Source organism: Ursus arctos, unplaced genomic scaffold, assembly GCF_023065955.2.
Source record: "Ursus arctos isolate Adak ecotype North America unplaced genomic scaffold, UrsArc2.0 scaffold_8, whole genome shotgun sequence".
Taxonomy (NCBI): Eukaryota; Metazoa; Chordata; class Mammalia; order Carnivora; family Ursidae; genus Ursus; species Ursus arctos.
The window spans coordinates 24,904,665-25,193,022 of record NW_026623100.1 but is presented as its reverse complement, the minus strand read 5'-3'; the positions used below and the strand labels follow the sequence as shown (position 1 = coordinate 25,193,022).

Sequence of the window (288,358 nt, the reverse complement as noted above, 5' to 3'; positions counted from 1 at the left end):
ATTTTTATGATATAGGCACCAGAGAATCTCAGAAAATTTCTACTAAACTTCAAAGAAAATATAATTCCTTTACTATTTGGCTTGTTTGCAAACAAAACCATAATGGAAAAATCCTCAGTTTGTTTTAAGGTATTTTTCCTATCTATATTTGTTATTTCATTTTATTTCCTTATTTGGAAGTTATTTATTCATATTATTTGTGCATCTATTGGAACATAGAAAATTGATGAGACAGAAACCAATGCTGGTTTATATATCCCAGCCTGAGCTGATGATCAGCGTACAGCGTTGTGTGTGGCCTTGGAACTGGCTTGGGGTGGCTGAGCAAGCTTAGCCTCTTGTGTGACAGTTGTTCGACTCTCCCCCTGGACTAAGTTGAGAAATCACACAGCTTTGTTTACTGCCAGCAGCCACGCTGCTACCCCACGGGAGCTAGCCTTCACATGAAGCTGACGCTGAGGACACAGGGCAGAAAGACAGAGAGAAACTGGGTGTTTGGTGATTTCATCGAGCTGATGGATAGACCAACCCTAAAACCTTCCCTACTCTGTATTTCCAGTCATAGGATACGATAAATTATCTTTATTATTTAAGCCATCCTGAGTTTGCTTTTCTGTTAGTTGCTATTGAAGGTGTTCTGTTAATATATATATATATATATATATATATATATATATATATATATTCTTTTCTTTAAAGATTTTATTTTTAGGTAATCTCTACACCTAATGTGGGGCTCAAACTCACAACCCCGAGATCAAGAGTCACATGCTCTTCTGACTGAACCAGCCAGGTGCCCTTCCGTTAATATATTTTTTAAGTAAATAATCAATGTAGACAAAAACTTGTGCACAGTAATTTTCATCAGAAATGTTTTATGACAGGGACACCTGGGTGGCTCACTCGGTTAAGCATCTGCCTTCTGCTCAGGTCATAATCTCAGGGTCCTGGGATCAAGAACCAAGTCGGACTCCTAGTTCAGTGGGTAGTCTGCTTCTCCCTCTCCCTCTGCCTCTCCCCCCGCTTGTGCTTTCTCTCTCTCTCTCTCTCTCTCTTTCTCTATCAAATGAATAAATAAAATCTTTAAAAAAAATGTTTTATGATACTGAAAAAATATAAATGATCAAGATACTGAATATTAGGGAAGCAAGTACATAGATTATGGCTCACTGACATGATATAATATTATGTAGCTATTCAAATTTATGTTCTCAAGTATTTTTTAATTGACAATCCAGCTCCTGTTCCATCTCTCTGAATTTGGTTAACACTCGAATGTTTCCTGTGTTCATTCCACTGTCTCATCTATTTGCTTTGCCTCCTGTGGTTTTTCTCTGACTAGAATGCCTCTAAATTCTTCCATCTTGTAGCTGCATTCCACTTCCCCTTTAAAATCCCACAGGCACACTTCCTCCAGGAAACCTTCCCTAAAGCCTTCTTCCTTAAACTCCAAGTTGGTACCAGCCTCTCTTATTCGCCCACAATATCCGTGGTTATCATTTCTCTAACTGATCATGTTTTAACTATTTGATTTTATTTATGTGTTTCTTCACATAAAAGAGACTGTGAGCTGTTTGAAGACGAAGATCAACTGATTCTGATTTGGTTGTGTATCCCTAATGCCTAGCCAGAGGCCAGCATTGCATAGATGCTCTATAAATATTTGTAGACTGTGGGGGGGGGGTGGTTAGATGAATAAAGAATGAATCTTAATCATTGATATACCAAGAATGTTGGATGGGTAACGTCTAAATTTTGTAATGTTTTTTTGTATTTTTCACAGAAATGGGGAAAATTGTGTTAAAAAAACAATAGGCTATTTATGCAAACATTAAGACTAGATTTTTAAAAATATCACTTGCCTCTTAAGCTCCTTTATAAAAATTTATTAACCAAAATTCATTAATAAATATTTATAATTGAGATAGCCAAAGACAAACTTCATACTGTTATTCTCTCATGAAAAATTAAATTGACTTACTCTTTTTGATTAATTTTGAAAGCTTTGGTTTAAGGTTATAGAAGTCTGACAGAAAAATTGAAGCCATGATTGATTTACATGACACACTTTTAATGGAAAATGCTGTAAAACATTGCAAAAGCTCTGTGACATCTTTAAAGATGAACTCAGATGAGAAATGCTAGGTTTGCAGGGCAGGGAAAGGGCTCTATAAGTAACCTTCACCCTCCAACGCACTCTTCCTGAGGCCCCTGGTTGGGCAGTGTGTTTTCACATTCCCGACTGATACCTCCAGGAATAGCAGCGGGACCAGGCAGCATCACTCCCTTATCTTATAAACAATGTTAATACTAAGCTTTATAAAAAGACTTGAAACAGTAGAGAAAAGAAAATAAATTCTGAATCCTCACATTACATGTTAAAGGCACAGGGCTGGCAAAATTCCTTTCCGCTACCCCTGTCTTGAGGATAGGTTGTATCAGTCATTTTTGTATGCCTACCATCAGAGAATAGATGACATACAGTAGGCATTCCTAGGAATTGCTGAATAAATGAAATGTTAATGGTGGTTGTATCTATTTGGTGGAAGTATCTATGAGTGTTATTTCCTTCTTTGCTTTCTTTAGTCTTTCCCACAGTTTCTCTAATCTTTTTCAAATTTTCAAATGGTTGTGTACTTGTGTTGTTATTTCCATAAATTCACAATCACAAGAAAGGGGAAAGAAAACAGATATTTTGATATTGGGAACCTTTTGGTTCTCTTTTGTGATTCAATATGCCCTTACTTACTGTTGCTTTTGTACACCAAGATAGAAAGAGGTCTTCTAGGAGCACTAGCCTCTCAGATATACAGCTTACCTGATGTTTTTCCTCCAGGTATCAGATTTTTTACTCTACTATCTACCTCTGTAAAATCTGAACTCACAAGAGAGTAACAATGAAGAACATTAATATTTGCTTAGTAACTAAGTGAGTTTGATACTTAGGTTAACCCCCCCCCCCCCCGCAAATTTTCCCACTAACCCCACATCCCTTGGTGGTGCTAATGAGTGACTTGAGCATGGGAGCAATCTTTGACTTCCCTATAATTTCCATCACTTCTAGTAAATTTAAGTAAAAGCAGTGTGCTTACTCTACAAATTCAGCTTTAAGATAAATCCCTTCACCCCCTTACCATCCCTAGGCCTCTCCTAGAAAGATAATCTGTAGTGATTGCCATAGATACTATTATCCTCATTTTACAAATGAGAAAATTAAGTACACCACTCAAGGGCATGGTTAATGAGACATAGAGCTCAGAAGAGAACAGTTGTTTCTCAAACCACAAGTTCTCTCCTTTTCCTACCTTACCATGCTGTCAGAACTTTATAAAACCACAACAAGATAGATTTAGAATGATAGGTTTAGAATTATAGAATGAAGACTATATATAGCTTATTATCTAGACAAGTGAAGCCAAAGGATAAACAGTTCTGGCATTAGTGGCTAAATTCTCACTAGGAAATATAAACGTCTCCTCAGCCAACAGTGGCAGAAGAAAAAATGCCTATTCTTTCCTAGTTTGACATTTCTTTCAGATTGGTCATTCTGTTCTGTTTGTTTTATACATTAGCTGATCTTCTGTAGCCCATGCTGTTCATATCCAAAGGTTTTCAACTGTCATGTTTTCATTTTCATTTTCTTCCATGTATTTTTTATTTCTTCTTTAATTTCCTGGTTGACCCATTCATTCTTTAGTAGGATGTTCTTAACCTCTATATTTGAGGTCTTTCCAAATTTTTCCTTGTGACTGACTTCAAGTTTCATAGCACTGTGGTCTGAAAATATGCATGGTATGATCTTGATCTTTTTGTATTTGTTGAGGCCTGATTTGTGACCCAATGTGTCACAAATACTCTGGATCTATTCTGGAGAATGTTCCATGTGTACTCAAAAAGAATCTGTATTCTGCTGCTTTAGGATGAAATATTCTGAATATATCTGTTGAGTTCATCCAGTACAGTGTGTCATTCAAAGCCATTGTTTCCTTGTTGATTTTCTGCTTAGACGATCTGTCCATTGTTGTAATTGGTGTGTTAAAGTCCCCTACTATTATTGTATTATTATCAAGGAGTATCTTTACATTTATTATTAATTGATTTATATATTTGGGTCCTCCCAAGTTGGGAGGTCTTGATGGATAGACCCCTTAATTATGATATAGTGCCCTTCTTCATCTCTTGTTATAGTCTTTGTTTTAAAATCTTTTTTGTGTGATGTAAGTATGCTACTCTGGCTCTCCTTTGATATCCATTAGCATGATGGATGGTTCTCTATCCCCTCATTTTCAATCTGCAGGTGTCTTTAGGCCTAAAATATGTCTCTTATAGGCAGCATATAGATAGATCTTGGTTTTTTATCCATTTTGATACCCTATGTACTTTGATTGGAGCATTTAGTCCATTTACATTCAGAGTGATTATTGAAAGATATGAATTTAGTGCCATTGTGTTACCTATAAAGTTGGTGTTTTGGGTGATAGTCTCTGGTCCTTCCTAGTCTTTGTTGCTTTTGGTCTTTTTTCTCCACCCCCTTAAAATTTCTTGCAGGGCTGGCTTAGTGGTCACAAACTCTTTTAGTTTTTGTTCTCTGGGAAACTTGTTATTTCTCTTTCTATTCTGAATGACAACCTTGCTGGATAAAGAATTCTTGGTTGCATATTTTTCCTATTCAGCACATTGAATATATCCTGCCACTGTCTTCTGGCCTGTGAAGTTTCTGTGGACAGATGTGCTGAGAACCTGATCTGTCTCCCCTTGTAGATTAAGGACTTTTTTTTCCCCTTGCTGCTTTCAGGATTCTTTCCTTGCCTGTGTGTTTTGTGAATTTGACTATGATATGCCTTGGCACTTGCTAGCTTTTGTTGAATTTAATGGGAGTTTTCTGTGCTTCGTGGATTTTGATGTCTGTGTCCTTCCCCAGATTAGGGAAGTTTTCAGCTATAATTTGTTTGAATAAATCTTCTGCCCCTTTTTCTTTCTCTTTATCTTCTGGAACTCCTATGATATGAATGGTATTATGTTTTAATAAGTCACTGAGTTCCCTAAGTCTACCTTTGTGATCCATTACCTTTCTTTCCCCTTTCTTTTCAGCTTCATTATTTTCCATAATTTTATTTTCTATATCACTGAGTCACTCCTCTGCTTCTTCCATACTCATTTTTATGACACCCATTTGGGTTTGCATCTCAGTTATATCATTTTTAATTTTGGCCTGACTGGATTTTGGTTCTTTTTTCTCTGCAGTAAAGGATTCTCTAGTGTCTTCTATATTTTTTTCAAGCCCAGTTAGTATTCTTATTATCATTGTTTTAAGTTCTAGTTCAGACATCTTACTTAAATCTGTCTTGATTAAATCCTGGGCCGTGAGAAAAAAGTAATAATAAAAAAATAAAGAACAAAAGTAAAAAGGAAGCTAGATCCTATTTCCCCTAGGGCTGAAGCTTTACATACTCTACGATCATAGAATTGGTGCACACCAGTTGTTTGTGCTGGTCTTCCGGGGGAGGGGCCTATTGTGATGATTCTCAGGTGGACTTGCCCTAGTGGAAATGTGCCTCCAGGGTGCAGGAGGGCAGGGCTTAGTGTAATCAGTCACAGCCTCTACTAGGTGGCACTGTTTTGCTCCCTGCAGGCTTTCAGTGCTGATGATCAGGGTGAATATGGCAATGCCCTGCTCTCTAACCCCAGAGCTGAAAGTTCGTGCCCCCTACTCTTCCTTGAGCCCTCACAGAACAGCAATCAACTGCCCCTCTTATATACCCAGTTTCTGTCAAAACCCTGCATTCACTCTGCCTGTGTCTGAGGTTTTTTTTTTTAATCTCAGGCCCACGACTGGGTTTCAAAACTGCAAATTTTAGGGATTCCCGCAGCTGGGACCTGAGCTGTTCCAGATTGGGGGGTCAGGGGGGAGTCTTGCTGTTCTTTTGCCATTTGCTGGCCAGTCCCAGGAAAGCAGTGGCACACCAGGCAGTGGTGGCACAACCGGGCAGCAGTTCACAGTTTGTGGCAGAAAGCCGGTACCAAGACTCACTGCTCTCAGCCAGCGTCCCCACTCCTATGCCTGGGAACCATGCCACACTGAGGCACCACCCCTTCTTCTTATGAACCAGGGGATCCTCAGACCAGGGTGTCCCTCCTGGGACTCCTCCCTGCTTCATCACCTGAGCACCTTTAAGCCAGGCACATCTGCCATGGTAGTGGACTTCTAAAAGTTCAGGTATTGTGCTTTGCTGCTTATAATACTTTGTAGTGACTTCCATAAGCAGTGCTCCCTCCTCACCAGGGCACCCACAGCTGTATCTCCCCCAAGTCAACTCTCCACACCTCCTACCTTCCAAAAGGTGGTCACTGTTCTACTTGCAGACTTGCAGTTTTTGTCCTCTCAGACCTCAGATTGATTTCTTGGGGGCTCAGAATGATTTGATATCTAGCTGTGTTTGAGGGACACAGCTACTCCACTGCCATCTTAACTTCTCCCCCTATTTATTTATGTTTTATAACTCCAGAATAAAGAAGAAAATGAAAAATTGGCCCCTGAATCTAATTTAAATTGTTAGAAAATAAGTTTTTTGTTTTTACTTATTTATTTTTGTTTAAATTCTGGATTTTACACCTTTTCCTTGTGGATAAAAGAAGAGGATTTTCCTACACATGGAGAATTCAAAATTTAAGTTAAAAAAAAAGTGAGGTTACATTTTACTTTGATGAAAGTTTATTTTGAAGATCATGTTTTTGCTTTTCCTTGGCTCTTGCTGTAATCTTGTAAAAAAGACTCAAGAAGAAAAAGAAGCCTGTCAATGAATCTGAAACAGTGACCATTTAATAGTCAATATAATTAAAGTAGGTTTTGTTTTTCTATATAACCTTAATCTGATCTTACTAAAGCAAGCTAATATACCTAGTATGTAACCAAGTATGCTATAAATCTAGCTTGTTAACAGATGTTTACATCATATCATCTCTCTGGAAGCAAGGTTTGTGTGCTTGCTTTGTGGGGGGTCATTTATTATTTTATGTATGTGTATGTGTGTTTATAGCTTCAATGAACTATAATTTACATACCACAAACATACTTTTAGGTGTACAATTCAATGCTTTTTAGTAAGTTGACAGAATTGCATAACTATCAGCAGAATCCAGTTTTAAAACATTTTCATTGCCCAAAAAAGATCTTTCATTTGCACTCATACCCTGTTCCCACTCTCAGCAGCAGCAGGAAACTATAAGGTGAAAAAAGTTTTCTTAAAAATGGTCCAACTTCTCCGTTATCTACTCTTTAGACAGGCCAACAAGCCAAAGGACTAAAATGAACAAATCAAAACTAAATATACCTCAAATTAAACTAGCTTATGAAGTTCAATGTCTCCCCCAGATTTATGGTTTATTTTGTTTTTTGCTTTTACATAAAGCTGGCACTGTTTAAGTCTGAAGTGTGTCAGAAAGAAGATCTAAGAGGTGGAGCCAACAAGTTATCTAGGTTGATTTTGTTTATCTCTAATTTAAACTCAATAAAAATGCATTTAAAGTATTTCTTTGAACGAATTGAAATCTATAGAGTTTTTAAGAAACATTCACTTTTAAATATTCTTTCAAAGTCATTGATTTTTTAAAAATTTTAATTTTGAGTAAGCACTTTTCCCCATGTCTTTCCAGCTTTCACAAATGATATACAATTATTTCAGCTAAAATTTTAAATTTTGGAGCAAAAGTATCTCAGTTTAAGTCATTGAGGACAAAGGTCAATGTCCCTGCAGTGATTGATTGTACACAACTTGGACACCATAGGTAGTTAGAAGGTGGCCTTTTGAAAGGTAAGATACAGATCCATTCAGTAAAAACATCTACCTTATCAACCTTGTTGACCTTGCAGAAGGGGTTACTGCTTAGCAGACACATGGATTTCTAAGCCATTCATTAACTACCTAGAAAAAAGGAATGAAAGCCTAAAGAGTGGGTTATGAGCCTAATATTAGGCACTACCTCATATCTCTCCTACGTGCTCATAGATATTTTACATGATTTCATTGGATAGTAAAATCTTTCTTTCACGGAGATAAGGCTTATTGTATCACTCTGCATACATGTACAAACAAATTCATAACACATAATAAAGATAGAATTAAAAGCATTTTGTAGTTGGGAGGAAGAAATCTGAACTTTGCTGTAGACTAGAGAGGATGTGCAAAAGTACTTAATCCTTCTATAATTACTCAGGAAGTTTTCAGGAAGAAGACAAAGTTCAGACAAAGTTTGTTGTTGGTAGTGATAGATTCAGATACTATAAAAGTGGGTATGAAATGACAAAGGACAGAGTTCTGGCGATATTGAAAGAATGGGATTTTGCTATCAATTCAATGGCAGAAGGTCTATAAAATTATGACCATTTTCAATTCAATTTCTTTCTATTTAAGTTCACAAATACTTACTGAAAACTTATTTTGTGAAAGCCACTGTGCTAGAGCCACAGGCAATGTACTAGGCTTTATAAGTAAATGCAACGGGAGAATTTCTGCTCAATTAGAGCTCAACAAAATACAATTGTGGCCTAGAGCATACCAATCGTAGTACTGTCTGCGTATCTTTTGGGGCCAATCTTAAAACTGTAAGGATTATTCATTTTCTCACTAGGCTGAATAATCAAGGTTTTAGATAGCGAGGCTCCTCTAGGCAATGCTAAAAATACCTAAGTAGCTCTAAATTTTTCTCCACAACCTTCAAACTCTGCAAGATAACATTTCCACAGTTTTCAAACTATGCCAAATTTGATCAGGCAAGTCACCAGATCCGAATTTGAAATAATAGATAGTTAAAAATTCCTAAGATCTCCAAAGAGTTCTTTACCATATGAATGAAATTTGCAAGACAACGTTGGCATTGTGTGGAAGTTCCAAGGTCCAAACTGGAGAAAGGGAAGAACCAGGGGTAAGGAGCCGCAGGGTAGGAGAGCTGACTCTCAAGGTGGGTTTTGGAGGCAACCAGAAAGTGTTTCTTCATGAAGCCTCCTGATAATTTCTTCCACACTGCCAACATCTTTCAAGTCTCTTTTACCCAGGAAAATCTATTCACTAGTGAATCAATTGGCTGACTAAGCATCATCTTTTAAAAATACAACAAATTTTCAAGAAGATAAGAATGCCAATAGTTATTTATAAGCTAATGAGAATTAGTTTAAAAATGTTTATTGTAACTATTTTCCTCTTAATAACTTAAAGAAACTATATACATATGTATATGTTGTTCAGAGCTTTAAAATTTAAAAAGAATCGTTACATGCATTAGCTAGTTTGATGCTCATAAATGTCACGTGATAAAAGACACTGTTAGTTGACTATTAGCAGTTGCTTGCAAGTAAAATCCTGATTTGGGATATGCCTCACACTTCATTGTAACTCAGGGATTTAGCAAGAAAAGTTTAAACCAATCATAGTTTATCACCTGCCTTACTGGTGATAAGTTTGGAGGGAGTATGTAAGTCCTTTTTGGCCAACCAGCTACGGGAGAGGTCTGTTGAAGGGCTTCCAGAAAAGGTTACTTTGATCTAAGTGGGAAAAAATAAAGAAAGAAATAAGACACACACAGAAGGAAATAAGTCCACTTTCTTTCATCGCATATGGAATCCTATATCAATACTATATGTTGTTAGATTTGCATGTGAGACAGCATTTTAGGAGATAAGAAAACCGGAACTGAGGAAAACATCTTACAAGCAGGAGGTTGCTAAGTCACCCTGTTGAAAATAGCTGACAGAAAGATGGAAAGTTCTTGAGTCCTTAGTCATGTTATTTAGCTGCCAATTTAAATATATCAGTAGCCTCACACCCTTAGGATTTTGGGTTATATGAATGACTTCATCTAACCTAATGTTTAAAGTGATTGAATCAGAGTTTTTGGTTCCTGCTGACTGAAATCACAATGGTACGTGTGAATTGGTTAGACTCCTGATTTAGAGATAGGGTAAATGAGATTCAAAAAGTTAACGAACTTGACCAAGAACCATAGGGTAAGGTATAGATATGTGACATAGTTGCAATTTCACATTCTAAGGATCATATGCTTTCCATTTAATACTATGCCAATTTTGTTGACTAGAAATAGTAAATAGTTTGAGGTATTGAATACTTTGGGAAACTAAATAGATTTATTTTTCTATCCTCTCCAAAATAGAAATGATGTGGTAGAGGACTTAGGGCATTAAAAAGAATACTGAGAAATTGGAGCTCAGAAAAGGGGGAGCAAAGTATCATCCTCTTGTTTTGCCTATTTTGAAATTTTGTCTAAAGCTGGCCTGAAACTCATGAGAAAGTTGAAACTCTCTTCCTCCTCTTTCTTCCTATTTCACACGTACTTCTATTCCCAGGACCCCAAATATTGGTGAGCAGTACTGGTAATTCTGCTATATTCTGTTTAATAGAACCATATTCAGCCAGGTGACTTGGGTGGAATCTCATGATGACAAGGAAAAGAATCCACTTAAACTAAAATAAAAATACAAATTTATTAAAGAACAAATTGGGTAATCTCATGGAACAGAAAAGTAGAGAGTACTGCTTGACTGAATAAGTTAGAGGAGTTAGATAGATAGATAGATAGATAGATAGATAGATAGATAGGAAAAGAAAGAAAGAAAGAAAGAAAGAAAGAAAGAAAGAAAGAAAGAAAGAAAGAAAGAAAGAAAGAAAGAAAGAAAGAAAAAGAAAGAAAGAAAGAAAGAAAGAAAGAAAGAAAGAAAGAAAGAAAGAAAGAAAAAGAAAGAAAGAAAGAAAGAAAGAAATCTATCAGGAACTTATATGTGCCATGCCATATGAGTGTCTGCCACACCACTGACTTCTCTAATTTATCTCTCTTTCTGTGTAGACCAACTTTTCTCTACTCCTCATGCACAAGGCCAAAAGATGCATTGTCCCATCCCCATCAACCCACCAGCACTGGTTTAACATGACTTTCCAGGCAAATGCTCTGTTATAGGGACCCATTCTGCTCATCTCTCAAACCTTAATCCTAAATTTCTCAGAAAGAGGATAGGTCTGGCCAAGCTGAGCCTCTGGATTGGTTTCACTCTAGCCAGACATCCCTATCTTTGTTCAACCAACTATTGCCATAGGGTAGTGGCCATATTGAAACATCTTCATCTGTATGGTAAAAGACAGTTCTCAGAGAACAGGCTATGGCTGGCAATTATCCTCAATCTGACCAGTATTTAAAACTTCATTTTATTGGGTTTCTTAATGATTTCAAAGTTTATAATAGATAATTTGTAAATAAAAACTTAAACATAATGTGGTCCTGAGTAGGAAACTCCCTTCTACTGATAAAGGGGAAAAAAAACAACCAGACAACCCTGATGAGGATGATTACTTAATGTGAATAATGACAAGTAAGTGACAAAAACCCCAGAAGTGTATCTCAGCATCTTTCAAAGGGCTGTGTAATTTATAATTACCCATTACACTTAGTTTATACATTACAAATAAAAAATATTTTAATGTGTACGTATTCAAGGAAAATTAAATTGAATGTATTTTATATGGTAAGTCTATTAAAAACTAAATTCTTACATGGATTATTTGATTGTATTAGAGTAACTCAGCAATGTGCCTTTAGAACTATAGATGTAATGTTAAAATTTCAGATAAACGTGATATACAATCCTGTAACGACATCAGAAAATATAACATATATTTTAAAGTGGTGAAAATGAGTAATGTGAAAGCTAGATCACACTACAAATAACACCAAGCGTACAAAATATATAATTTAAGTCAAATAAAAAATGCCCATATGTGAAATAAATTGAAATTAAATGTTAATGAAAGTTAGGGAAGTACAGGTATAAAAACTGTTAAGAATTGTATAGGTTGTAAATTTTAACCATTAGTTTTTTTAAACTGAAATTCATGTTCTATATGTGTCAACACCAGTATGAATTTTGTTTATCAAAAGTGTTTTTCAAGCATCACAAATTTTAGGGGCACAATGACTCAAATCATAAATTCTGACATGATATGTGAATCTATGAAAGTATATATTATATATGTAGTTATATATGTGAAAATATATTAGGGAAAACCTAGCTAACATGAAATTCATTTTATAAATTGAAGTAGGCAATAATATAGTTCTTTATGAGATTTACAGGGAATTTGAAAAGAAGTGCTATGTCGAGTAGATCTTTTTAAAAAGTAATGACTTAAGATTTCAGAGTGAGATGACAGGAAATGTCAGAATTAAATCATACTGATTCATGTGCTGTACGTAGAGGGGTGATCTAGGATGGGAGCTGTTCCGGCATAAAAATGAAAGTAAAAATCATACCATCCATTTAGAGAAATCAGAACCACACAAACATTAACCCAGTACTGCAATAACAAATTTCCCACTTTTTTTTTCCCATGAGAGGGCGTTTCATTCCTTGTTAATTTCCATTTTTCACTAATCTCTGCCTTCCTGAGTTGAGTGGATATGACCAAATACTAAGAAAAAACTGTTCTTGTTTCAGTTTAATTGGGATCTTGAAATAGAGAAGATCCCAAGGGATTCCTGACTGACTATTGCAGATATAAAGTGTGTGGAGTGTTCCGATCAGATTTTGGATAAGAATGTGAATTATGTTTATTCAATGCCTTTAAATCTCCAGAATCTCCAGGCCAGATTTGTCATGACTTTGACTCAAGAGTGACATGTTATACTATAACCAAGGCTGAGCCTGCCGTAGTCACACCAGACGCTTCTCTGGAAGCTTGAGCCCACCAGACACCTCCACCCAGGAGCCAGAGCACAGCAGTTCCTGGGACACCACATTCCAGACAGAATGTACTATAACTCCAAACAGCCACCGGCATTTTCCACGTGGCCACTAGGACACTAACAGCAAATCAGCAGGGACCCCAGATGGACCCTGCCAGGAACCCTCAGCCACTTCTGGCTCCCTAAAGGCCAGTTATTCTCTATTATGCTTAGAATTTTAGGACAATAAACCATATGCAAATTCTTCTAGTCACCTAATTCTGCAGTATTTGATCTGTGCTTCCTTTTCTTTGTCTTGTTTTCCTACTCTGCCCACCTTTTCTCTTGTCAATTCCTTTGTTTTGTTCTTTGAAACTTGGAATTCAGTTGCAAATCAACCTTCCCAGGTCCTCAGCTTTCTTACATTCGCTCCATTGTGGTGTCTCCTCCCCTTATTATATTTCTTTGTAATAATCGTCTTATCGAGGGAAAATTTACATTTTACAGAAGCCCCAGATGTTAAATTTATAGTTCCATGAGCTATAGATACCTTGATCACCTCTCCAGTCAAAACATAGAACATTTTCATCAGTCCAGAGTGTTCTCGCAAGCACCTTTCCAGGCAGTTGTTTACACTTCGCTCTAAGCAAGCATTTTTACATTTCTATCACCCTAGATTAGTTTTTCCTGATCCAGTAGTGCATGCAAAAGCAAACATATAGTGTGAATTCTTTTGTCTGGCTTCTTTAGCTTAGCATGTTTTTGAGATTGTCCATGTTGTTCGTATCAGTAGTTCATTTTTTTATTGGTAAATAGTATTCTGTTGTATGCCTTTACCACCAAACATGTGGGTTTTTTGAGGGGTTTTTTTTTTGCTGTTAGGATTAAATCTGTTAGGACCGTGATGTGCAAACTTTTTTGTGGGATATATGTTTTCCTTTCTCTTGAGTCTCAGGATTGGATTCCTAAGGTATCTGGTTCTTATAATAAATTAATCATGACCCTCAGGTGTTATAAATCAGTCTAGTGAGTTTACTTAAGGTTAAGTTCACCTGTGAGAACTGGATCCCCTCTAAACATGGGGACTACTGAAACTGAAGAACAATCCTGAGTTGTGAAGAATGAATCATGAAAAGCTCTGATGAGGAACCATTTCTGGAAAGCAGCTAACCTTCATGCCATGTTTCTCTTCTGCCCCACTGCAGATCATGCATATTTTCATTTGAAGCTCTATACATTTTAAATGTTCGGCCTGCCCTGAGTTATACTTTCACCCCCATGCCACCAGCCATTTCACCACCCACTCCCACCATCACTGTTGGGAGGAAAACTTCTTCTTCCAACCTGAGTTTAGTGATAGGGGGCCTGCAAATTAACTGACAGTAGACAGATTAACAGGAGAGAAAATGGTTTCTTTATGTGTGCCCTGCAAATGTGCAGGGGTGCTTAGCAATGAGTATTTCACTCAACAGTCAGAAATAAAAGGTTTATATTCCAAACTTGACAGAGCAGGAGTGGGTATGAGGGAGATGTTTAAAGTTTCAATGAGAAGGATGGAAGGTTCCGTTGGGCTTTTTGAGGCTAATGGAAAGGGACAGTTTGTCTCCTTGCCAGCTGAATTCACAAGAAGCTCCCTCAGAGTGGGGGTTATTGGCAGTTTTATTTTCTGGAAGCTCTGCGTTAGTCACATAAGAGAAATTCAGATAAGACTCTTTTCTGCATCTTTTTAGTACAAACATTTTCATTTTAAAGTAATCTTTATGCCAACTCTGGGGGCCCAAGTGGGTCTCCATATTTTCCCTCTCTAAAATTTTACTATAAGTTTGACAGAAAAAGAAGTTAGGTTGATTGCTGTGGAGAGACTTGCGGGTTACAAGTTATGAAGTAAGAAGTCTGCAAAGGGAGAGGAAAACAACATTAACGCTTGGAGCAGACTATAAACTCAGTTTTTATGTCCAGAGGGCAGCTACTCAAGATTTCTAGACATTAGGACTTTAGTGAGGGTAGCTGTGGTAATGTCACAATAATGGTCATTTTCTGGAGCAGAGATTAGAAGATGCAAGTGTTTGGTGAACTTTCCGAGCAGCCCACACTGTTGTGGTGATAAAATCTTTGAAATTATGTCAAGTCATCCAACTTCAGTTTACCAGGATTCAGGAAAAAGGCAACGGTGGTTCTCAGCAATGCCAAGTCACAAGAGTGGGGAAAAAATCAGAAGCATTAATTACTGACAAAATGTGCAAGATGGCAGGATCTCGTTTCCAAAGAGGTGAAAAATAGCTCAATGAACAAGACTAAAATCTGACAACTCACAAGAATGGGTGATAGTTTTCAATGGAAGCACAGAATGTCTCTCTACAGTCACCCCCATTTTGATCAAAGATAATCAAAGTAAAATAATTCTTGTTTACAAAATAAGTCTAGTCTCATTAAATTTGGCCTAAATATTTACGTAAGTGCAGCAAGAATGATAATTGACCACATGGGCCTTTTAAAGTTTCCTTTGTTGGAACTTTTATAAGGAATTTCAGGTTGGGCTTTTTAAAAGTCCCTCAAGACTAGTGTGTCAAACCAAGAACTTGCCATCAGATCTCACCTGCGGTACCTACAGATCTGGGTGAATTCCTCTCTTCTCAGGGTCCCCCAAATAGCTTAAGTTTCCTGACCTGCCCGGAAGTGACCTTCCTTACTCATTTATAATACACGGAAACTTGTAAGTAAGGTAACAGGTCGATTTTTTCAAGAGGGCTTTGTAAGCATTGATTCCCTAAAGCCAACCTTTATTCCTTAGAGCTGTCTGCTCATATCTGATTGTATGCACATCATTCCCAAATAGGACATTCTAGTCAAAACCTTAGTAATACAACCAATTTTCCCAACTATGACCTATTACAGGGAGTATAGATTCTTATTGAACATATGCAAATAACTATATAGCCATGAAAATAAGAATGTTCAATAAGAGTTTCTGAATTCCGGAAGAATAAGGTGGGGAGAAAAATTTAAACTTTTTTTTTTTTTTTTTACTAAAAAAAAAATCTAATCTAAATTGTTGGGGGTTATAGATAACTTAAGAGAAAAGAGAAAGGGATTCCTTAAATCCAGAAAATAGAACAGTAAAGGACTAGCACTGTTCCAAGCAAAAGGCCATAAAAATTATAATCATTCTTTGTCAGTTCGTTCAGTCCCATGTAATTAATTCTTGTTCTGCTTATTCTTGGTTTAGCAGTTTCATGAATCCATGAGCTTTTCTCCACTAGTGTTCTGGAAATTCTTACTCAGTGCCATGGTATGATCTTAGAGTTACTCGAGCAATGTCATCAGAAGCCTATACCACAGAGTACCTAACATAATCTTTTCCATGGATCTCTGAGGCCGTAAGAGACAGAGAAAGTAATGTGGAGAAAGTATTCTGGTTTGTTGCTGATTGCAAGAGCTTTCAGGAAAGCACTAGAGTAAAACAATAACTATTTGTGAACAGCCAAAGATTTAAAATGGCTGCCATTAACAATTGGATGAGAGTTATTGTTATAAAAATTACTGCAATTGACAAAGAAATGTTTCTATAGCATACAACATTTTAAGGTAATAACTGTAGTTATGATTGATAACATCCTATCAAGATATTATGGACAGCTGACAAATTTCTATGAATTTTATATAGCTTTGAAATATAGTAACAACATATATCTATACTAATACAGTCCAGGGAAGGTTGAGTATCCTTCTTATTTGATGATGTTTTTTATGCAATTAAGCTTATAAAATAAACCTATTTTTTTTCCTCAAAGATTTCATCTATTTATTTGAGAGAAAGAGAGTGAGTGAGAGAGCACAAGCAGTGGGAGTGGCAGAGGGAGAGGGAGAAGCAGGCTCCCTGCTGAGCAGGGAGCCAGACAGGGGGCTCAGTCCCAGGACTCTGAGGTCATGATCTGAGCCCACAGCATGCTTCACAGACTGAGCCACTCAGGTGCCCCTTAAAATAAACCTGTTTTTAAAAATATCTCTTTTTACAGGGGCGCCTGCGTGGCTCAATGGGTTAAGCAGCTGCCTTCAGCGCAGGTCATGATTCCAGGGTCCTGGGATAGAGCCCCTAAGAGCCCTTAAGAGCCCTTAAGAGCCCTAAGCACCCCTAAGCCCCTAGTTGGGCTCCCTGCTCAGCGGGGAACCTCCTTCTCCTTCTCCCTCTCCCCGCCGCTCCCCCTGCTTGTGCTCTCTATCTCTCAAGTAAATAAGTAAAATCCTTTAAAAAAATCTCTTTTTACAAAGTGAAAGAACAAATCCTTTGAAATATTCCAGGGACTCTATGGAAAATCTCAAAGACAGTTAAAGATCAGGATTTTATTTAGGATTTGATTGGGGGAAGATAAAATAGCAAAAGTTGTCAAAAATGACAGAAAGTTTGAATTAAATAGGATCAGAGACTATGAAACAATACTTAGTATTCAACCAAACTGACAATAAAAGACTTTACAAGTAAATTTAGGAGGTAACATGACTGCAAAAATCAAAACACAACAAAACCTAGCTTGTTTAACACTGAGATTTGGTTCTCTCAAATAATTGAAGGGGTTCAGAACAGCCCTCCCGGAATGTGCCACTTTGTCATATGGATGGATTATTCTGAGCCGAAGGCACTTGAGACTGATGTAGGAAAGACGTTAGCGTTTGAAGCCGAGGGCCAAGAAAGAATTCTTGAGACATCTTTGGTGCAAAAAGGTGCTTTTATTAAGGCACAGGGACAGGACCCGTGGGCAGAAAGAGCAGCACTGGGGTCATGAGGAGTGACCCATTATATACTTTCAAGTTGGGAGGCGGTTAGAGATAGCATAAGTCTCTAAGGAATTTTGGAAGCAAGGTTTTCAGGACCTTGAGAGGGCTAGCTATTGTTGGGAAAATGTCATCTGTTACTGTCTAGTAAATCCTTAGTCATGAGACCCTTCAGATGTATATCGGTGGGCCATATGCTTGGGGGATGATTGCCAACATGTATCTTGGGGGGTTTAGAGATAAAGGAAATTTCTAAAGGAATTTTTATACACTAAAGTAGACTTACAGGATCCTGGGGCGGGGGGCGGTTCGGTCTAGGATTGCCATTTGCCCTTAACAAAGTATTAACATTGAGGCAGTTGAGTCCCTAGAGGAATGTCACTCTGCCTCTTTCAAAGACTTGTTAATGGGCTGTAGGTAGTCAGGAAATTTAATAATTTTTCTTCTGCCTTTGTTTCCCACATCAAGACCATGCGGGCTCAGGAGAAACTTTTGTCTCTCCCTTAACCACACAGAAGAATCTAAATTTGGGATCTTTCCCAGAATAAGTGTTATTACCAGAGATAAATTTTATCTGAGTGACCCATCTGTATGGTAGGGCAAACATCTAATTACCAAACATCTGCTCTTCTTATCACCATACGAAATACATTTCTTCCATCTGAAATCGCAGCCCCTTACTCCATTCTCCTTAGTTCAGGATGACATTTATACCTCATTTTGCCTGTCTTTGGAATTCCAGTGTCTGTATGGATTCCCTGTACGTAAACTATTAAGTTTGATTTTCTCTTGTGAATCTGTCTCTTGTCAATTTGATTCTTAGTCCAGGTAGAAGGATCTTTGAGGGGACAGGAATTCTTGCTCCCTGACATAATCAAGGACATTATAATGACAACATAAAACACAATATAAAGATACAGATTCTTTGTTTTCTACTGTTGGGGAGGAAGACCTTCCTCTGCCCTACAAGGTCCTTCCAGCTGAACTTAGAATCAAATTGACAGGAGACAGATTCACAGGAGAAAATCAAATTTAATAGGCATACATAAGGGGAATCCACACAGACATGAACTTCCAAAGACAATGAGGCAACATGAGGCTTAAATGAGGTAAGGAGAGGGACAGGGTTGTGAGGGTACAAAGGGGAGGAAGGCCATTAGCAGGAAGGTGCAAGGAGACGTTTTGAAAAACAAAGGTTGCCCTATTATGCAGAGAAGTCTTTTAGGTAAAGGGGAGTCTCTGTTAATAGCTCTCTTCTACAGGCTTTCCTTTCCAACATAAATTTAGGCAGTGGAGGACCAGGAGGAGAGCTTTTCCTGCATTTGCTGGGTTTTGATTACTTTTAACTCAAAATAATGTTTATGCCAAAGTGGTCCATCTTGGGTCATCCTGCCCTTGGCCCCCACACTACAAAGATTACTTAAAAGGTAAGGGAAAAAATGTTACAATCTCTTATTAGGAGCAGACCAATTAGCTAAGAAACCGTGTCCTTTTAAGAGGGGTGGAGGGAAACTCTGGTATTGCATTAGTGCATTATTGATATTAAAGCTCATTTTAAAACTTATAATAAATCCATTCAAACTTAGCCAGCTTGACCCCATGAGATAACATTCTCTCCCTTTCTTTTTCTTTCTTTCTTTTTCATAAACCCTTTACAATCATCTAGATCCATTCAGTTTTTTTGTCCTTAACTGTCCTCATTCTCATTCTGAAACAACCTTTAAACACCATCTAAGCAACTACCTTAGGATGATATTGCTCTCTTTTTTACCTTAACAAAAACATATTCCTATATTCCTTGAATACCTTTATGTAGAGATATTATCATTCACCCTTATTATTTCCAGCAGTTACATCCTTGAAGTTAGCTTTCCAAAATGCAAATACAATCGCATAACTACCTAACATTCAACAATTGCAATATATCACCTAGTGGATAAAGTTCAAATTCCTAGCCAGGAAAGGGACACTTGGACAAAGATTTTGGCTGACTTTCTAGTGTTGCCAATAGCAATCCACTTCATGCCCTCTGCTTTATTAGCCATAGTACATACGGGCTATTCCTTGAATGGACTGTGCCTTTTCACACCTCCAAGTCTTAGCACATGGCCATCCCGCTCCCTTGAATTTCCCTTCCACCTCTCACCACAGCCACACTTCTATGCCTCCTTTAGGGGCTGGCTCAGTTGTTTCCTCCTCTGTGAAGATCTCCCAAATTTCCTTATTCACACTGGGCACTTGGTTCCCATGGCTCCCACTGCAGCTGGTGCCACCTTCCTTCCGGTAACTTTCACATGCTATCATTAGTCAAGCTTCACATTTTGCCTCATTTTGATATACATTCCTGAGGGCAAGAATCTGACTTTTTCTTCTCTGCATCCCCATCACCTGTCACAGTGCCTTGCAAAAAAGTTGTTGCTCAATAAGCAGTTGTTGAATGAATGAGTGCATAAATGAAGGAATGAAGTTCTCCAGCACTATTTTAGCCCATGCCGTTGGGAAAAGAAGTTCCGGTAACAGATGCCATGCTACGGGAAAGTGGTATGTGCAGTAAGAGGAGGACTTGCTTGAATGCAGATCCAGGAGGTTTATATAAGATAGTGCTCTCAAGTACTCTTTATTTTTATTTTGAGCCTTATAGTAACCAGTGACAAGAGCAGAACAGATATTATTTTCATTTGATATTTGGTAGGCGAGGAAAAAGGCATAGAAAGGTTAAGGGTCATAAAGCTGGGTAGGGACAAAGATGGAACTAGAACAGTAGTACATAGAAATAACATCTATTCCACCTTTATCTGATTTTCATTATGGTCTTTTTAAGCCTTGTATATTTGAAGCACGCACACACACACACACACACACACACACACACACACACACATTGAACTAAGTCATAAAACTGTAAGACACAGAGCTAGAAAGAACCTTAGATATCATGTAATCTGCCTCCTTATAATGAGAGTGACGATTTATTTTCCTACCATAAAACAAACACCATCTACATCATCTCATTTAATCTGAGCAATTGGTCTCTTTTCCACCAGTGTCACTTCTTCACAGTTGCAAACAGGTACCCCTTTGTCTCACTGAAGCTGGAGGGGGCAAGTAAAATGTACTTCTCAAGGCTCTCAGTTCCTTCCAATGTGGCATCTCCTCCCTTGCACTGGGATGTTTACAAGGACTTTCTCTCTCTCTCTGAACACCCATCCTCCTCCCTGCCCTCAAACGTTCTGCAGGCCTGCTAGGAGAAGAGTCATACATGGCAAATTTTTGTAGCCCCAACTTTTCACACTTTGAATGAACTATTAAGTTTATTCTGATTTGAGTGCAGACCAAAGGACAGGCTAACCTGTCATTTGTGAGCCTGGAAGGCGAGTGAGAACCAACACATCAGCCAGGTTCTGATAATCATCTCCAGTTGACCTGTATCAAAGGATGGGCAATGGGAACCACCTTCACCTTTAGTCCTGTCACTTCCTCCACTTAAATAGAGTCAAGCAGCCAGGGTGCTTGGCTGGCTCGGTTGGAGGAGCATGCGACTCTTGTGAGTTTGAGCTCCATGTTGGATGTAGAGATTACTTAAAAATAAAATCTTTGAAAACGTGTATATATATATATAGTCAAGCACCCCTCTCAGAATAAGACGTGTTGCCATCATGACTGGTTTTTATTGTTATTGCTGTTTTGTTTTAGATTTTGCTTCTTGTTTTATGTTTCCTGACCCACTGTCCCTACAACTATAGTCCCATCAGACAGGGTGTGGCAGCCAGAGTAAAAAGTTTCAACCTAGTGTAAATCAGTGGAAGTAATTGTGAGTGGATGGAAGTAATTGTGAATGGATAGAAGTAATGTCAGAAAGAAAACACCTAAAATTAAAGTTCCAAAGGGTAAATGTATATTACTAAAAGGACAAAATAAAGTTACAAAGTTCATTACCACCCATGACTAGTTTAGATGATTGTAAAGGATTGTTAATTGTTAAATAATCAGCAAAAACATGGATTTACTTTGTGTGTTTTATTTCTGCTCTTCAAATTTCTGTACCTGTTTTGTGCTCTTAACATACAATGTCTGTTAATATCAAAGACACAGATATTCTCTGGTTTTTATGGGCATGTGGTGTTTCTCAATACAAGGGCATGGAGAATTTATAGCAGAATTTGAAAATGAAAGCAGGCTATAAAATTTTCAAAGTCTAGTATACACGTTTCTTGTACTTTTCTGCAGGTGGCAAAAGAGATTAAAACACAGAAAGTCCTTTCTGATAAAGTCTACTCTTCTATCCTGCAAACTTCACAGTAAAATAATTTCCTAAATGTGTGAAATTTAAATCATCTTTTTTTCATTTGAATATCTAGGTGTGCTCTTCTGTGATTTTCATGACAAAACAAAAGCTTTCCGTACTTTTTATAAAAGTAAATTACTATTCTAAATTACCTAAAACAGAAGCATCTCAGCTGATAGGAGTTTTGCAAGATAGAATAGAGCTGGAAACTACTGTTTCTTTGGATGTAGACATGTCTCCTCTCTCCTCTCCTAAAAAAAAAAAAAAAGAAGTCAAGTGGTAGACAACTTTATTATCTGAAAGCAGCCTAAATGTTTATTATAGACTAGAATCATATTCATTCTTAATTCAAGTCTCTTTATATAATTTTTAATGTAAGTTTAATGTAAGGAGCAGAAGCTTTTATGTGTAACTTATCAAAAATAATAAAAGCAATAAAAGCTGAATTTGTCTTTTAGACTTGAAAAAAAACCGCACCAAATTTACACAGAGAAAGTGATATACAGTGATGACACAAGCTCTACTCCTGTTATCAGAAAATAACACAATTGAATTGCACTGGGCCAGCTCAAGTTGTCATATCATGTTGCTATTGTTTCTTATAAAATAAATAGCTTTGTTTATCATGAGCCAATGTGACATGGCAGTGCAAAAATCATATTCCATGCTGTGGCAGCAGGGAGGAGAGCAGATGTCACCACTCAACTAAACCTGCAAAATCCTTTGGAATTCCTATTTATTAAAGCCCACATTCTCTGCACCTTGCTCACTACCCAGTCTACACCTTCTGCAGCCAAATTCACAAATATCCTCACTGATAAACAAATAGAAGTGCCCATCCAGAAAAACAAAGGTCTTTCTTAAGAAATGTTGGAATAAATTGATTTCACTAGGAGCAACCTAACTGCACTGTGTAATGTACACTTACTTATAACTAATTAACCTGCCTTTTCATCACATTTAAAATGCAGTTTTAAAAAATTGCTCTGTGCCTTTATATATAAAAGTACAGTGCAGAAATCTTGCAATGCCACCATTCATAATCATAATTTTGTTTACCTTTCTTTCTACCTCCTCTTGATTTTTCTCATTTTATCCCCAGCATCTTGTGGCTTTTCTTTTGTAAGTTGCATTATAGAATCTTACTGTGAGGGTAAGATAATGAAGAAAAACAAAACTAATGGGAAAAAATTATAATTAAGCAGTCCATGGAACATTTCTGCATGAAGCAATAAACGCAATTTACAGTATTGGTCATATCTATAGGAAAAGCTTTTGTTGTACTGAGGCACATTTTTATGCTGATAAACTATTGAACTAGAGTGCGCTCATAATGGCTTCCCCATAACATGGCTCTATCCTGTGTCCTGAGGTGAGGATAAGAGAGAAAAATAAAAATCAAAGTAAATTGACAATGGGTCTTTCTTTTTCCAATGAGAAGTGGAAAAATTCATGTACTCCTTTGTAGTTGCACAATAAATTGTCATTTTTTATTGTGTGTATATATATGTCTTACATATACATATACATGTAAATATATACACATATATTTTATATGTATATGTAATATACTCTTTAATATATATACTTTATTTGACATATATATATATATATATATATATATATATACACACACACACACACACACACATACATACCTTGGGAGAGACTATAAGACAAGATGCCATAATTATAGGGTTCATATTCATGGAATACATCCCCCACATAAATTTCAAGGAATCCTTTAAAAGATTAATTTCCAAAACATGCCTACTGATTACTTTTTACTTTCCCTACCTTAGAGATTTGTGACCTATGTTAGAGACAGGAAAAGTGGTTTGTGCACATTAGCATAATAAATAGAAGAGCTAGGCTGGTACGATGTTCATTACCTCATCTTGATAATAACACCCTAATTCTTTGCTGCCCTCCACAGAACTTAGTCTTTATGGGACTTGGAAGCCAATGAATGTGCCCATGGACCAAGATAAGTCAATCAGATTAGACTCTTGGAATTAGAATCTTGAGCGGAGTGTCACCAGAATAGAAAATTGCTACATCTGACTTCTCTTGATCACAGAGTCCTGGAAAAATTGTTCACTAGTTCATGTAAACCAGATCCAAATGCCTATCCAGAGACCAGACTTCCCAAGGCTTGATAGTCATCCTTTTCATCTAGTTTTGTGAGCTACCCTAAACACTTCCAATAAATTCCCTTCTTTTCTTTACTGCTTAGATTAGCCAGAAAAGCTTTCTGTTCAATGCATCCAAAGAACCCTGACTGAAATAGTTAGTGGTATTTTCTACCCTGTTTAGCAATATTTTCTACCCTGTATACAAGCCATTGGGCTGCTCCAGAAAATTCTCCATTTCCAATATGTAGAAAAGGCTTTCAGAAATTTACCTGTGATACAATAAATAAAGCCTGTCAGAAGTCAGAATTGAACTTCAATTCTGATAATTCTAGAACTTTTTCAAATCATTTAATTTCTCTGAGCCTCAGTTTTGTCATTTGTAAAATGGGAATGATTCCTGTTTAATCATGTTGAGGATTAATTGAAATCTGAGTTATCTGAACATCCTTTGTAAGCTGTGCAGTATCATGCAACTGTTGGTGATCATGAACTTAATTCCAGCTTTGCCGCTAAGGCATGTTTCAGCACGGCACCTCTCTTTCCCTCTCTATTGTAGACTGTTTTTAAAGCCACAATAGAGGTATCCAAATCAGGAAGAAGAAAATAAAACTATTTCTATTTGCGGATGACATGATTTTGTACGTAGGAAATCTTAAGGAACTTACTAAAAAATTGTTAGAACTAATAAATGAGCTCAGAAAGGTTGCAGGCTACAAGATCAATTACAAAAATCAATTGTATTTCTACACACCTGCAATAAACTATATGAAAGGAAATGAAGAAAACAATTCCATTTCAGAGGGTGTTAAAAAGAATAAGATACTTGCAAATAAATTTAATAAAATATATGCAGAACTTATACTCTGAAAACTCAAAGCATTGTTGAAGGAAACTAAAGGCCTAAATAAAACATTTCATATTCATGGATTGGAAGACTTAATATTGTTAAGATGACAATACTCCCAATATTAATCTATGGATTCAATAGAATTCCTATCAGAGTCTCACTGGGTTTCTTTGTAGAAATTAACAAGCTGATTCTAAAATTCTTAGGGAATTGTATGGAACTCAGAGTAGCTCTAAAGTATTAAAAAAGAACAAAGGTGAAGGACATACATTTGCAAATTTCAAAACTCATTAGCAAAGCAACAGTAATCAAGAGAGAGTGATACTGGCACAACAATAAACACATAGATCAATAGAATAGAATTGAGAGTCCAAAAATAAATCCATGTGACTTTAGTCAACTTATTTTGAGAGTGGTCCCAAGATCATTTAATGGGGAAAGAATGGCCTTTTCAAAAAATGGTGCTGGGACAACTGGATAGCCACATCCAAAAGAATGAACTAGGACCTTTACCTTACACTATATATAAACATTAATGCAAAATAGATCAAAGACCTAAAGATAAGAGCTAAAACTATAAAATTCTTAGAAGAAAGCATAGGATATACCTTAATGACACTAGATCTCGCAATAGATTCTTAGATATGACACAAAAGTACAAGCAACAAAAGACAAAATAGATAGGTGGGACTTCAACAAAGTTAAAAATGTGTGTACTTCAAAGCACCCTGGAAAGAAAGTGAAAAACAAGCCATAGAATTTGAGAAAATACTTACAAATCATGTATCTGATAAGAGACTTTTATCTAGAATATATAAAGAACTCTTACAACTAATAATATAAAAACAAATACTACATTTTTTAAATGGGCAAAATGTCTAGGTAGACATATCTACAAAGATAAACAAATGGCCAATAATTACATGAAAATATACTTGACATCTTTTGCCATCAGGGAAGTGCAAATCAAAATTGCTACAAGATACATTACACTCACTAAGATAGCTAGAAGTAAAAAGTCAGATAGTAACAACTATTGATGAAGATGTGGAGAAAGTGGTATCCTCATACACTGCTAGTGAATGTCTATCACTGTAGAGAATAAAAATAAGAATAAATAAATACCATACATTGTCTCTGATCTCAAGGTGCTGCAGTCTACTAGAGACAGCAAGGATTTAAAAACAGCGCAGTCATTTTGAAAAACCAACTGGCAGTTTCTCAAACAGTTAAAGGTTTGATTATCATACGATTCAGTAATTCCACTTCCAGTTATACATCTGAGATAAATGAAAAAAAAAAACACCAAAATTGTACACAAATGTTTATAGTAGCATTATTCATAATAGCCAAAGACAGAAAGAGTCCAAGTGCCCATCAACTGATGAATAGATAAAAAATGTGGTATATCCATACAACAGAATATTATTTGGCCGTAAAAAGGAATGAAGTAATAACACATGTGATGATATGGATGAACCTTGAAAACTTTATGCTAAGTGAAAAAAGTCAATCATAAAATACAGCGTATTATATGATTCAATTTACATGAAATATCCAGAATAAACAAATATATAAACTAAATTAGAGGTCACTTAGGGCTGTGGGAGGTGGGAGGATGGGGGATTGTACCTAAAGGGAATGAATGGAGTTTGAGGTGGTGAAAATGTTCTAAAATTAACTATGGTAGTAGGTGTACATACCGTGAATATACAAGAAACAGTTGAATTACGCGCTTGAAATGTGTGAATTGTATGGTATGTTAATTAAATTTTAATAAAGTGTTTTTTTAATTAAAGCCATGATAGAGAAAGGAAATCGTACATCTCCAGGCATAAATATTTAATGAAAGCAAATAAAATACTTTGGGTCAAAAGCTATATAAGTGTTAGGATCTATGCAATTTTGTTTATATATTTATAAAGCATATTATGCCCAACATGGGTATATAAGTCCTATAGCTCTTATATGAAATTTTATAGCAGAGCCTATGCCCCACCTCTTTATCCTCTATATAGGATATAGGACTCAATATTGGGTGCAGAACCACATGTTATTAATCTTATATGAATATTTCTCATAGTAAACTGAAATATCTCAGTGGAAGGTAATAAAATGTGGTCTCTGCTTTGGGTTATTGACACTTTTTAATCTTTATCCATATCCTCAAAAGAAAGCAAAAACAGGGAGAATTCTCTGCTGGCTTCTCTGTTAAGCTTTTCTACTTCGCCCTTACTACCACCTCCAACAGGATTAAATACTAACATGTTCTGTCAGAGAACTTCGTATGTAACTGCATGACAGTGTTGATTCCATCGGAGTCATTTCTGTTTCAAATACTTGCTGTCTCTAGTGGACTGCAGCACCTTGAGCAAAGACAATAGTATTTATTCTTATTCTCTACAGTGGTAGACCTTCACTATATTTCTGCAAAAAGAATAAAAATTTTACATTTGGGCATTCTAGAAGATAGGCTTTTCTAGCAATAATAAGAAATCATAGAAATTCAGACTTGAGAGACCTGAAAATTTTGGTCTGATGTCTCAATAAATGTAAGAAATCTTTCTATAGCATTCCTGAAAAAATGCTTTATTCAAGTCACTATTTAAACATTTCTAATGCTACAGAATCCATACCTCAGAAAGGTGCTTGTTACATTTTCAAGTAGGTTTTATCGTTGAGTTTCATCATTAATGTTAAACCAGATAACCTCGTAATTTCCACCCTTTGGTTTGTCCAAGGTCTGTCACATATGAATGTACAACATTACCTAATTCATCTTCCGTGACAGCATATTAATTATTTAAAGACACTATTACAATCTCCCCTGTCTTCTCTTTGCAGAGCCTCCCACTTTATTTAAATGTTTCTTGTAGACATGATTTCTGGACTTTTCACCATATGGATTCAACTCCTTGAGACACCACCAGATTTTCAATATCCATCTTAACTTGTACTTCCCAGAGAAGAAGCCTAAAATATGGGAGTAGTTTCAAATATACAGATGTCTTTTCCCTCCATAATCTATAACCTGGTCTTCTGTTAATCATTTTAAAACTCTTGAGTTATTTTAAAAGTCACATCATATCATAGTGTCTTAGTAAACTTGCCATAAACTGACTCTTCTTATATATTTTTTTTCTGTATGAATCCTGTTAAGTCAGATCTTCTTAGTTTTTAAACTTGCAATTAATCTTTTCACTTAGCAAAGTGGCTGACATACAGTAGTTGCTCAAGAACGTGATTTCTTCCCATAATTGCATTGCCATAATGCTGAAAACAAGTCAATTCAGAGAAATAGTGAAGTTGTGTCATTAGTCAACTCAGTCAAAACAGTTAACCAAGTGACCCCATGGTAACGATGTTTGAAACAGTCTTCCTAACAAAGGGTCTGAGGTTAGTGCCTTTAAAAACCCACAGTCAGTGCTGGATTTCCACATCATGCCCCATCTTGCCCAAGGTGCCTAACCTTTCTATCAGACAATAATAATCCCATAGCCTGAGAAGCATTATTTTTACTAAGTGGCTGTTCACATGCTTCATCTCTATAATATTGCCTTGTAATTCATAGGTTCACAAGGCCAATGGCCCCTGCTACCACATGTGAGGTTCAAAGGAGAAAGGGTGGTGTTTTATTTTCCTAGTTTTATTAACTCATGAAAATATTGATTTGAGCAAATGTAATTTGTGAAGTATGTAATCCATTCTTGTTTCCTTGATCAAGGAAAGGTAAACTCAAAGACATCGCCCAAGAAAATACCTTTTTTAGTAGAAATGTAACTTGAAAATAAATCATAGGTACTATTGAAAGAGACAAGCTTCTCTGCAACTTAAATTTCTAATTAAAATTGGGCTGTCACAGTTTTATGGTTTGTAGTGGCTAAAGATTATCTTTTATATCACACACCAACTTGAACACATTATTTCATAAATGAAGCTTGAAATTCCAAGGGGTTTTAGAATTGGGGAAGCTTTTTGTCATTTTTTGATATCCTCGTATTTATGGAAGAATAGTCAGACAAACCCCCTGTTCTTTAATAACATAACATCAGGTACTTCTTGGAAACAGGACACAATAGAGAGAGAGAGAGAGAGAGAGAGACTGTTTATGAGTCAGAGAAACATGTGCCACTGCCAACTTGAATAAGAACCATCAGATATTTCTGGTGATGAAAACCTTTCAGTGAGGTGAAACAGGCCACATTCCATTTCTTTTATTTTCAGAGATGAGATGGATTTGAAAACCATAACCTGGCTTCTTGATGCAAGGACTCGCCACATGAGATAATCTCCAGCACATTACTATTGGCAAGCAGATCTTTCACCCTTTTGTCTCCATGCATGACAGAAAATGTTAAATCAGTTTGGTGTCCATATAAACTTTTGATCCTAGGAATAGCCTAGGGTACCATCATTATCTTCCCGAGGACCATGTAGAGGCCTTCAGTAGGTAGTACTAATTTAATTTCTTTGCTAGAGGAAAAAGTAGCTGATTTTCTAGATCAATATTTGATTGAATATGTTTGAAATGTTGGCAGATAAAGGCCCCTTTTCTGGTCCAAAGACTTTTTGAACCACAGAGGTATAGCGTTCTAGCTCCCCTGGGATTTGAGTGGAAGGAGGTCTCAAAGATCTGTAAGAAGCCTTCCTGCCTTTCCTTGTGTTCTTCCAGCAAGACTCTCTAAAGGTTGAGATGAGAAAAAGATAAGATCAAGAACTGGAATGTCTTTATATCCATTTTTTTAATCTTTCCCGGGGCTTCTCTTAACTAAAAATAATCGTTTATAACACTAGTTTACAAAAACCTCCTATAATAGGATGGTAGAAGAAAGCCCATCTGATCAGCTTTAAGAAGATAACCCAGTGACTTTGGCAAATAATTTGAGACCTCAGATTCTACCACTCATTCCACTAATTAAACAAGAATGCCCAGGTATCAAAAAGGAAATGAATAGAAATTAAAATGCTGAGGTGTTAGACGCAGATTAGAACTTGAGTTGTCTAGTGAAATTGATAAATGAAAGAGTTTTTCACAAACTGTCCTGGTTTTGTAAAGATATTTACAAAGGAAAAAAATGAAAATTGGGGGAAACTCTATGTAATATTTGACCATATGAGCTACAACAAAAATATTCAGAAGTACACGTGTCAGTTTTCTTTTTTTCTTTTTAAATTTTTACCTAAATTACCAAAATTTATTTATTGGGTAAATAAATGTATTCCCCAAGTAAAATAGCTTGCATGTGACTGAAAAGTATTATTCAGAGTAAACAATGCTAGTGGTACTGTTTTCTAAGTCTACATAGGAAATTCAAAGAGAGATTCTTGAGGAGAATGTTTTCCTTTAATTTTTTCCTTACTACAGCAATGCGCATGCCTTCCCTAAGTACAAAGAGGAAAGGACTTACAGATTCCGTCAACTTTCTTTCCTATCTGTGAACTTTGTTTGACTGAAGGAGAAATTTGCTTTTCCCTTGTCACTGATTTGAACACACAAGCTCATTTTGTAAAGGAGAATAAACACTACATGCAAAGCCAACTGCAGGTCCTCAGAAATACAGACTCCAAAGGATTTAATTTTCTTCACATTAATTAAGTCAATTCTCTCATTTTGAGATGAGAGGGTTGTGGTCAGTGTGCCTTTCTTCCTCCCTTCCTTCCTTCCTTTTCCTGACAATTCCTCACTGCTTCCACCTGTATTGATAAAATCATCCAGCCAAAGTAATGATATTTGCCATGTAAGTTGAACAACTATTCAGGGCATCGTATCAAATTTCTTACTTGAAATGGGAACTACTTAGCCTGTGAAGAGGGACTTAGTTTTCCATGTTTTATTTTATAACACATTGCTCACTGCTCGGTATTCAGCAAAGACTTAGTTGATCAATTATGTAGATAAATTTAATTTTCAAGTTCTGCTTTTGGGGAAGAGTCATAATTTGAATTAAGTAGACCAAATTTCCACCCACCAGTATATGACGAGGTATACAATGCTAATGTCATCAGGGGTTGTAATAGAGTATTTCCGCCGGGTGTTTATACATCAGTTCAACCTAACACATGAGCTACTTCTGTAGGTGAGGCTCTTAAATGCAAACTCAAATTGCCCCCGAATCTTTGATTTAGAATCCTTGTTTCAGGTCTTCTTGCAACCAAAGCCTCCCTTGTCAATCAGGCAGTTCTGATTGTTCGTCCTTGAGAAACTTTCCGTATTTTTCATGGCCTAAAAAGAAGGAAAGAAAAAAGCAGTAGAGGTTATTGGATGTGAAAATTTAAAGTGACCCCAGCAAAAAATAGATGAATAAATAAAATTTTAAAAATTTCATATACTTTTCCTTAAAATAATTAATAAAAATATGACTCTGCGTTTCCCTAAAACCTCATGTTTTGTAAGGCTCAATTTACATATTTTTATAATAGAGGCCCTTGCATATGCTTAGATTTAAGGTTTTAAGTTTTCTGATAAGTTCCCTAAATAAAATGATGGGCACTGGACTAATACATTTCATTGGCACGTGTCAAGTCTAATTTGAAAATTCTAACTTTATAATACACAAATATTGATTACCCACATCCCCCATCCTTTCAGAAACCAGAATTGGGGTAAGTGGGGGTATGTATTTGCTCCTTCCGTACATAATCCATATTTTTAGGGACATTTAACCCTACTCCGAGCCTCCCAGCTCTAGGAGAATCTCATTGACTTGCTTGGCAACTTTCTGTCCAATGGAGAGGAAGCATGGAACTCTGCTGAGGCTGCACACCATCATCTCAGCACACGGGAGCAGCCTTGGGAGGAGACCCTTACTGTCACCCACAGAGACGGACTAGTCTCTGGATCAAGCACCTCTCTAGTCTGCCTTACCTCTTTATTTCCCTTGCTTGAGCAATCAATCCTCTCTATCATTTAGGCTGTCTTGAGTTAGGTTTTCTGTTATTTGCAGCATTATAGGTACTGATACTCCAACTGCCCGTTTTTTAGTGTATTTCTTTGCCGTTTTGTCCAAAGGGACATAGATCATTTGTGGCAAATTATATGGTTTCCTTGTGACAATGTAGCCATACTCCAAATTCTACTATTTCGATATTTAAATTCCTAATTCATTTTCTCAATGGAGTTTTCGGTGTTTCTTACATCATAATCCATCTGGAAACCAAATTATAAAAACACCTGTTTTAGGTCTGACTACCACCCAAGTGACTCTGAACCTGGGGATGTATGTAAAGGTTTTGTGAAAGATACTGTCTTGCTAGAGAAACCTACTAATGAGAGCAGAAGGTTTCATTCATACCATGTACACTCTGTTGAAACTCAACAGATCCTTTTCCTCAAGAAAGGCATATGAGCAAAGTAAAATTACTTGAACGTTATCCTGAAACAGTGATGTTAATATGATCTCATTAAGGTGAATTTAAAAATATACATATATCGGGGTGCCGGGGTGGCTCAGTTGTTAAGCGTCTGCCTTCGGCTCAGGGCATGATCCCGGCGTTATGGGATCGAGCCCCACATTAGGCTCCTCTGCTATGAGCCTGCTTCTTCCTGTCCCACTCCCCCTGCTTGTGTTCCCTCTCTCGCTGGCTGCCTCTATCTCTATCAAATAAATAAATAAAATCTTTCAAAAAAATAAAATAATAAAATAAAATATACAGATATGACATTAAACAAAGTGGCATAATAACAAACACCTGTGATTAGATCATTCCATTTAATCATATCATAAAAATAGTATTTGTATTGATATGAATCAGGGAAACAATTTTCCAAAGAACCCGAGTAACTATTACATATATTTTTAAGTTTCTCAGCTTACTAATCATTTTTGTTTGTTTACTTTTGCTGGTAAATCTGCAAAAGACAGCTGAATTTTACAAATGAAATTAATGTATGTCTGGAGGCACTGTGATGCACTCAGTATACTTACCATTTGTTTAGATTATGTGATTAGCATGTTCTTACTTACTCATACTATATGAAATAGGATATGGTTAATTACATGGCTTTTAGTTATAACAAAATAATGCAACTAAAGTCTGCCATCTATTTTTATTTTATCTGCTGCTGTTACCTATGTAGCACTCTCTTCGGTGATGAGGATTGGATGCTCTTACACTAGAGCAAAGATGAACCACAGTAGGTAGCATCAATTCACTCCTAACATTTGTGGCAAAGAGATAAATACAACACATGGTGGAAAACTTGAGCAAAGTCTGTGACATGTGTAAAGTATTCTGTGTTTATGTATATATTCTCAAACAATTTAAACAGTTTGAATACAGTCATTCTTTTCCTTGATATTCATATTCTGGAATGATTACATTGTCTTTAAACTAGTTAGATGAATAATCTTAAGGGGAAAAAAGTGCTGTGATTCAATATTCTGGGTATATGTCAAAACCTATGGCTGAGGGATAGTGATTCCCCACTTACTGAAGCAAGAAATTCCCAGGAGCACAGGGAATAAAGATATGGTTCAATGAAAGCAGAAAAGAAAAACATGGGACCCATCTAGTCAGAGTTGGCTCTGAGACTGCACCTGGTGGGGTAAACCCTGAGCACTGGGTCTCCTTCATTAATCCAAAACACACTTCAACCAGAGCCTTATCCCATAGACAGAGCACAGTGGCCAGGAATACAGGAAGCAGGTATTTTTCTGGAGTCTGACAAAGGGGGTTGGCCATGTGAGAAGTGTTCACCCTCATCTTGGGAATAAGTCTTCTGGATACAGTCAAGGCAGAGTGGCATCCTCTCCATCACTGGGTGGGTTTCAGGGCAGGATTTCAAGCCAATAATTCCATGGGTACTGAAGTTAGGTGACACAAGGAAAAAGAGATGATGACTATTGTCTCAGGAAATCACCAGAAATGTGTAACACTTTACCCTTTACACCAGGAAATGAACACTGCTACTGATACCATAATGCTGAATGATTTCTCCTAAAACTACAAATTGGGGAATATTTTAGATGATGTGTTGATATAACTTTATAAATAGAAGCTACGATGGAGGCTTATGGAAGCAGGAGGTATGAATTATGTAGTTCTTGGTAGTTACCCACACCCACATATTATAGGCTGAACATGGAATATTGAATAGAACACAAGTTAGAGCACCTACATTCCGGTCTTAGCTGTTGCCAATAATTGAATTGCTTTGGGAAAGCCAGAACCAGTGTAAGCTTCAATTCCCTCACTTATGAAAAGAAAATGAAGAAAACAGTCAGGATGATCTCTAAGATCTCTAAAAAAAGTCCATGGTTTACACGTTTCCAGTAGCTTTCCTGAGACAATAAGCACCATCTCTGTTTTTTTCTTGTCCTACCGAACTTCAGTAGCCATATTACTATTCATTATTATATATAAGCTGATTTTCCTAACTCCCTTGTCTCTTAATGATCAGCAGCTCTTCCACTACTTCCACAACATCTTTAAGGAAATTGATCATATCAAACAGTGACTCGAAAAAGTAGAAACTAAGCACCCCACAGTGATGTTGGATACACAGTAGTTTCCAAAAGGATAAAAGTAAGCCTGGCAAAATCTGTTTTGTACCTGCCTCCAATACATTTGCGAGGGAGTGTTAATGAAAAATGAGAGTGATGTTCCCATCACACATTTTTGGATTACTGTGCAGCAACATCAATTGGAAACCTAATGAAACAGAGACCACCTACAGAGAAGGGATATTGTGTTCCTCTGTCTGCCTGCATCCAATTTACCAACTGACTGTATGGAACAAGTTGCCGGTTTGTTTGAGACACTAGTACTGACTGACCATACATTTAACATTGATAATTGGCAGTGCCAATTTCCACTTGTCTTTCACTGGTAGAGGTATGCCGCGGCACTTGACAATTATGTGGTGAATGGGAACAGATTAACAGGCACATTTTCACTCGGGATGATCTCAAAATTCCAGCACTGCATCCTCTCACAGTGAACTGTTGGAACTAGACCAGGTCTCAGATAAATTAGCTGGTCATTCCTCTATTTAACTCTTTCCATTGGCTGAGGAAACATGCCATGCATTCGACAAATAGAACTTCTCCCAAGCAGGGGAATAACAATAAGAAACGTAGTAGGTGAGCTCCTGTAAAGTATATCAGGGACTACATATAAAGAGGAAGGCTGATGATGTTCCAAATGGAAATGTTCTATCCTTTGTTTTTGCACCTGTTCAAACTGGCATCTGGTATTAGGTGTGTAACTAGTCAAACATTACTACTTTCTGTCAAGCTGGCTGGGAGGAACAAAAGAAAGAGACCATAGTGTAAAATATTAGTTGTGTGTTATTTCAGAATGTAGTTACTGTGTTTTCTTTGTCAGGCTTCCTACCTGTGCTTACCATTGATTGCAGTTTATTCTTTTCTTTTCTTTTTTTTTAATTTGACTTCTAGAAGCCATCTGGCATTCAGTCTAATTCCCACATTACAGTTCTCCATAAGTCAGTCTGCTGACGGCCTGTCAGGTTATAGGATTAAGTTTAAGGTTTTCTTAATTCATTGTGAGGTTCTTCATGGATTTGATCTATTATATCTTCCTGAGCTTGTCCAGTTGGAGATTTCTGCATGTGATTTATGTTTAGCAGGTGTTAGTTTGCTAGAGCTTTCTAAATATCAGCTTCATAATGCAAGGGAGCCTCAGGAAGACACTAGGACTCAAAACTGTATTGCTCTGCAACTGGAGAATGGCCTCCCTGCTGAAATCCAATGTTGCAGGGCTATTTATTAAGCTAAAAAGATGGATATTTCAATATATGGAAAAGTAAAGAGGCTCAAATTCCATCATCAACTCACCAGTTGCACTTACATATTCTGTGGCTCCCAGGATACCCTGTATCATTTAAAAGGTAGGACAACTAGATAAGTTTAAAAATACAGACTTACTCTTTGCTGTGAATTACCATGAATTGGAGTGTGATTTTGTAATGTCCTACTTTGAAGTTGAATTCCTTTGAATTTTTGTTTTCCTGGTGTAAAGTTTAAGTGCTTAATGGAAACTTGTCATTGTTAGGAAAAGAGGGAAAAAGTCTTCCTTTAAAGACTATACCTAAGAAAACATTTTTAAATGCATTGTTATACATTTAGAAGATGTATATAGCATTGAAGAAAACACAGCATAAAGAATAAAGCTCATTTAATAATCAATGTCCACATAAGTGTCTGATGGCTATTACAAAATGTTTATTTCTTATGTTACATGAACTTTAATAAAACTTGTAAATTGAGATATGGTGATTTCTGTACTTCTCGCGACAATGGGCCTTTTGTCTTACCTTTATGTAACTGACACAATGCAATGTTTATTAAGCCTCTATAATCTTTAGCCTAGTATTGGTCTTTTATGTGGTACGTATATACAGTGCTCTTTTGTTGTTAATCACTCTGCTTTGTGGTTAGTCCTCACCTCAACTACAGGAAGAAAATGGTTACATATATATCGTAGATGAACATTCCAAGGTACCGGAAGATTAAGGTACTGTGCCTGTGATCACACTGAGAGTTAATGGAAATTAAAATGCACAGCTCTGAGTTCCCAGGCCACTGCTCGGCCCCTGGAGCAATGCCATTTTGCACTATAAATTGTCCCTATAATTTTAAAAATTCATAATGTGTTCATCAATTTGCATATCTGAGTATGAATTACAAACATTAAAATTGGCTACAACTCCTCATCACCCAATTACTAACAGGAAGCGCCTGAAAGGTCAAAGTCATGAAAGACCAAAGTAAACAGATATGTGTGCACCTTTTGCTAAACACCATGCATACAATAAGACATGTATTCATAATTTTTTTGACACTAGGAGATGGTTCAAACTTTGGCTTTTTCATAATAGTTGACTTTGAGTTATTAGGAGACATTAAACTGGTATTTAAAAATTATTTTAATATGATTCAGACTTGATATCATCCGTAGACACTGACTATTAGGGGAAAGTACTTATGTACATCCGAGTCAGTAATAAGATATAATTTGTCAATTGAAAATTGGTACAATTTTTTTAAGAGCCAGAATATATAATAAGAGTCATGTACATTATAACGTGTATTAAGTACTGACTAAATATATTCTCATTTTGGAGTTTCTTGATTTTTATGCACATTTCTTCTGTAATAAGGAGTTGTCCACAATTTTCTACCTTTCCACCAGCTGTCGTTCTCATTTCTTGTCCTATCGTGGTTCCATTGTTTGGCTTCTCACAATCAGTCTCAGTGGAGCAATTAACCATACAGCATTAAGAATACTAACTCAAGAAAATTGTCAAAAGAACATGGAAAATTCAGGATCTTTTTTAAAAAACTGGCAGTCGCACTGAAAACTGTAATTAAAGTACGTGTGATTCTGCTTGTGTGTTTGTTACACAATTCTACTGGTCTAGAGTTACAGAAAATGTGGGCCCCCACAGTGGAGTACAATGGGAAAGCACTTTTATTCTCCAGGCAGTGATAATAAAGCGTAACTCCTTAGGGAGGTACTTTTCCCCTATAGGACTCACACCACCTTCCTTTTAAATGCTGCTAAGTGTGAAATTAGTGTTGTCCCTCAAAGTGCATAAGATTAATTGTCGGTAATTGAACACAGTTTGGGGGCTAATTATATAAAAATTGATATTAAAAGAATACTACCAGATTGATTGAGTTTTACAGTTTGCATTTAGTTTTCAAATTACATGAGTTGAAAGGCAGTGGTAAGAAACAATAAAAATCCATTCAAAGCTGCTAAAGCAAATCAAGGTTTACTAGTCCTTTGAAAGACAAATGAGTCAAATGCTGTAATGTAGGGAAAGCAGTAAAAATGATTCTGAAATTAACTATAGAATTAAAATATCAACTGTTCTAAGATTGTATGGCTTGACCATATTTTGCAGAGGTGACCTGCCTTTCTTTGTGCCTCTGACTAGTAAATGTAGAGCAAATCAGGAAACTGGCACCATTCTTTGACAATGGAATTTATGATGATTTGACTGGAGAATAGGAAAAAGGGCAGGACTTCACTGCCTCCCATTGTTTCCAATTTATCTTTAAATTTTCAGCTAAAGACTTCTGCTTCCGGAGTGTGGAGAAAATGCCCTTTTCCCTGTTCTTCCCACTGAGTACAACTAAAAACCGTGAGCCTTATATATAAAACAAACATAAAGGGCACCTGGATGGCTCAGTCGATTCAGCATCTGCCTTTGGCTCGGGTCATGATCCTGGAGTCCCGGGATAGAGCCCTGCATCAGGCTCCCTGCTCAGCAGGGAGTCTGCTTCTCCCTCTGGGGAGTCTGCTTCTCCCCCTTGCTCATGCTCTCTCTCACTGTCTCTCTCAAATAAATAAATTCTTAAAAAAAAAATAAAACAAACATAAGACAAAAAGATGGAGAGAAGAAGGCAGGCTGGCTAGAGACCTGCGGACCAAAGGAAGGACACAGGGGTGAGTGACCTGGTTTTACTTTGTGCTTCACATATTCCAGACTAGGTGGTAGAGAATGTCAGAAAACATCAGTGGGTGCAGACCACAGAGGCCCAGTAAAAACCTGTTCTGTCTTGCCAAAACAAAACAAAACAGAAAGAGAGAGCTTAGCTGGATAGAAATGTTTAGACAATAACTGCTGTTTTCCAGTAAACACCACAGAAAAAACTATCGCTCCACCTCCTTCATCCTTTCTAGCAAAGGCCAAGTGAAGATTCTAAACTTTCACACTTACCAGGCTCCCCAAGGCACTGCAAGCCACCCTCCTGAGATTAGCAGGACAAGATGAGTAGAAAGTAGAATAAAATGAAAAACACACTCAACAATATAATATTAACTTCCTTAGAAACAGAAATAATAAGGTTAAAGACTACAAAGAGTCCAAATAATGATATAGAGGCTAAATTTGAGCAATGTCCCCAGATGTCTAAATGATGATATAAAAAGAGAAAATATGAATTAAAATCTAAATAGTTATAAAGAACAGAGCAAAAAGATCAGAAATAATAATCAAAGATATAAAAAATTTTCAAGATCTAATATGAGAACCAAGACTTCAACAAGGCTAAACATAGCAGACAAAAATTAGGAACAGAGATTAATACCTAGAGCCTGGTAAAGCTTTAATTTCTTGCTTTATGCAGGAACTTGCAAGCAATCAGTACAAACATGCACACACATGCACAAACATACACACGCACAAACACACACACACACACCCCTTTGCTTTTGGAAATAATTAAAATTAGATTGGCCTCTGCAAAAACAAATATCAAAAGACAATTGAGAAAGTTTCCATAGAACTTCCAGAGAAAAAGAGGAAAAGGCAATGTTCCAATAATTTTATAATTAAGTTGTTGTTCGTGTGCAATGATGACAAGAAGACATTCTCAGATGCCAAAAGCCACAGAAAGTATATCAGTCACGTATAATTTTGGAAAGGTTACAAAAAGATGCTCTTCTCAATGAAAGTGAATCAATGGTAAGTTGTGTCAGATAGGGATGAGAAATGAAAACCAAAATCAGCCAAGGAAATAACAGTAAGTGGAGAAAAGAAAAGTAATCAGGAAATGGTTTGTATTGTCACAGTAGTTACAAAAATAGAAGAAAAAATTAGAAAAATAACATAGTTTTTAATGATGGAACTGTGACTCCAGATGAAACTAGCAAAACCAGTAAAAGAGAAATGAGTTTGAGTGGAGTATGAAACATGAAGTTCCTTGTCTCTCCTCCAAAAAGTCATAACTCATTATTTCAATTTTGCTAAGAAGATAACTATAGGTTGAGTTTTAAGGCAAATAGTATATTCTGAAACAAGATATTTGCTTCACAAATCATTGAAATATACAACAGAATACAAAATGTAGCATGTATCAGAAAGGAGTCTTTGCCAATAAACAATTGAGAAATACACAGCAAAGAAACATAAAAATAGAAAAAGCTAAATAATCATGTAAGTTTGAGTAACACTAGCTGCTATAACAAATAATTTCTAAGATTTCGGTGCTTTTACACAATGAAAGTCTGGCTTTTGCTCACCAAACAATCTAGTGAACCTATTAGCAATCAAGGATGTGGGGTTGCTGTATTGGGTCTTTCAGAAAATTAGCTGAAGGGCTCTGACAGCTCCAGTTTCAAATGTCACCCTGGGCAATATGGGAGAAGAGTTAAGGTGGAGAGGATATACTCACTTTGCTCACACTATGACACCCCGAGATTCAGCCCCTGCTAACCAGCCTTTCTCTACATTACAGGAGAGGAGCACACGTCTTCAGTGGACAGCCCACCATCGCAAGAACAGCCATCCATGTAAGTGGTTTCATTCAACTAAAAAGCAAAGATTCCCAAATTGGATTCTTTTTTTTAAAAAAATCCAACTATTTTCTGATTACAAAAGATATTGTTTAAACAAAATAATACAGTGAGGCAAAACATAAAGTTGAAGGGACTTAGATGAAACAAACTCAAGCAAGTGGAAATGAAGGTGGCGGTGTTAATTTCAAATGAAGTAGAATTTATAACATGATTCTCTTAAAAGTGGACATATTATTTTTTACCCATTTTCCCCCCTGTGACAAAGAAATAAAAAGACCCAACTCTCAACTGAGAGTATAGTAGGGCCCTCCTTTTCCAACAGGATTCTGCTTCTTGGAAGAGCAAGCCCAGGGTTGCTTCTCTCTTGTATCTTTCTAATACCATCTTGATAGCACCTCGCACTTCTGAAGCTACTCAAACTTCCTATCCTTATATTTTCTCCTGTAATGCATAGCTAGCTCTCATTCCAGGCTATTTGTTCTTTTGCACCCACCACTTAAGCCACCCCATGCCCTACTTCATCCCTGGCTTCCTCTTTGACTCTCTGGCACTGAGGCCTTTTTTGTTCTAACAGCCTTGGCATCTACTAGGGCCTTTGGCAGTGTCATTCCATCCTCATCGAATGATCTCCTTGCCGGTCTTCAACCTCCGACTGCATTGTTTCTGAGCATCCTGTAGACAGGCCCCACAGATGGATTTTAGCTCACCCCAGCCCAGCCATCTCATAAGAACTGACATTGAGTGCCAAATAACAGAGCCTGAATAATAAAATACCTATGGGAAAAAATCTGTTACAGAACCAAAAAGAGATGAACAGAAACACGAGTACGCTAAGATATTTTAACATGGTGCTATCAATGTAGGATAAGGCAATAGCGAACATAGATAAGATCTCAGAGAATCAAACAATAATTAACAGGTTGGAATGCTAACATTTTGAAAATTATACTACCCAAAGGTAATATAACTTTTCTCAGGACCCTCTGGAATAATGCATAGGCAAGAGGATTTTTTTTTTTTTTAATTTGGGGGAAAACAGTTAATGAATGGGTATCAGCCTTACTGTACGTGAAAACAATTCTACACTAAGTAAAACAGAGTTCTGGTGTAAAAATAGATAGGTCAACGGAACAAAAAGAGAGCCTCCAACTAGAGTGTGTTTTGCATAATTATTTAATGTATCATAATGGTTTCACAATTCAGTGGGGGAAGAAAAGGGTTACCAGTGACTAATTTTGGGGTAATTGGCTGGCAACTTGGGAATAGGATCAATTTTGACTTTCACTTTACATCATATCTCAGTGTTTTTTAATCTACTTCTCAAAAAACTCAGGACACTTTCAAATATAAGACCGAAATGAAAGAAAGCAGAAAAGAGAGAGGGGACAGAGTAAATAGCACTCCCCGCCCCCAACATCCAGTCACCCAAGCCCGTCCACTTTCTCATTTTTACAAGTAAAGTTTCCATGAAGATTTTGTTTGAAGAAAGAATTTTTCACCTACAAGAAATCAGAAGTTTCAAAATTTGCCATATACCAAACTATATTCAGAGGGATGAAATGTTTGTTATTAAAAATAAAATGCTGACAATCCAAGGAGCAGAGAATTCACTAGTAGGAAATACCTGAAATAAGTGGAATTCTCCAAATACAGATGCAATGGACTGAAATACAGGAAAGATTGAGATGACTAGATAAAAATTTAAAACTTTCTCTATTCTATGTCAAAATAAAACAAAGTAAAAAGACAGTAAGGAAATACTTGTATCATATGTGAATTTTCATGTATTACTTTCTTCATCTTAGAAAGCCTTTATTAGATGAATTAAAAGACAAAAGTCTTGATTTTAGGGAAAACAAATGATTTGGACAGCAAGGTCCAAAGGGGAAATTCTGATAAATACCATGACAAGAAAGAGATTGTGGTTAAGAAATTCCAACTGATTCTTGCAGAATGGCAGGTGGGTGGTGGAGTGGTGACTAGGCCCGGGGTGAGGCGGGAGTGGAGCCTAGAACATGGGGAGTGGGCTAGTGGATCTGCCCTCCTGCCCACAGTTGGATCCTGAAACATCGGGGAGTGAGGACTGGGGCTAAAAGAAAGGGCTCATAGGCACGGTGTACACAGAATTCAGCTACTGCTGCTTCTCTCCACCTAGCCCACTCCCTGCTCCATGCACATGCACACACATGCACAGTCCCCAGAAGTCAAGCATTGATTGCCCAACTTAGGAAAGAAAAGAAAATCAGAGTCTCCTTTTCTAAAGAAAATGAGCCACTTCTCCGGGGAGAATTCAGGAGTGTGATAACACTGCCTCACAGCAAAGCCTTCTTTCTCTGCGTTAGGGCTCCCCAGCATGGTGGCTGGTCTCCACCCTACTGACCCTAGAGCAAAGCACGCCAGTGGATAAACTGTGCTCATGTGCACAAAGCACACCGTCATTTAGTTTTACTGTCACGTTCCTAAACCCAAACAGCTTAAACAATATCACCTGGCATTGAGTGAGGCCTATAATATGGAAGAGAATGATCACAAAGTATGAGCAGAAGTAACCATCAAAGAGAGAGAGAATTCAGGCTAAGGAAATAAATGAAGAAAAAACCCAAACAATCTAATAACACCTCATGAATATTTCAGAAAATACTGTATTTATAAAATATGAACAGGATGCTATTAAAAGAGGAGGGTCAATCAGAGAACAGGGAAAAACTCATGGAAATTAAAATAGGATGGCTAAACAAAGAACTACCGCTAGCAAACAAATATATGGAAAAACAGGCAGTAGGGCAAGTATGTAAATTCAGCAAATTAGCACAAAATGCTTGCTTTGTTCCCTGTTCACAAAAGCAAAAGAAAAGTTTTAATAAGAGTAATGCTGGGGAGGCTGCAGTAAAACTGCTCGTGGTGTCATATATTTGTACAACTCTCTGAAAATAGGTTGGCAATATGTATATGAAAAGAGACATGAAAGCAGACTTTTGGCCTACTAATTTTGCTTTGTGTTTATCTAGGTGGAAGATATAAGAAAATTAAAACAAAACATAGAAAGAGGTGCCCAAATATATCATTACAATGGTGTTTATAAGAGTAAAATATTTGTTGAAAAACTATCGGTGTCTGAAACTATTAAGCCGGGAGAAGTTAGAGATGAGGCCAGGCAGAAAGGTGGAGGAGTGCCAGGTCATGGAGGATCTTATGATCTATCAGCCTAGGAAGTTTTGCCATTACATAATGAAGAGCCATGAAAAGGTTTAAGCAGAAGAGTGACTATTTCAGATTGTGTTTTGATATCACCGTTGTCACACGGAAGGGAAAAGTATTTCCTTTCTCTACTCTCCTATACTTCTGGTTATGAAATGTGTGGGGACTTTCCCACACCTAGCAATTCGACTGTCCGGTGGACATCAACTGGGTGTACTATAATTTAGCTCAAATTTGACACTTTTTACCTGGAGATAATGTCAGATCCCACACGTGAAGGGCTCAGTCGCACAAGACTGCCCCACCACCAACACCTTTACCCACCAATTGCAAGTTCAGGTTGTCACCTGTGCTTTTGACCTTTAGGCTATGAATCAGTTGTTCCCATGATTTCCTCTTCAGATTTGATAGTTTGCAAAAATGGCTCATAAAACAGTAAACGATCTTCCGGAGTTCTCTGAGCCATTCTTGCAAAAGGATACAACTCAGGAACAGGCAGATGGAAGAGATGCATAGATGTAGAAAGGGGCATGACATTTCCTCGCCCTCTTGCAGGTATGACACCCTCCCAGCATCTCCATGTGTTCATCTACCAGGAAGCTCTGACTTCTTTGGCTAGAGTCTCTTTATGAACATTTTATCACGTAGGCGTGGCTGATTGAATCGTTGGCCCTTGTGACTAACTCAACTATCCAGCCTCTCTCCCCTCCCAGAGGTCAGGAGGTGAAGCTAAATTTACAACCTTCTAATCATTGGTTGTGTTCCCCTAGCAACCAGTTCCCATCCTTAGGGACTTAGCAAAAATTACCTCATTCACCTGAACTCAGGTGTGGTTGAAAGGGACTTTCTGTGAATAACCGAAGAGTCTCCTTGCTCCTTTCATCTTTATCATTCTTATCGCTTAGGAACCTCCAATGGTTTTAGAAGTTCCATGCCTGTGCCAGGACGATGTTGAAGACCGAATATACATTTCTTATTATAAATCACAATAGCACACTATAGATATAGTAGAAACAGATGGGACCAGGGGGAGGGATGGGAGATGATGAGTTCAGTTTAGGAGATAGCACATATATGGTTGTTATAAAACAACTAAAGGGAGTTGGATATGTAAATATAATGGGAAGGGAATAGGTTAGGGCTGAAGGCACAATTTTTGAAGTCATTAGCATCCGAAGTGGGAGTGAAAACCAGATTGCTATACACTTCACACAGGACAGTGTGTAAAAGAAAAGAAATAACAGTGAGTAAAAAGTGGAACATACTGGGGCACCACACGATAAGTGCCAGGCAAGGAGAAAGAATCCACAAGGAAATGAAGAAGGAATGGACAGAGGTGAGAGCTGAAAATGAAGTAACAGTAAGATGTCAACCAATGGGGTAGAGTTTCAAAAAAAATATCAGTAGTGGTGAAAAGAGTAGGGGGATTCATTAAGATATTAAGATGAGGACCAAAACATGACTTGGTTACCTGAAAGTTGTTAGTAATTTTTCCCCCAGCGCTAGTCTCCGCAGAACCTAACTGCAGGAACTCCTCTTCAAAGGCAGCTTATTAAGCAATAAAGGAGAGTGGTGGAGGCAGGCAGGGGAGAGTAGAGGGGGTGTGTGTGTGGGGGGGGTGGCTATTGTAACTGCTTTGTTCATTTAAGACTTGGGAGACACTTGAACGTATTTATAGAAAAGAGAAAATAAAACACGTTCTTGGAGTAGACAGCAAGAACAGAGACCTAAAGCGGAGAAAGCAGGGGTCTTTAATAAGAAGAAGTAGACTTTACCCTTTGAGACTTGAGAAAGGCAAGTTGATATGAATGTAGGTGTAGACAAACGGGAGGTGGGGAGGGGTGGAGGGAGAATAAGTGGGGGTCTCAAACCTCATAGGCTTAATTTTTCTATGAAGTATGAGGCAAGCTCGTTTGGGTAAGGAAATTTAAAAATATGGTAAAATATAGTAAGGCTAAAAGTCACTGAGTCCAAATGGGAAAGGCAGCTGACGGGGTGCAATTGAAGGATTGGGGGATGGTACCGAGGCCCCACGATGAGAAACAATAAACGTGTAACAGTGCCAGTCGGTATGCTCCAGAAGTTTCTCTCTGGCCCTTCTCAGCCTCACATGTGCAGCAGAGAAAGTGGTCTGTCAAATCAGCCAGGGTGTGATGTTGCAAAGGGGACGAGCTACCAGGGTCGTGGCTGAAGAGCTTGGAGAGAAAATAGGTCAGGGGATGATCCTTGTAGTCTAGGCCGGGTCAGAGTGGGGCTAATAGATTAGGGAGAAATTGATGAGTCAAGGGATTTTTACCAAATCAAAGAGCAGCTATAGTAAGAGTGGGACTTTATCTACGGTGAGTTTGTATTATTATGAAGAAAAATAATTTATGAAGGTCTTTAAAGTCCACCATCAATTATAAGTATAGAAGTACTTTATATGAATACCCCATCCTGATATTAAAACATACCATCTTCAGGTTATAATAAGAAGGAAAATCTAGTATTAAATAGAGAATAAAATTTCATGATAATTTTATGATATAGAAACAACTTTCGGATGTGCATGAAATATGTTATTATTTGCCCCAGACCAAAAAAAAAAAAAGAGCTTACTGACAAATTCATTTTAATATTCACCTATTTCCATCACAGGTGTTATAGTTACCATAAGTATCAAAGTAAATATGAGTAATTTCCAGCACATACCAACAAGGACTTTTGATTCACATTGGGCCATGTGTGTTTTTGGATTTAACCAAATGGATTGCTGGGAAAATTATAAGAATAATTAAAAAGTGTATGTTAAAACATTTAAAAGTTAACACTTTAATGGCCTCATTCTGGTAGGGAGCAGTCTAAATTGACGTGGGTGAGTTTTTCCCTTAGATGGAATGTTTTCAGGCTTTTTACTACTGACTAGAGAATATTTGAAGACCATTCATTCATTCATTCATTCAGCAAGTATATTTTGAATATAGAGTAAGAACTTTATACTGTGCTAGAGGCTGAAAATCAAAGCTCGCTATTTGCCTGGGACCCATCCGGTTTTAGCACTGAAAGTCCTGTATCCCAGAAAATCCCTTAGTTCTGGGCAAATCAAGATCACCCTACAAAGGGCAGTAAAACACAATACTTCGTCACAGGACTGCCAGACAACTAACCAATACCTACAATATGATATAGTAATGGAGGTCCACAGTCGCTAACCTAAACCTCCTGGGCCAGATGTGTTTCAAAGTTCCTCAGATTTTAGAAGAGTAGTATTGTGCACTTGCCGTGCCCCCTGCCAACGCCCTAGTGTGCTCGGGGGAAGTGCCCTACAATCAACAAGCACATCGCCATTGTCACAGAGAATCCCATAGGTCAGGTCCTCCCTTCAAATAAATTTGCACCAAACATGAAAGCTTTGGTTTTTTCACAGATTTTTAGAGTTCAGAATTATAGATAAGGGATTATAGGGTTTTGGGGTGTTTTTTTTAAGACTTATTTATTTTAGAGGGAAAGAGTGTGAGCAGGGGGAGGGGCAGAGGGAGAGAGGGAGAGAGAATCTCAAGCAGACTCCCCACTGAGCCTGGAGCCCGACTCGGAGCTTGATCCCAGGACCCTGAGATTATGACCTGAGCCAAAATCAAGAGTAGGCTGCCCAACAGACTGAGGCACCCAGGCACCCCAAGGGATTATAGTTTTATAAAGAGTGGGCCGTCCACAGTTTGATAGGAGATCACAGAGGAGTCTAAAAAGGAAGAGAGGAACTAGGAAGTTGCCCTGTGCTGGTGAGTCTTGAGCTGAGTTTCAAAGGATAGTGAGCCATTAGCCAGTGCGTGAGGAGGTAATAGTGTTTAGAGTAACAAGACATTTACTTGTCACCTTCTGAAATTATGAATACATTTCATAGATTAATCCTAAATTGGATCTTCCTTGGGTTTCTTCAGAAAACATTTCATAAGAGCTTCTGCAGCAGAACAATTTACACTTGATGCTTTGATATCAGTTTCTAGTAAAGTCAATGCTGTCTATACCTCCTGAGAAAAACTGTTGAATATTAAAAGGAATCTTGTTTAGAAGTAGAAAGCTCTGTGAGAAAAGATGGAAATCAATACATCTAAGTCATATGCAGATACAGATTAATTAAAGCATTATTAAGTCAAACATCAAAGTTTCTTATTACTAGGATTTAACTAAATCAAAAGGTGTTTGTATTACAAGAAAGTTTTTGCTCTGAAAGGAAGAACTTTTTAGGGGAAAAATGCGTATCTGTCACTTTGTGCAGTAGCATTAAACATTTGCTAGTTCAAACCTAATAAAGTCCTCTCCATGAATGCATCATTAATAAAATCTCCAAAATGGCTTCTCTCAACATTTTCTTTTTGATTTTTCATGATTTAATTAGAAACATCTTTAAAAGGCTGGTTTTACTATGGCACTATCACGTCTGCATTTTCAGCAATATGCTGTTTAATCACAGTGGGTTATAAAGTGAAACTCCCAGTCCTTATTGTATTATCTAGAAGAGCCCACACATTTCGTATTTTTAGTGCCCCTGAGTCATCATCTTATATTTGTTCATCAACATTTTAACTACCCCTCTTAAAAAAAATGTAATTTGATAGTTAATTTTCTAAACTTGTTATTCTTTTATTTCTTTTCAAAGTAATGACATTTTCTATGCCTTTGATATATGTGCTTCATCCTGCACCTGAACCCTTTACTCTAACGTGTCAAAAGTTACGTCTCTCTTTTTACCTTATATTATCTTTGCTATTTTTGTTTAAAGACTGGATAATCCTAAATTCTTCTAAGGTTTTATGATCGTCAGTAAAAATGAATTGGCTATTTTATGCCACATCATTGGATAGTTTTAGACTATACATAAACACTATGGTGTAGTATTGAAATGGTAGCATGAGATTAAAGGCATAGGAAATTTTTATATATATGTATTTATATATATAGAGAGAGAAAGAGAGACATATAAAGGATATCTTAGATATTTGGACAGCAGAAAAAATTTCAAGTTATTTTCAAAGAAAAGATTTATTTTTCTGGTAAAAAATAATTCTCAGATATTTTAATATTCAAAGAATGGTGAAAAAAATTTATGGGTTTAGTGCTGGTTGCTGGTTTGAGAGTTTTCCATTCAGTGTTGTTTTTTGGGAACAGAATCAAACATGTATAAAATGGGTCACAAACTTGCTGGTTAAGAACTAAGGCTCCTTCCCTCCCACCTCTTCTTTCCTCCCTCCCTCCCTTGCCCTCTCCCTCTCCCCTCCTCTCTCTCTCCCCAACCCCCATCCCCTTGCCCCCTCTCATCTTCTCTTAAATTTCAAAGAAAGAAAGTGAGCAAGTTAAACATGTATTGCTAATTATTGTAAACCTCCTGGAAAGCAAGAGCCCGTTCTTAGCATCCTCCAGGGCTCCTGCGGTATCATTTTCATCATCGCCTACATTCTGCAGAGTAACAGCTTCGAGCTGGGGTTCTGGAGTCCAGCTGATTTCAGTCCTGGTTCTGTCTTTACTAGATATGTGACTTTGGGCAAGCCACTGGACCTTCCTTTATCCTGAAATAAAGTAATAGCAGTAGTACTATTTCATATGTAAGGTTGTGCGAACTAAATACTTCATTTAAAGCACTTAGAACTTTCTGACACGGTAAGAATTTAAACGTGGTTAGTTCCTAATGTTATTTTTGTTGTTTCTCTGTTTCATTTTGCTGGAAGGAACATTCCTTTTTAAGAATTTTTAAATTTTAATTCCCGTGTCGTTAACAAATTCCTTTCCTTTTTAAAAATTTTACTCAATTTACCCAAGCAGCTCTCCTTTAAGAAGTTTATTCTTTATTCTTTTATTCAATGAGTATTATTTGAGCACTTGTCATGTTTCAGGAACCGTACTAAATTCTAAACACTTAGGAGTAAGTGAGAAACCTATGGCCCTATTTTCAGCCTTAAGAGTCAAGGAGGGGCTTCCCAACTAAGCAAGCATGACAAAGCAGTGCTATTAAGTGTTGTGGTAGGAGTGGTGGGGGTGGCATGGAGCCAAAGGATGTACACCCAACCCAGTTTGGGGAATACACCTGTTGGGGAGTCCCAGCCGGTGTCAGTAATATCATGTTATTGGAGAATACCGGGCTTTGCACTCTAACTCCTAAAACATTCCTCCCTCATCTTAGGAGGTATCTACAGATTCATAAAATTGGGTTTATTTGATCCCAAAGAAGGACAGGGCCTCAGGGATCCAAATACTTGGAAAACACTCCAGTTGATTTCTTTGCAAGAGTCTGGAAGACACTTTGCAATCCGTCTTAAGCAAATGGGAAAGACAAGAAATACTGGAATAAAATCTCAGTGCTGCTGCAGCATATCCAAATTATAAACAAATTGGTACATCATTCCAATAGTGCATTAAGGAAAAAGACCTTTCAGGTATAGTGCATTTCAAAGAGGTTTATCCTAGACTGGACAATTAATCAATGTCACCACACTCTATTGAGTAGTACCATGCCACAAAGACCCAAGTATCCTATTTTAAAAGACTTCCAGGTAAGAGGATTCTGTAGCAATCCCTGACAACACTTTCTAATGATTATAGTGTTAATTACCATCACATTCTTGGGCAAAATTAAGAACTTGAGCTCTCTTGCTCTTATATTTCATTTTCTGCATTTTCACCCTCACGTGCTCCTATAATTTCTTCTTTCAACTTCTTAGTTCCCGTCTCTCATTCTATCCTTTTCTTCCACACTGCATCTGGAATGTGTGTGGAACTCATTAAAATAATGTGACAGTGAATAAGGTTCAAAGATCATTCATCTCAAGGAGTATTTGTCTTTTAAAGTAAGGAAAGCTTTAAAAGATACAAATCAAATTTTGGAATTTTGAGACAACTGGTGTTGTATGGCTGGGTTTTTTTGGTGTTGTTGTTGGGTTTTTTTGTGTGTTTTGTTTTTGTGCTGTTCCTTAAATTATACCACCCTGAATGGCTATTGACTGGCAGGCAGTGCTATTTTTTAGGTGTTTAATTACTAGGATAATGACATTTACACTCCCCATCACTGTATATGTGCTGTCCTGGTTTGAGTGTATATCGTGTGCTGAGAACTCTGTGCACTGATTGTATCTGAGGTATGGGGGAGCAAAATGAAATTGTCCACAATGGGTTTTTAAAGCCAATTGTTACTCTTTATCCATGGCAGAATAATAATAATAATTGTCACCACTTAAATAGTGCCTTTCAGTCACGGACCTCAGGGCACTCCAACATTGTTACTTCGCATTATTTGAGAGAATTTCTTTTGGAAGACAGGGCAAACCGAGAGACACATAATACATGGTTAGCTATGCTAATTTTGTTTTCTTTAACAAATGCAAAATAAATAGCCTACTAACAAGCCCGATAATATCTTGAAGATAAGCCCTTCCTAAAGTAGGTTATTCTAAACAGATGTGTTTTGTTTTATATCAATGTTATTTTTAAAAATTTTATTCACACAGACATAAATTCTAGACTTGACTAATACTGATTTTTTGGCTTCTACTTTATCAGAGAAACGGAAACAAGCAACTTGCCTGCACACAGAAAAAAAATGGTTTTAATGAAGAGTAAAACTACAGATTTTTTTAAAGCTTTGCTGCCTTCTAAATTTTATGAGTAAATTTTGTGGAAAGCTGTGTAAATAGAGCATAATTATTTTAAAAATGGAAGTCTTTGTTATTAGCCATCTAACTGTCGTGGGTGTACAAAGCACCCTGCTGTATAGACAAAAGACTGGGGGAAAAAATCACCTGTAGAGAGTTTTTGCTATTGAAAGAATAAAAACTAAAGCAATGGGGTGAACTTTTGGTTTACGGACACAAAGCAAATACTGAATGCTAAACCTGGCTGGGGGAAAATCACTTTAGCCTGATAACCAGATTACTTAGAACAAAAATAGAGAAAATTAAGAACTGAAGAGCAGAAAATTAAGGTGGAATGCAATTTAAAGAGTAAGTAGATGATGTAGGCTTTCATTTTCTTCCCCCCCAGTGTCCAGCTAATTAAAATTACAATCAAAATGAAAGAGTCTAAACTTGTAAATATCTTTAGCTAATGATTTTGTCTTTTTAATCATCTTCACATTCAAAGTCTTCTTTTATTCATTTAGGTCTTTACAATAAAATGAAATTGTTTTTCCCCTGTAAAAATCCTCCTTTAATTTTCCTTATCTGCTTCTCTTTATATTATATATTCTCGAGTTCTTTTTACTCTGTCTCTCTTAACGTCATATTTTTTTTTCCAGTTGTTTCTTTTACTCTGGGCATACTTAAAGATGGAAAAGTTGTACAGGTGTAGAAGTATTAGTTTATCTTAGAATTTAACTGCTGATCCAAATACAACTCTTCTAGGTTCCCTCATGCATGAAGAACATAGTATATATCTTATAAATTTTCATTTTCAAAAATTAAGGGGACTCAATTTTCCGTTTTTTTAAAGATAGATTTATTTATTTATTTATTTGTTTATTGATTTATTTTTTGAGAGAGAGCAGGAGTGGGAGTGGCAGAGGGAGAGGGAGAAAGAGAATCTCAGCAGACTCGGTGCTCAGCATGGAGCCTGACATGGGGCTCAATCTCACAACCCTGAGATCACGACCTGAGTGGAAATCAAGAGTCGGACCCTAAACCAACTGCGCCACCCAGGCCCCCCTATAGACTCAATTTTCTTACCAGAAATATTTCTTCGTTGCTTTTACCACCAGGAATCTTCTTTACATTCCCAAGAAAATCATAGCTGAAGATGCTGCTGACCCATGAAAATTTTGCTTTATATCTGTGTTTACAAGTGCATCACGCTTCAAACTCTCCTGGAATAAGTATTTGAGGACCCAGGGCCTGAAGAGGCACCTAAGGAGCATGAAACCCACAATGGTGGAGCCCTTTATTTCAGTACGCAGGTTCAATGCACATTAATTGGGCACCACTATCCATACACCTAGTGGAGGACTTGTTCCTGAACTTAGAGGTCAGATCTGGGCTTTACACAGCATGCCATGTCTCTCTTGATCAGTTTCTGCTTTAGCTGCTTAGGTGGTTAATTTCTCCTGTGGCTTGCTAGCCTACAAATGTAAGTTAAACCCTGCTACTGAAAGTGTGGGTAGCACATTCCCATAGCCTGGGAGCTTGTTGAAAATATAGATTCTTGGGCAGCAAATCAAATGAACTGATCAGAATCTTCATCTTAACCAGAACCCCAGGTAATTTTTGTGCACATGAAAAGCTGAGAAGTACTCTTTGCAGCATTTACCTCTAAGCACTCTAGGTATATGACTACTACTTTTTTGACCCCTACCCTCCTACAATGCCACCCACTGGTGAAGGACATATGTCTAAGGAAAGGATTGTCTTTCCTGCCTTGTCAGCATAGTATCTAACCTAGGATGTCATTTCCCATGACCAAGGTCTCCTCCTGATAAGCTGGCTGGAATGCCTAAAGCATGTAGTCTGACCAGGTGGTGATATGGCATGCCAACTAAGGCCAGCTTGTTACTCTTAATGCCTGTCCCCTAGATATGAGACCAACGTGGGCCAGCCACATCCAAGACGGAGCACAAGGGCAATGAGAGCATGTATTTGGGGGTAGGGATAACGTACTTTCTACAGCCAAGAATGGATGCTCCCAGCAGACACGGATACCTCTACATCATCTGTGATATCCCGGTGCACTATGAGGAAACATTTTGTTTTGCTGGTAAGGGAGGAATTTAACAGTATGTTCCCAGATCTCTCCTATGCACATTCACTCCATAAACACGTAGGCTGATGCTAACTGGTTTTCATCCTACGTCTCTGGTAACTTATTTTTGGTATCTTTTGATGACCATTTCTACTATATCCAACCTTGAAACCTTTGAGTTCCTTTAGGCAACCTCTTTTCTTATTATGTTGTCTAGACTCCATCTTTATCCATTCCAATAGCTTCAATCACCATCTGTATGCAAACCACTCGCATTTTTATCTCTAGCCCAGGTCTTTCCTCTGTGTTTTAAACCCTATACCCAGCACTGTTTTGCATATCACTTGTATGCCACCCAAGCATCTCACTCTCTCTATGTTCAATACACAAACTCACAATTTTCCAGTTATTTCTCTGTTCATGAGCCTAGTAAACAACTCAACTATGCTTCCATTTATGCCCAGCCTACCTCAGAACCAATTAATCAGCAAGGCTTACTGATTCTATTTTCCGTCTTCAGAATCTTTCCATTCTTTTCATCTCCATCACCACTCCCCCCCAGTCCAAGCATCCTCGTAGTTTACACAGGTTACTTCAGTAGCTTCTCAATTGGGGTCTTTCCCTATCTAATGTATGAGAAGCGCAACTTCAAAGATAGCCCTAGGAAAGCTCATTTCAGATTATCACTGGAGACATCCAAAGACCTTGTTAGAAGTTAACAAAAGAAGTTATCTAACTGTCCTTTTAACTAATCCCTGACTTTACCCTGCCCCTTCTATTTTCAACACGGCAGCTGCTGAGATTTTATATACCAAGCAATGTTAAATTCTATACTTGGGGTGAATTTATTTTTCTGAAAACCAGGTTCTAATCATGTCTTATCATATCAGTCTCCTGCTTAAAATCCCACAGACTTTTCCAAACTCTTCGATTAAATTAAAATTCCTTACACTGACTTCAAGGCATTCAAAGAACTGTCTCCGGCCTCACACATTAGAGTCCTTTTATTCCTATGTTCCTATTCTTTATACTCTTAATTTCCTGGAGGAGCCACTTACCTTCCTGCCTCAGACTGCCTCCCCTCTATACATTGTCTTCCTCTCTTTTGCCTTATTAACTCGTATCTATCTGTCGGCTCTTGAATTAATCACTTCCTGTGAGACTTTGTATCTTGCATCTCAAACTGGGTCAGATCTAGGTTGTATGCTTTCTTATCAAGGTCTGCTTCTCCTTTGCAATAGATACCGTAACTGTATTAATGCTACATCTGTTAGATGCAGACTCCATCCTGGCAAGGACTCTGTTGGTTCTTGTTTACTACTTTAGCTCCAGCAGTACTTTTGTTTTTTTTAAGATTTTATTTATTTATTTGACAGAGAGAGAAAACAAGCAGGGGGAGCGGCAGGTAGAGGGAGAAGGAGAAGCAGGCTCCCCACTGAGCAGGAAGCTCAATGCAGGGCTCGATCCCAGGACCCTGGGATCATGACCTGAGCCGAAGGCAGATGCTTAACCGACTAAGCCACCTGGGCACCCCCTCCAGCAGTACGTTTTTAATACAAGTAGGTTCTCGATAAACATTTGTGAACAAAGAAACTAAGTATTGAAGGAATGAATGAATAGAGTGTGCCAGGTGCTGGGGAGGCAGAAGAATCGGCAGACTGAGATTGACCTCTATCATCCTACTGGTCACCAAACTTGATCTGACTGGTGTGGCCCAACGTCCTCCTCCCCCATTGCTCTCCATGGGAGCCCCACCTAAAGCTAAGGGCTTCCCTGGCTTCTGGCTTCTGATGTAAATAGAAGTGCATGTGGCCAGGACCTGTTTATAAGTCCATGCAATGGCGGACTCTGAGGTGTTGGATAACTATCAGGCAGTATGGTTAGTTAGTACTTTGCCAAGTTAGTATACTAGGCCCAATTGCGAGAATCTTTCATGACTAACGTAAAATTTGTTTTTGTTTTTTGTTTTTAATTCACAGTAGTCTGGCTCTGGAGGTCGTTCATCTTATAGGCAACACAATTTCCATCTCAGATGCAGTTTGAGGCAGTGTGCAGATGGATCTGACTTTCTCATATCGCCACAGGCGATAGGTCCCGCTCAGAATGGGTGATCCGTTCTGTTGAATATATTCCTCAAATATGTTCAAGGTCTCATATAAATTATAAGAAAATGTGATATTTGGGACACCTGGATGGCTGAGTCTGTTTAGCATCTGCCTTCGGCTCAGGTCATGATCCCAGGGTCCCGGGATCCAGTCCTGCCTCGGGTTCCCTGCTCCGTGGGGAGCCTGCTTCTCCCTCTCCCTCTGCCTGCCGCTCCCCCTGCTTGCGCGCCATCTCTCTCTGACAAATGAATAAATTAAAAAACAAAGAAAATGTGCTATTCATTTTTATGATTGCATTTCATTTGTAAAATGTGGTATTTATTTGTATCGGATCATTTTCAGATTTCAGATTATGTAGCTTATTTATTCATCTTTTCATTAGTAGTTTCATGACTCTAACATAACTGAAAACTGATAAAATTAAGGCAAAATTTATGTATCTGTTTGTGCATCCAACAAATATTTATTTGAGTTTCTCTTATGTTCCAGGGAGTAGTCTAAGTGCTGTAGATATGAAAGAAAATAAAACAGAAACAATATCCTGTTTATGCAGTTTATACACATTCTTAAGGGGGGGAGACAGACAATACGTGAAATAAACAAGTTAAATTTACAGTTGCTAGAAGATAGTCTAAGGGAAAAAATCAGGCTAAGGGATATAGGATGTAGTGGTGGGCTACAATTTTAAATAGGGTTGACTGAGAGGTCTTACTGAAAAGATGACATTTGGGCAAAGACTTGAAGATGAGGAGAGAGGGAGAAGCCACGTAGGGAGCAAGCATTCCAAACATGCCAGTACAAAGCCCTGGGACAGGAGCATGGCTGGCGTGGTCAAGGAACGGCAAGAAGATTAATGTGGCTGGAGCAGCACACAAGGAGAGTAGCAGAGGACAGGATTTGAAAGGAAAAGGAGGTGATGGGAGAGATCCTGTAGGGCCTCGTAAAGTATTTTGAGGATTTTGGCTTTTACTAGATGGAAATGGGGAGCTATTGAAGGGATTGGAGGAGTATGGTGACAGAATGTGATTTCCATTTAAGGAGGATTTTAGAGGCTTCTGCGTTGGGAATACAGGACCCAGGGTGGAAGCAGGGATCAGTTAGGAGACTAGTTAAAGAACAATTTTTACTAACTTTCTGACTAGTCTATTCCATGTCTCTGGCGAAAATTCTAAGTAAGCTGTGTTAACGTTATGAATGTTAAGTCTTATTTTTCATACAACCATGGACCTGGTGGAGAAACATTAAAAATAAATTAAGTAGTCTCAACGTAACTGTTCTTTCCTCTCTCAAAGTGGTAGAGTTTCCTTGTGGACCCTGAGAAATGTTAACGGCAACTCCCTGGCAAGTAGGGCTAGGACTCTGCTGGGTAAACAAGTACCTAGCCAGGTTTTGTGGAGGACAGAGAGAATCACTTTCTCTTATCGTGCTATTCAGATAGTTTGGGAACCTGTGATGTTCCTTCATAAATTCATTACATAATTATTTCCTTAATTTCTATTACCGAACAACATAGTTAATCAGTTGATCTAGGGGATAGAAAGAAATATACATGTTTCCAGCCTTAAACAACTTACTTATAAGTTGCTTATTTATAATTAATCACACTTAATTTATAATTAATTTCATGAGTATGATTATAATGGAATAAGGACAATTTTTATAGAGGGAATCAGACTTATTACCTAACCTAGAATAACACACCATGTATTTATGATCTGATGTAGCCTGGTTCCCTAAAACTTTATATTTTAAAATTTACGGCTATCAGATTGTGTTTCAACAAATAATTTCTCCAGATTTCATGCCTAATCATTATATGTAGCAACAGAAATTGACCTTCGGGATAGATATGCGGTTGCTCTTGCAAAATAAAAGACACAGCAGTTAAAGAGTGTCTAATGCTAGTAGGTGAGATTAAAAATGTTCTTTGGGATGTCTTCTTAAAGGTTAAATAAAAACCAAACAGAATCTATACTAACAACCTAAAGTAGCAACCTGAAGCAATTCATTCTGAATTTCCAGACTTAAAACTTAAGTCCTAAAAACGTTAAAAAAGCTAAAATTTGATATAAATGTCAATTTTAGTAGAAGCCAAATAATAAAAATGTTTCTAAGCTTTTTGGTCGTGGCCTATGATTACAGCACTTTGTAGTCTCATTTTAGAATTTGATATCATAGAAAATTTCATAATAAGCACCAAGCCATGTCATAAAAATGAATGTGTGCACCATACATATATGTGTATATGTATATACATTATATATATATATAAAATATAATATATATATTTACATATGAAAGGTCATAGCTTAACCTGGGTCTCATGACTCCTCTCCTGGTGTGTTTTCTCACTCATTTATAGACCTCAAAACAAAGGGATCAGAAGAATTGTCTATCTTGTCAAATCTTCCCTTTAATGAAGAGTTTCCTATGTATAACCCTGCACAACTGAACAATTTGTCCACAATCTGTAAGTAGCCATTTAAATTATATTAAATAATCTTTATTTTTTTTATAATGATTTTTTATTTTATTATGTTAGTCACCATACAGTACATCCCCGGTTTCCAATGTAAGGCTCGATGATTCATTATTTGCGTATAACACCCAGTGCACCATGCAATACGTGCCCTCCTTACTACCCATCACCAGTCTATCCCATTCCCCCACCCCCCTCCCCTCTGAGGCCCTCAGTTTGTTTCTCAGAGTCCATAGTCTCTCATGTTTCATTCCCCCTTCTGATTACCCCCCCTTTCTTTATCCCTTTCTTCTCCTACCGATCTTCCTAGTTCTTATGTTCCATAGATGAGAGAAATCATATGATAGTTGTCTTTCTCTGCTTGACTTATTTCACTTAGCATTATCTCCTCCAGTGCCGTCCATGTTGCAGCAAATGTTGAGAACTCGTTCTTTCTGATAGCTGAGTAATATTCCATTGTATATATGGACCACAACTTCTTAACCCAGTCATCTGTTGAAGGGCATCTCGGCTCCTTCCACGATTTAGCTATTGTGGACATTGCTGCTATGAACATTGGGGTGCATATGGCCCTTCTCTTTACTACGTCTGTATCTTTGGGGTAAACACCCAGTAGTGCAATGGCTGGATCATAGGGTAGCTCAATTTTTAACTTTTTAAGGGACCTCCACACTGTTTTCCAGAGCGGCTATACCAACTTGCATTCCCACCAACAATGTAGGAGGGATCCCCTTTCTCCACATCCTCTCCAACAATTGTTGTTTCTTGCCTTGTCTATTTTTGCCATTCTAACTGGCGTAAGGTGGTATCTCAGTGTGGTTTTGATTTGAATTTCCTTGATGGCTAATGATTTTGAACATTTTTTCATGTGTCTGTTAGCCATTTGTATGTCTTCATTGGAAAAGTGTCTGTTCATATCTTCTGCCCATTTTTTGATTTGTTTATTTGTTTCTCGTGTATTGAGAAGTTCTTTGTAGATCTTGGATACCAGTCCTTTATCTGTAGTGTCATTTGCAAATATATTCTCCCATTCCGTGGGCTGCCTCTTAGTTTTTCTGACTGTTTCCTTGGCTGTGCAGAAACTTTTAATCTTGATGAAGTCCCATAAATTCATTTTATCTTTTGTTTCTCTTGCCTTTGGGGATGTGTCATGAAAAAGTTTGCTTTGGCCGATGTCGTAGAGGTTGCTGCCTATGTTCTCCTCTAGAATTTTGATGGATTCCTGTCTCACATCGAGGTCTTTCATCCATTTGGAGTTTATTTTGGTGTATGGTGTGAGATAGTGGTCAAGTTTCATTCTTTTGCATGTAGCTGTCCAATTTTCCCAGCCCCATTTATTGAAGAGACTGTCTTTTTCCCACCGGATGTTTTTTCCTGCTTTATCAAATATTAGTTGCCCAAAGAGCCGAGGCTCCATTTCTGGGCTCTCTATTCTGTTCCATTGGTCTATGTGTCTGTTTTTGTGCCAGTACCATGCTGTCTTTGTGATCACAGCTTTGTAGTACAGCTCGAAATCCGGCATTGTGATGCCCCCAGCTTTGTTTTTCCTTTTCAACAGTTCCTTGGAGATTCAGGGCCTTTTCTGTTTCCATACAAATTTAAGGACTATTTGTTCCAGTTCTTTGAAAAATGTCCTCGGTATTTTGATCGGGATAGCATTGAAAGTGTAGATTGCTCTGGGTAGCATGGACATTTTAACTATGTTAATTCTTCCGATCCATGAGCATGGAATCTCTTTCCATCTTTTTATGTCTTCCTCAATGTCTTTCAAGAGTGATTTATAGTTTCTAGAATATAGGTCCTTTACGTCTCTGGTTAAGTTAATTCCAAGGTAACGTATGGTTTTTGGTGCTATTGTAAATGGGATGGATTCCCTAATTTCTCTTTCTTCGGTCTCATTATTCGTGTATAGAAATGCAACTGATTTCTGAGCATTGATTTTGTATCCCGCCACATTACTGAACTGCTCTATAACTTCTAATAGTTTGGGAGTGGCTTCTTTTGGGTTTTCCATATAGAGTATCATGTCATCTGCGAAGAGAGACATTTTGACTTCTTCTTTGCCGATTTGAATACCTTTGATCCCTTTTTGTCGTCTGATGGCTGTTGCAAGGACTTCTAGTACTATGTTGAATAATAGTGGCGAGAGTGGGCATCCTTGTCGAGTTCCTGATCTTAAGGTAAAGGCTTCCAGCTTTTCCCCATTGAGAATAATATTTGCAGTAGGCTTTTCATAGATGGCTTTTATGAGATTGAGAAATGTACCCTCTATTCCTACACTCTGAAGGGTTTTAATCAGGAAAGGATGCTGTATTTTGTCAAATGCTTTTTCGGCATCGATTGAGAGGATCATATGGTTCCTGAGTCTTTTCTTGTTGATATAATGTATCACGCTGATTGATTTGCGAATATTGAACCACACTTGCATCCCAGGTATGAATCCCACTTGATCGTGATGGATAATCCTTTTAATGTACTGTTGGATTCTATTAGCAAGGATCTTGTTGAGGATTTTGGCGTCCATATTCATTAGGGAAATCGGTCTGTAATTCTCCTTTTTGAGGGGGTCTTTGCCTGGTTTGGGGATCAAGGTAATATTGGCCTCATAGAATGAGTTTGGTAGCTTTCCTTCTGTTTCTATTTTTTGAAATAGCTTTAGGAGAATAGGTATTATTTCTTCTTTGAATGTTTGGTAGAATTCCCCAGGAAAACTGTCTGGGCCTGGAGTTTTGTTCTTTGGAAGGTTGTTTATCACTGACTCAATTTCTTCATAATTAATTGGCCTGTTTAAGAAATCAATTTCTTCCTGTTTCAATCTTGGTAGTTTATAGGTTTCCAGGAAGGATTCCATCTCTTCCAGATTGCTTAGTTTATTGGCATACAGCTGTTGATAAAAATTTCTAATAATCCTTCCAATTTCAATGGTGTTTGTCGTGACCTCTCCTTTTTCATTCATAATTTTAATAATCTGGGTCCTTTCTCTTTTCTTTTGGATAAGTCTTGCCAGTGGTCTGTCAATTTTATTGATTCTCTCAAAGAACCAGCTTCTAGTCCTGTTGATCTGCTCTACTGTACTTCTGGTTTCTGATTGATTGATTTCTGCTCTAATTTTGGTCAACTGCTTCCTCGTGCGTGGATTAGGCCTGTCCCTCTGTTGCTGTTCCAGCTTCTTGAGATGAGAATATAAAAACTGCATTTTAGATTTTTCTATTCTTTTGAGTGAGGCTTGGATGGCTATGTATTTCCCCCTTAGGACTGCCTTTGCAGTATCCCATAGGTTTTGGACTGTTGTATTTTCATTCTCATTGGTCTCCATAAATTGTTTAATTTGATTTTTGATTTCCTGGTTTATCGAGTTATATTAAATAATCTTTAAAAGAAAAAAAAAACCATTATTCTAGATCAGACTTAAATGATCATATTTGGAACTAGTTAAAATGGACCAGTTTCATGGATGTCAGATCATTTTTAGATCCATATGTATTGTCAATGAACAAATCTTTTAAAATGTAAGGCTCTGAATCTTTGATCTATCCCATAAGATATAAAAGCTTAAAGCAAATAGCATGTTATTTTGAGGTTTTTTTTTTTTTTTAAGAGTGTTTATCAAACCCTGACAATACTTTTTGTGAACGGAGTAAACAAAGAGTTTTTTTTTTCCAGGAGAAACGTTTCTGTAACATTATAAAGCAGCATTTATCAAAACGAAATCTATTTGAACCCAAGGGTTTAGTTTCTAAGAGGACCCCATGAAAAATGTTAGTACTGTATTAACTAACATTGTTGGTATTAAAATATAAAATAATTTCTGGTGTGCAAACTATCTCAACAACATCATACATTAATTTATGTTCTCCTCTTTGAGTAACGATTTCAGTATTTTTCCGTATTATTTTTAATTATGGATGAAAGCTCTTCTAAAAAATGGTTACTACTACTCCTATAACCTTTTTATTTTATTTTTCATTGAATTTATTTTATTTTACTTTCAATGAATTTTTTTCATTGAAAGGTATGATCTTAATTGTGTATTTTTCATGCTCCCTTACTGAATTGCATGTTGAAATAAAGCACTCTAAAGGTGTGTTTTACTGGTTTCTACACTTCTGGGTTTTAAAGTTCACTGTTTTTGCCTCCTGGCAAAATGCCTTTGCAGTATGATTCGGTTTGTGTTTTCAAAAAACAGAAACACAGGGGTGCCTGGGTGGCTCAGTTGGTCAAATATCTGCCTTCAGCTCAGGTCATGATCTCTGGGTCCTGGGATTCCCCATGGGGAATCCCTGCTCAGCGGGGAGTCTGCTTCTTCCTCTCCCTCTGCCCCCTGCTCGTGTTCTCTCTCTCACTCTTTCTAGCTCAAATAAATAAAATCTTTAAAAACAACCAAAAAAAAAAAAACCCAAAAAACAAACACACAAAGTTAAAATTCAAACATACATTTCATCTCTGATAAAAATATAAAAGTTAGATTTATTAGTAAAATCTTGGATTTAACAATTCAGAGCCTATCCATATGGTCCAAATCAAAGTTAACATTTCAAATATCTCCTTTGTATCAATAAGCTCACTGGTAGATCCACCATGTCCAAGTATAAAAGAAAAGATTGAGTATTTGCTAGCAATTTTTGAGTTTGGGTAAGGAAACAGAACAGATGCACACGTAATAAGTGGAAACACTTTCAGAGAAACATCAACAGGTGCAAATTACTATAATGCACAGCCTTCAAATAGCACAAAATCAAGATGTAGATTAAGGGTGGATTAAAATTAAGCCGTAATTAGGGTGATTAAAAAAATAGTTTCTGGAGATGAGTTTTGAGCAAGGTTTTGAAAAAGTTATATGAATTGGCAGATGGAAGCAGGTTTTTCCAGTGAGAAGAGTAGGGCAAAGACATGGAAAGGAGCAATTGTAGGATGGTCGAGAAAATACTAATGGCAGAGCAGGGGCGGGTTTCAAGAATACGCTGCTTTTGACCCACGTGCTTCTTTAATCTTTTAATTCTCTTTCAGCCCATCACTTGTCACTTGTTTGCCTATCCAGCATAGAGCCTGTGGTAGGTCACTGCAGCCAGGCTGTGGCTAGAACACACAGTTGCCTTAGATTCTGTCGTGTTCGGTTACCGTCCAGGCATGGCCGGTTTCAAAAATGAAGGAAGAAGCTTTGTAGGCAGGCCCTGCAGTGGATGCTAGGGAACTGAACAAAGGTGGTCAAATGTGCCTTATCTTTCTATCATGACTCCCAGTCCTGCTCTCACACTGCTTCCTCTTGTGCCTTTTCATCATAATCTTAACATCCTTCATGTCAAACTATTTCTTTTGTCAACATTTTTTTTTGGAAAAGTTGCCTATGTTGGAAGGTGGAGACTTGCCTCAGGGACTGCAACTGTTCCCCTGCTTTCTAGCCAACTCACCCTTCAAGCTGTACTTCTGGTTATACCTCCCAGTAAACCCCCACATTTGGGTCAGTTTAGCCTTGCTATTCTGAAATCTAGGATGGTAAAGAAAAACTCGTACCTCTTCATGTTGCAGCTACATAACCATCATCTCTGGCTTCATCTAGGCCTCCAGAACCGTTTGGCAAAAATTCTATGCGCCCTGTCTTTTGCAATGTCCTCTCCCATTTTCACTTTACTCTCTTCTAATTGCCCTCCTTGGGTCTCCTAGTCACACATGGCTCTGTCAATGAGATCATTGATCAGATACCAAGCCAGAAAGTCATCCTGTCCACTTGATTATTAAGGAGCCTCTTCTCCATTATGCGCCTTCCGCTGAGTATCTGCTTGAAGCACAAACATTTCTGGGCTCTCAGACTATTTTAAGCGAGCCACCCCATAGATTTACCCATTCCATAAGCTTGATTTTTACCTTAGATCTTGTTTCTTCCAAATCCTAAAGAATCTATACCATTATCCCCTCCCTAGGAATCAGTATGTATCTTGACCTCAGGCTAGATCTTCTTCCATGAAAGTGTCTAACATGTAAAGCCCAAGTTCTGCCTACTAATGTGATTTTTTATTCTCCATTGTCCTAAGAGCCAACAGTCTTTTTTCATCTGGATAGTCATACTGTGTGGAGCCATCTTTAAACCAGGATGCACCACTCCCTCCAGTAGTTAAACTGGGATGTACAATTGACTTTTACATCATCGGTCAATTGCTCATAGGAAACTCCCTCTAGGCTATAGATGTGACTTTAAGCAAGTGTGAAGGTTTGCAGAAGGCAAAGGAATGTAGGACCTGTTCGGTTACTAAATTATTTGGTACCACAAACTTTATGGCTGGGTTCATTGACTAGCACACAGTTCATTATTGACAGCATGAACCAAATGGAACCCCATTGTCCTTTTCCTCCAGAGCTAATATCAAGGCAGGAATTTTTTAACAAAAAGTTACTGAAGGGGGCATGGACTTTTCCAGACTTGAGGATCCTTCGCTAGTATCTCCTACTTGGAGTTAGCAAGTCCATTCAGTACCTCAGCTGGCTACAAAAAATTCAAGCACAATAAAGGATTCTGGGCCACAATGACCAGTTGACATTTACTTGCACTGAAACTCTGGACCAGGTGCTCAGCTTTCTTTTATAATGGACCCCAGTTAAAGATGGATAAAATTTGGACCATCTTGTTAATGGTCAGAGTAAGACATACAAATATGCTGCATCCAAAATTTAGGAAACCATTTGAAAAGGAGTATCTTGGAATGCCATAAATCCTCAAGCACCCAGACCCTTCAGTGTCATCTCAGAATTTTTATGGTTTTTATTTTTATAGAATTTCACACATACGACTTGTAAGCACAACCAGGAACATTTCTACATTCTGATCTGCTTGTGCTAACAGCATGATGTTTTGTGGGTATCAGATCAAAGTGATGTACCACTTAGATCAAAGAGGTGACGTCCCCAGCAAACTAGACTGTAGCATAGAACTGGAAAGCTGGTGTATTCCTGAGGCCTAACAATAAAGATTTATTGGTGTTTATGTCAATGAAGGCAAATTTCTGGTAATACCTGTAAACCAAAATGGATAAAAAATGTTTTGGCATGATTCATAACTGCACACTTAGTGCTAGAAGACACATTAATTTATTCTGGTAAGGAGAAAAGAAATCGCAAGTAGCAGCCATGACTGGAGCCTCAACTGACTGTGTTTTCAATAATCTACTGTCATTCTCATGACTTATGGGAGAGCAAAAGCCAAACCAGCCTATTAAATTAATCACCAAATCTTCACTTTCAGGAAGCAACCTCCTGTAGTGTTCCGGTGCATTCTCTGTTTTGGCAGGAAGGAGAGTGCAGAATGGCCTCCACTGGGCTCTTCCCAAAACGATAGCCCCCCCCCTTTTTTTTAATAGGTGTAAGTGAGAAACTGCATGGAGTTCTGCCAGTTTCCTAAAATATCCATTCCAACTATTCCCTCAGGATCTGAGAAAATGATCCCTAGATGTTTTTGGGAATTCCACGCAGCCTACCATGAAAAACATTCAGGTCAGAACTCCACTGATTACCTAAGCTCCATAATGATCCCAAACCCTAACCAACTAACTATAGTGGAATTAAAGGTCCCCAGGAATCAGTGATAAATTTGAGCCAATATCCAATATTTCCTGAGCTTGGGTATTTCCTTTTCCTCAATGCGCAAGTATTCAGGTTAACAACGGCCAGCCCCATTAGGGAAGATGAAGCAGAAGGTTACAGCAGGATCTTTCCTCGTAGGTACTAGCTTGCCCTTCATTGGATGATGTGGGTCCGTGAACCCAAAATTCTCTAGCACATTGGCTCCAGTGAGGCCCCTGTTCACCAGACCTAGAATAGCTTTGGTTAAATAAATCAAGACACACCTTAATTGGCTGTCTTTCTATTTCATTCCTGGGGACCCCATGATTAATTAACCATAGCCAGAGATTTCTGCTACTGAAGCCATTCCCTGATCCCCGAGTGTAGCATCTGGCTATTAAAACAATACCCACTTTGCTTCAGACTGTTAATACTCATCACCTGGGCCAGGCCTCAGCTGGCTTCTCACTGAGATCCTCTGAGATCAGGAATACCATTTTTATTGCAGCTCTTTCCACAAGCATTCCCAGCTCAGAAAAAATTAAAAATAAAAAATAAAAGCCAGCAAAGCACTTTTAAATATTTGGGCATTTCCTTTTTTGCTCTGTTTTATTGGCAAGGGAAAAGAATCTTCAGGGCGCTGGCAGAATATAGGAATAAGACACATGATCCATTTAATTTACTTTCTTACCTCACGAAGTCTTTAAATTCTTTCCTCTATGTTATGCCAAGGACTTTCTAGCCCTTATTTGACCAAAGGCAACCAATGGTTGGTCCCTGTTTGCTTTGCCAAACCCACAAAAACTGCTAAAACTTTTCAAGTTACCACACTGAAAGCAGTATGTTTTATGAATAAGCCCATCATAATGAATACAGTTCATTTGTGTTCAGAAAGAAGAAAATCCCAAAACTTAGCTTTCCAATGTTGGCTACACATTAAAATAATATGAGGAGTTTTTTTTTTTTTAAAAATATGATGCTTATTATACCCTCCACTCCCAGACATTTAAATCAGAATCTCTGGGTTTAGACCAAGCATCTGGATTTTGTCAAAACTGCCCAAGTGGCTATGATCCACTGTGAGGTTTGAAGACCACTGTTGCAGAAGTCCTCATTCACTCCCAAGGTTTCTAGCACCACCTTTATGCTAATGAGGTATATTTATAAATTCTTCTAAGATCTGTCTTCTAAGCTTTAGCCCCCCAAACAATATTTCTCTCTTTGCCTCTCCCCTCACCCCCAGTTTCCTAAGAATCTGAAGGCTTATACAATATAAAGGAGATTAGCAAATATTTGTGTTTGCTATGTGCCAGGAACTGTGCAAAGATCAAAGTAAACATATTAACCCTGGTCTCTGCCTTCTCTGTGTAGACATTTGATTGCCTACTGTGGGGTTTCTTCATTTTTTTTTTAAGGTTTTTACTTATTTGAGAGAGAAAGAAAGAGAGAGAAAAAAAGTGAGGGGCAGGGCAGAGGGAGAGGGAGAAGCAGACTACCCACTAAGCAGGGAGTCTGAGGCAGAGCTTGAGCCCAGCACTCTGGGATCATGGCCTGAGCTGAAAGCGTTACCAACTGAGCCACCCAGGCACCCCAGGGGTTCTTAACCTCAGTACTACCAACATTTTGGGATGGATCATTCTTTGTTGAGGATGGCTGTCTTGTGCTTTGTAGGGTGTTGAGGAGAATTCTTAGCCTCTACCCACCAGATTCCAGTAGCATTCTACTCCTTCCCCTGTAGATATTGCCAAATGTCACCTGTGGGTCAAAATTGCCCTTAGTTGAGAATCGCTGGTCTATGGTCATCTTCACGTTAAAGGTTTCACAAGAACTTGCATTTTAACATTTTATATACTGAGTAATAATTTTCTCTTCATTGCTCCTCGTCTTGGATGTTCATACCATCACCAAGACTTCGCTAATCCAGAGACCCAATATTCAAAATTCAAAGCTCTATATTGTTCTTGAATGTAATGATTCCTAAGTCTCTTTTTCACTTGAACAGTTCTTTTCCCTCCTGCCAAGCCCCCCTCCTTGTGTGTGTGTGTGTGTGTGTGTGTGTGTGTGTGTGTGTATGCCACTGACTTAAGAAACTGGTTCAGTTATCCTATGCTATGCTTGACATTCTGGATTTGCCTGATGGTTCCATCTTGACTTCATTTAGCTTATCATCCATCCCTGTTTTCCCAGTAGACATATCAAACATTTTTGGTGCTATAATTCATCTTGTGATGTAGCAGTTGGCACATAATTAAGGCTGTCCAGCTTCTGGCTCAAGAGTTATCAGGTGGTGATAGACCTGACTCCACCATTACGAAGTTTATAATTTTGGATCATGTGATTATCCTTTTCACCATAACTTCTCACATAACAGGTTAACCACCTATTGATGCTTATTGCCTAAGACAACTATTGATTTAGGAGTTATAAATGGTCATTTTCTGGAGATCCATTTTTGCTACAATTTGGGATGATACAATTACATACAGTGGCTATGTCATGTGGCAGTTAGGGATGCAAGCCTGAAGGTTGGTGTGAGAAAGATAAGTTTAGAGGTCATCAGTATATGGCTGACATTTACTATTCATAGGAGGGATGAGATCTGTAAAGGCAGAGGGTAGATGGAGAAGAGGGTCCGGTAGTGAGCAATCAGGCACCCCAACTGTTGTAGCTGGATGAAGACAAGGAGCCAAAGGAGGGCTGAGAGGCAGATCTACATTAATACCACTTCTCATGGCTTTTTCCTCGGTATCTTCTCTGGACTACGGCGATCATTGAATTGATCCTACTGCCTCTAGTTTTGCCTTTTCTAATTCATGCTCCTCAGGGGTTTCAGAGAAATTATTCTAAAAGTTAAATCCATCCTCTTTAGTAGTTTCCAGATTAAAACCCTCTGAAAGCTCTGCATTGCCTTTAGGATGAAGCCTAAATGTCTACTTTCACCATATGAGACTCCTGATGTGTATCTTTCCTGCTTGCTTAGATCACCTCTTGCCATTCCCCATCCTTTACCTATGAATAAGCACTGCCAGGCAGTTTCTTGAAACATTCTAAACTGCTTAATGTTTCTGTAACTTTTATTTGACTTCTTTGTAGCAAAATTTGTTTCACTTGTTTCAACTAATTCCTGCTTTAGATCTAAGCTAGAGGCAACTAGGAAACCTTTCCTGACCTCAGCAAGGTGAAATTAACCACCATTATTTTGTAGAGTGTGTGTTTGTGTCAAATTTTGACCTTAACGCACTGCTCTACAAACTGAGCACAAATACGATCACTTACTTTCTTTCCAATTGATTACCTAGACTATACCTTAAATGCCACACTGGAGGGGGGAGGGAAGTATTTCCCTCTTTGTTCCCTCCCTCAAATTTTCCACAGTTCTAGAGGCTTACCCAGTCTAAAACAAGGGTAATCAGGAAAATATGCTGTGATAGTCATTAGAGCTGTTAAAAAATATCCTGGTTCTCTTTCTAAACATATAGTGAATACGTACTTTTCTGCTCCCTTGAAGAAAGAAGTAGCCATGTTTTTTGCTTGGACAATGAAATGTAAGTAGAAATGACATTTCCCTTCCTTGCAGAAGCCTTTAAGGCCCAGCATTTGATTTGTTCTTCCCTTCCCTCTGTTGCAGTGGTTGGGGAAGCATATGTTGAGATGGAGTCTTTATCAGTCTGGGTCCCTGTATGATAAGCATTTCAATCTGTGTTGGAATATAGCATGAACAAGAAATAAGCTTTTTTGTGTATTCGGCCACTGAGATTTTGGAATTGTTTGTTAGCACCAAACAATGTAGCCAATTTAAGGTGATATATACACTAAGCAGGAAGAGTATAAAGTCTGATGATTGCAGTAAGCAAAGCTGGTAACCAAGCCTGGCTGCTGAAGTCTTGCTGCATATCTCCATGGAGGAGAGATTCTTGATCTTGGCATGTTTGACATTATGGTCTGGAAAAATCTTTGTTGGAGGAGGCCGTCCTATGTATTGTAGGATGTTTAGTAAAAGTCCCAGCTTCCAACTACTAGATGCCAGGAATACCCCCCACCCAAGGTGTGACAACCAAAATGGTTCCAAGTATTGCCAAATATCCCCTGAGGGGTCAACATTGACCCTAGTGGAAAACCACTGCTTTAGGCAATACACATCTGTTTTTGATGTACCCCTCTACCCAAGCTGATATAGAACTTTGAGAGAGAAATGTTGCTCTGTCAGAATTTAGCTCTGCTGGTATGTCTCTGATGGGTTCCCAGAGTCACAGTTTTCACGTCTTGGCTCTCCCAAGGCCATGGGGCTGAAAATACCTCCCTGTGGCAATTTGAGAAGAACAGTTGGTTCAGGGTCTGCTTCTTGTGATCCTGGATCTACTATCCTCAGACATCAATACCATCAGGAATGGGGTAACTATCACTTTGTGGCCCTGAAAAAATATATCTAATTTATATATACCCCTTCCAGGACAATAGATGTACCAAGCCAAAAAGGCTCAGCTAACCTGATGGGACAAGAAAAGGTAAGAGCAGGGGCGCCTGGGTGGCTCAGTCGTTAAGTGTCTGCCTTCGGCTGAAGTGTGATCCCGGGTCCCTGAGATCGAGCCCTGCATCGGGCTCCATGCTCCACTGGAAGCCTGCTTCTTCCTCTCCCACTCCCCTACTTGTGTTCCCTCTCTCACTGGCTGTCTCTCTCTCTCTCTGTCAAATAAATAAATAAATAAATAAATAAATAAATAAATAAAATCTTAAAAAAAAAAAAAAAGAAAAGGTAAGAGCAAATTAATGTAAAATCAAATGTTACTGAAATTCAGTATGAACTTGTTTTTAGGCTATGGTACTAGATAATCTTAAAGGTATTCAGTTTTATTATACTCCTGAGTGAAAGGAGGTTAATAAAGGGTTTCAAACAGAAGTTTAGCAAAAACAAATAAACAAACAAAAACCTTTGATAAATAGATAGAATGTTTATCCCATGGTAGTTGTTTCAGATTTGTTGAATGTGTTTAAATGTGGATTCTTAATCTGCATAATAGCACCTGGGCTTTATCATATAAATAAATGGAGAAATAATAGTGGAATAATAATAAGTAGAAAAATAGTGAAGTCTTACAGTAGTGGTCTTTACATATTTTCACTCACATATCCCCCAGATTAAATTTCTAATTACATGTATTTCTATTGACATCTAAAATTTTTTATTATAAGTTTAAATAGATCCAAAGGATATAATTTTGGCATATTGTAAATATTTGATTTTTATAATAAAGCTGTTATTTCACTCTTTTAAATGCTCTAATGGAATCTAAATACCGAAGCAACTTGATGCCCACCATATTAGAGTAATACATGCTATATGCTAGTGTAACAAATGAAACCCCCAATTTCAGTGCCTTAATATAAGGAAGTTTATTTTTCCGTCACACATGTCAATTGGAAGACATTTCAGACACAGCTCTTTTCGCCTCATGCCTCCACCATTCCTAAGGGCTTTAGAATACTTTGATTCAAGCCAGTGAACAAGGAAAGACAATGTTGAATCAGACATAGAGAAGTTTTACGAGCCATCCGCTTTCCATTGGCTACAATTCAGTCACCTGGTCACATCAACCTGCAAGAGAGGGTAGAAATGTAGTTTAGTTTTAGGCCCAGGAGACAGAGGAAATGGGTTAGATGAGCACGTAACAGTCTCCACTACAGTTTACTCTTCTGATCACCAAATACCCTTCCTCTTCTCACACCTAAAACATACCCCCAACCCCAGTCCCAAATTAGACAACCCAACATTTCATCTGTCACTGCATTCATTTTAAACTCCAAGATTCCCCAGTGGTATACATCCTTTCCGTTAGAATCTGGATTTTGATTCCTCTGGTTACGACCACCACCTCCCCACCACATACAAACATACAGATGCAAAATACAGTGGTAGACCGGGGACAGGATAAATACAATAAGCTTACCCATTTGGAAAGAAGAGTAGAAGATACAAAGCAGTTACTTGTCAGTAGAAGTTAGGAAATTCTGCAGGTAGGGACTATAAGGAGGCCCTGCCCTAGCAGCAGAAAATATTTCTTGATTAAGTTTTCATTCTGCTCATTGGGAAGTCCTTTACAGTACATAAAGTTGCATTTGAGTCAAATTAGGTTTGTTGAAAATCAACTAAATAAAGCATAAGCCAAGACTATTCCTGGGAACAGATTGCCTCTGAGGCTTTACCTTTGTTGAATGAAAGTGCTTATCCAACAAGTCTATTCAATTTTCTTCTGAATTTACATTTGTCTTTTAGAGTCTCTGGACAATTGAGGAAGAGCACATAATTTAGGTTGTGACTTCTACCAATCCATGCACTTTAGTGAGGTAAGATACTCTTTTTCAGAAAGTTGGATAAATTTTAAATATAGAAAATAACTTTTAAACTATTGTAATTTATATGAAACATGATAGTATAAAACTATAAATATATATTTATATTAATATATGAGTCTAGTGAATAAATACTAGTATTCTGAAGAGTCCTAAACATTTGTGTGATTTCATCTTTTATCTTTGTTGGTCAAGTTTTCATATGGAGTTCCAGCTATAAAACTTGGACCAGCCAACTTTGACATGTGATTTTCTGTTCCTTTGTGTCTTTTTCCTTTCACAACATCTCTTCCTTCGTACCTATTTTAGCCTCTAAAGGAAAATGAGATTAAAATGAATCCTCCTCAGATGAACTATTTGAAGAATGTAACTATTTTATTAAAAAAATTTTATACTTAAGATTTTGAAGGCTATTTTAAGTCCTGCTAATTTTTTATAAACTTAAAATGTTTTTGTCATTTTGAAATGACTATAGGTGTACATAAAATTGCTTTGAATTTTGAACTGATGATACATAATAATTTCTGAACGGTAAGTACCTACAGAAGGGAGATTATGTATATCTGAATTTGTAAGGTGTTTAGTTCATAATTTGAACACGAACATCTAAAGGATGAATCCTTTTGATTCATCAAACAAAATAATAAACCCTTATGTAAAGATGTTTGCTTCAGTTCTTTGTTGCTGTTCACTCCTTACTGAACATGAACTTCATCTCCGGCTGTAATAATTGGTTCATAAATTTCTTCCATCATTTCCTGAAAGTGTTTATTGTCCAATGAAAAGCGAACAAGTCTAAATTATCTTCTTGTTACAACTGTTGACAAAATTGTGAAAGTATCTAATGTCAGCATTCCATGTTAGATTTCACAAACACATTCTCATTAAGTGGAATGACAATGTGCATGAAATTTTCAAAGTTAAGTGTTTTTTTTTCAGATGTATTATTCAGATAATCCATATTTAACTGTGATTATTGTTTTCGAGCCTGTTCATTTCTTACAAATGCATTTTTAGGATTGCAAAGGACCCTATAGATCATAACGTGATTTATACAAAGTCAAGCATTTGAAGTTTCCTGACTCTTCTTTTCATTTTACTGTGCTTCCTCCAACTCAATAGCTGATTTTTAAGTTGGATAGCGTTTACATTTATAAAAATCTTTGCTAATGCCGTCTTTTAAAAAATTCATGGTACTGTTAAGTAATTTGCTGTCCATGGAAAAATGAAAGATCTTTTATCTTTAAAATATCAACTAATTACGTAAGTTCCTTCTCTTTCTCTTGACATTGTTTTGTTCTTTTCACATAATCGAGATTTCATATATACTTTTTATGTACCAATATTACATGTTCACATGTCATTTTAATGGCTTTTAGACATTCTATCATGTTACATAAATTGACCATTTCTAACTTACTGGACATTAAGCCATCTCCTATTTAAACATATTTGGATTATCTTCTTGGGATATACTCCCATAAGTGGTATTTGTTCAAAAGAAAATAATTTTTATGTTTTCTGTTGTACATAAGTAGATTGCTTTTTAGAAACATTTTGAGAATTGTGCATAATAATCAGCAATGTATGATTATATCTGTTTCCCCATAGACCTGCTAACATTAACTTTAAATAGGTACAATATTAAAGAATAAAAAGGGTACTACTAATTTTTTGATAAAGATACTTAAAATGTTTTTATTTTGAAATAACTATATATGTATATAATTACTTCTAAACTTCCGAATTTTAGAGTGGATTTTATTTTATTTTATTTTTTTTAAAGATTTATTTATTTGAGAGAGAGAGAGAGAGCACAGGGGAAGGCACAGAACGGGAGGGAGGGAGAGAATCCTTAAGCAGAGTCCCCACTGAGCACAGAGCTGAACGCGGGGCTCCATCCCAGGAACCGAGATCATCACCCAAGCTGAAATCAAGAGTCAGATACTTAATTAACAGAGCCACCTAGTTGCCCCTAGAGTAAATTTTAATTTATTTTTGTTAATTTAGTTATTTCTCAAAAATTTATAAAATCATCTATTTCCATGTTATGGATAATTCATGTTACTTTACTTGCTCTCTTTTACTAAACAGTAACAAAATTGCTATTTTAGCCAATCCTATGGCCACCAACAAAGGATTCTTTAAAGGAATGTCACCAACCACGATCATAACTTATTTATCTTTCATAGCTGAAGTGAAGGACATTTTCAAATGAAAATATACTTGTAATTTCATGGCTTCCTTATTCTATTTGCAGGACATTTCATTACCGTGTAGATTATACTAAGCTTCCAAAATGTAAAATTGGTTCTTTATTGCTTTTTATAAGGTTACTTATTCATCTGATTTCTAATCTTTAATACTTTTTAGATGATATTCACTTCAGCTAGTCAACAAAATATAAATTAATTTTAATACTCTTTGAAGGAAAAATCATCTTGAAAAAATAGAAAACACAGGAAAATCTTTAGAAGTACACATACATGAAAATTTATCATATAAAGTATGCATTTCATTAATAATGCAATGTCAATAAAGTTAAAATCTTTTTTGTTTTTCTTGGGGGAGTCAGGTAGATTTTGCACTGTTGCAGAAGTGGAAAGCAGCCCATCTCAACCATTCTCTCCTTTATTCTTACTAACACAATTCTAAGCAATATATTTAGCCGTAAACCTGTGTTTCCCAGACCCTTTGCATATGGGATGGCAAATGTGACATAAGACTTGCTCAAAAGGACCTCTGGGAAAACTATCATTGCTCTTCTATCTATTCAGATGGTTAGGACTCTAGTAGTGGTCTTGAGACCATCATAGAAGCCAAGAAAATTTCAGCTTTCTAATATCAGACCCAGATTGTGACTAATCTTCTAGCTTTTTTTTTTTTTAAAAAGTTTCTCCTCTTATAATTAAAATGATCTCTGTATTAAGAAGGTCTCTTAAATAATGGTTTGACACTAATAAACTATGTTTATTTTTGTACTAATATCTTCTAAACCTTTACAATGTGGCTAGGTAACTCAGAACTATAAAACCTTTGACAATTATTCACTTGATTAGTGCAATGACTTTCAACAACTGCACAACAGAATTAGGTGTGAAAATATAATTTCACTAAGTCTAGGGTAATGATTTTCAAACTTTAGTATGCATCAGAACCCTTTGTTAAAACACAGAGGTATTAAGCATATGCTTGTTAAAACAGATTGCTGAGCTTGTCTCCTAGAATTGAGATTCAGTTGGTCTGGGCAGACATGGTCCCAGGTGATGCTGATGATGCCGGTTCAAGGACCACATTTTGAGAACCACTAGTCAGGGATCTAGCCTGGGCACCTGTAAATAGTTTAACGTGATTGTGATGGTTGAACACAGTATCATTCTTAAGGAATGAGTTGCATAATTGAGTGTGTGTAGGTCACATTCCTGAGGAGATTCTCAAACTTCAGTGTGCATCACCATCACCTGGGAGGCTTGTTAAAACACAGATGGTTAGACCTCACTTCCAGAGTTTAGGATTCCCTAGATCTGAGATAGAGGAGTGAAATTTGCATCTTTACAAAGTTCCCAGGTGTTACTGATGCTACTGGTTCTAAGATCACATTTTAAGAACCACTGCTTTAGTGTAATTTATATCTAACCACTGCTGCAATATCCTTGCTTTCCCCTAAGTATCCAGAATACTGTAACAAGTGTGCAACTTTAATCTTCAAGAAGTCAAATTCTATTGTGAAGGCAATAAAGATGGGAGGGAGTACATCTTATTCATCTTTCCATAGCCTTGGTGTATTACAATGATGTTTTGAAAATACTAGGGCTCAGAAATGTAATGCATTTGGATACTGATTGGGATATTAAATGATTTTGTGGTAAATAGTAATGTTACTTATTTAATCAACTCTTAGTAAAAGGAAATGGCTAATTGCCAGTCCTGAGTTTAAAAAATGTATAGAAAGGGTTGTCAAAGAAAAATTAACTTTGGCTCATCAAGTTAATCAGCAATCTTCCCTCATGTTTTGCCTTTAGATATTTGTGAGTGCAGTGCACCAAAACTGAGTATAGTGTTGACTTGAGTCTGGAGATATATGTGTGTGTATATATATATGTATACACACACACACATTTGTGCATCTCATACATTAGTGTCTGACTAAACTTGGTAAACCACAGAATTATGTTGCATATATTGAATGGATTATCGGACATTATATAATAATATGCACAAAATAATACATTATTCTGTATGCTGAGGGCATACAGGAAATCCTGTAGAACAGGCCAATAGGGGACAGATGGATTACAGTGAAGAAGGGGAGTGGAGGCAGGTTCAGGGTAAAAGAGATACTACAACATCCAGATGGTGCAAACAATCTTATGCTGGAAGAAATGCAATCTCAAAGTTGCAGCAGTCCCATTTTATGCGGGAAGAAATGCAACTGCACATAAATTCTATCAGTCTTTCAATAAAATCAAACAAAATTACCAAAAGGGTTCTTGGGACAATCAAGGCTGGAATGATCTTGTTCAGTTAGATCTATGAACCTGAGAACAATCTTCCCTGTGCCCTGTTGGGGCCAATGCTGCCTCCTGCCGAGCCACATCTACTCTGGCTGGGCCTGAGTCCAGGTGCCCCGACTAGCCCCGGACCTTAATTTCACTCCGGGGCGTCTTCGAGGCTTTTTCCCGCCAAAGACCAGGTTTCCGCCCCTCCGAGCTCCGGCGCAGGCAGGACTGCGCATGTGCGGGGCCCGGCCAGCAGATAAACCCCTTGCGGCTCCACGGACTGCGAACCATGGCGGAGATGGAAGCGAGCCTGTTGCGCCAGTGCCCGCTGCTTCTGCCTCAGAACCGGGCGAAAACCGTGTACGAAGGATTCATTTCGGTTCAGGTACCCGCCCGCTTGTTGCTCGATTGCTAGGAGGGCCTCCATTTCGCGGCGCAGCTCCGCCCCTGGAAGTCAGTTACGGGAGCGGTTAGGGGCCCTTAACCGTGTGGGGATTGAGAGGAGAGGCGCATAACGGCTTCTCGGAGAGTAGAGGTTTGAGGACTTCTGCGGTTGTTGGCAACCTGCCACTCGCTACCGCGTCCGTGCCTGGGCCAGGGTCGCGGCCAGGGACGCCGCGAAAGGAGCTCCGTGCAGGACTGGAGCTGGGGGCGGGGCGGAGGGCCACGCCCCCTCGCTCCCGCTTCCTGAGTTCCGCCTCCGTTTTAATTCAGCGTCTGTCCCACCTTTAACTGATTTGTATGTTTATTTTGCAAATTTTTACCTCGTTTCTAACACCCCCCTCTCAAGGCTCCATGAAGGTTGGTGGCCGGCCGTTCACCAGGGAACCCGTGCAAATTATAGCCGTTTTTCCTGTAAAAATATATTTTGGAGGAAAGTCTCCTTTTGGCTCTCAACTAAGTCGTGTGTACCTGAGCACATCCATAGCGATATTTTGTACGGAGTCTTGACAGCAGAATTAATTACCTTTCCTGAGTCCAGGCGGTTTCTCTGGTGGAGTTTATTACACATAGTAACACACGTGTACAGGGTTGAAGTTTACAAAGTGCTTTCCAAGTACGTTATCTCACTAATCCTCGGCCCTGTGAGGCAGAATTAAAAGAAATCTTTCTCAGTCTTCATAGTTGAGTAAATCAGGGCACGGGAAAGTGGACAGGTTAAGTTACTTGTCCATGATCGCCAGAGCCCCTGAAAGCGAGGCTATCAGATTCCACTCCTGCATTTTGCTCCTCTCTCTACATTGCAACAAGATACCCTAGGTTAGAATTCTGAGGATTGATTTTTGCTCCCAGACCCTTATACTCAACATCGTGCCACCTCTGTCACCAGCACCATACGGGTTGTTTTTTTTTTTTTTTTTTTTTGTCTTTTAAAATTAACATTTTGCTTGAGGAAAAGTTGGTGAAACTACACACAAATTAACCACCCGCAGCTTGTGATATGGGTCATGAATAGGTTGGATTACCAGCAGTACCTTTTAGCTATAAAATATAACACGTGACTGACTAACCTGGGGATTTGATTTGCTGTGTGAAGTAAGAAATTTTGGAAGAGGAAAGAAACAAAGTGGTCATTTTTAAACAACTTAACATTGAAACAGAACTGTATTTTCTGGAAAAATATGTATGAATCTTTTATAGACATGCACATTTTCAGTTACTTGAACTCAGTTATATAGAAACACAAATTATGTAATTTTGTCATAATAAATTTAAAATTTAGTAATTAACCAGAAAATTTGAAGAAAATATGGTGATGAGTAAAAATTTCTATTCTTAGAATTATTTTTATTTTCTGAAAGGAAAATGAGTAATTGCATTGCTCCACCTTACCTTGATTAACACTCACTCCATTCAACAATCCTCATCAAAACATTGTCAGCGTTAAGAGAGTAGGATGGAGGTAAAATTTAACTCTTAATTATAGTGATTAAGAGAATACTTTCAACTTTCAGAAATATTTAAGTGTTTGAGTATTGGGTATTTGAAAGCTTGATACTTAATTTAACTTTAAAGAGAAGCCTGTTTCTTGCTCTTTTTTTTTTTTTTTTAAGTATAACTGCCCTCAACATAAGTTTCAGGTGTACAACATAATGATTTGATACATGTATATTTCGTGAAATGATCACGGTAAGTCTAGTTGTTCATCAGATTCATCATGAAGTTATAGAATTTTTTTTCTTATGAGAATTTTTTTTTTTTTTAAGATTTATTTATTTGAGAGAGCACGTGGGTGCAAATGCAGGGAGGAGCAGGACTGGAGAGCAAGAATCCTCAAGCAGACTCCCTGCTGAGTGCCAAGCTGGGCTAGATAGAGCCTGATCCCAGAACCTTGAGATCCTGACCTGAGCCAAAATCTAGAGTAGGCCACCTAACCGACTGAGCCACCCATGTGCCCTCCTTATGATGAGAACTTTTAAGATAAGTCTCTTAGCATCTTTCAGATGTGCAATACAGTATTAACTATAGTTGCCATGCGGTACTTTACATCCCTGTAACTTATTTTATGACTGGGCGTTTGTGCCTTCAAAAGCACAAACTTAACCTGTTTCACCCTCTACCCCACCAGCACACACACTTTTTGAGGATAGGGGCCATATCCTAGGAATTACCATATGTTTTGAAGTTTACTCAAAACCTATAGTAATCTCTCAAAAATACTGAGTGAATTATCAAATTTACTTACTGAATGAAACTTTTACCCACCCCTCAGAATATGAAGTGTAGAACCAGCCAGAATGCATTGTGATTAAGGAAAGGTTTTAGAGGGTACATATGGATTTATTCATTTTTCTTTAAATTCACTGTGACCATCCCAGAAAGTAGAGGCTCAATTTCATTATCTTTTCTGGAGTAAAGGTAATCCACTTTTTCTTTCCCGAATTGGAAATATCAGTCTTGAATTATATAGATGAAAACAAGATTCATTTTCAGACAACGTTTAGAAAAATTAAAGAGATATTAAGTTACATTTTTATCAGGAGCCATGTTATACCTAATTTTAGGCATTTTAAGGAAAGTGGTTTGTCTTACATGTGCCTATCTGCTAAAGCCTCTTAGAAAACGTGTACATCAGAATTGAGATTAGATGAAATTTTCATGTGACCCTTGCTGTAGCTACAATTCTGATTTCTTAAACACATTATTTAACATTGTTTTGTTTGATGAGGGCTGATTTTCTTTAAAAATGTTTGTCTTGTATATAATTTCAGATTTACAGAAAATAACAAGTATATATGAAGATTACCCAGATTCACCTTTTTACTTTTGTCCCATTTGATTTTATTCTGCGTATATATATGTGGGTGGAGATATATATGTATATATATGTATATGTACAACATATATACATATATACATACATATGTACATTATAGATATGTATATATGTACATTATATATACGTATATATGTACACACTACACACACACACACACACACACACACACTCCTTTTTCTGAACAGTTTGAGATTAGGTTGCAGACATAGAGCCTCTCTGTTCTTAAGTACTTCAGCATATATTTCATGAGAACAAGGACACACTCCTATATATACACAGTACAGTTAACCAAAATCAGGAAATTTAATCATGTTATAATGCCATTATCTGGAGGCCAAATTCAGATTTCATTAATGTTGCAATTACATATTTTGTACCCCTTTCCAGCCTCCTGTCATCTGATGTAAGATAAGATACCACATTATATTTAGTTGGAAGGTATCACATTGCATTTAGTTGTCCTATCTCTTTAATCTGGAATAGTTCCTTAGGCTCTTTGCTTTTTATGAACTTGACGTTTTTTAAGAATGTGGTTTGGATATTAGGAACAATGTCCCTCAGTTTGGGTTTGACTGATACTTCCTCATCATTAAATTCAGATTATGTAATTTCGATGGATGACACAGAAAGAATGTTGTGTGCTTTTTAGGGCACATGAAGTCATTTGTTCACATTGATGTTACCTCTGATCACCTCTTTAAGATGGCATGTGCCAGATTTTCCATTTGTAATTCATAAGTACTTTTAGAGAGCTACTCTGAGACATCAAACTTTCAGGTATACACACCAGTTTTAGCATCTTGATTGAGCCAGTTAATACTGTGGTGGTTGCCAAATGATGATTTTTCTAACTCCATTATTTCTTCTTTATTTATTGTCATTTTATTGTAAGGAGTAACCCTCTCTTTTTCCCCACTTGTATCAGAAGGGAATCATAGGTTTTAAAAATAATTTAATGGATTGTAACCATTACTTTCCTTATTTATTTTGATGCTTAAATTCTCCCAGATTTGGTTGTGAGAGCACATTTTTATTGATACAAGTTTTTAAGGCTCTGCATTTTCCCCTTACCACTATTTTTAAAGTATGCTGTATATGCTGACATGTAGTGTTTTGTCATAATCATTTTTTAGTACTTACATAATTTTACTTTGTAGGTCCCTTTCACTCAGGAGTTACTTAATAGAGGTCGTAAAAATTTTTCTCATGAAAGTCTTTTTTGATTATTAATTTTGTTATTTCTAGTTTTGTGATTAGATAATATTGTTTCTAAAAATTATAGTCTGTGAAACTTACTGATTGTGTGTGTGTGTGTGTGTGTGCATGTGAGAGAGAGAGAGAGAGAGAGAGAGAGAGAGAGAAAATGATCCCTGTGATTTAAAGAAGATATTTTCTCAATTGGGTTATTCCTTTTCTTTTGAGTGAGCTTGGCAGTTTGTTTCCTTTAAGGAATTTGTTCATTTCATCTAGATTTTTGAATTCATTGGCTTAAATATTACTTCATAATATTCTCTTATCCTTTTAATGAACTTATTTAGGATCTGTAATGATGTTCACTATATTGGTTATCTTTTGCTGCATAACTACCTATTCCAAGTCTTCGTGACTTAGAACAACAAACATTTATTATCTCACCTTTGCTATAGAACAGGAGTTTGAAAGCTATTTAGGTTGATGGTTCTGGATCAGTGTTTCTCATGAACTTGTAATGAAGATGTTAGCTAGTATGCCAGTTCTCTAAAGGCTTGAGTAGAGCTGATAGATCTGCTTCCAGGATAGCTCATTCACATGCCTATTGGATGGAGCCCTCTGTTTTCTACTTCTCTTGACTTGGAGGCTTCAGTTCCGTACTGAATAGACCTCCATAGGGTCCTCACGACATGGCTTCCCTGAGTGAGAAAACAGATCAAACATAAAGCTAGCTGCACAGTACCTTTGGAGAAAAGGTACTAGTCTCTGAAGTTACACATATTTACTTCTGCTGTATTCTGTTTTTTTATAGCAAGTCTCAAATCTAGTCCATATTCAAAAGGAGGGGAATGAGGCACCAACTCTTAAAGGTAGAAATATCAAAGAAATTATGGACATATTTTATAGATAACCTCTTATTCCCATTCCTGATGGTATTTTGTGTCTGTTTTTCCTGGTGCAACTGGATAGAGGAGTATATATTTTATTGATCTCTTCAAAGAACCTACTTTTGATTTTATTGATTTTTCTTATTTTTCTATGTCTCTCTTTGCTTTGTGTGTGTGTGTGTGTGCGTGTGTGTGTGTGTTAAGTTTCCTTGTTTTTTCAGGTGGAAGATCAGCTCATTGATAATGAGAACTTTCTTGTTTTATAATATAGATGGTTAGTGCTGTAAATTTTTCTTCAGACACTACTTTGACTCTATCACACATATTTTGGTATGTTACATTTTCATTTTTTTTTTCAGTTCAAAATACTTGTTAGTTTCTTTTTTGACCCATGGGTTACTTAGAACAACAATATATCTTTCTAAATATTCTAGTATTTTCCAGATATCTTTTTGATACTGATTTATAATTTAGTTTCATATTGGTTACAGCATAATTTGTAAGATTTAAATTCTATTAAATATATTGGCACTGAGTTTATGGCATAGAATATGGCCTGTCTTGGTAAATGTTATGTCTGTATTTGAAAAGAATGTGCATTCTGCTGCTGTTGGGTGATTGTTCTATAATGTCAGGTCAAGTTGGTTCATAATGCTATTTGAGTTTTTTATATGCTCACTGATTTTCTGTCTACTTGCTTTATTAATGCAAGGGGGTATTGAAAATCCCCAACTGTAATTATTGTTCAATTTCTACTTTCAGTTCTGTCAGTTTTTGCTTCATATATTTTGAAGTTCTTTTGTTAGGTACATAAGCCTTTAGGATTGTTGAGCACTCTTGAACTGGAACTGTTTTTTTTTTTTTTTTTTTTTTTTTTTTTTAATGATTGTGAAATGACCCTTTTTATCTCTGGTAATCTTGGTTGTAGAATCTCTGTTTTCTGATATTAGTATAGTGACTCAAGCTTTTTTTTCTTGATTAGTGTTGGCATGGCTTACTCATTTTCCGTTCTTTATTTTATACCTATTTGTGTCTTTAAAGGGGATTTCTTCTGGATCTTGATTTTTTTTTTTTAATCTAACAATCACTGCTTTTTACTTGGAGGTGTTTAGACCATTTACATTTAATGTGTTGACTGATATGGTTGGGTTTAAAGCTAATATCTTGCTGCTTGTTTTCTATTTGTCCTGTGTTTGTTTCTTTTCTTTTTTTTATCTTTTTTCAATTTTTCTGCATTTTCATTATATATTATACAGTATACTTGCATATTATTTCCTCTATCAGCTTATTAGCTATTTTTCCCCTTAATCAGTTGCTTTAGGGTTTATAGTATGCATCTTAAACTTGTCATGTTTACCTCAAAGTAATATTAGGATTATATTTTATATGCACTATTGGTTTATCAGCTATATCACTTTGTCTCTTTTTTAGTGTTTGTTTTAGGGTTTACAATATGCAAATGTAATTTACCACAATCTGTTTTCAAGTATACCACTCACAGTATAAGACAGTATATGTACTGTTTCCTATCCCCTGGCTTTTGTGCTGTTGCTGACATATATTTTATTTCTATTTATCTTGTAACCCTCCCAATACATTTTTATTTTCTTTTAAACAATTATCTTCCTTTATTAAAAGATTTTTATTTTTTAAGGACAGTTTTATAGTGGATTCATTTCTGGTTTTCTATCCTGTTCCATTGATTTATGTTATTGGTTATTGGTTTTTGAGAGGAACATTGCAGGGTTTAAGTACCATTTCATTACCTGATATAAAAGGAGCAAACTATCAGTGATTTACCACTGTTGATGTTGACGTTGGCTAAAGTAGTGTTTGTCAGGTTTCTGTACTGCAGAGTTAACTCTTCTTCCCTTTCCATACTTACTCTTTGGAAGGAAATCTCCATGAGTTGCTCCCACTTAAGGAGTGAGGGGTTATGCTCCCCCTCTTTTAAGGTAGAATATATAATTTACCTGGAATTCTTCTGTAAGGAAGGTTAGTTTAACTCCCTTAAGTTTTTAAATTTAATTCCAATATAGATAATATACAATGTTCTATTAGTTTCAGGTGTACAATATAGTAATTCAGCAATTCTATACATTACTCAGTTCTCATCATGATAACTGTACTCTTTAATCCCCATCACTATTTCATCCATCCCTCCTCCCCCACCACTTCCCCTCAGGTAACTATCAGTTCTCCGCAGTTAAGAGTCTGTTTTCTTGGTTTGTCTCTATTTTTTTTTCTTTGCTCATTTGTTTTAATTTCTTGAATTCCATATGTGAGTGAAATCATTGGTATTTGTCTTTCTTAAATGACTTAGTTCACTTAGCATTGTACTCACTGGTTCCATTCAGGTTGCTGGAGATCCCAAGATTTCATTCTTTTTTTATGGCTGTGTAATATTCCATTGTATATATGTACCATTTTTATCCATTCATCCGTCAGTGGACACTTGAGCTGCTTCTGAAATTAGCTATTATAAATAATGCTATAATAAACATAAGGGTGCATGTATCCTTTTAATTAGTGTTTTTGTAATTTTTAGGTATATACTTAGTAGTGTAATTACTGGATCATAGGGTAGTTCTATTTTAAACTTTTTTGAGGAACCTCCAGAGTGTCTTCCAGAATGGTTGCGCCAGTTTGCATTTCCACCAGCAGTGGAAGGAGTGTTCCTTTTTTTCCACGTCCTTGCCAAAACTTGTTGTTTCTTGTGTTGTTGATTATAGCCACTCTGACAGGTATGAAGTGATAATCTCTTTGTAGTTTTGGTTTGTAGTTCCCTGATGATTAGTGATGTTGAGCGTCTATCTTTTCATGTGTCTTAGCCATCTGTATGTCTTGGAGAAATGTTTGTTCATGTCTTCTGCCCATTTTCTAATTGGATTATTTGGGTTTTTGTTTTTTTTTTTTTGATGTGTATTCAGTTGTATAAGTTCTTTATGTTTTGGATACTAATCCTTTATCAGGTATGTCATTTGCAAATATCTTCTCTCATTTAGTAGATTGCCTTTTAGTTCTGTTGATTGCTTCCTTTGCTGTGCACAGTCTTTATTTTGATGTAGTCCCAACAGTTTATTTTTATTTCCCTTGACTCAGGAGACCTATTTAGAAAAATGTTGCTGTGGGTGATGTCAGAGAAATTACTGTCTGTGTTCTCTTCTAGGATTTTATGGTTTCATTTCACATTTAGGTCTTTAATCCACTTTGAGTTTATTTTTGTGTATGGAAGTAGTCCAGTTTTGTTCTTTTGCGTGTAGCTGTCCAGTTTCCCCAATACCATTTGTTGAAGAGACTGTCTTTTTTCCTATTGCATATTCTATATATAGACATTTTAACAATATCTGTTCTTCCAGTTGTTGAGGATGGAATGTCTTTTTCTTTTTATTCCCTGGTCTTCAATTTCTTTCATTATTACATAGTTTTCAGAATATTGGGTCTTTCCCTTCTCTGGTTAGTTTATTCCTTAACTCCTTCATTTATTAAATCAATCATTTATATCAGTATGGACTCATAGATATTTATCTTACACTTTGGGTTGTAATCCAGTACTTATTTATTTGTTCAAACTGTCCAGTTTTGGCACTGTTATCTTTTTTTTTTTTTAAAGATTTTATTTATTTATTCATCAGAGATAGAGACAACCAGCGAGAGAGGGAACACAAGCAGGGGGAGTGGGAGAGGAAGAAGCAGGCTCCCAGCGGAGGAGCCTGATGTGGGGCTCGATCCCATAACTCCGGGATCACGCCCTGAACCGAAGGCAGATGCTTAACCGCTGTGCCACCCAGGCGCCCCAACACTGTTATCCTTTTAAAGACATTTTAGAAAATAAGAAAAAAGGACTTTTGTATTTACCTGTGTATTTACTGTTTCTGATACTTTTTGTTGTATATCTAGATTTCTCTTCTGTTTCATTTACTTTCTCCCTCAAGTTATTCCTCTAACATTTCTTGTAGTGCATGTCTTGTACTGATAAATTTTTTCAGTGATTTTATGTCTGACATATTGACCTTTTGAAAGATACTTATACTAGGTATAAAACTCTAGATTTATTTTTTTTTCTTTTCATACTTTACAGATGTTGCTTAATTCTCTTGCATTATTTCCTATGAGAAAACTGTTTCTTTGTTTTTGTTCCTCTGTAAGTGGTGTGTTGTTTTTCTTTGACTGCTTTTAAGATTTTTCTTTTTATCATTGGTTTTTGTCAATTATATTATAATGTACCTTGGTGTAGTTTTCTTCATGATTTTCCTCCATAGGGTTTGTGGAGCTTTTTGGATTTGTGAGTATATATTTTCATTTAATTTGGGGAAAACTTCAGCTATTATTTCTTCAAAAATTTTTTTGTTCCTTCTTCTCCTTCTTTTGTTTTGGGGACTCAAAATACATATATAGTAGGCCATTTAAAAATTGTTCCATAATTCACTAATGCTTCTGTTCTTTTTCATTGTTTGTTTCAGTGTCTTTCTCTGTTTTTATTTTGAATGTTCTGTGCCTTCAGGTACCCTAATATCTTCTTTTGCAAGACTTAATCTGCTGTTAATACTCCCTAGCATCTCAGACATTGTATTTTTCATCACTTTCATTTGGGTCTGTCTTTATCTTTCATGTTCTATTTAGCATACTCATGCTTTTCTCTACCTTCTTGAACATATGTAGTTATCACTGTTGAAATTTTTTAAAGCAATTCTATCATCTGCCATTTTTGTATTTCTCTTGATTTTTTTCTTCCCCTCTTCATTATGAATCTTATTTTCCTGTTTCTTTGCATGCCTGAGATATTTTGATTGGATGCCAGATACTGTGCATTCCAATTATTGTGTGCTAGATAATTTTATTCTCTTAAATATTCTTGATTTATTCTAAGCTGTAGTTAAATTATTTGGAAACAGTTTAAGCTTTTCATAGTTTGCTTCTAAGCTTTGTTAGGCAGAATCAAAACAGATTTTAGCCTAGATTAATTTGGCTCTACCACTTAGGCAGTATTCTTCAGAGTATTCTCTCTCTCTTTTTTTTTTTTTTTTAAGATTTTATTCATTTGTTTGACAGAGAACATGAGCGCATAAGCAGGGGGAGCTGCAGAGGGAGAGGAGAAGCAGGTTCCCCACTGAGCAGGGAGCCCCGATGTGGGGCTCGATCCAGGGCCCTGAGATCATGACCCTAGCTGAAAGCAGATTGTTAATTGACTGAGCCACACAGGCACTCCCAGAGTATTCACTTTAATGATAACTTTTATAGTACAAGGTTTTCTACTCTTTCTGAGAGGAAAGATGACTACTCCCAGCCTTGTGTGAGCTCTGAGATTGTTTTTCATGTTCCATTCTCATGATTCCCTGGCTTTGGGTGGTTTTCTCACATACATGAAGCAATCATACTTAGCTGATGACACTTTCGCAGCAATACACTGGTCTTGTCTAGGTTTATTCTCTGGACAGTTGTCTCTTCTTCATATATGGCCTTCTTCTTTGGTGCTGTACATTGTGAATTATACATGTCTTTGCCTCCCCTAACTCACGCCCTTGTCAGGGAAAAATGTCAGGCTCCATTCTCCATTTGGTTCTCCATCTTTGCTGTGAAGCTTGAAAATTCTCCAGGTAGTAAGACAGGATAATTATAAAGATTTTCTCATTTGTTTCCCTTCTTTCCAATCACTGTTTTTTGTTGCCTATTTGATGTCTGAACATCATTGTTTCATATATTTTGTCCAGTTTTTAGTTAATGTGGGAAGGTAAATCCTACCACTGTTATTCCATCATAGCTAGAAGCAGAATTCCTCTCTGTTTCTATTCCATAGTCGCTTTTAAAAATCTTGCTTTGAGAAGTGTGATGCTACTTTTATTCTATTTCCCATATATTATTTGGTCTCATAAGCTATGGACTTTAAAGTCTTCATATTAAGGTACATTTCAGAGTGGGTCATTAGGACTCATTTCTCACATGTTCAGTTGTTCTTCTCATTATGTGAATTTCCAGAAAGTATACTTAGATTATAATTTAAAATATTCTTTTCTGCTCTTTTGTTTTCCTTTCCAAGGTCTCCAATTCTTTGTATATTAGATTTTCTTTACCTTTTTCCACTTCAACTGCTTTTCTCTGATGGTTTTTATTTATTTTTTCTCATTTGGTAATTTTCTAGCTTTTTCTTTGCCCTTAAGAAATTAAAAAAATTTTTTTATTGGGGGTGGCACCTGGCTGGCACAGTCTTTTAAGTATCCAACTCTTGGTTTTGGCTCAGGTCATGATCTCAGGGTCATGGGATCGAGCCCTGCATTGGGTTCCGTACTTAGCACAGACTCTTCTTAGGACTCTGTCTTTCACTCCTTCTGCCCCTCCCCCTGCTCACCTTCTTTCTCTTTCTAAAATAAATCTTAAAAATTTTTATTGGGATAAAGTACACATAACGTTTGCCACTTTTAACCATTTTATTTTAAATATTGTCTCCCCCCAACTTGGGGCTCAAACTCACAGCCCTGAGATCAAGAGCCTGTGCTTTAACACCTGAGCTATCCAGGCGCCCTGCCTCTTACATAATTTTTATTTTACTTTATTCTTCCTTGAGCACTTATTTGTTCTTCTAATACCTTTTTTTTGAACTAAATTTTTTCCCCTTAATTTCTGTTCATAGTTTTTTGAATTTTTGAGTCTGCGTACAAATGCTTACTACTAATAATATAATTCAGTATTGTAATTTGTTTATGCCTTGTGTTTTTTGTTTGTATGGGGAATCATCATCACTTGAAATGTTTTCTTTTATTCTGATTTTGACTCATAGTAGCTTGGCATTGATGAAAACAGTATCTTTGTGGATATGGTTGTTGGCACTATTTTATAAAATAGTCCTAGTTTAAGAATACTTTTCTTCTGGAGGTGAAGCAAAGTGCAGTTATTTAATGGATAATTTTTTAAGTAGTGCTGAGGGTGGAGTTGAATGTCTTTATTTTGTTTTAGAAGAGCCTCAGTTTCCCACTCTTACTTTTTCCTCCTAACACCCAGTTTCCACAGGATGTCTCTACCTGCCTTTTTATCATCTTCTACTTGTGTATTTCTTTTCCAAGGTGAGCTTCTTGACTTTTGTGTTTAGGGTGATTTTTGTTTTTGTTTTTTATTTTATTTATTTTAAAGAGAGAGTTGGGGGGGGGTGCAGAGGGAAAGGGAGAGAATCTCAAGCTGACTCTGTGCTGAGTGTGGAGCCCAGTGTGGGGCTTGATCTCATAACCCTGAGATCAAGACCTGAGCTCAAACCAAAAGTTGAACACGTAACTGGCTGAGCCACTCAGTTGCCCCTGTTTTATTAGATGTTCTTAATACTGATCTATTTGGGAGGATATATGGAGAAATTCAGATTTAGGCAACTGTCAGTACTTTGTTCCCTACAACCTGGAGGACTTGCTTCTTGAGAGCAATTATATTTTTTATATTCTTTAACTAGAAAAGCTAATTTTGGACATTTTCTTGAATCAAAAATATTATGGCATGTAACATAGCATTTGACCTTTTAAAATGGCTGGATTTTGCAAATAAGGGACTTTGGAATTTTATTCTTTCAGATAACAGATCAGTAGAGTAGTTTTGCTATTTTTCATGTACATTCTGAATTCCAGATTGTTCTTACACCTATGTGTGGGATGTCTATAAAGTTAGCTTAAAGTTACTACATAATACCTTCTAGTGCTTTAATGAAATAGTGAATTATTGTTACTTGACCTTTTGAAAAGGTCAGTAGTACATTTTGTTTCATTTTTTTAAAGGACATTTAAATGTAATGAAAGTCAGAACTGTAATATTATCATGAAAGTAAAGGTTATGGGGTACATTTAATTGTGTTCCTTTAGTTTTGAATCTGCTTTGAGGGAGCCTGTGCTAAAATTCTCATGGTGATTATTTTTCGAGAATTTTATTACTCTTTTTCATTTTATATTGTTGGAGTAAAAGATTATATTTGTTTGTCTTTTTCTGCTTACCTTTGCTCAGATCATGTGTATTATCCTATTTAAGATATAAAGTTTAAGCTGCTTACCCATTCACTTTGTCAAGAAAGTGAAACTGAATATATTTCTCAGAACAGTTCTTTTCTTAGACTCGAGTAAAATTTGGTATATTCAAATGTATAGCTAGTAAATATTTAAATTAAAATAAATATTGGTGTTTTTATTAAAGGCCCACGAATATGGGAGAATTAAATATTCTATTTTTTGAAAATACTTATTTCATGTCTGTATGTTCAGATTGTGGAACTAAATATATTTTCATTTTATTAAAATGAGGACATTGAAAATATGAAGTCTGTAATGTATTACATATTCTTATTTTACACTGTGATGTTTTTCTTCCATAGTCAAAGCAATTGAATTTCTTTTTTCACAAGTTTATAAGAAATATTTAAATTTCTTTGTTTGCACCAACAGTATCTTAATATTTGTGTTATGTGAATTGATTCTCTTTAAAAAATAAAGTCTTATCTTTGTTTTGGTTTCCCAGTGATTACAAAGTTTCTGACACTTTTACATTATTTTCCTTCAAAAGCAAAATTCTGTGGCATATATTTTAACAAATGTAAAGGTTTGGATAAAGTTGATACCTTTTAGAAAATAAAGGAAAACATTGCCTTTTCTCTGTGATTTTGTTTAACTTTTTCTTAACACTGTGAAAGATGAAAATTTGAGTGAACTTTTTCAATATCTTCCACAGGGATGTGATTTTCATCTTAGAGTAGTGTTGCCTGAAGATTTACAAATGAAGAATGCAAGGTGATGTAGTGTTTTGTTATATACAGGCATCTTGGTGGGATGGGCAGTCAGTTAATCTGGTAAAAGCTTATTCTAACCATTAGAGTTTTGCCTAAAGTGCTTATTAGTCAACCAGAAACATTTCCAGTTTTTCCAAATCCATGTACATTTGCAAATTATTTTCCCTTGTGCTGAAGTACTTTTCAGAGGTAACACATTAATTCTCTAATTCTTTTTTCCTTTTAAAGTTTAAATAAATAGCAATTGTGTAAGGTATCTGTTGATACAGACAGCTCATCAAGGAATGTCAAGAGATGAGACTGGAAATTAGGTAGCATCTAGAACCTCTTTTTCTGCTCTTAAACATCTCTGGGAAAAGAGTGGAGGAAGAATCCAGAGACATTTATGAGTAGAATTGACAGGATTTTGTGACTGATTAGAAGTAGGAGAAAAGAAGGAAAGAGGAGTGAAGATTGTTTTCTAAGTTCCTGGTTCATCTAGATAACTAAGCTAGAGAACAGGTCACAGTGGAGAAGTAGGAGCCATCATTTTAAGATGTATTAGGTGTGAAATATCAAGAGGAGATGTTTAATGTATTGGTGTGAACTGAAGTGTGAGACATAGAAGTCACAGTAGGCGTGCGATTTGGGGCTGTGAGTATGGGTACTTTCCAGTGCCTGCAAGTGTGGGGAGAAAAGAGAAAGCCAACATTTAAAGGACTTGAGAGTATACCAACATGTAAAGAACTGATAAATAAAGAGGAACTTGGAAGAAGACTAAGGATTGACCAAAGAAGCAAGAGGAAAATCTGGATAGTTGTCACTGAAACCGAATAGAGGCTTAACAAAGAAATGGTTTGTATTGCTGAGTATTGCAGAGGGATCAGGTTAAATTAGGTTTCACGCAGTGGCAGAAGCCAGATTGTACTGGGTTTTGGAGTGGTGAGTAGAAAGGAAACGTAAACAGTATAAACTGCAGTTGACCCTTGAAGAGCCCAGGGGTCAGGGGCACCAACCCCTCATGCACTTGAAAATTTGCATGTAACTTTTGATTCTGCAAAAATTTAATAGCATGCTGTTGACCAGAAACCTTACCAATAACATGAACAAACTGTTTAACACTTGTATTCTGTACGTTGTATATATTCTAGACTGTTCTTAAACCACGCTAGAGAAAAGAGAATCTTACTAAGAAAATCATAAGAGGAAATGTGTTTGCAGTACTGTGTGTATCTTTATTAAACTGTGTGTAAGTGGACCTGTGCAGTTCAACCAGTGTTGTTTAAGGATCAACTGTATTTTGAAGAAAAGGAGTGGTAGAGAAGGGTGTGCAGTCAAGGAAGAGTTACAGTGATCTTGTTTTTTTGAGATTTGCTTGAGCAAGTTAATATATTTCATTGAAAGAACTAGCAGAAAATAAGAATATCACAATAAAGTGATGATTAATGAACTGATACGACCAAGTTGTTGGCAAGGGATGGAAAGTACATATGGAGAGGGAGTTTTCCCATGGGCAGTTGAATGAACTTTGCCATTAAGAGAGAAAATAGGGGTGGAAATGGGGTTTACATAGCAAAATGGAAGAGGGTCATGGTGGTCTGAAAGGCTATAACTGGGGAATCAGAGGGGCTTCCTACTTCTGGGTAAGAAAAAGCAGTTCTTAGAATTACTTAAGCAATATTGAGAGCACAGCTGAGGTGAGCTAGTGGATAGATGAACACTAACGACTACTTACACAGTTAAAAGTATCTTTCACATTAATCTTAAATTTGATTATATTGCTACATATGCTTTCTGAAATACAAGCTCTGTATATTATGATCAAAATGGTTTATTTAACCTACCTTAGAGAAGAATCTAGTTCAGTAGAAAATTCTGCTTTGGATATGTTAAAAAAAGATTTACTGTTTGCATGTCATTTACTGATTGCAGTTATTTATATTTTGAAATAAAATTATTACCGACAGTTTGAAGACAAGACGCTCAACAGTATCAGTGGTAAAAATTTTATTAACTTGTCAGAATTATATTTATGTCATTCTTTTCTTTGTACGTGCATGTTTGTGTTAGCATACAAATAAGTTTTTCCTTTTAATTCTGAACAATGAACAAACCATTTTGTTCCATTAAAATTTTAGGTTATTATGTAGTTGGCAACTGAGAGCAATACTTAATGGATACCATCAAATAGTACAACAGGTAAGTCCTTTAAAAGGTTTGTTTTAAGCAAGGATAAGAAATTCTAAATTAACTCTTTTTTAGAGGACTACTTGCAGAATGTTGTAACAAACTGGTTTAGTAGTTGCTGAATTTTATAGGTTTCATCTCTCAAATATTTTAAAGATCCATGCATTACATAAAATGGTTTCTGTCTTGGAATCCTCAGCACATTTCTGGGCAGCATTTGTTCTGAAACTCATTTCCATCCTGGAGACTTTAGGGTCTTCTAATGCATTCACCCTTATCCATATACATCACTTTTTGAGCGATTTTTCTGCCAAGACTGAATAGTGGCAGTATGAAGAAATCCAGGACCCACTTCGGAATTGTAGAGTATCTGTGGTGAAAATGGGAATGTAGTTCTAGATTAGTAATAGAAAAAGGGTGGTGGAGATCACTTAGGATCATATATATGTACTTAATTAACGTAGATGTAAATACAGCACAGGTGAGATAATAGGCAGGATTAATCTTTTTTTTTTTTTTTATAACTGGAAGGTTATTATTTTAAAGATTTTATTTCTTTATTTGAGAGAGAGAGAGCAGGGGAGAGGAGCAGAGGGAGAAGGAACGCAGGCTCCCCACTGAACAGGGGGCCTGACTCGGGGCTCGATCCCAGGACCCTGGGCTCATGACCTGAGTGGAAGGCAGATGCTTAACTGACTGAGCCACCCAGGCGCCCCTGGAAGTTTGTATTATTGATCACCTTCACCCATTTCACCCTCAGCTCCAATGTAGTTAGTCCTAAGGTTTAAGTTCTACCTGAAAATTCCTTTAAAAATTAGAAAAACTTAAAATCACTGTTGCTAAAGAAACCAAAAGTAATAGAATGCCTCTTGTAGAAAAATAAATGTTAGTAGAACTGCATTTCTTTTGATGCTTTCTTCATTTGTGTGTTTTTCCCGATTTCCTATTTCCTATATTTTTTCTATCTTAAAAGCAGGTTATTATCTATGATAACTGACAATGACAGTCACTCACATAAAGCATTACTGAACCACAAAGAAATGTAGGAGATAAACTATTTGATTTGTAGAATGTAGACTGTCATTGCTGGCAGCATAATTACTGCAGTTTTTAAGGAGATGTTTAAATTATTTCTCTGTTTTCTCTCCTGCCTCCTCCTCATCCAATGTGACTATTTATATTGTATACTAGAGTTTAAGAAACGAATCTATTGAGATATTTAAATAGCCTGGAAAAAACTTGTTAATAAAGACTAAGGATAATAATGTCTATAACTGTTTTTCTCTACCAGTTCACCAAGAGGGTTCCTAGAAAAAGTCCCAATTGCTTATTAATCTCTTTCCTGCCCTCCAGTTGGTCATATAAAACCCAGAGTTAGTCTTTGTTGTATTCTAAAATTACTGTTCTTTCCTTGTATTGATTTTAACTTTAGTAAATATGGGTCAGGGGAATCAGCAGTCTTTTTCTCTGAATGGCCAGCTAGTAAATTTTTCAGGCTTTGGTGGTCGCTAAAATCTCTGTCACAACTACTTCACTTGTAGAGCCAAAGCAGCCATAAAGAGGTAAATGAATGGGTGTGGCTACATTTCAATATAGCTTTATTTACAGAAACTGGTATTGGGCTAGATTTAGCCCCTAGTCTGTAGTGCACAAAAATCCGATATAATTTATTGCTCATTACTAGTAAGCTGAGGGGGAAAATACTGTATAGGAGATCGGAAAGTCAACGATTTGTTTTTACAGACTTACCCACCCAAAGCTATGTTAAGATGTGATTTCATATGTGTCATGCATTGTTGAAATATCTTAGGTTATTATTTTTCTCCTCTTAAAGAGGGAACCAATTCACGGATTGGCTTTATTCAGAACTGTGTGCTGGTAGTGCAGTGTATCACAAAAAGTAACAAAAATACAGTATCTTGATTTCAAGCAGAGAAGTGATGTGGAGTTTCATCTAATAAAAAATGTTACACTTGAGTATTTTCTTTGCTTTCCTTTATTCTATAGTTATTTTAAGAATCAAAGATTTCTAGGAAATGGAATTATAACTCTTAAATATATTTAATTGTAGAAGTTATTTCCTTTTTGCCTTTTTATTACAATGGTTTTATCTTAAATATTGACTTTTGAATTAATATAGGTTAGCTGTGAAAAGACAAAATTAACAATTATATGTAGTTTTTAAGGTCAAGGGGAAAAAATAAATACAGTGTCAATTAATAATTCATTACTTTAGATTTTTTAATTGCATAGATTTGCCTGATTTTTGAATTTTACGTTCTTCTTTCCTCTATACCCCATACCACTTTTTTTTTTTTTTTAAAGATTTTATGTATTTATTTGATAGAGAGGCAGCCAGCGAGAGAGGGAACACAAGCAGGGGGAGTGGGAGAGGAAGAAGCAGGCTCCCAGTGGAGGAGCCTGATGTGGGACTCGATCTCAGGACTCTGGGATCATGCCCTGGGCTGAAGGCAGACGCTTAACGACTGAGCCACCCAGGTGCCCCCCCTCTTTTTTTTTTTTTTTAAAATAATGGTGTGGTTTGGTAGATTTGCTAAACTTGATCAGTTGTTAGTGCTGAAGAAACAAAGAAGTGTGAGATTTTAAGAGATTTTAAGTATAATTCAGTATAGCTCACCAAAATAGATTTGAGGGCTTTAATTACTCTTTCAGAATGAAATTGGTACCTATAGTAGGGATGGTGACTAGTACTTCAGTTCTTAAACTTCTAAGGTGTAGATATATCTGAAATTCTTTTCACGTTCACATAGACCTGTATTTTAGTTCAATTTCAGTGTATGGAGTATTCATTGTACAAATGAAATTAATTAGAAATGTTTTGATCTAGAGAATGCAGCACTCTCCTGATCTACTGAGCTTTATGATGGAGTTGAAGATGATTTTGGTAAGAATTCGTTTTCTAATGCTGTTACCATATTTTCTATTTTCATATTTTTCCTGATTTTTAAAAAAATTCCTGTAAAAACTAACATGATTAGGATTTAAAACTTCTTAACTCCTAGTCACTTAACGTTTTATTTTACTGTGTGTGCAAATGTGGATGATGCTTTTTTTGAATTGCAATGAGGAACAACTGTGTATAGGAACCAGATTGATTGTGTCAAACTGAATACACTTGACACTAGTCTTGGACAGGTGGTGAAATAAAAGGTACTCCTGGTCTGTCAGAATTTAACATGTATGGGGAGATTAGGTAGCCACACTTAAAGTTCTAGTACAGAAGATGAATAATTTTGTATATAGCTGCAGATTTCTGAAGGACTTGTTAGGCTTCATTACATACATACAATTATATATAATAATTGATTATTCGGGTAATCAATTATGCTTAAAATTCTTGAGTTTTTAGTTTATCCTATAGACCTTGTATTATTTAAGAAATTTTTATTATGCAAGTTTTCAACATAAACAGAAGAGGGAAGACTGTATAGTGAATACTCAAGGACCCATGACCTAACTCAACCTTTCGCCATTTTTCTTCCTGTACTCCTTAAGGAGAAGGGGCTAGAGTATTCTTTTTTAGATTTATTTCTTTGAGAGAGTGCTTGTCCACACGGAGGGGGGTGGGGAGAGGCAGAGGGAGAGAGAGAATCCTCAAGGGGACTTCCTGCTGAGTGCAGAAGCCAGCCGCAGGGCTCAATCCCAGGACCCTGAAATCATGACCTGAACCAAAACCAAGAGTTGGACATTGATCCGACTGAGCCACCCAGGGGACTAGAGTATTTTTAAGGAAATCCTGAACACTGTGTCCATCCCTCCATGAACATACTGGTGTATACTTAAAACTGCTAAGTGTTTGTTTTGTTATGTTTTGTTTTTAAGTATGCTGTTATAACCCCAACAAAATTAGTGATAATTTCTTATACCTTGTTTGTGTCTGTATGCAAACAAGGTCCACACATTACATGTTAATATGTCTCCTAAGTCTTTTTTTTTTAAAGATTTTATTTATTTATTTAACAGAGAGACAGCCAGCGAGAGAGGGAACACAAGCAGGGGGAGTGGGAGAGGAAGAAGCAGGCTTATAGTGGAGGAGCCAAATGTGGGGCTTGATCCCATAACTCCGGGATCACACCCTGAGCCAAAGGCAGACGCTTAAGGACTGCGCCACCCAGGCACCCCAGTGTCTCTCCTATGTCTTAATTTCTGGCAGTGCTTGGCCTTTCCTGTACTCCTTTTTTTTTTTTTTTTTTAAATCTACAAGTTAAATAAACTATGTGTCCTATAACATTTCTTGCATTCTGGATTTGCTTTATTAGATATTCATAGTATCTTTTAACATATTTTTCTACCTTTCTTGTGATCTAGTCTCATTTGTTCTGCTAAAAATACTTTGTGCTGTGTACTTACATTGTATGAGGAGGCACATGATATTTGATAGTTCCTTTCAGTAGAGTTAAGATTGATCAGTAGGTTTAGATCCATCAAATATAAAGTTTCTTATCAGCTTATCACCTAATGATTTTCGCATCCAGTGATAATCATTGCCTACATCCACTATTTCATTAAGGGTTACAAATGGTGATTTTTAAAAATACCATCATCTACATTTACTATCTGGAGGTCTTCCGTAAAGAACTTCCTTTCATCAGTTATTTGGTTAATTTGAGATATAGCTCATACTGGAGAAATAAGTTAAGTGCTTGTTCCCCCCCCCCTTTTTTTTTTTTTTACAAAAATCAATTTTTAGAGTAATGAGTTAGTGCCTAGCAACTGTCAAAGGGAAATGATTTTTTTTTTTAGTACCATTATGAACTCATGAGTTTTTATATACTGACTTTAGTCCTTTGCAGTCACTATACCTTTTGATGCTTAAATTGTATCATTTTTGGTCAGTGTATGCCCCTTCATCTTGGCTCCTTAATTCTTTTAACACTACCCAAACTTTGATTTCTGACACCAGTTGCACCAGTTTAATGTACTCATCCTTTTGCAGAACTATAATCAGTTATTTCTCCAAAGAGCCATGGTTTCTTGTAGGAATTGGTGTTTTGATGCCACAGATCTGGAAACTGGAGTGTTGCTATTACTGGTAGGTCTTTTCAGTGGACAGAGCTAGGAAAAAATACTGTTTAGAAAGAGAGTAGTTCATCATGAGTTCATATTGATATTTCCAATTCAAATTTGGCATTATAACATTTTTAATTTGATTTTAATGCTTATATTTTACTCTGAAAATCTGGGTTTGTTATGTTAACATAATTATTTTTTTATTATGTTTTACTTATGCTTTTCCTATATCTCTATATTTGTTTTACAAAATTACAGTACCAGTATATTGCTACTAACAACTGAAAGCAGTTTATTTTTTACAGTTCTTTTTGAGTTTTTTATTCTTAGCAGCAGCTGTCACATACTAAGAGCTTAGTTCCTTAAGTTGTTCTGAGTCTTTTTTTTTTTTTTTTAAATCCTCGTAACAACCCTCTGAGGTAGGGCTTTGGTAAAATGTTTGGGATCAGAATAAAGCGTTTAAAGTCAAATTTTCACTTACAAATTTATAAACCCTAACCAATAAGAATTACAAAATTGATTATGAATTTCATCAAAGGCCAGATTTCATGATAAATTTAAAAAAGTTAAGGTGAAGAAGTAAAGCATATGGTTTACCCTTGACATTGCAAAAAAGTTTAAAAAGTTTTTTATCGGGCACTTGGGTGGCTCAGTCGGTTAAGCATCTGCCTTCTGCTCAAGTCATGATCTCAGGGTCCTGGGATAGAGCATCACATCGACCTCCCTGCTCAGCGGGGGAGCCTGCTTCTCCCTCTCCCTCTCCCACTCCCCCTGCTTGTGCTCTTTTGTTCTCTCTCTGTCAAATAAATAAGAAAACTTTTTTTTTTTTTAAAGATTTTTATCTGCTTATCATACTTTTCATAAGCTATACAAATAAAAGGACTAAGGGACCAGAGTAAAACTATATACACTGTGTCCCATTAAGCTCTTATTACTGGCTGACTTTATGAAGTTGTAAGAACAGCTTTATTGGTCATTTAATTTTGAAGAAACACTCATTAGTTTAAAATATTGACATTGATCTCTAATAATATTTAGTACATTTGTTGCTGCATTTCTGAATAAAATGACATGCTATATTTTAACTTTCTAAAAAAATTGACAGAATTGGTAATACTACTGCACATTTATGAACAGTGTACCTAAAAAAAAAAAAAAGAATTTTATTAGTTTATTTGTTGGGCTGTGTTGTCAGTAACAGGGTTTCCTATTATGTAATCACCAATGAAAATATTGAGGATGATGTCCAAATGAAATCAGTAGTCACTGAATCTTTTCAGGAAATTTGGTAAATCTCCACAGTTTCCTAGTAATAACTAGGCATATAGTAGTTCAGTATATTTAATAAATGAACAATTGCCTGTATTTTATTTATTTTTAAAGATTTAGTTATTTGAGACAGAGAGAGAGAGTGCATGTGCGTGCAAGCAGGGAGAGGGGCAGAGGAGGAGGGAGAGGGATAGAGAGAATCCCAAGCAGACCCCGTGAGTGCAGAGCCCAATTCGAGGCTCAATCCCAGGACCCTGAGATCATGACCTGAGCCAAAATCAAGAGTCAGAGGCTTAGCCAACTGAGCCACCCACGTGCCCCACAATTACTTGTATTTTAAAAGAACTCTGATGTGGGTAGGTTTTTTTAAATTCCTATTTGAGGGCTTAGTAGCTGCATAGCTACTTAAGGCCTTAAAACTAGGAAATGGTAAAGTTAGGATTTAAAACCTTTGTAAAGCCTGTGTTCTTTCTACTATGTACTTGCCTCTTCTCCACAAGGAATGCTTTCTCTGCCTTTGCCCTTTTTCCTGTTACGGTTCTGGAATAGGAGTAACTTGTCTGACCCAAGGTAGAAGGTAGAGTTTACGAATATCATAAACCTAGGATTAAAATACATTTTTATTATCCAAATTTACCATCCATGTATGTGGATAGCAGCATTTAATATTTCTGGATTTAAAGAAATTGCAAAAGGATTGCTGAAGCAATTCTTATTACATGTATTATATATATTTATAAAAATACATATATTATGTGTAATATAGGAACTATACTGACTTGTTTTTTTTAGTAACAAGATAATCGTAAAAACTTATTTTTATGGACTATCAGGCAATTTACAGATAACATTAAGTATTTAGTTTATCTAAAAAGCAGTATACTCCTTGTCTTCTAGGAGCTTACCTTCTAATTAAATCCAAATTGACATTTTGGGCTTTACAAACCTGCTTTCACAGTTTTGTTGTTGTTTTTATCCTAAAGCAGATTTAGAAAGTAGTTTCAGTTAATAGTCCTGATTTTGAAATACTGTTTTGTAAAATCTATTCTTTCTAGTATTATCTCAGTTTAGTAGTATACTATCCTTATTTAAAAAGTAAAGTATAAGGACTAATAGATTAAATATATGCTTAAAGGGAAAAAAAATTATACCTTTTAATAGGGTTACAGTTAACAGAAACGTTTATAATTTTTATACTTGTTCTCATCTGGCTTTATTATTTACTGTATCTGACTTTTTTTTAAGTTATGTTCAGTTAGCCACTGTGTAGTACATCATTAGTTTTTGATGTAGTGTTCAGTGATTCATTAGTTACGTATAACACCCAGTGCCCATCACAACACGTGCCCTCCTTAATACCCATCACCCTGTAACCCCCTCCCCTCTGAAATCCCCAGTCTGTTTCCCAGGGTCTATAGTTTCTTATGGTTTGTCTCCGTCTCTGATTTCTCCCGCTTCAGATTTCCCTCCCTTGCCCATGGTCCTCTGTGTTATTGCTTATGTTCCACATATGAGTGAAACTATATGATAATTGTCTTTCTCTGCTTGACTTACTTCACTTAGCATAATCCTCTCTGTATCTGACTTTTTTAATTTATTTTTTTATCTCTTTTGATAAAACAGATCATGTGAACATCTGTGTAATTTGCAGATATATTTATTTTTACTTTCCAAATAAGGTATTTGTCTAGGTTAGCACCTTTGAAATAATTGTTAATATTCAGCCTTAGCAATTCTAGTGATGTTTGTATTGCTTGGGAGGGGGGAAAAAGTAAATGTTAGTTTTTTGGGGGATGGGGTACATAAACCATCTTGAAGATATCATTGGTGGGCTTAGCAGGGAAAGGAACTGTGCACATAGATGGAAAAACACCTAACCTGGTCTGGGAGTAATATAGAATGTAAGTCAGTGAAAGAAAGTAGCAGGTGAGTATTTACTGTGGAAATAAAGGGCTTTTGTTTGTAAGGGTGTGATTCATAATTGTATACAAATATGTCTGAACAATGTACTTAAGAGTTCAAGCTTAAAATACATGTTTCTTTATATCAAAGTCATATCCACAGGAATAGAAAAATAGTGAAGCCTTGAGGGTATTTTTAGACTCTTGTCATCTTTGATAGGCATAATAGTCTAGGAAAATATTAAAATCTGAAGTTTTTAAGTGGTATAATAATTGACATTTTCACATAATAACCTTCAGTTTTTTCCTGCCTTTATATGAGAAGGGGAATGATTCAGCTGGGATTTCTATAAAAATAATGGACATTTAGTGAGGGACAAAGGAGATTATGAAGTTGTTTTGTAATCAGATAGTGATAATGCACTGTCTAGCATTCCACAGCAGATTCAAGTTTTTTTTTTTTTTTTTTTTTTTAAACAGGAAGTTGCTTTAAAGAATAGACAAGAGTGTTATGCACCACCTCCTCCCCCCCAGTTCTACTCCAGCCTTATTGAAGAGATAGGAACTCTTGGTTGGGATAAGTATGTCTATTCCAAAATGTTTCAGAAATTTTTTTTTCTTTTTACACATTTCAGTTTATTTGCAGTTTTAGCAATTTATTTCGTACCTGTTTTTAGTCAAAATGTTTCATTATAATTAGAATTTATTTAATTATAATTGATAACTGATCCTTATTGTGGGTATGAATTGAAGGGATGTCATCATTAACAAAGTGATCTACAAAGTAAAATACTAAATAAAATTTTGAAAAAAAAATAACATTTTTATGTATGGAAATGTTACCATATTTTTACCAAACATAAACATGTTATTTTAGTTTTATTGAGGTATAATTGACAAATAAGATTATATTTTTAACGTGTACAGTGTGACGATTTGATTTACATGTACTTTGTGGAAGGATTCACATAAACTCATTAATATATCCATCACCTCACATACTTGCTTTTTTTTCCTGATGTTTTTTGGGTCATTGTACTTGTGACTGTTATGAAATGGAGACTTTTAGGAACTTCTGATTGCCATTTTCACTGACATCACTCAATATATTTACTGCCATTTTCACTGACATCACTCAATATATTTACTGCCATTTTCACTGACATCTTGCTATATGTTTTCTGTTTGTCTCATGCATTTTGTGTTTTTTCTCTTTATCTGCTTTCATCTGCCTTTATTTGAATTAATCAAGAATTAAGTTGTTACACATTCTTTTAGTATTCTTGGAGATTTCAACATATGTATAGCAAAGTATACATTTTTACTTTTACTGATTTTCTTACAATGGGAAGATTTAAAACTCAATGTATTTTTTCACGTCTCTGTTGTGTTACTGTTATGTATTTTAATTCTATATTGAAAATTGGCAAACATTGTTTTTGAAATCAATATATATGGTATATATTTATATATATGTTTACTCATTGTATATACAATTACATATATATTTTTGTATATTATACATTATATATATATAATTTGTATGTAATTTGTGTATTTTTCCCAGTGTTCTTTTTTTATTTTTATTTTACTTTTACTTTTTTAAAGATTTTTATTTAGGGGCGCCTGGGTGGCTCAGGCATTGAGCCTCTGCCTTTGGCTCAGGGCACGATCCCAGAGTCCTGGGATTGAGCCCCGCATCCGGCTCCTCTGCTGGGAGACTGCTGCTTCCTCTCCCACTCCTCCTGCTTGTGTTCCCTCTCTCGCTGGCTGTCTCCCTCTCTGTCAAATAAATAAATAAAATCTTTAAAAAAAAATTTTAAAAAGTAAAGATTTTTATTTATTCATTTGAGAGGGAGAGAGACAGATCACAAGCAGGGGGAGCGTCAGAGGGAGAGGGAGAGGGAGAAACAAACTCCCTGGCTGAGCAGGGAGCTTGACGTGACGTGGGGCTCATTTCCAGGACCTGGAGATCATGATCTGAGCTAAAGGCAGATGCTTAACCATCTGAGCCTCCCAGGCACCTCATATTTTTTTAAATTTTATTTATTTTAAAGATTTTCTTTATTTAAGAGAGAGAGAGGGAAAGAGTCCATACGTGGGGTAGGGGCAGAGGGAGAGGGAGAAGCAGACTCCCCACTGAGAGGGGAAGAAAGGAAGGAAGGGAGGGAGGGAGGTGGACAGAAAGAGACAATTTGGAGGGGGAAATAAAAAGGTATTAGGAATGCCAAGATCCAGGTTTCCCAGTGTTCTTCATTTCTACCTGCATGCGTTTCTTTCTGTCTGGAATCTTTTTTTTCTTCCTCACTAAAGAATTTCTTTTAGTATTTTTTTTTTTAAGAGATATAATTGACATATATATAATACTAGTTTCTGGTGCACAGCATAGTGATTCAATATATTCAGTATTGTGAAATCATAACAATACACCTAGCTAACCTCCATCATCACACATACTTACACATTGTTTTTCTTGTGATGAGAGCTTTCAAGATTTATGCTTTCAGCAACTTCCAAATACATATTACAGTATCATTAATTACAGTCACCATGCTGTACATTACATAAGTGGAAGTTTGTACCTTTTTTCCACCTTTACTCATTTCACCTCTGCCTCTGGCAACCACCAGTATGTTCTCTAGATCTATGAGTTCATTTTTTTTTTTTTTTAGATTCAAGATATAAGTGAGATCATATTGTGTTTGTATTTCTCTGACTTGTTTTACTTAGTGTAATGCTCTCAAGGTCCATCCATATTGTAATAGCAGGATGTCCTTTTTTATGGCTGAATAGTATCTCATTGTATATTTGGTATATACCAAATTTTCTTTCTCCATTCATCTGTTAGTGGATGCTTAGGTTGTTTCCATGTCTCGGCTATGGTAAATATTGCTGTAGTGAACTTGGGGTTGCAGATACCTCTTCAACATTGTGGTTTTGTTTTCTTTGGATATATACCCAAAAGTGGAATTGCTGGATCATATGGCAGTTCCATTTTTAATTTTAGAGTGTGTATAGATTTATAATTGCTGTATCTTCCTGTGGATTTTTCCTTTTATCATTGTTTCTTTTCATCTCTGGTATTACTTGCCCTAATGTCTACTTTGTTAGGTATTATTATAACTACACTAGATTTCAGTGTTTTTTAAAAATTCTCTACCTTTTTCCATATTTTCTTTTGTAATTGTTTGAAAATATTTTTCTACTAACTCCCATAATCTAGATCCACTGGAGTCTGTTTTTAACTTTTTTTCTTGTGGTTTTCAGTCATACAGGTAGTCCTGGATCTTGGCATTCCTAGTACTCCCCCCCCCCCCCCAATTGTCTGTGTTTGTCTTTCTCTCTTCCTTCCTTCCCCTTCCTCCCTCCCTCCCTCCCTTCCTCCTCTCCCCCCTTCCTTCCCCTCCTCTCTCTTGCTTCCTCTCCCTCCCTCCTTTCCCCTCTCTTCCCCTCCTCTCCCCTCCTTCCTTCCTTCCCTTCCGTTCCCTCCCCTCCCCTCCCCTCCCTCCTTCCTTCCCTTCCGTCCCCTCCCCTCCCCTCCCCTCCCCTCCCCTCCCCTCCCTCCCTCCCTCCTTCCCTTTCTTCCTCCCTCCCTTCCCCTAGCCTCTCCCCTAGCCTCTCCCCGCCTCTGGCAGCCACCGATCTTTTTACTATCTCCACAGTTTTGGATTTTCCAGAATGTCATATAGTTAGAATCATACATTATATAGCCTTTTCAGATTGGCTACTTTTATTTAGTAATATGTGTTTAAATTTCTTCTTAGTCTTTTCATGGCTTTTTAGCTCATTTGTTTTTAGTACTGAATATGGTTCCATTGTCTGAATGTACCAGTTTATTCATTCACTTACTAAAGGACATCTTGGTTAGCTTCTGAGTTTTGGCAATTATGAATTAAGCTGCTATAAACATCTGTGTGCAGGTTTGTGTGTGTGTGTGTGTTTTGTTTTTTGTTTTTTTTTTTTTTAAATCCACATTGGTAAATATCAGGGCCTACTATTTTTTTTTTTTTTTTAAGTTTTTATTTTTAGCTGCAGTTAGTTAAGGGGCGCCTGGGTGGTGCAGTCCATTAAGGGTCTGATTCCTGGTTTCAGCTCAGGTTGTGATCTCTGGGTCAAGATTGAGCCCCTCATAGAGGTCCACGCTCAGCACAGAGTCTACTTAAGACTGTCTCTCCCTCTTTCCTGCCCCAGCCCCACCCCCACACACATGTGCACACTCTCTCTCTCTCTCTCTTTTTCAAATCTTTAAAAAAAGTTAATTCCAGTTAGCATACAGTGGAATCTTGGTTTAGGTATATAGTACAGTGATTCAGCACTTCCATACAGCACTGTGCTCATCACAGCAAGTGCCGTCCTTATACCATCACCTATTTAACCCATCCCCTTATCCCCTCCCCTCCAGTAACCTTCAGTTCTCTATAGTTAAGAGTCTGTTTCTTGGTTTGTCCCTCTTTTTTTTTTCCCTTTGCTTGTTTGTTTTGTTTCTTAAATTCCACATATAAGTGGAATCGTATGGTATTTGTCTTTCTCGGACTCTTATTTCACTTAGCGTAATACTTTCTAGTTCCACCCATGTCATTGCAAATGGCAAGATTTCATTCTTTTTTATGGCTGAATAATATTGCTTGTATATATATACACCACATCTTCCTCATACCTTCATCAGTCGATGGACACTTGGGCTGTTTCCATAATTTGGCTCTTGTCGGTAATGCTGCTATAAACATTGGAGTGTGTATATCCCTTTGAATTAGTATTTCTGTATTTTGGATAAAGACTTAGTAGTGCAATTGCCGGACCATAGGGAAGCTCTATTTTTAACTTTTTGAGGAACCTCCATACTGTTTTCCTGAGTGGCTGCACCAGTTTGCATTCCTGCCAACAGTCCATGAGGGTTCCCCTTTCTCCACATCCTCGCCAACACCTGTTGTTTCCTGTGTTGTTGATTTTAGCCTTTCTGATGTGTGTGAGATGGTATCTCATTGTAGTTTTGATTTGTATTTCTCTGATGATGAGTGATGTTGAGCATCTTTTCATGTGGGCCTACTACTTTTTAATAGTAAAAAGTAGAAGGTTTTTCTTTTCTTTCTTTTTAAAGATTTTATTTATTTGACAGAGACATAGAGAGGGAACAGAAGCAGGGGGAGTGGGAGAGGGAGAAGCAGGCTTTCTGCTGTGCAGGGAGCCCGAGGGGCTCGGTCCCAGGACCCTAGGATCATGACCTGAGCTGAAGGCAGACACTTAACAACTGAGCCACCCAAGGGTTTTTCTTTATTTTCACAATTGAACCAGTAGAAAATTGAATATAACAACAAGAAAAATGTAAAACCTGAGCTCTCCTGGTCTGTGCTCAACAAGATGACTAGGACTGATCTTTCTTTAAAACAAAACCAAACAAAAAACCCCTGAAAAACTGGCAAAAGGGGAGAAATGAGGAAACTGACTTAATTTCCAGATATTTTAGTTAATACACCTTTTCTCACTGTCTCTTGCTGGCTGTTCTTCGGTATTTGCCCTTGTTCGTTAAAGCCGCAGTGCTGTGCCTAATGATCTTTTGTTGAGTGTTAGAAATTGTGTATAAAAAAGTTTAGAGGTTCTGGATGATGATAATTTTCTTTTACAAAAGGTTTACTTTTTCCTTTGCTAAGAAATAGAGTAGGGGCAAGTTGCTATAATCCTGTTAAAGACTGAACTGGTTCAGGTTGGGCTATAGTTTTTGTAAGACTCAATGTACTTCTTACTGCTCCCCTCCCTTTCCTAAGTTGTAACCCTTTAAACTTTGAAGCAAGAGCTGGGTGTGTTTATTGTTATTTCTCCCTTGGTAGATCCTAAACTCTTACCTGTGTCTCTTCACAAGGCCAGTTGACGCTCCCAGTTGGAGTCAGGGGTCCATTTTTGACAATGCTTCATCTGCCTCTGGTTTGCTTTACTTTTGGGGTAGCCCTCCAAGGGTTCCCACTGAGAGCTTGGGGATATTCACTGGGGCTTTTCCCAGTGTGGGTTCTAAATTTCAGTTAATTTCACCTCAGTATTATGGGATATCTAAATATTACCCCCTTGTTTTTTTTTTTTTGTTTTTTTTTTAAGATTTTATTTATTTAACAGAGAGAGACAGCCAGTGAGAGAGGGAACACAAGCAGGGGGAGTGGGAGAGGAAGAAGCAGACTCCTAGCAGAGGAGCCTGATGTGGGGCTCGATCCCAGAACGCTGGGATCACACCCTGAGCTGAAGGCAGATGCTTAACGACTGCACCACCCAGGCGCCCCTACCCCCTTGGTTTTTATTGGCTTTCTGCTTAGTTTTTTTTTTTTTTTTTTTTTAAATCCTTGTCACTTGCAGTTCAAGGATTTATAAAAGGTTTTGATGGAACATTGCCCAAATATTAGGACAAGGTCCCTGGCCCTACCTTTCCACTAGATTCTGGCCCTTTAAAAGCCTGTTATTTTTATTTTTCTAACCTCAAGAGATTTCCAAAAAATGCTGCTGTGTGGTATTTTTGGTTTGTTTTGGTTTGCTACTTAATAGCTTTCTGTCTGTGCCCTTTGCCCAAATCCTTCTTCTCGCCCTGTGGCCAGAATTGGCTATAATAAGCTGAGGGAAAAATGGCTGCAGTATTGGCTTACCTCTCCTCTCTTCCCCTTTTTTAGGACCTTGGTTCTTTAGGTCTTGGTTGCCTTAGCAATTCTTTGATGCCTTCAAACTTTTTTTTTTTTCCTTCCTCTTGTATCAGGCTACTCTAGTAGTTCTCAGTGGAAGTGTACGTCTATGGGAAGCTACTCCATTTTAGAAATGGTTGTTACATATAACTTTAAATGTACTACATATAACTTTAAACGTAATACCTTTTAAAAATTAAAAGGACTGGTAAATGTTATTTATGTGATTAGGCATTATTTGGTAAGGTGCCCTTCCTGAATAGGATTTGGGAAAGCTGGAACTTTTAAATAAAATTTAGCATAACAAGGAGAGGGGAGACAGAAGACAAGTAATGAATTGAGATGAACTAATAGCAATTTGGCTGGAAGTATGGTTTGTCTTGAGGCACTGACCTCATGGACCTGGTCATTCTTTGGATTTAAAGTGATAGAGAAAAATGTTGACTTATTTTCAGATGCTTAAAGGTTAAGATCTTAATGTTTAGAGGACAGTTAGGAATGTAGGAAGGACTTGGGAAGGGAAAGCCTTTTCTAAGTGGTTGTGACATGTTTGGAAGAACTCTGTTATGAAGTAGTTGAAGCATTGAGAATGCAAATAATGAGATTTGTGAATCATTCATTTTTTTCCCACCTAACTATTGAATGCCTATAATGTAAGGCAGTGGATATCCATAGTCAAGACTTAAGATTCCTCAAGGAACTTCTATCTAGTGGGAGAATCAGAATTTAAGTAGATGATCACAGTAGTACTTAATTCTAACTGTGGTAAGTACTACAGAATACAGTTATAGGATTTCTTGAGAGCCATTAGCACCAAAGGTGTAAGAGAAATAGTGCAAGTATTAAAATATTTTATGGAATAAGTGTTTTTTTGGGACAAGTAGAAAGTACTGAGTTTTGCTTTGCATTATATGTATTGTTCTGATGTGGGAGAAAAAGGAACAGATGTCTAGCTTGGATAATAGATGAAGCCTAAAGGAAGGTTATGACTGCCTCTATCATAGCACTGATCACAATAGGAATGCTTGCCCCTTCCTTAGACTAAGATTATTATATACCAGAACTTCCATTTATGAAGTTCCTGTTGTATGCACTGACTGCTGTAGCCACTTTATATAATTCCTAGTTAATTAGCAGAATAAATTTCAAGATATATATTTTTATGTTCAGTTTTATATATAAAATGTGTATGTAGCCAAGACTGGCTGCATAACAGTCCTTAGGCATTCTGTGTGAATGATGCTGCCTGCAATTGTGCTATGGAGTAGCTCTGATATGGAGCCTTTAATAAAATTCCCTCAAATACTTGGAAATAGTTTTTATTAGTTTCACCCTCAGTGTGTGACTATCTCATCATGGATAAAATTGGCCACATGCAAAATTAACCCATCCTGAGAGAGAGTTATGAAATCTGTTGCTTAGATTTTTGAAAGATCAAAGTTTAATTATAGTGACTAGTATGCATGATTGAATTAGAATATAGCTGCTGTTACTGAATCATTTGTTTCATAGTCTTTACAAATGAGGAATGTGTTAGCAAAAGACAAGTTGTTTGCGTGGATTGTCAAAGAAGCCAGAGAATAAGATTTTGTCAGTATTTATTCAGTGCTTTCTAGAGTAAGAAAATCTATCAATTTTATTTTTGTGATTTAATTCTTAAATCAGGTCTGGTATTGTTGGCATTGGGTTTCAGACTGCCAGGGTTAACAGTGAGACTTGGATTGTGCTATCCACATGCTAGAACTGCTATCTTTTGAGGCCCTGCCTGAACAGCTGGCCAGCTTCTTAATTTAAAATATCTCTTAAAATGACACAGGCAGTAATTTGCATGACAAATTAATTTGAATGGATTGTCAGAATCTTAATGATTTGTAGACCATGTCAGTATGTCTATATTTTCCTTATACTCTACATAATATTCTTGTAGATTTATTAGCGTAATGGTAAAATCTGATAATGAAAGAAAAATCTTTTTTTTAAGGGAGTGAAGACCTTGCTGTGTTTTTAAATTACATAACTGACATATCTAATCAATTCTATAAGATGAAGCATTATAAAAAATTAGGGAAAAATACAAATATTTAGAATATGATTGAAATCTTTTTTCCCTTATTCACATACATTTTTTTTTCATAGAAATGACATTGAGAATTAATAACTGACCTTAAGTTTGATTGCTGTTGTTGTAATCTCTGTACTTTTTTCAACTTGTATAAAAACACACTAAAAACAGCTAGTTGTCTGGAAGGTAAAGAGATGATGGTAGACAGCGGTGATTTTGGGTGTTAACACTGTTCACAAAGGTAAGTGATGCAAAAAGCTGTCTTGATTGGTTTCTGTTCACTTCTGCTTGTGTTGTTTTGCAGAATGGCTCATTAAAAGGATAAGAATTAGAGTCCGTGGGGTTTAATAGGATTTTCTGTTAAGAAACATTAAGATGTTAAGGACATTAAAAATGTCCTGGGGTTGAAAGTACTGAATACTTCTCGTTAGAAGTAGGTTGATCTCCATCCCACTTTACCTAGGATAATCCTAATTTATGCCTTTTATCCTGGCCTCTTTAAGTTTCAGAAGTGTCTCAATTTGGAGGAAATGCGTAGTCATCTTAGTTATAAGATACTTTATGTTTATCTTAGTAATCACATGGCCCTAGGTAATTCAGAGATTAAATCGTTCTAACAGGGGAGGTGTGATATGATGGTTTTATTCTTTTTTTAGACCACATATTTATTAATTAGAGTGAGTAGAATTCAACCGTTTGGCCTTTTAAAAATCGTCTAGGGAAAAAGCTGAGTTTTATTAAATTTGTTGTGCTGTTGAAAGATTGTAAGTATATATTAAGTTGGATTTTTAATTAAAGTACCTTATTTTGGTAATGGACTTATTAATCCATTGATGGTGATATTTTCTATAATTCTCAATGCATTTCAAAGAACTGTATACCATATTGGGAGAAATGGAGATACTTGTTAAGAGGAAATTAATTCCAGTAAGTAGACAAGAGTTTTAAATCTGGTTTATCAGCTGTGTGACCTTGGGCAAGTAATGTAACCTCTCTGAGCCACATTTTCTTTATTTTTCAAATGAAACTAATAATACTTAATAAGGGTTAAAAAGAAACACGTGTTATTTGATTCAGATAATGCCTTGTGTAAAGTAAGTATAAAGTTGAGCCACTAGTTCACCTAAAAATGTCAGACTATATATGAGTTTTACAGCTCTTAATTAGTGTTATGATTTAATTATAACCAGTAATGATAATTTTCATTGCATAATGCATAAGAACATAGATGTTAATAAGTATGATTTTCATCCTAAATTACCTTTATCGTAGAGTGCTTTTTCCTCATATATATTCAAATCACTGAATAAGTGCAAATTATCTAATAGTGAAAAAATTATGTTTTTCTAAATTGGTAATATGTTTATAGTATGTAATTTAAACAGTTTGCATTCAGTTTTTTTAAAACTTGCATATGAATCAATAAATATGAACCGGTCTGATAGCATCTTTTCCATGGTCCTGTAAATACGTAGAGCATTGATACAATGCATAGAAGTTTAAAACTTTCACATTCCTTATAAAAAAAGTTTGGGAAGCAAAAATTTACATGGAAAGAAACAGTGCGACAGTTTTGAGAGAGGTGAAGTCCTTTTGAAGATTTATTTTTTGAGAGAGAGAGAGTGCGTGTGTGTGCTTGTGCATGCATGCCCAAGTGGGGGGTGGACAGAGAGAGAGGGCAGAGAGAATCTCAAGCAGACTCTGAGCCCTTTGTGGGGCTCGATCTAACGACCCATAAGATAATGACCTGAGCTGAAACCAAGAGTTGGACGCACAACCAGCTGAGCCACCCAGGCGCCCCTAGAAAGATGAAGTCCTTTTGGGCTGCAGATAATTTAGGAAGGTTCTTCCTAAAGGAGGTGGGTATTGGGATAAGCTTGGAAGGAATGTAGAGAGCGCTAAGTTTGTAGTGATGGAAATGCGTAATTCATCTTTGGACTCTGAAGTAGATCAGTTGCTCACATAAGAGGATTAATATCGGGCCAGACTGAAAGGCCTTGACTAAGGATTGTGTTTATGGAGTGATGGGGCCTCTGACTATTTTTGAGCAAGGGGTTGATATGATTTAAAAAGTATTTAGGAAGATTGGGGCGCCTGGATGGCGCAGTTGGTTAAGCACCTGACTCTTGGTTTTGGCTCAGGTTGTGATCTCAGGGTTTTGAGATCAAGCCCTGCATGGGGCTCCTCACTCAGCAGGGAGTCAGGGACTCTCCCTCTCCCTCTGCCCCTCCCACTTACTCTCTCTCTCTCTCCCCTCCCCCAAATAAATGAATAAATCTTTAAAAAAATAAGAAGTACTTAGGAAGATTAGTTTAGTCATGAAAGGCAAAATAGATTGATGTACAGAAGATACAAGAAGTAAAGACATCAATTAGGGAGATTGTTTTTTGAAGTAGTTAATGCTTAAACCTGAGGGTGGTGGTGAAAATGGAATTGATGCTTTATTAAAACATGAAGGTCTTAGTCTGCCTTTTGATGTTATTGCTACATAAATGCATCTAGGTGTTTAAAGAAAAACTATGTAACTTAAGCTGTTGGTATTTCAAGTACTGTATTTCAAGAGAAACAAAGCAAATTTGTTTTGTCTGTACTGATACCATTCAGCTTTTAACAAGAACAGCAGAAACCTCCATGAAGCTTAAGTATTAGTATCCTTTTTCAGATGTTTTAAAAAATTTAACTCAAGTGTAGTGCCATTTTATTGTAAGCAGTAACTTATAAAGAAATGCAGCAAGTGATAAATACAAAGTCAAGTGCCAAAAATATATATTCTTTAGATTTTATATTTGTGTTTTTATATTTTCTTAGTCAATTTTAGAATACGCCTAAGTAATAACACCAAAACTTCTAAACATAAATTTTAAATGTTATTACATAACTTTTAAAAAATTTGAGATTTTCAATGATTTTCCTCAATTTATTATTTATATGAACTTTTATTTAAATGAGCAAAACTATTTATTCCATATTGTCTAAATTGAGATACCCACCTTTGGAATAAAGCAGAACATTTGAAATAGATTTTTTTTTCAGAAAAATTGATTTTGATATTACTTGTAAGATTATATCACTCTTTTCATCTCCTTTAATAATCTCTTCCATAGACCAAACACTAAGATATTCTTTCCTGTTGTGGATAGAAATACATTGTGTTAGTAAGGGTACAAGCTAAGCTGCCATTAACAAAGAGAACCCTAAATTCTCAATGTTCCAAACAAGATAGAATTTTATTCATCTCTTATTTAACAGTTGAGAGGTAGGCAGATGGTCAAGAGTGAGTTGGTAGCTCTGTTCCACAAGGTTGTCTAAGAACCCAAGTTTCTTTTGTTTCTCAACCATCCACCCCGGCAGTGTTGTTAAGTACGTAGTTATTAGCCATATGTGGCTATTGACATTTGTATTTGTATTTAAATTAAATTAAAATTTCAGTGTCCATACCAGCTATATTTAAAGTTCTTCATAGCCACACGTGGCTGTTGGTACTATTTTGGACAGTGCATGTAGACACCACTTCCAGAAGGTTCTGTTGGTCAGAGCTGCTCTAAGAGTGTTGTGCTTGTCTTGTCTGCATGGTCTTTGCTGGGTCATATTGGTCTAAGTTCTAGTCTGTAGGTAGGGAAAATGAGGGGTTACGGGGAGAAGGCACAGTTTTGTTATAAATGATTCAGGAGATGCACATATCCCTACTGCTTACAGTTCATTTACCAAGATTTAGTGATATGCTGACACCCAAGGGCAGCTGGAAATGTTGTTAGCTGAGTGGAACGTACCCTACTAAAATTTGGTTTAGTTAGGGGTGCTGTGGAGGCAGGGATCCTGTTACCAAAAGGAAGGAGATGAGAATAGATAGCAGAGGACATTTTGCAATCTAGGTCAGATGTACCAAAGTGTTAATAATTACAATAAGGTTTCTTCCTTCCAGGGAGTTAGCATGGGTAAAATGTTTAATTTTAAATGATTATGCTGAGATTAACCTATAGTTATAAATTTTTTGCTACTTTATTTGAATTGCTTCTTAAAGTTCAACAAAATTAACATCATTTTGACTGCAAGGTCCTATTTTGAGCATAATACTGTTTATCTCTAAGGTATTATCTCTGTCTTAAACTTTGTGGGAAGACGATTTTTTTGTTTGTGTGATTGTGTAGAGATTAGAACTTTTGTTTATTTCGATCTTATTTTATAGAAGTTCAATAATGATTTCTAATATTTTGATGCTGAGCAGCAGTGTGAAGTATGAAAAGTACTAGGTGGTGATTCTCTCTCTCTCCATCCCTTCTTGCTTTCTGTGTGCATATTTATCATGACCGTAAACTACTTAGGGCTTATAATGAAGAGTAGCATCTTTTTTCACACCATTTCGTATCCCTGCTCTGACTTTTAGACAGACACTCTGAAATGTTCATGTTTACAACTTCCGTATTTCTGAATAATATGCCTTTTTCAATGTAACTTGATTTATCAGTTTTAGAAATTCCATACTGATTAACTATAATAAAAACGGATTCAGCTCATATGCCACCTTTTCTCTCCCTTCTTCACTATTATTCTTCTATTCTCTTTAAAATTTCTTAAACTTCCTTCATGTCCCTTCAATTAAAGATGTTCTCTCTTACGCTCAAATTAGCAATTACAAATTTTAGTGTTCCTAATCTTCCTTCCTCGTATCTTTTCCCTTCTATCTCTCAATTTTTGTCATCTTTTTAAAATTGCCGTGGTCAAATATATTTACATTAGTTTCTGTAGCTATAATTAAGTCTTTTAGCTTTTGTCTATTGCTGGATTCTAAAAATTGTAATTAGTAAGCAGTTAAATTTTTAATGACTACATAAATACTTTTCACTAAAAAACTAATGGTAGAGCAATTACAGTTTTCGTCATAGCTTTATTGTTTATAACTTAGTTTAAAATTCCTTCATCCCTTTTGGTTTCTTGTATTTTTTTTTTAATATTTTCTTAATTTTATCTTCTATGTAAGTCATATCCTGTAGTCTACATATTCTACAGACTTTTCTTTTTTGTCCACTGTCTTCCTCCTGGAGCCTTCTTTCTTCCTCTTGTATTCTGTTTTGTCAGCCAGTGCTTTTCTAACCGCTTTTCATTTTTATAATGTCTGTTGGAAATTTCTTTTGTTGACGTTTATTCTTGTTCTTTTTGCTAACTATGGGTTTATTTATGACTTTTAAAAATTGCTTTGTTTTTGTTTTGGTGATCAGAGGATATAAATGCATGGGCTCATCTCATCGTCTTGAATCTGAACTGTTGATGTTTTCGGAGTCGGATGCCTGTATATCTGAACCGTAGACTCCTATCGATGACACGTGTGATAAAGTGTCATGTTCTAAATTTTGGCAAGAGTGGGGGGAGAAGGATTTGAGATGTTTACAGATACAGCTATAAGAAAATAATGGTTATATATATAAAGTCATTGGTAATGTAAATATTTTTCTCTAGAATAATTTTACTTTCATTTGTTTTTGAAGATTCTAGACTTTTCATGGTTTCTGATACAAATTTCTTCTGTTGATATTGTTTTGTTTTACTTTTGATTCTACTATTGAAGATATATATCTTCTTCAGATTTAGATCTGTTTTTCATTACAAGCAGCGTTCCACAGCTATTGCCCAGCATTTCTTGAAATTGACCCATTTTACCATTATATCTGGCCAGTGACTAAATGGCATATAGTGATGTTAAAAGAAATGTTTCCTAGGTTAGGAGGCTAATGTTAGTTCTGAACTCTAATGGGTCTCACCATCAGTCTGGGTGATAAGTTGTGCAATACTCTTAGGCCACTTTTTATCTTTACAAGAGAATAGTATTGTAAAAATGTCAAAAAATATCCACATGCCCAGTTCACTAGTAAATATACTGCTAAATTTGAACCTTTTTGGCAGTAGCTTATGCTACTCAAGGGACCATATTTTTACAGAATGATATATTTCAAAGGGTATTGGTTTCCGTTGTAGAAAATTCATGCATTTAGAGCAACTTAAAGCCAAAAACAATTGTGCTGTGCTATAGGTTTCAAATATTAGTCATTTTGAATACACGTCCAGGTTAAATGTCAGAAGTTATATAGTGCATGGAAAGAAAATTTATTGTTAGCAGATTAGACTGTACCTGTGCTTATATAACATTTTCCTTAGAGGATCAGTTGAGTATATGAACTAATATCAGCCAGATTTTTGTACACTAACATTATTGATAATAAAGGAGAAGTTCATTGAGGAGAAAAACAAATAAAGGAAGCACAGAAGTCTCATACTGTATGAAACTACAGAAATGGATCAAAGAGTTTGACAGGAAGTTTAATGTGTACATAAGTAGAGGCTGACAGCAACATGCTGTGTGTGCCAAAGGTTCCAGTGATGGAAAACCGAAACATAGTGCTCACTGACCACAGCATGAGCCTTGACACACATTGTAAATAATCCGGGGATCTATGACTGCATTAAGCACCAGGCTGCTGTATTAACGGCAGTAAATCTATAGCTGCATAAAGGGCTGGCATGCAGAAATTCCTCTGATTAATTTTTGTAATGGATTCATAGGAATACAGCAAATATTTTCATCTTGAATGCTACCATCCTGCAACTTCCCCTCCCCCCACCTTTGCCGTCCCTCGTATGATCATTTTTTATTTCCTTCTATTCACCAGACTTGTATATGTGGATACTTGTCTCAGTACCATCAAGTTAAAAGCTGAAGATGCTTCTGGTAGAAAGCATCTAATTACTCTCAAGTTGAAGGCAAAGGTATGTGCTTCATTAAACTGTTATTGTGGTCAGGAAATACTTTGTGAAATGAACTCTGAATGTTTTCAATGTAGGAAGTGCTAGTGGCTTCTAAAAAGATACCTGGTACTTTAAAAAATTTATTTTGGAAAGCTCAAAAACTTTACCCACTAGGTTTCCAAAAGCCTAGACGTAATTTTGTGTCGCTCTTTTACTGCAGATTTGCTCAAAATATAGACTTCATAATAAATATTACAAATAAGATTTGGTGGTCTCAAAGTACCTTGACGTCATTTTTGTAACCTTGTACAAAGAAAAAATTTGAAAGTTTCCGCTCTCCCAAGTAAAGTTTCACTTAAGTCTCTTGTCTTCAGCTCTTGCTATGAATTACATTTGTAGTTCTTGCTTCTGAGCACCAGCCCACTCTTCCAAACACATCCATATGTGTACCTTTTTATTCCTTGTTTTGGCTGAAATTTTGCTTCTGTATTTGAAGAATTTGCAAAGGTTATGCCTCCATTTATAGACTCTTTACAGGCTTGTGATCTATAATTACTAATTTTATTGGCACAAAACATAGCTGTTTTGTTTTTATGTTTTAGTTCTAGATTGTGAATTTTGAGAAATAAGTAGAGGAAGCAAGTTCAGCATATTAATTTATTTAGTAGTCACTAGGGACACATCAGAATTTGAGAAAACCAGGACATTTAACTTTTTTTTTATTGTTCCTGGTAGTCATCAATCAACTCTGTTTCAGAAGATCGTAGTGATGAAAAGATCAATTGTGTTTGTCTGCTTTAAAAATGTGTCTGGCATTTAAGCTTTCCATGAGAGAAAATTAATATATAAACCTGAACTGGGTGACACAGAAAAGTTGATATCCTAGTGCCTGTTTATCAGACAAGTTGAGAAATGACTCATTCTCTTCTCTTCTCACACACGCAATATTCAGGTATAATTTCATGAATGAATCATGTGTGATAAGTGTTGAAAATATTAGTGGGATAGAAATCTTATTTGTAAAAGAAGTTACATGGATATTTTTGTCAACATGAAAAAAATTTTATTTTTTAATTTTTAAAGGTGTGCTTTTTTTTTTTTTTTAAAGATCAGGGAGAAATCTTTTATTTCCTTTATAAAGATCACAAAGGTGTTCTGTCAGTTACTTCAAAGTTTTAATTGTTTGTACTTTGTACATTGATAAAAATTTCTTTGCTGTTGTGAAAACCAAAATGAAAAATTCTAAATGCATCTTGTCCTGACTGGGTGGTGGTGGTGGGTTTTTTAATAGTCTTATTTTTTAGGGTTTACTTCTACTAAGGAGATTCTCTGTCTAGAACTATATCTAGAAGAGTTTATGAATTCCGGTTAATGACATTAGTAGTAGTATCAAGAGGAGGGATGTAGCCCCTCGTATGGCCCATCCTCTTTGCTTTTTCTTATACCTTTTCAGGGTAGATAAGGTGACACTTAATATTTGTGTGAAGAATGTTTTCAAGTTTTTGCAGCATCAATAGCTGTGAAGCACTATTATGGATTCCGTGGCAAAAGAGAAGAGGAAGCTTTATTTAAATTCGGAAGGAATTAAGAAAAAAAACTGTATAAAAAAATGGAAACAAATGAATCTTACGTTGGTATGATTTATTAGAGTCTTTAATTGTCCATTTAGTTCAGTTTTCATCGACCAAAGTTGTATTTTCGTTGTGGTAATTTCTTTCTTTAGGAATATTTGTGTCTGGGATTGTCAGTTATAAACAGTGATAGCTGAAGCTTTATGTTAAGAGTATATAGTGCAAAATCACAATTCAAACTAAATTTTAAAGGTCAAGCTGATTTTTTTTTTAAACCTTAATGCAGGCTTATTTTTATAAAAATACAAACCTTATTTCTTTTGCTTGATATTTTTTGGTATATAGTAAAGGAACACATTTTATTTCATTTCCTTGAATACCTGTTCTTCCAATTCTGCCATTCTCCCTCACTGTCTCCAACCCTCAAAGAAAACAGTACCAATTTTAATTAAACAATCTTTATTAAAAGTGAATATATAAGTAAAAAAATATATCTGATAAGGGAAATAGCTGAATTTTGTCATTTTTATAAGATGTATTTCTATGCAATATTTACAGTACATGCTGAACTTTGGGATGGAACTCTTATCTTTTCTTTACAAAAAAAGTAGACCAGGGCTTCTTCAGTTTTGGCTAAGATCAGAACTACTTGAAAAATGCAGATGCGTTTCAGAGGCTGGGCACTCTGTGTCTGCTGGCCATTTTTGTAATTTGCTACAGTTTGTGTTTACTTCAAGGAAGCCATACTGCTTAGATGGTCCAATCACAGAAGATACTGGGTTAAAGTTTTCCCTAGAACAATATGCTGTAGAATCTAAAAAATACCATATAGGACAAAAATATTTACTTAATATTATATGATAATTGTATTCTTTTATAGTTATTGATTTGATGGGTTCTTTCAGGTGAGAGTTGAAAAACTACGTGTTAATTAAAAATAAGGATTACTTATTTATCAATTAATATTCCTTTATGTGGAGCTTTCATTGTTGTCACTTAGACTGCTAAAGTAAAACTTGGCAATTAGTCTCTGGTTTTTATATACCTATACAACTTACTATTGAAAACTACCTGAATTTTCATAGTTATTTGCAATATTGCATTTAGTTATCTATTTTGTAGTTTTACAATCCAAACGATTCTGAAAGATCTAGGATGCTACTTCATAATTCATGTCAAATCATTCAGAAGTATGTGAGTTTGTTTTTTAGGTTCCATACAGTTATGTAAAGTTTATTGTATAAACAAGATTGATCTTGAGTGTGAATATAATCAACATATATATTTGCATTTAACTCAATAGATATACAGTAAAGCCACCTATATGGATCAGTCTGATTTATTGTATACATACTTGTATATCTGTATAATTACACATAAAAATATATTTGAAGATGTCCTCATCTCAGAAATTATGTGAATCTTATATATGGGATCATATGAAATTTATGATAATCTGCTTTTTTGTTTAACTATTTGTAGGTCTCTTTATCAGTATATATGTACTATTCACTATATTGAGCCCTATTTGAATGTAGGAGATCATATTTTCTTTTAGAATCATGTGCTGTATGTGCTAAATGACTCCCACAGTCGCAGGTATTTGACTTTGTTCATCTACTCTAAATACAGTAAACATCTTATTCATACTCTTACCTAGATTGACGATTTAAGTTGATATTGTTCATTGTTAACATGAGTAGGAGATTAAAAAAAAAAACAAACCTCGAAGTAAAGTAAACATTCCATTTTTGACCATGGAGGTTTCAAGTGTGCATTATAATTTTTACAGAATCTTCACATGTTTGAGGGAAAAGAGACTTGATAACACTTTTAATTGAGTTCCATCAATTTTACATATCAAACAGCCTGTGAAGCTAAATGACTTGTCCAAGATCACACAAGTTAGCAGAACTGGAAACCAGAGAAAGTTAAGGTCTCTCTCTGCACTTATTTTGAGATAATCACATGACTTGTAAAGTGACATACAGATCGTTTTTGGAGTGATTATAGCAGTTATACTCTGAAGTACATCATCTGATATTTTGAATTATGATAGAGCTCCCTAAATCTCAGCTTGACCTTTTTCTTTATTCTTTTTCTCCAAATTAGAACATTATTATATTTTTATATGATTCCCTGTATATTTGCCTTAGTGTTACCAGTTCTGCGTAGCCAGATAAACAGCAGTCAGGGTATAGGTTGATAAGTTTCTTTTTAGCGAACCACTTAGTATAACTAAATGTTAATTCTTTTCAAAACATTGACTTCAGATGGGCTGATGTTTGCTAAACACTATAGCGATAATTTTTGGAACCCATTTGCTTTTTCAGTGAAGTAGTGAAAAATAAGATGCTGAAGAAAGTAAAAGTCTAAAACTTATTTTAAACATTTTGTCAAATGGGAGCTAGGAGTTTTCCCAAAATTAATTTTCTTTTAGTAAATTTTGCTTTTTATTTATTTTTATTTATTTATTTTTTAAAGATTTTATTTATTTATTCGACAGAGATAGAGACAGCCAGCTAGAGAGGGAACACAAGCAGGGGGAGTGGGAGAGGAAGAAGCAGGCTCATAGCGGAGGAGCCTGATGTGGGGCTCGATCCCATAATGCTGGGATCACGCCCTGAGCTGAAGGCAGACACTTTAACCGCTGTGCCACCCAGGCACCCCTAAATTTTGCTTTTTAATGCAAAGAAATGAGTATTCTTTAATTACGTGTGACTTTCAAGAATCCAGAATTGGATTTTACAGAAGTCATGTAGTACAATTCTCTAATAACAAAATTGACTCTAAGAAAAACTGCCTTTTGTCTTTCTTGACTTAGACACCTAATTTGTCCTTAATGGCTATCACTTTTTGTATGAAGCTATTGAATTCATTTTCTTTTTATCGACCATGAAAAGGTTTTTCTTAAAACTATTTTATTTTCCCTTAATAACCAGAAGGCCTTTCATTGTTTCTTTTTATTTATTATGTTCTTGCTAAGAGTAGTTGCTTTATTGTGGAAAATACTTCTTTTAATTGATTATACTTTTTTGTACACTTCTTGGTTCTTTGAACAGTACTGCCTTTTAAAATAGTGACTGAGATGGAGATTAAGTTTTAGGTTGAAGGGAAATTAAATATCAACCAGTTTGATCTCTCATTTTAAAGAAACTGAGATCCTGTGTGGTTCACCCCGCAATTTACAATTAGCAGCTGACCTGACACGGACTTAATTAATTCATTGTTCTTGACTCAAAACCTATTGCTTTGGCACCCCAAATCACCAAACTTTGTACCTCCTGAGCATAAGCTGACTATTAATCAGCTCTTGACATTTTCATTAATTGTAGAATTAAAATATTTCTATATAACACATTTGCATTTATAATAAAACTTTTCCTATCCAGTTTTTCTAAAATACTTCATGTGAAATTGTCACAAAGAAGCAAAAATGACCTAATTTTATGCTTTTTTGTAGTACCCTGCAGAATCACCAGATTGTTTTGTGGATTTTCCTGTTTCATTTTCTGTTTCCTGGACACCACAGGTAAGTTCTTAAATTTATTTTAAGTAGCTAAAAAGTGTATTCTGTTACAAGAATAGGGTATAGGATGTAGCCAGTATGGCCATTATAGGTTATAAAGTGATTTTGTTATCGTTGTTGTTGTTGTTATAAGCATTTATTTATAAACAGAACTTTCAGAGTGCTTTTTTTTTCATATTTCCCTGTGGTTAATCCCACATAAACACACCATCCGGTCTTTAGATGTTTATGCCTCGTAATAGATAAATATGAAGAAGGACTGTTGATAGAAATTTTCCTTTGAATTTAAATCATAAAGAACTCTATAAAGCAGTGATTAGTAAGTGGAAAGTTGGGTGAATTTTTCAGATTGCTAAAACTGTTAATATTGATGGCGTAATATCAGAGAATCTTTTTCAGAGAAAAATGAGTTATGGCTGAAAATACAAATCATTTCCACTTAGTTTTTATTGTTTTAAAGTGGTTGTCCATAATTCATCTTTCAGCATGGACTATATTTTTATATGGGCTTTGGGACATTTGTACTTGTGGAAAGACTATAGGAGATTCTTTCTCCTGCTTCTGTCAGTTTAATTATTCAAAAAGTTGATTCTAACAAGATGAAATTAGAAGTACACTGTAAATGGTAACATTATGTAGATGTAAGGTTATCAATAGTACCAACATTGACATTACATGTGTGTATTTTTTAAGGATCTGACACAGTGGTGGTTAGATTCAGAGAACAACCTAATGACGACAGGCATGGTCCTTCTTTCACCAAGTAAATTGTGGCAGTTGGTAGCAAATGGAGAGAACGTTTCTGTTCTATTCTCTCGAGGCTACCCGTATTTTTGTCATGAAATTTTGATGGGGTCAAGTGAAGATTTATGCCTAATCTTTTTAAGTATATACATACAGTAATTGTATATGAAGGTAGTTTTTAAAAATAAACCTAAGTATGTATATAATAGGATTTAAATAGTGTTGTGTAGATTCAAATGTCATTTTAATTATGCATATATATTAAAAATTATTTTTCATATTTTTTTTCTTTAAAAACAACAGTCTCCCTCCTTTCAATGGAAACTGAGAAAACACAGCAAAATAAAGGAGAGGAAAAACCCTGTAATTTCCTTTTGGTATTCTGATATAGGTTATAAATACCTAAGAAACACTGTGTTCATTTTTTTTTTTTTTTAAAGAAACTTCTTTTTTAAATATACATTTTCTATTTGGCTTTTACTCTTTTTAAAATAGACATATTTCTCTTTTTTAAATATAAATTTCCTATTTGGCTCTGTAAACTTTGTTTTATGTGAGATTATGAGATAACACTGTACCTGGATTGTATTATTCCTTCCAGATATGCTGTCTCTAGATTATATTTTAATATGTGCCAAAATCCCAAGTCTAAGACTATATTTTTGATGAATTTCTAATGTCTTTAATGTAGATAACCGTACAAGTTTTTCCCGGTCTTAAATCTGGGAAAAAGTTTGCATCTCCACAAAAAGAGTGTTTAGCACTTACCTTATTCTGTCATTTAGCAAAATTATTTTGATTTCAACACACTGGAAAATCTTTGAGGGTAATTTCTTTCAAATTTTCTACCCCTATTTAACACCAGCTCAATGCTTTGCACATTTAAGCATGGAATGACTTTTAGATTTAGTTAGGTCATACAGCAAGTTTTCTGTTTTGTGCTAGCTCCAAGAAAACAGAACTAATTAGTAATAACTGGAATGTTATAATTTTTTTAAATTAAAGAATGTACTAAGATTCTTAGTAAAGCACAGATAAAAATTTGGATACCTCTTTATCCACAACTCAGATTTGACAGATGTTAATTTTTTGTGGCATTCATTTCATTTCTAGTTCTTATTTCTGTCTCTCTGTTAGGAATAAAATGTTCCAGGAACAGCTAAGACTTCATTCCTCTTTTCCTTTTCTTTCCTTCTCTCCCTTCCTGGAGGTAACCACCTCCCTGAAATTGATGCATGTGCTATCCATGCATATTTTTTGCTACATTTGTTCATGCCATATTCTATAGTATTGGCTGTCTGAATTTTTTATACAGCATTGTTTCTGAGATTTACCCATGATCTTTGCATGTTTAGTACATTCAATGCTTTATATAGTTCCATTATATAAATCCACCAGTTAATTTATTCATTGCCTTACTGATAAGGTTGTTCACAATTTCTTAAGTTGTGCTCTAGTGAACATCTTTACGTTTCCTTGTACACATATGAGACTCTTAGTATGGCTTATGCCTAGAGAAAATGTTGGATTGAGGGGAATGTATCTCTTTGAGATTACTAAATATTGCCAAATCGCCTTCTCAGATTGGTTGTATAAGTTTATACCCCTACCCAGCAATGTATGTAACATCTACTTCTCCAGATATTTTCTAGGTCTTAGCCTGACCTTAATTCTTAACAAGAATCGAAATCATTATTATTGTGTTTTTAATCTTTGCTTATTTAAAATTTTTTCTTTTATTATAAGCATTCCTTTTTAATTTGGGTACCAGTTGTTGGTTATATGGGATGTATCTTCTCTCTGTGGCATACTTTTTACCTTTGTATGTAATCTGTTTTGTCAGTCAGAAGTTTAACTTTCAGTGTTGTCCCATTTGTCAGTCTCATCCTTGTGATTTCTGCTTTTTGTGTCTTGAATGGGAAAATCTTTCATATCTTGTTCTGAAAAGATAGTTTTCTATCATTCTAAAAGTTAATTTTTTTTTCATATTTAAGTAGGAGATAGGAATCTTATTTACACTTGCTTATTTTATATATGCTCATAGAATTTGGATGTGTCTTCATTTGTTTAGATCTGGGGGTGATTTTCAGTTTTTCTTTTGTTTTTGCTATTAAAATTCAGAAATTTTTCAAAATATATTATTTACTTATTATTTTAGAGTCTAGCAGTACATCATCAGCATTTTGGTGATACCGCCAGTGGTATGAGCTCTTGAGTGTTTTGGACGTGATAAGAGTATTGGCAATATTAGTTTATGTTTTAAAAGTAAGCAAAATCAGACTACTTTGCCGTGTATGATCTTTTTTCATTGATTTGTTGGAAATAATTCTGCTTGTGAGAGTTATTTTTTCTTAACAATTTTTAAACAGTCGTGGTTCTTAAGCAAAATAAATGTAGCCTAACAGCAACCTTATATTTAAGAGATTGTACATAGGTTCCAGATAATTGATTAAAAAAAATAATCCTTGTCTGTTTTTGTTTTGTACATTTCCTCTTTGGATTCAGTGTTTCTGGACTTTAAACTTGGAAGATCTTTATTTTCCTTTCTTTTTGTGAAATAATAGGCATGGCTTTGTGGCATCCATATTAAAAATGGGTAATTTTCCTTATGGTCCCTGTCTTCCTGCTGGGTTGATAATGTTTTGATGTATTTTTCTTTTGCTCTGATGAGAGGTCTGCTGCTGCTGCTCTGACATATTCATTTGGATGAATAATTATAACTTGCACAATGTCAAGCTGAAGATGGTAGGGTTTTGTGCGTCATGACAAGCCTAGTAGCCAGTGCAGGTGTCTCACAGCATGATCAGCAACAGCCAGTGTATTCTGGCTCAGAGGAGACATTTAGAGTAGTAAGAAATCAGCACCAAGGGCAAGGCTGCTGCTACTACTGCTGCCGTGATCTGTGCCAAAGAAACACAAAGTGCTTCTCAAAGACAAGTGATGCATACCTCTTTTCAGATATTTATTTTGCTTACCCAATAAATTTTCTTTTATAGATTTAGCATAGAATATAAGAGCATCTCATTTTTATCTTAGTCTACTTTGTAGCATCACAGATGCTCTGTATCTTTAACAACCTGCTACCTTTTGGACTTTTACATGCAGGTCGTATATGTGAATTTTGTTGACTAATGATACCATAGAATGCTCTAATGTAAGATTTTAAGTGCACTGATGTTGGGGTCTGTAAGAGAAAAATTCGTTTTCTCTAGGTCACTGACCAACACAAAGTAAGTGTTAATCGGGGTGCCTGGGTGGTGCGCTGTGGTTAAGTGTCCGACTCTTGGCTTTGGCTCGGGTCATCATCTCAGGGTCTTGGGATTGAGCCCCATGTCGGTCTCTGGGCTTAGCTCGGAGTCTGCTTAAGATTCGTACTCTGTCTCCCTCTGCCTCTCCCTCCTCGCCGGCATGTGTGCATTCATGCACTCTCTCTCAAATAAATAAATAAATAAATAAATAAATAAATAAATAAATCTTTAAAAAATTTGCAGTTCTACCTATAAATGTGCCATTAAGTGCAGGCTTTGTGAAGTATCCTTGCCATGGCAGTTGCCATTTTCAGATTTGGTATGATACAATAAGTAGTAGTGTCTCTCTCTCTCTCTCTCTCTCTCTCTCTCTATATATATATATATATATATATAATTCTTTTTATCATGATAATCTCATATTCTAGAATAATGCCATGAATGCAAGAATAGCAAAACTAATGATGAAGCCTCTGGCTGATAAGCTGATGGTGAATGAAGAATTTGTAATGAAAGGAAACAGTCCTATTACATAGCAGGGAGCATGATCCATTAGTTAGAGCAGCAGACTAGCAGTTGGGTATCTTAGGTTCTGTTTACAGTTCAGTCATTGACTTAATTGTATAATTTCAAACAAGTCATGTGACTGGCCTTTGCCTCAGTTCATATGTATATGGAAATAATGAACTTTTTCTTTTTCACAGAGATGTTAAGAAAAATAAATTTGATTTAAAATAAACAGTGTCAGGGGAAGAACCCTCAAAATCCACTCTAAGGATCCTGTGGAACTTTTCCTTTTCTGACTTACTGCTAGATTATCTTTCCATTTTTCTCTTTGCTGTCTTTGTTGGAGAACTCCTAATACTGGATTTTTGTTCACTCTTAAATTGGCTAAGTAAATACGCTTTTGCCTTCTTGGCAGTTTTATTGTTGCCCTAGTGGTATGTTTAAAAAGACATCAAAAGGACCAAAAGAAAGAAATTTAATTCATTATTGAGATCATGCGATACGATAGAAGTATCAGTGTGATCTATTGGACTCAGTAACCTATTAAACACCTTTTTTTTTCTTTTTCAATAACATATTTTAAAAGTACCCTGCACTAAGAAAAAAAAAGAAACTTTATATCAAAAACCAGGGATGTACTGTATGGTGACTAACATAATATAATAAAAAATCATTAAAAAAAAAAGAAAATACAAATGAGCAAAATTAAGAAAATATAAAATCACCTTTAATGCCTTCATTTAGAATGGTGTTTTCACTGGATAATAGCTTTGAAACTAGGCTTGTCACTTAAAATATTTCAGTTTTTAAAACATCATTGATAATGTGCATTTATTCCAGGTATTCCTTAGAATCATTTAGTTTTTAGTTATAATTAGGTTTATATTTATCCATCAAGTTAAGAACTTTTGTGTTCATAATCTAGGAACTGGTTATGTACATTTATTTAGGTCCCTCAGTTAAGTAGCAGTGGTTTCTTAATCTAGATTTTGCATATTTTTATTGAGTTGATTCCTAACTATTTTAAAATTTTTTCTTGCTACTGTGAATGCTTTGTTAAAAAAAATCATATTTTCTAGTTTACCGTGAGAATACAGGCAAGCTATATTCTTTTTCTTTTGAAAGTTTTAACTTTTATTAAAGTTACATAAGAACATAGTTTAAAGAGTTAGGTTACAGGGTTTTTTGTTGGTGCTGTTTACTTTTTAGACCAAAGAGCGTTTCCTAGCCTCCTTCCCACCTTTTCTCCTTCTGCTGGCAGGGTCCACGACTTTTGATTGTCCGCTGATCCTTTTGGTGCTGTAATATTATTTATATTATTGCATGTTCTTGTAATTATACTGCCTTTTGTTTGCTTGGTTTAGGCATTATGTGTTAACTTCCCCTATAGATGGGTTTGCTGTTTCTTCTACCTGCTCCCACATGTATACACATGTATACTTCCTATCTTCCTGTTTTTCCCAAATAGTTATCTTTTATTTTTATTTAATTTTTAATTTTTTTATACAGAATGCTTCAAATTTGCTTGTCATCCTTGCGCATGGGCCATGCTAATCTTCTCTGTCTTGTTCCAATTTTAGTATATGTGCTGCTGCTGAAGCAAGCACCCAAATAGTTATCTTTTAATTTTGGTTATATCAATACTCTGTTCACATTATGAACGTGTATATGCTATGCAGAGATAAGCCATGTGGTTAACTATTATTTTTCCTTTGTTACCTGGCTTTTGTTATTCCTAGAGTTAACAGTTATCTTACTTTTTCATTTCTGTAGTTTTCTCTATACTTAAAACTCATTCAACCCCCAGTTTTCCATCACTTGTCTGTATCTCTTCTTAGCCATCTGTATTAGGTTTCTTTGACTTTATTTCTGGGGAATTTCATTAAGATTTACCTAATAACCTCTGTGTTTAATTTTGTTTTTACTTTTATTATGTTAATTTCTAAGAGTTTACTTCATAGGTGTATATTCTTTTTTTCCCCAGAGATATTATTTTTCCCCTCTAAGTACTTGAGTTGCTCTTTTTTCTCTGCTTATAATCTTTGGTCATCTGCTCATGATTAAAAGTTGGATGTAAAAAGCTGTTTGGAAAAAAGTAAATAAGCTGTTTGGAAGCTCTGAGTGCATGGCTGGGGCTTGTCCACTGTGACCTTTATTGTAGAGTCATCTGACTAGATCTTATATTGAGGAATGCCAAATGTCAATACCTGTAGGTCTTTTTGAATGACTGGTTGGTCAGACTTCTCGGAGAAGACTCTTCCAGCATTCTGTTTCTGAGCAAGCAGAAAACATTCCTGTGAGGTATAAGTTGACCAAGGCTGGTGGACAGGAAACCATAGCCTGACTTGGTAAGCACTTATCTGATGCCATCTTCTACTGATAGGGCTGAACATCGTGTGGCTGTTGAAGAGATGCTTACAGGGTAAACCTCCATTATCACAGAGCAGGTAATGAGGGTGGATTTGGAGTGAAGAGGCAAAAAATGATATCCTAGTTAATCACTGGTTTTTTCAGACTTTTTAATTTTGGCCACTCTTAACTTGTGTATAGTGGTCATTTTTTTCCCTTCAGTTTTGATTGTTGCTGATGTATATAAATCTGTTTTATAAAATGATTTTCTATCTAGTAACCTTGTTAAACTCTTTATCTAATAATTTATCAGTAAATTCGTTTGGATTTTTCTGTGAACATAATGATATCATTTGTAATGACAGTTTCATTTCCTCCATTCCCATCTTTATACCTTTTCTCCCCCCCCTTATTGCTCTGGCTAGGCTTTCTAATACAATGTGAAATATAAATGTTAAACACGAACATCCTTGTCTTGTTCCAGATCTCAAAAAAACCAAAACCAAAACCAAAAACACCCCACAAACTTTAAAGTTTTTGTTATTAGGTAGATTTTTGTCTGTGTATTTCTTGTACTAAAATCCTTTAACAATTTTTAATGGAATTTATTTCTGTTTCTAGTTTGCTAAGAGTTTTGTTGTGAATGCAAGTTGAATTTTGTCAAATATATTCTTTCTATATATTAAGATAATCAAATTGTTTTTTCCTTTAATCTGTTAATATGTTAATTGATTGTTTGATTTTCTAATGTTAAGCCAGTCCTCTGTTCTTGAAATACACTCAGGGTAACGGTGCATTTTATATTTATCTATTGCTCACACACAAGTGATCTCCAGTGTATATTGTTTATTGCCAGATTGCATTTCTTAATTTTTTTAGGCATTTGCACCTATGCTTATATGAGCAATCCCTTAGTTTTTCTGCTTCCAAAATTTTGTTCTTGTTGCCTCTCCAGTTCTCCTTGTTTTTTGTGAGATTATACCTTAAAAGAAAAACAGGAACAACATAGTTTTAGTGAGTTTTGGGGAGGGACTGAAATTAGATGTGTGTATTTAACCCACCTTCCCTACCTAATAGCTTTTACCCTCTTTTTATAGAATATTAAGTATGTAGTTACTACTTTGTTTGAATTCTGATGTATAAACTAGTTATGAACAAGGAATGTTAAAATTTTTTCATTGCTTTCACCAGTGAGCTGCTAAAGAGAAATATTGAAATTTCTAAATAAGTATGCTAAATATGAATGGGGTCCACATTTCCAACTATAAGGCAAGCAACAGAAGGAATAAATCCTCTTATTTTCCCACCCATTTGTGTAATAGGGAGGGGATTAGTGTGGAATGTTTGGGTTTCTTTGGACCTTCATAGAACTTAGGTAAGATAAATAAGAAGAACTAACTTAAAAGTCTACTAGGGAAGTTCTATCCTATTTTTAGTGCTTTATTAGATGAAATTATATATCTGTCATGGTCAAGTCTTTAATAGATACCTTGAAAAAGTACATAAACAGAAAAGCAGGGAGTGACATTTTTTCAGTAGGAAACAATTTAAATGTAACATGCCTTCATTATCCACTATATGTGGAGCACTGAGCTGGATTCTGAGGATGTTAAAGTGAATTAGGTTCTAATACCTAGGATAGGCTGTCAGGATTAGCTTGTGGTCTGATGAGGAAAGTGGTATTTAAAAATTTCAGTAAAATGTGTTGAGTGTTATGATGAGCCATTTTGATAAGGTGGAGTAGAAGCACATAATCTAACCTGATGTGGTCAAGCAAGTTTTCTGGATAAGATGTTAGTGTGTCCTGAGAAATGAGAAGTTAGGCTTGGGAGGAGAGATGATACTTCAGGGGCGAACTGCATTAGCCAAAGAACAAAGACATGAAATTATAGAAAATAATGCATGAATTACACAGCATTTGGTACTTTATGGTCAGATTTGTGGCAATCTTGTCTTGGAGTCTTTTGGTGCCATTTTCCAATAGCGTTTGCTCACCTTGTGTCTGTCACATTGTGATAATTCTTGTAGTATTTCAAGCTTTTTCATTATTATTTATTATGATCTGTGACATGATCTTTGTGACTGTTGTAATTGTTTTGAGTCACCATGAATTGCATCCATATGAGATGGCGAACTTAATGTATGTGTTCTGACTGCTGCACATACTGCACACCCCCCATCTCTCCCTCTCCTTTGGCTGTCCTGTTCCCCAAGATGCAAAAATTTTGAAATTAGGCCAGTTAATAAGCCGAAATGACCTCTAAGTGAGAGGAAGAGTTACATGTCTCTCATTTTGAATCAAAAGCTAGAGATGATTAAATTTAGTGAGGAAGGCATGGCAAAAACCAGGATAGGCCAAAAGCTAGGCCTCTGGAGCCATATACTTAGCTAGGTTGTGAATGCAAAGGAAAAGTCTTGAAGGAAATTAAAAGTGGTACTCCAGTGAACAAATGATAAGAAACCAAAACTGTCTTATTGCTGATAGAGAGTTTTAGTGGTCTGGATAGAAAATCAAACAGCCGCAGTATTCTCTTAAGCCAAAACCTAATCCAGACCAAAGCCTTAACTCTTCAATTCTATGAAGGCAAGATAGAGGTGAGGAAGCTGCAGAAGAAAAGTTTGAGGCTACAGAGGTTGGTTCATAAGGTTTAAGGAGAGAAGTCCTCTGCCTAGCATAAAAGTGCAAGGTGAAGCAGCAAGTGCTGATACAGAAGCTGCAGCAGGTTATCCAGATGTAGCTGAGATAGTGAATGAAGGTGGCTACACTAAATAAGAGATTTTCAGTGTAGACAAAATAGCCTTCTACTGGGAGAAGATGCCATCTACGACTTGCATAGTGAGAGAGAAGTCAACGTCTGGCCTCAGAGCTTCAAATGACAAGTTGACTCTTGTTAGGGGCTAATGCAAATGGTGACTTTATGTTGAAGCCAAGGCTCATTTACCATTCTGAAAATCCTAGAGCTCTTAAGAATGATGCTAAATCTACTATGCCTATGCTTTATAAAGGGAATAACAAAGCATGGGTGACAGCACATGTTTACAACATGTAAGAAAAAAAAAAAGAAAGAAGTTTCTTTTAAAATATTACTATTCATTGATAACGTACCTGGTACGTACAGCTCTGGTGGAGATGTACAATGATATTCATGTTTTCATGCCTGTTAACACAGCATCCATTCTGCAGCTTGTGGATTAAGGGGTCATTTTGACTTTCCAGTTTTACTATTTAAGAAAGACATTTGTAAGGCTATAGCTACCATAGGTAGTGATTCTTCTGATGGATCTAGGCAAAGTAAATTGAAAACTTTCTGGAAAAGATCCACTATTCTAGATGCCGTAAGAACATTTGTGATTCATGGGACAGGTCAAATATCAACATGAATGGGAGTCTGGAAGAAGTTGATTCCAACCCTCTTGGAAGAATTTAAGGAGTTCAAGACTTCAGTGGAGGAGGGAACTGTAGATGCGGTGGAAATAGCAAGAGAACTAGACTTACAAGTGGAGCCTGAAGATGGGACTGAGTTGCTTTGATCTCATAATCAAATTTTAATGGATTGGAGTTTTTCTTAGGAGTGAGCAAAGAGGGTGGTTTTTTGAGATGCAGTCTACACCAGGTGGAGATGTTGAGAAGATTACTGAAAGGACAGCAGGGTATTAGGATATTATATAAACTTAGTTGATAAAGTGGTAGTAGGGTTTGAGAGGATTGACTCCCATGTTGAAGGTTCTAGTGTGGGAAAATGCTGTCAAACAGCATTGCATGCTACAGAGAAATTGTGAAGGGAAGAGTCCCTTAATGCCTTCAACTTCATTGTTGTCTTATTTTAAGTAATTGTCATAGCCACCCCAAACTTCAGCAGTCACTACCCTGATCAGTCCACTGCCATCAACATCAAGGGAAGACCCCCTTCCAGCAGAAAGATTACAACTCCAAAAGCTCAGAGGATAGTTAGCACCCTTTAGCAATAATGTATTTTTTAATGAAAGTATTTACATTTTTTTAGACATATGTTATTGCTCACTTAATAGGCTATAATACAGTGTAAACATAACTTTTATATGCACTGGGAAACCAAAAAATTCATTTGATTTATTTTAATGCAACATTTGCTTAATTGTGACATTTGCTTTATTGCAGTGGTCAGGAACCAAATCCACTGTATATCGAAGATGGGCCTATAATGTCCTTCTTTGTCTCTTGTAACCGATTTTAATTTAAAGTCTATCTTGGCTGATAATTGTATTGCCACCCCTACTGTCTTTTGGCTATGATTTGCATGGAATAATCTTTTTTCATCCTTTCACTTTCAACCTCTTTGTCTCTGAAATGAGACTCTTATAGACAGCATATAGTTGGATCATGTGTTTTTATCCATTAGCCAATCTGTGTTTTTTGTTTTTTATTTTTGGTTGTTGCATATGTATTTTCTACTGGAAAAAAAATCATTCGTAAATTAACATACAAGAATGTACAAACACATGAATAAATAATGACACAGGACTGTTTTTGTGAAGTGTTTTTTAAAGTATCTTTAGATTTTAGTGCAAAAATGTACTCCTGGCACCTCTTAAAACATAAGAGCAAGCTCATAAAAACCATAGTGATAGAAGTGAGCTAACTACGTTCAGTGCCACCGTCAATTGAGTGGATACAGTCACTACATGTGGCTGTTGCTCAGATGTTAATGTCTGTGGTAGAGGAGCTCTAACAAAAGAGTCCCTGTAATGTCAAAATGAGTATTTTTGCAATAACCCCTCCCCCCAAAAAACCATGAAAGGAGAAATCTTTCTCTGCATGCAGCAAAGATAAGACTGATTTAGGCGGTCACCCATCAGTAGCCCTGAAGAGTTTTAGCTGCCAAAATATATGCAAGGTCACATTTGGTTTTTACTGAAATCTGTCTTGTGATTGGGGAGTTTAATCCATTTACATTTAAAGTAATTACTGATAAGGAGGGACATACTTCTGTCATTTTGCTGTTTTCCGTATGTCTTGTAGTTATTTTGTCTCTCATTTTTTACATTACTGTTTTATTTAGAGCTAGTTGATTTTTTGTAGTTAAACATTTAATTTTTCATTCTTTTTGTGTATATTCTGTAGTTATTTTCTCTGTGGTTAAGTTACAAATAAGTCTAGCTTTTAGACTAATAATTGTTACAAAAATGTATTAGTCTCTTAAATGTTATGGAACACAAAGAGTGAAGTCAAGTCATTGTTACAGTAATACTAGTTTTTATAATTGCCCATATAAGTACCGTTACTGAGATCTCTATTTCTTCAGAGGACTTAATGTTACTGTCTAGTGTCCTTTCATTTCAACCTGTGAGACTCCCTTTAGCATGTTTTGCAGTGTGGGACTAATAGAGCACTCCTTCAGCTTTTGTTTATCTGGAAATGTCTTAATTTCTTCCTCACTGAAGAAGGACAGTTTTGCCAGACATAGGATTCTTGGTTATCAGTTTCGTTTTTGTTTTGTTTAAGCCCTTTGAATATATCAGCCTACTGCCTTCTGCCTTTCAAAATTTCTGATGAGAAATCTGATTGTTTTTGAGGGTCCCTAATGTATGATGAATCGCTTCTTGCTTTTTCCAAGACACTTTTGTCTCTGGCTCTGAAAGTGTGATTGTAATGTGTCTTGGTGCGGGTCTCTTTGATTTCATCTTGCTTGGACTTTGTTGATGTCTTGGATGTTTATATTCGTGTCTTTCATCAAAATTGGGAGTTTTAAGACATTATTCGAATATTCTCTCTCTGCCACTTTCCTCCCTTTTTTTTTGGGTCCCCACGGTGCGTACATTGGTCAGCTCGTCCCACAGTGCCCTTAGGTTCTGTTCACTTCCCTGCATTCTTTTTTCTTTGTCACTGAGATTTGATAGTTGACTTGTCTTTAAGGTCTCAGATTCTTTTGTGTGCTCAAATCCGCCTTTAGATTCCTTTTGTGAATTTTTCATTTCAGCTCCACAATTTCTCTTTGGTTTCTTTTTAGGTTTTCTTTCTCTTTATTGATATTTCCTTTTTGTTCATTTTTTCTTGACTTTCTCCACATCTCTTTAATTTTTAAAGCATACTTAAGACCATCTTTTTCAAATTCTTTGAAATTTCAAATTTCAAATTCTTTCAAATTCTTTGTCTAATCTTTGTCTAAGTCTTTTTTAGGGAAAGTTGCTGTTAATGTCTTTTTTTTTTTTTTTTCCTTTGGATCAGGGTCACAGTTTCCTGTTCTTTTATGCCTTGTAATTTTGTTGTTGTTGTTGAAAACTGGATACTTTAATAGTGAGGTAACTCTAGAAATTGGATTTTTCTTTTTCCCTGGAGAAGAATGATTAAAATCTCCTGTTTTTATATTTTATTCTTTTTTTTTTTTTTTGATGTTATAGGCTGTCTCTGTGCTAAGGATCAGCCTGTGGTATAAGTTTAGGGTCTTTTCTGGTCATTTTTGAGCCTGTGTCTTTCCCTGGGATTGAACAGTGACTTCCACATTTCCCTTGTCTGTGCAGTTACTTTGAAATGTTTGTGTCTTTAATGTCTGATTCCCAAAAAGGGGAAAAAAGAAAAATGAAGTTGGCGGGGGGAGGGCACTGTCTTTAAATATTCTGCACGTCACTTCAGCAGGAGGAGGAGGGCCTAGCAACAATGGGAGGAGGTACAACAGCAATGTTCTACTGCCTCTTTGTCTACCCCTCTGAGATTAGAAGCCACAATCAGATCAGAGTACAGATCCCTGTTACTTGGAAGACAGATCCTTTTACCTACCCTATCTCCTGTAAGCTGTGTGTAAGTTGCTCCTGGACTACCTGCAGGGCTGCCGGTCATGGGGTGATGGGTAGCCTCTGTCAAGCTAAGAGCTGAAATTGATAGAATTTGCAAGCCTTCAATAGACTCCAGAGTTCCAAAATATATCAGACAGTTTCGATCAGTGTAAGTGTCTAGGTGGGGAGACAGATTCCTGGTGCTTTCTGCTTAGGCATCTACTCAGAATTCTCTCCTAATTGGCTTGGTGTTGATTTTTTTTTTCTTAATGGTCTATAATATAGGATAGCTAAGGACCACATATGAGAGTGCTACTAATTTTCAACATGCACTTGAACAGATGTTTTTTTAATCTTTTTTTTTTTTTTTACGGTAATTGCTATAGTCATTCTCTAATGGCTACATAGGAACATATGAAGTGAGTCAGTTTCATTTGTCTTTGTGGGTAGTTACCTTGCTCACATGACCTCAAAATAACAAATCTTTTAAATCATCCTCACTGCTGGTCAGTTATAATCAAAATAAATATAGGAAGAGTTGTCTCTGTGGATTGCTTGACAGAGAATAATAGCATTTGATTAAATAGATATAGTTACAAAGCTACCTACAGAAGGTGTGGGGAACTTCAATGAAGCTTGCAAAGAAGATCAAAGGAACTAAATATTTAAGAGATTTGCTATCTCTTTAAAGATATCTTATTAGAAATATTGCAATTAATATTAAAATTAAATTTCTTAAAAAGCTTAATCTCTTGATATTTCCTTATTCTATTGAAGCTTTTTGAATCCCCCAGAGATAAAGACAAAAATGATTATTAGAGGATTTATCTGCACATATTATAGGAAAGTATAAAAAAAAATCAGAAGGGAAAGCAACTGTTGCAAGTACCAGAAAATTATGCTATTAATTTAAGTGTCATCAGAGCACAAAAGATCACATTCCAGGACTGTGAGAAAATTATTAAAATACTGGAAATAATAGTACTTAAGATGAAGATATTATACTCTAAGATCTGGTTAAGTGACTGACATTATTATATCACTTCAGGTATTATAAAAGTAACAAAATGCTTTTAAAGATAATAAGCGTTACATTTTGAGATTGGCAGTGTTCACACTTTTCTGCTTAAGTGCTTTCCTAGTTTAACATAATTTAATAACAGTTATGGGAGAGTAGCTAACATCGGAGTTCTCATATATATCTTTTTTCCTTCCTTCAGTATATATACATTTTATATATCTATATATATAAAAGTGATAAAATTTCATTCTCTTAAGTGGTAGGTTTATGAACAGTTACTTTTCTGCCTTTGTCCTCGGTGTTAGAAATATTGCTACTTTGTAATTTTTTAGCTCCTAATTATTGATTAATCTACTGCAAAAAAAGGTACTACTTTGTAGATCCCATTACTATCCAGAAATCAGAAGAAGTGGGTTTTTTTTTTTTTGAACAGCTTTATTAAGGTATAATTGATATGTAATTAATTGAACATATTTAAAATGTACAATTTGAGTTTTGACCAGTGTTTACACCTGTGAAATCAATCCCACAATCAAGATAATAAACATTTCCATTAGACCCAAGTTTCCCCATTCGCAGTCTCTCTGTTCCTGTTGGCTCTCCCACTGGCCCCCAGGCAACTACTGATCTACTTTCTAGAATTTTATATAATTCTATGTATTCTTATCTGTCAGATTTCTTCCCCAGCATAGAGATTCTTCCATTGTGGCATATAATAATAGTTCATTCTTTTTACGCTGAGTAGTATTCCATTGTTTGGATTTACTACATATTGTCCATTTAGTTGTTGATGGACATATGAATTGTTTTCAAGATTTGGCTGTTACAAATAGGGCTGCTGTGAATATTATGTGATGTCATTATATGAACATATGCTTTCATTTCTCTTCAGCAGATACCTACGAGTGGAATGCTGAATCATAGAAGAGGTGTATGTTTAATTTTTTAAGAAACTGCTCACATTAAAAAAACACAGTTGCTTATGAAAGTGGTTGTTATATTTTACATTCCAAACAGGAGTGTCTGAGAGTTCCTGTTTCTCTGTATCCTTCATCCTTGCTCACATTTGGTATGGCCAGTCTTTCTCAATCTCTCTCTCTCTTTCTCTCTCTCTCTTTTTTTTTTTTTTTTTTTAAGTAGGCTCCACACCCAGCATGGAGCCTACCATGGGGCCCAAACTCATGTCTCTGATATCAAGACCTGAGCTGAGATCAAAAGTTGGACACTTCACTGACTGAGCCACCCGCTGCCCCTGTCTTTCTCATTTTAGCCATCCTAATAGTGTGTAGTAGTAACTCATTGTGATTTTAATTGCATTCCCTTAATGACCAATGATATTGAGCATATTTTTATGTGCTTATTTGTCATCCTATCTTTTTTGGTGAAATATCTGCAAATTTTTTGCCTAAAGACTTAAATAGTTGGAGAGATAGGCCACATTAATGTATTAGACTTTTCAATATTGTTAAAATGTCAGTTCTCTTCAAATAGATCTATAGACTCAATGCAATCCCAGTCAAAATCCCAACAGATTGATTTTAGAAATCGACGATAGAATTCTAAAATACATAAAGAAAATGCAGAGGACCTAGAATAGGAAACTGAAAAAGAAGAACAAAGAGGATTAATTTGACCTGATTTCAAAATATAAATCTAACTTTATCGAGACAATGTGGCATTATCATAGAAATACTTCTTGACTTAAGATGGGGTTACATCCTGATAAACCCATCATAAGTTAAAAATACTGTAAGTTGAAAATGCAGTTAATACATGTAACCTACTGAACATCACAGCTTAGCCTAGCCTACCTTAAACATGTCCAGAGCACTTATATTAGCCAACAGTGGGGCAAGGTCATCTAACACAAAGCCTATTTTATAATAATATGTTGAATATCTCATGTAATTTATTGAATACTGTACTGAAAATGAAAAGCTTCTGCTTTGGGTTGTATGGGCACGGAATGGTTTGTAAATGTATTGATTGTTTACCCTTGTGATCGCATGGCTCACTGCCCAGCGTCAGAGGAGTATCCTACCACATATTACTAGCCTGGAAAGATCAAAATTCAGAATTTGAAGTACGGATTCGACTGAATGCATATCATTTTTCACACCATTGTAAGGTCAAAATATCATTAAGTCAGGCCGTTGTAAGTTGGGGATCATATGTATACCCATACAAACTGGTTGCTGAAAATAGTTGTATGTATATACAAAGGTGCAAAGATAATTCAGTGGGGGAAAGACAGTCTTTTCATTAAATTGGGCTGAAACAATTTGCTGTATGCAAAAAAAAAAAAAAAAAAGATGAACTTCAATCCATTTACAGAACTTAACTCCAAATGGATTATGAACTTAATGTAAATAAAACCTAAGACAAAGAAACTTCTAGGAAAAAAACCAAAAGTTTTGGGACTTTGGGATTTCTTAATATAACACCCCAAGCAAGATCCTTATAAGAACAAATTGATATATTGGACTTAATCAAAACAAAAAATTTCTGGTCTTGTAAAATACTGTTAAGAGCATGAAAAGACAAGCCACAGACTTAAGAGAAAATATTTGCAAATTACATATCTGATAATGGACTTGTATTTAGATGATATAATGAGCTCAATAATAAGACAACAACCTAAAATGGGCAGACCTTCCCATAGACATAATATTTTGGGTACTTCAAAGATAACCCTTTTGTTACCATTAAAGCTTTATATAAATTGATTTCATGAGGAAAAATTTTTCAAAATATATTTATTTACCTTTTAGAGAACTGACCGTATGTTTCTCTTGATACATTTGCTCTCTCCCTACTTCACTCCCTACTTCACTTCCTTTGCATTTACTCTTTACCTAGCCATACTGCTGCAGTCAGGCGCAGAGTGGTGTTTCTTGACGAAACTCCTCACCTCAGCTCAACCACTGCTTATTTTTTCTTTGTCCTAGAGTTTTCCTGATGCCAGGACCAGGGGTGTCTGTATGCCCGTGGTATGTATGGACATCTGGAAATGTAAGAATTAATAATCTTTTTAGAGCAACTTGACCAGTCAGGAACAGAAGCCAGTGAATAAATGTTTTGAGATTCTCTCTTTAGGCCGCAATTCTGAGCTTTCCTTACAACTTCTTACAGAGCCACCATTGACTCCAGTGACCAGCTTGACAGCACACCCTTATTTTGGCTTTCTGTCCTCTGTTTCGCTCTTCCCAGTCCCCGTTCCCTGTCAGGGTATTGGCAGTAATCTTAGGGACTGTCTGCACTGTCTTAGAGTGCTTTCTGGGGGAGACCCCAAGCTCAAATTACTATTGCGTATAGCACTTACTGTTACAGCTATAGATAAAGATGATGTCAGACAAGGGTCCAAATACACCAGTCGTACCTGTGGCCCAGAAATTTACCTCCTTTAAAAAACAATTGCTTTTTGCTTGATTTTTTTTTTAAAGATTGAACAAAACATATACAACTATATAGGACTTTCTAAGCAATGTAACTTGACAGGGCTTCTTTAAAATCAATTTATAAGTCAAAGACTACACCAGTCTTCTCTCAGGTGATTTCCTTGCCTCTAGAAAATTGTAATCTTCACAGTTGCTATCAGCTTCCTTGTCACCACCATTTGAAAAATTTTATGTAACTTCTGTAGAGTAGTCGTCCATAGGCACTAACTTCTTACCTTGTACTTATATGTAATTTCTTTGTAGGCTGTAAAAAAAAAAAAAATTGTTTCTCAACATTTCCATAAATAGGTACTAGCATTTTTTTTTCAGAAGGGATTTTTTTTTTTTTTTAAAGATTTTATTTCAGAGAGAGCATGAGTGGGGGGTTGGGGGAACGGGGGAAGGAGGAGCAGAGGGAGAGGGAGAAGCAGATTCCCCGCTGAGCAGGGTGCCTGGGCATGGGGCTTGATCCCAGGACCCTGGGATCATGACCTGAACCAAAGGCAGATGCTTAACCGACTGAGCCACCCAGGTGCCCCTGCTTTCTTTTTTTAATTAAAAAAAATATCTGAACATTTCTCATGTAGGTTCATAAGAAATCCTAGAAAAGTAACAAGATCAAAATATTAATGGCAGAATTTGAGGCTTCATGATAGGCCATTACATTTTTGTTTTTTAATAAAACAAAGATTTTATTAGTATTTTCTACTCTATAGACTTCAGTTAAATGCATTTAAAGATCTAGCATTCCCTATGGAATTAGCATTTTTTTTTTTTACTATTTAAATTCAGTTAATATAAAGTGTATTAGTTTCAGAGGTAGAGTTCATGATCCATCAGTTTTACATAATACTCAGTGCTCATTACATCACCCAGTTACCCCATTCCCCTACCCCTTCCCTCTAGCAACTTTGTTTCCTATGATTAAGAGTCTCCTATGGTTTGTCTCCCTCTCTGATTTTGTCTTGTCTAATTTTTCCCTCCCTTTCCCTATGCTTCTCTGTTTTGTTTCTTAAATTCTACATATGAGTGAAATCATGTGATAATTGTCTTTCTCTGATTAACTTATTTCACTTAGCATAATGCCCTCTAGTTCCATCCATATCATTGCAAATAGCACGATTTCATTGCTTTTGATGGCTGAATAGTAGTCCATTGTGTATATACATACACACCACGTCTTCTTTATCCATTCATCTGTTGATGGACATCTGGGCTCTTTCCATAGTTTGGTTATTGTGGACATTGCCGCTATAAACATTGGGGTGCAGGTGCCCCTTTGGATCACTACATTTGTATCTTCGGGGTAAATACCTAGTGGTGCAATTGCTGGGTCATAGGATAGCTCTATTTTCAACCTTTTGAGGAACCTCCATACTGTTTTCCAGAGTGGCTGCACAAGCTTGCATTCCCACCAACAGTGTAAGAGGGTTCCCCTTTCTCCAGTACTAGCATGTTTTGAAAAGAGTTTAGACTTAATCATACAGACAGTTCATCAGTGGACAATAACACTGTGGAAACCAGATCAGTGATTTCTTTCTCTAAAGGTGCACTGTCTAGTCATGGAGCTAATAAGTACAACTTCATCTACCTCCCTGTTCATTGGCTATGCTTCGTAAGAAAATAAGACCCCATTTAAGGCTTTTAGAGTAATGATATAACCTGCTTTTCTGATGGTTTATTTTATTTATTAAACATGAACTACAATAACCAACTTGACCTTTCTGTGCTCAAATGTCAGGGTACTTGATTCATGTACATCCTCCAGCGATAAAAGTGGGCAAGCCTTGCCAAAATAGGCTGTGTTTTAACATTATAAAACTAGTCGGAAAATAGAATTAGCCTTTAGTTTTTTTGTAAGGCATGTAGACCTTTGACCAGACAGACTTTCTATTGGTTCATGATCTCAAGGTTTAAATGCCAAACCTCTCACACTGTGACCAGACTGCTTGCTTAGAAATCTTTTCAGTTGTGTCTGTTCAGAAATTTTCAGTGAATCCGTGCAGAGATCCCACATAGAGATCTTTCCACTGAGAAGCCCATATACAGAATAGTCCAGGTATTCTGATTTCAGTGTAGAGAATTTCATTGTCTTAGATGAACCTGATACTAGATTGATCTCTTAGTATCTTTATGCTTGCTCTTTTCAAATCATGTTGAGAGGTCTATTTTTTTCTCAAGATTAATAAATTCTTGTTATTCTTCTGACATTTGCTTTTCACATAGGAAGATTGGACTCCATACCCAAGAATATCTCCCCTGTTAACTTAGCTTTGTGCTCCCTGTGCAGGTAATGTTAAAGAAGTAGTTTTCCAATTCCTGGTGTTTGGTCTGTACCGTTTTCTTCTGTTACAGTCTGCCCCACATGGAAATACACAGACTGAAAGATAGTGTGCTTCGTAGGCCTTAGCGTGGGCCCTTGCTGCGTGTCTTTGGAGCAGATAGAGTAGAATGTCCTTTCCCACCTTGTTTTATATTTTCTAGATATTTCAGGATTTCTCTTCCTTTCTTCCTTCCTTCCTTTTTTTTTTTTTTTTTAAGATTTTATTTACTTATTTGAGAGAGAAGGAGCAGGGCGAAGGGGCAGAGGGAGACAGAGAAGCAGGCTCCTGGCTGAGCAGGGTGCCTGATGCCGGGCTCGATCCCAGGACCCTGAGATCATGACCTGAGTGGAAGGCAGATGCTTAACCAACTGAGCCACCCAGGTGTCCCTTTCACTTTTATTTTTTAATGTTTTAAGGACAAATGGTTGCTTAGCATCCTGTCGTCTTCTTTCTCCCACCCCAGGAAGGCTTAGGGGTTAGACTTCCGCATCATTATCTTGGTTACCCGGATACGTTTCTTCTCTGTAAGACAGGGTATTGCTTTTGGGATCCTAAAAGTGTGTTTATGGGTTTTTTGTTGTTGTTGTGTTTTTGCTTTTGGTTTTTGCTGCTTATTTTTGTCTTTCTCCTTTAGTTTTTTCCCTGTCTTATGTCTTCCTTCCTCTGTCTCACTTCCTTTTATCATGGTATTTTGTGTATGTGCAAAAAAAACAGAAACAAAAAACCCAAAAAAACTCTGGCATTTTCTCTTTGATTAGTAAATTAATACCTGCAGTTTTCTGGGTGTGATTTTTGGATCTTTTCCGTGTTATAGCTATATAATTAATTGCTTGCTATTCCTGTTAGAAATTTGTGGTTCCTAACCTATTCCAAAAACTCAAAAGTTTTTGAAGACTGATTTTTCCCCCTTTATTTTAGAAAATAATGGTAGTTGTGTAATGCGTCATTGACTTTTGTCCTTGAATACATGGGGATAGAAGATATGATGTCCAAATGGTTTGACTCTGGTATGATTAAAGAGGAAATGACTATGTTGAATCATATAAATTGTTCATATTTAATGGATAGATATATATAATTTGAATGAGAAAATCTGTTTATAAACACGAATTGGAACTAAATGGGAGTACATTATAGTAATTGGCACCTTGAAAGGTAGGTACTTTTAAATGGACAAAACTGTCTGCTTTATGGATTTTCAAACAGTTATATTTAGAATTCTTGACTTTTAGAGTTGGAAGTCTCCTTAGAAGTTGTCTACCGCATACCCATATTTATTGATGCAGTGTTAAGTTTTTAAGAGGCTATGTCTTGATCAAATACTTCGTTACCATCAAGATGAGAGCTGCGACCTCCTTGTGTACTGGATGTTCTTATCTTTGTATCAGAGATCCCAACATAGACCTGACACATAGCTGAAATATTAGTTAGGCTAGTGTGTTTTTTGCTAATCTGTGCACATCATGAAGTGAAAGGATGGCTCACAGGCCATTTATTTTTACATATGAAATAAAAATGATTATGATTAGAAAAATTGATTTTTTTGATTAGAAAAATAATACCTATTGTTGTAGGTAATATGGAAAAAATACAAAGAAGGAAGTAAAAATTGTTGTAAAAAGGGTTAAAGCCACACTAACTAGGGACCATTGAAACGTTGGAACAGTCATTGGAGCCAAATCAGAACAAAACCACTGTGGATTATTCTGGAATGGATTAAGGGCATGCATCATGGTCCCATATGACCTACAGAATGCTCACCTCCTCAGTGAGGCTCTAAGATCAAGCAGTACCTGATAATGTTGAGTGTTCTGAGCGAGAAGCCAAGCTGCGGAGCTGAGCTACCTCAGCTTTGAAGGAAAAGCTGCTCGGGAGAAGGCAGACTGCCTCCAGTGTACCTCATGTTTCTTACTGTTCTTTAATTCCTGGGGCTTTGCTTCTCTCTTCTCTCTTACCCTGAAGTTTTGCAGTTAGAGAAGTAATGTCTAAACTTACGAGGTTGAGTATTTTTCATTTGATTATGTGTATTTTTTCTTTGGGGAATTATCTCTTCATCCAACCCCTCCATTTTTTAAAAATCGTATGTACCTTTTTTTTTTAACTGATTTTTCAATAGCCCTTTTATATTAAGTGTATTGATACTTTGTCTGATATGGTACAGGTATTTTTCAGTTTTCTGTTTTTGTTCACGGTCTGTGAACTTCTCCAGGTCAAGGACTATATGGCTTTTAAAAATGGCTGTCAACTTTTAAACATACACTATATGCTAAGCAGTTAAGCATTTTATATATGTTATCTCACTCAAATCTTGTACGGATTAATGCTATTTCCATATTGCAGAAGCTAAGTGAAATTAATTTGCTCAGAAAGATGTAGCTGGCTTTAAGAGGTGGAGCTAGGAATCAGACTCAAGATATGGCTAGTCTGTGATCTTTTTTTTTAAAGATTTTATTTATTTGAGAGAGAATGAGCAGGGGGAGGGGCAGAGGAAGAGGGTGAAGCAGGCTCCTTGCTGATCAGGACCCTGGGATCATGACCTGAGCTGAAGGCAGATGCTTAACCAGCTGAGCCACCCAGGTGCCCCTAAAGTCTGTGACCTTAAGTAACATGTATTGCATCTTATATTTCTTTCGGTCAACCCAGTATCTATGATAGAGCATAGCACTTAGTAGATACATTTTATACTTTTGCTGGATTGAATTGTATTAACACATAACTCATTAATGTAATATTTGGTTATTTAGTTTTGTATAATTTGGTGTGTTGTAAATAAGAACATGCATTCTTTAATCTTTTCTTTTACTAAAGTTTAGTTGGCATGCACTGTTCCATAGTGTCAAGTATACAACATAGTGATTCAACAGATCTATACTTTACGCTATGCGCACCCCAAGTGTAGCATCATCTGTCACCATACAACGACGTTACAATACCACTGACTGTGTTCCCTCTGCTGTACCTTTTATCACTGTGACTTACTCATTCCGTAACTGGAGACCCATGTCTCCTACTCTTCTTCCCTCATTTGCCCATCTCCCCACTTCCCTGCCCTCTGGCAACCGTCAGTTGTTCTCCGTATTTATGGATGTTTCTGCTTTTTTTTTTTAGATTCCACATTATAAGTGAAATCATATAATATTTGTCTTCCTCTATATTCTTCAGTTCTTGACCCAGATAGTTTGTGGAACAAACTGATTGTTCTAAGTTGAAGTTAAAACTTTTTTCCTTAGGTCTAATTTTATAGAACATGCTCATTTTTACAAATTTATTTCATATCCCCCCAAAATCCCAAAATTAAAATACTGTTTAAACATTAAAAACCAGTCAAATTAAAATTAATATGTAAATGTTAAGGATGCCTTTTTCCTCATAAAGTGGACTGCTCAAATCTTTTTCTTTTATTGAAGTATAGTTAACATACAGTGGTTTATTAGTTTCAGGTATACAACATATTGATTCAGCACTTCTATACATAGCTCAGTGTTTACTATAAGTATAGTCACCATCTGTCGTCATATGTTATTACAGTACTATTGGCTATAATCCCTATGCTGTATTTTCATCTCCATGACTTATAACTGAAATTTTGGCTCTTAATCTTCTTTATCTATTACACTGCCCCCACCCCCACAACCACCAGTTTGTTTTTTCGTTTTTTTAAGATTCCACATAAATTGACATCCTAAATTATTTGTCTTTCTCTGATTCATTTCACTTAGCTTAATACCCTCCAGGTCCATCCATATTGTTATAAATGTCAAGATTTCATCCTTTTTATGGTTGCGTAGTATTCCATTGGGTGTATATGTATACACATCTTCCTTATCCGTCCATTTATCAGTGGACACTTAGGTTGCTTTCATATCTTGGCTTCTGTACATAGTGCAGTAAACGGAGGGGGGCATATACCTTTATACCTTTTCAAATTAGTGTTTTTGTATTCTTTGGGTAAATACCCAGTAGTGGAATTACTGAGTCATATGATGTTTCTATTTTTTATTTTTTGAGGAGCTGTCACACTGTTTTCCACAGTGGCCACACCAGTTTGCATTCTGACCAACAGTGCACAAGGGTTTCTTTTTTTTCCCCTATATCCTCGCCAGTACTTGTTATTTCTTACTTTTAGAGTCTGGTCTTTCTGACAGGTGTAGGCTGATATATCTTTGTGGTTTTGATTTGCATTTCCCTGATGATTAGTGATGTTGAGCATCTTTTCATGTGTTTTTTGGCCATCTGTCTTCTTGAGAAAAATGTCTATTCAGGCCCTCTGCCTTTTTTTTTTTTTTTTTTTTTTTTGAGAAAGAGAAGGGTGGGAGGGAGATGGAGGGGGGAAGGGGAGAGAGAGAGAGAATCTTAAGTAGGCTCCATACTTAGCACAGAGCCTGATGTGGGGCTTGATCTCACAACCCTGAGATCATGACCTGAGCTGAAATCAAGAGTCAGATGCTTATCCGACTGAGTCACCCAGGTGCCCCCTTCTGCCCATTTTTTAATTGGATTTTTGTTTGTTTTTTGATGTGTAAGTTCTTTATATATTTTGTATATTAACTTCTTATCGAATATATCATTTACCAGTATCTTCTCCCATTTACTAGGTTTCCTTTTCATTTTGTTGATGGTTTCCTTCACTGGAAAAGCTTTTTCTTCGGTGTAGTTCCAATAGTTTATTTTTGCTTCTGTTTTTCTTGCCTGAGGTGACACATTTAGAAACATGTTGCTAAGGCTGATGTCAAAGAGATTAGTACCTATTATTGTTTCTTCCAGGCTTTTTATGGTTTTGGGTCTCATTTAGGTCTTCAATCCAATTTGAATTTACTTTTGTGTGTGGTGTAAGAAAGTGGTTCTGTTTCATTCTTTTGCATGTAGCTGTCCAGTTTTCCCAGCACCATTTATTGAAAATACTATCTGTTACCCATTGTATATTCCTGCCTCCTTATAAGTGTGGGTTTATTTCTGGGCTCTTTATTCTCTTCCATTGATCTCTGCGTCTGTTTTTGTGCCAGTACCATACTGTTTTGATTACTACAGCTTTGTAGTGTATCTTGAAATCTGGATTGTGATACCTCCAGCTCCCCCCCCCCCCCAAGATTTCTTTGGCTATTCGAGGTCTTTTTTGCTTCCACGCCAATTTTGGTATTCTAGTTCTGTTAAAAATGCTGTTGGTATTTCGATAGGGATTACATTGAATCTGCAGATTGCTTTGGGCAGTATGGATATTTCAACAGTAATTCTTCCAATCCATGAGCATGGCACATCTTTCTGTTTGTTTTTGTTATCTTCAGTTTCTTTCATCAATGTTTTGTATTTTTCAGAGTATAGGAGGTCTTTCACCTTCTTAAGTTTATTCCTAAGTATTTAATTTTGGGGGATGTAATTGTAAATGGTATTGTTTTCTTAATTTCTCCTTCTGCCACTCAGCATATAGAAATGCAACAGATTCCTGTATATCAATTTTGTGTACTGCAATTTTCCTGAATTCATTGATCAGTTCTCATAGTTTTTGGTGGAGTCTTTAGGTGGAATTCTATTTATAGTATGTCATCTGCAAAGAGTGACAGTTTTACTTCATCCTTACCAATTTGGATGGTTTTTATTTCTTTTTCATGTCTGATTGCTGCAGCTAGGACTTCCAGTACTACGTTGAATAAAAGTGGGAAGAGTGGACATCTTTGTTTCTGATCTTAGGGGAAGAGCTCTGTTTTTCACCACTGAGTATGGTGTTTTCTGTCAGTTTGTCATATATGGCCTTTATTATGTTGAGATATGTTTCGTTTAAAACTACTTCATTGAAAGATTTTATCATAAAAAGGATGTTGTATTTTGTCAAATGCTTTTGTGCATCTTATTGTGGTGATCATATGGTTTTTATCCTTTTTCTTATTAATGTGATACATCACATTGATTTGTGAGTATTGAACCACCTTCACACTCTGAAATAAATCCTACTTCATCGTGGTGAGTGGTTTTTTTTGATGTACTATTGAATTTTTTTGTGAGAATTTTTATATCTTTGTTTATCAGAGATACTGGCTTGTAGTTTCCTCTTTTTTGTGGTGTCTTTGTCTGGTGTTGGTATCAGGGTAATGGCTGGCCTTGTAGAATGAATTCGTAACTTTTTCTTCCTTTTCTGTTTTTTGATATAGTTTGGGGAAGAATGTGTATTAACTCTTCTTTAAATGTAGTATTTACATGTGAACCTATCTTGTCCTGAATTTTGTTTGTTAGTTTTTTTTTTTTTTTTTATTACTGATTCAATTTTATTTGTAGTAATTGGTCTTTGGTCTGTTCAAATTTTCTATTTCTTCATGATGCAGTTTTGGAAGATGTGTTGCTAGGAACTTATTCATTTCTTCTAGGTTGTCCAATTTGCTGGCATATAATTTTTCATAATCTCTTATAATCCTCTGTATTTTTGTAGGGTCAGTTATTTCTCTTCCTTTGTTTCTCATTTTAATTATATGAGTCCTCTCTTTCTTGATGAATCTGGGTAAGGCTTTATCAATTTTGTTTATATTTTCAAAGAATTAGTTCCTGGTTTCATTGATCTTTTCTATTTTTTTAATCTCGATTTTATTCATTTCTGCTCTAATATTTATCATTTCCCTTCCTCTAGCTTTGGGCATTATTTGTTTTTTTTTTTATTGTGTCTAGCCATGTTAGGTGTAAAGTTAAGTTGTTTGAGATTTTTCTTTTTCTTTTCTTTTCTTTTTTTGACACAGGTCTATATCGTCATAAGCTTCCCTCTTAGAATAGCTTCTGCTACATTCCAAAGATTTTGAACCATTGTGTTTCCATTTTCATTTTTCTCCATGGTTTTTTTTTTTTTTTCTCTCTGATTCATTGTTTAGTAGCATGTTTTTTAGCCTCTATGTATAGTGTACTTTCTAGACTTTTTCTTGTAACTGATTTCTAGTTTCCTACTGTAGTGGTTAGAAAAGGTGCTTGATATGATTTCATTTTTCTTAAATTTATTGAGACTTGTTTTGTGGCCTAACATGTGATCTGTTCTGGAGGATGTTCTATGTATACTTGAAAAGATTTTGAAGAAGACTCTATTTTTTTACCTAAATTTAAAGCCAAGGTAAGGAGAATTGGTATCTTTTCACCAAAAGGCTCCAGGCAAGGAGAAAGGATGGAGATGTCCCATGGGCCAGGCTTTGTGTGAGGCAGTTTTAGGTACATTCTCACATTTACTCCTCCAACCTTATGATGCTGGCACAACACACCCATGTTACGATCAGGGAAAGTGAGGTCCTGAAAAGTTAAACTTTGAGTGTTAGAGCTGAAATTCGAACCAAGTCTGCTGGCCCCTGTATCAATACTCTTTCCCCTGGCCACCACCCTTTACCATGTGCAGTCATTCCCACCAGTATCCGTATTGAATTCGCAGAGGGTCCGCCTTTGTGCTCCTAGCCTTGGTTATAGTGGGGGTCATGAAATCAATGCCAGGATAGTGCAGGTAAAGCCACCCAGCAGCCCCCACAGATTGCTGAGAGCCAGCAGCCACCCATGAACAGCTCTGGAGAAAGAGGTGAGGTCCTTGCTGGCATTCTTTTCCCCACCACAGAATGGTTTGAAGCCTCTTTGTGTCTCTTACCTATTTCTTCCTTTCTTCCCCAATACCCTCTCAAGTTTGGTTCTTTCCTCAATTATCCACTTCCTCCCCACCCCCACCAATCTTTTCCTCCAGAATAATTTGTATGAACACCCGTACACGTTGCTTTTCACTTCATTTCAACATTGGCTCTGCTCCCATTTTTGTCCTCTGCACTCCTACTGTTGTTGATTTCATCAGAATAGGCAACATAAGCAATTACCTGAAGCAAATATATTTGGAGCCTTCACTCAACAACCAAGTCCTTTTTCATCCTACACTTGAAGTCTAGTGATAATAAAATTGAGAGAGAGACATTTGGACATCAGTATACTAATACTCCCAGAGATTATACCCCACGCATTATTTAGGTCAGTTTTTACGACCGGGTGTTATGCTTTCTGTACCTATTTTTTTATTTTCTATTTCACCCACATTATTTATTTTGGAGTTGCCATGTGCTTAACCAAAGTCTTGGGAGGACAGCATCTCTTCAACTCCTGCCAACTGTCAGCAGGTAGGGAGCTCATATACTTCATACTCAGGTAGAATGGGTTTGAAGAAGCTAGGTCCATCACTGACTGGCTCTGAGAGATAGAGCAAACTACTAAAAAAAATAAAAATAAAAGAACGAGTATTTTTGCTGTTTCTGGATGCAACATTCTGTATATATATTTGTTAGGTCCATCTGGTCAAATGTGTCTTTCAGAGCCACTGTTTCCTTGTTGATTTTTCTCTCTGAATGATCTATCCTTTGCTGTAAGTGAGGTGTTCAAGTCCTGTGCTTGTATTGTATTACTGTCAGTTTCTCCTTCCTTAGCTGTTAATAATTGCTTTCTGTTTTTAGGTGCCCCTATGTTGGGTGCATAAATTTATACAGTTGGGTTTTATCTTTGTCATTATGTAGTGCTTATCTTTGTCTCTTGCTTCATAAATTGTTTAAATCTTTTAGAAATATGATCCTGTAACTTTTGGACTATAACAGGGATGGCTATTCATCGTTCTAGTCGTTCTTAACTTTTTCTGGACATTAGAATCCTTGGGGGGGAGGTTTTAGAAGTCCCAAGGCCAAGGCTGCATTGAACCAAGGTTAATTAAAAAGGAATGGCTGACAATGGAATCTAGATATTAGTGTTTAAGTTCCCTAGGTGATTGCAGTACAATTTTTATTGTAGAGAAAGTTACAGGTATTGATACTATTTCTGTTGTTATCTATATCTGTAGTTGAAGGAAATGCTAAATTTTACTTTGAGAATACAAAGATGTATTTTTTTTAACCTAAAGGTCTAATTTAAAGGTCTAATGAATTAAAGGTCAGTTATTGACTATTTGAAAAAAAAATGAAAGATTAGTCTATAACCTGATTCAATTAACTTTTTTAGTTACAATGAATAACTCACATAAGTTCTATATAATTTCCCCTCCCCCCAGTATTTTATTATAACTTTTGAAACCTACAGAAACATTGAAAAAGTTTGTGATGAATACTCATGTGCCCACCACCTAGATTCTAGAGTTGACATTTACTGTTCTTGCTTCATCACTTACCTTTCCATTTGTGCATCTCTCCATCCCTAAGTTGATCTGAGTTTTGTTGCCTTTCAAAGTAATTTGCAGGTGTCCAAGATCTTTCCCCAAAATACTTCAGCATGTCTACCTTTACTAAAGTTCAGTTCCTTGTAAAACTTGGAAACCATGAAACGCATAAATTCCAAGTGTGTGTAACATAAGTTTCTGTAAATGAATATACCATGTAGTCCATTTTCAAGATGCAGAGCATGACCATTATCTCAGTCTTTTATCTCCTCCTAGTAAATCCCTGTTGTTTTGATTTTTTCACTATGCCTTATTTTTTCCTGTTTCAGACTTCATGTAAACAGAAGTGTACAGTCTGTCCTCTTTTGGAGATGGCCTCATTTCACCCAGCATATTTTTGAAATTCTCCATGTTGTGACATGTATCAGTGGTTTGTTCTTTTTATTCCCGTTAGTCTGCTACATGAATATACATTAGTTTGTATATTCTAGCTTTTATTAATGGACATTTGGATTTATACTAATTTTTGGCGCTCTGAATAAAACTGCTATGAACATTATATAAATCTTTTTATGGACGTATCTTTTCACTTCTGTTGGAGTGGAATTGCTAGGTCATAAGATAGAAATATATTTAGTTTTTTAAAACGGTGCCAGATCTTTTCAAAAGTGGTTGTGGCATTTTACATGCTTACCAGCAGCATATGAGAGTTTAGGTTGTTTTACGACTTTGCCAACATTTTATATTTTATTTTAATATTACTTCTTAATATCAGTATTCTTTTTTCCTGAGTCTTGTTTTATTTGATTCATTTATAAATTCATTTTGCACATTGTAAATTTGCTCCCCTACACCCCCATCCCCAAAATAATCTTTAAAAAGTAGCTTTGGTGAGATGTGAAACTCCTTATATTAAAAATTGGGAATTGGCAATTTTTATTTTTGAAGAAATTTTTTAGAAAACTTTTCTTTTTGCAAAATATTTAACTTTGATATTAATTTTGGTCATATTATAGTGTGTGCTCCTTTGGCATTTATGATGATGTGTATAGAATTTTGCTTTGTTCGAAACTGCATTTAGAAATGGGTTTTTGTTTTCTAATTTTTGTAGGAAAATCAGTTCAAGATAAGAGTTTGTGAATGATTTAATGGATAAAATAAGCAGTTGGAGAAAAATATAGCTTACTGATACATTAGTTTTAATGTCTACCTCCTAAATTCATTGAAATTCCCAGGGGAAATGTTTTTGTGTCTCACTATTCACCTTTTTGGACTCTTTTCTTTATCTAGAACATAAAAATAGTATTTAATGTATCTATTTCACATAACTACGTAGTAAAATCCGATGATGACTTTTAGGATTCAAAATTTACTTTTTCTGTTAATTACCAACTGACTTCTAGTTCCAGGGTTGTTGTATTTTTTTTTCTTTTTTACTGTCATTTTCTTTATTAAAAAGATAGCCTTTACTTTTTGTTCAAAACGCGGAGTTAGTTTTAAGTAGAGCTGTGTTTAGAATTTCCTTTACAGTCAGGCACACCAGAAATGGACATCGTGTTTTGGCATACTTACTTTCAAATGAAAGATGCCACTGTGAAAACATTTTATGACTTTTTTTGTTTGTTTGGTTAGCCCTTTCTTGGGTTAACAATGAAATAGGTAATTATAGATTTTAAAATACAGAGATAGCTATAAGTGGAGAGAAAGGAAAGAGACGTTTTTGTGCTGATTTTGAAAAAGAATAGTCTCTTCAGCAAATGAAGTATTGGGAAATAGGATATCCACGTGCGAAAAAGGAAATTGGACCCTTACCTTGCATTGTGCACAAAAATCAAAATGAATTAATGACTTAAATATAAGACCTGAAACTAAAAACTCCTAGTACAAAACATAGGGGGAATACTTCCTGATCTTAATCTTGGTAATAATCTCTTGATCGACACCAGAAGCACCAGCACCAGAGCAAAAATAGACTATTCATCAACTTGTACGCATTAAGTATGTACAGTTCTTTGTATATCACGTCTCAATAACGCTGTTAATAAACCAACATACTGTTCAGCAATTGTATTGTTGTGTACGTATCTGATGATCAATGATTGCCTTATTATACACAAATTATGGTATCAGATCTGCAGAATACAAAAATCAATTTAATTGCAATGTAAATAAGTTTTAGGGGGCTATGACTAAAGGAAGAAAATTCAGTTAGAAGGGTTTTTTAGTAATCTAGTTATCTGGTTAGTAATCCATGCTTAGATTCCTGGGGAAGCTTTCTCCTGGAAGAGAATGACATCAGTGTGGAGCACTAGGAGTATGATATGTCTGTTAGCCATGTGGAGATCATCTGTAGAGCGATAGCGGAGCAGTTCTGGAGTTCTCGATCTGGCCTAAAGAAATTTGGGAATCATAGAAATTGGGGATCATAGAGAAGATGGTTACTGAAGCTTGGAGTGGTAAATATACCCATGGAGAGTATTTCAGTTTACTCAGTGTACTCTTACATCGATGGATACACATTAAACAATGTTAATTGCAAGCCATGAAAAAGAACTGTGGTTTTAATCATTAACATAAAACATAATTTGCAAGCTACCTGTAAATAACAATAGCCTTAATAAATAAAATGATGAAGGTCATAAATGATTATTTTTATATCAGGTAGTTGACTTCAGTTTACTTACGTATTTATTGAACAGCTTTTGGAATTTGTGTTGCTATCATTAAGTGGTGGTATTACAAAGCAAAAATATCACTTTGAGAGGAACTGCATTTACATTGTTTTGTTTTAAGCCAGGAAGTTATAGTATTAGGATTGCAGAATACAAATATCAGCCTAATTACAATATAAATAATGGGCTTCAGGGCAATATAACTAGTGGGGGAAAACCCAGTTAGAAGGTTGTTTTGAATGGTTTTCTGAGGCGGACCGATATGTTCAGTTTTACATTTTAGGGAGGGTATTCTGTGATAAGTCAGTGATGGCATGTCTGGATGTGGAAGCAAGAACGAGGGGGTTATTTTATTTATTTATTTAAAGTATTTTTATTTATTTGTCAGAGGAATCGAGAGAGACAGACAGGCAGAGGGAGAAGCAGGCTCCCCACGGAGCAAGGAGCCCGACACCGAACTCAATCCCAGGACCCTGGGATCATGACCTGAGCTGAAGGCAGACATTTAACTGTCTGAGCCATCCAGGTGTCCAGGGGGGTTATTTTAAGAGTACATAATAATACTAGGGTAAATAGAGCTACCAAGAAATGTGTTAAAAATAAAAACAGGTCTTTAGTTATTGATATTAGGTATAAAAAGAAATCTGCAAGGATCACAGCTGATCTGTTTGGGTATCTAAAGAATGGCGGCACATTTAATGAAAGAGGAAATAAGTGTAGCCCACAGTAAAAACAAAACAAAACTTGGGAGTTTGGTTTCTGATTTCTGGATTTTGGCATCTAAGTTTATAGATAAGTGTGGCAACAAAAGAGAACAGGTATTTTGTCTTCAGGCTTTTGTTCCTGCTCTTATTCCCCAACCTCCCCCCCCTCCCCCCCCCCCACCCGTTTATTGAAGGTTGCAGAGTTGAACTAGTTTTGTGAAACTGAGCCATGACTTCATCTAGGTGTAAACCCTGACTCAAGTGATGAGATGAAATGGGTTTTCCTTAAGCACGTATTAAGTACAAAATATACCTTTAAGGAGGTACTTTCTTTTCACGTTACTCAGGGCATACTGTATTCTTGCATTGTTGGTTTGTATCAGTTATTTGGGATAAATACATTTGTAATATTTTTAGTGATTTTTTTAAAAAAATATGTATTGCTTATTTGAAACAATAAGATCCTTAATTCTTCTTTTAAACTTTTAGTTTTTATTGCTTTTAATATAAAAATATTTAGTAAATAGTGGTAACCTTTAAACATACTACTTTATAAGAAACTTTTGACTTTGCTTGAAAGTAATTATAAATTGAGTTTTAAAATCAGTAATGGTAGGGGTGCCTGAGTGGCTCAGTGGATTAAGCATCTGCCTTTGGCTCAGGTCCTGATCCTGGGGTCCTGGGATCAAGCCTCTTTCTCCTTCTCCCTTTGCCCCTCCCCCTGCTCGCTCGCGCTCTCTCTCTTCCTCTCAAATAAAATCTTTAAAAAATTCAATAATGTCTTTAGTTCTTATTATTAGTGAAAATGTATTTATGTTAATTCCCATAAAATATTAATGTCTGAAAGACTAAATTCAGACATTGGCTAAAAGTTTAACATTAGAAGAAATCTTATTTGTAATTTGTTTGAATTTTAGGAATGTGTAAAACCTAGTCAATGTTAGATTACATATTTGAAAGTTGGGAAGAGTAAATCTTAAAAGTTCTCATCACAAGGGTAGAAAAATTTTTTGTAACTTTGTATGGTGACAGATAACGATTTACTGTGATGGTTTTACAGTGTATACAAATAATAAATTAGGTTGTACACCTGAAACTAATACAATGTATGTCGATTTTACCTCAAAAAAAAAAAAAAACAACAAAGAACCTCAATCTACAGATGTCTTCGTAGTAGTGAATGGTCTCTCTTAAAATCCTGTGCTTCTGGGTTTACATCAGTATTTGTCAGGACTAGATAGTCCACATGGTGCCTGTGTGCGTGAGAAGACATTTTCAGGGATGATGTATGTAAAATTTCATTACAGGCATTAACAGATGAACATTTGCAATTGATTTGGATAAAGAGGAACACTAACTTTCAGCTCCAATTAAACATTGCTCCCCATCCACCAAAAGATGCAATATTCTCATTAATAGATCTATATTACAAAAAATGTACTCCATTATTATTTGAATTTAATCAATACAAACTTTGTGGGAAAATATGTGTAGAACCTTTTTATACTCTTTGCCTAAAGAGGTCTGTAAAGTTAATAATGTTAAAAACTAATCAAATTACAAATTGTGCTGCATTTAACTTGGTAGATAGCTGCACACTGGATAACTTGATAACTTTCAGACTAAAATTGTATAGACACCATGCTCAATACATAGTATAGTCATTAATGAAGTACATACGTGTCTTGTATTAGTAATTACTATTCTATAAATACAGTACAGAATGCATCATATAAAAATACGGTCTCTAAAAAACAATTTCTGATAAGATGCACAGTCCCAGTGCCAATCAGAAAATTCTGTCAATGCTAATGGCGGTGAAGAGAGGTGAAGCAGGGAGAGTTGACTCTTGTTTACTAGAGTAGTTTCAGCTGAAATGAAACAGAGCTTAAAATTTCTAAATTGAATTGTATTTTAAGTGAAAGATTATCTGCTGTTGATAAGAGCGTCATGCAACTTACGCAGGTTTTATCTGTCTTTCACAGAGCTCCTTAGTAAGCATTTACGGTCAGTTTTTGGCAGCCTTAGAATCACTGAAGGCATTCTGGGATGTTATGGATGAAATCGATGAGAAGACTTGGGTACTTGAGCCAGAAAAACCTACCCGGAGTGCGACGGCGCGCAGAATTGCACTAGGTACGGAAAAAGGATTAAGGAGACTGTGTGTGTGTGTGTGTGTGTGTGTGTGTGTGTGTGTGTGTGTATGTGTGTACTTTGTATTAATTAGAAAAATGGATCTAAAGGGGATATTGGACTCTTAGGTGAGATTTTTTTTTTTTTTATAAAGTCAGCTATTAAAACTTTTTGGGATGAACTGTGATTTATTACTATGTATTTGAATAAATGTTTCAGGAGAAAAGGGCAAGTACTGAGGTGTTTCGGTATAAAAGGTGATGGTCAATGAAGTATCATTCAGAGATACTGTTTAATTAGATTTTAATTAGCACAGAAATAATGGAACAGGTTTTTCAAAACTTACATTGCTTAGGGAAAAAAATTGTAATAATGAAAGTCTTCATCCATGAGACTTAGACAAGATTAATATGAACAGATCTGGGAATATTTTCTGACAAAATTTAGAGGATAAAAGAAGCTGAAGTGGGCCATGCATGCCATTGAAGAGTAATCAGAAAGCAGAAAATAATAAACATATTTTAGGTATTTTCTTTACTATAAATACATGATATTAATAAGATGTGATATAACTGTAACTATCCCTGTAATATTACCATCTTTATTATAAAAGTATTGCTTTATGTATTTTCATTATGAACAAGCAATATATGTCAGTTTTAGAGTTCAACCGCTCAATGTTTTAGGTGTTTTAAACTATATTTGAGCTCACAGTAAGTAGTGTAGTTAGGTGACTTGAGATACCTATTTATATTTTTCCTTCTTGGTTTCCTTAGCCCAAATATTGTTAAAAGGCATATATTTTGGAGGATATTATGAAATTCTGTTGTGAATCATATCCACGTTAGCAATTTTTGTATTTTTTTCCCCGGGCGTAATAGATTATCTGGGAGAAAAGCAGTAACATGTAATTATAAGAAAAGGAAGGTATCATTGTGCCGCAGTTCTACAAGTAGCAGTGTCACTCAGTCTAAAAAGTCTAATGGTTTTTAGTTTGGAATGATTAACAAATTATGGTGTATTTGTGAACAAATAGATATTAAGAATGAAAGTATTTTCTTCAAAGGATGTTGTAATTAATTTTCTTCATGGCTCCATTTAAATAATTATTTTGATCAGGTAATGATTAAATATACCTTTTATTATATTTCCCATTGTTCAGCATAGACAACCTGGTTTTTATTCACTCTGTATTTACCTTTAGCTTTTTTTTCACTTCAGGCATTGATTTGTTTTTTTAAGACCCAAGTTTTCAGCAAATTAATTGAAATATATTAAATAATATACCTATTGTTAAGTGAAAGAACTTTCTGGAGCCGTTAGTACATGACATTGCTAAAGGCTAAAATGGAATTTGTGCTCATGGTAAAGAATGTATAAACAAATGAGATAATAAGTTAACTTTTGTATTTTTGTATTTCTCATGAATGATTTGTAGTCATTTTTTATTTTACTTGATTACCTCTTTTTGTCAGATCTGTTGTTAATTGTGTTCATACTGTTGCCAACCTTAGCCAAAAGCTAATGCTATATTGTATAAAATTTATCAGGCCATTTTTTTTGTAAAAATAAAATCCAAATAGACCTTATAGTTATACTAATGTACCTTCAAAAAACAGTAAAATTTCTGAAATTAGTACAATTTTTCAGTAGGTAGAATTTATAAAAGAATCTAGTGCCAAATAGAAATAGATTTTCTTAGATTCTATAAACTAGGTTAGTTGTTTTTGTTGAATGAACAATTTCTGATTTAATATGAATTGAATCCATTGTTAACATATAATGTGAAAGCTTCACATGGAACAAAAGAACTCAGAAAATGTTTTTTATTTCTGTATTTTTATTTTTTGAGTTTTTAGATTCCAGGTGACATACAGTGTAATAGTGGTTTCAGGTGTACAATATAGTGATTCAACACTTCCATAGAGCACCCAGTGCTCATCACAACAAGTGCCCTTCTTAATCCCCAACACCTATTTAACCCATCCCACCACCTGCCTCCCCTCTGGTAACCATCAATTTGCTCTCTGTATTAAGAGTCTTTCTTGGTTTTCCTTTCTCTCTTTTTTTCACCCTATGCTCATTTGTTTTGTTTCTTAAATTCTACATATGAGTGAAATTATATGGTATTTATCTTACTCTGATTGACTTATTTCACTTAGCATAATACTTTCTAGCTCCATCCACACATAGTTGCAAATGCTAAGATTTCATTCTTTTTAATGGCTGGATAATATTCCATTGTATATCTATACCAGTACTTCTTTATCCATTCATCAGTTGATGGACACTTGAGCTGTTTCCATAATTTTGACCATTGTAGATAATGCTGCTATAAACATTAGGGTGCATGTATCCCTTTGAGTTAGTATTTTTGTATTCTTAGGGGTAAATACCTAGTAGTGCAATTGCTGGTTCATAGAGTAGTTCTATTTTCAACGTTTTAAGGAACCTCCACACTGTTTTCCAGAGTGGCTGTACCTTTGAATTCCCACCAACAGTGCAGGAGGGTTCCCCTTTCTCCACATCTTCACCAACACCTGTTGTTTCTTATGTTGTTTTTAGCCATTCTGACAGGTGTGAAGTGGTATCTCAATGTAGTTTGGATTAAAGAGTGATGTTGAGTACCTTTTCATGTCTGTTGGCCATCAGTGTGTTGTCTTTGCAAAAATGTCTATTTGTATCTTCCCATTTTTCAATTGGATTATTTGTTTCTTGGGTGTTAAGTTTTACAAGTTCTTTATATATTTTGGATACTAACCCTTTATCAGATATGTCATTTGCAAATACCTTCTCCCATTCCATAGGTTGCCTTTTAGTCTTGCTGATTATTTCTTTCTCTGCGCAGAAGCTTTTTATTTTGATGAAGTCTCAATAGTTTATTTTTGCTTTTGTTTCCCTTGCCTCAGAAGACATATCTAGAAAGAAGTTGCCAGTGTCATAAAGACATTACTGCCTGTGTTCTCTTCTAGGATTTTTATGGTTTCAGGTATCACACTTAAGTCGTGTTTCAGCCATTTTGAATTTATTTTTGTATTTGGTGTAAGAAAGTGGTTCATTCATTTGCGTGTTTCAGTCCAGTTTTCCCATCACCACCTGTTGCAGACTATACTTTTCCCATTGGATATTCTTTCCTGCTTTGTTGACCATATAGTTGTAGGTTTATTTCTGGGTGTCCTATTCTGTTCAATTGATCTGTGTGTCTGTTTTTGTGCCAGTACTATACTATTTTGATCACTACAGCTTTGTAATATAATTTGAAGTTTGGAATTGTGATGGCTCTAGCTCTGCTTTTCTTTTTCAAGGTTGCTTTGCCTATTCAGGGTCTTCTCTGATACCATACAAATTTTAGGATTGTTTTAGTTCTGTGAAAAATGCTGTTGGTAGTTTGATAGAGATTGTATTAAATGTGTAGATTGCTTTGGGTAGTATAGACATTTTAACAATATTTATTCTTCCAATCCATGAGCATGGAATGTCTTGCCATTTCTTTGTGTCATCTTCAGTTTTTTTGATCATTGTTTTATAGTTTTCAGAGTATAGGTCTTTCACTTCTTTGGTTAGGTTTATTCCTAGGTATCTTATTATTTTTGTTGCAATTGTAAATGTGATTGATTACTTAATTTCTCTTTCTGATTCATTATTGGTGTATAGAAATGCAACAGATTTCTGTACGTTGATTTTTATATCCTGCAACTTTACTGAATTCGTTTATCAGTTCCAGCAGTTTTTTGGTGGCGTCTTCTGGGTTTTCTATATAGCGTATCATGTCATCTGCAGAGAGTGAAAGTTTGGCTTCTTCCTTGCTGATTTGGATGCCTTCTATTTCTTCTTGAAGTTTTCTGATTGCTGTGGCTAGGACTTCCAATATCATATTAAATAACAGTAGTGAGAGTGGACATTCCTGTCTTATTCCTGACTGTAGAGGAAAAGCTCTCAGTTTTTCCCCATTGAGGATGATATTAGCTGTGGATTTTTCATTGATGACATTTATGTTGAGGTGTGTTCCCTGTAACTCTACTTTGTTGAGGGTTTTTATCATGAATGAATGTTGTATTTTGTCAAATATCTTTTCTACATCTATTGAAATGATATGGTTTTTATCCTTTCTTTTATAAATGTGGTATATGTATCACCTTGATTGATTTGTGAATCTTGCAGCCCAGGAGTAAAAACTTCTTGATCATGGTGAATGATTTTTTGGAATGTATTGTTGGATTCAGTTTGCTAGTATTTTATTGAGAATTTTTGCATCCATTCTCATCAGGAGTTATTGGTCAGTGGTTCTCTTTTTTTACTGGAGTCTTTATCTGGTTTTGGTATCAGGGTAATGCTGGCCTCATAGAATGAATGAATTGGGAAGTTTCCTTCCTTTCCTGTTTTATTTTTGTTTTTTGAATAGTTTGAGAAAAATAGATACTAATTCTTCTTTCAGTGTTTGGTAGAATTCACCTGTGAAGCAATCTAGCCCTGGACTTTTGTTTCTTGCGAGTTTTTGCATTACTGATTCAATTTCTTTGCTTGTTATCAGTCTGTTTAAGTTTTCTATTTCTTCCTGCTCCAGGTTTGGTAATTTGTATGTTTCTAGGAATTTATCCATTTCTTCCATGTTGTCCCAATTTGTTGGCACATAGTTTTTCGTAACATTCTCTTATAATTGTATTTCTTTGGTGTTGGTTATTTCTCCTCTTTCATTTGTGATTTTATTTGGGTCCTTTCTGTTTTCTTTTTGATAAGTCTGGCTAGAGGTTTATTTTATTTTTTCAAAGAATCAGCACCTGGTTTCATTGATCTGTTTATTGTATTTTTAGTTTATCATTTATTTCTGTCTTAATCTTTATTATTTCCTTCCTTCCACTGGCTTTAGGCTTCATTCATTGTTATTTTTCTAGGTCCTTTAGGTGTAAGGTTAGGTTTTTGGAGATTTTTCTAGCTTCTTGAGGTAGCCTGTATTGCTATTATATACTTCCCTCTTGGGACCACTTTTGCTGCATCCCCAAGGTTTTGGATTGTTGTGTTTTCATTTTCATTTGTTTCCATTTATTTTTTAATTTCTTCCTTTATTTCCTGGTTGACCCATTCATTGTTTAGTAGCATGTTGTTTAACCTCCATTTATTTGTGGTCTTCCCAAATTTTCTCTCGGGGGTTGACTTTAAGTTTCATAGCATTGACTAAAAAAGGAGAGTGGTAAGATTTCAGTCTTTTTATAATTGTTAAGGCCTATTTTGTGACATTATATGTGATCTATTCTGTAGAATGTTCCATGTGCACTTGAAAAGAATGTGTACTCTGTTTTAGGATGGAATGTTCTGAATATATCTGTTAAGTCCATCTGGTCCAGTGTGTCATTCAGAGCCATTGTTTCTTTGTTGATCTTCTGCTGAGATGATCTGTCCATTGATGTAAGTAGGATGTTAAAGTCCCCTTCTATTGTGTTATTATCAATTCGTTCCTTTATGTTTGTTATTGTTTTATATATTTGGGTGCTTCTACGTTGGGTGCATACATATTTATAATTGTTAAGATTTTCTTGTTGGATTGTCCTCTTTATTATGATATAGTGCCCCTTTTCATCTCTTGTTACAGTTTTGGTTTAAAGTCTAGTTTGTCCATAGGTAAAAATAGAGCCACCCTATGACCCAGCAGTTGCACTACTAGGTATTTATACAAAGGATACAAACATAGTGATTTGAAGGGGCATCTGCACCCCTATGTTTATAGCAGCAGTGCCCACAATAGCCAAAATACAGAAAGAACCCAGGTGTGTCCATCAAAGATGAATGGATAAAGAAGATGTGTGTGTGTGTGTGTGTGTGTGTACACACACACACACACAGTGAAATATTACTCATCCATCAAAAAAGTGAAATCTTGGGCTGTCTGGATGACTCAGTTGGTTAAGTGGCTGCCTTCGGTTCAGATTATGATCCCAGGGTCCTGGGATTGAGTCCCACATGGGCTTCTTGCTCAGTGGGGAGCCTGCTTCTCCCTCTGCTGTTGCTCCCCCTGTTTGTGCTCTCCCTCTGACACATAAATAAATCTTAAAAAAAATTTTTACCATTTGCAACGATGTGGATGGAACTAGAGGGTATTATGCTAAGTGAAATAAGTCAATCAGAGAAAAACAATTATCATATGATATTACTCATGTGGGATTTAAGAAATGAAACAGATGATCGTAGAGAAAGGGATAGAAAAATAAAATAAGATGAAATCAGAGAGGGAGACAAACCATAAGAGACTCTTAATCATAGGAAACAAGCTAAGGGTTTCTAGAGGGGAGGTGGGTGAGGGGATGGGATAACTGGGTGATGGGCATTAAAGAGGTCACTTGGTGTAATGAGCACTGGGTGTTATATGCAACTGATGAATTACTAAACTCTGCCTCTGAAACTAGTAATACACTATATATTAATTGAATTTAAAGTGAAAAAATAAAGCTAGCTTGTCCGACATAAGTATGGCTATTCCATCTTTCTTTTGACACCCATTTGCGTGATAAATATTTTTCCACTCCCTCCCTTTCAATCTGCAGGTGTCTTTAGGTGTAAAATGAGTCTCTTGTAGGCAGCATATAGATGGGTCTTTTTTTTTTTTTTTTTAATCCATTCTGACTCCCTGCGTTGTTGGATTGGAGAATTTAGTCCATTTACATTGAAAGTCATTATTGATAGAAAATGTTTTGATAAAACTTCATAAAAAAATCATTAACATGTCTGTTTTTACCATTTATTGTATTCCTGGTCTTTTAATTTTTGAGCACAGTTATGCTTTTCAAGAAAGTCATGGAAGTCATTTAGATAGTTCTTAATCTTCCGATTTCTTTTAATGTTAAAAATCCTTATCACTTTATAGATAATTTTTATTTAAACTGTAACAACAGAATTCTGACCAGAATTTTAGTATAAACTAATTATAGTAACTCAGTGGATTGACTATGTATTTTGAAACTTTGGATGGATCCCCAAATCTTCTGTCATAATCATAATTTCAAAATTTATTTCTTTTAAAGAAACTATAAAACATTGGCTGATCTTTCCTTTGGTATAGTAAGTACCCAAATAGATATCCCTTTATTTTTTTGATGAACTTTTCTACTTCTATAAACTTCATATTCTTTTATTCTAGGAAATAATGCTTCAGTAAATATAGAGGTTGACCCCAGGCATCCTACCATGCTTCCTGAGTGCTGCTTTCTTGGAGCAGACCATGGTATGAGATCTCCTGTTTAAATGTTTTTAACAGAGTCCTAAAATTCTTATCTCACACTGTTAAAATATTCTGAAATATTAATATATTGGTAATCATTTTAAATGAAAATGTCTCATCATTCTGAACTGTGTACTTTTGTGGTTTTTAAAAAATATATGATTTAGATTTTCCAGTCAATTAGCAAATTCTGTATGTAACTATTTATATTTGTAAGTTGCTAAGAGAGTAGATCTTAAGAGTTCTCATCAAAAAAAAACCTTGTAACTACATGTGGTGATGGATGTTAACTAAACTTTGTAGTGAGTGTATTGCAATAAATACAATCATTGTTGTACACCGAAAACTAATACAGTGTTATATGCTAATTATATCTCAGTAAAAAAAATTCTGTGCTAAGTGTCTTTACAAAGTGACAGCAGCAGATGCTAAACTTTTTTTTTTTTTTTTTTTTTAATATCTGAAGTGGTAAAACCTCTGGGAATTAAGCTGAGCAGAAACATACATTTATGGTAGGTATCTTTGCAATACAATTATTTTTCTGTTTTGCAAATTTAACAACAAATTTTTTTTCATGCTTTCAGGGATCCAGAAAATAGTCTGTTACAAAACTTGAAAGATGTTTTAGAAATAGATTTTCCAGCTCGCGCTAACCTGGAAAAATCTGTAAGTTTTATCAGTGCTTTGATATTCCAAACAGCATAGCATAATGAAAGTTAAATGTTCTTCTTTTAGACACCAGAGAAAAATGAGGCTGAAAGGGAGGGAGTTGGAAGAATATTATAACAGACTTCTGAACTGCAAGCAACAGTAGCATCAAAGAACTTGTTAACCTTTGACTAGTGGTTTAAGTATACTTTTTTCATGGTCTTCGTAGCAATAAAGTGATTAATGACAGACATCTTTATTATTAAAAATAGGGGGAAAGGTCCAAAGTAGCTAATGAGATGTTTGGATATTCTATTACTATCTACTTATGGATGATTGAAATAAAGTTTTAATTAGCTTGATGTATTTGTGAAAGGTGGCAGTACAGTTTTTAAAAATGAATAGACATTACCATGTTGCAAAAATAATAAACTTGATTTTTGATGAAGCAGCTGAGGTTATAGACTGTTAAAGTGGTGGGGATGTTTTTGTCTTATTCCTTTAGTTACAGAATTTTGAAATTTAGTAATCACTAGCTAATGTCAATTCTTCTCTTTACATACTACAGTGGCATTATATTGATGTACAATATGGGAAAATTACTTAAGTCCAAAATAGAATCTGTTTTGAGTATATCTATGTGCATTCCTTACCGGACGAAAAAGGAAGCACTCTTCTTACAAATAGCTTTTCTAAGGCATTAGTGATATAACTGTATTTTCTGTAATATAGTGATAAGCTACCTTTATAAAAACTTTATAAAAAGTTAATATTTATACCATATTATTCACTCTTTATCTTACCTTGTGTGTTTTAAACACATATGCTTATAAATATTTATTTTCTTTTGAAGGATTTTTCTATGGATTGTGGGATTTGTTATGCCTATCAGCTTGATGGCGCCATTCCTGATCAAGTGTGTGATAATTCCCAGTGTGGACAGCCTTTCCATCAAATATGCTTATATGAGGTAGAAATAAAATAAAAATAACCTTGGCAAGACGTTTTTGGTTACCATGACATAGGAAGTATGCATATTGGAAATATAGAGAGAGAGTCTAAGAATCTCTTCAGTGAATGGTGATCTCTTTTGCCATCAGCCCCTTTATCAGTTCATTTCCGGATGCCCATGTGCTTTCATTTCTTCGTCCTGGTTACTAATAAGTGAAGAAATGGCCTAAAGTATCCCAAGAAGGGAGAAAATGTATCTAGAATATATTCATTGACTGCTTATTGATACTAACAAATGAAATCGATGCTACCTTAGTCTCTTTAAATATCTCCTGTAACCCAATGCAAACTCTGTGGACTCATCCACGTGGGAGTAGTGGTGGCAATAAGGTGAAAGGGAGGTAGCACTATCGAGTATCTATTACTTTTCAGAGTAGATTTAAGTATAGAATAAATGTAACAGTCTTTTGATGTTGAGAAGAATGCATTTTATGATCTAAATATGTCATAGGACTCTCAGTGGCATTTTATTTACTATGTGTTTACTATATGTGAAGTCTGCTTTCATCCCTGTGTAGTCACTTGATCTCAGTAGCATTCCTCCTAGTGCACAGTGGACATGATTATATATGCATGTATATATAGAACACCTTCCAGTTGTATAGCGCTTTTAGTCTTCCTTAATATCACCTCCTGTTTTTGTGCTTACATATAGCAGTTGGTATTATCTGTACTGTAACAATGGAGAACTTAGTGATGTCAATTTACCTTATATAAAAACATAATATACTAGGTCTAATTATAGAGATATTCTTAAGGGAACATGTGCTTTCTTTTGTAATAATGAATGTTCATTTAATTTTTAAAAATGGACTGCCTCATGTTTCTAATTAATGGATTGAGAATTAATCACCAATAGTGGGTTAAGACCAGAATTAAGACCTAAATATTCAAGATCCTGTGGTATCTTTTATAGGAGGCATACTTAATTTATAATGATTTTAGGTGGGGTCTATGAACCCCATGGACTTGTATGCATTATTTTTGTGTCTTTTGGGGTTGAGAAAGTGCATAAGGAGGCCCATAATTTGGCTATAAGGTACAGACCTCAAAATGCTGGTCTCCCCTTATTTTGTTATTCAGCATATTACCAGTGTGGTAATGGCTCAGGAAATGTTCCCCTTTTTGTTAATCTTTGGGGATAAAAATGTATGTACTAAAAGGAAATGATATTTGGAGTATCTGTAATTTGTAATCATGCTGACATTGCTCCCTTTATCTTCTCTTTTTAAAATCTTCAGTGGTTGAGAGGACTACTGACTAGTAGACAGAGTTTTAACATCATATTTGGTGAATGCCCATATTGTAGCAAGGTAAGAAAATCATTAATCACATTTCATAAAATGTGCCTAGCTTTTAGTAACATGTTTGGGAAGATAAGCTAATACACATATCTAGCTAAAACATTTTGTTACTTGTTACTCTATGTATTAAAAAGAAGTAAAATTGTCCCTATCAATAACATTTTGTTTTTTAAATTGCTCCTTTGACCAAAAAAAGTATTTTTCAAACTGTATCATGACACCATTTTCTAGCATAAAGCAATCTTAATTTTAGCATGTCCACAAACTTACTTTGTTAAAAATGTACTCTCTTTTTACAAGCCAATTACCTTGAAAATGTCTGGAAGGAAATCCTGAAATAAGAACGTAACCTTTCTGTGAAGAGCTGGCAACTTTAAAAATGATCAGAAAGATTTTATTTGAGATCTTCATAGAAAATATAGAGCAAGACATACTAAAGTCAAAAGGAAAAGAACGATGAAGCCATAATAATACACGTCTGCCTTTGTCTCTTCACTAAGAGTCCAGCCTGGGACCTCCATACCAGTTGTAGAAGTGTATGTATACCAAGATGAAGATCTGGCATTACTGAATATATCTGGACTGGTAGAATCTTGATAGGGTTCATAGAATGTATTTGGGAATTGTATACAGCTGGATGGTTGTGGAGGACTTTTTATTTCATTCAGAATTTGAGACTCACAATACTTTTGTCTTCTCCTTGTGCTTTCCTATAGAAAAACATATAGCGTTAGGTTTGAGTTATCCTGGTATTCATTTTGTGTATTCGGTAAGAATACTAAAAAAATAAAACAAAGTTTTGTATATTTTTCCTGAGAAGTTTAGGTCCTGGATCCTACATTGTAAGGGATTACAAAGTACTTACCACATCATTAACCAACCGAAATCTAATTAAACTACTTGGTCCTTTCATATCAGGAAATAGGCTCTCTAATAACTATTTTATCCTCTAAAAATATGAAATATGAAAACTAAATTTTCTTGGCAAGACAAAAAAACTGGGCTTAATCTTAAATGGGCAAGATAGTCATAATTAGAAAGCTTTTTGGTCATTAATAATTAGTGATTCTAGGGGAGCCAAGGCAGAGAATGAGATGGTGAGGGCAGTGCTGCATGTGCTCAGAGCAGTGTCCTGCCCAGGCTCCAGAGAATGCTGTCTTCCAATAACAGACCTTGAGAAGACAGCTGGTTAAAATCCTTATTTGTCCTGAAAGTTGATCCAAGAAAAGATGCTCATTCTAATCTCTTAGCCAAACAGGAAACAAGCAGGCTCTACAAATTACAGTTTTACAATGTGAAGCTGGAATGCCTAGAAGCACACAACAAAATTTGTCAAGAACTGTTGCCAAAGATTCATGAAGATAAACATTAACCTTGTACTTTGGTAGGGACTTGTAATACACTGTACAACAAGCAGGATCAAGCTGTCTACATGGTGGGAGTATGAAGGAGGATATCTTCATAACAAGTAAACCTCTGAATAAACACAGAAAAAGCAGGTATTTCTTAGGAAGAATCAGCAGCTGACTCATGGTGAGGACCTAATGTATGTGAACTCAGATCTTAGCAACTCCAGTCAGGAGCTGTGCTTGCATAGGGCAATTACTATTTAGCAAAAAATCCCAGTTTCCCCCAAATTGATCTATAGGATTGAACACAGTCTCAGAATCCTAGCAGGCTTTGGAAATTGCAAAGGACCAAAAATAGCTAAAACCACCTTGATGAACAGAGTTGAAAGACATGCTTCTCCATTTCAAAACTGACCACAAAGCTAGAGAAATCAGGACAGTAATGGTTCTGGCAAAAGGACAGGCATACAAATCAGTGGAATAGAATTAAAAGTCCAGAAGTAAACTCACATATATGAGCAATTGGTTTCCAACAAATGTACCAAGGCAATTCAGTGGGGACGGAACATCTTCAACAAAGGTGCAGAGACAACGGGACATCCTTGCAAAAAGATAAAAATAGACCTGTACCTCACCTAAATATAATAGAATAGAAAAATTTTAGGAAAAAACTGGAGAAAACCTTTGTGTCGTAGGGTTAGGTAAAGAGTTCTCATATTAAATTCACAATCCACAAAAGAAAAAAAACTTTTGTAATTCAAAGGACATCATTAAAAAAAACAAGTCACAGATTGGGAGAAAATTCTGCAAATCATTTATCTGATAAGGGAGCTGTATCCAGAATATGTAAAGAAAACTTGAATAGATAATTCTCTGGAAGCATATGAAAAGATGCTCAGCATCACGGATTGTAAGAGAAATGCAAATCAAATCTAGAGTGAGATATCATCTTACCGCTTTTAGGATGGCCATTATCAAAAGAACAGAAAATAACAAATGGTGACGATAGACTGAAACCCTTGTGTGCTCTCGGTTGAACTATAAAATGGTGCCGTCATTATGGGAAGCAGTATAGAAGTTCCGCAAAACATTAAAAGAATTATATGATCCAGCAATCCTACTTCTGGGTATATATTCAAAAGAATTCAATTTAAGTTTCTTGCAGAGATATTTGTGCACCCATCATAGCATTAGTCACAGTAGCCAAGAGGGACAAACAACCAAATATCTATGGGTAGATGAATGGATAAAGAAAGATGTGGTATAAACATATAAAGGAAAATTATGCAGCCTTAAAAAGGAAATCCTGCCACATACTACAGTATGGATGAACCCCGAAGACATTATGCAGAGCAAAATAAGCCAGTCACAAAAGGACATATATAATTCCATTAACACAAAATATTTAAAGTAGTCAAAATAGCAAAGTAAAAGGGGAGTTGGTACTTAGTGGGTCTAGAGTTTCAATTTTACAAGATGGAGATCTGTTTACAACAGTGTGGATATACTTGGCACTACTAAACCATACAGTTGAGGTAAGTTTCATGTTATGTGCTTTTTACCACAAAAAAAAAAGATTTAAAAATAATATAGTGATTCCCAACATTTATCATGACATGGCATCCTTTACCCAATATACATGCTGCCATATACTGGGTAAGGGAAGAGGCTATTTCTAACCAGAGGAAACTGCCCCACGGTGCATACTGTGGCATGTCTCTTCGAAAGCTAGACTGAACAGATACTGATACATGCAAGTAAAAAACAAAAATGTTTTTTAACATCATTCCTGTTGGCCAAAGCTCCAAGAATCAGTTTCCTGTTTTCAGCTTGTGACAAGTTGTTCTGTTTCTGCTTCACTTTGGTGCCCTGGCCTGCCCTCTCCTTGTACCATTTATCAAGTAACTTGGAAGAGAAGAAATTTATAAACAAGGCAAAATATTTCAATCTTCATCTGATGTAGTACCATCATTCTTCACAATAGCTACTTTCCTGACCTCTAAACAACCATTCTTCAAAGAGTCTTTTTTACCCCACAAAAGTCACTTTCAGGATACAGAGTTTTAGAGGTAAGAAGTAACTTCTACATAAAACAAAATAGATGTCTTAAAGGCACTTTAGCTCTTTACCTAGAAGAAACTATTGAGAGTCAAATAACTTACTTTAAATTATTCTTTACTGCTGAAGAGCTAATAAAGGCACACAATTTTGTCAGCTTTAGAGGCACTTGGCTGGCCCAGGGTAGAGCATTTAACTCTTGATCTCAGGATCATGAGTTCAAGCCTCATGTGGGTATGGAGCCTACTTAAAACTGACAGAACTTTTTTTTTTTTTTATTTGCTAAAGGCAAAATAAGTGAATAATTTCTCCTGTGGACCCATACATTGTTCTTCCACAAAGAAAAAGAACTATGCCATCAAATTGTATATATATATATATAGAGAGAGAGAGAGAGAGATTTTATTTATTTGACAGATAGAGACAGCCAGCGAGAGAGGGAACACAAGCAGGGGGAGCGGGAGAGGAAGAAGCAGGCTCATAGCAGAGGAGCCTGATGTGGGGCTTGATCCCATAACGCCAGGATCACACCCTGAGCCAAAGCCAGACGCTCAACTGCTGTGCCACCCACGTGCCCCCAAATTGTATATTTTTAAAGCCTGAGACCACTGGTAAGCTAACTTAAGTAGGATTTATATATAACTTACATGTGGAAATGGATGATACCCCATCTAGGTAAGAACAGAAATCCAGCTACTAGAATTTCTAGATAGAAGTGTCTACTGTAGAACTATGTACCCAGTCTCTCTGTGAGCAACAACTAATATCAAATGGGAAAGCACTCATCTAAGGATTTAACCACCAGTTGTCTTCAGCTTACTGAGTGATCTGCTTGGGTAAGAGTCTGTGGCATGGGTTGTAAAAATGTTGCGAGCTGCCTGTTTGTTTTGTGAATAAAGACTGGCTGCTTTTATATTGCAATGGTGGAGTCGAATTGTCCGACAAAGAGTACGCTATAAACCTAAAATATTTACTGTCTGGCTGTTTAAGAAAAAGTTGTCTCATCTATGGCATAGTTTTTCAAACATTAGAAAAAGCATACAAATCATTTTGGGATCTTGTTAAAATGCAGATCTCATTCAGAAGGTCTGACGTGAGACCTTACAGTCTGTGTTTCCAAAAAGCTCCAGGTAATGCCATTGCAGCTGGTTGGCACAGCACATTTTTAGTAGCAGGGGCTTAAGGTGTGCAGTAATCTACTCTGCTAGTGTAGTGTTTCTCAGCCAGTGACAAGTTTTGCCCCACAGGACATTTAGCAATTTCTGGAGACCTTCTGGGTTACTATGGGAGGAGGTACTATTGGTATCTACTGGATAAAGGCCAGAGATGTCCTACAGTGTACAGGACAGCCCCTTAACCCAGCTCAATATGCCCATAGTGATGCTGTTGAGAAACCTTGAATTCTGAGCAAGTTACTAGCCTTGAATTCCTATCAGAGTCCATTAGAAAGCTGTGAAAAGAATCAGTACCCCTTTTAGTTCTGGCCATGAATAACAGGCATCAGAGCTCCCCTCCTTCTGTGAAGCCCACGAAATGAATACAATATAATACAGTTGGACAACTTACCAGGCATAGAAAACAAACAAGGCTGTGATTCTTAAAGAAAGGAAAACAACCCAGATCTTAGGGTACAATTTCAGATGATATTTACCTTAGATTAGCCTCCAAAAGGCCTAAACAGAAGTCAGGACATGACTAATCAAGTTGAACCACCAATAAATTACCTCCCAGGACAAAAGTCAGCACTCCCTAAAAGACTACAATAAAATGTGGAGTTTCAAGAATTAACTAGCATCTACAATATTCAGCATATAATAAAACTACTACACACGAGGAACAGGAAAATGTGAAAAGAGAAGTAGATGTGACTCAGTAAAATTATCAAACAAGGACAATAAAACCTCTACATACTTATGTTCAAGGACTTAAATGAAAATTTAAACATAATTAGTGAACAGATTGGGAGACTCAGCAGAGAAATGGGAAATACAAAATGCTTCTAGAATAGAAAAACATAGTACATGAATTACAAATCCACTGGTTAGGTTTAATCGTCAACTAGAGGCCAGAGGCTCAAACTGAAGCACAGCAGAAGAGTAATTTGGAAAATGAACAGAGCCTCAAAAAAGCCTGTGAGAAACGGTAAAGAATTCTAACATGCAGGATACGGATCTCAGAAGGAGAAGGGTTAAAGCATGAAACAAATCATAGCTGAAACTTTTCCAATTTGATGACAGTTATCAACCCACAGATTAAAAAAAAAAAAAAAAAAAAAAGCTCAATGAACCCAAAGCAGAATAGACAGCCATCTCTAAAAAAAAACCAAAGATAAAAAAGCAAATATTAAAAGCAGCCAGAAGAGTCACATATAAGAATGTCAATGATAAGAATAACTGCTAACTTAATAGAAAAAACATACAAGAAGACAGGAAACGGCATCTTTAAGTTCAGAATGAAAAAATCCCATATCCAGTTAACCCTTCACAGTGAAGGTGAGGGGCATCTAGTTCTAGACAAGACAGTAAGTACATTCGACTCTGTTCCTTCTGCTAATTACTACTACAGTTTTTTGGACAAAAGCAAGTAACAGAACTTTCTGAAAGTTGTAGAATAGGAGGCAGACTGGATAAGGACCTTAGGACACAAGGAAGGTCCCAGCTACAAGTCTCACTCCAACCCCCTTCTTTTTAATGCCTATCTTTCCCAGCCTGGGCTATAATGTGGTCTACAATTTGAAACAGCAATATGCACAGACCAAAAAGGTCCAAGAAAAGCCTGCTGTCTTTAAACAATGGATCAGCAAGAGGGCAAGTATACAGTTCAGAACACTTTTGACTATATCAGCTGTTCTCTAGATGAATACCATGAAAGAAGCTGTACCCTTCCCACTTCCCATGAGGTGATCTGGAAACTGTGGGATAGAGTCCTGTCAAGTATCACCATCCTGTGCTAACCAGGGACCACACCTACTTTTCCCCACCAAAGACTGAGGAGACTAAAGTGGAGCCTTGTCAACAAGACCATGCCCACACTAACCACTGGGGTTATTTATGAGACAGAGCCCTGTCAATGAGACAGAGCCCTGTCAACCATTTCCAAGCCGAACTATTGAGGTGGTACTTCTCCCTCCCTACCAGATACTGTGGAGACTAAAGGGCAGAGCCTTTTCGACTGTCCTTCCCTGCACTAACACAGGCAAAAGCAATGCCTCTCTTCCTCCCCAACGGGCACTGTGGAGATTGTGTAGTAGAGCCCTAAGCACCATCCCCACCCTGCATTAAGCAAACATCAGCAAAAAGCAGCAACCCTCTATTTCTCATTGGCCTCAAACACTGGAGAGGAGCCCTAATGACCCATCATTGCCATACATTAAGAAAAGGCAGTACCCCACATCCTTCTAAGTAGAAAACCCTATTCTAGGCAATTAACAGACTACAAGAGAGAGAACTAGCTAAGCTATAGAGAAAAACTGACACCAGAAACCAGTGGGATCTAACTGACATTTGTAGAGCACGCCATGTCAAAACAGTAGAATGCATGTTCTTTTCAATTGCCATCGGAACATTCACCAAGATAGACCAGACCCTGGGTCATAAAATAAACCTTAACAAATTCAAAACAAATTACACACAGTATATTCTCAGACAATAATATAAATTAGAAATCAGTAACAAAGAAAATGGGAAAAAAATCTTCACTTAGAAATTAACACATTCCTCTAATAGCTAAGGCATCAAAAGTCTTATGAAAAAGTACAAAATTAAAAATACAATACATGAGGATTTATGGGATGTAGTTAAATCAGGACTTAACAGAACATTTATAGCATTAAATACTTACATTACAAAAAATGAAAGGGCTAAAAACAATAGTCTAACCTTCCACCCAAAATAGAGAAAGAAAAAGGAAAATAAACCAAGAATCAAGCTGAAAGAATGGGAAAGTCTCCACAAACACTTGAAAATTTAAAAACATTCTGGGGTACCTGGGTGCCTCAGCCGGTTAAGTGTCTGCCTTCAGCTCAGGTCATGATCTCAGGATCCCGGGATCGAGCCCCACGTCAGCTCCCTGCTCAGGGGGGAGCCCACGTCTCCCTCTCCTTGGCCCTCTCCCCACTTGTTCTCACTCTCTCTCAAATAAAATCTTAAAAAAAATAAAAACATTTTTCTGAATAGGTCAGAGACCCAAGATAAACTTAAAAACATATTAAAGTAAATGAAAATATATCAAAATATATGGAATATGTCTAACAGTGCCAGAAGTGAAATCTGTAATATTAAATACCTAGAAAAAAAGAGAAGTCTCAACTCAATAATTAGACTTAAGTTTCCATCTCAAGAAACTAGAAAAAGAAAAATCCATAGCAGAAAGAAGAGCAGAAATCAATGAAATTGACAATAGAAAAAGAAAAAAGTTCATTCTTTGAAAAGACCAAAAAAAATTTGATAAATTATCAATATCTAGAAAGAAATATTTCTACAGTTTATACAGCCATTTACAGGATTTAAATAAGGGAATACTGTGAACATTTCTACACATAAAAATGTAACCCCTTAGATGAAATGGACCAGTTCTTAGAAAACCACAAATAATCAAAACTAATTCAAGATGAAACACGTTAGGGGTTGGTAAACTGTGGTCCACAGTCCCACCTGTTTTTGTAGAGCTACCAACAATGAATTTTACATATTTAAATGGTTGGAAAAAATATTTTGTGACATTTGAGAATTTTATGGAATTCAAACTTCAGTGTCATAAAATCTTATTGGTACTCAACTCAGCTATACTCATTTGTTTACATATTGTATATGCTTTTGTGCTACAATGCACAGCTCAGTAGTTGTAACAGAGACTATGTGACCTGTAAAACCTAAATATTTAACTATCTGGCTTTTTGCAGAGAAGTTTGACCACTCTTGATATTTGAATTCATAGTTAAAAAGGAAAACTCTCGAGGCCCAGATGATTTCACTGGAGAATTATCAAACATTAAAAAAAAAAAACAAAAAAAAAACAACACAACACCTCCCCCCCCCCCCCGCAAAAAGAGAGAGAGAGAGAGAGAGAAAGATAAAGAAACAACACCAATTCTACTCATTCTCTTCCAGAAATTAGAAGGAAGACTTCTCATTTATGAAGTCAGCACTGCCATGATACCAAAACCAGATAAAGCCACAGAAATAAAAAGAAAACTATATACCAATAGTCCTCATTAACAGATGTAAAAGGTCTCAACAACAAAATAGTAGCAAATTGAATCCAGCAATATATGAAAAGAACAATACACTATGACCTGGTGGGGTTTATCCAAGGAATGTAAGGCTAGTTCAGTGTTTTGATTCAAACACTAATCAATGTCATCCACCATGGTGACAGTATAAAGCTGAAAAATCAAATCATATTAATTGATACAGAAAACCATTTGATAAAATTCAATACCCATTCATGATAACTCTTAATACACTAGAAATGCAGGTGAGCTTTATGAACTTGATAAAGAACACCTACCAAAAATCTACAGCTAACATCATACTAAATGGTGAAGGGTGAAAAACTGGAAACAACTCACATGTTCTTCAACACTACATCCATACTTTACCAAGTAGTTTTTAATAAAAAGGAATGAACTAAACTACTGATACATGCAAAACTCAGATCTTTAGAGCATTAAGGTGAATGAAATAAAGCCCATCTCAGCAAGGTACATAGTATATAATTTGATGTTTACAACATGCTCAAGATATCAATTATAGTAATGCAGAACGTTAATCAGTGCTTTTCAGGGATTAAGATAAGGGGGAAGGTGTCCCTATAAAGCAACACACAGAAGTTTCTTTGCGAGGGAGTTTCTTTCTATAACAGTTCTGTAGAGTAACTGTGGTTACTCTATACATGTAATGCAATTTCATAGGAACGTACACACAAATGCATGTAAAAACTGATGACCAATAAGGTATTTTACAGTAATATACCAATGTTCTTGGTTTTGAAAATCATACTATGGTTATAAGATGGTCATTGGGGAAGCTGGGTGAAGGGTACATGGGAGCTCTCTATTATTTTTGCAATGTCTTGAGTGTTGCAATTTAAATGTTAATAAATTTTATGTTAATAAATTCAGAAGTAAAATAGTTCCAGCTCTCCCCACACCAAAAATAAAGTTGAAATAAAGATATTTTCAGACAGACAAGAAGTGAGAGAATTAGTCTCCAGGAAACATACACTACAATAAATGTTAATGGAATTTTTTTTTAAAAAGATTTATTTATTATTTTCAAGGGAAAGGGAGAAAGAGCACAAGTGGGAGGAGGGGCAGAGAAAGAGAGAGGGAGACAAGCAGATTCCCCAGTGAGTGGGGAGTCTGACACATGTCTTAATCTCAGAACGAGATCATGACCTGAGTTAAAACCAAGAGTTTGCACACCTAATAGACTGAGCCACCCAGGTGTCCCTAAAGGAATTTTTTTAGGAGGAAGGGAAATGAACCAACTGTAAACTCAAATCTATGGAAGGTCTGAAGAATTCCAACAACAGTAAATATGGGGATATTTGACTTTTTTCTTCTTCCTTTAATTTGAAATAAAACTGATTTTTTAAAGCACAATAGTAACTGCATTATGGAATTAATTACATATTAATTTCATAAAAACGAAATGTATGACGATAGCAAAAAGGATGGGGGGATAAATGGAAATGTGTTTTCACAAGGTTCTTACCTTATATATGAAGTGGTATATTAAGTCAAAGTAGATTGTGGGATGAGAAGTTAAAGATGTAATTTCTAGAGCTAAGCTAATATAGTAGCCACTGACCACATATGACTTGAACACTTGGAATATGGCTAGTCTGAATGTAGGTGTGCTGTTAGTATAAAACACACCAGATTTTGAAGACTTCGTATGAAAAAATGAATGTAAAATGTCTCAATTTTTATTACAATTATAATTTTTTGGATATTTGTTTAGTTAGAGTATATTATTAAAGTAAACTTTACCTGTTTCTTTAAAATTAACTTATGTGGCTTACATTATATTTCTCTTACAGTGGTTTTAGAGCAGGAGTTTGTAAACTTTCCCTTTAAAGGGCAGATAGTAAATATTTTAGGATTTTGGAGGCATGCAGTCTATGCTACAGTTACTCAGCTTTGCCATTAGCGCATGAAAGTAGCCACAGACAATATGTACGAGACTTAGTGAATAAGTATGGCTAGGTTGTAATATAAATATTTACAAAAATAGGTGGCTTGCTGAATTTGGCCCATAGGCCATAGCTTGCTAGACTAAAGTACCTACTACAACAAAAACAAAAACCAAGAAACCAAAAAAGAGCCCCAAGAAGTATAGTTTAAAAATTGAAGAGATGAGAGACAAATTCTCCATTATTCCAAAAGAAAGCAGGAGGGAGGTAAAAAGTGACAAAAAATAAACAGGGCAAAAAGAAATCAAATAGTGAGATTGTAAATTTAACTCAACTACAATGACTACATTAAATGGAAATGGATAATATCAAAAGGAAGTTTGTGAGGTTGTACAAAAAAAGCAAGACAAACTCTGTTATTTACAAAAGCACTCACATACACAAAGACACAGAAAATACAAAACAAACATTAAAAATAAAAGGATGGAAAAGGGTGCACCATGTGAACTAATATAGGAAGGCTGGAATTATTAAAATCAAATCAAAGTAGAATTCAAGATAAAGAATACTGACAGATACAAGAAAGATGTTTCACAGTGATAAACATATTTCACCAGCAAGATGTAACAGTTCTGAATCTGTACATACCTATTAACAGAGCATCAAAATCCATTAAGCAAACATGGAACTAAAGGAAAAATAGACAAATGCACACTTTATGGTTGAAGATTTTAACATTCCTTTGTGATTAAGTGATAAACAGGAGGACAAAATAAAACAAGAGTAAGGATATAGGTTTGAACAACACTGTCAAACAATTTAACCTAATCAACATTTCTAGAATAGTAAACGCCAAACTTCAGAACATTTGTTACAAATACACAAGGAACATTCACCAAACTAATTCTTCTTCTTGGCCATAAAACAAGTTTCAGTGTATTTTAAAGGACTGCAAGAATACAGAATATGTTCTGATAATAACAGTTAAATTAGAAGTAAAAAGATACAAAGAAAATCTCAAAAAATTTAGGAATTTAAAAAGCATACTTCTAAATAATTCATTGGGTCAAAGAATAAGTCAAGGGAAATTAGAAAATATATTTAACTGAACAACAGTGAAACAACGTATCAAAATTTGTGGACTAAATCAAAGCACTGCTTAAAAATTTTTATAGCTTTATATGTTTTATTTTTTTAAAAGATTTGAGAGCCCGTGCATAAGCGCGTGTGAGCACACCTGTGCGTGGGGGTCCGCAAAGAGAGTCTCAAGCGGACTCCACGTTGAGTGCAGAGCCCAACGTGGGCCTCAATCCCATGAAGCCAAAATCACTACCTGAGCCAAAACCAAGTCAGATGCTTAACCGACTGTGCCACCCAGGCGCCACACCTTATATTTTAGAAAAGAGACTTAAAATTAATTTTAGCTTTTATCTTATGAAGCTTAAAAGAAAAGAGTACCTAAAATAAGTAGAAGGCAGGAAATGATAAAGAATGGAAATTAGCAAAAAAAAAAAATCAACAGTAGCTAAATAAACAAATCCAAAAATCAGGTTTTTGAAAAGGTCAATAAAAATGATAGGCATCTAGCTAGACTATCAAAAAAGAAAAAGAAAGAAAAAAGAAACTAAGAAGTTACCATTATCAAGAATGAAAGAAGGGACATCAAAATGAATACCGAAGATGTTAAAAGGATAATAAGAATATCATGAACTACATAGTGCTGAGAAATTTGACAACTTAGATGAGACAAATTCCTTGAAAGATACATATTACCAAAGTTGACACAAGAAGAAAATCTAATAATTTCATTATAGCTGTTAGAGTAAATTCATAATTAAAAATTTTCCTACAACAAAACTCTAGACTCAGATGATTTTCTTGGTAAATTCTATTAAATATTTATGAAAGACAAGTTTTAGTAAGACACTTCCTGAAAATAGAAACTTCCAACTGATATCATGACCTGAAAACAAAACCACACAAGGAAGGATATTAGGAGGAAAGAAATTACAGATCAAGATCGCTCATCAATAGAAAACTGAATTCAGCATGATAACACATCATGACTAAATGGGGTTTATCCCAGAGACGAAAGGTTGATTTAATATTCAAAAGTCAATGTAATTCATTATACTAGTAAAGGAGAAAAATCATGATCAGCAGATCCCGAAAAATTACTTAATATACACTCATGACTTAAATTTTGTTTTCTTTCAACAAACTACAATGAAATTTCTTCAACCTGATAAAGGGCATTTAGGAAAAACCGACAGCTAACATCATATTTTCCACCAAAGAACAGGAACAAAGCAAGGATGCCCACTCTTGATGTAGTATTAGAGGTCATGGCAGGTGTAATAAAGCATGAAAAAAAGATACAAAAGGCATACATGTTGGAAAGGAGGAAGTAAAACTCCATTCACAAACATGACTGATTATGTAGAAAATGTTAAGAATCTATCAAAAAACTACTAAATTAAAAAGTGAATTTAGAAAGATGCCAAGACGCAAGGTCAATATACAAAATGATATTTACAATGGAATTTAAAATATTTAGAGATAATTTTAATGGAAAATGTAAAAGATATCTACACCAAAAACTACCAAACACTGTTGAGAGAAATTAAAGATCTACATAAATGGAGAGAAGTATCAGTTTCATGTGTTGGAAGACTCAAAAGTATGGCTGGGATCTCAGTGGAGTCACAATCAAAATCCCATTGTGCTTTTTAGTGGAAATAGACAAACTGGCCAATGCATTCTTGAAGAAAAGGGTTGAAGGACTTCTACTAATTTCAGAATTTGTAAAGCTGCAGTAATTGATGCAGTGTGGTTTTGGTGTAAGGACAAACAGATTGACAGAAGAGAAGAGAGAGTCCAGAAACAGACCATTACTTATACTGTCAGCTGACTTCTGAAAAAAGATTCCAGTGAAATTTAATTAGGAAAAGAAAATCTTCTTACACATGGTGCTGAGACAACTGGCTCTCTATAATGTAAAAGAAGGAATCTTAATCTCTTACACCATATACAAGAATGATTTGAGACAGCTCATTGACTCAAATGAAAGCTAAAACTATAAGCCTTTTTAAAAATATATAGCAAACTATAACCCTGAGATAGGCAAAGTTTTCTCAGGTTTCTTCACGGAAAAAAAAATTGATAAATTGAACTTCAAATAAAAATAAACAGTTTTCGCTCATTGAAGACACTGTTAAAGAAATGAATAGGCAGGCTGCACACTAGAATATATCCGCAATACGGATGTACGAAGAATTCCTACAACTCAGTAATAAAGAGACAATCATCCACATAAAAATGGATCAAGACATTTCACAAAAGATACATGAATGGGCAGTCAGCACATGAAAAAGTGCCCACAATTATTAATAACTGGAATCCACAGAGATACTAATACATAAATGTTGGAATGGCTAAAATTAAAAAGACCAAAGCAAACGTTGGAGAGGACCCGGGATCACTGGTGGGAGTGTAAAATGGCAGTACTGGTCAGCTTGTTACAAAGTTGAACATCTGCCCTGAGAATCAGCAGCTCCACTTCTCAGGACAAACAAAACGTATTCTAGAAGGACTGTGTCACAATGTCGTAGCAACATTATTCATGATGGCTAGAGCCAGGGGCAGCCCAGGTATCATTAATGGGAGAGTGGATATATGAATTTCGATGCCGTTCCGTAATGGAGTACTACTCAACAAGAAAAAGAACAGAGGACTGATATAGGCAGCAATACGGATGAACTTCAAAAAAACCTGCTGAGTGAAAGAAGCCAGACACAAGAGTGCATACTGTGTGACTACATGGTATGTGACTTTCTAGAAGAAGCTAAACTAGCCTAGTGATGAACGTCAGAGTATCAGAACAGTGGTTGTCTGGGGGCAAAAGGGACTAACTGAGAAAGGGCACAAAGAGCTTTCTGGAATGATAAAAATCTGCACACGTGTATCCCAATGCCACCCCAATTAGATCCATGGCTTTGCTTGGAACCTGGACATCAGTTTTTTCTATAGTCCCTCCCTACCTCCATACATAAGTGATTCTGGTGGACAGTAAGGACTGAAAAAGAACACTCAAGAGTCTCAACATTTTGTCACCAAGGAATATTTGTAATTTTACAAATGGGAACTGTAACTGCAAAAGATTCTTATTAGTACTAAAAAAGCATTCTCTGGATAAATGTGCATGCTTGCTGGTTGGATAAGAAATGCCCAGCTTGTATACGTCTAATCCTTGCCTTGGCTGCCAAGAAGTTCAGAGCCAAATTCAGTGTTCAGTTTAGTGATTAACATCCCAGCTGCCTGATATACCAATCTGAGGGGCAGGGAGGGTTGGGAGATAGAAGATGGGGGCATTAAAATATCCTGTTTCACATTTTAAACTACCTCAAATCGTTTGGAGGAAAATTATGGTGTATAAATCGTATACAATGGTGGTCATTTTGGAAAAAATTGTATGCTTCTCCTTCCTGTCAAAAAATGGTTAGATCAGGAAAGACTTCTGCTATTGCTTGGATGAGTCCTCTGCTAAAGGTAAGTCACTACCTGACCAAATGATCGAATAACGTTAAAAGATACATCATTTTAAAATACAACCATATTGACAGGGAAACTCTTCACTTACATTTGATTATAAGGGCGAGACTGGAGAAACCCATATAAGAGTATGGAATATGTTAAGAGTCCCTAATGGATCATAGATGGCATAAAAAATTTAAGTGCACTTCATTACATTCTTGGGCTAAAGAAAGCGATCTGTACGCAAGTGTGCTCACTGTTGTTCTGTTTCTATGATGACTGGTGTCGGCTGCTTTGATTTTAGCCACTGGATAGGATATTTTTCTGCCCCTTCTCATTTAACAAAACCATACAACCTTGGCCCACCGGAGAAAATATGTCTTTATTCCCAAAGAGCATATTCTAATGCAACACGAAGGAAAAAAGCAGCAACAAAAAGCCCCTCACCTGAGTTGTCTCACTGTTAAGCAATCCGGTCAGCGGCTCCTCTTTTTGCACTTTCCTCCCTGTGAAGCAGGTCTCAGCACTTCTCTCACCATGGATGTTTTTTTCTATTAACCTATTTTGCATCTGATTGACTTGCTTTGTAGCAGCCTTTCCAGAAACAACCTGTTGATAGAGAATAATAATGTATAATGAACACTTTTGACACTTGTAAAAAAAAAAAAAAAAGGATTCATATCCAGATTCTTGAAAATTCTAAACTTGCCAAGTTTTGGGAAAAGGAAGAAATAAAGAGGAAACCAACAAATGGATGTTGTGGAAAGATATAGTAGTTGGCAAGATCCAGACCCTTTCTCATCAATAGTACAAGACCAATTAAAATTAGTGTCACTGTTGTACGCTCTTTAGAAATTATCTCTACAGATAACTTGCTTATTGAAAACGGCATTTTTACAGAAAACTGTCACATTCTCAAACTGCACATGAATTCATTATTAACCTTTGCTGGGAGTGGATCCAGTACATCTTTTTAGTTTAAATTCTTATTAATTAGAATCTTAGTTTTCTATCATTGAAGACAGCCTAATTAATGTGAATGTATAAAAGGAGCTTATGATGTTGCTTACTTTTTTATACAGGTAATTTAACCTTTGAGTGGACGAGTCACAGTTCATGTCACCTGGTACTGTGTATCAGTATCAGAGGTTAAGTTCTACAAAAGCCTGCTGTCTCTAAGGTTTCTTTTTCACACCACGGTGTGTTCTGGGGGATGACTGACTCTTAATAACCTTGAAGTAGACACGGAAATAGAAGGGCAGACCCCACAATAGAGCTGGAAGATTGAAAGCCACAGTGAAGACCCTTATGTGAAGTATTTGCTCAGCAGCCTCATGTTTCCAGCGGCTGAAAGTGCTATCACCTTTTTTTCATGGGTTAAATAGGGGGCAGAAGATAGGAACAGCACAAGGGGAAATAATGGAGTAGCCAGTGCCAAAATGGAGAATGAATTACATTGGCTGGGCAAGCAGAGCCTTAATTTGTAGTCTCCCAATTTTTAGCTTCTATTGCCAAATGTGTTCACTCCTTCCCTTTAAAATATGCTGGTGTTTTGTGGCTAGGTCTAAGCTGTCACAACACCATTCTTTATTCACTCCTCCTCCTGGATCCCAGCTTCTCAAAGGATAGCAAAGCCATTGCTTTTCAGTAGCTTGACAATTGGAATTGTTCCCTCATCACTCAGGGTTTCTTTATTTTCACCACTCAACTCTCCCAAACTACTGGGAAAATTCATGTGTAACCACCTTCTGAGTCACTCTCCCACTGAAGTCATCTTGGTGATAAATGCTCATCATAGCACGAGTGTGAAACAAAGGGTTTCCCAAGGCTTTGTACACCATTCATCCTAATAAAAGACTGTCTTGCCAATCATTGTGAAAACGTGTTTTATTATAAAAAGGATTAGTTGAGATATTAACTGAGGTTTTTAACACCTCCTGGATGCTAGGCACTTTAAGTATAATGATTTTTGGCCTGGGAGCCTCTGATGTACAAACAAAATTTGATCTAGTATATTCAGTCCTCCGTGAGGCTTTCTGGAAGAGATGATGCCTCCTGGATCTGCTGTCAGTTGGCCGGATGGCTAGGTTGTGCTGCCATAAGCACTTCTAGCTAATAAACAAAATGATATCCAGTTTATGAAAAATTTCTATTTCTAGGGAAACTTCTAAAACCATAAGAGTGAAATGGGATGATGATTAAGCTTTACTCTCAACTGTGAACAGGGGTAAAACTTTTCTCAAAGACATAAAAGTAAGTACAAGGAAACACTCTGGGCATCTCACATAATCAAATAAAATGATACTGTCCAAATATGTATCATTTTCAAGAAAGTGGCTATTCAAATAAGGTATCTTTTACTTAATTTTCCACCAGCACTTCACGGTGTTCTAAGAAATCGGGAATACTTTGGGCATCCTAAAATTCAGTAAGTCAAAAATATGCTCATAATTGAGAATTTATACTCTCCTTTTCTCACACAGAATATAAATATGAAGACAAGCTTAATAGAATTATTTCGAGAAGGTTCAAGAAAGAATTTGACAGGGGCGCCTGGGTGGCACAGCGGTTAAGCGTCTGCCTTCGGCTCAGGGCGTGATCCCGGCGTTACGGGATCGAGCCCCACATCAGGCTCCTCCGCTATGAGCCTGCTTCTTCCTCTCCCACTCCCCCTGCTTGTGTTCCCTCTCTCGCTGGCTGTCTCTATCTCTGTCAAATAAATAAATAAAATCTTAAAAAAAAAAAAAAAGAAAGAATTTGACAAATTTTTAAGTTCAATACAAAGATTACTACAACCCATAATAATATATTCACCCCTGATTTTGCTGTGGGACCCTCAGGTTTAGGGTAAATGGAAGGACAAACTTTTACTTGTCTGAGATGTAGGACAGCTTGAACATTTTCACTCTGTCCTACAGCTACTCCTCTGTCTAGGTAGAGCGTTTAGGAAGGCTGGGTGGCTCATTATGCCCAGGTCTCTGTGCCATGACAGTATGGATCCAGGCGTCCCAACAGGGAGGAAGACACGGTAAGTGGATAAAAGGGTTCACTACTGGCTCTTGAAGAAGCAGCTTATTCAAGGGTTGAAGGGGGGCCTTGGTTTTCCAACTTGGCTTCAGCATTCTCATCTGGGGATTCTAGAGCTTTAGCTCACCTCTATAAGCATTCTTCCTGAAATACGGTTTCCTTCAGTGAATTCTGGACATTAAATCCCAGTGGAAGGCATAAATAGACTGTGGTAGCCCTGATGATAGATTCTTCTAATTTGACAATGTTACCTCAGGAGCCATCAGAGCTACTGAAGAGTGATTTCAGCCGTACAGACCATCATTTTGATTGAGGCAAATGCCCCAAAAGATTTGCTTTTCAGGGAAAAATTTCAATGTCTCTCCTGTCTTGACAAAAATTCATTTCCAATTTAACTCCAGTAACAGTATTTGAGGACTTGTGCAAGGCTAGGCTCAGTTTACCGGGAACAGTTTATGATGCCTAGTAAAACCCAGTGTTGGAAAACTACCCCCTTTTTTTTTTTCCCAAAAAGATGCTGTAAGTTTGCCAAGATTCTTATGGTGATGTGCTATTTTCTAATACCTAACAAAAACATATTTTTGTTAGGAATACTAAATTTAAAAGACACAACTTATACTAAGGGAAATAACATTTAAAAAAATGAAACATTCAAAACTTTTTTTGAATACTGAATGATAGAAATATTTTATTTATCTAACTGTATATGTTTTCTGCTCCACTTTTTAAAATTTTTTATTATGTTATGTTAGTCACCATACAGTACATCATTAGTTTTTGATGTAGTGTTCCATGATTCATTGTACTGACTTCTTTTTAAGTATCTTTGTCCAAAAAGTGTAAGTCTACAATTCATTCAATATTCTGTTAAATAACTACAGTAATCCATGTATGAAGTAACAAAAAATGTTTTTAGTTACTAATAAGGGGATTCTGTCTGTGATTAAAAAGAGAGAAATTTGGAGCCGTGTGATTGGTATTCATTCTGGACCTAACATGATTTTTGTTATGGAAGCAGTCAATTGCGGAAACTATTCTATAGTTGTATCATTCAGGGAAACTGAGTACATGACAGTTTATATTGTCATATTTTGCTTTTAAACATTTTCGAGTTTGGTTTTTGCACATTACAAAATCTGTAAACTTTAAAAATAAAAATTAAGATACTTTGGGTTTAGCCACAGGGTGAACCCATTTTTATATTATGACTATTAAATATATCTGTGCACTTAAACTACTACAGAAATAAAGTCATTATTCAATAAATACTGATCTGCTGTGGAATATACCCCCAAATCATCTTACTGTCTATACACTGGGGCTGGTCATACTGTTAGAAATTAACTAAGGTCTTAAGATTGCACATTATTCTTACTGTTTTCTTTTTACTCATAATCAAAGTGATCTAATCAAAAGGGAAGAAATTTTTTTGATTGAAGCTCATTGGAAAAAAATGTTTTATGTTCTATTCTCTGCATATAAAAATGGTTTCACAACAAACATCCTTTGAATTTGATGAAACTGAAAATTCTGGTGGATAATAATTAGAATTTTACATCAGAGGATATAACTATCAGTTTTTAAAATGGCTTCTTTTATATTTCAATTAAGTTTATGAAACTGAAAAACTACAAAAAAGGAAAAAATCTACTTAAATTAGTGTAGATTAAGTGGTGACCATTATTGCAAGGGAAATACTATTTTAAGGAAATGGCTCTTTGTTTTGTTGCAAAAGTGATAAAAACACAAAAGTCAATAAAACTGTTAAAATAAGTCTCAGTAATTACCAAGATCAAAATCCACTGGCTTTTTATTAAACATGAACTTTTGTTCTGCCTTCTGCAATACGTAAATAGTGCTGACAATTGGTTTGTGAGGCATTTGCTACAATAAAATGTAATTGTATCATGAGAGAAAGGTGACAATCAGGAGATCATGAAAAAATTACATATTCTCACTGGTAGTTAATTAGCCATGCAAAACCTCCTCAAACAGATATTCTCTTCTATTAGGAATGATTACTATGCAGGCCTACAGATGTCAATACCACAGTCATTCAAATACTTCTTTCCCTACTAATTGAAGGTTGTAAAGCTCTGGTGCCAAGGTTTTGCTTCCAAAGAGCTAATTTATGACTAGAAGGATATTTTATGTCTTCAGTTGCAGCAGCTACAAAATTCAGCAAATCAGAACCATCTGTGCACTGATACTTGACTCACCATTCATCTCGCAGCCTATCAGTCACATTAGTTTGCAGCCTGCATTCTTGGCTCATGAACGCTTGCGATGATCCAAAGTTCATAAGAAATATTAAAAATGAATGGCATCCTGACCCTACCTTATTGTACACGCATCAGGAAAAAAAGCCCCCCCATCTTTTGCGTATGGACCGTATCAAGGAAGGACTGGACATCTGGATGCCTGTCCGGTAAGGCCACTCACAGCAGTCTCGAGGTCCCCCCGCCCTCTGAGAAATGTTAGAAGTCCTAATTCTTGTGTATTGTTTCAAGTTCTATTTTTTTAAGTTGATGTGAGTTGGAAGATTACAGAGTAAAGGATGAGAAGGTGTAACTTAAAAAAAAAAAATCTTTTTGGAAGGTTAGTGAGATTGAAATATCAGTACATAAAAGTCATCTGGTTAAATCTAAGACTATCATGGTTATTGCCACCAAATTATGGCCAAACTGGTAAGCAAAACCAGAGGGCAGTAACTAAAGAAAGCTGATGAAAAACAGCAAATAAAGATTAGCCTTTAATCTAACTCTGGTTGTATCTCTGGGACATCAGTCCCTGCTGTATTTCTGTAGTAGTACAGTAAATCGGCCATGGATCCTACTGTTTCTCTCTAAGAGACAACAGCTCAAAGGACTTGCAACAAAATTTCTTGGAACTGAGTGAGGAGAAGTAGGAATTACATATAATAAGCAAGAGACTGGGTTGTCAGACTCCTTTTGAGACCCCAAACAACTTCATTTGGTAGAAAAGCTGCAGGGAAGGTAATCATAGGATCCTAGGGACTAAATTACTTACTTTTTGATTGTTTGAAGTATGCACATTTACAGTCTCTCTAGTGGAAAATTCCAATGGTCCTAAAGGTATTCCACCTGGGTTCAGGATTTTCTTGAGCATTTGATAGTTTGGCTTTTCATCATATGCTAAATTATGAGCACATACCAAATATTGGGCTATTTCACCTGTGAAGTGTCAAATATTTTTACATGTTATTCGTAATTGGCAAGAATTGTCAAGGTTCTAGTATCATCAAAACCTCTCTATTCTCTTACACGTGCACATAACACACATCGTGAAGAAACTAAGAATGAACACTTTGGTGAAAAGCACTTTTCAAATGATACCCAAAAACGACTGAAATACAGTGACCTGGAGATTTGTCAAGATAGGAGAAATTGGTAATTTTTTTTGCATATCTTTGTTGGTATGTTTATTTTTCACTAATCTTATCAAAGAAAGCAAGTTTTTAAAACTACAGTTAGTGATTTTGATTTATGGGGTGCAATTACTACGAACTACATGAATAATATAATAGACCAGACATGGTTCATACTTTTTTTATGTTGAAGTTTTAAAAATTCAGTTAAAAACTAATGTTACTTATTATAAACCTCCTTGCTTTGACAGGAAAAAAAATCACTGCAAATTTTAATTCAGGCTTTGACTTTGAGATTAAAACAGTTCACTTAGAAATGACCTTGAATTCTAGGTTTTTAGCCATGACTAATTTTAGAGTCCTCCACACCTAAGCTAGCCCAGTAGCTTCACTGCGTTGTCTTCCTGATTCAGAGCAGAAGGATGAGATGTTGCTTTTTTTCCCCCTAATATAATCTCTTCCCTAGAACTATGTAACAATCCCCCCCCAAAAAATATGAACTACAAACTTTTAAATACAAATAGGATTAGTAACCCAAAGTTACAAACATTGTCGCCTTAAAACAAACGTAGTTTGCATTTTTGTTTCAGGTGGAGGTTCAATCTAAAATCAAGACACAGTAAATGATAATACCATACACTGCTTAAAATCTAACATGTTTTCCTTTTTTGTAAAGATGTTTAGATACTTCACAAACTAGTTTTTACAAGCTCTTCCCCTTCAAAAACTTCTTACTCATGCAGACCTAAGCCCCTCTTACTTTCTCACTAAGTTGCTATATCCCTATGGTGGGAAAATCTGGGAAGCTTTGTGGGTTGGCAGGAGTGACTTCTAATCCTTTCCTTCCCCTCCAGGCCCACCTCCATTCAAGAGGGAACTGCAGACACCGACTTTCACTCCCTACGGGGAAAAATTCCAAAAGGAACAGTCACCATCCTTTCCCCCTATGAAAGCCAGAGTGACCATTTTATACCCTATTACCCACAGGTGTGTTCTAGAACCATAAGGCTACTGTGGCTAAAATGAGAACTCTTGGCTCTGGGGTTTTTGTTTTTAGTTTCTTGTTTTTGTTTTTGTTTTGTTTTGTTTTGGATACCGTGGCAATTATGCAACCTACTTTTGCCCTTCCCTAATGTAAGATATATCACATTCTGTTATCTAACACTCGATCAGCCAGATCTCTATTAGCTAGCAAATGGTATGGCTTCATCGCATTTGTAACTCCTGTTTCCAGAAGCCCATTGCAGGCATCTGATTCCTGAAGGGATGATCAAAAAGAAAAAAGATTACATTACATTCACTACCATTTTCATGTAGATATTCTGTTGTTCTTCGGCCCTTTTGAGATTGGTAAACCAAGTTTGGTATATATTATTACAGCTCTATTAACCAAGATATCCCAAATGAAGAAGAGAGCTGGATATGGTGGGAGAATTTTCACAGGTCACGGGTAGAGGACAATGGAAGATTCCTGGCGCTCCACCAACGGACGGCAGCTGTGCTGCAAAGTCTTCATGGGTCTGGGGCTTGGAAAAATGAGGTCTCGGTGAGGCAGGAGAGGGAGACAAAGAAAAGCCACCTCTTATAAATTCATTATTATCAACCTGAAGCTTAGACTATTGTGATATATCACTGCTTTAAATGTTAGCCTTCCAAGATCTGGATTTATTATATCAAGTATACTTTTTAATTTACTAGCGTATTTCTGGAGCTATAAAACAAAATGCTTTGAGTAGTATGAAATTATGATATTCTTGAATCATCTGCTTTTAAGCTCATGAAATATTAAGTATCATTACCAGCACCTCAGAAGACAGAAACTTGTGCAACTATTAGTATTACACTGAGCTGGACACGCACATTGGAAACTTTCTGGTGGTTTTATTTCGTAAACTGCCTTAGTAATAAACCTTTTATACATGAGATTAATTGTCATGCTTGCAGTACCCACTCCTAAGTACAACCAACTAGGAGATCTTCAGTTAATATTAAAGTTTCAATGTTCTGTGCTTTAGAAATAGAAATCTGCATTTTATAGAATAGTAGAGTGGACTCAAATAAATGGTTTGCACTGAAAATGGAGAACCTGGCACTCCTGTCATTTCTTGTTATCGCTCAGATCTTCTTATCTCCAGTAATAGAAGTGTCACAGAATATTCACAGGCCCACAAGCATTTATCTTGCACAACCCAGGGCATCGGGGCTTTCTTTTCTAATCCTGAGCTGAACAGTTACCTTTTGTGTAGGAGGGGCAGAGAAGGTAAGGGACATACATAGAGAAAACTTTCTTTGACATCTCCCATCTCTCCTTTTTGCTGTCCTGTTGAGTAAAACATTAGCTGTGTAACTTGGTCCAAATGCCAATAAGCATATTAGCCAAGGAGGAATACTGGCATTTGGACCAAGTTACTCAGGGCAGTTCAGAAATGAAAATCTTTCATCCTCAACCCAACCCCCACTCCCTCACCAAGGAGAATCCTTCCTGGTTGGCTCCCTCCTCCCTCAGAAGAGGGACTACAGAAAGTGGGAAGCGGGAGGCTCACACTGGGCCAGGCTTAGGACTTGGGAGACAGGAGGTGGAAAAGCAGAACTACTTTGTTCCTCTTTCGTTTCTCATGGAAATGAACATTTTGGTTTCTTGTCAAAGAAGGGCTATAAATATAAGTTCAATATTATTTAAGTCTACATTTAAACTCTCGGATGGAAACTGATGCCATTTGACCTTATCTAGAAGGTCAGTGTACACATTCACTTTCATAAGTCAGCTAAAAGCTAACTTTGAGATTGCCCAATACAGAGAGAACAAGATTCATTCCGCTTATCTGTCTCTGAGAAAAAGCGAGCCTGACAGCAGAATCCTGCTCTTTTCTATAAGACAATCGAACTCATTTATTAAATTGGTGAACAGTGTGCCATGCATGCATATGCAAACGACAGGCACTTGGGTAATTGTGAATTGACTTACTATTTTTACTGATAATACTGTCAATTAAAGAATTCCAAAGCGATCCATACTAATTTGAAAGAGAAAACCATTTCATGAAACATACCTTCAAATCCCAAGGTTATATGCCCTTGCCAATCCAAAATTTTTTTTGCTGGCTGTTCGGTCAGAGTGCAACCCGGGTCTAAACAGCACTCAAGTGTTCCAATTACTGATGGAAAGTAATCTTTCCTTAGATCAACTTTATCTTCTTTCAACAATACACAGAGGGACAAAATCAAAACGTCAACTCTAAAAGTACTAGATACAGTTGACTATTAAACCTGTGGAAGATTCATCCCCCTCCCGCACTACCCTCACCAAAAAATGCAGTCAAGCAAAGCCTAGGACGCTGCCTAAATATTTTCTTGTAGCCTTCGTGTGTTCTAACGTCAGAGAGGATCTGAACTTTCTCTTCTCTAGCAACTTATCTGTAAGCCGATGTAGAGAGTTTCCTCTCACCCCTGTGGGAATGGGAGCGGGTGGATTAAGCAAAAGCTGTAAAACAGGACTGACAAATGTGGAAATGTGGTGACCTGTAAATCATGGAGGAGAAGGTGGTCGAAGTTAGCATTTGACTTACGGCAGCTGCTTCCGGAAGGAGCCCATTTCAGCACTGACTCAGGAAGCTCATCCAACAGGCTAAAACAAAATAGAGTAATACGCAATGAATCTGCTTACAACCCTGTGATTCACTGTTTTGATTAGAAAACAAAACTCAGATTCTCTGTTGGTGGGTCACCCATATCGTGCCTTTCAATATTTGTTTTCACCCACCTGTAAGGGGAAAGTGGGTAAGTGCAGGTGGGGGCGTTCCTTCAACTTTGTATCAATACCAATTTTGTATCAATCACCTAGAAACTAAATGTAGATTTACTGTATATACGCTGTAATTCAAAGTCTGTACGAGCAGAAATGTAGCAGTAGGGATATCTATCATGATTTTTTCTTAAGAACAAGAAAAAGGAGATTCTTCCTCAGGCACTTACCCTTGAGGAGGGGCACATGATTTAACTATTTATGTACACTGTTCGCCATTGGGCAGTGTTTCATGCTCTTCTATGATTAATTGGGTTAACAAGAAATATCCCAACAACAAAACAAACAAGATAAGTCATCATTTCTAACCCTTTCCAGTATTTTAGACTGGACAAATACAATTCTTTTAAGTTGCTTCAGCCACCAGTATATAAACATGCGACTAAAATTACTGATATGAGTTTCTGATTGACAAACTCAGGCACCGGCAGCACGGCAACAATAAAGGCACTGGTGCAGTATCACCCCATGTCGGGGAAATAAAGGGCGTGAGGGGAGCCGGCACCACGGCTGTAGATGCAAGCGTGCCCTTGCAAGGAAATTCAGAGTACGGCTTCTTAGCAAGTTGAATGAATTATGATTATATATTTTTTACTATCAGAAGTTTAAAGATGTCTATAGTTTACCTTAATTATAAACTTCATTATGTATTAGCTTTACTGTCTATAGATTTATATTAGTAATTAAATCAAAATGAAGATATGAATATACATAAGGGAGGTTATGTTTATTAGCATTATATTTTATTATTTTGCATGATACCCTATTATCATATTTGAATATACACACATAGGCATATTCTTTAGATATCTACAAAGAATGCATCTATATATGTATATTGACAAAAGGCTAAAACAAATCATATTGATGTCTTACTAAAAGAAAAAAATACATATAATTATTGGAATTAAAATTCAAGTCTTTTAAATACAGTACACTATTCAAACGAGATGAACTGAGGTGAGAAACTGGATATCGAGATTGTTTATATACGCCCATTACTGTGCTTTGACTTGACCCATATATTGAAAAATGTCGGTTAATATGGGCACGTTAATCACTGTGGTAAATAACTGATTAGATAGCTCTAATATTGACTTATATAAATGTGTTCGTTTGGGGTAAGGGGCTGGGATGATCAGGATTCCAAGCGGAGAAATACTTCATATAATAAGCCAGTATTTACAAATGTAAACTGTGTCACTCTGTGTCTGTAGGCTAGGCCCTCTGTATTAAGAACTGATACCACACCGAATTGAAGACGGGTTTCTATGGATCAGCTCCCCCTTTTGTAAACTTCTGTTGTGACTTACCTTACTTAAAACACAGCTGCCTTTTCCAATCGCAATATTCTATCTGTGGATAACTACTGTTGAGCATATCTTAGTATATAATGAAAAACTGGCTATTCTGGGCTGCATGCAATTGCTTTCTCCTTAGGCCTTATCAGTGAGAAATTAGTAAAACAGTAACATACTCTGTTCTCAGTCTGACCTAGTTCTTATGCTAACAGATTCTAGGTGATAAAAATTGGATGTGGAATATTAAAAATGTTTATGTGGCTGCAAGATTCTCTCTTATATAAACACCTTCTATAAAAGTTTTGTTTGTTTCTTCCTTAAGAAACAAAACGCACTCGCTCCAAGACACAGAATTAAAAAAGAGGTATGTTGCTCTCACTTGAAAAATGTAAGCCCTATTGGTCCCACCTCACAATGTCGCTTTGCGCAGTTACCATCAATCACACCACACTCAGACTACCTCACGTACTCGCACAACGCCAGTCTGAAACTACTCTTCCTTGAAAAGACCACCACCTAGAATTCAGCTTCGGAAAACACCACGTGAAAGAACAAATACTTTCCCTGGCATTTTGTGTTTCAACTCACAGTCGTTTGATCTCATAGGTGTTACCTTAACTGATTTTTAAGTTGGTAAGGTGTTTGGTTTTTCAAAAAACGTTTTTCAGCTTTCAGAAATTTGCCTTGCTTATCGTACTGGGCGAAGAGCCATCTTGTCTGGGCTGGTAACCCCCTTTACCGCGCGTGGCCCTTCAGAGCCGCAGCCCCGGGGAGGGAATACTTGCCCACGCGTACTTGGTTTTAGCAGCCTGAACGGCCGCGGGGTCGCGCAGGCTCCGCTCCCAGGGCAGGCTCCCGCACAACCAGCGCAGCAAGCAGTAGCCGAGGGTCTCGAGGTCACTCCGTCTGGACAGGGCTAGAGGAGGAAGAAGCACTGAGACAGCAACACGAGGGACAGGCAAGTTCTAAGACCTAGGGAAATCGCCGAATGAACTACCACTGATGAAATATGAAAAAGCCAAATGGGCAAATGTGTCTTGTTTGTTCAGCTGGATGAAAACTTAAACGCCCAGGCTTTTGGCCGCAGTCCACAGACAGGCAGGGACTTGTTGCTGTTGAAAGTAAGGGTCAGTTTCCTCACCTCCTCCAACTTCATCCTTCCTTCGTCTGGCCTGTCACATGAACTTGATCTCCATGGCCTCTGACATGATCCAGACAACCCATAACCTGGCACCAACACTTTCTCAAAGAGCCAAGCAGTAAAACAAAGAAATAAATGTCTGCGGCTAAATTGCTAACATATGTTCCGGGAAGTCCATGGGGTCTGCACTGGTCATGCGGAGACCCTCTGAGCGCAGACTAAACACTGATGGCCTTTCCTGCTCCGCTCCCGCTAGGAGCCCTGGAAGCTGGAAGAATATGACGAAACTGCCATCTAGTGTGCAGGATGGAGAAATAGGGCTGTCTGACGATTTCTCAATTAAATGGAAATACAGGATCAAAAACGCCGCCTGTTTTAGGCACACGGTTCTAAAATTTTACAAATATTTCTAGATATAAGCAGTGCCAAGCTAAACTTCTGGTCAAATAGCCTGAAGAGAAAAATGTATCAGGGAGGCGATGGTGTGCAGAGGTAGTCGGACACAGATTTTGAAGCCACACAGAGGCTTTCGGAATTTAAAATAGGATGGTTTTTCATCAAAAAATACAGAAGAACGTTTTTAGGCCACTGTAGATATCATTTATATCAGAGTATTAAATGCTGTGGACTAATTTTATTATAATTTTGTGCTTTTTAAAGTGTCTTATTTGAAAACATAAGACAATGAAATCTAATGTAAGTCAAAATATAACAATATTACTGAAATAACGATTAAAACATTCACGAGATCCCACAAAATAAACTCATTTTTTATAACCATTCCAAAAATGTTATGAAACAATAGGCCGGTATTTACATCTCTGCCATTACTTGAATGTTCATCTATGGAGGGATAGAAAATCTCCTAAGAGCAGTATGTGGCTGTTAGACCCGTCGTAAACAGGTATCCTATTTTATTATCTTTCATTAACTAAACTCTGAAAAGTCACTCAGTAAACTTAGTTTTTAATTTAAAAAGCCACATACTAAGAGGAATGCTGCAAGCACATCATAACTACTTTTGGTTACCAGACATAAGTTATTATAAAAGCAGAAGACAAGATTAGCTGTTACACAGAGTCTATCTTAACTGCTATTAGAGTATTGGATTATTAAAGGCCCTTCAATCTAGCAGAATGCTACAGTCCCGTGGGCACCGTTTACTTTCTTCACAAGCTTCGACAATGTCCTAATGCAAGACTTGGCTCTCCTATTAAAATAAAAACACAGTCTCTACCACAGTGTTTGGTACTGATTTCTTCAGTAATAAATCTCCCACTAATAACGGAATGGTTCCATTTGTACAGATGTGTGCACAAGTCCCCTTTCCATTATGGCAGTTCCTGATTACCACCACTTAAAAAAAAATTCACATCCTCTAATTAAAAAAAAAAAAATCATATTCCGGCACCTGTTTGGACAACATAGGTTACACACAAGAGGTCCTCTGAGGAAAAATAATCAGAATTAAAGTGGAATAAACCTTTCCAGTCACTTCCCCCCTCCTCTAACCGAGGGATGAATTGATATGAAGCTATAAGTAATGACAAGTCATTTAGATTTCTGAAGCCAATCTTTCATAAACTGGTCTTCATTTGAAATAGCCCCTGGAGAGTTAACTTTACTTCACTATTATTGTTTGATTTTACCTAATTAATATACATTATCACATTTTTTAACCTTTATTTTCTTTTATGGCCCATATACATTGATAACTATGGTTAGGTAAATGTTTTACTACGATTTCCACTAAAATATATGTAATGTTAGGGAAAAAAAAATCCTATAGTCACTCTTTCCCACCATTATAGAGACACCTCTCCCTCAAATTCTTTCCCAAAGAAACAAACTGCAAATTGTTTTGATGAAATTCAACCCCAAGACTCTACCAATAATTAAGTCTTCTTTCCATCTACTACACAGAGAAGAGTCATCTTAATACTTGTTAAATTAAAAATAAACATTCCAGATGGCAATATTAGCATCTATGTTTATGTGTAATTAACACAATGAAATAATATATCTTTAATTGACTTTAAAATACATCAAAATATAGATGATATGACAAAAGGGTAATAATTATAGAAGCCAGGAACTGGATTTTGGATATGAATTATACTAGTCTACTACTTCCTATGCATTTGAAAAAAATTAAATAAAATGCTGAAAATAAAAAAATAAGAATTGATTATATTTGAAGAGAACTATTAATATCTAACTATAAAAATCTTTTTAATTTGAAAGTTGAAATATATTATGAACTATTTTGTTTCTGTAGAATTTGGTCTCTGTATAATTTATTATGATACACAAAGTTCTTCAGTTGAATTTGATAATTAATGTAATCATTAACAATAGTATGTTTTCATACAGATTTCCTAAAAAATCAAACTCTTATGATGCTACTACTTAGACATGTGGCAAGGTCTAGGTATTAATACTTTCCCTCTACACTCCCTTGTTAGTTTTAAAATTTAATTTAGCATCTAGTTTTTATCTAGCTTATTAATATGGAGCAATGCAAATGACTCTTCATTGAAAGCCTGTTGTGTTCTCAATTGTTTAACATTTTCTAAATTATAAAGTACTGTCAAGAGTAACAAGAGTTAAAAAAAAAAAAAGGTTCGGGTGGGGACTTGAATTCTATCTCATTAGAAAGCAGATTCTAGGAACAGTGCATGCTAGAATGCTTAATTAAAATAAAAACAACTGACATGATTTATGGATCTGCTACTGTGCCAGACAACCTAACTGCTTTTATATTATCTCACTGAATCATTCTAGCAATAATATAAAGTACTATTTAAGCCTGTTGATAAGAAAATAGAAGCTCAGAGAAGTTAAGGAACTTGTTCGGTATCACAAAGCAAAAACTGACAGAGCTCTGCACTGAAATCCAAATCTTTCAGAATCCAAAGCCCATACTCAATCTAACAATTATTTTGCCTCTCACATTAGTTTCAACACCATTCAAACCACATTGCATATACTATTTCTATAGTTACGGAGTATTTGAGGCAGCCATTTTAACTTAAAACACCAAAAGACATACTGATGCAAAGATGGTTGTTTGACAAGGAATAAACAAGCAACAAGTCCCGGAGGTCTAAGGAGCAGCACTAACAGAAGTTTCCATGCAACTGTCCTTTTATGAAACCGTGTCTTTCTAACTATTTCATTCTGGGGAGCCTGGGTGGCTCAGTGGGTTAAGCATCTGCCTTCAGCTCAGGTCATGATCCTGGGGCCCTGGGATCGAGTCCCCCATTGAGCTCCCTGCACAGCGGAGCCTGCTCCTCCTTCTGCCTGCCGCTCGCTCCCCAGGCCTGTGCTCCCTCACTCTCTGACAAATAAATAAATAACCAAAAAAAAAAAAAAAAAAAAAAAAAGAAAAAAACCTATTTCATGCTGATAAAGAAGGCTGTCTAGTTAAAACATTACTTTATACAGTGTTTTGATGGTCCTTCCTAGCCAGTAGGAGAACAAGAGAAGCTAACTTAGAGAACTGGTCCTTATTCTAAAGACAAACTGGAATAAAAATATCTGAGGCCAACTCACCAAATGGAATACAGCAGGAACTGGGGGAAAAGAAAGTCTACGTGTTAAGCCCAAAATATATCTGATTATTTGCCTCAAGTGTTTTCTGTTTACTTTTATTTTTTATATAGAGTAACATGAAGTATGAGGAAAAACAGGATTTGGTAGGAAATAATAAAGTGAACTTGAAAACTTCTGCCTTAAGCAGACAGGGTTGAAATGCCCCAAATACTAGTTTATATGCTCCGAAATGACCCTAGAAGGGAGAACGCATCTGAATCAGATGCTCACCTGAAGAAGTGAATGGTGACTATCTGCAGAACACACTTAGAGTTTACTCTTCCATTCCCAACTAGTAACCTATGTTACTGTATTTTTGTCACTTCGGATGTATAAAGAGCTGAAAAGTTTCATGGTGGCCACGATTTATTACAATTTCAAAGAGGATATTTGGAAAGCAGAATGCAATATGTCACATTTGAAATAAAACATTAAACTCAGGTCTCTCTTATTTTTTTAGTACCTTTAAAATTTTAAACCTTGGTTTTTTTTTTTTAATGAAAAAAAAAAGGCAGGTAAAGTTATTCAACAGAGCAAAGGTGTTTTTGTTTTGTTTTATTTTGTTTATTTTGTTTTTATTTTACCCATCCCCCCCACCTCTCCTCTGGTAACCATTAGTTTGTTCTCTAGAGTTAAGAGTCTGTTCCTTGGTTTGCCTCCCTTTCTGTTTTTTGTTTGTTTTGGGGTTTTTTCCCCCCCTTTGCTTGTTCATTTTGTTTCTTAAATTCCACAAAGGCAACTTCCATTTAGCCAATGTGTATTATTAACCCAACCAAACAGTTCAAGACCTACATTAAGGCTTTAAAAGTCATGGCTAAATGTCAAATTGGGTTATGCCATGTAAAATGAATAGTGTCTTCTTTATATTTTATTTATACATTGACCAAAGACTATTTATAGCAGTAAATTTACCTAAAAATAGAAATCAATGGTTTGCTTTTCTGACTACTAACAGGATCCAAGCTTGATGGTTTACCTTGATATCATAATTGAAAAATGGGTTCCCTTTCTTGAATTATTGTTTGGGGAGATAAATATTGTGTAAACCGTACCATTTCCTCAAGTTTAGTAACATGAAAATACACTCTCAGTTTATTTCACATATATTTTGTAAGTTGGAGTGTTAGATTAGAGTGAAAGGGAACTGTGCAAAAAATAACACAAGACTTGGATTTCATCTACCGTAGCAATTGGCAAAAATAAAAAAGTGTATGTCTCTTTCCTTGATACTGAATATATTACACAAACAAATGGACATTTAAAATGCAATTTAGATATCATATTTTATGGTCATCAATGATGTCAAATTAAAACAGGTATTATACACTCAATGCAGAGGTCTGAAGTATTTAAAAAAGCTCAATATGTTAAATGCAGTATATCTCTAGAGAAATTAGGTATTGACTGCATGCCTCAGTGAGTAGAAAAATCTACAGAAATCCATACCACACATTGATCCAAATATTGCTTTTTAACATTACTAAGAATGTAGCAAATTTTAAAATAGTATATTTGACACAGATATAATTCTCTTTAATTATCAGGCAACAAGCCCAAAATATGTCAATGTTTATACATGTTAGTTCTTATGAGGAAGAAAAAATTAGTAATAGAAGAGATAGATAAGCCCAATGTATATTACTCTAATTTTACACTAAATGAAGCATTTCAGCCACTCAGAAAATACCTTTAGGTCATACAAGAGAATTGAGTTTGGAAGAATAACTGCAATTTTTAAAACGCATACAGATCTACATAGATGTATGGCAGCCCCAGCAATGCTCTTTCACCTATCCAGCCGTCTCTATGTATCTCTATTCATATTTTTTGGCTTGTAATAATACAAGCTGCCTTCCTTTTGCATAAAGTTGAGCATTTTAGAAAACGCTTAGGTGAAACTGCTGACTGGCACCTTATACAAACTCCTTCATTAGAAAAACCCAACTAATCCACAGAAAAATGAGAGTTGGCTCTGGTTTCTGAGTACCCCCTACAACAAGTAGGAGAGACCAGACAGTCTGATCGGGTTAACAGTCTCTACTAAGCGGCTATTTCGCAGGTCAGTTTTACACACAATCCTGAATATTTCCCTGGGCCTGACATATCTGACATACAGCAAATGCTTTGACAACCAGAGGTTCTATTTCCTAGAGATAACTTGTTGTGCTCTTTATGTTTTCCTTTGCATTATCTTTCTCAGTATTTATTTGATCTCATAGCTGGACTGGTACAGAAAAGATTTTTCTGAGATTAAACTACATAGTGACTGTACTGAAAGTAAACACATGAATATTTATGAATCTGACCTTCTACATTTAACTACAGGATTTATGGCCCTGTTTATTCTGGTTTCTAGATATGACTAAATGATTATTTCATTTCTAATAAATTCCTAAAGTAAAATGTTTTATTTTGGAAAATTAAATGTAAAACGTTAGGAATGAATGGTATTCAAACATTTGAAGATATCAAACCCTTCACTTTATATACCAGACTGAAACTGTATATTAAAATTTCAGCAAATATATATATATGTATGTATGTATGTATGTGTGTATATATGCATGCACGTATGTATTATGTGTATACAGTGGACCCTTGAACAACATGGATTTGAACTGCATGGGACCACTTATATGCAGATTTTTTTTTTACAGTACAGTACTATAAATGTATTTTCTCTTCCTTAAGATTTTCTTAGTAACATTTTCTTTCTCTAGCTTACTTTATTGTAAGAATACAGTATGTTATACATATAACATAAAAAAAATATGTGTTGGGCATCTGGGTGGCTCAGTCGGTTAAGCGTCTGCCTTTGGCTCAGGTCATGATCCCAGGGTCCTGGGACTGAGCCCTGCACTGGGCTCCCTGCTCAGTGGGGAGCCTGCTTCTCCCTCTCCCTCTGCCTGCCACTCCCCCTGCTTGTGTTCGCTCTCTGTCAAATGAATAAATAAAATCTTTAAAAAAAATTATGTGTTAATCAACTATGTTATCTGGTAAGGCTTCTGGTTATCAGTTGGTTATCAGTGGTTAAGTTTTGGGGGAGTCAAAAGTTATACATGGATTTTTGACTGCATGGGGCATCAGCACCCCTAACCCTCATGTTGTTCAAGGGTTAACTGTATATGTATGTATACCTACATAGATATCTATGTATATCTGTGCAGACATAGATATACCTAGAAGTTTAGTGTAAATTCTATTTTAGATGCATTAAGGGAATCTACTTTTTATAAGAATCCTGTGAAACCTATGATAAAAATCAATTATTCACTCCAGCATATAACTTTCTAGCAAATACCAAAAATATGTAATATAGGCACTTCCCTGAATAGCCCTCCCAGGGAAGTAATATCATCTTTCTACCATCATTCTCAGTTCATTCTTCTCCCCAGAGACCTAGCATGGTGAAATCTACCCAACTCATCAACATGTGTTACTATTTAGGGAGGAAAAAACTTAAATGGATTACAGAACGAAAAATTGTTTAAATCGTTCATGAAGATAGCACAATGAAAACACTGCCCTAAACAATGGAATGATTGTAGAGGACATTCAGAATTACCATCGTCTGAACACTGACCCAACTAACATGTAACAACTCTACTTCCATTCTACAATTACAGTTGTTTCTTAGCACTTTTAATAGCCAAAATCAGACAGCATCAGTATGAGAGCCATCAGTTATAGAAGTAAGTGGTCCAACCATAAGTTAATATCATTAACATAGCTGGACCAATGCTTAAGGATCTTGTGTGATGAATTTCGTTATACCGCTATGAAAAAAATACTTCCAGGTTTGTGCAAATTCTTCCATACTAATAAATCTGGCAAAAATGAGGAACAAAATTCATTTGGAGTGAAAGAACTCTGAATTGAAAAAAAATATATCAGTAAGCATCTGACTCTTACATTTCTTAATTAAAACCATGTCCCATTTATATCTTTAAATGCTCACTGACTCATTAACAATGTAAATGGTGAAAAATTACACAATATTACTAAATTTCTTAGTGATCATTATTTTTCTAACTATCCTATTCTTAAAAAAAATGTAGTGGTTTCTGTTACTCTGATAGGAATATAAAACGTAACTTCCATTTCAGAAAATTTAACCTATGATTCTTTCTGGAAGGAAGGTGTACAACTGACATACTTGTTTTACTTTTTCACTGGCCTACCTTACACTAGTGTGGGTTTTAATTGCTCTGGAAAATGATCAAGACCCCCTACATTACATGGTCAATGGTCCTTTTAATAGAAAAGGCAATAATATACAGTTGTTTGCACCAACTAAAACTCGCCAGAAAGTATCAGTTTAAGGTAATAGTTCAACAGCCATTAACAAGTGCAAATCTCTAATTGCCTTTTAGTGACATGAGGTCCTTTCAAAGCTTTTTTAAACTATTTTTATGGTTTAGCATATTTGAAAATATTTTTATAAAGTTTACAAAGAATATAATTTTGAAAGGCAAACTTTTTCAATAATCACCATTTTTTTTTACTAGCATAACATTAGAATTGACTTTTTGTCTTGCTGACAGAGCAACTAAGAAAGTACAGTTGCATTGACCATATTGATTGTGAACAAAGCAACCATCAGTGGGACTCTGCACCATATATTTTCAATATTGACCCCCTACTTCCTTTTCCATGGCTTTCTGGGTCGGCTATTGGATTTGGACTGCAGTGTAATAAACAGCTAAGGTTTAATTAATGGTAAATGAATACAAGACATAGGTTATGACTTTAACTAATTAGGGAATTGTTGAATTAAGTCTGCCTTGGAATGCAAGGCAGTACAATCAATATCCAATAAAAGGACTATGTATGTAATTTACCTGCAAATGTGTTTCCAATACCATCAAAGTGAGTTTAAATAAGTAAGATATATGAAAGGCAACTAGGAAAGATTTCCACAAGTTAACACTTTATAGTTTCAGAAAAGATTTCCTTATTGTTGAGAGATGGTATCTTCTAAAACTCTGATAAGGGCCTGGTGAAAAATAGGAATAATTCTTCCCATGTGCACTTTAACCAAATCTGTAATATTACTGACAGCGTACAAATTCACTTGCTGACTTCCAAGTTTAACCTATACAAACTAGTGATTTCCTGCCCCAAATCAGCATCAAGTTTTGCTCACTTGACACCCTGTTGCACACCTTCTCACTTGTCACAATCTCTGACTCCTCCCCCTGGTAGAAGAAATATTCATTGGCATACAGGAATTCACTACTTTTGATAAAAATCTTGTCAATGTTCTTACTCTTCAAACTGACTATGCAAAGGTCATTTCATGGGCCTTATTATTCTTTAATCATTCTTCTGAAATAAAATTAAGAAAAAAGAAAAAAAGAAACCAACCTACTCCCTTGTGGGCATCCACGCTGGTAAACTCTATTGTCCCATTATGGCCTTTTCTAGGATTTTCCTGATACTGTTTGTGGTTCCCATTGGGACAATATCTGTAGCAAAGTCCATAATCTGCAAGATAAACCTGGAAGACATGAACAGAGAAATGAGTAATGCTTTTGTCCTCTGAAAATATAACCTTTATAATTAAGTCTTAAGAAACTGATAGGTTAAGAACAGCCTCAGATCTACATTTTATTAAACCAAATGGTGCCTCAGGATAAAATATATACAACTGGGGGCCGTAACAACTAACTTTCCAGCTTAAATCCTTACTTCATCATGGGCAGATCTTGTTTCTGAGTTGACTTAGATTTTAGTCCTTTTTAATGTACTCCTAAATTCCCTTCCCTCCAGGTGGGCATGTAGACATCATAAACTACAATAGGCTTTTTTTTTTCTGTATTCATACAGCTTATGAGGTCTGCCCTTTCTTATAACCCTTCCCTTAAACATAAATGTGTTTCAAGCAGGGAGGGGAGAGGAGAGCAAACAATCTAAAAATATAAACCTAATGTTATAGGAAACTCCATTAACAGGAAGTATAAAAATAGTGAACAGACTATAAGAGGTAAAGACTCTTAAAAAAAAAAACAAAAACCCAAAAAAACCCGCCATGTTGCCCGTATTTAAGAATGGAACATCAGTGCAGTACTTTTGGCCTTGCAGACCGATCCATATCATCACTGTTATCTTTGTAAGTCTGTCAGAATTGCAAGCAGGGTCTCCAAACAGAATATAGATTGTTAAAAGTCAGATGGCAATTCAAGTGAATTTTTCTCAGATTACTTTTGGAGAGAGAAAGAGGGGGGGAGAAGTAATTTTACAGACATAGCATGCCCTGAATAGGGAACTGATACGACAGTCATCCTCACGTGTAGCCAGAATAGAGTAGTTCCCAAATACATTTCCATGCTCCCTCCAAAAAGAAAGCAGTTTACAATTTTTAAATGTGTTGTTTCACATGTATTTCTTTAAAACTGGGGGACTGCGGCAACATTTCATGATGCAGCTTCAAGACAAGAGAGCACTGTACTACAACCGGCGCTTTAAAGTAGAACGTCTATTCCAAGAAAATTTAGTATTAAATTTTAGTCTAACTTTTTGGTTTTATGATAGCCTAAGAAGGAGATAATTTGACCTTCAAAATATAAACAGCACAGAGTTTTCTTCATGTGATGGAGAATATAGCTTGCTAGGGTGTCTGGAAACATGGTATTTCAGTTTTCTCTCTCGCGCCCACAGACACCATTTCTCAACATGGCCTCAGAAGTAACCGATCCCTCTGCCCTAAATAACTAGACTCCAGGATCAGATGTGTAACTGGTTGCTTGCTTTCACTATTTATGATGCACTTTATTTAGTTTAAGAACTAAATAGACTTCACTTTGCAAAGTAGATATCCTGAAAATGTACATACTGGTAATTCAGCAAAAGGAAACATTTTAAATATGCTAGAGTAATTTACTACTTAAAAAAAAAAGACCTATAGGCAAACCGTAAGAGACTCGTAACTATAGGGAACAAACTGAGGGTAGCTGGAAGGGGGGTAGCTGGGGGGATGGGGTAACTGAGTGATGGGCATTAAGGAGGGCACTTGATGTAATGAGCACTGGGTGTTATATGCAACTGATGAATCACTGAATTCTACCCCTGAAACTCATAATACTCTCTATGTTAACTAAATTGAATTTAAATAAAAAAAATTTTAAAAATTAAAAAAAAGACCTATCAAGTTTTTCATGTAGTCATTAGTCAAAAAAAAAAAAAAAAAAAAAAAATCAGACCTAAAATTTATGGAGTGCTTAATATGCACCAGACAGCACGCCAAGAGCTTTATATTCACTGACCCTCACAGAAACCCTGTAGGTAGGTACCATTATCTCCATTTGACTCAAGTACAAACTGAAGCCTAGTGAGAGTATGTGATTTGTGCAGTAAAATGGAGCCAGAGGCTGACACTGGAGACTTCACTCCGAATCACTGTCAAAGGGAAATTGCACTGGACAAGTTACACAGACAAGGAAGACTTTATTCAAAGCTGGAGAGAGACTGCTGCAATTAGGTGAGGAGTTTGAACTCAACTCTGCTGAAACAAAACATGGGCGAGTTTTTAAGTGCAGGGGGTGAGCTAGTGAAATAACTGGAGGAGGTTAAGGGAACGTTGGTCAGTGTGACTAGGTCGTCCATGTTGTTAATTGGTGTGTAGGCTCCAACGACCCTCCCTCAGAGTCAAGGGGATAGGGGCACAATCTTTCTTCATGACTACTTTCAAAGGGATGGATCCCAGGTCCTTGAAAAAGACATTCCTGGGTTGCAAAACTGGCAAGAGGCTGAGAAAAGATTTACATCTCAAATGCACAGAGAAAGAACTTACAATTTCAAGTTTTCTAAGGTAAATGCTCTAAAAAAAAAAAAAGAAAACGGTTGACAGGGGCCTATAATCCAGAAGAAAACTGTCTAAAGTTCAGTCAAGCTGAAGACAAGAAGCTAGTAATATAGTAAAGAAAACATATGCTAACCATTTGACTCAGAATACAGTAATTCATTTGAATAGTACTTCGGTGGACATGTGGGTATCTCTTTTAGATAATGATTTCATTTCCTTTGGATATATACCCAGAAGTGGATTGTTGGATCAAATGGTAGTTCTATTTTGAATTTCTTGAGGAACCTCCATACTGTTGCTCACAGTGGCTGCAGCAGTTTGCATTCCCATTAACAGTGCACCAGCGTTCCCCTTTCTCCACATCCTCACCAACACTTATCTCGTCTTTTTGATTATAGCCTAACTGCTGTGAGTTGATATCACCTTGTGGTTTTGATTTGAATTTCTCTGATGATTTAGTGATGCTGAATACCTTTTTACATACCCGCTGGCCATTTGGATGTTTTCTTTGGAAAAAAGTCTATACAGGTCCTTTGCCCATCTTTTAATTGAGTTGTTTTGGTTTGTTTTTATTATTGAGTTGTATGAGTTCTTTGCATATTTTGGATATATCCTCATTGGATATGTGGTTTAGAAATGTTTTCTCCCACTCCATAATTGCCTATTCATTTTGTTGATGGTTTCCTTTACTATGCAGAAGCTTTTTAGTTTGATGTAGTCCCACTTGTAGATTTTTGCTTTAGTTGCCTGTGCTTTTGGTGTCAAATCCAAAGATCACTGCCAAGACCAATGTCAAGGAGCTTTTCCCTGTTTTCTTCTAGAAGTTTTATGGTTTCAAATCTTATGTTCAAGCCTTTACTCCACTTGGAGTTAATTTCTGTGTATGGTGTAAGATATGGGCCCAGTTTCATTCTTTTCCATTAGCTGTCCAGTTTTCCCAGCACCATTTAAGAGATTATCCTTTCTTTACATATATTCTTCGCTCCTTGTCAAAGATTAATTGACCGTATATGCATTAGTTTGTTTCTGGAGTCTCTATTCCGTTGCATTGATCTATGTGTCTCTTCTTATGCTAATATATTGTTTTGATTACTGGAACTTTGTAACCCAGTTTGAGATCAGGAGATGAGAGGCCTCTAACACTCTTCTTCCTTCTTAGGATTGCTATGGCAATTCAGGATCTTCTGTGGTTCCAAACAATTTTTAGAATTGTTTTTCTATTTCTATGAAAAAGGCCACTGGAAATTTGATAGGGACTGAGTATGTTGACTGCTCTGGATAGTATGGACATTTTTTATGATTTTAATTCTTCCAACCCATCAACATGGAATTTCCATTTATCTGTGTCTTCTTCAATTTTTTTCATCAGTGTTTTATGGTTTTCGGTACACAGGACTTTCATGTTCTTGGTTAAATTTATTCCTGAATATTTTATTCTTTTTGATGCTGTTATAAATGGGATTATTTTAATTTCTCTTTCCAATAGCTCATTGTTAGTGTATAGAAATGCAACTGATCTTTGTATACTGATTTCGCATCCTGCAACTTTACTGAATTCCTTTATTAGTTCTAATAATTTTTTGGTGGAGTCTAGGGTTCTCTATATATAATATCATGTCATCCACAGAGACAATTTTACTTCTTCCTTTCCAATGTGGATGACTTTATTTTTCTTGCTAATTGCTCTGGGTAGGACTTCTAGTACTATATTTGTTCAGTACTGTACTTGTTCTGTGGTGTAACATATGATCTATTCTAGAGAATGTTCCATGTGTGCTTGAGAAGAATGTGTATTCTGCTGTGGTTGGATGGAATGACTTATATATGTCTTAGTCCCATCTGGTCTAACACGTAGTTTAAGCCCAATGTTTCCTCATTGATTTTCATCTGGATGATCTATCCGTTGTTGAAAATGGGGTATTGGAGCTCCCATATTATTGTTTTGTTGTCTGTAGGTGGAGTCTTTAATCTGTTAATATATGCTTTACATATTTGGTACTCCAATATTGGGTGTATAGTCATTGGTCTTAAGAGAGCGTTGTGGGGGAGGATTCAAATAATCATGGAATGCTATTGAACAGAGTGGTAGAACAAACAAATATCTATCCCCACCACCCAACACAACCCTCCCCCCCATTTTTTTTAGTTTGTTTTTTACCTACTAGTGCAGCATATGGCTTAAAATATTTATATTCTATGAGAACTGGATAAATTCTCTAAAATCCTCTTAAGTTTTACCGCTAGCGTCTATCAATATTATAGGTCTTGATGCATTAATAACGAAATTTAGGAGTGACTACATTTGGTAAGTAGAGATTTTGGTATAAGCAAAGTCAATATTTTGTAATCAAAATGTTGATAAATTAATTTGATACAAATCACATCAAAGTGAGAGTTTCTATGAAGTACCGCAGTAGAAAAACACAGTCTAGAATTCTGTAAGAACAATTCAAAGAAAGAAAGAAAAAAAAGACTGGGAAATATTGTCAAATAAGATAAGGAAAGGAAGAAAGGAAGAAAATTCACTGAGGTTCTACTTATGCGATAATCACTGGACAAAGTACCTTTCACAAATTATGTCATTAAATACAGGCAACCTTCCAGCCAGGTAGCATTGGTCTCGTTTTACATATGAAGAAGTCAAGCTCCCCAGTAATTAAGCAGCTTGTCCAGGTCAGCGCTAGTAAAGGATGGAAGCAAGATTCAATCCCATGCCAATATAACATCAAAATCCATTCTCTCTTTTTTAATATTGTATAGAATTTGGGGTTCTATCCATTTCTGAAATTTTGTTGAAGTCAAAAATAAGTTTAAGCAGAACTTAATCCTAACAATAAGGTTTGCAGTCTAGGTCCTATTTTTGTGTGTCCTTGAGCTAAGAATGATTTTTACATTTTTATAGGATTATAAAAAAAAAGAGAAAAGAAAGAAAAAAAAGAATATGCAGCAGAGACCCATATGTGGCCCACAGAGCTCATAAAAGCCTAAAATATTTACTATCTGGCTCTTTACAGAAAAAGTTTGCCAACCCCTAACCTAAAATAAAACTTGCTTTCTAGTTAACTTTTTAAATATTATCTTTCTTTCTGTGAAATAAAAAATAACTAGTTAATATTTTTTACTTTAAGTATAAATATATATAATATCCCTAGTTTTAGACAAGCCTGCAGTGGGAAACTCAAGAGTACCAAGATCAAGTAGGAAGTGATTATTTGCATTGTAATCATACTAGGCATAGAAAAATGTAAATATCTAGCTCCCTAACGCATTTTAATTTTTTAAAAAGATTTTATTTATCTGAGAGAGAGAGAGAGGGCATGAGCAGGGGTGAGGGGCAGAGGGAGAGAGAAAAGCAGACTCCCCACTGAGCAGGGAGCCTGACAGGCTCGATCCCAGGATCCTGAGATCAGGACCTGAGCCAAAAGCAGATACTTAACCGACTGGGCCACCCAGGTGTCCCTCCCTAATGCATTTTAAATGATTTTTTGTATGTGACTTTTCTGAATTTAGTTATCGTTTCCTTTCTCCATGAGTAAAAGAAAAGCTCTGCCTGCCTCCCTTTACTCTAATTCCATAGACCTTTCTATTACACTGCACTACTTCTCACATTTCCACATGGAACTCATTTTCTTCTCACCTTTCTTAGATATTATATTTCAAATTCATGAGGTGGGTAGGGAAGATGTGCCATTATTCACATTAAACAGATAAAAAATAATGTGTTATACCCAAATAATGCAAGTCACCCAATGCTAAGTCAAGCTTCTACTCAGTTTTATTGTTTTAGTGAGTTTCTCAGGCTCCCCAACTTCCCCACTCCAAAAAAACCCCACCTAATCTGAACTAAGGTTTACATAGACATTTGACTTTAATATTTTGCTACTGAAAAGGTAGTGTGGCAGCCACTGAGGTCCAATTCCATCCAGACAGAACCGACCTTTCACCTATGAAGAGGGCAGTAAGCTGATGACCTCGAGCGACAAGGGCCATGGGGAGCTGCTACGGCATATGAGCCAAGGCCATGCTCTTCCTAGGCTGCACCTGCCAAACAATGATCATGGTGGCGGTACTGTGTGGCCACTGCTCCCCAAGGGGCCCTTTTCTAATGGGTACTCTCTGCTCTGATGCTCCGTGTCAGAACTGTATCAGTCTAAGCTTTCCTGGCACAAATCCTTCCTATCTCCTCTTTAGTCACAGGGGTCATAACAACAACCCACTCTCAAAGCTTTCCTTGTCCAGTCTTGCTTTTTCTCTTTTTCTCTTTCACAGGTAATATACTTGCTTCCCCTATTAAGGCCTTGCACTCCTAATTCCATCTCAGTATTGGCCCTCTGAGAACTGGATTTGGCACAGGTGGTCAGTAAATCATAGCCTTCGTTAAAAGCACTGAACAAATAAAGATGAAAACAAATTAGACTTTGCTGTCCATAAAGAACACAACTTTCCTATACTGAACAGGACTGTCTCAAACGTTCTTCCCCTTTTACCTAACTAGATCTACACCCATATATGCCACATTCTCAAGTTCTGCACTTAGTTAACCCTTTACTTCCCATCGCCTTTGTTTCCTAATGTGGGAAGGTTCTTACACTGCTTTATTTTTCCAAATGGATGGGGAGAACTAATGATTACAGAACACCCTGTGATAAGTCCTCTTTGCAGTGAATTGCATGGGAAGGGCCTTCACCTTCAATCCAGCACCCCTCTATGCATGCCCAAAGTGTTCTTCTCTGCCTCCTACCACAGCCCTGGATTCACAATTCACAATTTCTGGGTTCACCACTCACCCCTGAATCCTATTCTGGTATGTACCTTCCTTTAACCACAAAGCAACTTACTGGGTTTTCATTTATGTCCACATGGACTTACTATTTAAAAATGTATAGAGTTATTTAGTTTTCTTTTTTGGGGAGGAGGGACAAAGGGAGAGGGAGAAAGAGAGAATCTGAAGCAGGTTCCATGCCCAGCACAGAGTCCGATGCGGGGCTTGATCTCACAAACTTGAGATCATGACCTGAGTTGAAATCAAGATTGAACGCTCAACCGACTGAGCCACCCAGGCGGCCCTAGCTTTTCTTTTAAGCCCTGCTCCATATTTATAGGCTGTAAGCTCTGAGGGGCACGTGGCCAGGATAATGTTGTACACATTTTTGTATCTGTGACAGTACCTCCTCTTAAGGCCTTCGGCACAGGCTTAAATAAATTTTTATTGATTTGACTTGGTGGTAATAATTGGAAAAATTGAAGTAAATTCTTTTCAATAGCCACCTGAGTGCCAAGCATGATAAACTATCAAAAATTGCATATTTACAAAAAACAAAGAAAAAGAAAAATGAATGTATATTTGTTGAATGCTTGCCAAGTGAAAACATTACATGCTTTACAGAAGTCAAATCGTTTAACGCTCATGTGGAGATTATTTTAAGATATCTTGAGGATGAGAAAATACGATGAGTAAGGTTAGGTACTCTGTGAAAATCAAACTTATAGCAAGGGGCAAAGTTGAAAGCAAACCTTAATCAGTCTGATCAGAGGCTGAGTTTTCTCCGTATATTTCACATAGAGAAAGGAGAGATGATATACGCCCATCTACAGGTCCAAAGATAACATTTCCTTTGAAAAAAGTATAGCAGATTTAAATTCAGTAATATTTTAGAGCAAGGGAGTTTATTTCTAAGTGGGAGGCTCAGAGAAAGAAACATTTGAGTTGGGCCTTGACAAATACCTAAGATTTCCACAAATGAGGACAGAGAAAAAGAAGTAACCCAGGAGGGAAAACCAGAGCACAGGTCGGTGTAGGTTGGGAGTGCAGAGGTTATTGGAAATACAACACAAGCCAGAAAAACTGGTTAGCATCAGTTTACAGAAAGCTTCTAAAAACATGTTAAGAAGCTGGGATACAATTTCTGTATGTAAAGGCAAGTCACCAAAGGTTTTTGGCAAGGAATAGTATTATCAGTACTGGCAGCACCATAATGAGGAAGTAGAAGCAGGGAATCCACTTAGAAGACTGTAACAATAGTCCAGGCAAAGGGCAATGGGAGGGCAGACCAGGGCACTGGTGAACAAAAGAAGGGAGACAAAGAAGAACCATGGTTCTTGGGGAAGAGGACCAATGACAACTCTAAAAATGGTGTGGCTGGCTAGTAAGTGAGTATTCAGTGAATAAAGGAAACAGGTGGAAGAGGTGGTTTGGAAAGAAAATGATTTATTCATTTTTGTACCAAAGCAAACTGGTTGATTAGGGGGCTAACACCCTAACCCAACCAGTTCCTGGTTCTTTCAGTTTATGCAAGATTGAGTGACATGCTCATTGTTGACGGGAAAAGTAAAGGACTTCTTTCCCATCAAGAGTCAAATCTGCTGCCTTCCTGCTCCCCAAGCAACCAAGAATCCTAAGCACCGAGCAGCCAGACCGGTGCAAATGGAAGCATTTCTCAGCACTTGATGTGATGGACAGGAAAACTGTCAGCTGGAGAAGGGGTGCAAGGGGTTACGGAGCTGAGAGAGAAAGAAGCAAGACACAATGTGAACAAATGCCACTGCCCAGTGGGATGTGACCACCCGTTAAATCACATTACTACTTTACCTCTGCTTTGCAGACTGATTATAAATTAGAGATGTATATTCAACCCCTCAAATGGGATTCGCTTTTTATTTTTTTTTATTTTTTTATTTTTTTTTTTAAAGATTTTATTTATTTATTCGACAGAGATAGAGACAGCCAGCGAGAGAGAGAACACAAGCAGGGGGAGTGGGAGAGGAAGAAGCAGGCTCATAGCAGAAGAGCCCGATGTGGGGCTCGATCCCATAACGCCGGGATCACGCCCTGAGCCAAAGGCAGACGCTTAACCACTGTGCCACCCAGGCGCCCCGGGATTCGCTTTTTAAGAACTTAAATTTTTGTCATACACTCATATCTTATCATAACTTACACTATTTTATACAATTAAATCCTTTTAATTAACACACCTTGTTGTATCAAGAAATGTGTCTGTAAAGCTCTCATTATCAGAGACTGATGGAAATTATACTCTGGAGAGAGACAGTCACTATTCATGACTTTTTTAAATGGAAATCTAGAAAACACTTTGAAAACTCCAGTGAGAACATAGACATACTCAGTAACTTTGAAGGCTCTTTAAAAAAAAAGCCAGCATTTATCTTATTTGACTAAGGTATAATATTTCCCTATTCTATCAACAAGATACTAGTATGTGAAAATCTTCGTGAGAAATTAAACACTTCCTGACTAATGAAAATCACTATATGCCAAAAAAGGAATAAAGCATGCAATGTGTAAGCAGCATGTTAATGTCCAAAAACATCCCTCATGTCTGTTAAAAACTTATATGTAACCTCACAGATGCTACTACATGTTGATATAAATCTGTGCTTCTTATTCTTTTATTGTATAGCACTGTTTTGTTTTTCAACTTCCCTACCTTGTTTTTGCCAGTAATGTCGCGTTACCGCTACACAGTCTAGACAAAATAATGCAACTTTTAAAAGGTACCAGCTTACTTTTCAAACATGATGCTTCTTAGAATAAGCATGAAGATGTATTTTTCAAAACTACAGTCTGACCTTACCTGAGCCGTAAAAAGTCTGCAGTGTCTGTTTTCTGATGGATGCAACATGCAGTTATTCTTTAAAAAAAAAAAAAAAAAAAAAAAAATCTGTCTCATGTGTTGGAGGTTTTTTCCCCCCTCTTAGATCTCAAAATTACCTATTCTATTTCACATCTGAAATTTTATCCTGTTTTCTTTATATGTAATATTCATTGAGAGTGAGAGACTTAAAGACACATTCGTGGGGTTAACATACGAAGGAACAGCAGATGAGCTGGGCCTCTCACCGCGATCTTTTCAAGGCATCTACTGCCCCACTGGGGCTCAAGGCTATGGCTCCTTTAAATGGTGCTGTAGATTCAAGCATCCCAACAAAATACCAAGGTATTTAGCAGTATTCTAAATGATATTCGCATTTTGAATTCATGACCTGTTTTTCTATTCCAACCTGGTCCTTTTAGCAATATGTGAAAGCCTATTTGCTCAAATAGGGCTGTGACTTAATGTGCTTTCCAGACTTTTGGGGGAGATTCCCTCAATAGATCATATGCTAGCAATTGCTTCTTTACTAAAAATGCCTTTCACCCACAAAAGAAAACCTTTCCAATTACAGTCTCTTTCCAATTTGTCCTTCTGACACAAGTTCTCAAGAATTAGATGAAAGAACCCACAACACCCTTTCTTTCTCATTTCCAACATGATATCAAAGCACATAATTTGTGCCTGTCCTTTAGCAAAATAAATAGGCAATGGGAGAGCATAATCTGAATTGCATCCAATTTATGGTCTTCCTTTTTGTCTAAATCAAATCTGAACTTAAGACTTTTCAGCATGTAGGTAAGCATTCTCAGAGCTTGGTATATCTGTAAATAGTAGATACTCACAAAATGTCAGCTGATATAATTTGACTGTCATTGCTATAATTTCATAAACAGGTTCACCACATGGAAGTTATATCTACATAAAACACAGCTAACCAACATTCAAACTAGCTGCCCTGTTCCCCACTGCCTACAAATTCCACTGGTGTCAGAGACGGCAGGTGAGGTTGCCAGCACCAATGCCATTCACACATGCACAGTTTTTCAAAAGCCCCTAGACAGGGGTGCATCTTAACCCATCCAACTTATGCAGCTTAATGAGTTGATTCAGAGTCCAAAAATGCCATTTTCCCATACTAACTAAAAAACAAAGAAACAAACACCCTGTATATAGCCTTGCGTGCATCAGAATGCTCGAATATTCTTTGGTCATCTATGCATTTGGCCTTCAGAAATAGAAATAATATGACCAGTGGGACTCAGTAGGCACTCAATAAGCATGTATTGATTATAGAAAAACACTAATTTTTCAACAGCACTAACTCTCTTGGGAACCATACTCTTGGGGCTAGGTGATTTGCTAAATGGGCCATCCCATATTTATAGTGCAAATACACTCCTAAAATGTGAAATCTTTTCCCATATATAGAAAACAGACCCTGGAAGTTCTGGTCCCTACAACCGGAGGGACATCTATCATTAAACTACACATCTGGGGAGAACTACACTTATTAAATCCAATTCATTACCACCTTCTTAATATCTAACCAGAACATCATTATGTCTTTTTTCATAAATCTAAAGAATTCTTGGAAAGCAAAAAATAGGATAGGGTATTCTTTTGTCATATATATATAAATAATGAAATTATCTTCTATTTATTACTGAGTATTTACTATGTGCCTCTTATTTGTCTAAGCCTTTCACATGTTTAAATCTCTTGATTCTTCTCCCTGTGAGGGAGGTACTATTATCATTTTCAGATGTGGAAACAGAAGCATAGGCAAGTGAAATAATATAGCAAAGGAAACAGCTAATAAGAGGCAGAGCCAGGGAGGGAGTCTGATTCTTGAGCTCAGACCCTTAACTATTTTTACACTGAATCTATATTGAAAGTTATGCAAATAGTTACCAGCTTCTTCTATTAAACCTTTTGCCTGGGATTAGGAGAAAGTAAACCACCTTTTTCTTAATTTTAATTTTTGTTTTTTTAAAAAGATTTTATTTTTTTGAGAGAGAGAGCACGGAGGGAGAGGGAGAGCAGACTCCCTGCTGAGCAGAGAGCTCGATGCAGGGCTTGATCCCAGGACTCCAAGATCATGACCTGAGCCGAAGGTGGATGCTTAACTGACTGAGCCACCCAGGTGCCCCACCACTTTTTTTTTTTTTTTAATATCTTCTGATTCTGAACAAGGACATTTAGCTCCAGAATAAACAAGCAGTCTATTATCATGAAGATCCCACCACACATGGGCAAGAACTAACTGCCTGGAGATCCCATGTGTAAGAACAAATCCTGTTAGAAACACTAGCTGATCTGGCCCGGCCTGGAGTGGCCCTAGGCAAAATAAAAGAGGGTACTTCTCTCTCCCCTCTATTCTCACTTTTCCCCTTCCCATTCCCCCCCCCCCATCCTGGCGCTCACATATGGCTAAAACTCACTGGTATTCACGCTCAAGTGTTAGCAACTTATATAAAACAGAACACTCTCCTGAGATTTTTATTAAAATAGTTTGGGGGAAATATATTATCTCAACTTCCACCCGAAGATCTGTCAGGCCCTGTGTTGGTTTTGCAGGGCTGCCGCTCTAACAAGACACCACAGATGAGGTAGCTTCAACAATGACAGAAAGGCATCTGCCCCCAATCTTCAAGGCTGCCTGTCTGCCATCAAGGTGTTCGCAGGGTTGGTCCCTGCTGAGGCCTGCAAGGGATGATCTGTTCTATGCCTCTCTCCTAGCTTCTGGTGATCTCAGGTTCTCCAAGTTTATAGGAACCATTCTTCCTGTCTCTTCACTTGTCTTTCCTCTGTTCATGTCTGGTCTGTCTCTATGTCCAAGTAATGCCCATTTATAACCTTAACTGTACTGGATTAGGGCCTTTCCTAATGACCTAATCTGAACTCAGAAAGACCCTACATCCAAATAAGGTCACGTTCACAGATACTGGGGGTTGGGAGTTCAACATCCTTCAAGGGGACACAATTTAACCCACAGCAGCCCCTATTTCTCAGTGTCTCTCCATGAATATGCTGGCAGAGCTCTATCCATAAAAAAACACCAATAATGGCTATAATGATCACTTGACACTGGATAGATTTCTCGCAATAGGAATTTAAGAAATGTACAAACGCCTTAGTTGCTATACGTGGCTATACTATATCCAGCTCTACCTGATTGGCTTTATCTGTTACTACTGAACATTGAATGACTAATCAATTCAGTTATGCATTAACCTATTCAATTACTCATTGTTCGCTCATCATTTATTTATTGAGTACTTATTATAAGCCATGCTCTCTGTGCCCGCTGCCCAATACACATCAGTGAATAAAACACAATCCCTGTTTTCCTATATACAAGACTAGAGACTGGCTCTCCTCATGGCCATTCAGCTGAGAGAAATCATGCTCACCGGGCTCTGTACCAGTATCTCCTAAGTCAGATTTGTAGCTTACAACCAGTTCTATCCAGGAAGTCAGGGGTTAGGAGAGCTAAAAGGGGTCAAAGAGATCTGATCTAGGTGACTCAATTATAGGAAGGGAAGTGATAGCAGAGAAGTCTCCTGCAATAGATAATTTTTAAAAAAAGGGAAAAAAAGAGCTTAAGTACATGGGCACCTGGGTGCCTCAGTCGGTTAAGCGTCTGCCTTCGGCTCAGGTCATGATCGCGGGGTCCTGGGATCAAGTCCTGCATCAGGCTCCTTCCTCAGTGGGGAGTCTGCTTCTCCCTCTCCCTCTGCACCCCTGCTCATGATCTCTCTCTTTTTCTCCCCCCTCTCTCCCAAATAAATAAATAAAATCTTAAAAAAAAAAGAGCTTAAGTACAATTAGAATAAAAAGTGTGTGTATTCCCATTTTCTAATGAATGTTAGGATAATGGAGAAAGAAAGTAGAAGATATAAAACTGTACCTGACACTGAGGAGTAATGTTGATTTTGTTAAGTAATAGCATGGTGATAATACGGTGAGTTGTCCTTGTTTTTTGGAAATGTGTACATATGTATTTAGAGATAAAATGTCATGATTATCTATAACTGTTTTAAAACCTTTCATCCAAAAAATAGATAAAATTTGAAAATGTTAATTTTTAAATCAAAGTGTTGGGTATCGAGAGTTCTCTATTATTCAGTATGTTTCAAATTTTTCAAAATAAAAGGTTAAAAAAAACTGTATCCTCCTAGAGGCACAATTATCTACTTACCAAGTTCTCACTCGTCTCAGAGTCCCAGCACTGGGAAATAAGCTTCACAAAATATTAATCTTAAATATGGAGAACATGGCTTCTAAATCACAATTATTATGCTGTTTTCTTCAATATTTTCCACTCATCACCATCTTCTAATAAGACTCTAGTAGCCTATATTCATATTACTGTCATTTGCATGGTATTTTAAGAATTTTTTCTTTTTATATGGATCTAATCTGATTTAAAATCAGACATCTTAATACACACATGTTAAGAATAAATTTTGATAATAGGAACACCATTCACTATCAGATAACAGAGCTAAAACACATTTGATTACCTAAACAATTTTAAAGTAATTTAATAAATTGAAGTGCAGTAAAACATAGCAGTATTAACACATTATAGAATGTTAGATGGGAATAACATTTGGAGCTTACTTTATTTTTATTTGACAAATCATACTGAAAGAATCCCCAAATAGTAAGTTTATAAAACTGATTTATGAGTAGAGATACATAGAAGGTATTAAATCTTAAAAACATACTCATATGATAAATTATATGGAGACAAAAATTTCGTGGAAGTCTTTTACGAACAATTCTATTAAATAAAGCTCATAAAATGTTTAAAAGTTCAAATAACTAAAATCACAGGAATAAATTTCAAAGTCCCTTTGCTCAGCTAAAAGGGTACATCAGCACCGCACAAGGATGAAAGATGTACATGTTATTGCATGTTATAAGTGACTATAAACACTACCATGTTATTTAATCTACAGTATAACCCTGTCCATGTGACACCAAAATACTTTAAAGTAGCCTTAGCAGCTTGCCATCCAGTAATATAATGGTATCATCAAGCTAAGACATGCAATGCTACTCAAAGATAATGAAACACAGAGGTGTATCACCAGGACTAATTTTATGTATGTTCAACAAAGGAAACGCCACTTCTAAAAATGGTACCATATCATGTGTGGATGCCATGCAAAATTCTTATAAACACACATCCGCACTCCATCTTACAAGTAACCGTAACTGATAAATGGATTATGTTAGAATTCCCTCTAGCAAACACTGAACAAGCAGCTTTAATGAGGCTTCTGACCCTACCCTATGGATGAAAGTGAGCATTTTGCCACCAGATACAGGTCAGGTACTTCAATTCCTGCTCCCAGATCATTAAACTTTTTCTAAAATTTAAACTTTTTAACTTCCTTTGCTATGCAAAAATAGGTGGACACTTTGGAAACAGTATAAGAAACATTACTTTATACAATGAGCATTAAGCATTTGGAAACACATCTTCAGAGAATCACAGAATTTTAGAGCTACAAGAAAACTTTTTTTAAAGATTTTATTTATTTATTTGACAGAGAGAGACAGTGAGAGAGGGAACACAAACAAGGGGAGTGTGAGAGGGAGAAGCAGCTTCCTGCCGAGCAGGAAGCCCGATGCGGGCCTTGATCCCAGGACCTGGGATCATGACCTGAGCCGAAGGCAGACGCCCAACAGCTGAGCCACCCAGGCGCCCCTAGAAGGAATTTTTGAAATCACTCAAAGTCTCACATTTTATAGACTGGAGAGCCAAAGTCCTCCAGGTTAAAACGTTTGTGGAAGGCTGCGATCCTGCTCAGGGTTAGGGCTGAGTCTGGAGCCTCCTGGCTTTCAGTGCAACACAACTCCCAGTAGTCAAGTAAGTGTTTTTCAAAATAATAGGTTTCCTAAGCCATACTGATCCCTCCATTTGTTGACACACAGAACTGTTTTCTCTACCTGTGAGGGCCTTTCTCTTGGACATAGCCGGCAGCTTTGGGGCAGAAACACATGGAGCATGGTGGGGTGAGGCACCTGAACGATCAGGTCAATCTGGGCACTAAGTGAGATGGCAGGTTGCAACAAGACTGGCCTTAACCTCCTGAGTCAATAAAGTATTTCTTAAAGGGTAATTACAAAAGAACACTAACCTAGGTATTCTGAGGAATACCCAAGAAGGAAGAGAGGTAAACCTATCTACAAAAGCCTTAAGGAGTCCATTCTAGTTCAGCACATAAGACAACTGAGACTTGAGGGCTTATGTGTTTAAAATACATATTAGAAGCCAAAGAAAATCGAAAAAGAAAATCAGTGTAAACCAGAATCATCCAGAAAGTCTTCATGTAAAAGCAGGGATATAAGCCGTTGCGTGAAAAGACGATGTGCTTCCATGAAAAGACGCTCAACACCACTGGTCATCAGGGAAACGCAAATCCAAACCACAGTGAGACACCACCTCACAGCTGTCAGAAGGGCTAGAACCAAAAGCATGAAAACAACAGGCATTGGCAAGGATATCGAGAAAGGGGACCCTCTTGCACTGTTGGGTGGGAATGCAAGCTGGTGCAGCTACTCTGGAGGACAGTAAGGAGATACTTCAGAAAGATAAAAATAGAACTATCCTATGACCCAGCAATTGCACTTCTAGGTATTTACCCAAAGGATACAAAAACACTAACTCAAAGGGATACATGCTTCCCAATGTTTATAGCAGCTATAAGATGTGGTATAGTTATACAATGGAATATTACTCAGCCATTGAGAAGGATGAAATCTTGCCATTTGCAATGACATGGGTGGAGCTAGAGTGTATTATGCTAACAGAAATAAGTCAGTCAGAGAAAGACAAATACCATGTGATTTTACTCATATGTGGAATTTTTTTTAAAAAGATTTTATTTATTTATGTGACAGAGAGACAGCCAGCGAGAGAGGGAACACAGCAGGGGAGTGGGAGAGGAAGAAGCAGGCTCCCAGCAGAGGAGCCCGATGTGGGACTCGATCCCGGAACACTGGGATTATGCCCTGAGCCGAAGGCAGATGCCTAACGACTGGGCTACCCAGGCGCCCCATACTCATATGTGGAATTTAAGGAAAAAAACGAATGAGCAAAGGGAAAAAGAGGCAAACCAAAAAACAGACTCTTACCTATGGAGACCAAACTGATGGTTACCAGAGGTGAAGTGGGTGGGGGGGAATGGGTGAAATAGGTGATGGCGATTGAGGAGTGCACTTGTTGGGGCCCCTGGGTGGCTCAGTCAGTTAAGTGTCCGACTTGATTTCGGCTCAGGTCATAATCTCAGGGTCGTGCCCAGCACGGAGCCTGCTTAAGATTCTCTCTCTCCCTCTTCCCTTTGCCCAATCTCTCTCAAAAACAAAAAAACAAACAAAAGTACACTTATTGTGATGAGCACCAGGTAATGTATGGAAGTACTGAATCACCATATTGTCCAACTGAAACGAATATTAGTTATGTTAACTAACTACAATTTTAATAAAAGCTTTTAAAAATGGTGTGCTTTTGATCAACAAAGTGGCCTTTCACAGGTGAGGAACATCTGCACCTCTGAAAACAGAAAGATAAAAAGATGTGCACGAACCTTGATTTTACTTAAACTGCCTCACCTTTCTTCACTAGTGACACTGGGAGATACAGCCAAGTGTGTGGTACTCAGTGGCAAAACCACCACTCGATAGCACTTCTGCTAATGCCCTTATAAGTAATGAAATCAGAAAGGCACATTCGTTTTCCAAATACCATAACAGCACACATAAGCCTAACTTTCCAGTAATCAATTGTGCAATACCATATCATATTTCAAAGTCAGTAAAGTTTCTAAACAGAAGTTAGAAAACTTAAGTAGTCTAAGAGGATGTTACCCACTTATCTATCAGGAAAGCATAAACTTAGAAACACTTCATTTAAAGAATATAGCATAATGCCTAGTACACGATAAACGTTCAAAATTGAGTCGAGATTGATTTACATTGTCTTTTCTGAAGAGGCACCTCCTCCGTAAGTAGATGTTTCTTAATATAATTTTAATTTTTAATTTAAAGGATTTTTTTAACCAAACCAATACACTTGATTTCTTTCCTCTTCTTCTACTGAACACAATATTACCACTGAAGCATTTTCTTTAGTCTTCTCAAACAATTATTTTTTAAAGAAATCTTATTAAAATGGAGATGTTGTAAAGAAGTACATAAGAAATCATGGATTTTTTTTTTTAAATGAGACTTTTCCACAGATGTTTTTATTCTTTCTTTCTTTCTTTTTTTTTTTTTAAAGATTTTATGTATTCATTTGACAGACAGAGAGAGACAGCCAGCGAGAGAGGGAACACAAGCAGGGGGAGTGGGAGGGGAAGAAGCAGGCTCCCAGAGGACGGGGGCTGGATCCCAGAACGCCCTGAGCCAAAGGCAGACGCTTAACGACTGAGCCACCTAGGTGCCCCTGTTTTTGTTTTTGTTTTTTCAACAAAAAATGATAAAGATGATGAAAGAGAGAAGGTAAATGGTGTACACTTTGAGAGTCTTCAAAATTCCAAATTTGGAGGGTACCAGATGAGTTACCAAGAAACGGCCATAATGCAATGAAGACACAGGGAAAAAGAAGACTAAAATAATCTACAATCTGCTTCAACTCTCAATGAGGTTACCTGTCTGATTGTAGGTAAAACAGTATTCGGATAATTAAAAAACAAAAAACAATAACAGCAAAAACACAACAAAATGAAATTGGCCCAGAGCATCAAGTGTGTCTCCAATGGGGTGTCCAAATATTTACTTTGACTCTCATCCCCGTCAGCACCCTTTCATTCCACCTTAACCAAGACGGCTGCTGTTTCTACCCAAAACCTCTTTGAGTCTATTTCCTATTTTTATCTCAATCCTTACAACTCTACTGCTTTGACAAAGGCTCTATGAATGTCAAAGTTTCTTGCCTTTTTCTCCTGCCAACCATTCAACAATTCTTCCCTCTCTACTCTTGAATCTCTTTTTCCACTTGTTTTTTCTCTTCATTAAACAGCTTATTGCTCAAGTTCCTTTCTCCATAATTTTAATTCAAAACACACATGAAGGCTGAATTAATACTTAAAACTATAATCCAAGAAAACATTCTGGAAATAAAAGGCTCAGTCTACATATCAAAAGGGCCCACCAGATATCCCGGAAAACCAATACAGGATGATGTACTGTAAAAATATCCTGGTAAAACCATTAGACATTATTAATAAAGAAAAAACAAAGGCAGCAAGGCAAAAAGGAAAATAGCATAAAGTGGTAAGAGAATTAAACTAGCAGCAGACTTCTTAAAAGCAACATGCAAAACATGGCAACAACAGATCAGCATTTTCAAGAGATTCAAGGACAAAAAGTGTGAACTAAATATTTTACATCCATCCAAGCTATCCCTCAAGGATCAATGCTATTGAAAAAGTTTTACACGTGCAAGGGAATGTCGTACCCACAGGCACTTCTTGAGCAATCTACTAGAAGATTAGTTTCATCCAATCTAAAGATGAGTGGCTAACTTTGGCAAAAGGACAGAAAGGTGAATATTTAATATATTTAATTTTATGTAAGACCAAAACAAGGTTGGTGCTAAATGAAGAATATATGAACGATCTATGTGCTGACAAGGAAAAGTAGTATGACTAAAAACTAAGGTGACAACATTAAGGGAAAGAGGAAAGTAAAATAAGCAATAGTGAACTAGTAGTATGTGGAAGTAAACAACTACCATACAAGACTATCACAGTAGCAGTAAAAGATTCAATACAGACAAAGAGAGCTAAAAGCATCTCTAAAAATCATAGATACTGGGCACCTGGGTGGTTCAGTCCGTTGAGCATCTGCCTTCGGCTCAGGTCATGATCCCAGGGTCCTGGGATCGAGTCCCACATGGGGCTCCCTGCTCAGCGGGGAGACTGCTTCTCCCTCTTCCCTGCTCATGATCTCTGTCTCTCTCTCTCAAATAAATAAATAAAATCTTTAAAAATAATCATAGATACCAAGGCAATCACTACAACAAAAATATGAAGTTTCATAGATAGTGACCCTCCCCAAAAAGAAACCTTAAAGGATCAAAGATAAAAGAAAATACACATGAAGTGGAGCAAATATAAATAAAATATTTACCAAGTAGCACAGCAATGATCTTTATGAAACAAAAACTATAGGGAACTTGATTCTGGCCTTTGAGGCCACATAGAAACACACTAATAACAGATTTTTTTTTTTTTTAAAGTAGGCTCCACACCCAGTATAGAGCCTAATGCAGGGCTTGAACTCATGATCCAGAGATCAAGATCTTAGCTGAGATCAAGTCCTATGCTTGACTGACTGAGCCATCCAGTCGCCCCTAAGAGAATATCACTCTTGATACAAAACAAATCAAGTGGACAAAAACTAAGTAAAGATATAGATGTATAAATAATACAGTCACTAAGGTAGATCTTTTGGGCAAATATTAAACTTTACACTGTGAAAATACAGATTACCTTTTTCTCAAATAGGCATGGAATACAGATAAAAACTTATCTTCTCAGTCACTAATAAAAGCCTCAGTGGATTCAGAAGAGTAAAATTATCAAAAACAATAACCTATCTTGTCACGAAGTCTAGAGTTCAATAACAAAATTTTTTAAAAAGATCCTTCTACATGAAAATTTAAAAATCTTCTACTGAACAACTTTTTGGTGAAGAAGAAATAAAAAGTTTCTTAAAAAATAAAGATATTAAAAAACATATTAAAATTCTATGAGTATGATATAGAGCTGTAACCAGAGGAAAAATCACAGCCTTAAACACTTAGAGAAGGAAAAAAAAATAATGAAAATAAATGAACAGATCAGGAACTGAAGACCAAAAGAAAGAACAAAAGGGTAGAATTAAAAGAGCACAAGAAATGACATAATAAAGGCACAATCACAAATCAATGAAATAGACGAGGGAAAATACATCTCATTAATAAATCAGAATCCAAGTGAGCTGAAAAATAAACACATTTACTAAGGCAAAAAAAAGGAAGCAAAAATAAAAAATAACCAGAAGGAAACAATCATTGAAGTAGAAGAAATTTAAGTCCCAAGAGGCTACAATTCATAACACCATACAAATAAATTTGAAAAGCTACACAAAATGGTTAACTATTACAATTGGCCCAAGATAAAAAGCTTAAACATCTCCATGGGAAAAAGGAGAGTTACAAGAAACTGCCTCACAGAAAAAAAGCAGAACCAGATAGTTTCATATTCCAAAATAAAACAGTATCAATTTAATAGAAATAGTTCTGGGGGCGCCTGGGTGGCTCAGTCAGTTAAGTGTCTGCCTTCTGCTCAGCTGAGTGTCATGATCCCGCTGTCCCGGGATGGAACCCTGCATCAGGCTCCCTGCACAGCAGGGAGTCTGCTTCTCCTTCTGCCCTTCACCCCGCTCATGCTCTCTCTCTCTCAATTATATAAATAAAATCTTAAAAAAAAAAAATTAGTTCTGGAACATAGGAAATGAATTAAAACTTCCAAATTCTTTTTATGAAATAGAATGTTGATACCTAAATCTGATAAAAATAGTACAGAAATAGAAAACTACAGACCAGCCTCACTTATAAATACCTATATGAAATACTACATAAAGTATTAGTGAATATACTTCAACACCATATTAAGTAAATAATATACTATAACAAAGTGGGATTTACTCCTGGAAAGTAAGGGTAGTTCAATATTAAAAGCACAGTAATATACCACACTATATTAATTGATCTGAGAAAAACATGATTATGTCCATATATCCTAAACAAATCTTTGATGAAATTCAGTTCCCATTCCATAAAAAGAAAAAAAAAAATCCATTCAAGAACATAGGAGGCATGCCTGAGTGGCTCAGTCAGTTAAGCGTCTGCCTTCGGCTCAGGTCCCATGATCCTGGGGTTTGAGCTGGGTCCACATTGGGCTCCCTGCTCAGCGGGGAGTCTGTTTCTCCATCTCTCTCTCTGCCTCTCCCTCCATTCATGCCCTCCCTCTCTCAAATAAATAAAATCTCAAAAAAAAAAAAACCAAACAAACAAACAACCAAACCAAAAAACAGAAACATAGGAATTGATGGTGATTTCCTTACGATGAGTATAAGGACACATACACACGTACATATTCACATATACACATTTACCCACACCTTTGTCCTAAAGTCAGCATCACATTTAATGGGGTAAACTTCAAGAATTCCCACTAAGATCAGGAAGAGGGGAGGATAATCACTACCTTCACTACTATTTTCTATGTACTGGATGTACCAGCAATACAATTAGACAAAACAAATCAGAGATATAAGAACTGGAAGACAAAGACAACTGTATCTACTTGTGTATGAAATGTTTTCTAAGAAAACCTTAGAGAATCATTACTAAAGCAACCTCAAAGTCAGTAAATTAACAGGATATAAAATGAATGCACAGAAATCAACAACATTCATATACACAAATCATAATCACTTAGAAGATAAAATAGTAGAGTAAAATAGCAGTGACAATAGCAACAAAAGCGGTATAATATTTAGGAATAAGTATAGCAAGAAATGTGAAAAAGTTAATGTGAGGAAAGAGTGAAAATACTCAAGAACATAACAAATGTAAAACTGATGAAATACAAAAATATTCCTTGTTGTTGAAGAACATCTATACATCATAAAGATGCCAGGTCTTCCCAAGTTAATTTAAAAATTTAACAAAATTCCAATAAAAATGCCAACAAGTATTTTTAAATGAAGCTAAACAATATAAAAAATTGTGAATAGCTAGAATAATACTGAAAAAGAAAAGCTACACAGCACTAATCACCACCAGATATTAAAATACATTGCAGAGCCTCAGCAATTAATGTACTAGTATAATTATGAAACATAATTAGACCAGAAGGATTCAGTAGAAAGTACAGAAGTGAACTCAAGTACATATGGAAGTTTAGTATATGATAAAAGTGACATCTAATATCACTGGACCAATTTTTTTTTTTTAAATAGTGTTGGGAAAACTGGAAAATCATTTGGAAAATGATAAAATTGGGTCCATACTTCCTGTCATATAAAAGAATAAATTCTAAATTAATAAGAGATTTAAAGGTAAAAAATGAAACTCTACAATTAAATTCACATAAAATCTGTCTGCAGAACAAGGTTATTAATCGAGACTCAATATCCATAGCAAATAAAAGATTGATACATTTGATCACATTAAAAAGTTTCACCTTCTATGTGGTGATGAAACATCACAAGTATAATCAAAGGACAAGAGGCAAATTGAAAGAAAATATTTGCAAAATATGTAACAGATGAAGGGCTTATATAACACTTATTTAAAGAACTCGTCAAAACTGAGGGAATAAAAACAAAAAAAAAGGAGAAAAATGGGCAAAAAGACATGAGCGGACAATTCACGCACACACACTAAAATTATTTAAAACTAGCCCTTTTTGCTTTTGGCAAAAAAGGAATACGATGACTGGATTTACACTTCCACTGCCTGTGGGAAACTGGCTAAAATGAAAGATACAAACGTTTTTGGATATTAAATAGGCTGCACAAGACTGAGATCCTTGGGAAAATGGGGAAAAAAAACATTTAGTTGAGTCACACAGATGCCCCAGCTTTCTGCCTGGTGACAATTCCAAACTCAGGAATAGGAAGGGAAATCCCACTGAGACAGTGACTGAGTTCAGAATGGCTTCTAAAGAGCCTGAAATTCCAGAGAGGCGTTCAGAAGAAGAGGGAGCTACAAGGTGGGGGGAGCTTCCAGAAAAATCTGCATGAGGATCTCCTCATCTGTAGTATAAAAGGTGGAGCAAAGAATCACTGAGCAGTCAGGAGAAGAATAATTCCCAGGATTTACAAAGAGCTGGGAATTGAGTTCTGGCCAACCAAAGTAAGTCCTAACATGGAATTCTGTAGAAATCACAGAACTTCACAGTATAGAAGTAGGAATAAACTAACCACATAGAATAGGCTACTATAGACTCATCTTAGCAAAGTTTAAAAATAGCCTGAAAATGAACATACTGTCTCCAAGACATTTAACTCACATGTACAGACAAAAATAGACTAAAAGAATGGAGAAGATATATAATGCAAACACTAATCAAAAGAAAGGGGGTGTGGCTACATTAATATCAGACAAAGTTGATTTCTGAACAAGAAATATTTTAGGGATAAAACTGATATTTTATAATGATACAGGAGACAGTTCATAAAGAGGACATAAAAATCCTAAACACGTATACCAATAGAATTCCAATATACATGAAACAAAAACTGATGGAAAAAAAAGATAAATCCACAATTATAATTGGAGGTTTCCATACTCCTTTCAGTGGAGATGTAGGAAATTTCAACACTCAATCAACTGGACCTAACAGACATTTATTAAACACTCACCTTCAGACAGACAACAGAATACATACTCTTTTCAAGGGCTCATGAAATATTCATTAAGTTAGCTCATACGTTGATGCATTAAGTAATTCTCAATAATCTTAAAAGTACAGAAATCATACAGAGTAGTTCTCTGACCACAACAGAATTAAATTGAGATCAATAGCAGAGAGGAATTTGAAAACTTCCAAATATTTGAAAATTAAACAACATATTTCCAAATAACCTTAGGGTCAAAAACCAAATTACATAGGAAACTTAAAAAATATTTTGGGGGCGCCTGGGTGACTCAGTGGGTTAAGCATCTGCCTTTGGCTCAGGTCATGACCCCAGGGTTCTGGGATCAAGCCCCATGCTCCCTGCTCAGCGGGAAGCCTGCTTTTCGCTCTCCCCCTGCCTGCCGCTCCCCTTGCTTGTGTTCTCTCTCTCCATCTAATAAATAAATAAAAATCTTTAAAAAAATATTTTGAAGTTAAATATGAAAACAAAAGAAATAAAAATGAGTATTACAAAAATCATTCATTTCCCAGTGAATTAGCTTGGCATTTAGTCAGAAGACTCATATTGTTAAAATTTCAATTCCCTCAAATTAATCTACAGTTCAACACAATCTCAATCAAAATCCTAGCAGGTTTGGGGGCAGAAACTGACAACCTGATTTCAAAAAAATATTATATATGGAATTGCAAAGCAGCCAGAATAGTGAAAATAATTTTGAAAAAAAGAACAAAGTTGGAAGACTCCTATTACCTAACTTCAAGACCATGAAAGTGTGATATTGACTGTATGCTATTATACTTGAGAATCCAGAAATAGACTCATTCATAGATGGTCAATAATTTTCATAAAGGCACAAAAGCAATTCACTGGGGAAAAGATGTTCACTTTAACACAGTGTTGGAGCAACTGCACATGTGTATGTTCCCCCTCCCCCCCCAAAAGAGCCTTGACCCTCACTTGCACCAAATACAAACCTGAAACAGATCAGGTATCTAAATATGAGAGTTCTATAAAACTCCTTGAAGAAAACGTATGAAAAAACATTTTGTGATCCTGGCTTTGGACAGATGTAGCACAAATGATAAAAGAAAAAAAATCATAAATTGGGCCTCATCATAATTAAAAACATCTGCCTTCTGAAAGACACTGATAAGAGAAGAGGTAAGCTAGTGATGCAGACAGTACCTGCAAAGATCTGACAAAAGGTTCCTGTCCTTAAAAGCTAAAGCTCGTTTAAAATAAGGCAATATGATTTAAAAAATGGGCACATTTGATTCGTCAAAGAACATAAAAGAGTGGCAAATAAACACAAGAAAGATTATCACTATCATTAGTCATTACATAACTGATGCAAATTAAGACAACACATCTACTATAACAGGTAAATTTTTAAAAACTAATGAAACCAAGTGGTGGCAAGACGTGGAGAACTACACATCACTGGTGAAAATGTGTAACAACAGTACAATTGCTCTGAAAACCAGTCTGGCTGTTTCCTATAAGCCAAACATACACTTCCTTATGATCCCAGAAATCCCACTCCTAGTTACTTACCCAGAAGTTGTTAAAGCATGTATCTGCACAAAAACATCTACATGAATGCTTATAGCAACTTTACTAATAATTGCCCCCCAAACCAGAAATAAATTTCCAACAGGTAAACAGATAAACGGTAGTAGTTGTCAACGGAATACTATCTATTTTTAAAGAGGAATGAACTACTAATAACTACCACATGGGTAAATCTCACAAACATTATGGGAAGTGAAATAAGCCAGGCACCAGGAAATACATCCTATAATTTCATTTATATGACATTCCCCCCAAAATGCAAAAACTACCGGGGCAGAGATCATTGCCAGGGGCCAGGGGGGTGGGGTGCATGAAAGAAGGGGACTGACTGCAGGGTGAAGGAAAGTCTGAGGATGATAGGAACACTCTGTATCTTGACTGTAGTGGTGGTTATAAGACATACATGTGTCAAAACACATCAAACTGTATGGTTAAAATGGTGAATTTTACTGTTTGTAAATTATACTTTAATAAACCTAACCTTAAAAAATATGCAGACTTTTAAAGGATTTCAACATATATTGCCAAATTGCCCTTCCATTAACTTAATTTCTTCTTCTACTCCCATTTATTTTACGTTCTACAAGGCCTGCACCCTCGACAGCCTCAATATCATCGGATTATTATTTTCGGCTTTTCCAATTTGACAAGGTCTTTTAAAATGGTACTTCACTTTTTTTTTATCTGCATCTCTCTTCTTTTCCAGTGATGGTGAACTTTTTTCATCCATTTCTGACAGCTGTATTTCTTCTGTGTTCTGTCTGTTCATTCCTTTCAATCATTACTCTAAGAAAATATTTGGTGTTTTTGTTTTGTTTTGTTTTTTACTGATTTTTTTGGTTTGCTATATATATCCCCAAAAAGCTTTCATAAACACACTTTCCAGTTTCTTATTTATCTTTAATTTTTTCAATTTTTTAAATATAGAAATTTTAAAATTTGAAATTTCTCAATATTTTTAAAGATTTCCTCCTTTGTACCATTACTTAGAAATTTCTTTCCTCATTTAGAGTTCAGTTAAATATTCAACTATGATCTATAAAATTTTTTATAGACTCAATTTTTTCACTTTTTAAACCTCTCCTGTCTGACAGGGTGGCTACTAGACACTTGGAGTTACTTAAATTTAAATTAATTGAAATTAAGCTTTTTCCCTGAATTTTCTTCTGGTTTTGTGGTTTTAGGTTATACATTTCAAATCTCTAATGGGTTAAAGATTTAATTTTTTGTATGGTGTAGGTTAAGAGTCTGATTTCATTCTTTTGCATGTCACTGTCCAGTTTTCCCACCATCATTTATTAAACAGACTATGCTTTTCCAATTGTGTATTACCGATGCCCTTGTCAAAGATTAGTTGGTAGTATATGTATGGCTTTATTTCTGAATGCTCCATTCTGTTCCACTGGTCTGTGTCTATGTCAACAGCATACTATTTTGATTACTATAGTATTGTCATATGCTTTGAAATCAGGAAGTGTGATGCCCTCAAGAGTGCTTTGGCTATTCAGGGACTTTTGTGGTTCCATGCAAATTTGAGGATTGTTTTTTCTATTTCTATGAAAAATGGCTTTGGTATTTTGATAGGGACTGCTTTGGGTAGTATGGATACTTTAACAATATCAATTCTTCCAATCATTGGGGCACCTGGGTGGCACAGCGGTTAAGCGTCTGCCTTCAGCTCAGGGCGTGATCCCGGCGTTATGGGATCGAGCCCCACATCAGGCTCCTCTGCTATGAGCCTGCTTCTTCCTCTCCCACTCCCCCTGCTTGTGTTCCCTCTTTCGCTGGCTGTCTCTATGTCTTTCGAATAAATAAAATCTTTAAAAAAAAAAAAAATTCTTCCAATCATGAACATGGGTTGTGGCAATGATTTTTTTCAACCAACACCAAAAGCACAGGCAACAAAACCAAAAATAAACAACTGGAATTACATCTAACTAAAAAAAATACTGCCCAACAAAGAAAACCATCAACAAAATACAAAGGCAAGCTACCAAACTGTAGAAAATATTTGTAAACCCTAGATCTGATAAGGGGTTAATATCCAAAATATATAAGAACTCATACAACTCACTAGCAAGAAAATAACCCAATTTAAAAAATACACAAAGGACCAGCATAGTCATTATTCTGAAGAAGATATATACATGCCCAACAGTTAGAAGAAAAGGTGTTCAGAATTATTATCATCAGGGCAATGAAAATCGAAACCACAATGAGACATCATTCAGTACCTGTTAGGACGGCTATTATAAAAAAGATAAGAGATAATCATTGTTGGTGAGGGTGTAAAGAAGAGGGAACCCTTACACTTTTGGTGGGAATGGAAATTGGTAGTCTTTACAGAAAGCAGTGTGGAAGTTCCTCAAAATAGAACTATCATATGATCCAGAAATCCAACTTCTGGGTATATATCGAAAGGAAAAGAAATCATTATCTTAAAGAGGTATGTGCACTTCCATGTTACCACAGAATTTTTCACAATAGCCAAAATATATAAATAACCTTAGTGGTCACTGGTGGATGAATGAATTAAGAAAATGTGGTAGAGGGGTGCCTGGGTGGCTCAGTCGTTAAGCGTCTGCCTTCAGGCTAGGGCGTGATCCCAGGATCCTGGGATCAAGCCCCGCATCAGGCTCGCTGCTCTGCTGGGAGCCTGCTTCTTCCTCTCCCACTCCCCCTGCTTGTGTTCCCTCTCTCGCTGGCTGTCTCTCTGTCAAATAAATAAAGAAAATCTTAAAAAAAAAAAAAAAAAAGATAAAATGTGGTAGAGATGTGCAATGGAATTATTTGGCCATAAAAAGAAATATGCCATTTGTGATAACATGGACGAACGTGAAGGACATTAAACCAGACACAGAAAGACAAATACTGTATTATCTCACTTATATGTGGCATGTAAACAAGTGAAACTTATAGAACCAGAGAGGAGAGAAGGGGTTGCCAGGGGCCGGGGGTGGGGGGTGAAGGAAATGGGGAGATGTTGGCCAAAGGGTACAAACTTTTAGTTAGAAGATCATTAAGTTCTAGGGGTCGAACATACAGCATGGTGACTAGAGTTAATAATTCTGTGTACCTCAAATCTGCTAAGAATAGACCTTAAGTGTTCTCACCACAAAACAAAAGTGAATGTGTTAATTAAATTGATGATGGTCATCACTTCACAACATATTATGTTAAATCATCACTTCGTACATGTTGTATAGCCTAAATATATGCAACTTTTGTCAATCATTCCTCAATAAAGCTGGGGGGAAGAAGGAAGGTAAAATAAAAAAATTAATAATTAACTAAAATGAAGTTAAATTTAAAATTCGGTTCCTCAGTCATACTAGTCACATTTTTAAAGATTCTTTTAGAGTAGTTTTAGATTTAATTTTGGTAAATTTAGTGCAATTTAGGTAAAATTGAGTGGAAAAGTACTGTGAGTTCTCATATACCCACTGCCCCCACCACCCAACAGTATCCCCCACTATCAACATCCCATACCACAGTATTCTGTCTGTTGCAATGGATGAACCTACACTCATTATACAATGACATATCACTATAATCAAAAGTCTATATAGTTGACATTTGGGTGCACTTTTGGTATTGAACATTCTATGGGTTTTGGCAAATGCAAAACAACACGTATCCACCACTGTAGTATTATACAGAACAGTTTCACTTCCCTAAAAATCCTCTGCGCTCTGCCTATTCATTTCTCCTTCCCCACTAACCACTGGCAATCACCAATCTTTTTTGTGTCTCCACAGTTTTGCCTTTTTCAAAATGTTGTAGAGTTGGAATTATACAGATTTTCACTTAGTAATATGCATTTAAGTTTCCTCCATGTCTTTTCATGTCCTGACTGCTTCTTCTTAACACTGAGTAGTACTGCATTGTTTGGATGTACCACAGTTTATTTACCCATTCACCTATTAAAGGATATCTTCGATGACTCAAGTTTTAGCACTTATGAATAAAGCTGCTATAAACATCTGTGTGTAGGTTTTTCTGTGGATATAACTTTTCAACTCCTTTGCGTAAATACCAAGCAGTGTAACTGCAGATCATATGTTACGAACATGTTCAGGTTTTAAAGAAACCGCCAAACTGTCTTCCACCATGGCCACACCATTCTGCATTCCCAACAGCGATGAATGAGGGCTCCTGTTGCTCCACATCCTCGCCAGCATTTGGTGGTGCACGACCCACGTCTCAGGTGCTGATAGCCACATGTGGCTGATGGCTACCATACTGCACAGTAACATACAGAATACTTCCATCATCAGAGAAAGTTCCATTGGAAATGCTGCTCTGTTTAAAAGTTATGTGTTTATACAGTGAAAGAGGAGCTAATGTGACTTTTCATTTTTTTTTCTCTAAATAAATCCCATCCCTTCTCCCACTGGATTTTGATGGTTCTTTGTTTATAGTCACTCAGAAGTTCAAATTTCAGCCACCTAACTATATATCCATTAACAAATTATTTAAACCCCTCTGAGTCTCAGTTTCCCCATCCTAATTACTTCTTAGTTTAGTGCATTAAATGAGATAAACAAGGTAAGATAAATCACAACATGTTAATCCTCATTTGTAAACTCTTCTGGGTTAGGAGTTTGATTTCTGCATGTCTCAGTATGATACTGTGAGGATTCTTACTGGAAACAAAAGCCTAATACTGTACTTACCCGATCTGGATGTCTGTAACCTAACAGCAGATTCGCTGCTTTTATATCACCATGAACATATTCATTTTCATGTATATATTCCAGTACATCCAACTATGAAAAGAAATATGTAAGGTTATATTGATATCTGCTTCAAACTCCTAATCAACTTCGAACATTCTGAATATAGAATAACACATATTTTTTCACAGTAACAAATACAAAGTGACATATTCTACAATTATCAATTTATTTATCCCATGTACTGGTCACTTATCCTGGAAAAAAGTCGAATAACATGATCCCTAAATATCAAGTGCTTTAAATTAAACTTCTGAGAGAAGGAAACCAAGATTCAACAATGCCTATGCCTATGCCCCTGATAGCTGATGGCCAAATCACACTGTGCAAAGAGGAAAAATACAATAAAATCAGAGATCCAAAGTAAAATAACCATGAAGTTCACTCAGCAGTTCCTCACCCAAGCAATGATTATAAATCAAGTTTTGGAGACCCCAAAACAAAGTGCCATATCCATGAGCACACAGAAAGGCATTCTCCCTCTGGACAATAATTGAAAATAACTTAGCTTCATCTTTGAGGCCCTTGAGCCTTGCATGTTACCTACACCCAGTGCTCAACAAACATTTGCTGGCTGGCTAAATGGATGAATGGGAAAATTAACGAGTTCTATTTGCCACATCCCAACCTGGCATGAGCAGTTTCATTCTATTTAAAATGGAAAAAATAAAATGGAGCTTGGGCAAACCAAACACAAACAAGATAAGACAAATATGTGGTATAAACAAAATGTGTGCATGGGTGCTATTAAGATTTCATTGCTTCTTATTTGGCAAAGTATATATTATTCATTGCCATACTAATTACTGCCACCATCCCAAACTCATAGTAAAAACTTTATAGCACCCCTATACCATCACGTGTTTAGTATGGAAAATAATATATTTTGCCATAGTTTGAATTGTTATAAATATAACCGACAAAAGAGAGGTTATTCTTATAGCAATGCAAGCTTGCTCTGATATGTAAAACAAAGCTGTGAGGGGAAAAAAAATCAGACTGTAGAACCAATGCCTAATTGAGTTTGTAGTGCCAAACACAGCACATTCTGTCACTTACAGAGCCCACTGTTATCAATTTCACCAAAATAGCCTCTACTCTAAATAACTGACATTTCTAGGGCAATAATCCTTCATTCTCTGATAATTCCACAAAGGGCAATGATTTGTGTATTGTAACAAGTAAATAATCTGAAAACTAGGCATGTGAAATAAGTTATTCATTCTTACCATTCGGATACCTAGCTGCAGGACAGTTGACTTTTTAAAAGTACCATTCTGGTCTGAGATCTTCTGTAAATCTATTCCTAGTCTTTCCATTACCATAAATCTGTAACTATAAGAAGGAGACGTCAAAAAGAGATCTTAAGATAGCAATGCTTGAAACTGCCTATTTATGAATTTGAAACAAGGAAAAACACCCCCAACCTAACAATGAAGAATACTGCAATCTGAACCATTAAAGAATGAGTGTGCATTAATAATCTTGCTGTTCTTTTACAGAACGATACTAGTCAGTATTTACGCTGCAGTTAGTTCCTAGTAGAAGAGAATGCTGTCCTGAAACACTCATGTTCACTCTTAGGTCATGAAAAGAGAATGCTTTCTAAATTAAAGAGTCCTGAGTTTGATTCACTTTGATTTCATCACCCTCTCACTATATGACCTTGAACAAATTATTTGTCCATACAGAAAACTTTATATTTGTTTCTTGACCTTATAAATCATATTTTACTTTCTCTACACACTTAAAAACATTACTTTAAAAAATGTATGTCTTTTTGGGGAACCTGGGTGGCTCAGTCATTTGAATGTCTAATTCTTGGGTTAGGCTCAGGTCATGATCTCAGGGTTGTGAGATCGAGCCCCGTGTCAGGCTCTGCACTCAGCATGGAGTCCGCATAAGACTCTCTCCCTCTCCCTTTGCCCCTCCCACCCACACTCATGCTCTCTCTCTCTCATAAATTAATAAATCCTTTTTAAAAATGTACTTCTTCTCTGTTTGGCACCTCTGTCCCTTTTCTTCCCTTCACTTACATGCCCATATCAGCCCCTAGTCTACCTTTATTGGTGTATACACACATGAATACAGATATAAAGGAATTTTTGTCTTTGTTTTACAAAAATGTGATCTTATTATATGCACTTTTCTGCATCATCCTTTTTTCGTTAGTATCTCACTGAAACCTCCCCACTATACCTCCCAAATGGTACAGCTCTAACTGATTTCTTTTTGGGCTGCATAATATTACATGATACGGATATACCATGACCCACTCAGCCAATCAGTTCTCTATTAGCAGCCCTTTACTTTATTTCAAGATTACTAATCGTTGATTTTGTTTTTATTGATAGCATTTAGAGACCATCTGAACAAAGCACTGAGCCTATTTCCTCACCCAGGGAAAAAGACATCACCTATCTTAAAAGGCTATTGAAAGGGCAAAATGGGGTACCTGACAAACTTTTTTTTTCTTTTTAAAAAATCACTAGTCAATTATTTATATGTGATGACTAGCCATATGTGGTGATTTAAAAATGTTTCTACAAATTCTTTGTTGTGCCTTTTATCAAGAGACAAAGCTTAATTAAATCTCCTCTCTTGTGTATGGAGTAGACTTAGTGACTTGCCTCTAGCAAAGAGACTATAGTGGAAATATGTGACATCACTGTAAGATTTGAATTAAGTCAGAGAAAGACAAATACCATCTGATTTCACTCATGTGGAGTTTAAGAAACAAAACAGATGAACATAGGGGAAGGGGGGGAAGAGGGAAGCAAACCATAAAAGACTCTTAATGATAGAGAACAAACTTAGGGTTGATGGAGGGGAGGTGGGCAGGGGATGGGCTAAATGGGTGATGGGGATTAAGGAGGGCACTTGTGATGAGCACTGGGTGTTATATTTAAGTCATGAATCATGGAACTCTACTCCTGAAACCAATATATTGCACTGTATGTTAACTTTTTTTTTTCAAATTTTTATTTAAATTCTAAAGATTCAATTATAAAAAGACTGTGGCTTTATTCTTGGATGCATGCTCCTATGTGTGTATGTGCTTTTTCTACCTCTCTCTCTTTCAATTATTTGCTCTAGGGGAAGCCAGCTACTATGTCTTTATAACACTGAGGCAGCCTACTGAGAGACCTGTTGAGAGGCCTGGGGAAGTGAGGCCTGCAAACAATCACATGAGTGCATTTGAAGCAGATCTTCTTAGGCCTGCCAACAGCCACATGAGTGACCTTGAAAACAGATCCTTCCCCAGTCAGGTCATAAGATGACTGCAACCCAACAGACAGCTGACTATATCCAAAGAAGTCCTGAGCTGGAACCATCTGGAGAAGCCATAGTTTCCATGGGTAACTTCCATGTTGGTTATCCATGGAAACTAAGATGATAGCAGTCTGTTGTTATAAACTACTATGATTTGGGTAATCTGTTATATAGCAAAGGTATTAGAGCATATAAGACATAGTCATAGAACAATACTTGATTATAGTAATTCCATTTTACCTTCTTCCCTTGAATTCAGTAATACCGGATCCATAAAACAGAGGAATTCCTAAATAATCAAGTTGTTTGAGTTCTATCCAGTTTTTTACTACAAAGACAAATTTAACAGGAAAAAAGATATATATATTTTTAGAAATGTTATTTCTTACTTTTTCATAGATCCTAAAACTTATTTAGCTAACCTAAACAGAAATTAGACCGTTCTAGTAAATGTTTTAAAGAATCAAATATATCTATCTAGTAGCTTCAAATTCTATTTATCACTATAATTAACATAAAAACATATACAGAAATTTTAAATTAAAGCCATTATAACCAAAACAAAAGTAGTCATGGTCATAAAATGCATTAGCATCATATACACAAGTGTTTCTATTCATGAAAAAAATTCATTCCCTTATACGTTAAATTTTAAAATATAACATATGTTCAAAAAAATTAAAATAAAATGAAATAGAACATATGTTAAGTACCAAAGAATCAGTAGAGAAATGGCTTTTTCTTTTCCATTACTTAAAAATTTAAAGCCATGGTAGTTGAAAAAATAGAAATTGGGCAGAAAAATCATATTATGAAATTGTTATATGGAAACTGCTTTAACTTTAGTTTAAAAAAAATCAAATCCACTGAAACCATCAGGTAGCTTATTTTCCATTTTTCTACCATATATGTTTAATGTGTATGACAACTCTACAATAAACAATCAAGTTTAATGGATTCTATTTGTCACCCTGACATAGTTTAAGCAGTAAAGACTACTGTCCTAACATTTAGAAGGTTTTATTAAGGAAAACAAAGTTAATTATTGAGGCTAGTCTCATCATTCTTTTTCTTAAACATAATGAAGAGGACCTTGACTATTATCATTTTTATTCATATTAACTTTCTGAAAGCTCTGTTTAGTCCATCTGTATTGTACAGTATTTACAAAATGCTTCTGCTGTTCTTCAGCTCTGCTCACAACCATTTCCCATTTGATTCCTCTAACTGGTGGTTCTTACATGTGATTTCCAGCTCCAGTTACTTTCCCAACATTCAAGTTTCTAACATTTAACTTATGGTCTAAATCATTTTAATGTTTAATAATTTCCATACACCTTACACTAATCCATTCTATGGCCATTCCTTTTGTTTATATATCTAGTGCCCATTTTAATCTTTTCCTTACAACCTTTGACTCCAAATGGTTTCCTATGAAAGAAATGATTTCATTCTACTATTCTTTTATACTTAGAGAACTCTTGGTAGCTTAGACCAACAACCTAACATTGAATATAAAGTAGTAGAAATAATTTTGATTTGAAATATATAACCCACTATGTATATTTCAACATTTACATAGCATCTATCTTACTTTTATATAAGTTAATTATATCAATTACAATAAAATTTCTAATTGAAAATAATTTTCCAGAAGACCAGAAAAAAAGAAAAATATTAACATATATATATACATATATATATATATACACATATATATATATATATACACATATATATATGCATATGGAAGTAGCTTGCTTTTGCTAAATTTACTTACTATAGTCTTTTTTTGCAGCTCTTTGATAAAATTTAAGTTCTGAAAATAATGGCCCATTTTCTTGATATTCCTATAAAAGAAAAGAACAATTTTATTAGGAAAAAATAATCTTAAAGATAGATTTGGTATTTCAACGGTGAAAATATGAATATACATTCATAGTATATAAATAGGGCTTGAATAACATATTATAAAACACAGGCATCAAATTTCCACTAAAAATCTCATATAAGGACTAAATAAACTTAGAGAATCTCATGTTTAAATTTAATATACTGTAATGCTATCTCCATATAATCTTACACACGAGAGTAGCCTTCTTATGGAAAAAACTTACTAAAAGCACTGAGAATTGTATATACACATGTACACAGATAGTCAATGTCTACCAACATGGACATCAGGGTAGATACACTGCAAACTACCCTGGAGTTCATTCACACATGACACCTTTACTAATTATCTACTATATTTCATTCATTGTACTAGGCATAGGGGATACAAACAAAAATGAAACTTCATCCTTGCCTTTAAGGACCTTACCATTTAGAGTAAAGAGGAAGGAAGGGAAGAAAGGAAAGGAGAGATAGCTAGATAGGATAAAAAGATGATAAATGCCAACACAGAAGAACAAAGTTCTCCAGTCTTTACATTTTAACAATGTGAAAATATACCGTAACACTACATTTACTGATAAGTAAAATTACAAAAGCTAGGTTAAAAACTGTTTTTGCAAAGATACTAGGAATAAAGCAGAAAACAAAGAAGTGAATACATATGAAATACAAATTTAAGAGCAATACTTACCACTTTTATTACATGTCTTGCATCTTTATCTGGTTTATTTGTGGGGAAAGCTGCAGAACAAAACATAGGGTGGAGGAGAAAAATAGTTGTTCCCAATTACTGAATGTCTACTATAACCCAGACAGTGTTCTAAGCACTTCACATATCTTCCCTTACTACATGCTCCCGAGAACCTCTTCGTGGGAAGGTAGGTATCATCTTCATGTTACACAAGATACTACTAAGGTTCGACAAATTGAGTAATTTGCTCACTAAGAAGTACAGACTGGGGACTGAAACCCAATCTATCTGACACCATCCTTTGCCATAAACTATATTCAAATATTCAAACATGGAAACCAAAAGATATTAATCACACAGATCCAAATGTAGGGGGAAATATTTTCTAGATATGCAGCATTAACTCCAGTATATGATAAATCGTAAAATCTACTGATTAAATTTTACTAAATTAAAATCTATGTCAATTCAGAAATGAAAACTGATTTGTCTTAACTGGAAAGTTCAAAACAATTTTTATGTGGCAAAATTCTAAAATAAATCAAGTGAGAATGAGAATAATCTTTTATAAAAATCATTTTCTGAACCTGGCAGTCAATCAAGCCTACATTATAGAATATGTAACTCCTAAAAAGCACATTTCAAGTTATCTAACTTCATTTTATTATTCGCCATTTTCATTTTTAAAAATTTTTTCTTTCTTTCTTTATTCTTTAAATAGGCTTCATGGCCAACATGGGGCTCGAACTTACAACCCTGAGATCAAGAGTCACATGCTTTACCAGCTGTGCCAGCGAGGTGCACCCTGCATTTTAGATACAGTAATCAAAGTTCTGATAATTCCATTGTTCAAATTTTTAGATGAAATTAATCCTTTCATCTGTACTATCTAAATTTTTAAAAAGTTATGGTTTTCAAATCTTGTTAAGTTGATGCATGTATTTATTTGTACTGTGAAAGTCTAGAATCTTGTCATTCATCTCTTCACTCTTCATCCATTCATTCCTTCAACTAACCAATAGTTATTTATCATGAGGCCAGAATTTGCAAGGCACTGTGTCAAGTATTAGTAGGATGTTTAAAGGAAAGTGAAAGGAAGGAAGGTGGAGCTAGTATTGAATATGATTAAATATCAGCACCTGACAGATGGAGAACAAAATCAATTCTTCAGGTATGTTTTCAGTATGTTTATCAGTAGCCATCCTCTTATGACTACTCCTAGCATTTTTCCCTCTCTTTCTCCTACCTCCACCGCCTTTCCTCTTTTTCACATGATAGATATAAAAAAAAATCACAAATTTACCAAGATATATCAATTCTACTTTACAGTCAAGCCAACTCATGCATAACTTTCTTAACCATTCTCCAAAATTTTTTATGTCAGCCTGCTATCAACCATTTGAAGAAATTATTACCTCAGTATTAGTTGATATTAGATATAAACTGTGAACCCAGCTCTTTCTAAAGAAACTAAACTTACTTATATCAAGTAATTTTTGCCTTCTCACTTTGATGCATGTAAAGTTCTTCCACTGTCACCCATGCAGTAGTCTCAAGGGAACTGTAGAAGGGATGGATTAACCATATCTAAGCAAGAAAAAAACTAAAGAGAGTGTATACAGAAGAAGGGATCCAGTCCTGTTAGAGAAAAAGGGGTAAGAAAAGCCTTTCTTCCCACTATGGCAGACGATTTTTACTAGTGTGGCGCCCAAGCCTGGGGAGAAACTGCCCTGTCCTACTTAGTGCAGTACTGACTTAGTGCAGTAATGACTCTGGGCAAAGGTCTTTGCTACCTGATGTAGAAGTTGGTAGAAACTTCCTGCTTCTTGTCTAAAAGCAAGTGGCCCCAGCAGCAAATACATCATCAAGCCCAACAGATGTAAGCAGAAAAGCACAAAGAAAAATTGGGCGTTTCAACTAGATAAATAACTTATTTAGGTGCTAATGGGAAATGAGATATCCAACCAGTGCAATGGGCTACTCCTTGCTGATTTCAATCAGTATAGCCGTACTACTTAATAGACTTTCACATTATTTCACATGAACATAACTATGTGTTGACAGATACTCAAAACATCCCACACTTGTCATCTGATAGCTATATAATATTCTCCATAAACTTCTAAGTCAGATTATACTGGAGAGCCTAAATTCAAAATCAATTGACTAGAAAGCTCTTGGAGATGGATGTTGAACAAATAAATTGTCCTAGTTACCACGGAGGTCTCTTTATAGTAATCAATCAGTTAATTAATGAAATAAATATTTATTTTCTACTGTAAGACAAGCCACATTCTAGCTGGTGAAATTAAAAGATAATGGAAAACAGATATGGTATCTGCTTTTATAGTCTGATGGAGAAATCGGACATTCATCAAATACTCATACACAAGTGCAAAACTGTAATTATAATAAATGTAAAAGGGAGAGGTAGACAGTAATAAGAGAATATATAATTTAATCTACATAAAAGGGAATTACTGAGCAAGAATATTTGGAGAAGTGAAGATGGGCCAGATGTAAATCTAGTTAATAATTTCTGCCTAATGAAAGGTTTTAAAAACTTGAGGTGTAGTTGGAGGACAGGAAACACATAATTAGATTCGCATTCTGAACAGATCACTACACCACAGTGTGGAGAACAGACTGAAGGGGAACCAGAGTAGATACTGATCGATCAGTAAGGATTTAATTTTGATAGATCAGAGGAAGGAGGACTACAGCTTGGACCACACTATCAATGGTAGATAAAGAAAAATGAGCAGGTTCCAGAGATTTCAGAAAGTGAAATTGTTAGAACTTGATAAAGGAGGGAAAGGGAGCTTGTCTGGTAGGTTACTGCTGATTAATCTATTCACGGTTGAAAAGAATGATCAATCACAGACAGTGATAATCTTGAAATTATAGCAGTCTCTCATCTTCATTAAAATTTCTAACCAGAGGTCTGATGATTTGCTAAAATATGTGTACTGCACGTATAAGATATCTGCTCACCTAGCACCTTTTTCTATTCACTGGGAACTCTGTCTGGTTTTTCCTTTGAGGAACCAAACCACCCTCTACCCAAGTGGATCTAGTAGGGCTGTTTAACACAGTATACCTGCCCTTACATCTCAGGATGGGCAGATGACCAAACCTGGCTAAGTGGAAGATACAAGTCCACTGGCCACAGTAACCAGTTCAGAAAGAGCAACATGACCCAAGTAGGCAAAAAGTTATTTCCTAGGATTTGACAGTAAAATGCTATGTAACACAAGGCGGCCATAAAAGGAGGCCATAAAGCTGTAAGGATACCAAATCCTAGAAATTACTTTCCTCAGCTAAATGGAAAATGAAATCTGAGAATCAAATACCGCACTGAAAAAAGTAAGGTTAAGGCAGGAAGAGAGAAAGGGCCCTGTTGACCTTGCTTAAGCTCTAAACTATCCATACCTGAAGCCAGAAAAGCCCTATACTTCTCAGTTATAAGAGTTAATAAATCCCTGGGGTGCCTGGGTAGCGCAGTCCTTAAGCATCTGCCTTCGGCTCAGGGCGTGATCCCAGCGTTATGGGATCGAGCCCCACATCAGGCTCCTCCGCTGGAAGCCTGCTTCTTCCTCTCCCACTCCCCGTGCTTGTGTTCCCTCTCTAGCTGGCTGTCTCTGTCAAATAAATAAATAAAATCTTAAAAAAAAAAAGAGTTAATAAATCCCCTCTTTGCTTAAATACATCTGAGTTTCTGACATTGGCAATCAAAGACTTACATGGAAGGCAACTAGAAAAACTAAAATATGATGGAGTCTGATAAAGAATGTCAATAAAGTAGCACAAGAGATAAACCAAAATCTTTCCTCTATAAAATAAACAAGATGCTGAATATAATAAATCAAACTTTCTTATAAATGAAGAGTTGATCCAGTTAAATAAATAAATAGGAAGCCCAAAACAAAGAGAAATCTAAGAACCAGAGGGAGATGTACATGGGCATTAATGTTGTAGGCTATGCTGCAGGCCCGAAAGAGGCTGCCCACTCTGGGTGACCAAGGATATTAGTGTTAAAGCCCTCTTGGCAAAAAGACAAGTCCTTGGGCCTGCCAACAGGCAGAGATTTGAAGTTAAGATAACGACATCAAGTCAGATTTTCCAAGGGCTACATCTTCAGTAGTGTGAAACATTAAAAAAAGAGAGAGAAAGAAATAGGGAGATGGGGGAGGGGGAGAAAAGGGAAGAGGGAAGGAGGGAGAGGAAGTAGAGGGAAAGAATGAAAGTAAGAAAGAGAGACTTCACCACTGTCAAAAACAGAAAGAAAAACAAAAACAAAAACCCCCACCTTCTGTGGCTTAGACCCTGAGTGGGAGGAAATTAGAATCTTTCCTGATAAGTAGTTACTCCAAAGCTGCCTTCAGGAATTTAAGGCTCAAATTTACACAACAGTATTGGCTTTGATTAAGCCAAATGATAACCCAAAACCCCTTTCAGAAGCAAAAGAAACAAATCTTCAAGAGACACACTGGACCCACATGATTACCAAAGATAAAGCACGGCTAAAGATGAGTCAATGGTCCAACACACACACACACACACACACACACACACACACACACACACAAAACAGGAAAGAAAGCAAACAAAAGGCATAAACCCCAAGAAATTCAGACCTCCCATATAGCTCAAATATCTGCTTGTAATGATAACAGACACAAAGTATGAGTAGCATAAGAAACAATGCAAAACATTCTATGAAAAAATGAACAAATTGGTTACAATTCAAAAACCATCAGAGATCTAAGAGACAGTGACCAAAACCAAATACATTAGCTCAGGTCATGATCCCAGGGTCCTGGGATCAAGTCCCATATCAGGCTCCTTGCTCAGTGGGGAGCCTGCTTCTCCCTCTACCTCTGCCTGCTGCTCCCCCCTGCTTATGCTCTCTCTCTCTCTCTCTGACAAATAAATAAATTAAATATTTGAAAAAGAAAAAAAAAAAGAACTCCAAGAGGAAATACGGGAGTAAGTTTGAATTTGGAATAGTCCAATGCTGGAAATTACACACACATCTATCTTCAGGAGAGTGTGTAATAAATTGTATTATAGTCATGGTATAAAATACATTGTAGGAAAAAATGAATGAAATATAGATGCAGTAGTAATACAGATATATCTTTGATACAATGTTAAGTGAAAAAAACACATAGAATGTATATTTATGATTCTCTTTCTCTAAATTAACAACCCGAAAACAAATTATATATGCTTATGGATACACACACATACACACCATAATGAAAAACAGTAAAATAAAAACCATAAAGAGTCTAGACAGTGTTGTTACTACTACGAGGTGGGGAAGAGATGTCAGAGCTTCTAGAGTGCTGGTTATGTCGATATATTAGATGCTTGATCTGGACGGGGATTGTATCTTGCTATTAGATATATTTTCTTGATAAATTATATGTTTATGTTGTATGCACTTTTCTATATATTAATACATGTAATACATATAGAATTGTTAATATTTAAAACACAATGAATAGCCAAAATGGTAGATCAGATACAGCCACAAAGAAAACAGCAAAACAGATTAGATCTGAGGAAATAATATTGAATTCACCACACAGAAATATAGAGACATAAATATGAAGAAGAGATTATGAAATGCCAAGGTAATATGTGACAGAAGCACAATTTTCTAAAAACCTCCAGATCTAGAGGACAGAGAGAATAGAGGACAGGCACTTTTGAATAAATAATATCTGATAACTTTCAAATACTGATAAAAGTCATGAATCCTCTGATTTAAGAATCACAAGTCCCAAGTAACATAAATAAATCTGTACTCCAGCCCACCATAGTCAAACTGCAGAACATTAACGGCAAAGTTCTAACAAACAACTCAACAGAAAAGATTAGATTACATACAAAGGATAGATGAAGGGACAGTAGACTTCTCAATAGCAACAAGGCAGTAAGAAGACATTGAATAATATCATATTCATATGCTGAGAGAAAATAATTATCAATCTAGAATAAGGTGCACTAAAAACATGGACAAAATAATATGCAAAATGGGAATATGGTGACTGGAGGTATAGTGTTGCAATGCCATGTATTTATCCAGGAGAAAAGTAGAGACACTGATTAACGTCTTAGTTTATTAAATCAAGAGAGTGTATTGAGTTTACAGGTAACCACTAAAATAATAGAAATAAAACTCAGAACTTCAAAATCAGTAAAGAAAAAAAGAATAAAGAAAACCTAAAAATCTAATAGAAGATCAGGAAAGAATAGGGTCTTTAAAAAAAAAACACACAGGGTAAATATAAAATATGATAAGTGAAATAAATTATCCATTTTATATCAATTTTCACCAGTTTTTCATATTTTATTACCTCTGAAATTTGAATACACCTAATAATTGAAGACATCATACAGTCGCTGCTGACCACATAGCACTTTGACAGTTTCACTGCCCTTACAGTCACAAACCTAGTCTCAGATGTCTATTTGTCCTCACTTCAATTGAGTTGTGTACATTGCTGGTAGTATTAATGTTACATTTAATTGTCATTTACAATAGTTTGGGCATGTAGAAAAATTAACCAGTCCAAAACAGAAAAGTGGGACATAACTTGATATTACTGGGGGGAAAAAAGTTCTTTAAGATAGGACTGCAACACTGAGTGCTCCATGAGTTCCTTATGTAAGTCTATTTTAAAGGTATTGTGTCATAATTTAATGGGCACCGTTAGGTATTAGATATAATGCAGATCTTACAAAAACACAAAAAGAATGATTGAAGAGGAAGAAAACTATAAACTTTTAAGCGTCTAATGGAGACTCAACATATGTATATAAAATAATGATGTATCTTAAAATCATGGACACCTTAGATGTGAAAAAAAAAACCATGCCAGTGATCATAATAAATCTGAGTAGACTAAATTCACTAGATAAGAAACCATAAGATCATTAAAAAATAAATAAATGTAAAGTATTTATCAGGCACAACTAAAATCTAGTTATACAGAGAAAATAAAAGATAAACTAGCCAAAACAGGTTGAAAAAAAGGCTGGAATACTTATTTTCAAAATTACAGAAATCTCAAGAAAGAAGAATTACTAGATAAAAAGTTAGTCCAACCTAATCATTAAAAAAATGATTCAATGGGGAATAAAAAAGATTCAACGGAAAGACTAAATTTATGAACTTGAAAGGATCTGATAATGTACCTTCATAATATAGAAATAAAAAAGCATCACAATTATAGGAAAAAAATGAGGGGCGCCTGGGTGGCTCAGTCGTTAAGTGTCTGCCTTCAGCTCAGGGCGTGATCCTGGTGTTATGGGATCGAGCCCCACGTCAGGCTCTTCCACTGGGAGCCTGCTTCTTCCTCTCCCACTCCCCCTGCTTGTGTTCCCTTTCTCGCTGGCTGTCTCTCTCTGTCAAACAAATAAATAAAATCTTAAAAAAAAAAATGAAAAAGCACAAAAATCATGATGATTTTAAGATAAATCCATAGCGTATAGGCAAGCAGACAAAAATAAGTTGAAATAATACAATTAACAGTTTTGTTTTTTTTTTTAAGATTTTATTTATTTATTTATTTGACAGAGATAGAGACAGCCAGCAAGAGAGGGAACACAAGCAGGGGGAGTGGGAGAGGAAGAAGCAGGCTCATAGCAGAGGAGCCTGACGTGGGGCTCGATCCCACAACGCTGGGATCATGCCCTGAGCCGAAGGCAGACGCTTAACCGCTGTGCCACCCAGGCGCCCCAATTAACAGTTTTTATCTGAAGGCCACATAAAATAACAATTAAAGAACATACATTCTTTTCAAACATAAAACAATTTTTAACTGCCCATAATTTTACTCAGAAAGCAGACTTCCTCAAATTATCAAGGAATAAGGATTATTAAGCTATATTATGTGACCATAATGCTTAGACCCTAGGCCAAAGAAGAAATCACAAAGGAATTTACAGGAGCAGGTCCACACCTTGCTGGGTTCTTTAAGACTTGGAGTTTTGAATCCCAGCTGTGCACCAGATATAAAACACAGAACTGTGGTGTGGGGCATGCCGAGGGCCCAGGCATGGATAAATTGAGGGCAGGCATCTGAAGGAGCCTGGGAAACAGGAGGGGAGATTGTTTGCTTTTCTGTGAGGGCTTCCTGAGCAGCAGGGGCTGTGAGTTCCCCTCCCCAGGATTAAAGGGCGGGGTAATGCCATCTTCTATCTGCCCCTCACCCACCAGCACAGTCTGACTTCAGTGAGCAACACAGAACCCCTAGTGGAAGAGCCACTTACACCAAACCCTGCCCCCCTGAGACCTGCAGGGGCATTTTTACTGGAGCAGGCCTGACTGTGAGCCAACAAAGCAGGCTTCTCACCCAGAGGACCAACACAGAGGGCCCCTGCATGTACCAAGTATACTGATCACAGATTGCTCCAAAGCATCAGCTTCAGTTCTGGTGAAAATAAGACCAGGCTTTCCCTTTTCTTTTCTTTTCTTTTTTTTTTTCCTTCTTTTTTCTTTGGACTCAAGTTTATAGTTTTTTCTTTGTTTGTTTCTTCCTTTTTAATGGATCAGGCTTCTTTTTTCTTTCTTTTTCTTAGGAAGCAGACTTATAATTTTTTGTCTGTTTCCTTTTTTTTAAAGAGGGATGGGGGATCAGCAGAGGGAGAGGGACAGACAGAATCTTAAGCAGGCTCCATGCCCAGTGTGGAGCCCAACATGGGGCTCAATCTCACAACCCTGCGATCATGGCCTGAGCTGAAATCAAGATGTTTAACCAACCAAGCCACCCGGGCACAGGCACTTTTTCTTTTTTTCCCTAAATCAGGTTTATCTTAACAAACAAATCAAAGCATCCCACTGCAAGCAAGGAGGAACTCTGCAGATGACTGACCTGTGGGAAAGAGCAGTCAAAACATAATAGCAGAATGCACACAGTGTGCACCAGAAACACTTCCTGAAGTACCAAGACCTGGACAGTGTTTGACCCCTTTTTAATATAGTATTACTCTGAGGAGCAGGAAACATGACAAGCTTTCATAACACACAGAAGACAGAAACCTAGACATAATGACAAGATGAAGGAATTTTCTCCAAAAGAAAGATCAACAAGAAATCATAAACAGGGACTTGCTCAAAATACATACAAGCAATATATGTCAACAAGATTTTAGAACAACAGTCATAAGAATACTAGCTGGGCTTGAAAAAAACAGAGAAGACACAAGAGAAAGTCTTGCTGCAGAGATAAGAGAGATAAAAACTATTCAGGCTGAAATTAAAAAATGCTATAACTGAGACGTAAAACCGGCTGGATGTAATTACAATGAGGATGGAAGAAGCAGAGGATGAACAGGTGATATAGAAGATAAAATTATGGAAAAATGATGAAGTTGAAAAGAAGAGGGAAAGAAAACTATTAGATCATGACTACAGGCTTAGGGAACTCAGCAATTCCTTAAAGCACAATAATATCCATATCATAGGAATCCCAGAAGAAGAGCAGAAAAAGGGGGCAGAAGGCTTATTCGAATGAATTGTAGCTGAGAATTTCCCTAACCTGGGGAAGGAAACAGGCATTCAAGTCCAAAAGGCACAGAGAACTCCCCACAAAAATCAATAAAAATAAGTCAATACCAAGTCACATCATAGTGAAACTTGCAAAATACAAAGATAAAGACAGAATTCTGAAAGTAGCTAGAGAAAAATGGTCCTTAACCTACAAGGGTAGATAAATAAGGTTAGCAGCAGACCTATCCATACAAACTTGGCAAGACATAGAAAGTGGTATGATATATTCAACATGCTAAAAGGAAAAAATATGCAGTCAAGAATCGTTTATCCAGCAAAGCTGTCATTCAGAACAGAAGGAGAGAGAAAGAGTTTCCAAGACAATCAAAAATTAAAGGAGTTCATGAACACTAAACCAGCTCTGCAAGAAATATTAAAGGGGACCCTTTCAGGTCAAGCCCCTCATTGGGCTCCATGCTCAACAGGGACTCTGCTTTTTCCTCTCCCCCCACCCTCACACTCCTCCCCCTATTCACTCTCTCTTTCTCTCTCAAATAAATAAAAAATCTTTAAAAAAAAAAAAAAAAAGGGGACCCTTTCAGTGGGAGAGACCAAAAGCAACAAAGACAATCTACAGGAACAATGACTTTACAGGTAATACAAGGGCACTACATTCATATCTATCAATAATTACTCTGAATGTAAATGTACTAAATGCTCTAATCAAAAGATATAGAGTATTAGCATAAAAAAAAAAACCCCAAGACCCATCGATATGCTGCTTACAAAAGACTCATTTTAGACCCAAAGACACCTCCAGAGGGGGTGGAGAACAATCTATCATGTTCATGGACATCAAAGAAAGCTGGAATAGCCATACTTATATCAGACAAACTAGATTTTAAACCAAAGACTGTAATAAGACACGAGGAAGGGCACTATATCATAATAAAGGGGTCTATCCAACAAGATGATCTAACACTTGTAAATACTTATGCCCCCAACTTGGGAGCAGCCAAATATATAAATCAATTAATAACAAACTTAAAGAAACTCACTGATAAGAATACAATAATAGTAGGGGACTTTAACATTCCACTCACAGCAATGGACAAACCATCTAAGCAGAAGATCAACAAGAAAACAAGGGCTTTGAATGACACACTGGACCAGATGGACTTTACAGATATATTCAGAGTATTTCATTCTAAAGCAGCAGAATACACATTCTTTATGAGTGCAAATGGAATATTCTCCAGAATAGATCACATACTGAGTCACAATTAGCCCTCAACCAGTAAAAAAGACTGTGATCATACCATGCGTATTTGCAGACCACAATGCTATGAGACTGAAAGTCAATCACAAGAAAAAATTTGGAAAGACCTCAAATACATGGAGGTTAGAGGACATCTTACTAAAGAACAAATGGGCTAACCAGGAAATTAAAGAAGAAATTTAAAAAAACACATGGAAGCAAATGAAAATGAAAACAAGACAGTCTGAAACCTTTGGGATGCAGCAAAGGTGGATGTAAGAGAGAAGTATATACCAATATAGACCTTCCTCAAGAATCAAGAAAAGTCACAAAAACACAACCTAACCATATACCTTTAGGAGCTGGAAAAAGAAGAGCAAATAAAGCCTAAAACCAGCAGAAGGGAGATAGTAAATAACAGAGCAGGAATAAAAGATATAGAAATTAAAAAAAAAAAAAAAAGAACAGATCAATGAAAGTAGTGGCTGGTTCTTTGAAAGAATTAACAAAATTGATAAACCCCTAGCCAGACTTATCAAAAAGAAAAGAAAAAGGACCCAATAAATAAAATCACGATTGAAAGAGATCACAACCAACACTGCAGAAATATGAGAATATTATGAACAATTATATGCCAACAAATTGGGCAATCTGGAAGAAATGGATAAATTCCTAGAAACATATAAACCGTGAAACTTATACAGGAAGAAATAGAAAATGTGAATAGACCCATAACCAGCAAACAAATTAAATCATTAATCAAAAATCTCCCAACAAACAACAGTTCACAGCTGATGGCTTCCAAGGGGAATTCTTCCAAACATTTAAAGAATTAATACCTGTTCTAGAAATGGAAGGAAAACTCCCAAACTCATTCTATGAGGACAGCATTACCTTGATTCTAAAACCAGACAGTGAACCCACTAAAAAGGAGAATTACAGACCAATAACCTTGATGAACATGGATGCAAAAATTCTCAAAAGATACTGGCTAATCAGATCTATAGTACATTAAAAGGATTATTCACCATGATCAAGTGGGATTTATTCTGGGCTGCAGGGCTGGTTCAATATCTGCAAATCGAACAATGTGATACACCACAATATAAGAAAGGGTAAGAACCATATGACCCTCTCAATAGATGTGGAAAAAGCATTTGACAAAATACAGCATCCTTTAAAAGCCTTCAAAGTAGGGATAGAAGGAACACACCTCAGTTTCATAAAGGTGATGTATGAAAGACCCCCAGCTATTATCATCCACAATGGGGAAATCTGAGAGATTTTCCCCTAATGTCAGGAACACAACAAGGATGTCCACTCGCACCACTATTGTTCAACAGAGTACTGAAAGTCCTAGCCTCAGCAATCAGACATCAAAAAGAAATAAAAGATATCCAAATCAGCAAAGAAGAGGTAAAACTTTCACTATTTGTAGATGACATGATCTATGTAGAAAACTTGGAAGACTCCACCAAAAACTTTCGACTGATCCATGAATTCAGCAAAGTCACAGGATACAAAATCAATGTGCAGAAATCTGTTGCATTTCTATACACCAATAATGAAGCAGCAGAAAGAGATATCAAGGAATCAATCCCATTTACTATGGCACCAAAAACAATAAGATACCTAGGAGTAAGCCTAATGAAAGAGGTAAAAGATCTGTACTCTAAAAACTACAAAACACTTACAAAAGGAATTGAAGACACAAAGAAATGGAAAAACATCCCATGCTCATGGATTAGAAACACAAATATTGTTAAAATGTCTATACCATCCAAAGCAATCTACACATTCAATGTAATCCCTACCAAAATAACACCAGCATTTTTCATAGAGCTAGAACAAACAAATCTAAAATTTGTATGGAACCAGAAAAGACCCTGAATAGCCAAAGCAATGTTGAAAAAGAAAACCAAAGCTGGTAGCATCACAGTTCTGGACTTCAAGCTGTAATACAAAGCTGTAATCAGCAAGGTAGTATTGTACTGGCACAAAAACAGACACACAGAATGGAACAGAATAGAGAACCCAGAAACGGACCCACAGCTATATGGTCAACTAATCTTTGACAAAGCAGGAAAGAATATCCAATGGGAAAAAGATAGTCTTCTCAAAAAATGGTGTTGAGAAAACTGAATCACTTTCTTACAAAACTAAAAAAATAAATAAAAAATGAATGAAAGACTTACATGTGAGACAGGAAACCATCAAAATCCTGGAGAAGAGCACAGGGAGTAGCTTGACCTTGGCTGTAGCAACTTATTACTAGACACATCACCAGCGGCAAAGGAAACAAAAGCAAAAATAAACTATTGGGACTTCATCAAGATAAAAAGCTTCTTCACAGTGAAGGAGACTATCAACAAAACTAAAGGTCAACCTACGGAATGGGAGAAGATATTTACAAATGACATATCGGATAAAGGGCTAGTATCCAAAATCTATAAAGAACTTATCAAACTCAACATCCAAAAATTAAATAATCCAGTTAAGAAATGGACAGAAGACATGAGCAGACATTTTTCCAAGGAAGACATACAAATGGTAACGGACACATGAGAAAATGCTCAATATCAGTCACCTTCAGGGAAATACAAATCAAAACCACAATGAGATACCACTCCACACCTGTCAGAATTAACAAATTAACAACTCAGGAAACAGCAGATGTTGGTGAGATTGCAGAGAAAGGGGAACCGTCTTATACTCTTGGTGGTAATGTAAACTACTGCAACCACTCTGGAAAACAGTATGGTGGTTTCTCAAAAAGTTAAAAATAGAACTGCCCTATGATCCAACAATTGCACTACTAGGTATTTACCCCAAGGATACAAAAATAGTGATTCAAAGAGGCAACATGCACCCAAGACTTTATAGCAGCACTATCAATAATAGCCAAATTATGAAAAGAGCCTAGATGTCTATCAATTGACAAATGGATAAAGAAGATATGATACACACACACACACACACACACACAATGGAATATTAGTCGTGAAAAAGAATGAAGTCTTGCCATTTGCAACAACATGGATGGAACTAGTGTGTTTTATGCTAAGCAAAATAAGTTAGAGAAAGACAAATACCATATGATTTCACTCATACATGGAATTTAAGAAACAAAGCAGATGAACACAGGAGAAGGGAAGGAAAAATAAAATAAGATAAAAACAGGGAGACAAACCATAAGAAACTCTTAACTATAGAGAACAAACTGAGGGTTGGAGGGGAGGTGGGGGGGATGGGCTAAATGGGTGATGGGCATTAAGGACAGCACTTGTGATAAGCACTGGGTGTTATATGTAAGTGATGAATTACTAAATTCTACTCCTGAAACTAATACTACAGTATATGTTAACTAACTTGAATATAAATAAAATCTTGGAAAAAAAAATTTTTTTTAAGAAATTAAATTTTTATTTTAAGAAAATAGAGGAGTACCCAAGATGGTGACATAGAAGGTTCCTGAGCTCTCCTCCACCCAAGAATGCAAATGTACAGCCATATAGAGAACAATTCCTTCTGAAAGAGATTCAGAAACTCACTGAGCTACTCCTACACATCAAGGTAATGAGAAAATATATATATATCATAAGGGACACTCACTGTGATCCTCCTCTTTGGAACACTGACAGGTCCTGGCACACCCTCAAGTACTGGGGGCTACTAAAAACAAAAAAGGCAGCTAGGACAATCAGCATGAACACTGACGTGGGAACTTGAGCTGGGCTGACTGAGATTAATTTCCTACACAAGACCACTCTGTCATATCTGGAAGAGGTGGCTGTTCTATCTAACACACAGAAACCAGCAAAGAGAATCAAGGAAAATGAAGAAACAGTGGAATATTTTCCAAACAAAAAAACAAGATAAGTCTCCAGAAACAGATCTTTATGAAAAGGAGATATGTGGTTTAACTGATAGTTCAAAATAATTGTCATAAAAATGATTGATGAGTTCAAGAGAGAGCAATGTATGAATAAAGTAAGATTTCTACAAAGAAACAAAAAAATTCAAAACACAAAACAAATTATAGAGCTGTAGAACATAATAACTGGACAAAAAATTCAACAGAGATTGCTTCTCAGCCTTTTGGCTAAAATCAAGTGAAAAAATTCAATAGAGAGGTTGGTTCAACAACAGACTAAATCAAATGGAAGAAAGGACCAGTGAACTCAAAGACGGGGCAACTGAAGTCATAAAACTGGAGAAGCAACAAGAAAAAAAAAATGAAAAAGAGTGAAGATAGCTTAAGGGACTTATGGGATACCATCAAGCCGACAATTATATGAACTATAATGGTCCCTGAAGGAGAAAAGAGAAAGGAGCAGAAAGCTTATTCAAAGAAGTAATGGCTGAAAACTTCCCTAACCTGGGGAAAGAAACAGACATCCATATCCAAGTAGTACAGTACCAAACAAGATGAATCTGAGGAGAACCACACTGAGACACATTATTATCGAACTGTCAAAAGTTACAGACGAGGACAGAATCTTAAAAGCAGCAAGAGAAAATAACTTTCTATGTACAAGAGAATTCCCATAAATTTAGCAGTATCCTGTCTTGCGGGACAGAAAAGAGTGGGATGATATATTCAAAGCTGGGGAAAAAACCCAAAAATCTGCCAAACAAGAATCCTCTAGTTGCAAATTTATCCTTCACAATTAAAGGTGAGATAAAGTGTTTCTCAAACAAAAGCTAAAGGAGTTCATAACAACTCACCTTACAAGAAATGTTAAAGGGAGTGCTTAAGTTGAAACAAAAGGACATTAATTTTCAAAGTGAACGTACATGAAAGTATAAAACTGTTGGTAAAATATACAGCTAAATTCAGAATATGTGAAGATCGTAATAATAGATGGTAAATCACTTGTAACTGTAGCATAAAAGTTAAATAAGACAGGTTAAATAAAGATTAAAAGACAAAAGTATAAAAATCTATAACTATAATTTGTTAATGAATAAACATGACAAAAGCGTGTAAATTTTGACAATAAAAACTATCTGGGGAAAAGGAGTGTAAAAATGTAGATCTTATCAATATGTTCAAAGTTATTACCAGCTTAAAACAGAGTGTCCTAAGTATGTTTTCCATAAGCCATGTGGTAACTAATAAAAACTTATAGTAGATACACAAAAAATAAAGCAATCAAAGCATACCACTATGAAAAAAGTCAATTCACAAAGGAGAGCAAGAGAAGAAACAAAAGAACTATAAAACAGCCAGAAAACAACTACCAAAATGGCAATAGTAATTCCATACCTATCGATAATTACCTTAATATAAATGGACTGAAATCTCCAATCAAAACACACAGAATGGTTGAATAGTATATTAAAAAAAACAAAAACAAAAACCAAGATCCAACTATATATGCCTATAAGAGATTCACTTCAGCTTTAAAGACATACAGAGACTGGAAGTGAAGGGATGAAAAAAAAAAAAGAAAAGATGTTCTATGTCAATGAAAACCAAAAGAAAGCAGGGGAAGTTGTACTTGTAGCAAGCAAAATAGACTTTAAACCAAAAACTGTAACAAGGCAATGTAATGATAAAGGATCAATTAATCAAGAGAATATAACAATTAAAAATATTTATGTACCCAACATAGGTACACCTAAATGTAGAAAACAAATATTAACATATCTGAAAGAGGAAACAGCAATACAAGGATATTAGGGGGTTTCAATATCCTAATTGCAACAATGAAAAAATCATCAGAAAAAGGTCAATTAAAAAACACTGGAGTTCAATCATATGTTAAATAAGATGGACCTAACAGACATATACAGAACAGCCCTTCCAATGGCAGGATACACATTCTTCTCAAGAACATATAGAACACTCCAAGATAAATCGGGTTAAGTGACAAAAAAAGACTACGTTTCTTAAAACAAATAAGAAACTGAAATCATATTCAGTATCCTTTCTGACCACAATGGTATGAAAGCAGATATCAATTACAAGAGAAAAACTGAAAAATTCACAAAAATATGGAGACTGACCAACATGCTCCTGAATAACCAATGGCTTAAAGAATTAAAAAAGGAAAAAATAACTTTTACAACTACACACACACACACACACACTGATTAAAATGAGCAAAGGACCTAGACAGACATTTTTCCAAGAAGACGCAGATGTCCAACAGACACATGAAAATATGCTCAACATCACTAATCACCAGGGAAATACAAATCAAAACCACAATGAGATGTCACCTTATATCTGTCAGAATGGCTAAAATCAAAACACGAAATAACAAATGCTAGCAAGGATGGAGAGAAAAAGAAATTTTACACACTGTTGGTGGGAATGTAAATTGGTACAGCCACTGTGGAAAACAGTACGGAGGTTCTTCAAAGAATTATAAATGGAAATTCCACATGATCTAATAATTCCACTACTGGGTATTTACCCAAAGAAAATGAAAACACTTATTCAAAAAAGTATATGCAACTCTATGTTTATTACAACATTATTTGCAATAGCCAAGATATGGAAGCAATCTAAGTGTCCATCAATGGCTGAATGGGTAAGGAAGATATGGCATACACACACACACACTTACACAAATATTACATAGCCATAAAAAAGGATGATTGTGCTATTTGCAAAACATGGATGGATCTAGAGGGTATGATGCTAAGTGAAATAACAGACTGAAAAATACCATATAATTTCACTCATACGTGGAATATAAAAAAAAATGAAAAAACAAAAGGCAGAATCAGACCTATAAATACAGAGAAAAGTAATGGTTGCCAGAGGGAATGTGGGTGGGAGGATGGGCAAAATGGGCAAAGAGGAGTGGGAGATACAGACTTCCAGTTATGGAATGACTAAGTCATGGGAATAAAAGGTAAACACAGGGAATACAGTCAATAGTACTATAATAGCACTGTATTTTAGCAGATGGTAGCTACACTTGTGGTAAGCAGAGAATAACCTATAAAGAAGTCGAATCACTATGTTGTACACCTGAAACTAGTGTAACATTGTGTGTCAACTATACTCAAATTAAAAAGTGCACTTTCCAGTTTAAAAAAACTCGAAACAAATGAAAATGAAAACACAACATATCAATACTTATGGAATGTAGCAAAAGCAGTTCTAAGAGGAAAGTTTATAACATCAACTTGTACACTAAGAAAAAAGAAAAATCTAAAATAACCTAACTTTACACATCAAGGAACTAGAAAAAGAACAAACAAAGCTCAAAGTTAGTAGAAAGAAGGACATAACAAATCTCAAAGTGGAAATAAATGAAAGACACACTGGGAAGACAATAGAAAAGATCAAGCCAGACAAGGACACTCCAAGAAAAAAACATTGCAGGCCAATATCCCTGATAAACATATACATAAAAGTACTCAACAAAACATTAGCAAAATGAATTCAACAGTACATTAAAGGTTCATACACCATGATCAAGCAGGATTTATTTTTGAAATGCAGGAATGGTTCAACTTATGCAAATCAATCAATTCAATCCACACGTTGACAAAATGAAGGATAAAAGTCATCAGATCATGGCAACAGATACCAAAAAAGCATCTGACAAAATTCAACATCCTTTCACGATGAAAACCTCTCAAAAATTTGGGTACAGAAAGAACATACCTCAATATAATAAAAGCCAATTATGAGAAGCCGATATCTGACATCACATCGAACTGTGAAAGCTTAAAGCTTTTCCTTTAAGATCAGGCACAAGACAAGGACACCCACTCTCACTACTTTTACTCAATATAGTACTGGAAATCTAGCCAGAGCAACTGCCAAGAAAAAAGAAATAAAAGGCATCCAAATAGAAAAAACCTAAAATTTTGTCAATGACATGGTATTATATAGAGAAACCCTTACAGACTCCACAAAACAACTACTAGAACTAATAAACATGGTAAGTTGCAGGATACAAAACCAAGATACAGGGGCGCCTGGGTGGCACAGCGGTTAAGCGCCTGCCTTCGGCTCAGGGAGTGATCCCGGCGTTATGGGATCGAGCCCCATATCAGGCTCTTCAGCTATAAGCCTGCTTCTTCCTCTCCCACTCCGCCTGCTTGTGTTCCCTCTCTCGCTGGCTGTCTCTATCTCTGTCAAATAAATAAATAAAATCTTTAAAAAAAAAAAAAAACCAAAACCAAGATACAAAAATCAGTTGTGTTTCTATACACTAACAATGAGCTACTGGAAAGAGAAATTTAGAAAATAATCCCATTTACAATAACATCAAAAAGAATAAATTATTTAGGAATAAATCCAACCAAGGACATGAAAAATCTATACACTGAAAACCATAAAACATTGATAAAAGAAATGGAAAAAGACACAATAAATGAAAAGATATTCTGTGCTAATGGATGAGAAGAATTAATATTGTTAAAATGTCCTAAATACCCAAAGGAATCTCTAGATTTCAAAATTCCGATGGCATGTTTCACAGAAATAGAAAATCCTAAAATTTCTATGGAACCACAAAAGACCCTAAATAGCCAAAGCATTTTGAGTAAGAACAAAGCTGGAGGCATCACACTTCTGATTTCAAAGTACATTACAAAGCTATATTAATCAAAACAGCATGGTATTGGCATAAAAACAGACACATAAATCAATGGTACCTAATAGATAGCCCAGAAATAAACCCATGCATTCATGGTCAATTAATTTTTGACAAAGGAGCCAAGCATATACACTGAGGAAAGAATAGACTCTTCAATAAATGGTGTTAGGAACACTGGGTAACCACATGAAAAATAATTAAACTGAATCCCAATCTTATATTATACATAAAAATCAACTCAAAATGGATTTAAAGAATTAAGTGTAAGCTTGAAACCATAAAATACTTAGAAGAAACTATAGGGGATATGTTTCTGGATATTCATCTTGGTAATGTTTTTTTGGATTTCACACCAAAAGCAAAAATAAACACGTGGGACTACATCTAACTTAAAAGTGCACAAAAAAGGAAACCGTCAACAAAATGGAAAGGCAATGTATGAAATGGCAGAAAACATTTGCAAACCACATATCCAATGAGGGATCAGTATCAAAAAAACCCAAATAACCCAATTTTAAATTAGGCAAAGGAGCTGAATACTTTTTTCCAACAAAGTCATCCAAATGGCCAATAGGTACAAGGAAAGGTGCTCATTATCACTAATCAACAGTGAAATGCATACTGAAATCACAGGGAGATATCGCCTCATGCCTGTTAGAATGGTCAACAACAAAAAGACAAGAAATAGAAAACGCTACTGAGGCTATACAGAAAAGGAAACCTTTTTACACTGTTGGTAGGGATGTAAACTGACACAGCCACTACGGAAAATAGTATGGACGTTCCTTGAGAAATCAGAACTACCATATGATCCAACAATTCCATTTCTGGGTATATAACCAAAGAAAATGAAATAATTATCCTGCACTCCCATGTTCACTGCAGCATTATTCACATGGCCAACACATGGAAACAATCTAAGTGTCTGTCAGTGGGTGAATGGATAAAGAATATATGTATGATGGAATATTATTCAGCTTTATATAATTATTCATCCATATAAAATGGAAATCTTGCCATAGGTGACAACATGGATGAAACTTGAGGGTATTAAGCTAAGTGAAATAAGCCAGAAAGAGCAAGACAAATACCACATGGTATCACTTATATGTGGAATTTTTAAAAAATAAAGTCAAACTCAGAGAAACAAAGTAGAGTGGTGGATGCCAGCAGCTGAGAAGTGGGGGAAATAGGGATAGGCTGGCAAAAAGTTATAAACTTTCAGTTATAAGATGAATAAGGTCTGAGAATCTAATGTATAACATAGTAATTATAGTTGATCCTACTGTAATGTATAACTGAAATTTGTTAAGAGAGCTGAACATAAGTGTTCTCACCAAAAACAAAAAAGCAAATGTGTGAGGTGATATATGTGTTAACTCAATTGTGGAAATCTTTTCACAATGTGTATGAATATCAAAACATTATATTGTACACTTTAAACATATTGCAATTTTCTTTGTCAACTGTATCTCGATATAGCTGAAAAAATAAAAAAAACCTATAAATCTAAGAAAATATGTACAATATCAATATGAGGAAACTACAGAAGTCTGATGAAAGAAATCAAAGATGTAAAATATGTCGATAAATATTCCCTGTTCACGGATAGAAAGACTCATATTCTTTAAATATCAGTTCTTTCCAACTTTACCTATAGACGCAATGAATCCTAATGAAAATACCACCAACTTATCTTATGGATACTGACATACTGATTTTAAAGTATATACGGAAAAGCAAAAGATCCAAAACACAATACTGAAGAAGGAAAACAAAGTCAGAGGACTGACAAGACTCAACTTCAGGACTTTCTATAAAGCTATAATAATTAAGACAGTGTGGCTGTTTCTAAGAATAGACAAAGAGATCAACAGATCAGAATAAAGAGTCCAGAAAAAGGCCCACACAAATACAGTCAACTGATTTTACAAAGGAGCAAAGGCAATTCAATAAGAGTAATGGTAGTCTTAGCAAACAGCACTGGAACTGGACATCCTCACACACATACAAAAAAATGAATGTAGACACTGGTCTTACATAAATATTAACTCAAAATGGTTCACAGACCTAAATATAAAACACGAAATTATAAAACTTCTAGAATATAACATGGGTGAAAATCTAGGTGAACTAGGATGATATGTTTTTAAATACAACACTAAAAGCATAATCTAGGAAAGAAAAATTTGATTAGCTGGATTTCATTAAAACTGAAAATGTCTGCCCTGTAATATATATACTATTAACAGATGAAAAAAACCACCCACAGTCTGAGAGAAAATATTTGCAAAACACACACCTGATAAACAGTACTTGTATCCTAAATATACAAAGAACTCTTAAAATTCAACAATAAGAAAACCAAGAACCCACTTAAAAATAGGCAAAAGATCTGAATAACTATCTCCACAGAGATGATATATAGATAGCAAGTAAGTGTAAAAAAAAGATGATCAACATCATATGTCATCAGGGAATTGCAAATTAAAACAGCAATAAAATAAAAGTACACATTTATTCAAATGGCTAAAATCCAAAACACTGACCATGTCAAATGCTGACAAGGATGTGGAGCAACAGAAACTCTTATTCAAAAACAGAAGGAAGGAAGGAAGGAAGGAAAGAAAGGAAAAAAAAAGAAAGAAAAGAATAGAACTCTCATTCATTGCTGGTGGAAATGCAAAATGGTACAGCCACTCTGGAAGACAGTTTAACAGTTTCTTACAAAGCTAAACACAGTCTTACTACAAGATCCAAGAATCACATTTTTAGGTATTCACCCAAAGGAGTTGCAAACTATGTCTACACAATAACCTATAAATTTTTATATCAGCTTTATTCATAATTGCCCAAAACAGGAAACAACCCAGATGCCCTTTAACAGGTGAATGGATAAGCAATCTGTGATATATCCACACAATGAAATATTCGGCAATAAAAAGAAACATGCTACTAAGCCATGAAAAGATAGAGAGGTAACTTAGATGCATATTATTTAGTGAAAGAAGCCAATCTGAAATGGCTACATAATGTATGATTCCAACTATATACCATTCTGGAAAGGGGAAAACTGTAAACAGTAAGAAAACCAGTGGTTTCCAGGTGTTTAGGGGCAGGGGGAAGAGGGATAAATAGATGGAACACAGGGGAAATTCAGGGCAGTGAAACTACTCTTTATGATACTGTAATGGTACATACATGACATTATGCATTTGTCAAAAACCATAAAACTGTACAAGTGAATATTAATATAAATTATAGACTTTAGTTAACAAATGTACCACATCAATTCAACAATGCCAAAATTGTACACAGATATTGGAACTATTTGACAAAGACCTTAAAGAAGCTATTACAAAAATGCTCCACCAAGTAAAGGCAAATACATTTGGCACAAATGGAAACATATCAGTGCAGTAAAAACAAAGAAGATAGAAAGAAAAATCAAATGGCACTTTTGGAATTGAAAAATACAATGACCAAATATTAAAAGAAAAAAAGAAATTCATGAATGAGCTCAACAGAATTATGGAGATGACATGTGAAAGAAACACTGAATTTGATGATGGACCAATAGAAAGTTACCCAACCTGAAAAGCAGCAAGATAGAATACAGAAAAACTGCATAAAGCATCAAGACCCTGCAGGCAACAATAAAACATTTTAACACTCATGGTGTCAGAGTCACAGACGTAAAGAAGAGTGTGGTGCTGAAAAAATATTTGGTGAAATAAAGACTGACACATTCCAAGTTTTATATATATAAAAACTGACTATGCAGTGAATCCCCAACAGAATAAACTTAAAGAAATCAATACCCAGATACATCTAATCAAAGGGCCGAAAGCTAAAAATGGAAAAATCTTGAAAGGAGCCAGAGTAAAACAATACATTAACTAGAGAGGAACATGACTCAAATGACTGGATTTTTCATCAGAAACCATGAAGACCAGAGGGAAGTGTCACAACACATTTGAATTATTGAAGAAAAAAAAAAAAGCTGTCAATCCAATATCCACCAAAACTTCTTCAGGAATTAAGGCAAAATAAAGACGTTCTCAAGTGAAGAAAAACTGAAAGAATCCATAGCCAGCAGACCTGCTATGTAAGAATTGCTAGAGAAAGATACTCAGAAAAAAAGAAAATGTACAAGGAAATGCACACTATTGAGAATAAAAGATTTAAAAATGGTGAATACCTGGGGAAATGTAATGGATTATGATTCTCTTCAGTTAAAATATATTTCGTAGTTGAAGTAAAAATTATAATATGGTCTGGAGGATTTTCAATGAATACAGTGGTAATATGTAAGACAATTACAACATTATCGGAATGTTAGGATGCCACCAAAAGGGCTTAGAAAGAAACTGTAGCATGAAATACTTACGTTACAAAAGAAGAAAGATTCAAATAAGTTTCTACCTAATGAAATTAGAAAAAGAGCAAACTAAACCTAAAGCAAGCGGAAGGTAATAATAAAGACAAAACAGTAATCAATGTAATTGAGACAGAAAAATAATGGAGTCAAACAATGAATCCAAGGGCTGTTTCTTTGAAATGCTCAGTAAAATTGATATACCCATATCATGACTGACAAAAAAACCCCAAAAAACAAAAAAACAAAAACAAAAAAACAGAGAAAGATAAAAATAATCTATACCAGGAATGAAAGAGGGAACATCACTATAGAAACTGGTGACATTAAAAGTATACTCATGAACAATTCTACACATATAAATTTGACAATTTAGATTCAATGGAGCAATTCCCTAAAAACCACAAACTACCAAAAGTTACCTAAGATGAAAACAACCAAATTAGTCCTAAAACTACTAATGAAAGTAAAATCAAATTAAAAAAAAAAACCACAAAACTTCTGAAAAAAAGTATCTCTAAGTCCAAAGACTTCACAGAATTCTACAAAACATTTAAAAAAGGAATAATACCAATTCCACATATTAACTTCCAGAAAGCAGAAAAGGAGGGAATAATTCACAATCCATTTTATGAATCCAGCATTACCCTGAAATCAAAACCAGGCAAAATCTGTAGGAAAAAGAAAAAGAAAACTACAGACCAATGGCCCTCATGACACTGATACAAAAAATAAATAAATAAATAAAAGGAAACTACTGTTATTCACCATATGAAGTCTGAATAAGAAAAAACACACAATTATAACTGATGCAAAAAAATCTGACAAAATTTAATACCCATTCATGAAAAAACAAAACAAAAAACCTTTCAGTATACAAGGGTAGAGCTTCCACAACTTTATAAAGCCTATCTACAAAAAAACCCCACAAAACTATAGTCAACACCATACTAAATGATGAGAGGCCAAAAGTGTCCTCCCCAAAACTGCGAACAAGTCAAGGATATCCATTATCACCATTCCTATTCAATAAAGTACTAGAAGTCATGACCAGTGCAATAAGTCAGGAAAAATAGAGAAAAGACATATAGATTGGAAAGGGAGAAATAAAGCGGTCCCTGTTTGCAGAAGGCATGATTATCCATACGGAAAACTCCAAACAATCTGAAAAAAAATCCTAGAATAAATAAGTTTACGAAGGTCATGGGAGATAAGGTCAACATGCAAAAATTAATTGTATTTCTATACACTAATAATGTACAATTGGAAACCAAAATTACAAAAACAATGCCATTTTCAATAGCGCCAAAAATTTAGAAAGAAAAACAAAACTTTCATATATACCTAACAGTACATGTACAGGACCAATTATGCTAAAAACTATAAAATGCAGATGAAAGAAATAAAAGAGCTAAAGAAATGGAGAAACATACTGTATTGGAACACTCCACATATTAAAAAGGTCAATTCTCTCCAAATTCCTTTAGATTTAACTCAATGCCAACCAAAATCTCAGCAAAGTTTTGTGTTTTGCTTTGTTTTAATAAATACAGGTAAACTGATTTAAAAATGTATACAGAGAGGCAGGAACTAGAAGAGAGGAAATAATTTTGAAAAAGAACAAAGTTGAAGGAATCACATTACCCAAATGTCCTTCAGTGGCACAACAAACAAAGTGTGGTAAAGCCATACAGTACAATACTACTTGGCAATAAAAAGAAATGAAGTACAGACATGCACAACTTGGATGAATTTCAAGCGCACTACAGTAAGTGAAAAAAATCCAATCTCAAAAGGTTACATGCTGTATGATCCCATTGGCAGGAATTCTGTGCATTCTTAAAAAGACAATTTTAGTGACAGAGAAAAGATCCTTGGTTGCCACTGGTTAGAGCTAAGGAAAGGGTGTAACTAAAGGAAGATTTTAGGGATGATGAACCTGTTCTGTACCCTAACTGTTGTGGTACAGTAAAATCCAAAGAGACGTACACAGATGAAAATTTTTTCAATTTTTCTCTGCATCAATTTTAAAATAATATTAACAAGATACAATATACAATCATAATATGAAGTAGAACATGCTTAAAGACAAAAAGAGGCAAAAATGGTTTTGAAAACAAATATACAATGTACAACGTTAGCAGAAAATACAGAAAGGATAACAACAGTAGGCTTCAAGTGGAAGGTGGGACTTCAAATAAACAACTTGAATATATAGAAACTGGAGGCAGAATGCCGGGGAGAAGACCAAAACAGAACAAGCAAGCTGATTCTAGTATTTACTTCCAGCACTGAATCCCAGGACTATGACATATAAAAATTTCATTTTTAAAAATATTTACTAAATCACAACACACTTAAATTTTAAAATGAGTTCCTATATAGTTGGTAAAAAAAAAAATGCTTATTCTCTATAGGGCTATTAAATCCCCTCCAAATATAAATAATTTATTAATTGCATATTCAGCTTTGTAGCTTATTAAATATTATAGCACAATCAGTTATCTTCAAACTCTTTTAGTAATAGAATGTTCCTCAAAAGCTTGATACACAGATCAAAGCAGAAATGCTCAGGTTGCAACATGGGTGGAGGGACCACAGCCTCTGCCCATCTCACCTGTGGACCAGGCTCCATTAGAGACAACTGCAAAAACCCACCAGTAACTGACTTGTCACCTTCTGAGTTTGTTTGTAACACCATCAGTCATAACTACACTTGTAATAATTTCTTACTAAATGTCCGCTACATTTTCTTTTCTCATTTTTCTTTTAAGCTTAAACAGTAGCATTCTGGTCATATTAAATTCTATCATTACATTTTCACTTTATTAAAAATTTCTGTCATTCTATAATGTCCTTGTTTAGCTCTTTTAATGATTTTACTACTGAATGTAAACAAAGCAAAATAAAAAAACTGCTTATTTTACTCTTTATTTACATGTACATGAAAAACTTTGATCCTTTAAGGTATATTTTATTGTTTAAAGTACTTCTCTTTCGGGGTGGGGTGCCTGGGTGGCTTAGTCAAGCTTCTGACTCTTGATTTCAGCTCAGGTCTCAGGGTCCTAAAAACCAACCGCATGTCAGGCTCTGCGCTCATCACAGAGTCTGCTGGAGATTCTCTCTCCCTCTCCCTCCTCCTCTGCCCCTCCCCGTGCTCATTTGCTCCCTCTCTCTCTCTCAAATAAATTAAATAAATAAAATCTTTTAAAAAATAAAGTACTTCTCTTTTGACAACTGATAAGGGATTTTTGGCAATAATACTCAAAAGGATTTCAGACTGTTTTTATCTAATACAGTAATTGGCAATTGTACTATAATCCAATGCTCTGTAAATGTATATTATTGTTACTCTTCTTTGTGCTTCTTTGCCGATTCCTTACTGGTAGTGGTACATGCTTCATATTTTACTTCATTTTATGGTAGATTATTTTATGATTCATTTACCTATTTCTCAAACACCCAACACTGATACACTCTAATTCAAATATTTTCATTATTACTAACTAAATACATTTTGAGCTTGCTTGAAGGATCGTTGTGTAATTCAACCTTTTTTTGTTTAACTTTTAACTCCATAATTCCTAACCATGGTTTATTAAGCTACTTTAAAAAATATGGATTGCATTATAAAATTCTATGTTCATAACAATTTTTACTAAACTGGTTGTACTTTGTATCATCAGATCTTCTAATATTTTAACTCATTTACTTCTTATAAGTCTCTTTCAATTATATACTTTCAAGTGTACTTTATCTTCATGCTAACCTGTTATAAAATGATTTCAGATTTCTTAAGACCTCAAATGCTCCCTCCTTTCTCTTAGGAGACATTTAAGTTGGCCAGATAGTATAGTATACTGGAATGATAAGCCATACTTCTCTTAGCTATCAGGATATCTTTGTATTTTCAGCCTATGAATTAAGGGCTATCATAGTTCTTGACCTTCTTTCCTAAGATCATACTGTAAAAATTTGTATTTTGTTCAAAAACCTACTATGTAAGAACTTTAGCCCCATCCTCACTTTTTGAGACACTAATACTCATAATGAAATTAGGTTTCAAGTAAGGGAAATCTTTCTCTCTTTAATTACGGTCTCCATTTTGTAGGTCTTTACCTTTTCATGTGATATTCTTATCGTCCAAAGATATAGTACACAGACAGATAATAGTGCTATTATTTTCTCTTCTTGATGATCTCTTTAGGTCATTTCTGATGCAGATTTGCTTTGCTTGTTCATTAACAGTACAACTAATTTTTGCTCAGCTGAGTCAATTCTTTCTGTAAAGCCTCTATTCATGTTTCAGTATCTCCACAACATTTAGGATCTCACAGAATTTCAGGGTCAGAAAGAACTTAAATGTCCTTCTCCCAATAAAAACCTCTATTTTCACAAATACTCCATAATGCATTCTAATTTATGTTATGCTAAATTTCTGAACAGTTATACTTGTTCAAAAGCTTTCTGCTGGAGTAGATATTCTGCTGGAGTAGATATTCTGATATTATAGAGTCTACACAAATTTTTTCTTCACCTTTTCATTGCATGGTGATATTTGCTCATTAGATATACAAATTCTTTTGCTTTCTTCTCATTTTTCTTGAAATGTATCATGTGGGGATTTTTTAAATGGGTCTTCCTACTTTTCCTTTACCATCTCCCTAACACATTGTAAGATGGAAGGTTTACATAACTAATGCTCACTCTCAACTGTAATCCATTTGACACTGGAGATCTATGATAGAATTGGAACACGTGATCTTTCAATAGAAACAAGATCAAGTATAATGAATAGCTTTTCTTCCATTTTCAAGAAAGCCCATATCACCATAAGTGCTCAAAAACAAATATTCTAATGTAATATATCTTGTTCATCCTTTCCCTTGCTACGTATATACTCCAAAGAAAAAGGGATTCTAGCATAAAAACTAGCATTGCAATGCCTTTTAAATATCTCTTTTCCACTAAAAACACCTAAAGATAGGATTCTGCATGAAATGTTACCATTTTTTACTAAAAACAATTAGAGATTTATAATAAATCACTATTATATATTATTATCTTGAAGGAATTAAATTAATTTTCTAAAAACTACACTTCTGTTAAAAAAGAAGTATCTTGGTATCTGAACAAATTCTGTATGAAAACATACTCTTTATCAAGATTCCACTTATCTGAATTTTTATTTTGTTTTACCCTTAAAAGACCTACTTTTCTCAATAGCGTATCTTTACTATCCAATGAAAAGAAGACATGGTCACGAACAATCCAATATTTGTTAACGTATCTATTTTTACATGGTGCTTATTTAAAATTGTATCATAGGGATTTAAAGAGGCTTCTTTTGATCTTCCTGCTGCTTATTAGACTCAAAACAAATGCATAAAATTACTCATTTTTCAAAAAGCAAAAAATCCACCAAATCTTCCTTATTAATTTGTATGCACTATTGGTTGACTATTCTCACTTTTTTTTCACAAAAATATTGTTTGACCTAAGTGTAGTACATTCTTAATGTATTTTTCCAGTTCTTAGCATTAGCTTTACTATAAATATCAGATGTTCTTCCACAGATTTTGTGAACTTAATATTAAAAACATATCACTGATGCTCTACACCTCAAGTTGTCAATCTGAATGAAAATGACACCATTATCAGCCTCGTCACTAACAGATTTCTTAAATTAGCTGCCAATACTATCAATTAGATATTTCACGGTTATTTTAGAAATGAGCATGTCAAAAGCATGTCATTTGCAACTATTTTCTCTGGCTAGCAATAAATTCAAAGTGTTCTTTGACAAAGGACATTAATCAGTAGAGCAAAGAGACCTGAGTTCAAATGCAGATGCAAACAATTATTAAAACTGTGGCATGCAAGTAAATTACTTAACCTCCCCCTAAGCCTCCATACCTTCCTTACTAGTTTATTGGGAGAATTAAATGAAATAGTGCACATAAAGCATTTAACACAGAGCTTGGCACGCATTACGTGAAAGATTTCAGTAGTAGTTGATGCTGATAACGATTTCCTAAAAAAGATTGCAAGAACTATCGGGGGCAGTTATCAGACGCCACAGACACATTATGACTCATCTGCTACTCTTTACTGCACATTCGCTCTTTCATTCTTTTCTACTTTTCTGTGTTCTCCGTTCATGGGCTCCTGAGTGAGGCTTTGGTAACATTACCTCTAAGAATGTCATTAGGCGGCACTCAGAACACCTACAATGGAAGCTATGCTCTCCCTGAGCCTTTCACACACGTTGTAGCTTCCAATTGCTCTTGCTTGAAATAAATTTGGGGAAAGCTGCTTTTACTCCACATTGAGCATAGATGAGAAAAATGGCCAGTGTCTCCGGGGAATAATTAACAAAAGACAGTTTGTTTCATCTTCATGATAAAATACAGCATCCCTATTAGAAGGCAAATTCATCATTCCCAAAAGTTAAATAGAATGACACTTTAAAAGTAATTCCAGCTGATTAAATTTAGGGTTCTGAAAAAAAAATTTAATTCATGAATATACTCTGAATCTTTCATTTGATTTTAAAATGTATAAATGTTCATTTAACTTTGAGCCCTTGCCTCTCAGTGTTCTATTCTGAGCTAGTCAAACAAGTGGTAGCAGGCATGCTGGGCTCAATAATACTGCCTCTCATATTTAAATACTCTTTTTCACTTGGATTGCAAATTAAAGACAGTCTCCTGAACACTGACACATTTTCAATGATTGATTTTGCAAAACGTGTTGATTTTTCTTACACTGTTTTGCCTCTGTGTGTGTCAACTTTGGCCTTCTTTTCTTGCTCCTTTGCAGCATTGCTGTCTCTTTGAAGCCATTGTCTGCCTGATATGAAAAATGTACATTAAACCTCATGACTAATTACACAGACAGAAAATTCCTGATCTCAAATATAAAATACCTATACCCAGAAACCATAACAAAAGCTTCTGACTATGTACAAAACTCTTAATCAAACCTTTCATTCACTTGAATTAAAAGAAATTCCAATAATTTATTTTCTGTTAAAGTTGTGTTTACATTCTTTGAAAAGCAGATTTCTTACGCATGTTACATGCCCACAAATCAATCCATTTAACAACAAACAACATCCATCCATTTCCTCCACAAAAGTTTATACTTGCTGTTAGGTCTGCTATTAGGTGCTTCCGGATGAATTCAATTAAATGCTACTCAGAATTATTTTGTTCTAGATACAAAACTGTCTTCAATACAAAGAGCATTCTTTAACTCCTGACACTATGCACTAGGAAAGTAGACTTCTCCCAATAAATCCTATAATCTATGGATTAAGTACATGGCTTCTTATATTTTAAAAATAACCTTGAAAAGAAGGTTCCTCCCAAAATATACAAAATAATGTCTCTAAATCTTAAAGTACAGGGCCTGACACACATACTGCATGTTATAGTACATACAGCACAAAATGTCATCTCCAATAACTTAGTTGTTGGGCAAATTTTTTTTCCCCATAACAGACTAGTTCTAGAGTTAATTTCACCAATCATTTTTGAAAAACTATCAAATGCAAGGCCTTGCTTTGGCACTCAGAGAGAAGGCCTGCAAGGAGTTTATAATCTAGCGTTGGGGGTGGGGGGGTGGGAGGGTGTGAATACAAGAGTACACCAATAGTAACCCTATGAAACCACAAGACAAGCACTGTGAAAGAACACACCAGGGAAACAAAGAGAGGAAAGTGGTGGATACTCCCATGCTTGCCTCTTCCACACGTTAGAATTTTCCTAAGGGCCACCAGCCACCATTTGTTTTCACGTCCCATCCGGGCACCAGACTCCCCTAAGCTCCCAGTCTACCACATGTAGGTACTCTGCTCCGTTTAGCTGTTGCTTGCCTTTTTGTTAGACCAGCTCTCCTCTGCCTCTAGTTGTTGTTGTTCTCATGCAGTTACCGAGTGCAGGAAATGCAGCCCATGCCATCACACTACTCTTCTGGGAAACCCTGCAACGACTACCAGTGCCCCAACTGGCTAGTCCAACCTTGGATATAAAATTTTAGCTGCTTGCAAATGATGTTTCCGAATGGGGAGACGAGAGGAGGAAGGGGGAAAGTAGCCACGCTACTCCAGAAATGGCCACAATACCTCAGCAGAGTAAGTTGGAATAAGGTCTGCACATGAGCCAAAGCTTAGAATTTCATTGCCTTTGTTGGCTCATGTCACTTCTTTAATTAATGTCACTTTCTCTGTTTTAATATCAGAGCAAGTGACAAGAGTGCTTCTGGATGAATTGTGTTTTCTGAGGACTGTATGGCATACTCTCCCGCAGTCTGACAGAGGGACGTGCCAGCTTTACTTGGCAGTTACAATGCACCAGCTTTAGTTTTAGTAGTTTAATTTGTGGCAGTTATATGTTTTGAATACGCTGAAGTATTCACAACGGTCTCATGGAATCTGTTCCACAGATAAAGTTTACACAGTGGAAAAGAAAAGGCAATGGCTATAAGGCGATTAGGAAAAGCTCCTCTCGGCCACAGCTGGCCTTATAGGCATTCCTGTAAATTTAAGAGCATTTAGGGGATATGATTAAAGTGATCACAAGGAATGATGCTCCCCCATTTTTTTTTTTGCCCAGTTCTGTAGTTGGTGTGAGACGATCATAAGGAATATGATATTTAGAACTCAATTTTATGCAAAATCCATTATTCAAGAAGTGAAGTTTATATACATGATAGACATGCAATGAAATAAATGTTAGAATAGAAAACTTTGTTACTTATGCATTAAGTTGATTCTAAGATTTTGGTAAACTAAGTTTTTATTGATATAAAATTCAGGAGATTTCTACGTTGGGGATAAAGGACTAAACTTTTTCCTTTGGTTTGCTGAAGATCTTTGGGTTTTAGGCTGAAGTATTCTGAAGGGTTTTTGTTTGGACTTTTTCCTTCATCTCCTTTATACACTTTTGTGAAGCTTCATCAACTCATGGTGAGAGCTGCCACCGAGGAGTTCTTCCCAACTTTGCCTGCCCTTTCTAAATTTAGGGTTCTTTACTGCAGCAGGTTGAAGATCTGGCTTTGATTGCACCTGGCTCTGCTGGAGCATAGAAATATTCATCTCCACTGAATGCATGCTGCTTAAGTGCTGGAGGCACTTGCAGGAGAGAAACTCTCATTGGAAACTTCATTACAATACTTTCTCTTCCCTACATGAAGTAGTAATTCTCATTCACCAAAGACAGAATTGTGCCTGACACAGCCACGGGAGCTCCTGTTTGACTTTCAAAATTAATCAACCTCTAAGCTGGAGTAGAAATGGCATGTCCTTTAACCTTAAGCACAAAAAGCTCTCAACAGACTGCAGTTTTTATATCCCTGGATGAGAGTTTGGGCCCCTAATACTTAAACTTGATGCACATACTGGGTTTCTGGCATGCTTTTGCCCATACCCATCTGCTAGCCTGGCACTGTGCCCATTCAGAAGGTGTGATGCCAGTTTCAATAGGGCATAGGTGCCAATCAAAGATGGGTTTGGAGGGGCAGCATGCAGAACGCAGCAAAAGTCAGCTCTTCTGCCAGAAGATCCTCCTGTTATCATATAATGCCAATGGAGGGCCACATGCTTCATTGCTTGGGATCACATTGCATCTGTAGATGTTTCTGGCCTTCAATGGATGTCTTTCTACAGAAGCATTTTCCTCAAGGATTACTTGATTGGAGACATGAAAGAAAAGTCTAACTAACTGAAGTCCATCCTTTTAAAAGAAGCAGTGGAAACCTTCAACAATTGTCTCGAAATAATTGATGAGTTTTCTCCTACAACACTCTTTCATGTAGAATATTGTATAGTGTACTCAGTCCATGTATTGGAGTTACAAAGGACAAACGTTCTGGAGAAGTATTAATTGCAACACCAAGAACCTAAGCAGTACAAAATCTATAAACACTTGTGTATAGGTAAGTGTGAACGGTGGACAATTTTTCATCATCCAAATGGCTATTTTCTAGTTTATTCTCACATCTAGAGCTTCAGAGTTTAATTTGCCTCTCCTTTATTTTATAAACGTGGGTATTCCTGTGTTTTAAAAGAAAGACCATACCTACTATTTATTCCTCTTCTTCCACATTGAAAGGGAAAAAAAACAAAACAAAACACTTCAGAAGCAAAGTCTATCCATATTTCATAAGGAAGCCAGAAACCCTCAAAAGCTGAGAATTCTTTTATTGTGTGGCAATAGAGGTGAGCTCATTTCAAGAAGAAGAAATTTCCCTATAGCAATAGGTTTCAAAATTTTAAACCTTGACCACTATAAACAGTTACAAGATAGTAACAGGTTCAGTAGAAGAAGCATAGTGTATAAATCAAAGAAGAATGCAGCAGTTTGTAAATCTTCCCTGAAGGCAAAAGAGTTTGAAAGTAAAAATGCCGAAAATGAAGAACCATAATATATGTTAAAAAGAAGATCAGACACTTAACAAAATAAAAAAGACAAGCAAAAGCTAAGCCTGAGAAGAACTCTCCCTTTTCATACAAAGAACCCAAACTTCTGTAAATATTTAGATTTCTTAACTCATAGGCACATGAACACTCCTCTTTCTCTAAAAATTCAAATAGCCTGTGGATAGCAGATACAAAATTAAAACACATCTCTTACAGACTTCTTTTTCTTGTGTAAAGGCCTAACAAGTGCATTAAATACACAAAATCCCAGTGATTTCCTTCATCTTGTGATTATCTCTTTCTACACCTTCATCTGATAATTACTTTATCATATATACTACAGTTTCTAGTACAAGTTCTCCCTATTTCATGTTTATTTCCTTCTTCTTTTCATCCCCACAGTATTGTTTGCAAAATTTTCTAGTTACAATACTAGTGGCACCATAATGTTACATTTTGTCAGAGAGGACTAACTGTTTATCCCAAAGCCTTCTGTAGAAGACACTGCCAAATAACACTTAATAGAGCGATGTATAATAAAGCATTAAGTGTTCCAGTAACTCCACTCTGCTGCATTATCATTGGGCTCTTCTGAACATTATTCTACATACCTTCACAATGAATCCATTACTGTGGACAAAAAAGTGAAATAAGTAAAAACTACACATGCATAAATCATCTTTTCTATTTTTTTCAAAAATAGAAGTCTGTTTCCTTATCAATAAGTGAGTTAAACTTTGATAACTCCTAAAAATCCTACTTAGGCTACCCTGGTGCTTCACCCCCCTTCAAAAAAAGATTTCTTCTATGTGTTTAAAGCAAAATGGAACTAATCTGAAAACATGACCCCCAAAAATGGATGACCATCACCTAGATAAAGTCTGCACATTTATCCATGGATAAGTGATTTGATCTTAAGGCTTTGCCAGAGTTTAATTTTAGTTATAATAATGTGTAACTCTATAAAAAATAATGCTATTGAGTTATGGCAATAACGCATAGATTCCAACAGATGATGTCATAATAACTGTTTCAGTTATTTTGCAACTAAGAGTACTCTGTAAGATTACAGGCTGGAATTAAGGGGTGACGTCTGTAATTATGGAAGGGAGTAAAGAAGACTGGCTTGTGTAGGTTGAATATCCCAACCTCAGTCTCAATCTCTCAGGCAAATAACTGCTGAACATCTACTCTGTGCTTGATATTCCAAAGATGCTAACTGGTCATCGCTATGCCCAACTTCAAAAAACTAAAACTTCTGCAGATAAATCATTTCTGTTTTTACTCATATAAACCTTCAAAGGAATTCAGCTTAAGTTTATTACAGATAACTTTATCTTGATTTTTTTTTTTTTTTACTAATTTCTGAAACCCAGTATCTTCCATCTGAAGTACATGAGATTCAACTTAAATGAGAACTTTTTACTATATCATCATGGCTACTACTATAAATTTTAGGGGTAAAAATATTTAGGTCAGTAAGTAAAATGTCATAGGCTTCCAATGGCATTCTCTATGTTCTTACTTTATGACATCGGTAGCCAAATCTATTACAATCCAGGGCCAGGATAAACGGAAAATCCCTCCAATGGATGTCTTTGTCACCATCCTCATCCCCTGTGGACCAGACACTGAACCTGGGATTCAGGTAATCAATGAGGATAGGAGTTTCTAAATAAACACATAAATAAATTACATTTAAGTGCTTACTAAGCTCCAAGTTCTTTAAAAACATTACTCCATTTAATCCTCACAATTATTATTATCTCAGTGATACAGAACAGAAACAAAGTCTTGTGACTAGGTAGAAGTCATTCAGTTTCTAAATGTCTTAGGTCAGAATTCAATCCAGATTTGCCTAACACTAAAACCCATGCCCTCATTCATGCAATTCTCCCTTCGTTTGCTTGCTTCTGTGTCGCACCTGGCAGTAAAGAGGAATTCAGACTCAGTTCTCTCTCCTTCCCTGGAAGTTTAGAAACTTTTTCACTTAGTTGATACTAAAATGACAGCAATTTTTCCATTCCCTGAACCAGCTTCCTCCTCCCACCCCTTCTTCTCATATACAAAGAAAGAACCGTGGCTTGGTTCTTGTATTCAGACCTTCCTTTTCCATCTTACAACTATTTCTAATGCTATAGGCACATTATTTGTCAAGAGCAAATACCAAAATTCCCTGTCCCTTCCCCTTGACTCTCAGCTGATGATTCCTGAAAGGCGTTGGCTACCGATCTCAAAGCTAGAGGACAGCTGGACCTGCACAATGAGTTAGACAAGGTGGTGGGTTTCTTCCCAGCCTCAGGCAAAAAACACTGAGGAAGTGTCTGCCGAAACAGTTTATCTAGAAAGAAAGAAAGTAGCGAGACACAAAAGTAGTGTTAAGGAAAACCTGAATTTCTTCACTTATATACAGGAAATGCTGAGAAACATGGTAAAGTGCAAAAAATATGATACAATTTCATATGAATTTGCTTAGATGGCTTTTGAAAATAATCAGTAAAAACTAAGCTCAATGAAGTGATTGCTGATGGCATCTCATTAAAGAGCTGATCCTATGATTTACAAGTGCCACTCTGGATGGAACACTGACAACATTTGGAACACACAGCTTTATTTTATACTCTGAAGCATGGAGCCTCTACCTCAAAATAGCTAAACATTTCTTTAAAATCTTTCCCCAGGGGCGCCTGGGTGGCACAGCGGTTAAGCGTCTGCCTTCGGCTCAGGGCGTGATCCCGGCGTTCCGGGATCGAGCCCCACATCAGGCTCCTCCGCTATGAGCCTGCTTCTTCCTCTCCCACTCCCCCTGCTTGTGTTCCCTCTCTCACTGGCTGTCTCTATCTCTGTCAAATAAATAAATAAAATCTTTTAAAAAAAAAAATAAAAAATAAAAAAAATAAAATAAAATCTTTCCCCAGTGGCATGCATTGGCTAGTATTCCCAGGATCCAGGTTCTAACAATCAGATAGTAGAGTGTACAGTATAACATATGGAACCTTAATAACTGTTGTAAAACGGGGCGCCTGGGTGGCACAGTCAGTTAAGCATAGGACTCTTGGTTTCGGTTCAGGTCATCATCTCAGGGTCATGAGATCTGGCCTGGCATCAGGCTCCATGCTTAGAGTGGAGTCTGCTTGAGATTCTCTCTCCCTCTCCCTATTCCCCTCCTGCTCATGCTCTCTCTCTCTCTCTCCTCTCTGAAATAAGTAAATAAGTCTTTAAAAAAAGTGTTGTAAAACAAATACTTTGGTAAGGAGAAAAAATAAGTAAAAAATATGTGACATATACTTAGACGGAAAGAAGCAAAGACTTTTTTGTATTTAAATAGGGACAAAGAGATCACATGCCTGACCAAATTTCATTTTCACAACAGGAACCACACAAGTAGTGAATGTATGTATATGTGTATAGACCTATACTTAATTTTTAAAATACACTTAAATTTAAATACATATTAACATTTTATATATTTACATTTTAAAAAAGAAAAGGAATAAGATCATTACAACCCATGCTTTTCTGTATTTCTTTGAAATTACTCAAATAATTCAAAGATTAGACGTCTAAAAGTATAACTGGTAAGCCATGAGAGCCAAGGTTATAGCTCAGAGACAACAGAAATTTATTCAACTCCCTATCTCTGACTTTGAGTCAAGTATACTAGAGATCCTAGCTCTTTGCTACACAAGAGGATTCACTAATTCAAAGTCTCAGTCAACACTAATTCTATGGGGAAATCTACTCTCTGTGGACTCTATGTATACTCTTATGGTCTTTACCTGTACCATCTAAAAGGTAGCCACAAGCTCCAAGTAGCTCTTGAGCTCCTGAAATGTGACTAGATATATCCTGGATTTTAAAGACTGTAGCTAGCAATAATTTTTTTTTTAAATATTGATAACATGTTGGAATATTTTAGATATATTGGATTAAATAATATATATAATTGAAATAAATTTCATCTCTTTTTACTTTTTTGAATGTTGCTCTTAGAAAATTTTAAATTACGTAAGTGGCTTGCATTACCCTTCTCCTGAACAGCGCTGCTTACGGCACTGTCAACCTACTACTCAGAATCATAACATTTTTCAAGGAAGTTCAAAGTCTTTCGATGAAGAAACTGTTCTCTAACCCATACATTTTAAAGGTGTGTGTTGGTTTTATCTTCCCAACTTGATTAGACACCAAGATGATTAATAAGGAGTTATCTTTTTACCGAATTTCATGCATTGGTTCAAAATGACAATTCCATCAAAAAAGGAGCTCTAACCATTGTGATCCATGAAACAGGTTTGTGAAGGTGGTGAAATATGAAACTCTAAACTCTGCCTCTTCGGCATAAGGATTATTTCAGGCTGAGGGTACCTGAAAAGGAAGGGGCTTTCTCTGAACTCCCTTTATTTGCATGAAGACAGATCCTCCAAAAAAGACTCAATCGCTATAAACTCCCTCCAGGGAAGTTTCACCACCAGAAAAAAACTACTCTTATCACAGGACATTAGAAGTTGACACCACTCCCAGACAAGCCCTGTTACAAACTAACATATCCCCCATCTATTCTCCTAAAGGCCCATTCATCTTTCCTATAGATCATTACTGTCCTTTAAGCGACCTCCATCCCCTCTCTCTTTCCCCTATTAAGACAGTGTATAAGTTCTCAACTCTCACTGCTTTTTGGGGTATTCACTTTTTTTTTACTGTGATATCCCCATGCACATAACATTAAAAACTAGTAAACTGGTGTAGCTTTTCTCCTGTTGTCAGTTTATTTCATAAACCCAGCTCTCAAACCTAGGAGAGGGAGGGAAAGTCTTTGCTTCCCTACCGTCTGAAATGTTTAATGAGGAATCCAAGATTCCCCCAGTGGAGGTCTTTTACCAGCTTCTTAAACTCCTGTAAGAACAGATGTAATGAGTCAATCCATTTAGGAGAATTTATCCTTGAGGGTAATTTTTTTTTAATCACTAATATTTATCTTATTTTATTCATTAAATCCAGTCATGTAATGGATAGTTCTGATCATTAAACTACAGATTTAAGGTAGCCCGGAATGATCCTTTTAAATTCAGTGTAATTTAAAAATTTTTAAATGTAGTGTAAAAATATATTCAACTAGAGTTCTTTATCTGTACCAAAGAACACAAAAAACAATTTTGAGTGTCTATTTTCTCATTTATCAAGGATGGCAAATAACTAGTACCATCTCGATGCACAGGAGAGAAGTCCATTCATTCCACACAACAGATGCCTCAAGGTATTAAGACTCAATTCTTTAGTGAAGCCTAGTTAAGAAATGACCACAACCCTGTATTACTCAAATATTAATGGTTAAGATTCACAGAGTGTTTGGATTTATACAGCTGTAGTTTCTGAGCTATAAAAAGCAATGTTTCCAGGAAAACATACTCTCAAAAAAGAACATTAATATTTATCTGGTGGACTTTGTAACTAGGCTTTGGAAGGACTTCTAGGAGTCATTCAGAAAAACACAGACAGCAAAGAGTGGAGTCAGTTGTGTCTTAAACCAGACATTCCGATAAACATTAATGATCCTCATTTACTTAATAAAGTACATTTATGAATCTATTGTAATTCAAAGTTTCCAATTTTTAAAATACTAAGTGATCACAGTTCCCATCACATATACAAGAATATTTGGTAACATACTTTACCTAAATAGATCAGTCCAAATCCTCCAGAACCAATCATTTTGCCCAGCACCCATTGTTTTCCTTCCATATCATCCAGAACCTTGCCTTCTGGAAGTGGAACAGGAAGTTTGTATTTCTCATTTCTTCTTGGTGGCATCACTTCTGTTGGCAGAAAGGTTGAGATAAGTCATTGAAAATAAAAACAACAAAAAGTCCAGTTAAAATACATTTCTCAAAATGTCTTCTATGGGGCACTTTTCCAGGTTCCTACAAATTAGGATTATGAGGTCAACAGGACTTGGGAAAGCCCACACACTATATTCAAATCAGAATTTCTCATACAACATTGAAATGCAAGAAGGACTGATATTAAAAAACAAACAAACCTTTTGAACTTCACTTAACCTGTCCAAAATTCATTTAGGGGAATCTTTAATACCTACTAACAGTGCAGAATATACCCTAAGAAATGAGTTTACAACTCTTGATGACAAAGAGAAACTAAATTTCCTATACATGCAAATACTCCTTTCATTGAGAATGTTAAGTATCAAAGTTGAGGTCTTTGGTCACTAGGAGAGAATACCGCTTTGGATGAGGAAAACATGGACAAGGGCAATAAGTATCACCAAGCACAGCCAGTCACATCAGTGACACAGAGCAGGTACTCAGGAAATATTTGTTAAGTAAGCCCGGAATTTTCATGGAGATGTAACTTCTCAGAGCACAAGGCCACGTGCATTTTCAGGGCCGACGCACTACTCTTTTGTTTCTTTAGACCCCGCGTCTTTGTTTCTCTATACCCTGTGTCTTCCCCACCCTCACCAAAGTGAAAACTGCCATGCTTTAGAGATGATTCATTTACAGGAGTAGAAAGGTTTGTGAATTTCACAATGAAAGACTTAGCTGGAAGAGAAAATTGCATAGGGAAACACACACACACACACAGCATATATCTTCCAAGCTAATTTAAATGTGAAGGTAACTGCAATCCTCTAAGTATTCCCCCGCCCCCAAATTTTTAAACTAACTGGTAAGTGCTTTGAAATTAAAGTTAATGTAAAGTTTTCGTTGTATGATGTTTCCATTTTCTGAATGAGAAAGTTTCTGTTCCTTTTTATAAGGCTTCCCTCCTTCAGCTACTTTAATCCAATGCCCTGCTATCTTTTACTTAGCATCGGCGTCTCAGAGCAGAGGAACACAGCGGAAACCTCTAACGATATTCACCTGTCCTCCTAACACAACCGCGAGGCAAGCAGGTAATTTACGTGAACTATGCCTCCCGTAGTTTTGTGGGGGTTCCCCTGGACCAATACTTTATATATACTGGTGTCCAATACATATTTGTGGACTTGAAACCTACAGTCTTTAAAGAACAACTTTCAGCAGGGCATAAATCCTGAGTAAATATAAAGAGGATAAACACAGTTTAGGAGGGAAGTCCGCGGCATAAGAACTTGAGAACTGAAACTGCACATCCTGGGCGGGGTTCCCAGGGGCAAGCTGCGGCCTCCTCTCAAGGCCAGCCCCAACACGGATGCCCCCCTGCTTTGGGGTTCCTTCCAGGGCTATGGTGAAAAGCGCTCAACCCGAGTTGCCGGGGACAAGTCGGTGGCCAGAGGCCCGACACGTGCCAGGACCGGGCTTGGGCTGGGCGGGCCGAGGCTGGGGCCGGGGGCACTGCGGCCCCGGCCCGACACGCCGCGAAGCTCGCCGGCGTCTGGAGACTACTTTCCCGCCCCCAAGCTCTCTCTGCACCGCCGAAAAGCGGAACCCGACCCCTCCCGCGCCTAACTCCTCCGGCTCGCGCTCTGGGCTAATGCGAGTCGAAGGGGACGCCGGCTTTCGCCCAGAGTTAGGAAAAAGTGAGGGACCAACCGCGGAAGCAGGGACCAGCCCAGGCCGGGAGGCTCCGCGCTGACTCCGATGACTGCTCCTCCCGCGGCGCGGCGGGGCAGGCGGAAGCGGAACACAGAAGGGCCGCTCCGCCCGACGCCCAAGACGGGGAACGAGAGAGGGCCGGCCCGGGCCGGGCTTCCCCCGCCGCCAGGCCGCGCGAGGCGCCTCCCGCCCGCTCTTAGGGCCGGGCGGGGCCACGGGCCTCCAATCCCGCGGGGAGGCGGGCCCGGCCCGAGCTGGCCCTCGGAGGGGCCCACGCTGACGTCCCCGCAACCGCGCCGTCCGGCTCCGGCGGAGATGCAGGCGTAAGGGCCCGCGAAGCCCCGGGCGGCCCGCGGCCGGTGCTTCCGTGAGCGGTCCAGAGACGCCCAGGGGAAGAGCGACTGGGCTCTAAATCGTGAAGGGGGCTGTATGATTGCCGCACACCCTTGCCCGCCAGAGTCTGGAGGGTGAGCCATCAGATCACTTTGGTGCATTTGTGTGGGAGGAATTTTAGGTCTCCCGTCCTCTCAATACCCAAAGTTTCCAAGTCAGTGGGCGAGTCTTTACTGAGCACTTATCCGTAACTAGCTAGTCACGCTAGTCAGGTCCTCAAGAAGCCTGGTATGAGTCGGGAGGCCTAGGACAGTGTTCCAGTTCTCAGAGGCAAACTGGCCCAAGACCTACTAACTGGTTGGATAATCTTGACTAAACGTACTTTACAAAACTTCCATTTTCTTGTCTGTGAACTGGAAATAACCGTAGTTATTTAGGCTATAAGGTATGTTGAAGAAAAATTTATAACGACACTTGTTAAAATGGTAAAGAAAACTTTATTCCAAACTATTGCAATAGGAGAAAGAGCTGCATTTAGTGCCAAAGACAGCAAAATGGGAATTTATAGTCAAGGGGTGGGGGCCAGTGGATGGAAAACTGTTAAGAGGAAATGTCAGAGATATGGGGAGTATTCTGGCTAAACTGAGTTAACAGGAATCTTGCTGAAGACAGGCCAGGTGATCAGAACTCACCTGTCACCAAATGAAAGGTGCATGAGAAAACATTTCTGAAGTGCTTGGTGCTGTGGCTATAAAAGCCTTTGTAAAGAAGTTCAGTAGTCTATATGTAGAATAATTGCATCATTTAAGGTAGTGACTCACTAATCCAACAATGTCCATTCTTATTTCTGTAAGATATATATATATATGTAACAGATGCTATTGGTTGCCTAGACAAACACCCATATGGACATTCTTTCTCCCATTCCAAGTGTGTTCGGGTTTCTACCCACTTCCCCAGGTTAATTCCTTTGGGAAGATGCAGCTCCAGCACCAACCACAACAGATTACTCCTGAGGGGTCCTACATGGCTCTTGTCTTCACACCTGTATACGGAGTGTATTTGTATCTTTGTTCAGGCCACTATCACAGAATTACCATGGACCGGGTGGCTCATAAACAACAGAAATTTATTTCTCACAGTTTTTAAGTTTGGGAAGGTTATGAGCTAATCACCTCCGAAGGCCCCATCTCCTCACAGCATCACACTGGGGATTAGGTTTCAACACAGGAATGTTGGGGCACACAAACATTTAGTCTATGGCGGTTAGCAAAATCTGTTAGCTCAACCTGCAAAATATATCCAGAATCCATCACTTGTCACCACCCCTACTGCCGCCATCCTGGTCCAATAGCCATCGTGGCTTTCCTGGGTAATTGCAGTACCCTTCTAAATGCGGCCCTATTTTCTACCCTTCGACGCCTTCAGTCTATTCACAGCAAACTGCTAAATGATCTTTTTATGAGCTTAAATTAGATCATTCCTCTGTTGAAAACACTTTAGTGTCATTCTGAGTCATTCAATAAAAGCCAGTCTTTACTATGACTTAAAACAGTGTTTTTCAACCTTGGCGATATTGACATTTGGGCCAGATGATTCTTTATCGAGAGGGGGAGGAGGGTCCAGAGGTGGTCTATCTCCCGTAGATAAGATATTTAGCACTGTAGGATATTTAGCAGCATCCCTGGCTTCCCCAGCAGTCCCTCCCCACCGAGTTGTAATGGCCCAAATCAACCATTACCAAATTTTATAAATGTTGTCGGAGTTGTCCCTGGTTGAGAATGACTTACCTGCAATGACCTACATGTTCCATACCTCCCCCATTTCCTACTACTCCCTCCGACCACCGTGGCCTCCTTGCTGTTCTCAGAACTTTTGCGCTTTTCTTTGTGCCTCGACCATTCTTCAGTCTGTATAGGTATGGACTACTCCATCACTTTCTTCAGGTCTTTATTCAAAAGTCAACTCAGGGAGACCTTTCTTAACCACCCTATTTCAAATTCCAAGCCACCCACAATATCATAGCCCCTTTTCCTTTTTTCTTCCTAGTACTTAGTATTGTACAGCAACATATTATACAGGTAACTTATTTATTTGTCTTTCTCAGCAAATTGTATGTTCCATGAGAACAGGCAACATTTTTGACTGTTTGAGTCACTACTGTATTCCCAGTCCCTATGATGCAAATAGAGAAAACACACCATTTTCTTATTAAATGAATAAATGAATCATGATGGTACCATTCGCCTTCCAGTGATTGGTTTGGCCGGTATGTATTTATGAAGTATAGAGAGAGGCAAAGAAAAGTTTTCTGGACACTTCTATAAAGAGATGTTCTTTCCTGGATATCATTCTGGATGCGATGCCTAAAATTTCTGCAGTCATCTTGTGACCATGAGGTACAAATTATAAATCTAATACACCAAAAATGGCAGAATGTCCAACAAATGAGGTTGGAATACATATTCACAAATCCAAAAAAAGAAAGGAAGAATAAAAGAAAAAAAATTCAACCCTTAACTCATACCTCATTTAAAACTTGACTTGAAATTGATCATAGACCTAAACCTAAATGCAAAATTATAAAACTTTTGGAAGAAAACCTGGGAGAAACCCTTTATGATCTTAGATTTTATAAATCTTGGTGAACTTTGGCTTTATACAATTAGAATGTACCCAAAAAAACTGAAAGCCTAAAAGAAGTTGCTAAATTAACTTCATCAAAATTAAAAATGTTTGCTCTTCAAAAAGCCCTATTAAGATACCAATTTTTAGTAGGTATATGGAATAACAGTATCTTTCTTTGCTGGTGGGGATCCAAAGCACTACAGCCACTTTAGAAAACAATTTATCAGTTTCTTATACTATTAAATGTATAATTAGCATATGACCCGGCATTCATGTTCCTGGGTACTTACCCAAGAGAAATGTAATCCTGTATCTACGTGAAGACTTGTACTTAGATGTTTATAGCAGCTTCTTAGGTAATAATCAAAAACTGAAAACACCTCAAATTCCCATCAAGTAGTAAATGGATAAACAGATTGTGGTATATAATATATGTCCTACACAGTGGAATATCACTCAGCAATAAAAAGGAACAAACGAGCAACAACCTGAATGGATCCCAAAAGTGTGGTGTTACAGAAAGCAAAGAAGACACAAAAGAGTATGTATCATATAATTCCAATGAAATTCCCTGGGACTGGTTTGAAGGGGTGGATGGATTGCCAGGGGGCTAGTGGAACTCTTGGGAATGACAGAAATGTTTCATTTCTTGATGGTACTGGTGACTACATGAGTATACATTTGTAAAAACTCATCTAATTGTACACTGAAGATTTATACATTTTATTATATGTAAATTATGCCACAGTGAAACTGACTTAAAAGAAAAGAATGGCTGAGGAGAAAGACAGGAAGAATCTGAGTTGTTGAGACCTTTATTGAATCACTCATTCAACTGACATCGAAGCCACCATACTTTTCAGATTCCTCCGTGAAGTGTTATGTGTCCTTATTGCTTAAGCTTCTTAGCATTGACTTCTGTGTTTCTTGCAGCCAAAATCTTCCTAACAGATGAAATAAAGTTTCAAGTGGCAATGAATTTAAAATGTTAATAAATTTGTCATAAATAAAAATGGGAACAGAAGTGCAGGTAAACCTGTATTGAGAATATGTGGGGTTTTCTTAAGTGTTGGGTTTTAATGCAGAATTTTATGATTCAGAGCATATTGCTGTGTGTATGTTTCAAGATGAAAACTGACAGAATATAGAAATACAAATTTTGGAACTAGTGAAAGAGCGTCTTCTGAATGAACATGATGAGAAACAAGAAAGAAAAGAGAATCTAGACATGAAGCACTGAAGTATGAGTCATCTGAAGAAGAAAAAATAGGGAAAACAAGGTTTTCAAACAAGGCTATTTTGATAGATCTTATAGACTATGAATGATTCGCCACAACACACACACACACACAAAAGGACTTTTTTGGCGAAGTGCCAACATTGTAGGTATGGCTTGGGTTTTGCTTTTCAAAGAACCAGGTGCTGTGAAATGCTTGTACTGGTTCGAAGAATAAAGAAAAACCTAGCCATTCAGTGAGCCTACTTTACAAGGCCAAGATCATTTCAAATCAATTAAAATGTTAAAGATGTTGCATAGACAAAACATTTTAAAAAATCCAATCTTTGTAATTTAATGTGAGAAAAGGAGATCACTTCACTGGAAACATTTTGCCTGCCAAAGAAGAGCTAGTTTTTGTTTTACAAAAATCAGGAGGCCATTTGCACTCATAAACGCACAATCCCTGGAGAGCTAAGCAGTTACTGACATAGAAATTTTGAAAATAATAGTATTCAGATCAATGGAATCTCAAAGCTATCAGATATACAATCAGATCAAATATCTATGTCCTTTGCATTCTTCACATAGAAGACCATTACAAAGCATGAACTTACTGTCCCCAAATCATAGTTCTTGATTGTCCATATAAGTGAAAGACAAGGACACAAAAATTAATTTAAAATGTCATCTGTCAGTATGTCAACAGGCTTCATAAAATCTTTTCCAGAGATATTAATTAGTAGAGCCCTGCTGCCAAACAATTGGAAGTAAACATGTATCAGATTCTCTCTCAAACAATTGAATGTGGTAAAACCTAATACAGCTAGCCAACAGGATGTTAGTCCTACCCTGTCCATTCCCCTAATGTAAGCATTATAAAAGGTTAACTAACCACGAGACTATATTCACATTTTACATTCTCTTTCTTTCTAACTAACACGCCTGCAGTAATCAAAAACATGAGTTGGAGAAGGAGGAAGGGGAACTGGCTGAATGATTTTTAAGCAGAAGCTGTGCTTTCAATAAGAATAGAGTTGACGCTGTATTCAAAGAGAGGTGAGGACAGATTGCCCATGTGTGATGTAAGCCATGCTTTTAGGCTCGCCTTTCATGTACCAACAGCGCCACCCTCTTCAGTTTGTATTCGTAGGTCCTACAGGCTTTGAGCTCAGGTTGAGATAAAATCATGGAGGATCTTAAATACTTGATAAAGAGTTTGGGTTTGAAGTTTTAGAGTTGTGTAGTCCAATCCAGCGGCTTATGACCACTTACATTTCAATTAATTGAAATTAAACACAATAAAAAATTCAGTACCTTAGTTTCATGAGCTATGTTTCAAGTGCCCAGAGATCTCATGTAGCTAGTGGCTACCCTACTGGGAAGAACCAGTTATAGAATATTTCCATCATCATAGAAAGTTCTGCTGGACAGTGCTACTACGGAAAATGGAGAATCCGTGGCAATGGAAGTAGGAGGCTAACCCTAACTGCTCATGTGTTTTAGCCACCCAGAATATAGAGAGGTGTGTATGAGAAAGGTTTATTCCTCTGCCCCTACCATATTCTTTTGATTATAGTAGTTTTATAATAGGTTTAGTTCATTTCTTATCTTGCCTTAGATATTTTCATATATTTCACATATACTTTCACACATACATGTATATAAAGTTTATCTTAATTTTATTGGTATGAACATAGAAAATGATGTGGAGGATAGACACCATCCTGATACTGATAATGCTGGGTTATCTCAGGATGTGGAATAGGAAGATAAGAGTAGATTAATATTGTATTTCAGATTTATGACATGTTTTACCTACAACAAAGAAAAATCCATGCCTATTACCTCTAGAAAATGAAATTAATGATATACCCACTGCCTTATCACATTTGCTTTTTTAAAAAGTTCTAAGGGAAGATAAATAGGTAGCCAGTAGAATATAGGAGAAAAATTCAAGGATATTTAAAAGGATATTTATAAGCCACTCCTATGAAGTCATTCTAACGGATAATAGCCCTAACCAGTGTTGGAAGTTCTTCTTTCAAGATTATTCTCCAATGATTCAGTTCAAAAGAACAAGTCTATTTTGAGGAGAGTGTTTTTTATGCAGTAATCTCATTTAACACCTGAATGTTATCCATACCTAGTGTTTCATATTTCCACACATATGTGGTTGGGTTTCATCTGATGCTACTTGAATTCACTTATAAAATGGAGGAATTCTAACACCCTTTTATATCTCATGGAGCGTTCTCTCTTCTCTTCTGCCAAGTTATGGAGAAGAAGGCTACAAAAATCCCATTCCCGAGAAGTGAAGTTAGTAATGCTGAATTGACTTGATAGGGGTGATGAACATTCAAATGCCAATATATTGGAGTGAATCAACAGTCTGAAGTATTTATGACAGTTCTCATTCATTTCACAAGGGTACTCAATCAACTATGAAATGCAAATGCTACTAGCATCATGAAATCTTCCTCTGCAGCTCTCTGGACAATCTATTACAGGATATTTCATGCTCTATGGATGCTCTTGAGTTTTTAATATGCATAATAATTTCCTGGAATGCAGTTCCTACTCATAACAAAAATGAACTGATAAATAGACAACAGACAAGAGAGAGTGTATGGAGACTGTAGTTTGGTGAAGAAATCATTCGACGCTTCCGGGCAAGATAATGACAAGAGCAGACTTTTATCTCCCGCCTCTCAAATTCTGATTGCAGTGCCCCATATAATATTTATAAAAGGGAAGGAGAAAAACAATTCTACATTAGCACCAGAAAGTAAAAATGAATACTGGTCAGATGAAGAAACTTGGAGGCATTTCTGTTAAAAGTTACATAGATGGAATTATACTGAAGGATAGCATGGAGTATCAATGTCAAACATCCTCTTTTAAAAGAGCAATGTACCTATAATGCAATAAAGGAAACACTGACCAATTAATAATACCATCCTTTGAAATTTGAAGGTATTAGGGTTCAAAGTGAAATCCATGCATTGCCTCATCAGGAGCACAACCTCACTTATGTGGACC

At 36.2% G+C, this 288,358-nt stretch overlaps 2 protein-coding genes, 1 non-coding gene and 1 pseudogene across 9 annotated transcripts; 2 read left to right on the top strand and 2 right to left on the bottom strand.

The window, feature by feature from the left end:
- The first annotated feature begins 76,145 nt into the window (after positions 1-76,145).
- Positions 76,146-170,445, top strand: FANCL (FA complementation group L). Of its 5 annotated transcripts, XM_048222461.2 has the most exons (15): positions 76,146-76,288; positions 89,953-90,011; positions 92,128-92,188; positions 95,025-95,081; positions 100,858-100,958; positions 115,758-115,854; positions 120,868-120,936; positions 138,501-138,542; positions 155,805-155,955; positions 163,082-163,165; positions 163,629-163,674; positions 163,747-163,828; positions 164,664-164,780; positions 166,063-166,134; positions 166,426-170,445. In XM_048222461.2, exons 1-15 carry the CDS (start codon positions 76,193-76,195, stop codon positions 166,459-166,461), a joined length of 1,170 nt encoding a protein of 389 aa, XP_048078418.1. In that variant the 5' UTR covers positions 76,146-76,192; the 3' UTR covers positions 166,462-170,445. The 5 variants fall into 5 exon arrangements, 4 of the variants coding, with proteins under 4 accessions (XP_048078418.1, XP_026341268.2, XP_057165430.1 ...); XR_007190757.2 differs by lacking the exon at positions 163,747-163,828 and having other exon boundaries at positions 166,426-166,441; XM_026485483.4 differs by lacking the exon at positions 138,501-138,542.
- Positions 126,932-127,039, bottom strand: LOC113247665 (U6 spliceosomal RNA). Its single transcript, XR_003313334.1, has one exon. It is a non-coding gene; the product is annotated as a U6 spliceosomal RNA (small nuclear RNA).
- On the bottom strand, positions 166,498-281,331 carry VRK2 (VRK serine/threonine kinase 2). Of its 3 annotated transcripts, none has more exons than XM_048222459.2 (13): positions 281,137-281,331; positions 279,280-279,420; positions 239,474-239,523; positions 238,667-238,736; positions 237,127-237,214; positions 234,843-234,948; positions 233,554-233,646; positions 202,823-202,955; positions 193,516-193,636; positions 191,184-191,242; positions 187,260-187,423; positions 181,650-181,811; positions 166,498-168,109 (listed from the first exon to the last, which is right to left on the bottom strand). In XM_048222459.2, exons 2-13 carry the CDS (start codon positions 279,413-279,415, stop codon positions 168,026-168,028), a joined length of 1,266 nt encoding a protein of 421 aa, XP_048078416.2. In that variant the 5' UTR covers positions 279,416-279,420; positions 281,137-281,331; the 3' UTR covers positions 166,498-168,025. The 3 variants fall into 3 exon arrangements, with proteins under 3 accessions (XP_048078416.2, XP_026341238.3, XP_057165429.1); XM_026485453.4 differs by having other exon boundaries at positions 166,498-166,835; XM_057309446.1 differs by lacking the exon at positions 166,498-168,109 and adding an exon at positions 173,468-173,675.
- Positions 167,090-170,445, top strand: LOC113269065 (protein NipSnap homolog 2-like; annotated as a pseudogene).
- Positions 281,332-288,358: the final 7,027 nt, after the last annotated feature.

Coding starts and splice junctions, on each gene's coding strand:
- VRK2 (XM_026485453.4), bottom strand. CDS start 279,415: ATGCCACCAAGAAGAAATGAGAAATACAAACTTCCTGTTCCACTTCCA. Junction 237,215..238,666: donor AGCTGCAAAAAAAGACTATA/GTAAGTAAATTT, acceptor TTGTCTTTGTAG/TAAAAAACTGGATAGAACTC. Junction 234,949..237,126: donor ACTGAATTCAAGGGAAGAAG/GTAAAATGGAAT, acceptor TCCTTCTTATAG/TTACAGATTTATGGTAATGG.
- FANCL (XM_048222461.2), top strand. CDS start 76,193: ATGGCGGAGATGGAAGCGAGCCTGTTGCGCCAGTGCCCGCTGCTTCTG. Junction 92,189..95,024: donor ACCATCAAATAGTACAACAG/GTAAGTCCTTTA, acceptor GTTTTGATCTAG/AGAATGCAGCACTCTCCTGA. Junction 115,855..120,867: donor CTCTCAAGTTGAAGGCAAAG/GTATGTGCTTCA, acceptor GCTTTTTTGTAG/TACCCTGCAGAATCACCAGA.